Source organism: Erpetoichthys calabaricus, chromosome 1 (genome assembly GCF_900747795.2).
Source record: "Erpetoichthys calabaricus chromosome 1, fErpCal1.3, whole genome shotgun sequence".
In the NCBI taxonomy this organism is placed as follows: Eukaryota; Metazoa; Chordata; class Cladistia; order Polypteriformes; family Polypteridae; genus Erpetoichthys; species Erpetoichthys calabaricus.
This window is the reverse complement of record NC_041394.2, coordinates 10,957,597-11,245,954: the sequence shown is the minus strand read 5'-3', so window position 1 is coordinate 11,245,954 and position 288,358 is coordinate 10,957,597. Positions and strand designations below refer to the sequence as shown.

General features: G+C 43.4%; 3 protein-coding genes and 1 non-coding gene across 4 annotated transcripts; 1 reads left to right on the top strand and 3 right to left on the bottom strand.

Moving 5' to 3' along the window:
• Positions 1–103,413: 103,413 nt before the first annotated feature.
• On the bottom strand, positions 103,414–143,439 carry gng8 (guanine nucleotide binding protein (G protein), gamma 8). Its single transcript, XM_028792431.2, has 3 exons — positions 143,337–143,439; positions 110,271–110,393; positions 103,414–103,636 (listed from the first exon to the last, which is right to left on the bottom strand). Exons 2-3 carry the CDS (start codon positions 110,352–110,354, stop codon positions 103,508–103,510), a joined length of 213 nt encoding a protein of 70 aa, XP_028648264.1. The 5' UTR covers positions 110,355–110,393; positions 143,337–143,439; the 3' UTR covers positions 103,414–103,507.
• Positions 143,440–160,065: 16,626 nt separating this feature from the next.
• Positions 160,066–160,669, bottom strand: LOC127529751 (syncollin-like). The gene has a single exon (XM_051934452.1). The coding sequence runs from the start codon at positions 160,619–160,621 to the stop codon at positions 160,223–160,225; it is 399 nt and encodes a 132-aa protein (XP_051790412.1). The 5' UTR covers positions 160,622–160,669; the 3' UTR covers positions 160,066–160,222.
• Positions 160,670–180,474: 19,805 nt separating this feature from the next.
• On the bottom strand, positions 180,475–180,546 carry trnae-cuc (transfer RNA glutamic acid (anticodon CUC)). The gene has a single exon. It is a non-coding gene; the product is annotated as a tRNA-Glu (tRNA).
• A 105-nt stretch (positions 180,547–180,651) lies between these two features.
• Positions 180,652–281,346, top strand: dhx34 (DEAH (Asp-Glu-Ala-His) box polypeptide 34). Its single transcript, XM_028795613.2, has 17 exons — positions 180,652–180,838; positions 186,506–187,243; positions 190,520–190,831; positions 207,721–207,975; positions 213,153–213,255; positions 218,509–218,726; positions 231,931–232,105; positions 234,878–235,071; positions 242,263–242,364; positions 249,057–249,320; positions 249,421–249,594; positions 253,774–253,879; positions 267,579–267,685; positions 269,333–269,599; positions 273,909–274,085; positions 280,388–280,541; positions 281,180–281,346. Exons 2-17 carry the CDS (start codon positions 186,545–186,547, stop codon positions 281,302–281,304), a joined length of 3,432 nt encoding a protein of 1,143 aa, XP_028651446.2. The 5' UTR covers positions 180,652–180,838; positions 186,506–186,544; the 3' UTR covers positions 281,305–281,346.
• The last annotated feature ends 7,012 nt before the right edge of the window (positions 281,347–288,358 follow it).

Genomic DNA, 288,358 nt, shown 5'->3' with positions numbered 1-288,358 from the left:
AGACTGCATCTCTGTTGTTAGTCATTAGCACTAAAACATAAATAACATGATAGTTATAACTGGATAATAACCCTCACCTATTCAGTTTCTCTTCTCAGTACTCAAATGTGGTACTTGGTGCCACGGCCCACCTGCCAAGTTGTTTTGCCTGCCTAAGGTAAAGTCATCCCTGATGGAGGATCGCAGGAATCGTGGGAAAGAGGGGTCCTTTCATCGGATTGGCTGGCCCAACAGTGTTTCAGCCATGGAATGGCCAAATGGGGGAGGAAGCTTGATGGATGAGGTCTCCAGGAGTCTAAAATTATCCAAATCTTATTATGTGATATCATCTACTGTTAAATTCTGCTCCGTAATTCTAAAAAAAAATTATTTTTTATTTTTTATTGAGGATTTGTTTTGTTCTGTGTATTGTATTGTATTGATCCCCTTCTTTTTGACACCCACTGCACGCCCAACCTACCTGGATAAGGGTCTTGCCTTTCCCAAGGTTTCTTCCATTTTTTCCCTACTAGGTTTTTTTGGGAGTTTTTTCTTGTCTTCTTAGAGAGTCAAGGCTGGGGGGCTGTCAAGAGGCAGGGGCTGTTAAAGCCCATTGCGGCACTTCCTGTGTGATTTTGGGCTATACAAAAATAAACTGTATTGTATTGAATTGTGTATTGTATTCGCTGAAATTCTTCTATTTTTCCCTCTTGCTTTTGCCATTGCCTTTTCACAGAACGCTGAGCTTGAGGGCTATTTATACTGATTTGCATATTCAAAGAGGCATAATTCTGGGCGGAGTTGGGGAGGGGCATCAGGCACATGCATGTGCGTTACTCTTCATGCTGACCGGGATTTATAGAGCGGAAGAACGTGGAAGTTGGTGTTCGCACAGATTTATGCATATGGATTTTTTTGTGCATACGCACATTTCCGCTTTTGCCCGCACGGCATGTTTTAGTGTGAATTCTACGCACGGCGTTATGCATGAGGCTCCTGGTCTGTAGACTCGCTTCCTGTTTCCTTTTCTTTCATTTTGTAAAGCACTTTGAGCTATGTTGTTATATGAAAATGTGCTGCAGTATGCCTACTGGCCCAACAGGTCCATCTCAGATGCCATCGCGGCTGTACAACATCATTCCCTCTCCCATCTGGAGAACAAAGGGTGCTCTTTGTTGACTACAGCTCTGACTTTAACACGGTTATCCCCCATAAACTCACCCATAAACTGTCTGCACTTGGCCTGCATCCTACCCTCTGTGACTGGCTCCAAGACTTTCTGACTGGCAGACCCCAGTCTGTCAGGATTGGTAATAGGATATCAGCCACCATTATCACAAACACAGGCACAGGCACCCCACAAGGATGCGTCCTCAGCCCCATCCTCTACACCCTGTTCACCCATGACTGTGTCGATTCCACAAAGATAACATCATCCTAAAGTTCGCAGACAACACCGCAGTGATAGGACGCATCACTGGTGGGGACGAGGATGCCTACAGGAGGGAAGTGGACAGTCTGGCATCATGGTGTGAGGACAACAACCTCACCCTCAACACACTCAAGACAAAGGAGATGATAGTTGACATGAGGAAGAAGAGGACACCTAACCGGCCACTGTTCATCCGAGGGTTTGAAGTGGAGAGGGTGAGCAGCATTAAATACCTGGGCGTCTACATCAGTGTGGACCTCACTTGGACACTTAACACCACACAGCTGGTCAAGAGGGCTCAACCTCTGAGGAGGCTGAGGAAGTTTGGTATGTCAACTGAGATCCTCGCCAACTTTTACAGTTGCATTGTTGAGAGCATCTTGACCAGCTGCATCACCATGTGGTATGGCAACACTACTTCTATGGACCTCAAACGAATGGAGAGAGTGGTGAAGACTGCTGAGAAGATCACCAGGACCCCACTGCCCTCTCTGCAGAACATCTACAACTGCAGCGTCTGCAGGAGAACTGCCTCGATCCTCAGGGACCCCCCAACATGAACTGTTCACACATCTACCCTCAGGCAGGAGGTATTGGAGTATGAAATGCAGGACCTCCAGGCTAAAGAACTCTTTCTTCCCCAAGGCCATTAGACTCCTAAATAACTGAGTGGAGTTTATAACCGTGGGCCACCTCATTCTATCTACCTGACACTTGACTTGTCCATCACACACCCACCTGCACATTACACTTTATATTTCTATTCTGTTTTTATAATTTATGCTGCCTCTGTTACTTATTATCTATCTGCTACTTATTATTTATGTTTATCTTTATACGTTGGTTTTGTCATTTGGTGTGGACAGCAAAGAAAGAATTTCATTGTACAGGGAAACGTGTTTGCAAATTGAACTTGTTGTTCAATTTTGGAAATTCTTTGTTTGTTAAATTTAATCTATTTCTTCCAGTGTGGTGCTGAGGTGTCACCCGCTGCACATCCTGGGTCCCAATCCAGGCGCTATCAGCGCAATGCTCCCAAGCACACTCTTATGCACAGGTGACGTCATGGAAGTGCCACTGCATCATAATCAGGAGATCATAGGTCCGTGTCCCAGGTCCTCTCTGCATGGACGTTGAAAAGTGATTTGAGTAAAACACTATATAAATGTAAAAAATGATTACTGCACATTTCAAATTTTAAACGTTATTGTTTTTCACCAAATAAACAAAACAGGTAGTGCTCGGACTCTCTGCCCCTCCATACCTTCACAGCACCTCAGATTTGATTCAAACTCAACGAGTGTGTAGCGCCACCATTTTGCTTACAGAAAAAGGTGCTGCTAATCACACACATGGTGATTTCAAATGAACCTGTGTTCCCTCAGTGTGCCGTTGACATGTTCATGTGCGTTAGTTATGGGGTTGTGCACGGATAGCTTTGATGGCATTGAGAGTTCTTTTTAACTCTGTGAAATGCACTCTGTGGTGTTGTAACAGTTGTCATGTCTATGTGTGGCTGTCACTGGCGGTTTGTACCTTCCCCTGGCCATGATAATGGTGGAATGGATAGATGTGTAATGCCAGCCAATGGTTCCTGAGGAAGGGAGCACCTGACTCAGAGAGCCAAACTGACTGTGAGGGGAGGAGCCAACTATATGTAAATCAGTGGCGGGAAAAAGGGGAGGAGGAGAAGAGAGAAGAGAGAGGCAGAGCCAAAGGAGAAGCAGACACTGCAGAAAAGGGGCAAGAGGGGAAGCTACTCAACTCGATGGAAGTAATCAGGTGAACCTGGAGTCATTTCTCTAAGACTGATGCAATATGCATCATGCATCATAACAAAATTAGACAGGTGCATAAATGTGGGCACCCCAACAGAGATATGACATCAATACTTAGTTGAGCCTCCTTTTGCTAATCTAACAGCCTCTAGACGCTGTCCTCCTATAGCCTGTGATGAGTGTCTGGATTCTGGATGGAGGTATTTCTGACCATTCTTCATACAAAATCTCTCCAGTTCAGTTCAATTTGATGGACAGCCCGCTTCAAATCATCCCATTGATTTTCAATGATATTCAAGTCAGGGGACTGTGACGGCCATTCCAGAACATTGTACTTCTCCCTCTGCATGAATGCCTTTGTAGATTTCCAACTGTGTTTTGGGTCATTGTCTTGTTGGAATATCCAACCCCTGCGTAACTTCAACTTTGTGACTGATGCTTGAACATTATCCTGAAGAATTTGTTGATATTTGGTTGAATTCATGTGACCCTCGACTTTACCAAGGGCCCCAGTCCCTGAACTAGCCACACAGCCCCACAGCATAATGGAACCTCCACCAAATGTGACAGTAGGTAGCAGGTGTTTTTCTTGGAATGCGGTGTTCTTCTTCTACAATGCAAAGCGCTTTTTGTTCTGACCAAATAACTCAATTTTTGTGTCATCAGTCCAAAGCACTTTGTTCCAAAATGAATCTGGCTTGTCTAAATGAGCATTGGCGTACAACAAGCGACTCTGTTTGTGGTGTGAGTGCAGAAAGGGCTTCTTTCTCATCGCACTGCCATACAGATGTTCTTTGTGCAAATTGCATTAAATCTGCAGCAAAATGTTCTTGCAGGTCTTTGGAGGTGATCTGTGGGTTGTCTGTCACCATTCTCACAATCCTGCTCATATGCCGCTCCTGTATTTTTCTTGGCTTGCCAGACCTGCTGGGTTTAACAGCAACTGTGCCTGTGGCTTTCCATTTCCTGATTCCATTCCTTACAGTTGAAACTGACAGTTTAAACCTTTGAGATGGCTTTTTGTAGCCTTCCCCTAAACCAGGAGACTCAACAATCTTTGTTTTCAGGTCTTTGGAGAGTTGCTTTGAGGATCTCATGCTGTCACTCTTCAGAGGAGAGTCAAAGGGAAGGAAGCACAACTTGTAATTGACCACCTTAAATACCTTTATATCTCATGATGGGATACACCTGTCTATGAAGTTCAAGGCTTAATGAGCTCATCAACCAAGTAATCAGCATTGAGCAGTGACAGGCATTCAAATCAGCACAATGACAAGGGGAGCCACATTTGTGCACAGCCAGTTTTTCACATTTGATTTAATTTCATACGACTAAATACTGCGTCACTAAAAATCTTTGTTTGGAAAACACCGCAGTGCTCAGATGTTCCTAGGAAATGAAAGATGTACCACTGTTATCTTTATTATTGAAAGGAGAGTCAATTATTATGCAGGCTGAGAGGGGTTCCCAAACTTTTTCATATGAATGTATATATGTGTGTGTGATATGGTACCTTCCAAATAATACAAAGAGGTTCGTCCTAATTGAGGCTCATCAGGTGTAAGCCCCTTTGCCTCTTCTTACGACTGAACCTCAGATGTCAGCGCCTGAGGACAAAGCCTCTGATGTTGCACCACAGCAGCTGATTTGTTTCCTTGACAGGGTGATGATCGGAGTATCACATTAATAGGTGTGAATCACAATCGGATTGTTTGGGTAGTCACTTACCAGGTAACGCTTATGGCTTGTCGGTCAGTCGGCAAACATCTGCCATGTCCTCTCAATTGCGAGAAGCAGATCATAGATATGTGATAAAGTACCTGTTGTGGCAGCTGGCCAGGGATCTTGCCCCACCAGGACGTCTGGAATCTGGAATGAATGGGAGAGGGGCAATACCTCAACCCTTGACGTTACAGGGCAGCCCCTCTGGATTCCATCAGGACCACGGAGCTGGGAAGCTCAGTCCTGTGGGTGTTCGTGGTCTCCACTTCTGCCACACTAGGATTTGCTGCCGGAAGACCCTCACAGAGAACCTGGAGCACATCCGGGGTGAGATTAAAGGGGCCGCCTCACTCCATTCGAGGAGCTGGAGTCGGGAGGGAGCTTGCGAGAGAGGAGTGGAGGTGGCTGAAGAGAAATAATAAGGACTGTGCCTTGTGGTTTGTGCACGGTATTGTGTCTACTTGATAAATCAAAATAAATAGTGCGTGTTTTTGGGACATCTGGAGCCCATGTCTGTCTGTTGCCAGGCTGATCTTTCACACTGTCAAATACTACAAAAAGGATACGGCTCACGTTTCACCCTAAATGGGGCTCATCAGGCGTACGGGGATTGAACCTCAGACGTCAAAGGTGTGTATGTTTGCCGAGTGGCCGATCAACCACAAGCGTTACCTTGTAGGTAACCATCCACAGAATCAGATTGCAATTAAGACCTATGAATATTTATACTGTATATACAGGTACTTAGAGTGGTCCGTATTTCTTTTCAATTGCTTAAGACTGCGCAGGGTCTTTTTAATGTCGGCTGAGCCGCCCTCATTTTATTGTAAGCAATTTGTGACCCTCTGAACTCTCTGAGTGAAATCGTTTCTTTGCTGTCACTAATATGTCAGCAGAATGAATAAAATGTGACATTCAGAAACACCCACAGCTTACAGATTTGGCTCCGGGGGAGTCATTTAGCTGGACTCAGCCCCTACCCCCCCCCCCCCCCCCCACCAAATATTTTGTGAACACCAACATTGTCAAGTCTATTGTTAGTTGTTATATTTTTGGGACTTTATTACACCATGTACACCCCCCCCCCAACCCCAGTGTTTCAGGTGACACGCCACCTTACCATTTTTGTCAGGTAAAGCATACAGCGGCGTGGCTCTCATTCAAAGACATTGATGACTTGATGGCAGGGGTGTCACAATACTAAAATAAAGGAGAGAAATGAAAGGGTGGATGGGGGGGGGGGGTCTTTTCAAAATGTGCGAATTCAACATGTCTTTTTGTGAGATCTTATATCAACACCTTTTAGTCTAATTTCCTCTCAAAAGCTGCAGCGCCTGAAGGCTGAGCCGGCAGGGTTTGACTTGACAGTCGGTTGAATTGCGATGAGCAGCTTAGATGAGGCAGTGAGGAGTGTTATAATGGATATGCTGGTGGGGTTAAGGGGGGCTTTTAATGAGATGTTTTACATCTGAATTTTGCAAGATAGGGTCTGATGATTGAGCCAAAGGAGGAACAATGTGGATCCCATCCTGGTCAGCTCCCTGGTGCGGTTGTTGGAGGGTTCATGGCAGTATGAAAAGCACCCGACGTGTGCTTTGTCGTATTGTTTGTCTCAGCTGGAATTCCTCCCCTGACTGGGGTTCAAATTCTGGTTTGATGTCCTCTTGTTCTCTCTTGAGCCATTTTGTACTGTTAATGTTACGTTTGTCAATTACAGTGCATCCAGAAACTATTCACAGCACATCACTTTTTCCACATTTTGTTATGTTACAGCCTTATTCCAAAATGGATTAAATTCATTTTTTTTCCTCAGAATTCTACACACAACACCCCATAATGACAACGTGAAAAAAGTTTACTTGAGATTTTTGCAAATTTATTAAAAATAAAAAAATTGAGAAAGCACATGTACATAAGGTCCTCACAGGTGATGCAGTGGTAGTGCTGCTGCTGCTTTGCAGTAAGGAGACTGTGGAAGGTTGCGGGTTCGCTTCCCGGTTCCTCCCTGTGTGGATAGTGCTTTGAGTACTGAGAAAAGCGCTATATAAATGTAATGAATTATTATTATTATTATTATAAGTATTCACAGCCTTTGACGTGAAGCTCGAAATTGAGCTCAGGTGCATCCTGTTTCCCCTGATCATCCTTGAGATGTTTCTGCAGCTTCATTGGAGTCCACCTGTGGGAAATTCAGTTGACTGGACATGATTTGGAAAGGCACACACCTGTCTATAGAAGGTCCCACAGTTGACAGTTCATGTCAGAGCACAAACCAAGCATGAAGTCAAAGGAATTGTCTGTAGACCTCCAAGACAGGATTGTCTCGAGGCACAAATCTGGGGAAGGTTACAGAAAAATGTCTGCTGCTTTGAAGGTCCCAATGAGCACAGTGGCCTTCATCATCTGTAAGCGGAAGAAGTTCAAAACCACCAGGACTCTTCCTAGAGCTGGCCGGCCATCTAAATGGAGCGATCGGGGGAGAAGGGCCTTAGTCAGGGAGGTGACCAAGAACCTGATGGTCACTCTGTCAGAGCTCCAGAGGTCCTCTGTGGAGAGAGGAGAACCTTCCAGAACAGGGGTGGGCAATGTCGGTCCTGGAGAGCTGCAGTATGTGCCGGTTTTTGTTCCAACCCAGTTCCTTAATGAGTACTCAATTATTGCTGATGAAGCACATATTGCTTAAGTGACATTTTAATGGTCTCGCTTGTTAAGGTTCTCCAACCTTAATTGCTTATTTCAATCTTAAACTGCTGCATTCAGTGTTTTAATTGCTCCTTATTAGCAATAAGATGTAAAAGACAAAGCAGCCAGCAGTTCTCCAGCTAGCTTTTTTCCAATTACATCTGTGTGTGTTCATCATGCACTGTTTGATTTAATAAAACTCTTAATAGAATAATGTGACAGACTGAAAATGATCTGTTTTAGGCTTCAAATAATTTGAATGATATCCCTGGAAAGGAAAAAAATCTACGATATAAGAGCCTTACATTGCAGACTAACAAGCCATAAAATTAAATAAGGTCTGAGATTGGCAATGATTGGTTTCTAATTAAGCAATTTGGTTGGAATGAAAACCTGTAGCCACTGCGGCTCACCAGGACCGACATTGCCTACCCCTGTTCCAGAAGGACAACCATCTCTGCAGTAATCCACCAATCAGGCCTGTATGGTAGAGTGGCCAGACGGAAGCCACTCCTTAGTAAAAGGCACATGGCAGCCCGCCTGGAGTTTGCCAAAAGGTACCTGAAGGACTTTCAGACCATGAGAAAGAAAATTCTCTGGTCTGATGAGATAAAGATTGAACTCTTCAGTGTGAATGCCAGGCGTCACATTTGGGGGAAACCTGGCACCATCCCTACAGTGAAGCATGGTGGTGGCAGCATCATGCTGTGGGGATGTTCTTCAGCGGCAGGGACTGGGAGATTCGTCAGGATAAAGGGAAAGATGACTGCAGCAATGTACAGAGACATCCTGGATGAAAACCTGCTCCAGAGCGCTCTTGACCTCAGACTGGGGCGATGGTTCATCTTTCAGCAATACAACGACCCTAAGCACACAGCCAAGATATCAAAGGAGTGGCTTCAGGACAACTCTGTGATTGTCCTTGAGTGGCCCAGCCAGAGCCCAGACTTCAATCCGATTGAACATCTCTGGAGAGATCTTAAAATGGCTGTGCACCGACGCTTCCCATCCAACCTGATGGAGCTTGAGAGGTGCTGCAAAGAGGAATGGGCGAAACTGGCAAGGATAGGTGTGCCAAGCTTGTGGCATCATATTCAACAAGACTTGAGGCTGGAATTGCTGCCAAAGGTGCATCGACAAAGTATTGAGCAAAGGCTGTGAATACTTATGGACATGCGATTTCTCAGTTTTTTTATTTTTAATAAATTTGCAAAAACCTCAAGTAAACTTTTTTCACGTTGTCATTATGGGGTGTTGTGTGTAGAATTCTGAGGAAAAAAATGAATTTAATCCATTTTGGAATAAGGCTGTAACATAACAAAATGTGGAAAAAGTGATGCGCTGGGAATACTTTCTGGATGCACTGTATATCCTGGATTTTCTTTGCCTATGGTATGTTCCATGTGTTTTGTGGGTGGACCATAAGAGGTGGGGCCACCTGCCAATCACCGCCCTCCGGCCTATAAATCTGGAGGGGTCACCCACAGCTCCTGGCATTTCATTTCAAATGAGTGAGGGAGCTGTTTGGGGAGTTTATCTCTTTTTGCTATGCTTTACGCTTTTTCTGAATTCTTACATTTTGCTCTTTTTTTGACGATTCTTCGGTTCTGTTTGATCTCCCACAGTTCCTGGTGATAAATCTTTTATTTTATAAAGATCCTATATTTTCCCTATTACTACCCTGGCTTTGACGGTTTTATCCCTCTAGAGCAGGGGTTGTCAACTCTGGTCTTGGAGGACCACCGTGGTGGCACAGTGGTAGTGCTGCTGCTTTGCCGTAACAAGATTGTCGGTTCGCTTCCCAGGTCCTCCCTGTGTGAAGAGTGCTTTGAGTAGTGAGATAAGCGTTATATAAATGTAAAGAATTGTTATTATTATTCTAACCCTTTTGTTAATGAGTGACCTGTTTTTGCTGCTAATTCACTTCTTTTGAATTCATTTTAATTGACTTTCTCTTGATGACTCAGACCCCTTGTTTCTTTTTCGTTAATTAGCAGCCAAACATTAATGAGGTACAAAATGAGCCTAAAGAACTGGTGTCCATCGTACAATATCTGAAAATAAAGAAAGGTGACAGTCTCAGGAATGTCGATCTGCTCAGGTCCACAACACATTTTAACAGAAAAGAGATAATCAACAATTTCACAAATGTCTGCTAATGCACCACAAGAGCAGCAACAAGCCATGGAATTAAAGAACAAGTTTTATTAATGACAGGAATTGGCACCTTATTAACCAGTTGGTTGGAGTGAAATTGATTGGAGTTTGAGGCCCTGAATTAGTTGGTCTTCTGTTGGCTCCCTCACTTCACATGTCATTTCTGTTTGGGTGCCATTTAAGGAAAGAAATGAAGCAATTCAGTGGAACGATGAAGAAATTCAGGGTAACAAATCTTTAAAAGACAAGTCAATTAAAATGAATTCACAAGAAGTTAATTAGCAGCACAAACAGGGCACTCATTAAAGAAAGGGTTAGAATGAAAACCTGCAGTCATGGTGGTCATCCAGGACCGGACTTGGCGAACCCTGCTCCAGTTGGCATTATTGAAAGTATCTTGTGGGACTTACGTGTCTTGGAACTCCAAGTTGATAAAAAATTGTCATTGAAGAGCATTTTCTGTGATATTAAACTTCTATAAAAATTCTACAAAGTCTTTTTTGAGTCTAGCCAGGGTTTTTGATAGGATTTCCCCCTCTAGTGGTATTTTTTTGGGGACGTTACATGCTTTGGGATTCTCGGTCCCCACACCTGTGCCCGTGTCCATCAGCTTGTGCTGTGAGAGGTGATGCAGGAGTGTGGGGTAACAGGGTTGCTTCTGTGTGCTGTCCGTTCCCTATATGAATGCATTCAGAACTTTGTCCAAATACTTGGTGTTAAGTCAAATTTATCACCATGGGTATCAGACTCCATTAAGGTCACATCTGTTGTTTGTAGTTTTCATGTCACACCCGAGGATGTGAGGGTGACCTTAAGCACACACGTCGACTATACTGAGCTATGAAATGGCCGGAATGAGGATCAAGACATTCAACTCTGAGGTAGTGGTTCTCTCTAGAAAAAAAGGGATTTCTCTCTGTAGGTGAGGGCTGAATGATTGCTGTTAGTAGAGAAGTTCAGGTATCTCAGATTCTTGTTCACAAGTAACGGAAAGGAGGGAACGTGAAATCAACAGGCAGATCAGCATGGTGGCAGCTGCTGTATGAGCCCTGCCATAGTCCATGATGTTTAGTCTAAAGACTAAACTCTCAATTTACTGGTCGACCTACAACCCTGTCTTCAGCGATGGTCTTTAGCTGTAGGTAAAGACTGAAAAAATGAAATTGTGAGTACAAGTGTCAGAAAGGAGGTTTCTTCATGGGATTACTGGGATAACACTCCATGATAGTTGTGAGAAGCCCCGTGAATTAGGAGAGCCTCAGAGTAGAGTCGCTGCTCCTCCAGATCAAGAGGAGCCAGTTGAGATGGTCTGAATGTGCCAAAAGGATGCTAACCCCCCCACACCCCCCACCCCCATTATCAGAGCTGCTCTGGGCACATATCCCACTTGGTGGAGCCCCTTGGAAGACCTAGGGTGACCCAGAGGGATTACTGTATATCTCTTGGCCACCTTGGAATTCCACAGGAAGAGCTGGAATGTGTAGCTGGGGACAGGGAAGTCCGGACTAACCTGCTTGGCCTGCTGCCACTGAGACCTCCTAACAAGAAAAGCAGTTTCAGAAAATGAGGTGAAGTGAGATGGATTTTGGCCGAATTGGAAAGCAGTTTCATTACAGAGATGGCGAGATATAGGCTGGTGTAATTACTCCTTCAGATTCACAATCACCGTAATCACACAATCCATAATTTTGAAGCGCGTCTGTTTTAGTGCTTGGAATTTTACGTGCCAAATTAAACAAAAAAAAATCAATCTTGACTCCAACGTGAGTGAAAATCTCGTCAAGTTCTCAGGCAGGTTCCATCTTGTTGTTGTTGTTGCTGTTGCGTGCCTTTGCCCTCATCATGAAGCTTCTTCTTTGCCTGAGAGGTTGACATCTTTCAGAAAGAAGCTCCTCAGGTGGGCTTCCCATCCTCCAGTTTGCGATTTCAAATCACCATTTGCAGGACACAGAGAGTCAGCCAGAGTTTCCATTATTAGGTGTTAAGTGCAGCTGGAAATGCGCTAAATTGGAGAAGTCAGTGGAGCTGTAATAAAACTTAATGTGCGGCCGCTCTTCTGTAATCAGATCAGCCGCTGATAATTCATCTCAGTGGACACCCAGCGGTGTGGGAGGGTCGATCTGTTAACATTTCAAATAAGCAAGCAAGCAAGGTACTTTGGACACAAATAGCCTTTAGGAGGCGTTTGACAGCGTGTGGCAGGCGGGGCTATGGTGTATACTCAGAACATACAGTATGCTATACCGGAACATCTGATCCAACTACTAGAAGATCTATACAGTGTGGAGATTCCAGGCCCTTACACAGACAGACACCTGATGTCCAAAACACACACGTTTAATATTTCTTTTGCCTTGTACAGCACCTCACAATGTCCAAATTAGGCAAACACTCAGACTCTTCTTTCTCTCTTCTTCTACTCTTCTGTCGCCCTCACTCCTTCTCTCACAAGCTCTGTCTTTCCCCCTCTGACTACGGCTCAGCTGGTGGAGTGAGGCAGCCCCGGATGTGCTCCAGGTGCTTTGTAATGATCTTCTGATGACACTTCCTGGTGTGGCGGAAGTGCTGCAGTCCAGGGTTCCATAGTCCTCTGGGCGCCCCTTGGTGGTAGCCATGGGACCAAACAGGGTCTGATCCCGTGGCCCTCCATACAGACCAGGACGGCTGCCCTCTCATGGCCCAGGGGAGGCACTGTCCCTTTCCTGGTCCCTCCAGACGTCCCAGCCGGACAGGATCCCCAGCCGTCCACCACACTGCTCCTCCTTCAGCTGATGCCCGTAGGTAGGGTTGCCAGATTAGAAAATTAGAAATACGCGACACTCTTAAAATCTCTCTCTATATCTTTATATATAATCTTCATTTGGATCTTGATCTTTGTTTGTCCGCGAATTGCTGCCTCACGAAAAGCTATGTATAAATGACAGTCTCATTTGGGGTGGGGATCGATCTTGGGTCGCTGGTGTTCAGATTCGTTTGCCTTGCCGCTCTCCCACAGCGGATCCTCTTAAGGGACTGGAACGTGTTGATATTTGTGATGCTGCCTCTCGAAAAGCTCAAAAAAGCGAAGCACGGAGGCTACGTCTTCTCTGCGATGGCGGGAGTCGCCGACCTTGCCGCTCACCCATGATTTGGATCTTGATCTTTGTTTGTCAGCGAATTCATGTTCCCCTGACACTGCCTTGGTTGTTACTTTTGTTTAGAAACACTGTCGACACCACTGTTTGTGTTTAGATCTGGCGTCGACTATGATTTTTGAAGGTCTCGAAGACAATGCGGAAGACGCCGCTTATGATGAACCATCCATAAGTCGTGGGAAGAGAAATAGAAATGCTCCTCCACCACCACATAATTACTGTTCGGACAGTGATTCCGAGTAGGCCGTTCCTATTGAATCAATGTCCAAGGGTTTTGTTTTGTAATTTTATGTCCCTTATAAAAAAATCATAATGCTGTGCGACGAAGGGCCCAGTTCACGACTGGTAGCCGCGTTTAAACAGGGAGCCCTTCACAGACAACTTTAACACGCGTAATGTAGTTGGGTGCACATGGCTAGTTACTATATATTTAAATGTATACATTTCCCCCTACACCCCCAGACCAATATATTATATAAAAGTAGAGACATACGTTAAAAACATAAAGCAAGGATTTTAAGACCAGAATTACCAGAGTCTACGAAAAAACTTGTAGATCCGGCCCACCTTAAAACCGTTCTCACCTCTCTTTTGTCTTCTAAATGTGCTGATTAAGTCGAGCAGCCAGCAGCCGGCTATTCCATCCGCCACCGTCGCAGAACGTTCACTAAGTTCTCCCAGCTCATGCCTTGTTTGATTATCTGGGAGTGACTGAACGGGTGGAGTTTTAGAGTGGAAATAATAGATCGTTATTTGGAACACACGCAGTTCATGTGTGTTCCATTTCTACAGTAATCTGTGTAAACACATTGCTAAAACAGAAACGTGATAAATGTTACAAAATGTAGGCATAAACTATAGAATGTGTGAAGCCTGACGGCCAAACATCAAATAAACACTTTCACAAAAGGTTCAAGAATGTCACAACACCTTCTGTGGCATAACACTGAGATTTGCTGATTCAGAGCATGGCAACCCTGCCGCGCCTTAGACACCCGAGTTCGATTCCCCGCTGGGGAGCAAGTGTTTTTTTTTCTTTGTAGCCTCAAACGGACATAAAATTTATAAATTGGTATGCACTGTAAATCGTTAAGATTAAAATGTCGATCGCGGTTATTTCTGTTGATTAATTCACGTTTTTTTACTTAAGCTCTGCGCTCCAATAAATGCAAGATATCGCAAATATACTAATAACCCAATTGTGCTTTACTCACTCAGAATATGGAACCAACTTAGAAAGCATTTTAAGATGGAAAATCTTTTATCTGTGGCACCTCTGCAAGAGAACCACCTCTTTCAACCTTCACAAGTATATCCAGTTTTTAATATCTGGAAAAGATTTGGGATTAAAATGCTCAGAGATCTTTATATAGACGACATATTTGCATCTTTTGAACAATTACGTTCCAAATTCAACCTCCCAGCTACACATTTCTTTCACTATCTTCAAATTAGAAATTTTGTTAAACAGAAACTGCCCAATTTTCCTCATCTCGTACCGTCCACCATGCTGGAAAAAATACTGCTCAATTTCGAGGAATTAAACATCATTTCCGCATTATATAAAATCTTATTAGAGTCCCTACCTTTCAAAGACCCAAGAGGACATTGGGAAGAAGATCTCTTATTCAATATATCAGAAAAGGAGTGGAAGGTAGCAAAGCAGAGAATTCACTCGAGTTCTATATGCGCAAAGCATAGAATTATTCAACTAAAAATTATATATCGAGCTCATCTGTCTCGCTTAAAACTGTCCAAAATGTTTCCAGGGCAGGATCCGACCTGCGAACGCTGCAACCAAGCTCCTGCCTCACTGGGTCACATGTTCTGGGCCTGCACCAAACTAACATCATTTTGGACCAAAATTTTTAAGTGCCTCTCAGACAGCCTTGGGGTCACAATCCCTCCTAACCCACTAACAGCTGTGTTTGGTGTTCTTCCAGACGGACTTGAAGTGGAGAAGGACAAGCAAACGGTGATTGCATTCACTACACTTTTGGCACGAAGACTTATTTTGTTAAATTGGAAGAATCCTAACTCTCCTCTGATAAGTCAGTGGGTAACCGATGTTTTATATTATTTGAAATTGGAAAAAATTAAATTCTCAGTTAGAGGATCTGTACAAAATTTTTTTTTAAAACCTGGCAGGATCTAATCAATATTTTTTTAGAATAAGAGAAATAACTCTTACCGCATTTAATTCCCTTCTCCTTTTTTTATCTACCTATATATATTTCTTCCTTTCTTCTGTTTATTGTTGCCTTATTAAAAAGCCCTAAGCAATTCTCCTTTGGCTAAGCTCTCCTTCTCAGGGGTGAGGTTTGATTTGTCTTCAGTTTTTTTTTTTTGTGATAAGTTGATCTATTTGTATGGAATGATTACAATAAAAATTAATTAAAAAAATTAAAAAAAAAAAAAGAACAGGAGCTTATTCAGCTTATTCAGCTTCTGATCTGACTCTAAGTAACAGCACCAGTATAAATCACACCCAATATGACACTGTTCGTTTTCAAATAATATTGCATTACTTCGACGATGTTTTCTGATTGGTACTATTCACACCATAAAATGATTTCTTCAAAACGTCACATATATTTGTTTTGAGATAATGAATAGAGCTGCAAATTACAGGTGCTTGTTCAGTGTAATAGGAACCATAGCACAGAGAGGTGTGTACACTGCAACAAGTACACCTGTCATAAATGTAGGAAGGGCGCTCCTTGGGTGAGCTATAGCGCATCTTTATGTGAAAACAGCAGTGTCAGATGGGGTAGGGAAGGATCCTGAATGCGACTGAGAGAATGAAAAGTGAATTAAAAAAAAAACAAAAACAAAGCTAACCTTTACAAATATCATAAATTACACCGGCTGGTACAGACTGAAATCAAATGTATCTTTTTATTGTAAAATAGTAAAAATAAGAGCAGTTCACTTCTCAAAAGGGAGTTGTGCAGGATTGAACTCATGACCTTTTGTGTCCCAGTCAGCATTGATACTGTTGCGCCACTCGTAATAAATGAGTGTCGTACACTAAGGCGGCTTTTTTTTTTCTGCAGTTATATTTTTGAATAAAAGCGCACTTGTTCTGTTATATTTGTACCATTCGTGAAAGTGTTTCTTTGATATTTGGACTTCAGGCTTCATACATTATATAGTTTATGCCTACATTTTGTCATTTACTACTCGAATAGGAAAAACGTTTCTGTTTTAAAAATGTGTTTACACAGATTACTGTAGAAATGGAACACACATGAAATGCGTGTGTTCCAAATAACAATCTATTATTTCCACTCAAAACTCCACTTCGCTCCCAGATAATCAATCAAAGCATGTGCTGGGAGATGTTCGTGCACGTTCTAAGTTGGTGGGGGGATGGAATAGCCGGCTGTTTGCAGCTTGTCTTTATCTGCACATTTAGAAGACAAAAGACGCTGGCGGAGAGGTGCGAACGGATTTAAGAAGCGATTTAAGGTGGGACTGATCTACGAGTTTTTTTGTAGGCTCTGGTAATTCTAGTGTTAATGGGTTATGAGGAAAACAAAAGTAAAACCATTTGAAAATTATTTAATCTTCTTCTTCTTTCGGCTGCTCCTGTTAGGGGTTGCCACAGCGGATCATCTTCTTCCATATCTTTTGAAAATTATTTAATACAAGCTGTGATGGGCTGGCGCCCTGCCCAGGATTGGTTCCTGCCTTGCGCCCTGTGTTGGCTGGGATTGGCTCCAGCAGACCCAGGTGACCCTGTTTTAGGATATAGCGGGTTGGAAAATGGATAGCTTAAGTAGACAGGACTGGAGAGCTTTTTTAGGTGGAATGGCCTTTTCTAATTCAAATTGTTCTGATGTATGACGGAAGACAAGCTCTGCTGAAGGCAAATAGTGATGTGCTTCAGTTTTATGACAGGAGACTTGTCACTTAATTTTCATTTAACTGTATGCAGATACGAATTTACTCTCCAGTAGCCACAATATGAAAGTAATATCAAAGTCCACCTTATGTGAAGGATTTAGGAGTCGTAGTGGATGTTATATTCACGCTAATCTGAGACAGAGGCTGTGGGCCGAGGGAAATGGAAGTGTGACGTCAGGATTGGGGAGCCGGCCGGGGCCCTCATCACTGTCCTGTTTCACTAATACGTGGGCGGTGCCACAAGGGACAGCTAGTGTACTATATACTGCCTTTTAAAAATGAAAGGGTCTAAAAATTGAAAGTCCACCTTATGAGAAGGATTTAGGAGTCGTAGTGGACTCTAAGCTATCAACTGTTCAGAAGTCATTAAGAAGGCTAACAGAATGTCATGTTATATAGCGCCTTGATGTGTGGAGTACAAGTCACAGGAGGTTCTGCTCAAGCTTTATAACACACTGGTGAGGCCTCATCTGGAGTACTGGGTGCAGTTTGGGTCTGCAGGCTACGAAAAGGACATATCAGCACAAGAGAAGGGCCAGAGAAGAGCGACTAGGCTGATTCAGGGCTACAGGGGATGAGTTATGAGGACAGATTAAAAGAGCTGAGCCTTTACAGTTTAAGGAAAAGAAGATTAAGAGGAGACCTGACTGAAGTGTTTAAAATTATGAAGGGAATTATTCCAGTGGATCGAGACGGTGACTTTGTAATGAGTTCATCAAGAACACGGGGACACAGTTGGAAACTTGTGAAGGGGAAATTTCACACAAACATTAGGAAGTTTTAATTCACACAAAGAACAATAGACATTTGGAATAAGCTACCTAGCAGTGTGGTAGACAGGAGGACTTGAGGGACTTTCAAAAGTCAACTTGATGTCATTTTAGATGAATTCAGTGGATAGGACTGGCGTGCTTTGTTGTGCTGAATGGCCTGTTCTCATCCATATTGTTCTAATGTTCAAATTGTTACGTCCAAGTTGAAAATACAAGTTGCGGAAGCTCAGCCCGATTACAGACAGGCACAGAACACACACGTTTATTTTCTCTTACTGTGTACACGCACAGGGCACAAATTATGAATTTCCCCTTGGGATTAATAAAGTATCTATCTATCTATCTATCTATCTATCTATCTATCTATCTATCTATCTATCTATCTATCTATCTATCTATCTATCTATCTATCTATCTATCTATCTATCTATCTATCTATCTATCTATCTATCTGTTATATAGTGTCATTCACATCTATCTATCTATCTATCTATCTATCTATCTATCTATCTATCTATCTATCTATCTATCTATCTATCTATCTATCTATCTATCTATCTATCTATCTATCTATCTATCTATCTATCTATCTATCTATCTATCTATCTATCTATCAAATCACCAACAATGCTCACAGTCATTTCTTTCTTTTACTCTCTTTTCTTTCTCTTCTCCTGCCACCTTCACTCCTCTCCTGCAAGTTCTGTCCTCTGCCTCCCGACTCCGGCTCCCCGAATGGACTGAGGCGGCCCCTTTTGTGTGGTACCCGGATGTGCTCCAGGTGCTCATTGATGACCTTCCTGCAGCACTTCCAAGTGTGGCAAAAGTGCTGCAGTCCATGGCTCCGGAACCATCCCACATCCCACAGGGATGAGCTTCCAAGCTCCAATCCTGTGACCCCAATGCAATCCAGGGGGGCTGCCCTCTTGCGTCCCAGGGAAGACATTGCATATCTTCCCTTTACTGGGGTCCCAGTGAGGCAAGGTCCCTGGTCGTCTGCCACATGGTATTCATTTTTTGTGATAATTTATTTTTTCATTCTGTCTATATATGTGCACTTTCAGTTTTTGGCACCTTTAATACCTGAGAGTTGGTGCTGAATAGTGATGTGGCTCTTCCCAGTGCTCCTAGCTGTCACCTCATCCCAGTAAAGCTGCCATGTGTGTTTTCCTTTCCACAGACCACTGTGTGCACTTTCCAAACATTCACGTGTCTCAAATGGATCGGACAGAATTTGCGAATCTGTTTACACATTCTAAATAACAAGAATAAATCCCGGCCAATTTTATGGATTTTATAAATACCAGCTGCAGACGGCTGCTTCAGGTCTCAAACAGAGGGCATCGCCAAGAAAAGAAGGGTGACTCATCACCCTGTGTCTCTCTAGTTATAATTTCATGAAAAGGATATCAACAGATCAACTCGGATTGTAAGAAATAAACAAAAACAGCCATAAACAGATTTTCTCTCATCTGTGTGATGTTTTTCCACTTGTTTTAGATTCAGCTATTCACCACACTTTTGCATCTGAAGATCACCTTGCCATCTCTGATCAGGTATGTCGTACCATCTGTCATAGAAGACAAAGGTTGGCTGGCAAGCCCGACTGGGATGGATAGTTCCTTAGCCGGCCTTTATAATAGAAGGATGGAATTAGACCCCCTCCCAGAGCCATTTGCTCCCCCAGTCCCACAGGTGGCTGTAGCTCACAGGTGGATCTCCCACAGGGCTTCATGGGAATTAGAGTTCCAATAGGCAGGCCCGATCTCATGGCAGCCACTAGAGGTAGCTGTAGAGAGGAGGTTCCCTCCTTTTAGGGAGGTTCCTCCTGACCTGGAAGCGCTTCCTGGATGCAATGGTGGTGACCCCAGAAATACACTCAAGTCTGCTATAAAGGAAAACACTCTACCTCACTTCAGCTGGATGAGGATGAGGCTCATGGAGGAGGAGTGGAAGAGAAGGAAGAAAACTTCCTGTAATTGTACTTTTGCAACATTCAGAGAAGCCTATGAGAGGAATTTCCATCCACCCATCCATTTCCCAACCCAACCCGCTGAATCCAAACACAGGGTCATGGGGGTCTGCTGGAGCCAATCCCAGCCAACACAGGGCACAAGGTAGGAACCAATCCCAGGCAGGGTGCCAACCCACCACAGGACACACACAAACACACCCACACACCAAGCACACACTAGGGCCAACTTAGAATCACCAATCCACCTAACCTGCATGTCTTTGGACTGTGGGAGGAAACCGGAGCGCCCGGAGGAAACCCACGCAGACACGGGGAGAACATGCAAACTCCACGCAGGGAGGACCCGGGAAGTGAACCCAGGTCCCCAGGTCTCCCAACTGCAAGGCAGCAGCGCTACCCACTGCGCCACCGTGCCGCCCTGAGAGGAATTTGAACACAATAAATCATTTGTTTGTGTTGTTGTGGTTGTGTTTGGGATTTGGGGTGCTACTGGTCACACACCCCTGAGTGAGAAGAGGGCAGTCCAGGAAACGAACTGACCACGCCCCCATCTCTTCCTCAAGTCCCGCCCCTTTCGGTCTGAAACATATAAAAAGAGCCCAGGGTACTCACTTCGACCCGAACTTGCAGCAGGACGGAGCTTCCTATGAAGTCAGTAGATGGACTGGTAGAGCACGGGGGGTCATGAGGTCACTGAAAGGGGTGTGTGGCGCTCCTGATATCTGTGCAAAAGGTCAAAGGTCCAAGTATTTAGAGTCCTGTTTGTGAGACGTGGACGCTATCCAGTGACCTAAGATGAAGACTGGACTCCTTCACTACTGTGTCTCTTTAGAGCAGGGGTGTCGAACTCCGGTCCTGGGGGGCCGCAATGGCTGCAGGTTTTCATTCTAACTACCTTCATAATTAGTGACCTGTTTTTGCTGCTAATTAGCTTCTTTTGCCTTGGCATCTCATTAGGAAACTGGTTGGAGTGAAATTGTTTGGAGTTTGAAACCCCAGTTTAGCTGGTCATCTGTTGACTCGTTTCACGTCACATTTCTGTTTGGCTGCCATTTAATGAAGAAAAGAATCAATTGAGAGGACTGAATCTTTAAAACAGGGCTATTAAAATGAAGGGAAAAGGAGTTAATTAGCAATGAAAACTGGTCACTGATTAGGAAAAGGGTAAGAATGAAAACCTGCAGCCACTGCGGCCCTCCAGGCCTGGAGTTCGACACCCGTGCTTTAGAGAATCCTTAGGTACCGCTGGTTTGACTTTGTGTTGCTCACGGAGTCCCGAATGACCCGAGCGGCCCAACCAGCCCAAGGGGATGCCCACATAACACCCGGTCATTTTCAGGGGGTGGGACTGGATCACGTCTCTGCCAACCAGGACCCCGAGATGTTTCGTTGTGTGGTGGGTGTGGCAATCCACTGTACCAATGCATGCTCCCCAACCTGACCAGACCTGTAGCCCAGTTGGCACCCCAGCTATTTTTTTAGAACTCTGCAATTTCACGCGTTTTAATTACATTTAACCTATAAGCCCGGCTCAAGTGCCAGCGCCAGAGAAAACAGGTAGGAAATGGGGAAAAAAAAGCTATGGTGGGAGCAGTTCAGCAGTGGGACTGAAAAAAAAACAGTAATGTGCAGATCTCTCAATCAATGAGCTCTAGAAGGCTATCGACATTTATTAGTCCTTTAACTTCTCGTCGCTTACCATGGAGAGCTGCCATCCACTGCATAAAGCCGGCCCTGGCCATAAAGCAGCCCATGCCATCAGTCACATGTTAATGAGACAGTTACCATGGACAGATGCCATCGACTGCATAAAGCAGGCCCTGGACGTACGCCAGCACATTAGATGACTGTCTTGTTATGGAGACACTATGAACAGCTGCCATATCCTGAATGAGGCAGGTCATGAACATACAGAGGCTCTTCTTTTAGCTTCCTGTCGGGTACCACATGGAGGTGAGAGATGCCATTGACTGCCAGCGCATCATCTGCCAGCGCATCACTTTCTCCACATTTTGTTATGTTACAGCCTTATTCCAAAATGGATTAAATTCATTTTTTTCCTCAGAATTCTACACACAACACCCCATAATGACAACGTGAAAAAAGTTTACTTGAGGTTTTTGCTAATTTATTAAAAATAAAAAAAATGAGAAAGCACATGTACATAAGTATTCACAGCCTTTGCCGTGAAGCTCCAAATTGAGCTCAGGTGCATCCTGTTTCCCCTGATCATCCTTGAGATGTTTCTGCAGCTTCACTGGAGTCCACCTGTGGTAAATTCAGTTGACTGGACATGATTTGGAAAGGCACACACCTGTCTATAGAAGGTCCCACAGTTGACAGTTCATATCAGAGCACAAACCAAGCATGAAGTCAAAGGAACTGTCTGTAGACCTCCGAGACAGGATTGTCTCGAGGCACAAATCTGGGGAAGGTTACAGAAAAATTTCTGCTGCTTTGAAGGTCCCAATGAGCACAGTGGCCTCCATCATCCGTAAGTGGAAGAAGTTCTAAACCACCAGGACTCTTCCTAGAGCTGGCCGGCCATCTAAACTGAGCGATCGGGGGAGAAGGGCCTTACTCAGGGAGGTGACCAAGAACCCAATGGTCACTCTGTCAGACCTCCAGAGGTCCTCTGTGGAGAGAGGAGAACCTTCCAGAAGGACAACCATCTCTGCAGCAATCCACCAATCAGGCCTGTATGGTAGAGTGGCCAAACGGAAGCCACTCCTTAGTAAAAGGCACATGGCAGCCTGCCTGGAGTTTGCCAAAAGGCACCTGAAGGACTCTCAGACCATGAGAAAGAAAATTCTCTGGTCTGATGAGACAAAGATTGAACTCTTTGGTGTGAATGCCAGATGTCACATTTGGGAGAAACCAGGCACCGCTCATCACCAGGCCAATACCATCCCTACAGTGAAGCATGGTGGTGGCAGCATCATGCTGTGGGGATGTTCTTCAGCGGCAGGGACTGGGAGACTAGTCAGGATAAAGGGAAAGATGACTGCAGCAATGTACAGAGACATCCTGGATGAAAACCTGCTCCAGAGCGCTCTTGACCTCAGACTGGGGCGACGGTTCATCTTTCAGCAGGACAACGACCCTAAGCACACAGCCAAGATATCAAAGGAGTGGCTTCAGGACAACTCTGTGAATGTCCTTGAGTGGCCCAGCCAGAGCCCAGACTTGAATCCGATTGAACATCTCTGGAGAGATCTTAAGATGGCTGTGCACCGACGCTTCCCATCCAACCTGATGGAGCTTGAGAGGTGCTGCAAAGAGGAATGGGCGAAACTGGCCAAGGATAGGTGTGCCAAGCTTGTGGCATCATATTCAAAAAGACTTGAGGCTGGAATTGCTGCCAAAGGTGCATCGACAAAGTATTGAGCAAAGGCTGTGAATACTTATGGACATGGATTTCTCAGTTTTTTAATTTTTAATAAATTTGCAAAAACCTCAAGTAAACTTTTTTCACGTTGTCATTATGGGGTGTTGTGTGCAGAATTCTGAGGAAAAAAATTAATTTAATCCATTTTGGAATAAGGCTGTAACATAACAAAATGTGGAAAAAGTGATGCGCTGGGAATACTTTCCGGATGCACTGTAAAGCAGGCCCTAGACACTGTTCAATTAGCTTCATGTTATGGTGACAGGGACAATGGACAATATGGTGGTATGATGTATTAACTCTTTGAGGGCTGATTATTTGTTTTTCTGTTTTGGCCCAAGGCTGAATATTTTTTTTACAAAATCTCAGTTTTCTGAAAAGCACACAAAGCAATGGTTTCACACATAAATCAACATATTTACGTTTTATGTTCCATAAGCCTGTACACTTTGTGAATTCACACACCTGTTACACAGCCTAGTCCTGCAAAGTATGGTCATGTTAGAAGCAGCCAATGGCCTGCATTGCCACATTACATTGCTTGCAGTTTGTATGACACTGGCACTTCTGGTGCTACATACTGTGACCGCTGTGGCAGCTGGCAGTGGGTGTAGGCCACCAGTGGTGGTCTTTTTTGTGCAGCTGGTGGTGATGAGCGGTCACAGTATGGAGCAACAGACACCTGATACAATGTCACACATACTGCGCGTATCATACTATAACCAAGCAGGGGGCTTTTTTGATGTTTACAGCCAATTACCGCCCTCTACTCCTGGATGTCGATTAATGTCTAAACCCTATGTGTCAACGTGAGTCGACAAATACCCTGAAAGAGCCCCGGGCAGGGAGCCAACCCACCGCAGGACACACACACAAACACACCAACACACCAAGCACACACTAGGGCCAATTTAGAATCACCAATCCACCTAACCTGCATATCTTTGGACTGTGGGAGGAAACCGGAGCGCCCGGAGGAAACCCACGCAGACACGGGGAGAACATGCAAACTCCACGCAGAGGGGACCCGGGAAGTGAACCCGGGTCTCCTAACTGCGAGGCAGCAGTGCCACCACTGCGCCACCGTGCTGCCCCGAGCTGGTATTTCATAATGCAAATGACCATATTCTGAGCCCAATGAATGCGGACCCCTTAAAAGTTAAAGAAAGAATTTCAACTTGTGTGACAACAGCGAGCGGGTCATCACATGGATAGTGAGCTACCCACCAGAGTGATGTAAATTGTGAATTTCCCATTGGGATTAATAAAGTATCTATCTATCTATCTATCTATCTATCTATCTATCTATCTATCTATCTATCTATCTATCTATCTATCTATCTATCTATCTATCTATCTATCTATTATATAGTGCCTTTCATATCTATCTATCTATCTATCTATCTATCTATCTATCTATCTATCTATCTATCTATCTATCTATCTATCTCACCTTCAGCATGGAAAAGGCACTATATAAATAAAACGTATTATTATTATTATTATTACTATTATTATTATCTATGATTATATAGTGCCATTCATATCTATCTATCTATCTATCTATCTATCTATCTATCTATCTATCTATCTATCTATCTATCTATCTATCATATAGTGCCTTTCATCTATCTATCTATCTATCTATCTATCTATCTATCTATCTATCTATCTATCTATCTATCTATCTATCTATCTATCTATCTATCATATAGTGCCTTTCATCCATATATCTATCTATCTATCTATCTATCTATCTATCTATCTATCTATCTATCTATCTATCTTATAGTGCCTTTCATCTATCTATCTATCTATCTATCTATCTATCTATCTATCTATCTATCTATCTATCTATCTATCTATCTATTATATAGTGCCTTTCATATCTATCTATCTATCTATCTATCTATCTATCTATCTATCTATCTATCTATCTATCTATCTATCTATCTATCTATCTATCTATCTATCACATAGTGTCTTTCATCTATCTATCTATCTATCTATCTATCTATCTATCTATCTATCTATCTATCTATCTATCTATCTATCTATCTATTATATAGTGCCTTTCATATCTATCTATCTATCTATCTATCTATCTATCTATCTATCTATCTATCTATCTATCTATCTATCTCACCTTGAGCATGGAAAAGGCACTATATAAATAAAACGTATTATTATTATTATTATTACTATTATTATTATCTATGATTATATAGTGCCATTCATATCTATCTATCTATCTATCTATCTATCTATCTATCTATCTATCTATCTATCTATCTAAACCCGCACTCTTCTCTTTCATGCGTGACTCGGCCTCTTCTCAGCCACAGGGCAATCCTGATGCTAAATGAGAAGTGCAGTTCCGTCATTGGTAAATTTTCTATAACTATTAACCTCATTGCCGTTAACTTCCATCCATCCATCCATTTTCCAACCCGTTATATCCTAACACAGGGTCAATGAGGTCTGCTGGAGCCAATCCCAACCAATACAGGGCAAAGGCAGGAACCAATCCCAGGCAGGGTGCCAACCCACTGCTGCCATCTAGAGGATGAAATAACAGCATGCTGTTTAAAAAAAAAACACAATCATGACTGTATTGATGTGGCTTGCCATTTTAAGTTCTTCTTCTTCTTGCTGCTCCTGTTAGGGGTCACCACTGGGGATGCACAAACCCGTGTGTTTTTTCATGCTGTTCCCAAGGCAAGGGCATCGGGTGAAAAATTTTACCTAATCAATATGCAGAAAAAAAATTGCCACTTTAAGGTAACGCACCAATATTCATGAGTGCGGCGGAGTCTCCAGCTGAAAACACAATGGCAAGCAAAACGCCATGAACGCAGTTTTAGAAGTGAAACGGAATCGTTGCTCGAATCGAGTGATCATGATGACGAGGTGAATTGACACAGAATGTGTAACCAGTGCATGATACAGCACTGTGTGACCAAACTGGCATGATACGGCCAGTGAATTCGGTTGCATGAGATTTCAAGGTGGTGCAACAGAAGTTGCGGGACACCATACCATTCTCCAACCTGCTGAATCCTAACACGGGGGTCTGCTGGAGCCGATCCCAGCCAACACAGGGCGCAAGGCAGGAACCAATCCCGGACAGGGCGCCAACCCACCTCAGGACACACACCAAGCACACTCACTAGGGTCAATTTAGAATTTCCAATGCATCTAACCTGCATGTGTTTGGACCGTGGGAGGAAACCCACGCAGACACTGGGACAACATGCAAACACCACGCAGGGAGGGCCCGGGAAGCGAACCCGGTACCCCTTACTGCGAGTCAGCAGCGCTACCACTGCGCCAATGTGCCTCACAAGTTGCGGGACAACAAGGCAAAATAACTGCAACCTGAGTGCAAGGACAAGCAAAGTATTAGCCCCCCTAAGCACTGCTCTTTGAAGGTGCAGGTCGACTCCTTTCTCCCATTTCACTTTTGGGAGCCTCTTGAACCCGACACCATTGTTAACGTAACCAGCTAAACTGGGCACACAAAGTAAGGGGATGTTGTCAAGGTGCTCAGTGCTTTTATTAAAACCAGTTAAAACAAAAATCAAAGTGTTCAAAAGGTGCAGTACTCCAAATTTCAATAAATAACCCAATAAAATAAATGTGATATGAAGATGAAAAATCCAATAAATCCATTAAAAATAGATAAAAAAAACACACACACACACACACAGTGCTGGAAACTTATTTAAAATCCACAAGCCTTGTTGCCTTTTTTTAAAAGCTTCTCCTGTTTATCCTATTTGGCTCTAGCAGAAACATCAACCAGCAGGTGCAGACACCCATCTCATTTGACCCGTGTCCCCGTCGCCAACCACAGAGCCCTGCTCCCCCCCGAACCGCTGCCGATCCTGACTCAACCCGTCGCGGGCGATCTGTACTCCCACCGCTGCCATTAGAAAGGCTCTTCGCAGTGAGAGTACACTTGCAAGCTTGAAGGTCTCTCCTTCTACATCATCACTCAGCAGGAGTGACCCTTCAGTCCTCTCCACTCCCTCCTTCTCCTCCTTGGGGCTTCTTTTCTCTACACCCGCTTTCTCTCTTCCTCTTCCTCTTCCCTGCTACTTCTCCCGTCCTTAAACCTCCACTTCCTTTCTTTTGATCTTCCACTGCTCTTTTTATATGCTGGGGAGCGGTTGCAGGTGCGATCGCCTGATTGCTACACCAGGCTGATAATAAGACGATCAGACGATCAAGACAACTCACGGTCGACTGACTGCCTCGCACCTACCAAGGCTTCTTCACGGCACATCACTCACACTTGCTCCACTCCCCAGCACGAGTGTAACCAATTATTTATTTATTAAAAACGGCCACTTTTTCTGAGCCGTGGACCCACTATGCCACATGCGCACAATACTGCAACTGTCAATGTCAATGTCTGAGGAATTGTGGAAGTCACTAAGTCTTCAGCTCTGGTGGTCTACAAGAACACAAGGGGCATGTCGATCGTGCAGATCAGGCACTGCCATGCTACCCTCTTGTGTGCAAACAACAGAACAAATAAGGAAAGTGCGCAAAGAGACACGTGTCTGCTGTGCGTCATGTCACATGTCACATGCCAGCCGTGTGCTAAATCTGCATCAGTTCAGCAATGGACAAGTGGACAAATTCAATTTTGTTCAAATTGCCTGCTTATTCCTAATATTAGGTGAAAAGTAGCTCAGGGCCGAGTGGTCTACGCCGACAAGCAAAATTTAATGAGTCGTCAAGAAAGAGAAAAGTGAGCTTCACTCGACGATTGACATGGACCTCTCAGACCAGGCATCTGTGTAAGCGATAACTTGTCCAGTCTATTGTCTCTATATTAGTCTTTAACTATTCTGCCCCTCCATCTACTCCATAAGGGAGAAAAAAAACAGACCAGGAATCTCACATGCCTTCTTCTGCAAATAAGACCATTTGAAAGCTATCTTCTTCTTCTTCTTCTTCAGCTTTTTCCAACTTGGGGCTGATGTGCTTGACCAGCCTTCTCCAAACAGCTACATCCTGCATCTCCTCACCAAGTCAGACCCTTTTCCTTCAGATCCCCTCTTACTTTATCCATCCATCTCTGCTTTGTTCTCTTCCCCTGGACTTCCACTCCCATCACTCTTTTGTCCACATCTTCATTGTCTCTCCACATCGCAGCGTGTGATCTCAATGATTTCATCTGTGGCATGATAAATGGTGCCAGGTGGGCTGGTTTGAGCATTTCTCTAACTGCTGATCTCCTGGGATTTTCACCCACAACAGTCTCCAGAGTTTATTAAGAATGTTTCAGAGGGGTCAGTTTACAGAGTCGTTGGAGACATGGGCCTACGACAGGCAGCAGGAGATGTCTTCTGTCCATCTATAGGAAAGACTCCAATGAGTGACTGAGCTGTGTGCTGCTTAGACACATAGAAGATTCTTGATGTTCAAAACTGTCAGGACACCTACTGACTTCTTATTGTTCTTGTTCTTCTTCTTCCTCTTTGTCTTCTTGCACTTCAATGTGGGGATGATGTGCTTCATTAACAGCTCTCCAAACAGCTCCATCCTGCACAAGTCCTTTTCCTTCAGATCTTCCTTTACTTTATCCATCCTCCACTTTGTCCTCCTTCATTTCCTGTTCCCCTGGACTTCCATTCCCATCATTCTTTTGCCCACATCTTCATTGTCTCTCCTCATTACATGTCCATACCACTTCAGCCTTCTTTCCTGTACTTTCTCAGCTATCTCTTCCACTTTTGTTATACCTCTGATTGTTTCATTATTTGTAACTCCACACATCCATCTCAGCGTTCTCATTTCTGCCGCATCTAATTTCTTCTCCTGCACTCCCTTTACTAGCCATGTCTCAGCTCCATAGATCATTGCTGGTCTTATTACCACTGAACTGTAAGTGCCGGACTGGATGGATGGATGGATGGTCATTCCAACTAGGTCTAAGGATGACTTTCTACTTAGCTGGGAGGCCGTAATGGATGGAGCACAAGAATGGAGGTGTAACCCGGCCAGAATGGTCCTCAGTTGCTGTCCCAGTCTGGATGCCCAGAAAATGGATGAACAAGGGATGAATTGATAATCTGAACAATTTATTCCTTAGCATGAGAGGTGGCAATGCTCTCCCACCTGGAGCCAAGTCTGGTTTGCCTGGGAATTGTAGTATGGAAGGGTGGCCCTGTTGAGATACTTGGGTACTGCAGGGTGTTGCAGTGAAGAATGGACCTTCCTATTTCTGGGAGCTTCCGTATGACCCAGAAGAGCTTCCAGTATGCAATATCATGACACTGGAGGCATCTCGCTGTATGCCAGAACTGAGAGGAAGATGGATGACACAAAGGGAGACACAAAGGGAGAAGAAGATGCTTTATTGGCTATTGCTGTGCAACTGAGTTGTCTCCGGTGTTTGGAGTCTGGGTGTCCCATAGTGGCCAAAAAAAAGCTGACCTTTAACCTTCACCTTAATTCTTTGATCATGCAAAACTCCTGATACCTTCTTCTAACTGTTCCATCCACACTGGACTCTGTGGGTTATCTCTGCATCTAATTCTTCATCTCAGGCTACCAGTGATCCTAGATATTAAAGTGTATCCACCATTTTCAAAGGCTCCCCCTGCAGGCTAACTTCTGAATCACAATCATTATTAACCCTCATATATTCTGTCTAATTCTTCTTCCTATTTATCTTCAGTCTTCTATCTTCCAAAGCCCTTCTCCATTCTTCCAACTTCCTCTCCACTCCCTGTTTTCTGGTGCTACACAATACAATGTCATCACCACAAAGCCGGCACCGGGGTTTGGTCGTTTATCCCAGGACTCAACACACCCTTTACCTGATCAAAGAGGTAAGGATTTCTAGAAGATCCCTGGTGCAGACCTCCTCTAACTGGGGTCTTCTCTGTTATCCCCAACACTGCTTTTAACCCTAGTTTTTGTCCATCCTGGACAATCCTCACATAGAAAAAGAAGAATACCTGCTGACTTTACATTTTATTCCATTAGGGAATTGTTTTTTAGTTCTTATGAACCATTTACAGATAATTTCTGCAGACCAATTAGTATTTGAGTAGCTTTTTCCATTTACCATATCGTCAACTACATTTTATTAACTATTTTCAGAAAATGCCCCCATTAGTTCTCTCTATTTTTAAGTCTTCTGGTCAACCATCCATTAAGCCCCACTGAATTAATGTTTGAGTAAATTTCCTGATGGCCATTTGTCCTTTTAGCCTCTAATTACAAAGGTCAGTCTACAGTTTAGAGCCTCATTATGTTTTTAGGTAAAATGTAAACTAAACAATTAAAACAATTGGACTCGCAGAAAACATCAAATGGCCTCTGGTTATTTTAACCTTTGGGTACACTTTACACGTGTCCTGGGTATGACAATAAGCTGCATCAGGCCCTGGAAGCGGTCCTCCAACTTGCTGGGAAATCATGGGGGTTGGTGGCAGCATTGGCACTCCAGCCACCGTAAAAAAAACACTTCACACAGCTCTGAGATGACAGACAGGACGTCCTTTCTTCTCACATTATGAAGGGAATGAGAGAAAGCCCTCGGGACCTCCATCCCCGGAAGAGTCGAAAATCGTTGGAGAGCCAATGGGGAATCAGAACTGGTGTGGTGCTGAGGCATCGCCTGCTGCACAGCAGCACTTGGGTCCCAATTTGAGGCGGCCCACCCGGGTTGGCACATGGAATGTCTTGTCTATCCAGCATGATGATCATCTTCCTCTGGTGTCGGAGGAGCTTCATAAACTCCGCATTTCAGTAGCGGAACTCTCTGAGGTGCACAGACCTGGGACTGGCAAGATCTCTGTAGGTGGATACACCTTTGATTGGTCTGGTCGCTCTGATGGCTGTTTCTGTAGCCTATCGGCTTCTTCCAATGGTGTCCAATGTCACTCTTTTCAATGAGTGTATTATAAGACTCAGATTACAGCACTCCCTGGGTGCCTTGTCTGTTGTCTTGGTGTAAGCTCCCATCACATGGCTGAAGACTTATTTGTTTTTCTACATAATTGCCATTTCAGTCGATGCATTTTTGTAGACGCTGTGGTAGCTTAAGAATGCCCATGTCATACCAGCTCGCCGCCATGTCCTTCAGGAAGTGTTGAACCTCATCTTTCACCTCTTCGTCGGAGCAGAATTGCCTTCCAGACAAATGTTTCTTTCAACTTAGGGAACAGGTGGTAGTCACTGGGTGCCAAGTCTGGACTATAGGGTGGGTGGATGATGAAGTTCCAACTGGCGATCTTTACGCATGTTTTCCTCAACCTTCGCGACTGTCTCGTTGGAAATTGACGGTCTCCTGCACGAACTTCGCACTTGGCGGTAGCGTTCAATGGAGCTCCATTATCAAGGGCTGCCAAGCCAAGATTGAGCATCCCAGCGAAGCCGCACATGCTTGTTTGGGAGTGGAGGAAGCACCAATCACAACAGTGTGACCAACAGCCATACAAACAGTTTCTCTACGTCCCCACCGCGTTGGAGACCTTACTTTTGGGATTGCCCTCATAGATAGATAGATAGATAGATAGATAGATAGATAGATAGATAGATAGATAGATAGATAGATAGATAGATAGATAGATAGATAGATAGATAGATAGATAGATAGATAGATAGATAGATAGATAGATAGATAGATAGATAGATAGATAGATAGATAGATAGATAGATAGATAGATAGATAGATAGATAGATAGATAGATAGATAGATAGATAGATAGATACTTTATTAATCCCAAGGGGAAATTCCCATACTCCAGCAGCAGCATACTGATAAAGAAAATATTAAATTAAAGAGTGATAACAATGCAGGTATACAGACAGACAGTAACTTTATATAATGTTAACGTTAAACACCCCCCCCCCCCCCCGGTGGAATTGAAGAGTTGCATAGTGTGGTGGAGGAACGATCTCCTCAGTCTGTCAGTGGAGCAGGACGGTGACAGCAGTCTGTGGCTGAAGCTGCTCCTCTGTCTGGAGATGATCCTGTTCAGTGGATGTAGTGGATTCTTCATGATTGACAGGAGTCTGCTCAGCACCCGTCGCCCTGCCACAGATGTCAAACTGTTCAGCTCCGTGCCTACAATAGAGCCTGCCTTCCTCACCAGTTTGTCCAGGAGTGAGGCATCCTTCTTCTTTATGCTGCCTCCACAGCACACCACCGTGTAGAAGAGGGCGCTCACCATAACCGTCTGATAGAACATCTGCAGCATCTTATTGCAGATGTTTAAGGACGTGAGTCTTCTAAGGAAGTATAGTCGGCTCTGTCCTTTCTTGCACAGAGTGTCAGTATTGGCAGTCCAGTCTAATTTATCATCCAGCTGCACTCCCAGGTATTTATAGGTCTGCACCATCTGCACACAGTCACCTCTGATGATCACGGGGTCCATGAGGGGCCTGGTCCTCCTAAAATCCATCACCAGCTCCTTGGTTTTGCTGGTGTTCAGGTGTTGGTAGTTTGAGTCGCACCATTTAACAAAGTCCTTGATGAGGTTCCTATACTCCTTCTCCTGCCCACTCCTGATGCAGCCCACGAGAGCAGTGTCATCAGCAAAGTTTTGTTTTGAGTTGTATTGGAAGTCTGATGTATATAGGCTGAACAGGACCGGAGAAAGTACAGTCCCTTGCGGCGCTCCTGTGCTGCTGACCTCAATGTCAGACCTGCAGTTCCTGAGATGCACATACTGAGGTCTGTCTGTAAGATAGTCCATGATCCATGCTACCAGGTATGAATCTACTCCCATCTCTGTCAGCTTAACCCTAAGGAGCAGAGGTTGGATTGTGTTGAAGGTGCTAGAGAAGTCCAGAAACATAATTCTTACAGCACCACTGCCTCTGTCCAAGTGGGAGAGGGATCAGTGTAGCATGTAGATGATGGCATCCTCCACTCCCACCTTCTCCTGGTATGCGAACTGCAAAGGGTCGAGGGCATGGTGGACCTGTGGACTCATGTGGTGAAGCAGCAGCTGCTCCATGGTCTTCATCACATGTGACGTCAGAGCGACAGGCCAGAAGTCATTCAGCTCACTAGGACGTGATATCTTTGGGACTAAGGGGGGATGCAAGATGTTATCCAAAGCCTGGGGACTCTCCCCTGTTCCAAGCTCAGGTTGAAGATGCACTGTAGAGGACTCCCCAGCTCCAACGCACAGGCCTTCAGCAGTTGTGGTGATACTCTATCTGGACCCACTGCTTTGCTGGCACAAAGTCTCCTCAGCTCTCTGCTTACCCGGGCTGCTGTAATTGTAGGTGGGGGGAAACTCTCTCCTACAGTATGCTGGTATCAGTAGAAGGATGGGTGGAGGGTGCAGTACTCCAAGGTGAGAGTGGGTTAGGATGGTCAAACCTGTTAAAGAAGTTGTTCATCGGGTTTGCTGTTATTCTGCAACTTCTGCTCCAGCTTTCTCCTGTACTGCTCCTTCGCCGCCCTGAGCTGGACTCGGAGTTCCTTCTGCATGCGCTTGAGCTCATGCTGATCACCGTCTTTAAAAGCCCTTTTCTTCTGGTTCAAAAGGCCCTTGATGTCACTTGTAATCCATGGCTTGTTGTTAGCATAGCAGCGTACAGTTCTTACTGGAACTACAATGTCCATACAGAAGTTGATGTAGTCAGTAGTGCAGTCAACAACCTCCTCAATGTTCTCACTATGTGACCCCTGCAGGATATCTCAGTCTGTAGTTCCAGTCTCTCAGAGCCTACTCTGCCTCAGGGGACCACTTCCTGAATGATCGTGTGGTTGTAGGTACGACCCTCACTCTTGGTGTGTAGTGAGGCTGAAGCAGAACCAGGTTATGATCTGCTTTCCCAAGCTCAGGCAGAGGGGTGGCGCTGTATGTGTCCTTAACGTTTGCATACAGTAAGTCAATAGTCTTATTTCCCCAGGTGTTACAATCCACATACTGGGAGAAGGCAGGTTCATGTTCAGGAAAATGTCCCCTAACTTTCAATAATCAACTCTTAAGCCCCTATAGTGTTCAAACTAACTAATTTCATAATACATTGTGTTTTAATTTTATTTCCTAAGGTACTGATGAGCTTTAATGCTTCTAAATGCCATTCAATTGCTTATATGTTTTATACGCTAGCTTGAGAGCTTGCCATTTACTCACACAAAGGCAAAGGCCTGGCACGCAGTTTGTTTCGTCTTCTGTCAGTAAGAAGCTCCACTCCTGCAGTTCTCAAAACAAAGTTTGCCTGCTTGCTTCTTCAGAGAGCACATGATGACCGTGTCGCACAGCTCGACTCGCAGAAACTCTAAACAAGGCAAGTAATATAATAATAATAATAATTCATTACATTTATATAGCGCTTTTCTCAGTACTCAGAGCGCTATCCACACAGGGAGGAACCGGGAAGCGAACCCACAATCTTCCACAGTCTCCTTACTGCAAAGCAAGAAGGGGACAGGCAGGGAAGAGGTCTCTCTAACAAAATAAATGGTGTCCTTTTAAAGTTGTTTCAGGCCTTGACTTTTCATAGCTAAGCGCATTGATCCTCAATCAAAATTCTCAACAGCATCCCCTTTCATTCAGTGTTTTGTTAAAAGACAATGGTGAAAGCATCTCGACGTGAGCTTGGAAACGGGCATATGCAACTTTTTTTTTTTTTTGCACAATCTGGGACTGTGGTTGTGTCTTGGTGTTTGGGGCTCGCTGGCACCCCTGCTCCATCGCACACTTCAAGGGGTCTCCGTTCTGCCTTTGCCCTGTTTGTTAACCATTCTCTTCTTGTCAGACGTGCATCACAAATATATACACTGCTTTTATGAATCCCATACTAAATGGCATATAACTGAGACATATGCATTGCATTTGTCATTCCAACAGATGGCGCATCACAAATATTAACACTGCTTTTTATCAATCTCATACTAAATGGCATAGAACAGAGGCATATGTATTGCCTTTGTTGTGCCAACAGATGGCACACCAGAAACATTTGTAGTAATACATTTTATTACTACAAATAAGTGTCTGTGTAGCTGTGTGTTGATCCAGCTGCCATGTCTCTGTTGTTCCAACAGATGGTGCATCACAAACATATCCCCTTTAATTCAGTGTTTTGTTAAAAGACAATGGTAAAAGCATCTCGACGTGAGCGTGAAAACAGGTGTATGCAATATTTTTTTTTTTGTTCCCAACCTGGGACTGTGGTTGTGTCTTCATGTTTGGGGTTTGGGGCTCTCTGGCACCCCGGCTCCATCGCAACCCTCAAGGGGTCTCCGTTCTGCCTTTGCCCTGTTTGTTAAGCGTCTCTCTTCTTGTCAGACATGCATCACAAACATTAACACTGCTTTTATGAATCCTATACTAAATGGCATATAACTGAGACATATGCATTGCATTTGTCATTCCAACAAATGGTGCATCACAAATATTGACACTGCTTTTTATCAATCTCATACTTAATGGCATATAACTGAGACATATGCATTGCACTTGTCATTCCAACAGATGGCGTATCACAAATATTAAGACTGCTTTTTATCAATCTCATACTAAATGGCATATAACTGAGACATATGCATTGCATTTGTCATTCCAACAGATGGCGCATCACAAATATTGACACTGCTTTTTATCAATCTCATACTAAATGGCATATAACTGAGACATATGCATTGCATTTGTCATTCCAACAGATGGCGCATCACAAATATTAACACTGCCTTTTATCAATCTCATACTAAATGGCATAGAACAGAGGCATATATATTGCCTTTGTTGTGCCAACAGATGGCACATCAGAAACATTTGTAGTAATACATTTAATTACTACAAATAAGTGTCTGTGTATCTGTGTGTTGATCCAGCTGCCATGTCTTTGTTGTTCCAACAGATGGTGCATCACAAACATATCCCCTTTAATTCAGTGTTTTGTTAAAAGACAATGGTAAAAGCATCTCGACGTGAGCGTGAAAACAGGTGTATGCAATATTTTTTTTTTTTGTTCCCAACCTGGGACTGTGGTTGTGTCTTCATGTTTGGGGTTTGGGGCTCTCTGGCACCCCGGCTCCATCGCAACCCTCAAGGGATCTCCATTCTGCCTTTGCCCTGTTTGTTAACTGTCTCTCTTCTTGTCAGACGTGCATCACAAACATTAACACTGCTTTTATGATCCCATACTAAATGGCATATAACTGAGACATATGCATTGCATTTGTCATTCCAACAGATGGCGCATCACAAATATTAACACTGCTTTTTATCAATCTCATACTAAATGGCATAGAACAGAGGCATATGCATTGCCTCTGTCGTGCCAACAAATGGCACATCAGAAACATTTGTAGTAATACATTTTATTAGAACAAATAAGTGTCTGTGTATCTGTGTGTTGATCCAGCTGCCATGTCTCTGTTATTCCAACAGATGGTGCATCACAAACATATCCCCTTTAATTCAGTGTTTTGTTAAAAGACAATGGTAAAAGCATCTCGACGTGAGCGTGGAAACGGGCGTATGCAACATTTTTTTTTTGTTTCCAACCTGGGACTGTGGTCGTGTCTTCGTGTTTGGGGTTTGGGGCTTCAAGGGGTCTTCGTTGTGTCTCTGCCCTGTGTGTTAACCATCTCTCTTCTTTCCAGACGTGCCAAGACTGGACACTGCTTTTCAGTTCTTGCTCCAAAACTGTGGAATGATTTCCCTTGGCTCTATTTGAGTTCCTCTTTAGGTGTCTTTTGAAAATTCATCTTTTCATTAAACACTTTGGAACCGCTTAGCAATCTCATCTACAGGTGGGCCACAGTTGGACTGACCCAGGAGTTATGGAGGCTGATGTGTGTCTTAGTCTAGTAGTGGGTGTAATTAGTGCTATGACTCCATCTTGCTCATCTTTTTTATCTTGTTCTCCATTGCTTTTGATGCTCGCACCTTCTAATCATTCTTGTATATGTTATAACATGCTTTGTAAGTCACTTTGGATGGAGGCATCTGTTAAATAAATAATTATAATTTGATGGTTTGTCGGATGCAGAGATCTGCAGTCAGTCAAAGCTTGTTTTATATAGTGCCTTTTTGGTGAACAGCATCCTGAATTGTTGTATAAGCAGATCAAAAGCGTTAATGGAGCGAGCGATGGAAAGTGAGGGGAATCGTCCCGTGCTGACAATACAGGGGAGTGCAGATTGTGTAAAACCTGGATGCGGCCATTCCTCCATTCAAACGCTTCCTTTCATTTCCGGCTCCTGTCTCCTCGTCGTTGCTTTACTTCATTGTTGAGGGACGATAGAAACGCTGTGAATTGTTGTCATGGTCTGATGGTGATGCTGATCCGTTTACTGATATAAAATGGTAAAAAAGAAAAAAACATTTGTGGAGACATTGGTAAATAAATAAATAAATAAATAAAAACTGTCAAAACCCCAGGTTGTGCTTGAAGCCTTTCTGCTCTTTGATGAATGACACTTATGGACGCACTCGCCTTCCAGCCACCCTGCCCGATGGTCATGAGTGGCTCAATAAGGAAAGGAATGGCTTTCAGAATCCTTAAAGGCACTTCAAGGGTCTCGGCGCTTTGAGCTGAGCCACGGCAGCTTTTGTAGGACTCTCTCTAGAAGCCTGGCACTCTTCTCACACCCCTTGGTATTTCAGTGGGCTTTTACATTTCTTTAGTGCTGGCAATATATGATGCTATAGAAACCAAGTTTAAATGCTTTATGAATTTTTTGTCTGGCTATGTCAAAAGCGTCCATCATCAAGCTACATATGAAAAGTGGGAAATGGTGGATGGAGGGGGATATTCCAGGGTCTCCCTTAATTAATCCCTTAATTAACCCCATGACCCACTGAAAGCCTAAAAGTCAATATTGTGTGGGTCCCTAAAAATCAATTTTAGAAAACTTAGTAAACACTCAGTGCCCAATAACTTAAGTGTAAAAATGTATCCAAAATGGCGTTAAACAAGAGCAGACGCACAGTCACCAGCAGCCATTTGTGATCTTTGAAAAGTCCTGCCCTATCAGAGCCTGGTAGAAGCTCCATAAGTGCACGCATGTGACACACTGCACTCCATCACCAGCATCAAATTAAATCAAAGAACACTTCTAGCATTTCAAAAAAATGTCATATTTTTTGAAAATAATACCTTTGGTATAGAGTTGTATAATAATTAGTTATTTGTTTGAGGCCACTAAATTTTATGTTTTGTTTAAATAAAACGAGTAATCGACATTAACAAAAGGACAAGTGTTTGTGTATCTGTTTCCATTTGGTAGCTATGTCTATGTCATTCCAGCAGATGGTGCATCACAAACATTAACACTGATTTTATGAATAACATATTAAATGGCACATAACAGAGATATATGCATTGTATTTGTCATTCCAACAGATGGCACATCACAAACATTTGAAGTAATAAAATGCTTTGCGGTTGTCATTCCAACAGATGGTGCATCACAAACATTAACACTGTTTTTCTGAATAACATATTAAATGGCACATAACAGAGATATATGCATTGTATTTGTCATTCCAACAGATGGCACAACACAAACATTTGAAGGTATAAAATTCTTTGCGGTTGTCATTCCAACAGATGATGCATCACAAACATTAACACTGTTTTTCTGAATAACATATTAAATTGCACATAACAGAGATATATTCATTATATTTGTCATTCCAACAGATGGCACATCGAAAACATTTGAAGTAATAAAATTCTTTGCGGGTTGTCATTCCAACAGATGGTGCATCACAAACATTAACACTGATTTTATCAATAACATATTAAATGGCACATAACAGAGATATATGCATTGTATTTGTCATTCCAACAGATGGCACATCACAAACTTTTGAAGTAATAAAATGCTTTGCGGGTTGTCATTCCAACAGATGGTGCATCACAAACATTAACACTGTTTTTCTGAATAACATATTAAATGGCACATAACAGAGATATATGCATTGTACTTGTCATTCCAACAGATGGCACATCACAAACATTTGAAGTAATAAAATTCTTTGCGGTTGTCATTCCAACAGATGGTGCATCACAAACATTAACACTGTTTTTATGAATAACATATTAAATTGCACATAACAGAGATATATTCATTACATTTGTCATTCCAACAGATGGCACATCGAAAACATTTGAAGTAATAAAATTCTTTGCGGGTTGTCATTCCAACAGATGGTGCATCACAAACATTAACACTGATTTTATCAATAACATATTAAATGACACATAACAGAGATACTGTATATGCATTGTATTTGTCATTCCAACAGATGGCACATCACAAACATTTGAAGTAATAAAATGCTTTGCGGTTGTCATTCAAACAGATGGTGCATCACAAACATTAACACTGTTTTTATGAATAACATATTAAATGGCACATAACAGAGATATATGCATTGTATTTGTCATTCCAACAGATGGCACATCACAAACATTTGAAGTAATAAAATGCTTTGCGGTTGTCATTCAAACAGATGGTGCATCACAAACATTGACACTGTTTTTATGAATAACATGTTAAATGGCACATAACAGAGATATATGCATTGTATTTGTCATTCCAACAGATGGCACATCACAAACTTTTGAAGTAATAAAATGCTTTGCGGGTTGTCATTCCAACAGATGGTGCATCACAAACATTAACACTGTTTTTCTGAATAACATATTAAATGGCACATAACAGAGATATATGCATTGTACTTGTCATTCCAACAGATGGCACATCACAAACATTTGAAGTAATAAAATGCTTTGCGGTTGTCATTCAAACAGATGGTGCATCACAAACATTAAAACTGTTTTTATGAATAACATATTAAATGGTACATAACAGAGATATATGCATTGTATTTGTCATTCCTACAGATGGTACATCACAAAACATTATAACTGTTTTCATGAATAACATATGTGACAACTCTAGGGGGCATAGCAGCCACCCAACCCAACACAGACAGATGCAGGAGGCACACTGATAAAAGCACAAGTAATTTTATTTCTTTTCATCACTTGTGGGCAGCGCCACTACCCATTCCCACAAGTATAAGACACAGTCCCAAGCACAAACACAATAAATCAATACCTTTTCCTTCTTCTTTCTTTCCTTTCTCCACCACTCCTCCTCGGTAAGCTTTGTCTCTGTCCTCCCAACTCTTGCTCTCCAAGTACTGTCTGCAGGCTCCTTTTATATGTTACTCAGGAAGTGCTCCAGGAGCTTGATGACCTACTTCCGGCAGCACTTCTGGGTGTGGTGAAACTTCCATACTGATTCTGGAGCAGCTGCAGCACCCCCTGGCAGCGTCCCCAGATCCCAACAGGGCTGTAGACAACTCTGTCTCCCATGAAGCCCTACAGGAATCCAAGGCACCGCTGGGGGCTGCCATCTAGCATCCTGGGGGAGCTACGGTTCTGCTCAGGCTTGCTCCTGTGGTCCTCTCAAGGCCAGGCAAGGACCCTGGTGGTCCTACAGACATGGCATATAATAGAGATATAGGCATTGTATTTACCATTCCAACAGATGGCGCATCAGAAATATTAACACTGCTTGTTATCAATCTCATACTAAATGGCATAGAACAGAGGCATATGTATTGCCTTTGTCATTCTAACAAATGGCACATCAGAAACATTTGTAGTAATACATTTTATTACTACAAATAAGTGTCTGTATATCTGTGTGTTGATCCAGCTACAATGTCTCTGTTGTTCCAACAGATGGTACATCACAAACATTAACACTTTTATGAAACCCATACCAAAAGACAGAGACATTTGCATTTGTCATTCCAACAGATGGTACATCATAAATATTTGAAGTAATACAATGCATTAAATTTGTCATTTCAACTGATGGTGCATCACAAATATTATCACTGCTTTTAATGAATCCCATAACAAATGGCATATAACAAAGACATATGCATTGTATTTGTCATTCCAATAGAATTTGTAGTAATGCATTTAAAAAACGTTAATAATATGCTTTAGCACTACAAATGTTGGTGATGCACCATCTGTTGGAATGAAAATGCAATGCATTTTATTGCTACATGCATTACTGAATACATTCCAATACATGGTGCAGTGCAAAAGTTAACGATGAGATCTGCGTCTATTACTTAGACTTCAACAAAGCTAGTTGTAAATAAAAACACAGAGCATTTTTTTTACATACTCTTGCTTATGTTTATTCCAGAAAGTTCATTTCCCCCTGATGTGCAGTAAAGATGGTCATCTCTGTATGCTGTCCAGAATTACAGAAATGTATTGTGATGTAGTCTGACACTTTATGTGGTGTTGTGTCATTTAATAAAAGGTAACAAATGCAGAAAGTGACAGTGATAGATGCTCTAATGTGAGCCAGGCTGTGTAACTAAGGGTCACACCTTCAGCTCAGATGTTTGACCAGCTGCTGGCCATGAACTGAATGTCCATTTTGAGTCACTTTAAATCACCACTGCAGAGGCGCTTGTAGATTGGTGGTCTCTTCTGAAGTGCGCCCGGCAGATGTTGCTGTCCCTGACTGGCCTCTCAAATGTATTGATTTAGCTTCATTTTCAGGTGATAAAACGTGGCGAGTCTGAACAGGGCCATCGAGGTGCCTGCTGACAGAACGAGAATTTCACGCCCTTCAGTGTCTCACTTGTCTGAGCTCAGAGCTCTCAGGATGGAACAGCAACATTTAATTAGAAAAGTGCAAGGGACTGACCCCCACTGGGAGCCACTGGCAGGCACGGCTTCTGTGAATCTATCGATTTATATAGCACCTTTCATGCTGAACAACATATTAAAATGAATTACAGTGATGCAGAATACCTGACTTCCATACTTCTACAGATATGAGACTCAGTCAGAGTAGCCAACTTATATACAGTGGTGGTCCTGTTAATGTATATAGTGATTATCTCAAACTGCATTACACAAATTATAGGAATAATTATAGGAATAATTGTTCCCACAGTGTAAGCGCAAATGCTGGAGGTGAAGAGACAGTCACTTAAGGCCACAATAAACATTTGAAATGTGTCTATTTATATAGTGACTTTCATACTGAACACCACCTCATGCTTTATTACATAATTAATAGACATAAAACACAGATTCCCATAAGTGTGAGCAGTAATAGGTGAAGCTCCTCATAATCGAAATATGTGAATATGTACTGTAAAAAAAATAAATTATACTGTACACTCTACAGCCAAAAGTGTGTGGACACATAAGAACAAAAGAAAATGTGACAAACGAGAGGACACCATTCAGTCCATCAAGATCATTTGTTTAGCTGATAGTTGAGCAGGCCCAGATAGATAGACAGACAGATAGTGTGGCACCCAGCCGGGATGCCCGGAAGGACCGGAGGAGGGGTTACGTCTCCTCCAGACCACAAGGGGGCGACCGCCCTGGTGGCTTTGGGGACCACGGGAACTGAGCTTGGAAGTTCAACCCTATAGGGGACCGTGGTGACCACCAGGGGGCACCCCGATGCCTGGAGAGCCCTGGTCTTCAGCACTTCCACCACACCCAGAGGTGCTGGGAGGAAGACAACCAGGGACACCTTCTGGATGCGCGGCTGGTACTTCCACCACACTGGAGAGTGTCACCGGAGGTTAATCGGGAGGCACCTGGAGCACATCTGGGTGATTATAAAAGGGGCCGCCACCCTCCTTTAGATGGCTGGAGTCAGGAGAGGAGAAGGACGGAGCTCAGGAGGAGAGGAAAAAAGGCGGCCTGAAAAGAGGAAGAGACATCATTGTGTATAGAGGCCTGGACTTTGGGGAAGTATTGGGGTTATGTACTGTTCACTGTAAATAATAAGAGACTGTAAATAAACGTGTGTTGGTGTTTAAACCATCGGTGTCCGTCTGTCTGTGTCCGGGCCAGCCTATCATTTAGATAGATAGATAGATAGATAGATAGATAGATAGATAGATAGATAGATAGATAGATAGATAGATAGATAGATAGATAGATAGATAGATAGATATGAAAGGCACTATATAATAGATAGATAGATAGATAGATAGATAGATAGATAGATAGATAGATAGATAGATAGATAGATATGAAAGGCACTATATAATAGATAGATAGATAGATAGATAGATAGATAGATAGATAGATAGATAGATAGATAGATAGATAGATAGATAGATAGATAGATAGATAGATAGATAGATAGATAGATAGATAGATGTGAAGGCACTATATAATAGATAGATAGATAGATAGATAGATAGATAGATAGATAGATAGATAGATAGATAGATAGATAGATAGATAGATAGATAGATAGATAGATAGATAGATAGATAGATATGAAAGGCACTATATAATAGATAGATAGATAGATAGATAGATAGATAGATAGATAGATAGATAGATAGATAGATAGATAGATAGATAGATATGAAAGGCACTATATAATAGATAGATAGATAGATAGATAGATAGATAGATAGATAGATAGATAGATAGATAGATAGATAGATAGATAGATAGATAGATAGATAGATAGATAGATGTGAAAGGCACTATATAATAGATAGATAGATAGATAGATAGATAGATAGATAGATAGATAGATAGATAGATAGATAGATAGATAGATAGATAGATAGATGTGAAAGGCACTATATAATAGATAGATAGATAGATAGATAGATAGATAGATAGATAGATAGATAGATAGATAGATAGATAGATAGATAGATAGATAGATCTTTTGAATAAAATAATTGCATATACATGCAAGAGGCGTCCAATAATTTATCTACCTCAGTAGAGAGAAGTCAAGCCAAATGCCCCCTTTTATTTGCTAACTAAATCGATTACAATATTCAAGCTTTCGAGGCAACTCAGGGCCCTTCTTCAGATGAGATGTAATCATCTCTACATTCATAATGGCTAACACGGTACAACACCCTAGTACTATCTACCTCAGTAAGAAAGAAAAGAGTTTTCAAAAAAATTTGGTTTCTTTTTTCAATACAGTCCCCTGATAGCTCCGTACACTTCATCCACTTTTCCTGCAATCTTCTTTTTGACCTTCAAACCACACAGCTGCCTTGAGATCTTCATCACTTGAACACCGCTGTCCACAGAGAGATTTCTTCAGAACTTGGAACATGAAATCATCTAAGGACGCCAGGTCAGGACTGTAGGGTATATGGTTCAGCTGCTGGAATCCACATTCTCCGATGGCAGCCTGTGATTGACGTGACATTTGAACCGGCGCCTTGTCGTGAAGAAGCTTACTTGATTGGCATGAGGACTCTCCTGACCTCCTGTATCTTGGAATGTTAGACTCGCACTGAGCCACAACTGTGCAGGAGTCACCTTGAGACCTGTCACAACATCCCCAGACTTTCAACATGCTTGCTACTTTCTTTCATACTCAGGTAGATAAATTATTAAACACCCCTCATATATATATATATATATATATATATATATATAAATTGCTCAAAAAAATTAAAGGAACACTTTGAAAACACATCAGATCTCAAACGGAAAAAACATCCTGCTGGCTGTCTCTACTTATATGGACTGATATGGTGATGTGTTAGGAACGAAAGGATGGAAATGAAAATGATCAACCTACAGAGGGCTGAATTCAAAGACACCCCAAAAATCAAAGGGAACAAAATGATGCAGCAGGAAGCCAGGCGAGTCCATTTTACACAAATTTCATTGCAGCAACTCCAGAGTTTGTATGGCCGCTCTACCAAATGCCTGACAACATTCTAATGAGACAACAGATGGTGTCCTGGAGGATCTCCTCCCAGGTCTTTACAAGGGCATCACTGAGCTCCTGGACAGTCTAAAGTGTTGGATGGACCCAAACATAATGTCCCACCCAGAGGTGTTCTATTGGATTGAGGTCAGGTGAGTGAGCATGGGGGCCAGTCAATGGTATCAATTCCTTCATCCTCTCGCCACATGAGGCTGGGCATTGTCGTGCACCAGGAGGAACCTAGGAGCCACTGCACCAGCATAGGTTCTGACAATGGGTCCAAGGATTTCATCCTGATACCTAATGGCAGTCAAGGTGGTGTTGTCCAGCCTGTAGAGATCTGTGCATCCCTCCATGGATATGCCTCCCCAGACCATCACTGACCCACCACCAAACCGGTCATGCTGAACGATGTCACAGGCAGCATAACGTTCTCCACGGCTTCTCCAGACCCTTTCACGTCTGTCACATGTGTTCAGGGTGAACCTGCTCTCATCTGTGAAAAGCACAGGTCAACAGTGGTAGACCTGCCAATTCTGGTATTCTATGGCAAATACCAATCAAGCTCCATGGTGCCCACTAGAGGACATTGGGCCCTCAGGCCACCCTCATGAAGTCTGTTTCTGATTGTTTGCTCAGAGACATTCACACCAGTGGCCTGTCTGCTGGAGGTCATTTTGTAGGCTCTGACGTGCTCATCCTGTTCCTCCATTGATACCAGTGGGTCCTGCTGACCTTCTACAAGGGGCCCTGTCCAGCTCTCCTAGAGTAACTGCCTGTCACCTGGAATCTCCTCCATGCCCTTGAGACTGTGCTGGGAGACACAGCAAACCTTCTGGCAATGACAGGCACGTATTGATGTGCCATCCTGGAGACTTTGGACTACCTGTGCCACCTCTTTTGGGTCCAGGTATGGCCTCATGCTACCAGTAGTGACACTGACAGTAGAGAAATACAAAATGAGATGAGGAGGGAGAAATGTCAGTGGCCTCCCTCCACCTGTTAAACCATTCATTCCTGTTTTGGGGGGCCGTTTCATTGTTGCTCCTCTAGTGCACCAAAGCAGCTGAAACTGATGAACAAGCCCCTCTGCTACTTCACTGACCTGATCAATAGCCCACAAGTGTCATTGACTTGATGCTGTACTCTCATTACAAAGGGGTCCTTTCATTTTTTTGACTAGTTTATATTGTCACACACGTGCGATTAGGAGGCAGCTAAAGGGCTTGAGTAACTGTAATACTACGTCAGACCAGGGGGTGGCAGAGTGTGCTGACTGTCTCTCTCAGTCTCTTGCAGACCATTCCCGGGAAATCATGTCAGGTTCCGGCACCTTTGAAGACGTCCCTTCCAGCATGGATGGCATCATTTCCTCTTCTAGCCCTTAAAACCGCCATCTTACCTCCACTTAAGCAGTTCTGTTTTGGACTCTGCCTGGTACATAAATCACTTTTTCAAACCTTTTGCAGCCAGGATTATATTATACAGGTGGCTGCCCCAAACCTTTGTGACACCCTGGAGTCAATTTGTTACAATATAAATTGTATGTACAGTGCATCCGGAAAGTATTCCCAGCGCATCACTTTCTCCACATTTTGTTATGTTACAGCCTTATTCCAAAATGGATTAAATTCATTATTTTCAACAGAATTCTACACACAACACCCCATAATGACAACGTGAAAAAAATTTACTTGAGGTTGTTGCAAATTTATTAAAAATAAAAAAATTGAGAAATCCCACGTCCATAAGTATTCACAGCCTTTGCCATGAAGCTCTAAATTGAGCTCAGGTGCATCCCGTTTCCCCTGATCATCCTTGAGATGTTTCTGCAGCTTCATTGGAGTCCACCTGTGGTAAATTCAGTTGACTGGACATGATTTGGAAAGGCACACACCTGTCTATATAAGGTCCCACAGTTGACAGTTCATGTCAGAGCACAAACCAAAGCATGAAGTCAAAGGAATTGTCTGTAGACCTCCGAGACAGGATTGTCTCGAGGCACAAATCTGGGGAAGGTTACAGAAACATTTCTGCAGCTTTGAAGGTCCAAATGAGCACAGTGGCCTCCATCATCCATAAGTGGAAGAAGTTGGAAACCACCAGGACTCTTCCTAGAGCTGGCCGGCCATCTAAACTGAGCGATCGGGGGAGAAGGGCCTTAGTCAGGGAGGTGACCAAGAACCTGATGGTCACTCTGTCAGAGCTCCAGAGGTCCTCTGTGGAGAGAGGAGAACCTTCCAGAAGGACAACCATCTCTGCAGCAATCCACCAATCAGGCCTGTATGGTACAGTGGCCAGACGGAAGCCACTCCTTAGTAAAAGGCACATGGCAGCTCACCTGGAGTTTGCCAAAAGGCACCTGAAGGACTCTCAGACCACGAGAAAGAAAATTCTGTGGTCTGATGAGACAAAGATTGAACTCTTTGGTGTGAATGCCAGGCGTCACTTTTGGAGGAAACCAGGCACCGCTCATCACCAGGCCAATACCATCCCTACAGTGAAGCATGGTGGTGGCAGCATCATGCTGTGGGGATGTTTTTCACCAGCAGGGACTGGGAGACTAGTCAGGATAAAGGGAAAGATGACTGCAGCAATGTACAGAGACATCCTGGATGAAAACCTGCTCCAGAGCGCTCTTGACCTCAGACTGGGGCGACGGTTCATCTTTCAGCAGGACAACGACCCTAAGCACACAGCCAAGATATCAAAGGAGTGGCTTCAGGACAACTTTGTGAATGTCCTTGAGTGGCCCAGCCAGAGCCCAGACTTGAATCCGATTGAACATCTCTGGAGAGATCTTAAAATGGCTGTGCACCGACGCTTCCCATCCAACCTGATGGAGCTTGAGAGGTGCTGCAAAGAGGAATGGGCGAAACTGGCCAAGGATAGGTGTGCCAAGCTTGTGGCATCATATTCAACAAGACTTGAGGCTGGAATTGCTGCCAAAGGTGCATTGACAAAGTATTGAGCAAAGGCTGTGAATACTTATGGACATGGGATTTCTCAGGTTTTTTATTTTTAATAAATTTGCAAAAACCTCAAGTAAACTTTTTTCACGTTGTCATTATGGGGTGTTGTGTGCAGAATTCTGAGGAAAAAAATTAATTTAATCCATTTTAGAATAAGGCTGTAACATAACAAAAGGTGGAGAAAGTGATGCGCTGGGAATACTGTCCGGATGCACTGTATGTATTGTGATAAGTCTGCTTATGAAATAAGAGGCTTCCACAAGTAAAAAAGGTTTGAGGACCGTCCCCGTATAATGTATGAAGGACAAAGAAAAAGTGGCAGACTTCTTTTATGATCAAAAACAAATCGTGTTTGACATTGGTTACATGAAAACGTTTATATACAGAAAAACAAAATGGAGACAGGAAGTGAGTTGGCAGGAAATGTCATCAAAGTTGTGGGACAGATGCGATGTCATCGAAGGCGGACTGGAAGTGATGTGGTAATGGTAATGATGTCATCAGGACGAGCCGGAAGTAACGTAATATGAAATGGCTGGAAGTGACGTCATCTGGGTTTGATGAACATGACGCTTTTGACAGCCATCTTTGGAATCCGTCAGCGCGTAGTTATTTTTCTTCCTTTTTTCTGATGGAAAGAAAGAGAGAGAGGCACTGTTACCGCATATCAACCCCTCATCCTGCAATATTTCACTCACCTTTGAGCTTGTTGACCACCTCCTAAGCTCATGTGTGTGACAGTATGTATTGTGATGGATGGTCGGGGATCATGCCCTACTGGGGTGACCTGGAGGAGCAGAGAACCAGGAAAAGGGCAATTTATACCCCAGGACATGAGAGGGCAGCCCCCCTGGGTTGCATCGAGGCCACGGGTTTGGGGCTTAGAAGCTCAAACCTGTTGGGGTCTGTGGCCACCACCAGGGGGTGCCTGGACAGCTCTGGAAACAAGATCTGCAGCACTTCCACCACACCCGGTACTGCTGCAGGAGGTTAATAGGGAAGCACCTGGAGCACTTCCTGGTGAACTATAAAAGAGAGCCGCCTCACTCCATTTGGGGAGCCGGAGTCAGGTAGAGGCGGCAGAAGAAAAGAAAGAGGAAAGTAAAGGACTGAGCATAATTTTTCCTTAGAAGGCTGGCGTCCTTCAACATCTGCAATAAGATGCTGCAGATGTTCTATCAGACGGTGGTGTGCTGGGGAGGCAGCATAAAGAAGAGGGACACCTAAAGCCTGGACAAACTGGTGAGGAAGGCAGGCTCTATTGTAGGCACGGAGCTAGACAGTTTGACATCTGTGGCAGAGCGAAGGGCGCTGAGCAGACTCCTGTCAATCATGGAGAATCCACTGCATCCACTGAACAGGATCATCTCCAGACAGAGGAGCAGCTTCAGCGACAGACTGCTGTCACCGTCCTGCTCCACTGACAGACTGAGGAGATTGTTCCTCCACCACACTATGTGACTCTTCAATTCGGGGGGGTAAACGTTAACATTATATAAAGTTATTGTCTGTCTGTATACCTGCATTGTTATCACTCTTTAATTTAATATTGTTTTTTGTATCAGTATGCTGCTGCTGGACTATAGGAATTTCCCCTTGGGAATTAATAAAATATCTATCTATCTATCTATCTATCTATCTATCTATCTATCTATCTATCTATCTATCTATCTATCTATCTATCTATCTATCTATCTATCTATCTATCTATCTATCTATCTATCTATCTATCTATCTATCTAATTGAAGGTTGGTGCACTGTGAGGGTGCTTTTGGGACATTGCGTGTCTCAGTGTCTGTCTGTGTCCGGGCTGATCATTCACAGTTTATATACACACTCCAGAATAACTAAAAAGGAAAAAAATTACCAGGGAAGAAAACTTCTGACTTGGCAATCCCAGTCGCAGTAAGGCGCTATACAGACGTATTACCGTTGGTATAAATGAGCCCACCGACATTTCTTGACACTCTTCTGCCGAGTAATTTGTTATCTGAATGTCTTCAGTGTGTTGGTGTGTCACAGAGAGGATGTGCAGCATTGTTCATAATGGCACCTCATGTCTGGAATCTCGGGTTTTTTTCTAGTAACCTCTATTTTGACAAACAATTTAATTCTGTGGTCAAGAGTTGCTTTATTCCAACTTTGTCTGTTAGCCAAGCTTAAGCCCTTTTTTAACTCCTAGGAACCATGAGAGAGTCCCTCCTGCTTTTATCCATCCATTATCCAACCCGCTATATCCTAACTACAGGGTCACTGGGGTCTGCTGGAGCCAATCCCAGCCAACACAGGGGGCAAGGCAGGGAACAAACCCCGGGCAGGGTGCCAGCCCACCACACTTCTGCTTTTATCTTTTCCCAATTTGATTACTGCAACTCGTTGTATTTCGAGATCAATAAATCCCTGATATGCTGGCTGCAGTTGGTCCAGAATGCTGCTGCCCATTTTTTGGCTGGGGCAAGAAAGTTTGATTCTGTATCTCCAACTTTAGCCTCTCTATACTGGCTGTCTGTTACTTTTAGAATTGATTTCAAAATGTCGCTGCTGGTTTTTTAAATCACTACATGGGTTTTCTCCCATTAATTTATCTGAATTGTGCGTTATACACTAGCCACCTAGAGAGCTTCGATCTACGAGTCAGTTGTGTCTTGGGGTCCCTCATACTAAGTGTGAAACTGAGGGGCACTCGGCCTTTGCATGTGCCGCCCCTCATCTGTGGAATCGTCTTATTACATTAAGGAGTCTCCTTCCATTGAAGTGTTTAAATCGAGACGGAGGATGCATTTCTATTCTCTCGTTTTCCGTCACCTTCAGTGATACTGATGCTTCCTTCCTCTTAGTCATTTGTTTTGTGTTTTATAGTTTATAAATTTGTGTTTATTGTACATTTCATTGGACAGCACTGTGGCTACAGCATTACTGGCGTTGTTTTAAATGCGCTCTATAAATAAATTAACATTGACGTTGACATTCATTCTTTCCTCCTCTATGACCTCCAGGGGGTCCACAGTGTGTCTCCTAACTCAGCCTGTCCTTTTAAGTAGCTTGTTAATTTGGTGGGCCTCTCTTGAAGTGACGTTACCAGCCGCGCACATCACACCACAATGACCATCACAAAGCTGTGGAAGATGTGAAGGACGTCACTCTACACATTAAAGGAACACAGTTACCTAAGGTGAAGACTCTGCTCGGCCCCTTCTTCTATAGTTCCTCTGTGTCAGGAGACCAGTCCAACTTGTCATTAATGTGGACCACCAATTACTTGTAGGAATGGACCACCCAACAATAGCTGAGGAGCATAGTGCTAATGAAAATGTTTTGCCGAGTCCTCCTAAGCTGTTACATGTTCTGATGAGATTAGTTGATTTTTGGTGCTTTGAGGACCCAGGGGAGCTCCTGCCACCCCAACCATACACAAACAGGCAAAGACGTCAGTTCTGTCCAACAATTCAGGGAAGGACCCCAGACCCGGAGCAATCTCCAAGGACTGAATTATACAGGGTACATAAAACATTGTCTCTTCTTCCCAGACTCTTGCAGACTCCTTCTCCTCACCCCGTTAGTGATCTTCATCCAACTTCCTCCTGATTTCGGCTACCAAATGAAATTAGGCTGCCCCTTATATTCTGCATCTTGGGAGGTTCTGCCAGCGTCGCATTCTCCTAATCCAGGAATGTCCATCCATCCATTGTCCATTGCTTATCCGAAGTCGGGTCGCGGGGGCAGCAGCCTATAATCAGATATAATCCCTCCAGCGAGTCCTGGGTCTGCCCCATGGCCTTCTCCCAGTGGGACATGCCCGGAACACCCCCTTAGGGAGGTGTCCAAGGGGTATCCTGACCAGATGCCCGAACCACCTCAACTGACTCCTTTCAATCTACTCCAAGTCTCTCCCGGATAACTGAACTCCTCACCCTATCTCTAAGGGAAAGTCCAGTCACCCTGCGGAGAAAACTCATTTCGGCCGCTTGTACCCGTGATCTTGCTCTTTCGGTCACTACCCATTGCTCGTGGCCATAGGTGAGGGCAGGAACATAGAGCCTTTTGGCTCAGCTCTCTCTTCACCACGACAGACCGTTGCAGAGCCGAAATCCAGAAATACTTCCGGATAAAGTGGGCTCAACAATGCCTCCCCACAGAACTCAACAGGGCTGTAGCAAACTCCAACTCCCAGCATGCCCTGCGGGAATCTGTGGAGCCATGGCAACTAACAGTTCAAGGAAGGCAGCATCTGTCATAAGCTACCTCCCCCTGTCCTTCCATTCGAGAGGCGTCCCGGCCGGGCAAGAATACCAGCTGCCTTGTACACTGCATAAAATGATGTGTTTAGGTAGCAGGTAGCAAAAGCATACTGTACAGTCAATAGGGTCCACTGGAACCTACTTTCATTTCTACCACAGGATCAGTGCTTCAGGGTCTGTGGTGTTTGCTGGGTTCTTCTGGAATGTAACATCCAAAGATATCAACAAAAAAAAAATACAAAAATGATCAAATAAACAATCAAATCAATCATCACCTCTTCATCACTTCCAGTACTCAGAGAGCTCTTCCTCACCACAAGTTCCATCAGAAGGCAAGAGACCAAAAGATGACACCTACTTTGGCGTTTTATATCTCCATGGGGATTACTCCGCCAATTCCCTCAGACGCTCCCTGGAACTCTCCTATCTGATTTCCCATCGTGACGCTCCCTACGTGACATGCGTCTCTCTGTAACTAAACATTCGATCGAGTTTCCTCCTTCCACTTGTGACATCACCGGGGGGAGTACAGCCACCCTAACCCAGACACACACAGGCAGGACACACAGTTTATTTACAGCTTAACGTGCAGAAAAACACCGACACCAACACACCAATACACAGTCCATCTGCCTCCACTCCTCCTCAGGCTTTGTCTTCTTCCTCCCGACTCCGGCTCCCTGAATGGAATGAGGAGGCCCCTTTTATAATGCACCTGGATGTGCTCCTTCCTGCAGCACTTCCTAGTGTGGTGGAAGTGCTGCATGGACACCTGGAAGCACTCTGGGTGTGCCTGCTTCCTGGTCCGGCAGAACTTCCTGTGCTGTTTACCATGACTTCTGAATCATCCAGGAGCCACCCTGGCGGTGGCCATGGGTCCCCACAAGGCTCCGTGGTTCCCATGCAATCCCAGAGGGCTGCCCTCTTGCATCCTGGGGTAGGAATTGTCCCTCTCCCAGTTCCCTGCTTCTCCAGGTCTCCCGGTGGGTCAAGGTCCCCGGCCGTCTATCACACACCCCATGATGGCTTTCTTAACTCTCTCAGATTCTTTCTCTCTACCACCAGCTAATTCAGCTCCCTTCTTACATAGTGGCACACTATGGCTGGGATGTCAGATCCTCTGTCCCAGAAAACATGCAGACACTTGTAGGCTTCCAAGTCCTGAGCACACTCGTGGTGAACCTCAGCCAAACGGTGTTCTCATGCCAATGGAGTGCCCCACCTCACCATCAAATTTTATTTCCATGTAGTTGCCCACTTTACTATTCACAATGTTTCACTGTCCATAAATAGTTATAAAAACCAATAATTGGTTCAGTGACCTGGCCCATCACAGCAGTGCCAGACAAAATCTGCTAGTTGATGCCAAGCGGGAGGTGACAGTGCCAATGTCAAGAAAAGTCGAGGACACTTCCAGTTGAGTGAACGCTAGCATGACTGGATTGGTAACTTTTTACCTTTTTTTTTTTCTTTTGTAACTTTTTTACGATTAACTTACAATCTAATGGACTAAGCAGTTGTTTTCATTTTCATTTTGGGCAGATTCATTCGCTGGGTTTTATTTTCCAGTCATTTCAAGTTAGACTGATTTCTAGCTTGACTGCTGATTTGGCTGTGTATGGACTATTTTTCGGCCTATCCCTGCCTTGAGACTTACCTGGCTTTGTTCTCCGGACATCCAAGTTGTCTGCATCTTCCCTTAACCTGTGGACCGGTAGGATATTTATTTAGTTCGTGTTTGTTTGGTCCCTCCTGTCTCTCGCTATCCAACCTGAGATGGGCCTGCTTCAGTACTCAGCTGCCGAGCTACTCCCAACTACGCTTTCACCTGTCCGAGCCTCCACTGACTGGCCTGTATTTCCACCCAGACATCGTATTCCTCCAGCCTCAGGGAGATACATCCACCGTGAGTCCCACCGGAGTATTCAAACTAACAGTTCGAAAATAATAAACTCCATCTGGTCCAGTTCTCAACGTCCTCCATGTAATTTAGGCAGAGTCGCTGACCACAGTGTGTTAGCTAGCCTAGCCCAGTTGGCTAACCATCCATCCATCCATTGTCTCCCGCTTATCCGAGGTCGGGTCGCGGGGGCAGCAGCTTGAGCAGAGATGCCCAGACTTCCCTCTCCCCGGCCACTTCTTCTAGCTCTTCCGGGAGAATCCCAAGGCGTTCCCAGGCCAGTCGAGAGACATAGTCCCTCCAACGTGTCCTGGGTCTTCCCTGGGGCCTCCTCCCGGTTGGACGTGCCCGGAACACCTCACCAGGGAGGCGTCCAGGAGGCATCCTGATCAGATGCCCGAGCCACCTCATCTGACTCCTCTCGATGTGGAGGAGCAGCAGCTCTACTCTGAGCTCCTCCCGGATGACTGAGCTTCTCACCCTATCTTTAAGGGAAAGCCCAGACACCCTGCGGAGGAAACTCATTTCAGCCGCTTGTATTCGCGATCTTGTTCTTTCAGTCACTACCCATAGTTCATGACCATAGGTGAGGGTAGGAACATAGATCGACTGGTAAATTGAGAGCTTCGCCTTGCGGCTCAGCTCCTTTTTCACCACGACAGACCGATGCAGCGCCCGCATTACTGTGGACACCGCACCGATCCGCCTGTCGATCTCACGCTCCATTCTTCCCTTACTCGTGAACAAGATCCCGAGATACTTGAACTCCTCCACTTGGGGCAGGATCTCGCTACCAACCCTGAGAGGGCACTCCACCCTTTTCCGGCTGAGGACCATGGTCTCGGATTTGGAGGTGCTGATTCTCATCCCAGCCGCTTCACACTCGGCTGCGAACCGATCCAGAGAGAGCTGAAGATCAAGGCCTGATGAAGCAAACAGGACAACATCATCTGCAAAAAGCAGTGACCCAATCCTGAGCCCACCAAACCGGACCCCCTCAACGCCCTGGCTGCGCCTAGAAATTCTGTCCATAAAAGTTATGAACAGAATTGGTGACAAAGGGCAGCCCTGGCGGAGTCCAACTCTCACTGGAAACGGTTGGCTAACACTATTGCTAAATGTGATAACGCCGTTCTCAACTTTGGTCTGCTGAACATCCGCTCACTCACGAGCAAGGGTCCTCTCATCCACGATCTCCTCACTGATCGTAAGTTTGACTTTTTCTGTCTAATTGAGACATGGCAACAACCCCATGACTTTTCCCAACTTAACGAATCCACTCCCCTGGGGTTTGTTTACATCTCTCAACTCCGTGGCTGTGGCCGTGCTGGAGGTCTCACGTTAATGTATCATGAGAAATGGAAAGTCCTGCCTTCAGTTCTTTTGAATCTCTTGGATGTCAATTAACTGGACCTATTCCTACTATTATTGTTTACCGGCTCCCTAAACCAAACAATGACTTTCTGAACGACTTTGCTGTTTTCCTTACACACTTATCTACTGTTTCATCAAACGTAATACTTCTGGGGGATTTCAATATACATATGGATAATATCAATGTCCCTCTTACTAGAGACTTTACATCCTGCCTTGAGAGTTTTGGATTCCAGCAGCACACTGATGTTCCCACTCATTCCAAAGGACATATCTTGGACTTGATTTGCTGTTCTGGAGTTACCCGCTTGATTGTACTGCAGATGAACTCCCCAGAACTCATCACTTTCTTATTTCATTCAATGTTAAACTTGCACTTTCCAACACTAAGCTTTCCCATCTCATGTCTTTCCGTAATATTAAGAATATTAAATTAGACTCTTTTTCCTCTAGTATTGATTCCCTTATGGACATTCATAATTTATCCACTCCTGAAGAACTGGTCTCACACTATAACACTGGACTCAATGGTACTGTATTCTTAACTCTGTCGCTCCATAAAAGCTCGATCTGTTTCTTTCTCCTTTTCTGCTCCCTGCTACACACCTGAACTTCGGCTTTTGAAAGCCAAAGGCCGGCAACTTGAACGGTTGTATAAAAACACTGGACTCTGTGTTCACAAAGAGATGTACAAAAACCGTATACTTTATTACAAGGACTGTATGGCCCAAACTAAATCTAACTCTTATACTCTCATTATTTCTTCCAATGAAGGAAACACCAAGTCATTGTTTTCACTACTTAACAATATCACACAACCCCCGGATTCTTTACCTTCTCACTTTTACTCAACTGAATTTTTGCAATTCCCTTATGTCCTTTTTTTAATGAAAAAATTCCAGAAGATTCACCAGTCTCTCTGTACGGATTCCTCCAGTACTTCATTTGAATTTCACCCACCAACTCACTCAATTTTCCTCTTTTCAGCTTCCTACTTTCTCAGAAATCTCAGATTTCATCTGTAGGTCTAAGCCATCCACCTGTCAACTGGACCCCCTCCCTACAGTTCTGGTCAAAGCCTGCCCCCCCTCTCTGGTCCCCCTTATCTCTGCTATAATCCACTCTTCTCTCACTACTGGTACTGTTCCTTCATCTTTTAAAACTGCTGCAATAACCCCAACACTGAAAAAACCTGCTGCCGATCCGACTAATTTCAGTAATTTCTGTTCTATTTCTAATCTACCCTTCATTTCCAAAATTCTTGAAAAAATAGTGAGCTATTCAACTTCACTCTCAATTATCTCATAATAATCTGTATGAACAGTTCCAGTCTGGTTTTCGTTCCCTCCACAGTACAGAAACGGCACTTATCAAGATCACTAACGACCTCCTTATGGCAGCTGATTCTGGTTTAATTCCTATTCTCATCCTTCTTGATCTGAGTGCGGCCAATGACACTTGTCACGCACGCGCGCTTAGGAAGCCGCAGAAAGACTCAAAGTGTTATGTAAAACCGCAAGCCAGAAGGGAATGGCGGAGCACTAACCTCTCTCTCTTTGTTTTTCGGCAGAAAAAAGGAAACAACATCTCCATGAAGACACCACCAGTATCCAACCATGCAATACCACTTCTGTGTTCCTTCTGTCGATCCATGATGACGTCAGCATCCCACCATCCACTTCGGTCCCTTCCCAGCAGCCCTCACTTTCATTTCCGATCCCCCTGCATAAAGATTCCCCCAGTGCGCCATCTTGTTGTCTACTGTTAATGTGATGTACAATATTTTGGACCTGAAATTAGTATTTACAGTATACGGGGCCGGAAAACCCCAACCCTTTATGAGAGTCTTGTGTTCTTTTTACACACTATTTGTCACACTACTCTTCTTAATAGATTATCTTTGATTGGCATTACCCACAATCCACTAGACTGGTTCAGATCCTACCTCTCAGGCCGCACTCAGTTCGTTCAGCTTAACACTTTCACATCCCAACCCACCGCTGTTACTTCAGGTGGGCTCTGTCCTGGGGTCCCTCCTTGTCATTATTTACCTCCTTCCCCTCTGTAATATCTTCCGTTAATATAACATTACCTTCCACTGTTACGCTGATGACACCCAGCTCTACCTCACCACCAAACCTACTGCTTCCTTTCCACCCTCCTCACTTACTGACTGCATAGCAGAAATCAAATCCTGGTTTTCTTCAAATTTTCTTAAATTAAACTATTGGGCTTCGCCCCCTGCTCACTTTGCTCGCCAACCCCCGTGTTTGGTTGTCTGGATACACACTTTTAAGATTTTTTTTTCTTTGAATTGTTGCTATTTCATTAGTTTCACTTTTATTTCAGAACTTCTGTAAAAACAATATTTGTAATTTTGCGAGTCCTAATATGCTGAATCTTTTTAATGAGGTCAGGATAGGTTTCTCTGTTTGGAATTTCAGCACAGACAAAACGATCGACATCATCAGCAGTTAATATTTTTTTTTACAAAGTAAAACAGTAAGTAGAGTTCTGCATTGGACTCCTGTCTGTAAAGTCCTGCTATTTTCCTCTCACAGTTCCAAAAGTGCATGGGGATACCAAGGTGATACCCCAGCTTTTCTCTAGGTTTTTGTACAAGGGCTAGACAGAACATTTTTGACTCCTGGGGTAAATGTAGCTTTTTAAATAAGCAGACAGATAAATATATATACACTGTGGTGCCCGGCGAGCGTCCATGCCCGGCCGGGACGCCCAGGAGGAGTGGAGGAGGGCTTGTGCCTCCTCCAGGACACGAGGGGGCGTCCTCCCTGGTGGCTTTGGGGACCACGGGTACGGAGCTTGGAAGCTCAACCCTGTAGGGGCCCATGGTCACCGCCAGGGGGCGCCCCGATGCCTTAGGAGTGTTGGCCACACCGGGAAAGTACTGGGGGGAAGAGACTTGTGGACACCCGGTGGACCATGGGAGCTTCCGCCACACAGGGGTGTGGCTACGGAAGCCCTGAGGATGCACCTGGAGCCCATCTGGGGCATATAAAAGGGGCCGCCTCCTTCCAGTGAGGAGCCAGAGTCGGGAGGAAGGAGACGAAGCGTGTCGGAGAGGAGTGGAGGCGGACCAGAGACTGTGAAAGGCATTGTATTGTGGCCAGGACTTAAAGGGGTGATTGGTGCTTCGGCACTGGGTATGTGCACTTCTATTTGTAAATAAACACGTGTGTGGATAAAATCATCATGTCTGCCTGTCTGTGTCCGGGCTGTTCCCCACAACACTAACAAAGTAACTAATAAATGCATGTGTGGTAAACTCCGTTTTTGAAATTCTCAAGATTCTTTATTTGTCACATGCGTAGTTATACAGGACAACACGCAGTGAAATGCATCCTGATCCGCTTATCAAAAACTGTGCAAAGTTAGAAGAATATCAGTTAGATTAACAAAAAGTCATAGATTGAAAGGTAACAGTATAGTAGAACATAATAAATAAGTAAAATTATGTGAATAAAGTAGAATTAAGTGTTAAGGTGCAATAGTGTAGTAATTATTGTGCAAAACCAAAGTTAGACTGGTGCATAGTTAAATGAGGCAGTTTGTTTGTTTGCGCTACTGCGATCTTTACTTTCTTTTTTCATATTTTCTAATTTTCCTACTTTCATATCCTTTAACTTTCTCCACGTGTGTATAGCACTGTTTTTTATTTGTTTTTTTTTGAGCCTTTCTAATTTCACTGGTTTCATCGTCTCTAACCTGCTCTGCATGTGTTTAGCGCCAACGTTTGTAAATGTCTTTATGAAGTTCTACTTTGTCATTTTACTCATTGTCTTTTAATTCCTCAATAAAAATTCCAGAAGTACGGAGTAGAATTTCACATTAGATGATATCACATAATATGATTTGGATTTGTTTTAAGTCCTGGAGACCTCATTCATCAAGCTGCCTCCCCCATTTTGCCATTCCACATCTGAAATAGCGCTAATCCGATGAAAGGACCCCTCATTCCCACGTCCCCATTCATTAGGGATGACTTTACCTTAGGCAGGCAATCTACAATTTAAAGAGATTGTTATTTTCTTGGGAATTGTTACATATGCATTATTTTCACTTTTACTTTAAAAACTTTTGTAAAAACAATACTTGTTTCTTTATTTCCTGCCTCGCGTGTGGTTACATCTCTTTCTTCCCAGACGTATAATACTGCTCGTGTTGTGAAGGGCGTTGCGGCTGAACGTATGCTAAGGATATGCCTTTGGATCATTTGCTGTCTTTTTGCTGCTTGCTAGCTGCCTCTTCTGCCTGTCGCATGTCATTGTTTTAAGAGCTCCGAGCACATGATGCTTGCCTGCCAAAAGCAACCCAACAACTGCTAGCTTAGACATCTGTTGACTTGTTTTAAATGATGGCTCACTGCCTGGGGGGTATTTTTTGTACGTCGCTTAAATCATTCGAGATCAGGTGCCTCATCTTGGATGAGTTAATGCCGGTGACACTCATCTGTGATAGGTCGGTTTTCAAACGCAGCCGTGTATTAGATTAGTCGAGCTGGATCTAATCATACGAGATGAATGTGCTGAGTGAAAAGCCCATATATATTGAGTCTAGAAAACATGATCAGCAAGTCTTTGATAGGCTGTAACAAAATAACAAAAGAACGGGAGCATTTTTTTTCACACACGCGGCGCAAGACCTTTTATTCGAAGGACATGAAGAATTTCAAGATTTAATATGCACAACACTGCAAAAGCAGCCCAGACCAGAAAAGACAACTGGCAAAAAGTGGCCGACAAATTAAACATTAAGTAGTGTGCATTGTACTTACTGAAAGCAGCGTTTCATTTGCTATGCGTCAGATTACTTATTATTTAATATGTCATAATTCCAGATCAAACGTGAGCACAAGGAGAACATGGGAACAGGTTAAAGTGAAGTACAAGAATATACTTCAAACTGGTAAATATTGGTATATAACTATTTAAAGAATTGTTGACATTAATAATCATATATAATATAAAAAACATTAATTTTAAAGCTAATAAGAAGGCAGACAAGCAAAAAACAGGTGGAGGTCCACGCGGTCCAGACCTAACCCCTGCAGAAGAGTTGGCTATCCAGCAAAATGCCCATCGCCCTGTTTCTGAGGGCATTCCAGGGGGAAGCTCCTCCTCAGAACCAGTGGCAGGATGCAGTGGTCACTTCATTTCGGGTAAAGGATGGTCATTGCATATATTTGTCCTCCATGTGTGCCATAGGTATGTTCCATATAGCCCTGTTTTTTGTTGGGTCAGTTACAGGGAATGTCATATCCCTTGAACCTGTGTCTGACCAACGAGATATTGACGAAGGTCAAATATTTGATGAAGACACAGTGTCTGATTATTCATCAGGAGGAGAGGTACATTTTCCAAATAATGTTTGATCAAACTCCACTCTGATCAGTCCCATGTGCCCCAATCACATTTGGAAATCCTGGTAATGAGAATGTTTGGCTGATTGAGATTCTTTATGGAACTGTGGGTGTTTTTGCCTGTGTATTACCTACCTGCAATGGCATGAAAAACCTCTTTTATTGTCTGCACACGCAGGTGTCCAGGAAACACAATGAAAACCCAAAAGAAATCTTTCAGAGCCAAACAGACTTTACGAATTGCCTGGCAAACTGCACTTTTAGTTAGATTTTCCACATCGCCTACAGTATATAAAAAAGTGCCGCTTGTAAAAAAAACCTCAAAGCAATGCCTACTGTCTGTGTGGTTGTGAGAGCCCGACTTCGCCGAGTTTGACTTCGAATATAAGGTGCTAATAAATCTTTGAGGTACAATTTTCCCCCTTGGCTAAAGCGGTATCTTTCAAAATGAATTTCCTCCGGGAGCAATAAAGGATCTTGCCGATTGCGCAAAACCCTCTCTATATGAAATTCTCTACGTATAATTTGAGCACCAATATCAATTGGTTGCTCATTCATGAACGGCAAAGCCATGACTGGATGACTTCCACGCACCGTCACCGATTACGTGTGTAAACTAATCCTTGTTTACGTAGAACAAACCTGCTCCGAGCAGGTCTGAGGATTAGGATGTGTTGCTATGAAAACACTTCCAGCAAGAGTTTCGAAAAACCGACAGATCCAGGATCAGGCCAAATCGTCAACAATTACATCCAGCTAAACGACTAATCCACGTACGAAAAATACCCCCCTGCTCTCGCGTGACGTTGTAAAAGCATACCTGTCTTTTATTTCTGGCCACGAGCATGGTTGAATTCTTTCTTGCAGGATGTATAACGCTGCTCAAGTTCGGTTGGGGTAGCTGCTGTCGCAGTTTTCTCCACATGTGTATAGCACCGTTTTTTTTTTTTGAGCCTTTGTAATTTCACTGGTTAACCTGCTCTGCATGTGTTTAGCGTCTACGTTTGTAAACGTCTTTATGAAGTTGTACTTTCTTTTATTCATTGTCTTTTAATTCTGAGCCGGATTGGACGTGCTTTTTTTTTTCAATTCCACTTGTTCCGGGCTGATAATTACTTTCCTTATTTTCTGAATTTGCACCTCGATTGTTCTTTTTTGCTCTTTTTTCTGTCCAACGCATTTGAGTCTCTTTTCTCCGCGCCCGATTGGACGTGCTTTTTTTCCATTCCACTTGTTTCGGGCTGATCATCACGTTCCTTATTTTCTAAATTTGCACTTAGATTATTGTTTTTCTTTTTAGCATTTTTTCGCTCCATTGCTTTTGGGTCTCTTTTCTTTGGGCTTTTCTTTCGTCTTCGTTTAATCGTCGACGTTTCATTTCTACCCTATTCATTTAATTTCTATCCTATTCATTTAATTTCTACCCTATTCTTTTCTACCGTATTGACCTTATACACTTTATATGCACTGAGAGCCCTGGAGCTGTGTGTGCTGCATGACTGCCTTTACACTACTGACTTGTTTTTCTTTTTTTTGATATTGCTTGTAAGTAGGGTGTGTCTTGCAAGACTCTCGTTCTATGTTCCCATGAGACGCACCGTGGCAGGTCTCTTTCGTCTCGTGGGTATTTAAGTTATCTTCCGAGAAAGATCACGTATCGTAGCCTATCAGGACAGGGGACAGGATTTCTTTTTATAATAGAGAGATAACAAGTGACAAAACTGAGGTTCTCCTCATTGGTTATCCAAAACTGATCATTTTTCACTTGTTATTGATCATTCCTCCATCTCCTCTTCCCCACAGGTGTCATCCCCAACAGTACTTTATCTTTTCAGTCCCACATCAGTAACATCTCCTGGACTTCATATTTCCACTTGCGTAACATTAATCGTATTCGCACCTCCCTTACTCCCCACACCACTGCTCTCCTCGTTCATAGCCTGGTCACCTCTCGTCTCGATTATTGTAATTCCCTTTTCTTTGTTCTTTCTCGCAAATCTCTTTATAAGCTTCATCTGGTCCAGAATTCAGCTGCCCACACACATCATTACTAGAAACCCCCTCTACTCACCATATCACTCCCGTCTTGCAGCAGCTTTAGTCTTCCAGTTAAGTTCTACATTCAATTTAAAATTCTCCTGTTAACTTTTAAGGCTCTCCACAACCTCGCCCCTCCATATCTGTCTGACCTCCTCCATGTTGCCATTCCCTCCCTCACCCTTAGATCTTCTTCCTCCATCCACTTGACCGTCCCCTTCGTCCGTCTTACCGCCATGGTATTCAGTTGCTCTGCTCCCCAGCTCTGGAACTCACTACCACCTGAGCTTAGAAATATTGAATCATTCTCACTTTTCAAATCTAAACTTAAAACTCATTTGTTAAAGACTGCTTTGACTACAATTGCTCTGTCTGATTTAAAATTTTGTATTTTAGTTTTGTTTATAATGTTTGTATCAACTATTGTTTGGTGTCCTTGAGTGTTTAGAAAGGCGCCTACGAATAAATAAAATGTATTATGATTATTATTATTTAAAGAGGCCTGGACTGCCATTTTGAATGACCTTTAGAGGGTGCTAGAGAGCCGTTTAGCTTGAAAGTTTTAAATGAGGCAATCAGGTACCGCTGGGGGGATTTGAGGGTCTCAACCAAAGTGGAGTTATTTGTGGCGGGGGGGTTAGGGGGGTTATGGATGTGCTCCTGCCATTTGGCACACCTCCAGCTTCGGGCAGAGGCATTTTGAAATGAGCTGGTGTCTGCTCTTGTGAGAAGACTTTTGAGGACAAAGCGTAGGGGAAATGTACAGAGCACTAAGTGAATTTTTGTAAATGCACAAATGTCACTTGATTCAAATGCCATCCCTGCATCTGTGCCCATTCCATTATCTGAGAGAGAGTAAGAGTGGCCAGATGAGGGGGTGCGCCACGGCCCATCCTTTATATCTGCTTTATGGATTTGATTGCTGCAATCTGACAAAACGTTCAAGTGCATTAGTCTGAGCCGTGCCGGCTGCTCTTAACTCTTGCTTTCTGTCTTTCTCTTTCATCTCGATGGAGAAGCAGAGCTCTTGACTTGTCAGGTGCCATAGTGTGAGTGCAAGCTCTGCTGATGGTCATGCCCAGCCAGTGTGTGAAAGGCCCAGTTGGTCAGATTGTGTGTAACGGTTAAGAGAGGGCAGCACCTACAGTATGGGACCTCAGTGTCCTGATGATTTGTCCAGCATGCCATCATGTCACACCTACTTACTGTACTGAGGTATCTCCATAAGACTGATAGATAGATAGATAGATAGATAGATAGATAGATAGATAGATAGATAGATAGATAGATAGATAGATAGATAGATAGATAGATAGATAGATAGATAGATAGATAGATAGATAGATAGATAGATAGATATGAAAGGCACTATATAATAGATAGATAGATAGATAGATAGATAGATAGATAGATAGATAGATAGATAGATAGATAGATAGATAGATAGATAGATAGATAGATAGATAGATAGATAGATAGATATGAAAGGCACTATATAATAGATAGATAGATAGATAGATAGATAGATAGATAGATAGATAGATAGATAGATAGATAGATAGATAGATAGATAGATAGATAGATAGATAGATAGATAGATAGATAGATCCCACTGTATGTGCCATCACTGTATGACTTCATCAATAGCACCTGAAACTGACGCGATGTCATCATAGGCGCCGGAAGTTAGCGGGATTTTCCGTGAATGGTCTGCAGATGATTGAGAGAAAAAGTCAGTGCAGCATGCCACCCCCTGGTCTGGTGTGGTACTATTATTATTCAGTCCCTTTAGCTGCCTCACAATTGCAGGTGTATGACTCTCCCACTTGGACAGAGGCAGTGGTGCTGTAAGAATTATGTTTCTGGACTTCTCTAGCACCTTCAACACAATCCAAACTCTGCTCCTTAGGGAAAAGCTGACAGAGATGGGAGTAGATTCATACCTGGTGTCATGGATCGTGGACTATCTTAAAGACAGTCCTCAGTATGTGCGTCTCGGGAACTGCAGGTCTGACATTGTGGTCAGTAACACAGCAGCGCTGCAGGGGACTGTACTTTCTCTGGTCCTGTTCAGCCTATATACATCAGACTTCCAATACAACTCGGAGTCCTGCCACGTGCAAATGTTTGCTGACGACACTGCTATCATGGGCTGCATCAGGAGTGGGCAGGAGGAGGAGTATAGGAACCTAATCAAGGACTTTGTTAAATGGTGCGAATCAAACCACCTACAACTGAACACCAGCAAAACCAAGGAGCTGGTGGTGGATGTTAGGAGGACCAGGCCCCTCATGGACCCCGTGATCATCAGAGGTGACTGTGTGCAGATGGTGCAGACCTATAAATACCTGGGAGTGCAGCTGGATGATAAACTGGACTGGACTGCCAATACTGATGCTCTGTGCAAGAGAGGACAGAGCCGGTTATACTTCCTTAGGAGGCTGGCGTCCTTCAAGATCTGCAATAAGATGCTGCAGATGTTCTATCAGACGGTTGTGGTGAGCGCCCTCTTCTATGCAGTGGTGTGCTGGGGAGGCAGCATAAAGAAGAGGGACGCCTCACACCTGGACAAACTGGTGAGGAAGGCAGGCTCTATGGTAGGCATGGAGCTGGACAGTTTGACATCTGTGGCAGAGCGACGGGCGCTGAGCAGACTCCTGTCAATTATGGAGAATCCACTGCATCCACTGAACAGGATCATCTCCAGACAGAGGAGCAGTTTCAGCGACAGACTGCTGTCACCGTCCTGCTCCACTGACAGACTGAGGAGATCGTTCCTCCCTCACACTATGTGACTCTTCAATTCCACCCGGGGGGTAAACGTTAACATTATACAAAGTTATCGTCTGTCTGTATACCTGCATTGTTATCACTCTTTCATTTAATATTGTTATTATCAGTATGCTACTGCTAGAGTATGTGAATTTCCCCTTGGGATTAATAAAGTATCTATCTATCTATCTATCTATCTATCTATCTATCTATCTATCTATCTATCTATCTATCTATCTATCTATCTATCTATCTATCTATCTATCTATCTATCTATCTATCTATCTATCTATCTATCTATCTATTATATAGTGCCTTTCATATCTATCTATCTATCTATCTATCTATCTATCTATCTATCTATCTATCTATCTATCTATCTATCTATCTATCTATCTATCTATCTAGTAAGTCAGTCATTCTTAGAGTCGATGCTGCGTTCACACACTCTGGTTTATTTGTGGGCTACTTAAGTGTCTTCTCTGATTTTCTTTAACATCATGCCTGGAGAACAATCAGAAATGAGCTGTAAAACACCAAGAAAGTTCAAAACGCCATTCCTTTGAATGTGAGAATTAAAGTTATAACACACAGTTAAGTCACCTTATTAGACAGTATTTAAAGAAGGAAAATGTTTAATTGTGGTTTGTTCCGGTGACTAATGTTATTATTCTATACTTCTATTATTATATTTCTTCTTCTTCTGCACAGGTGGCGCAGTGGTAGTGCTTCTGCTTTGCAGTAAGGAGACTGTGGAAGATTGTGGGTTTGCTTCCCGGTTCCTCCCTGTGTGGATAGCGCTTTGAGTACTGAGAAAAGCGCTATATAAATGTAATGAATTATTATTATTATTATTCTTTTAGCTGCTCCCATTAGGGGTTGCCACTGCGGATCATCTTTTTCCATATCTTCCTGTTCTCGTCATCTTCCTGAGTCACACCCATCACCTGCATGTCTTCTCTTACGTCAGTTTTGTGCATGAACTAATTCAAAAGAGCGACTTCATTAAACAAGCTAATTTTTCTAAGAATGGTGAACTTAACGTAACGTATTTGCAAGTGAAGAATTTGAATGTGAGCGAGTTCAGTTTTAGATGACATTCTGGATCTCGTTTAGGTCCAGATTAAATGTTTTGCCTAGCCCTGAAAATGTAGGGGTGGAGCCGAACCTGAATACGGTATTCGGATAAGCACAAATAGTTGATTTTTACGAATATTTATTTCGTACGAATGTTTTGCCATTTATTTGTATTTGGAAAAAATAACATAAAATCAAATTGGCCCTGTCTCTGTCTGCCTGCTTGTGCTTAAGCTGCACCTCTGCTGACACGAGCACGCGGTGAAGCTCCGCTTTCGCTTTTAGGACAACATTCTACTTCGTGAGGCCACTTTATATTTTTCCCCGTTGAACATGCAATATGTGATGCAAAATTTGACCGGCAGCGTTAATCAGTTAGTTCACCTACAGGCTGGTTCCACAGTCACCATTTGTGTCACATGGTTGGAAATAGACCGGTAATTTATATGTATACCTTATTTAATTACTTTTTTGACCAGGAGAATATTAGCATATATGGTGATACATGTTTGTTGCTGGGTATAACTCGACCATCCATCTATTATCCAAACCGCTATATCCTAACTACAGGGTCACGGGGGTCTTCTGGAGCCAATCCCAACCAACACAGGGCACAAGGCAGGAAACAAACCCCGGGCAGGGCGCCAGTCCACCGCAAGGTATAACCCTATAAAGTGTATTTAAATAAAAAAGTCTTCGCAATTATTGTATTTTATTCAAGAACAATGTAAAAGCATAATACGAAATTGAAAAAATTTAACTCATGGGTCATTTATTCTCACTCCTTAAAAAATACAAAATGAACTGAACATGAACGAGTTCAAAATTGAAATGCTGAACTATGAAGGTGAATTCATTCACTTTAATCTGTGTGAACTGAACGTTGAGCTAATTCTTCTGAGGTGTGAACTTGCACACTGTCTTACAACATCCATGACCATAAACCTTCTCTTAGGCCTTCCTCTTCTCCTCTTCCCTGGCAGCTCTATCCTTAGCATCCTTCTCCCAATATACCCAGCATCTCTTCTCTGCACATGTCCAAACCAACGCAATCTCGCCTCTCTGACTCCAAACCGTCCCACCTGAGCGGACCCTCTGATGTCCTCATTTCTAATCCTGTCCATCTTCGTCACACCCAATGCAAATCTTGCATCTTTAACTCTGCCACCTCCAGCTCTGTCTCCTGCTTTCTGGTCAGTGCCACCGTCTCCAACCCATATAACATAGCTGGTCTCACTACCGTCCTGTAGACCTTCCCTTTCACTCTTGCTAATACCCGTCTGTCACAAATTACTCCTGACACTCTTCTCCACCAACTCCACCCTGCCTGCACTCTCTTCTTCACTTCTCTTCCACAATCCCCGTTACTCTGTACTGTTGATCCCAAGTATTTAAACTCGTCCACCTTTACCAACTCTACTCCCTTCATCCTCACCATTCCATTGACCTCCCTCTCATTCACACACATGTATTCTGTCTTGGTGGTCCTACTGACCTTCATTCCTCTCCTCTCATATCTCCATCTCTCCACAGTCTTCTCAACCTGCTCCCCACTCTCACTACAGATCACAATGTCATCAGCAAACATCACAGTCCACGGGGACTCCTGTCTAATCTCGCCTGTCAACCTGTCCATCATCACTGCAAATAAGAAAGGGCTCCGAGCCGATCACTGATGTAATCCCACCTCCGTCACTCCTACCACAGACCTCACCACTGTCACACTTCCCTCGTACATATCCTGTACAACTCTCACATGCGTCTCTGCCACTCCTGACTTCCTCATACAATACTACAATTCCTCTCTCTTCACCCTCTCATATGCTTTCTCCAGGTCCACAACGACGCAATGCAACTCCTTCTGGCCTTCTCTAAACTTCTCCATCAACATCCTCAGAGAAAATGTTATTATTATACCAATTGTGTCAATTTTCATATACTTTGGTTTTTGTTTTAGCAAATATGGGGGGCATTTTTTTGAAAACAAACAATGCTCAAAGGTTTTCGAGATTAGCTTTGTAAAGTGAGTGAACCTATAAACGTCTCATCACCACCTCACATGTTCTTAACTGCTTTTCTTGGTGAGGACCATGTTGATTACAGGCCAAATAGGTCAGCCTAGACTTCTCCATCTCCAGCTACTGATTACAGATTTTTCTAGGAAATTCCCAAGCAATTCCAAAACCAGCCAAGAAATATAATCACTCCAGCATGCCCTGGGTCTCTTCCTAGTGAGACATGTCTGGAGCTGGTCTAAGGAGAGCCAGAGGCATTCTCATGACTTGGCTGAACTTTCTCAACAGGATCCATCCATCCATTTTCCAACCCGCTGAATCCAAACACAGGGTCACGGGCGTCTGCTGGAGCCAATCCCAGCCAACTCAGGGCACAAGGCAGGGAACCAATCCCGGGCAGGGTGCCAACCCACCGCAGGACACACACAAACACACCCACACACCAAGCACACTAAGGCCAATTTAGAATCACCAATCCACCTAACCTGGATCCTCTCAACTGAACTCTGAGGCTCTCCTGAATGGTGTCAGCCCAGCCATGTACTCATAGTCTCATTCTTTCAGTTATCAACTACAGCTGTTGACCATAGTTATGGATAAGGATCCAGATGGACCAGTAAACCAAGAGCTTTGCCTTTAAACCCAGTTCCCGCTTTGCCACAACAGTCCAGTACAGCACCCTCAGATCAGCTGTCTCCACTCCAGTCTTTTTGTCGATCTCACAAACCCTTTTCTCATCACTCGTGAACAAGATCCCAAGATGCTTGAACTTCTCCACTAAGGGTATAATTCCCTTGGATAGATTATTCCTCTCTTTTCTGAAAGAGAACCACGACCTCCTACCTGGAGGTTCTGATTTTCATCCCAGTCATTTTCACACTTAACAGCAAATCACTCAACTGTGTGCCAAAGTCACACTGAGATGAGACAAAGAGGATTACATCATCATGATGTACACCAAGCCCCCCAAAATGGACACCCTCACCTCCCCAGCTGCTCTTTTGATATCCCATCCATGAAAACTGCAAACAGAGGAGGTGACAAGACACTGCCTTGATGAAGTCCAAAGGAGCACTTTGAGGAATTCCTGAACCTGGTGGGTAGGCTCTCACACTATGACGTGACCCATGGAGATAATCCCATCCCTGTTGCCGAATCCACTATGGTGATCCAACGGCTCTGTGGTTGAAAGTCTGTAAGGTGTGAAGGAAATCTGAATTGGAGAGGTATGTGATAACATGCCAGGGTGAGTGTTGGCGCTGTCATTAACATTCTCCTCCCTTTCTCTACTTGTAGCCCCCAGAAACTGCCCAGTGAAGGCAGTTAGCCCCACCCCATCCAGTTTAAGCACTATTAAGTTCTTAGGACGTTGGGTGCCCTGGGCATAATTAGACTGTGGGGGTCCCTAATGCGTGTAGTATTAGCTACAGTTCAGCCAAATTTGACCTGTTTCCACTGGGCACCGCGTGGAGGTATGTAGCTAAGCCCATCCATCCATCCATTTTCCAACCCGCTGAATCCGAACACAGGGTCACGGGGGTCTGCTGGAGCCAATCCCAGCCAACACAGGGCATAAGGCAGGGAACCAATCCCGGGCGGGGTGCCAACCCACCGCAGGACACACACACACATACCAAGCACACACTAGGGCCAATTTAGCCCAGTGTGTGCAAAATGTACAGTGCAGTGGTGCATAATTTTATAAATTTTAGAGCATTTTATTTATTTTTTTGTCACAATTAAAAAGTGTGTTTTTTATACCGTTTTCCATATTTTTCTACCAATGACGACTTTCTTTGTTTGCTGCATGTTTTGCAAGAACATCTCTAGAAGGACCCTTTTTGACCAAGAAGGTTCGCTCTGAATCAGTGAGGGATGAGGGCCACATGCTTGGATTGTTCCAGTCAACACAGCGGGCATCATTTTCAATGATTGTCTCGTCATTTTCACTTTCAGCAACTGCTGGCTGAACTTCATCATCTGGCTGCTCATTTTCTTGTGGAATGTGACGTGAATGTTGCTCGTTGCTTACTGCTGGACGGTTTTGAAAGGAATCAGTAGGAGAATGCACCTTTTCGGCCACAACAACAAATTTCAGCAAAGCTCCTTTTTGTGCCTCAATAAAGGATACATCGTCTGCCTTTTTCTTTCGTTTAGCAGCACCGGATGGATAACTAACTGCGTTTCATATTAATATGGTACGTGCGAAACTGCTAACGTGAATAAGACGCAGTTACGAGTGGAGTACGATAAGGCCAATGCCAAGGCGAAAAAGGGAAGAAAGCATTATACGCGACAGAAAAACACGGGAAGAAGTCCACGCCCACGCTCACGATGCAACCGTGGTCTGGAACGGAATGTTCTCCTCCAACGAGAGCACTCTATTTATTGACTTTTGTGGGGGCGTGTCGTAACAGGGCTCCGCCTCCGCTTGCACAGGGCCCTGGCCATAGCGAACGCCCCAAGCCCCAGTTCCCCTGTTGCAGCGTCCCTACCCCGGGAAAGGGCAGTAAGCTTAGCATTAAACTTCGTAGTACAAATAAAAAGCTTGCATTGATCTTAAAAAAAAAAACCCTCGAATGATGGGTCCCCTTTTTGTCTCGGGGCACCCTGCTCGCCCATGCCTAAGAACAGCCCTGAATCCATCTTGCCCAGGATGTGCATGCCAGTCTCTGACTGAATACCTACGCCAAGATGCTGGAAAGGGAGACTATGTCCGATGGCTGAGCCAAAGATACAGGAGGAACAATGTGGATTCCATCCTGGCAATGGGAACTGCTAAATGTTTTAATCTTAAACTCATCCTCTTTGTTGGGGGTCATCTGGTTACCCTCCTGATATCACGGTCACACTTGACAGCTCAGGTTGTCAGTTTTAACCCAATTTACTGTAATAGATTTTGCCAGCTTTGGACGTGTGTGTGTGCGCGTGTGTGTGTGTGTGTGTGTGTGAGTGTGTGCATTGTGTCATCTCCATCCTCTACTTAAATATTAAGGTGATTTTCCATGTCTATCATTGATTAAATAGAAAAGTAATAAAGAATCGATGGCCTCCTTGAGCTCCCAAGTGGCACAGTCTGCCGTGGCATTGACACCTCAAATGCCAAGCCAGCAGCTATTGAAGGATTCTGCTACTGCCCATCGAACGGTCATCGGCGATAACCTTTTGGAGCAGCTCAGGAAAAGTGAGATCCACGAACGTCCATTTTAAAAGCTTTATTATGTTGAGGACATCTGAACAGCTCATGAAGTTGAGGACTTTGGCCCACGACATCAAAGCTCTTTACTACTCTGAACTTTCTTTCTTAAGAAAATTATTTTTTTCATAGTTTTACATACAAAAGGTGTGACTTCTGCTGCATAGGAGACATTCTTTTGTTTGCTTTTACAGTAATAAGACAAGAGAAGACATTGAACCAGGATTGTTAAAGGCGTATCAATAGACTTTGCTAAGACAGTTGGTGGTGATGGTGCGGAAGATGAAAACATCAATTTAAAACATCACAAAGAATATCTACAACCATTAACACCATCTGGTCTTCCACCACACGAATTACTGTTGAAAGAAGGACGTATCCAAGAAAGGTAATGTAGTCCATCTTCAGGGGATAACATTACAACAACAACATCAACAACATTTATCTCTATAGCACATTTTCATACAAATGATGGAGCTCAAAGTGCTTTACAGGATGAAGAAAAGAAAAAAAGACAAAATAAATAAGAATTAAAATAAGAGAACACTAATTAGCATAGAATAAAAGTAAAGTCCGATGGCCAGGGAGGACAGAAAAAGCAAAAAAAAAAAACTCCAGGCAGCTGGAGAAAAAAATAAAATCTGCAGGGGGTTCTGAGGCCACGAGACCACCCGGCCCCCTCTAGACATTCTACCTGACATAAATGACCTCAATCAGTCCTCATTGTATTAAGGGATCACATGGAAGAACTTGATGACGATGACAGTCATGTGGACTTCTGGCCTTTAATCCATCAATGTGGGGACATCACGGTGCTTTGATCAGGTGGTGGTGCAGATCACCACCACAGAAAACTTGAAAAACAAACAGCAGAGAAAGTAGGGGTTAGTACAGATTGTGGAGCCACCATGAATGATATTGATAATTTATTGAATATACAGAGGATTAAACTAAAATAAAGTTATGAGAAAGCCATGTTACAGTAATGTGTTTTCAGCAGTGTTTTAAAGTGCTCCACTGTATTAGCCTGGTGAATTTCTATCGGTCAGCTATTCCAGATTTTAGGTGCATAACAGCAGAAGGCCGCCTCACCACTTCTTTTAAGTTGAGCTCTTGGAATTCTAAGCAGACCCTCATTTGAAGATCTAAGGTTACAATTTGGAGTGTAAGGTGTCAGACATTCCGATATACTGTAAAAGATGGAGCAGATTAATGAAGGCTTTGTAAACCATCAGCAGTATTTTGAAGTCAATTCTAAATGGCACAGGTAACCAGTGTAGTGACATCAGAACTGGGGTGATGTGCTCAGATTTTCTTTCCTAGTTAAGATTCTAGTAGCTCCATTCTGCACTCATAGCAATCGATTGATGTCTTTTTAGGTGGTCCTGAGAGGAGTGCGTTACAGTCATCTAGTCGACTAATTTTTGAACATCTTGCAGTGTTATAAGAGGTCTAACATTTGCTATATTTCTTAAGTGAAAAATGCTGTCCTATTAATCTGATTCATACGTGATTTAAAATTCAGGTCAGAGTCAATAGTTACCCTTAAATTCTTTACCTCCGTCTTGACTTTTAATCCTAATGTATCAAGTTTATTTCTAATAACCTCATTATATCCATTTTTGCCAATCACTAAAATTTCTGTTTTCTCCTTATTTAGTTTGAGAAAATTACTACTCATCCATTCAGAAACACAAGTAAGACATTGGGGGTCAGTGAATCAAGAGAGTCGGGGTCATTAGGCGCTATTGAGAAATACAGTTGTGACACCAAAGGAGATCTCGATATGCCATTCGTATTAAAACATTTACAGTTTCCTGTTAGAATAGCTTTTGCTATGACAATTAACAAATCACTGGGACAAACATTCAAAAAAGTTGTTTTATTTATTAGACAGAAAGAAACGAAATTCACTCACAGGCAGTTATACGTTGCATTCTCACGCTGGAAGTCCAAACACAGAATAAAAATTCAATGCAATATTGATTCAAAAAATTGTGTGTACTGAAGTTTTACAGTAAACGTGTAAGTTTAAACAGTATTTGGGTGTTAATTTCAAAGCCAAACAGAATAAAATCGTATAATGCAGCGAATACCTCTAACACAACATGAAACATAACTTACTTTCAATTTATTATGTTCCACTATTTTTTAATATGAATAATTATTTGCTGTAATGTAAAACAATTAGTTCTATTATGCGTATGTAACAATTCCCATGAAAATAAATTATGTTTAAATTGTACATACGCATCCCCACACAAGATCGGCAGAAGCACAGAGTGGCAAGCGTATAGCGCCGGCCCGGGGGTTAGCGAGTGAAGCAAGTTTATTTTATTTAAATGATTTATCTTAAATGATTAAGTAATAGTTTAAGAACTAAAACAGTTATTTTGCTCCTTCTGGCCCCTGTAATGCCCCCATCCCCTTAACAGCCTGCTGTGTTATTATACTTTATTAATCCCAAAGGAAATTACTTGGTTTTTCGCATACCCCTTGGGGTCAGAGTGCAGGGTCAGCCATTGTACAGCACCCCTGGAGCAATTGAAGGTTAAGGGCCTTGCTCAAGGGCCCAGCAGAGTAGCATCTCTTTTGGCAGTGACAGGAATTCGAACTGGCAACCTTCAGGATACCACCGCAGATCCTTAGCCTCAGAGCCACCACTCTGCTTTTGTCTCTCTTTGAGGTTGGCTTAACTTTTCCTTCTCTGTTTCCCCTGACTTGTGTTCCTCTCATCATTTCCTTACTTTGGAGGTCTCCGCTTACACCGTTTCCACTCCATCTTATTAATGAACCCTCACACTGTTGCTGTCACCCTCTCATTAGTTCTACGTTCTTGACTGCTAAGAACTGTTCTATCAATAAAATGTTTTAACACGCTGTACTCCTTATGACTAAGAAAACTGACTTAGTGAATATCGGCCGCTAGTCATTCACTTGTTCACTTGTCTGTCACTTTTAGTGGATTGGCGCTTCCCCACTAGACGCCGGTCTTCATACTGAGAAGCCACTCTCTGTAGCCGATTACAGGTCATGCGTATACTGTACTTCAAATAAATGCTTTCTTATTTACAAACATGTGTGCCCTCACTTTCTGCTGCTGTTAACTGTCCGAGTGTTATATGGCGCACTATCCAATTATTCTTTATATGCCTTAACTTCGCCCCACTGAGGAATCACTGCGACTTTAAACTCTCCATCACTACAATGCCGGTTATTTACTTTCAGACTTATTGGTTGCAGCTAGCGGGTTCTTCCTTGCCTCACTTCCCCTCACCTTGCCAATGCTAGTTTCGAATACAAGGAACAGAACATGTGCAGGTAACAGGTAACTTTTTCAAATGGTAGTAAGAGGAGAACAGGCGTCCTGGCTGAGAAGGGAGAATGGTTTCTTATCTAGAGTCGAATGACGAATGGAGTGGCCGGCGGGACGAAATATAACTTTGAGTCCATCTGGCATGATATCATGGACAGACTGAGAAAAGCCGAGGATTTGGAGTGGTTCTGTTCCCCATATGCCACTGTTTAACATCATTCTATGGGTTTACTCTCTCAAGACTGTTTAAGATTAGATATTATGTTTATAGTCTTTGGATGGTACTGGCAATAGAAATCTCTATTTTAATCCTCATACTGCTCATGCTGCTGCTAGGGGGCTTGTTTTGTTATGGACACACTCTGTCTCTAGGTATGTCAGAGGACGGGTACTTTGTGAAGGGTGGAGAGGTAAAATGGGGGACAAAGGGGGGGAGAAAGAGAGCAAGCTAAGTCTAATCTGTCCTTCTAATCCTTTCAATTGTAAGAGCCAACGTAACAATAAGCTTCATGGCAATAACTCCTGGAAAAATTGTAAATTAAAGTCATTATATACTACAGGGTGGCGCACAAAAAACTGAACCGTCTCCGACCAGCTGGCTCGAGCTATTATACAGGTGGGTGCCATCATGATCGCGGAGCCTCGTTGTCACCATGGGGTCGCAACTGTGCATTAGTATGTGTGAATGTGAATAATGTGAATTTCCCCTTGGGATTAATAAATTATCTATCTATCTATCTATCTATCTATCTATCTATCTATCTATCTATCTATCTACAGTGGTGTGAAAAACTATTTGCCCCCTTCCTGATTTCTTATTCTTTTGCATGTTTGTCACACAAAATGTTTCTGATCATCAAACACATTTAACCATTAGTCAAATATAACACAAGTAAACACAAAATGCAGTTTGTAAATGGTGGTTTTTATTATTTAGGGAGAAAAAAAATCCAAACCTACATGGCCCTGTGTGAAAAACTATTTGCCCCCTTCCTGATTTCTTATTCTTTTGCATGTTTGTCACACAAAATGTTTCTGATCATCAAACACATTTAACCATTAGTCAAATATAACACAAGTAAACACAAAATGCAGTTTGTAAATGGTGGTTTTTATTATTTAGGGAGAAAAAAAAATCCAAACCTACATGGCCCTGTGTGAAAAAGTAATTGCCCCCTGAACCTAATAACTGGTTGGGCCACCCTTAGCAGCAATAACTGCAATCAAGCGTTTGCGATAACTTGCAATGAGTCTGTTACAGTGCTCTGGAGGAATTTTGGCCCACTCATCTTTGCAAAATTGTTGTAATTCAGCTTTATTTGAGGGTTTTCTAGCATGAACCGCCTTTTTAAGGTCATGCCATAGCATCTCAATTGGATTCAGGTCAGGACTTTGACTAGGCCACTCCAAAGTCTTCATTTTGTTTTTCTTCAGCCATTCAGAGGTGGATTTGCTGGTGTGTTTTGGGTCATTGTCCTGTTGCAGCACCCAAGATCGCTTCAGCTTGAGTTGACGAACAGATGGCCGGACATTCTCCTTCAGGATTTTTTGGTAGACAGTAGAATTCATGGTTCCATCTATCACAGCAAGCCTTCCAGGTCCTGAAGCAGCAAAACAACCCCAGACCATCACACTACAACCACCATATTTTACTGTTGGTATGATTTTCTTTTTCTGAAATGCTGTGTTCCTTTTACGCCAGATGTAACGGGACATTTGCCTTCCAAAAAGTTCAACTTTTGACTCATCAGTCCACAAGGTATTTTCCCAAAAGTCTTGGCAATCATTGAGATGTTTCTTAGCAAAATTGAGACGAGCCCTAATGTTCTTTTTGCTTAACAGTGGTTTGCGTCTTGGAAATCTGCCATGCAGGCCGTTTTTGCCCAGTCTCTTTCTTATGGTGGAGTCGTGAACACTGACCTTAATTGAGGCAAGTGAGGCCTGAAGTTCTTTAGACGTTGTCCTGGGGTCTTTTGTGACCTCTTGGATGAGTCGTCTCTGCGCTCTTGGGGTAATTTTGGTCAGCCGGCCACTCCTGGGAAGGTTCACCACTGTTCCATGTTTTTGCCATTTGTGGATAATGGCTCTCACTGTGGTTCGCTGGAGTCCCAAAGCTTTAGAAATGGCTTTATAACCTTTACCCGACTGATAGATCTCAATTACTTCTGTTCTCATTTGTTCCTGAATTTCTTTGGATCTTGGCATGATGTCTAGCTTTTGAGGTGCTTTTGGTCTACTTCTCTGTGTCAGGCAGCTCCTATTTAAGTGATTTCTTGATTGAAACAGGTGTGGCAGTAATCAGGCCTGGGGGTGGCTACGGAAATTGAACTCAGGTGTGATACACCACAGTTAGGTTATTTTTTAACAAGGGGCCAATTACTTTTTCACACAGGGCCATGTAGGTTTGGATTTTTTTTCTCCCTAAATAATAAAAACCATCATTTAAAAACTGCATTTTGTGTTTACTTGTGTTATATTTGACTAATGGTTAAATGTGTTTGATGATCAGAAACATTTTGTGTGACAAACATGCAAAAGAATAAGAAATCAGGAAGGGGGCAAATAGTTTTTCACACCACTCTATCTATCTATCTATCTATCTATCTATCTATCTATCTATCTATCTATCTATCTATCTATCTATCTATCTATCTATCTATCTACCTATCTATCTATCTAGTAAGGAAGCTCTGAGCCAGTGGGTACAGGCATGTGTGAAAGAGATCCGGAAGATGTATTGTCTGCAGCATAGGATTGGAATACTTCATGGGTGACGAAGCGTGTTTCCATCTGTCAGGACATGTAAATTCACAGAACACCATTGGTCAGTAGACAATCCCCATGGAACTCATGAACAGCCCCTTCACAATTAAAAAATTGGTGTGTGGTCTCTGCTACAAAGATCGTGGGTCCCATATTTTTTGAGACAACAGTCAACACTGCCATGTATATGGGAATCTTCGAGGAATTTTACACATAATTTACCCCTGAAGAACGCGAGTACACCGTCTTTCAACAGGATGGAGCGACATGTCCGACTTCTCAGGAGTCACTTTCTCGAATTCACAACGTCTTCAAAGAGGAACGAACTGTCAGCAAGATCACCAGACCTATCCACTTGTGACTTATACCTGTGGGGCAATCTGAAGTGAAAAGTGTATGTCAATAATCCAAAGACACTAGAGGAATATTCGGAGTGAAATTGGAAAAATTGAAGTGGCTGAGCTGCGTCGTGTCTCTGACAATATGGTGCGGCGTGCAGAAAAGTGTTTTAACGCACAAGGAAATCATTTCCAGCACCTCCTCTAAGCAGTAAGTACAAATTTTTGTATTACATATCTTTCTCTTCGTGTACGGGCTAAGAAACTTACATCGATGTTGGAGTCAGAGATGGTTTGGTATTTGAAATTGGAAAAAATCAAACCCTTTTTTTAACACCCTGGCAGTTTCTAATTAATAACAGTTTGGAATAACCATTTAAATTGAGGAAGTGAATTTTCTTCCCCTTGTTTTAATTCTATTTATTTTATTATTTACTGATTTTTCCTATTATTAAAGTTTTACTCTGTTGGCCCAGCTCTCTGTTACATGGTTGGGGGTTGATTTGATTTGAACCTAAAATTTGACTTGCTTGTATGGAATGTTATTTGATTATAATAAATTCAATAAAATGTTAAAAAAAAAAAAAAAGAAAACGCAATCAGGATACCCACAGGGGTGCTTCGGAGATTGAGTCCCGAAATGTAGCCCTTTCAGGGTCTCTGGGGATTGTCAGGTCAGAGGACCTCCCTACTTTCTCCATGACCCAGAAGTGCTTCCAGGAAGCTACAACATCCATCCATCCATTTTCCAACCCACTGAAACTGAACACAGGGTCACGGGGGTCTGCTGGAGCCAATCCCAGCCAACACAGGGCACAAAGCAGGAACCAGTCCTGGGCAGGGTGCCAACCCACCGCAGGACACACACAAACACACCCACACACCAAGCACAATTTAGAATCACCAATCCACCTAACCTGCATGTCTTTGGACTGTGGGAGGAAACCCACGCAGACACGGGGAGAACATGCAAACTCCATGCAGGGAGGACCCGGGAAGCGAACCCAGGTCCCCAGGTCTCCCAACTGTGAGGCAGCAGCGCTACCCACTGTGCCACCGTGCCGCCCGGAAGCTACAACATGACACCAAAAATATATATAAAGGAGCTCAATGGTTCACGACTCTTACTCATCCATGTGAGGCAGCAGGCACCTTTTTAAATACTCAGTGGAGGAGAGAATGAAGAAGAATTATTGTTTTGTTGTTAATTTATTCTATACTTGTGGCACATTGCTAGAAAGATTTCTGTAAAAGGTGTTTGGTGGACTAAATATTACTTTATTTTATTCATGTAATACGTGGTGTTATACTGTGTCTTTGGTTTGGGGTTCTCTGGCACCCCCTGGTGGCCATGTCATTTTTCAAACACTCAGCTACTTTTGCTCCTGTGCAGCCGAAAAAAAAAAAAAAAAGCAAAAAAAACCCTTCTAAAGGGAAAAAAAGCTTTAAAAATTCCAGCATAGCTCCTTAACCCTTAAACTGCCACATACCTGGGGGGTTAATGCAACCCTGGATGCCAAATACTTTTTTGCTGCACTTTTAAAGTAAATTTTTTCATGTCAAAGAGCATCACAATTACTGCAACACTGATCATTTTACACACTGACAATGAACTGTAAAAAGTATAAAAAAAAACTACTGCAACAATATGTAGCGGGTGCAACTGACACCATTAATGAAATACAGTAAATCACCGAGCCAACTGCGCTTGAACTGGCTGCACACAGAGGCCAATGCTGATGACTGCAGGCCAGTGTAGTGCAGTGGCTGAATCCCAGGGACAGTGATGCTGATTCTCTCCAGCATGCTGGCAAATTGCACTAGAAACTGACTATAGCTGGTTGCGGAGTTCAATGAATGTACGTCGCTGAATATACTTGCCTCCGGCGTCCTGGCAAATTGCATTGGGAACCGACTATAGCTGGTTCCAGCGGTTTAAGGGTTAAAGTCATTCTCTAAGATAGGGGGAGGGGGTCAGCTGGTTGCCGCTGCTATCCTGATGTCATAGTCACCTCTACCAGGTCAGCTGAGTGCTCATCCACCTGACACCCATTTACTGTAACAGATTAGTAAATTCAATCAGCTTTGGATATGTGTGTGTGTGTGGGTGTGTGTGTGTTTTGTGTCATTACTTAAATATTTAGGTGATTTTCTGTGTCTGTCATTGATTGAACAGAAAAGTAATAAGGCATCAATGGCCTCCTGGAGTTCTCATTTGGCACAGTCTACCTTGTGATTGTCACATCAAATGTCATGCAGACGGCTATTGAAGGATTCTACTATTCAGCTGCTTTTGCTCCTGTGCAGCCGGAAAAAAAAATTTTAAAGACAAAATGAATTACAAATTCTCAAACAGCTCCTTACCAGCAGCCAAAAAATTGTTTTCAGCAGCAATATTTGTATTTTAATTAACTCTCACACTGCAGTAACGCAGACATCCAGCGCTTCCTCGTCTACCAATCAATGGCGAGGATGGCATCAGCACATCAGTAGGTCCCAGTCTCCCATCAGAATGCTTTCCCTTGAAGTCTCCCTTAAAAGACTATGGCAGAGCCTCCAGAATTTCTCTGGAGGTGACTGCAGGCGGGACCACCTCCACTGTCCTATAAATCTGGATGGTCTCCCATAGTTCCTGGTGGTTCATTTCAGTCATGCTGGGGTGTTTTCTGGTGTTTTCCTCTGTGCTGTGTGAGTTATTCGATTTTTGTTTTACCTTTTTGCTCTGTCTTTGGACCACTCTTTGGTATTCACCTGGGATTGCCTTTGCTGGCAACTCCTCTATGCCTTTGTGCTATTTGCTGCTTCATTATTGTAGCAGAGCATTTTGTGAAAATAAGCTTTGTATTTTATGAAGACTTTGTTTTTGCCCTTATACAGTATCTAGCTAGTGGGCAATTTTGGAAGTGCTTTTTTGGGGTCTTACGTGCTTTGGGACTCCAAGTTTACGACAGGTGGAAAAATAGCACGCCTGGTGGCTGACGTTGTTTCGAGTCCATTCTATGATGAGGCTTTGATGTTAGCTCATCATCGTGATTAGCAGCATTTTAAATCACCTTGAAATCATCTTTATAACATTAATGAATGCTGCTATTGGCGCTGTACTTAGGAGTCCTGTAGCAATCTCTGTGACCTACCCAGCCGTCCTTCAATGCCTTGAGTTGAGCAGGCCTTTAAACAGAGGACTCCGTCAACCTGATTTGTTAGCTTTGCTTTCCAGCTGTCAGCAGAGGTCTGCAGTGACATCGGGAACATCTTGTTTTTAACGCTGGAGCTGGCGGGATGTGTGTTATCAGTTGACATCTTATCAGCTAATGCAGAAGGGTTAACTCTTTACTCATTTTTGCTAAAGCCAGACTTATAATACCTGTTGTGAGGGACGGCCGGCATTTCAGTCCAGCCAGGATGTCACTCAACTGAAAGAAACAGCCTTTTCAGGACACTACATCCCCCGCAATGCTAGATGGCAGCTCCCCTGGATAAAAATGGCTCCTCAGATTCCTGCAGGGCAGCATGGGACATGGAGTCCATATCCTCAGCCCTGTTGGGTGCCGTGGGTGCTGCCAGGGGGAGCTCACCAAGAACCAGGGGGATATTACGAGAAGTGCTTTGGGGTCACGAGGACGGAAGCCCACAGTACTTCTGGGACGCTTGATAAAGGAAGATGTGATGGTGACCCAGAGAAGAAATACTTCCGGGTCACAAAGTGTAAAAGGACTATGGGAAACCCCAGCAGACCGAGCCGGAGTTGGGTGGGAGTGTGACGGAGCTGCTGGGAGTTGGAGGATTGTGTGGTTATTGATTATTGTATTGATTTATTTATTGGAGAATTGTGGAAGGTGCGGTGCTTTGGGCACTATATTGAAGAAGTATTAAAGATTATTCTTGTGTGCTTTTACACGTGTGTCTGGGACGTCTGTCTAACGGGTTCAATGGGGCAACAGCGACCCCTAGCGTCCACACTGTATACACACATCTGGACACTATCTTCTTCTTCTTCTTCCCCTTTGTCTTTCGGCTGCTCCCACTACAGCAGATCATCTGTTTCCATATTATCCTGTCCTTGTCATCTTGCTCTGTCATCACCATCACTTCCATGTCTTCTCTCACCACATCCATAAAACTTCTCTTAGGCCTTCCTCTTTTCCTCTTCCCTGGCAGCTCCATCTCTAGCACCTTTCTCCCAATATACCCAGCATCTCTCCTCTGCACATGTCCAAACCAATGCAATCTCGCCTTTCTGACTTTGTCTCCCAACCGGCCAACTTGAGCTGACCCTCTAATGTCCTCATTTCTAATTCTGTCCATCCTCGTCACACCCAATGCAAATCTTAACAACTTTAACTCTGCCACCTCCAGCTCTGTCTTCTGCTTTCTGGTCAGTGTCACCGTCTCCAACCCATATAACATAGCTGGTCTCACTACCATCCTGTAGACCTTCCCTTTCATTCTTGTTGATACCCATCTGTCTCAAATCACTCCTGACACTCTTCTCCACCCATTCCACCCTGCCTGCACTCTCTTCTTCACCTCTCTTCCACAATCCCCATTACTCTGTACTGTTGATCCCAAGTATTTAAACTCATCCACCTTCACCAACTCTACTGTCTGCATCCTCGCCACTCCTCTGACCTCCCTCTCATTTACACACATGTATTCTGTCTTGGTGGTCCTACTGACCTTCATTCCTCTCCTCTCTAGAGCATATCTCCACCTTTCCAGGGTCTCCTCAACCTGCTGCCTACTATCACTACAGATCACAATGTCATCAGCAAACATCAAAGTCCACAGGGACTCCTGTCTAATCTCGTCTGTCAACCTGTCCATCACCATTGTAAATAAGAAAGGGCTCAGAGCCGATCCCTGATGTAATCCCACCACTGCGTGTGGGCGAGAGTATATCAACCCAATTCACGCTCCATACTTCATGATGAAACACCACCTACAGCCAACAGGCACTTATTACCATAAATTCCCCTTTACAATTATCCTATCCTTTTCTGAATGTGTACTCACGTGTAAAACACCATAAAGACCCCAAGTGCAAAGATGAACAGCTGACTTGTAGTCTCACGTAGCAAATTAGTAAGCCAGAACAGGGCTTGTGATTGGAAACCTGTACTATTCCTGCTATTAGGAATAACTCAGTGCTCAAAACCTGAAGGAGGACCCACTCTTCCTGTTATACAGACTATCGACTTTAACCACTCCGAGAGGACCCCCGCGCCCGGCTCTTCAAACCAATGTAAATATAATTTGGTACTCAAAACTCCACAGGGGGCCCACCTCTTCACTCTTCAATCTAATGTAAGGATAACTCAGTGCTCGAAACTCCAAGGGGGACCCCTACCTTCGGTTCTTCAATGTAATGTAAGTATAGTGTGGTACTCAAAACTGCAAGGGAGTCCTTCCCACTCTTTAACCAAATGCAAGTTTAACCAGGAACTCTTTTAAGAAATCAGACTTAAACGGAGTGTGCCAGCACTTATTTTGACCCCTTTTGGATAATGGATGACTATCCAGTATGGAGAGACCCTTGCGGACTTGTGGTCTGTGGTTCACGTGTCACTATAAACTGGCTCCTTCTTTCATGCAGTGCCAACTTCAGTGTGCTGGCACTCCATTCTTGTGCAGACCTGTGGCATGACTCAATTCTGTATCCACAGAGACCACCGTTAATGTCAGCACCATTGATTATTTGATAGACACCCAAATATCATGGCCTTGACTTGTTATGCTGATAATATCAGTATGACACCAGCTAAAAGCCATTGTTGACTATCTAAGGCCTTTTAAATCAGTGAGGAGGAGAAAGTGTGACAGAAGCAGGGCACCAGCAAGCCCCAAACACAAAGACACAAGCAGAGTCCCGGGTTCAAATAATGGATGGTTTATTGAATAAATACCTCCAAAAATAAGAAGCACAAGTTATCTCTCGTCCTCAATTCACCTCTCCTCTCTCCACCACACTGCCCTCCTCCAGTCGATTGTTACCTTCCATCCTCCCGGCTCCGACTCTCCTGGACAAGGGAGTGCAGTCCCTTTGATTGTTGACCCTAGAGTATTTCATGTGCCAGGGCTGCTGCCCATTGGAAGTTCTTCCAGGTCATATGGAAGTTCAATATATTGAGGATTGCATCTCCCTGCAGCGCCTCCTTGTAGCACCCATGGACCCCAGCAGGGCTGTGGTGCCGGACTACAACTCCCAGCATTCCCTGCCCTTTTCCGAATGGGCAGCAATATGGAAGGCTGCTGCCATTTAGTGTCTTCTTTTATCTCAGACATGGAAGGTGTTACATGTGTGCCCGGTCAGGACGCCTGCCCATTTCTCTGGGGCTTCCCGCTTGTGCAAAAAACCATCTTCTCACACTGGGATTTATGTCCATCCATTAGGGAAGCCTTGTTCAGGTGCAACCTCCATCCCTCTCTCAGCCGGGATGCATTTATGTCCATTTGTTGCCTCCCATCCAGGTAAGGAACCTTCCTACTTCCCCCCGCCAATGTGCCCGTCCATTCCGTGTGCCACCTACAAAAGTAAGACATCAAAAAGTAACCTGCTAAAAACGGGATCAGGCTGAGCACCAAAAAAAAACCTGGCCGCTAAAACTCAGCCTTGAAAATGAATCGGAGGAGACGCATCCACAGAAATCAATGGGACCAGACGGATCAGTTAGAGTCGATGAGAAATGACAAAGAGGCTTAGATTTATGTGACATGAAGTTAAAGCGAGTGTGACGGGAGCAGCGTGCTGTACTGTAGTCAATCAGGCTGGAGCAGCCGGGAAAGATCAATTGGACCATGGCTGGCAATGGGCCAACCCCCCCTCCTCCCACCTTTACTGTGACTGCTGGTAGGTTGACTCCTCCCACCATGATGGCCTGGATACTCACCCAGCCCCACTATGGCTGATGGTGGACTGACCACCCCCCACCATAACAACCTGTGGATTGACACCTACACTGTTCACAGTGACTGTCTGCAGACTGAACCCCCACTGCCCTCTGTGAATTGACCCTCTCCCACCGTGATGAACTGAAATGAACCCCCCCCCATGCATCATTACTATTAGTGGGCTGACCACTCATTCCACCCTGATAGCCTGAAAACTGATACCCACCACTATGACTATCTATGGACTGATCCCCACACCTTCACAATGACTGTTTGCAGACTGAATCCCAACTTCTCCGTGATGACGCTGAAGACCCCCCCCCCTACATATCATGACTGTTTATGGACTGACCCCAACACCTTCTCAGTGGCTGTCTACAGACTGAACCCCCACCTATCCATGATGACCTGAAGACCCCCCCTACATGCCACGACCCACGCCTTCACAGTGACTGTTTGCAGACTGAACCCCACCTCTCCATGATGACCTGAAGACTCCCCTACATACCATGACCCACACCTTCACATTGACTGTTTGCAGACTGAACCCCAATTTCTCCATGATGACCTGAAGACCCCCCTACATTTCATGACCCACACCTTCACAGTGACTGTTTGCAGACTGAACCCCACCTCTCCACGATGACCTGAAGACCCCCCCTACATGCCATGACCCACACCTTCACGGTGACTGTTTGCAGACTGAACCCCAACTTCTCCATGATAACCTGAAGACCCCCCTACATACCATGACCCACACATTAACAGTTTGCAGACTGAACTCCCATTACTCTCACTATGACTATCTGTGAACTGACCCTCTTTCACCGTGAAGAACTGAAGATTGACCCCCCCATGCATGATTACTATTAGTGAGCTGACCACCTCATTCCCCACCCACCATGACCATCTGCCAACTGCTTCTCCACACACCTTCTCAGTGACTGCTCTTGGATTGTATCCCCACCCTGATAGCCTGAAAACTGATACCCACCACTATGACTATCTATGGACTGATCCCCACACCTTCACAATGACTGTTTGCAGACTGAACCCCAACCTCTCCATGATGACCTGAAGACCCCCCTACATACCATGACTGTTTATGGACTGACCCCAACACCTTCTCAGTGGCTGTCGACAGACTGAACCCTCACCTCTCCATGATGACCTGAAGACCCCCCCTACATACCATGACCCACACATTCACAGCTTGCAGACTGATCTCCCATTACCCTCACTATGACTATCTGTGAACTGACCCTCTCCCACCCTGAAGAACTGAAGATTAACCCCCCATGCATGATTACTATTAGTGGGCTGACCACCTCATTCCCCACCCACCATGACCATCTGCCAACTGCTTCTCTACACACCTTCTCAGTGACTGCCCTTGGATTGTTCTCCCACCACAATATCCTGAAAACTGATACCCACCACTATGACTATCTATGGACTGATCCCCCCAGCTGCCCCACAGTGGCTGTCTGCAGACTGAAACCCAACCTCTCCATGATGACCTGAAGACCCCCCCCCCTACATACCATGAATGTTTATGGACTGATCCCCCCAGCTTCACAGTGACTATCTGCAGACTGACTTCCCACTCCATTACAGCCTGAAGACTGACCTTCCTCACTATGACTATTGTATCTGTAAACTGACCTCCCCCCCCCCCCCATTTTCACAGTGACTGTCCCTCCACTGGACCTCCATGAAAACTTTAAAGCAAATCTATGAGCTGAGCTCAGCACCTTCACCACCACTGACCCCCATCAACATCACATAACTACCCAAGGACTGAGCACCAATGTTCCCTCTAAGTTGAGCGCGTGAGCAATCGCTCACACGAATTCAGAGCGTCGCTCATACTTCCCGCACGATCGCTCATTCCGACGGCATCGCTCGTACTTATCGTACTGATTGCTCACTCCGACCGTCGGAGTTGGTGCTCATAAATTTTTGGCTTAAACAAAATGTCGCTAATAAACAATGTTTTTTGCTCACTATATGCTACTCCTTAGAGGGAACATTGCTGAGTACCCCACCATTCACAGCAGCTGTCTGCAAACTGACCCACCCCAATTCACACTCCACCACCATGGTTATGTAAGGACTAACCATCTCCACCATGACTGTCTACAGACTGAGCCCTCCCACCCTCACCTCCACAGTGAACCTCATAAGGCTCACCTGAGGGAAGGGGAGTATGGCAGACAGCTGGGGGCCATTACCCGACCAGGACTCCTCTATATTGGGAGGACTGGGGGAGAGAGCATATTCAAAGCCTTACCTCCCCCGGAGCAATAGATGGCAACCTCCCTGGGTTACAGCAGTGCCTTGGACTCCTACAGGGCTCCACAGGAGTTTAAGTTTGGTGCAGCCCTAGTAAGTTCTATGGGCACCACCAGAGGGTGATGCAAGTACTGCCGAGCCCTTTCTTACAGCACTTCCGCCAGATGAAGGTCGTCAAGCACCTGGAGCACTCCCGGGTGTCCTAGAAAAGGAGCCAGCAGCCACTATTCCGGGAGCCAGAGTCAGGAGGTGGAGGACAAAGCTTGCTGCAGGAGAAGTGGAGGTGACGACAGAGATGTGAGAAAGAAGAAAAGTGTTCTTGTGTTTATTGTACCATGCAGGTGGGAAATGAGGAAAATCATTTCCCACAAAGAAAAAAATAAAAAGACATGTATTGAAATCCTGCATCTGTCTGTGTCGGGTTTGGGCAGCAGGAACGCCCTCTGAACGCCACTATACATATATATATATATACGAGGGGAAGTCAAAAAGTAAAGGGACATTTGAGAAAAGGGGCATTTATTTTAATGATAGAAATGTGAAACATACCTTATTTTTCTACATAACCTCCCTGGACTTCAATGGACTTTTCCCAACGTTTCACAAGTTTTTTGATTCCGTCGGAAAAAAAGTTTTTTGGTTGCATCTGCAACCAATTTTGCACCGTATCAATGACTTCTTCATCACTTGCAAATCTTCTTCCCCTTAGCGCTTCCTTTAATGGTGCAAACATATGAAAATCGCTTGGAGCCAGGTCTGGACTGTATCCATTCTCCATTCATAGATCTTGCTTCGCGATAAACAGTTGTCACCATACTGTGCTTGAATTCGACGAATAATGTCCGCAGGTTTAACACCTTCCGCAAACAAAAAACGAATCACTGCCCTCATTTCCTCCTTGGTGCAGATCGACAATGGAGTTGTCATGTTTAACGGTCTGCTACACTCCAACGAATAACGCGGGAATAAGAGTTACACGTTGTATAGAAGTGTTGGCGACTACACTCATTCAGCGCTGGATACGAGCAGTGTTACCAAACTCTGAAAAGAGAAATTAAAAAAATCCCTTTACTTTTTGACTTCACCTCGTATATATATATATATATATATATATATATATATATATATATATATATATATATATATATATATATATATATATATATATATATACATATATATATATATTGTGGAAGAGGACCCAGACACAGACAGGCAGACACGTTGCAATCACCCCACACACGTTTATTTACAGAGTGCATTATTTACAGAAAGTGCTCCTCAGTCCCCAAGTCCCCAAAGTCCTGGCCACACAGTCCAATGCCTTATATTCTTCAGGCCGCCTCCTTGCCTCCTCCAGAGACCTCATCCTCTTCCACCTGACTCTAGCCCTGAATGAAGGGAGGCGGCCCCTTTTATAATCACCTGGATGTGCTCCAGGTGCTTCCCGGCAATCTTCCACCGGCACTCCCCAGTGTGGCGGAAGTACCGGCTGCATCCCCGGAAGCACACCGGGTATTCCTGCTCCTCTTCCTCCCAGCACTTCCGGGTGTGGCAGAAGTGCTGAGTCCAGGGCTCCCAAGGCACTGGGGCGCCACCTGGAGGTGACCACGGGCCCCTACATGGTTGAGCTTCAAAGCTCTGTACCCGTGGCCCCTATAGCAACCAGGGCGGTCACCCCCACGTGGTCTGGGGAAGGTGTAAGCCCTTTTCCGGTCCTCTGGGCCCCACCCCCAGCCACCTGCAACAATATATATATATATATATATATATATATATATATATATATACATGTATATGTATATGTATATGGTTACATGCATGCAGAATAACCTAAATGAGTGAGTAATTTACCCCCAAGATATGAGGGGACACTGTGTAACAACATTCTCTCTTCTCCTCCCCTCCTGCAGAAAGGAAGGTTGACACCTCGCAAACTGTGACGTCACTTCTGGGGTCACACTACCTGGACCTCCATCTTCCTCCCAGAATTCATCATAAGAGGAAACAATGACATCTCAACATTGTGCTTTACCACACGTTTTCTTTTTATGCCTTTATCTTGTGCTCTTGTCTCTTTTACTATATACAGTATATACATGTGTGTGTGTGTGTGTGTGTGTGTGTGTGTGTGTGTGTGTGTGGGTGGGTGGGTGGGTGGGTGTGTGTGTATATATTGTATATGAACCCCAGACACAATAACTAACACAATTACACAGAATCAAGTCCCGGATTGAAATAGCAATGTATTTATAATGAAGTACCTCTAAAATGGCTCCTTCATACAGTTCACCTTAACAAAGTACAATGCCTCTCTTCTTTGTCTCTCTTCTCCCTTCTCCTCAACACATCCCAGCAAACCTTGTCCAGATCCTTGAGGGTCTGGGTCATCACGGTTGGGTTGCACCTGAACTCCTGTGATCCATCCATTATATTCGTCCAGTATGAATTCACAGTTGGGGTGCAATCCCAGTTGCCATGCCTGTCCATCCTTTTTGGCATTTAATCTATCTATCTATCTATCTATCTATCTATCTATCTATCTATCTATCTATCTATCTATCTATCTATCTATCTATCTATCTATCTATCTATCTATCTATCTATCTATCTATCTATCTATCTATCTGTTATATAGTGCCTTTCATTTCTATCTATCTATCTATCTATCTATCTATCTATCTATCTATCTATCTATCTATCTATCTATCTATCTATCTATCTATCTATCTATCTATCTATCTATCTATCTATCTATCTATCTATCTGTATCTAAATTTCCCCTTGGGATTAATAAAATATATTTAATCCAATCTACAAATGTCAAATAGTTACTGGTATTAATAACAGGCGGCTACTGTAAAGATGAAGCCTCTTTTTGGCTACCTAAAGACATCATTGGCCACTAGAGGGAGGTGAGCCATGCTGCAGTCAGAGGCAGAGCTCCCACTGTCCCAGAATGGGATGTAAAGGCCCAGAAAGTACGAGGACTCTTTGACAGTTTTTTACACTTTTTTATGGTGCCTTTCCCACATTCTGATTGCCTGCCAGCTCGTCCCAAACAGGATATTTGGAGTAAACAGGGTCCCATCGGGGTCACCAGCTTCCCGCATGCTCACTCGATTTTAGGCCCCTGCCTACAATGATAAACCACAGCAGCGAGATTGCAACTCCTCTGATAAGAGTTTATTAACTTTCAAATAAAAGGCGTCAGACGTAAGCAGCGGGCGTCTCCGACGTCTGTCTAATCGTGTCATCTGATCCCTCTGCAGGTTCATTACCAATTTCCTGGCAGCTTATGAGTTTGCGAGGGTGACTTCCTTCTTTTGTGCTCTCTTTACTTGAAAGGGAATGGTGACAGCGGTAGGTTGCCTGCCCCCGGACCCCTGCCCTAGTCTTGAAGATAAGAACTCATCTCATTTCAAAGATAATTTTATTTCCTTGATGCTCTTGGTGTGCTTTTTGATCACATCCTGGCACCAAGGTGACTACAGGCTTTTGGGGTCATATCCAGAGCATCCAGAAAGTATTCCCAGCGCATCACTTTCTCCACATTTTGTTATGTTACAGCCTTATTCCAAAATGGATTAAATTCATTTTTTTCCTCAGAATTCTACACACAACACCCCATAATGACAACGTGAAAAAAGTTTACTTGAGATTTTGGCAAATTTATTAAAAATAAAAAAACTGATAAAGCACATGTCCATAAGTATTCACAGCCTTTGCCATGAAGCTCCAAATTGAGCTCAGGTCCATCCTGTTTCCCCTGATCATCCTTGAGATGTTTCTGCAGCTTCATTGGAGTCCACCTGTGGTACATTCAGTTGACTGGACATGATTTGGAAAGACGCACACCTGTCTATATAAGGTCCCACAGTTGACAGTTCATGTCAGAGCACAAACCAAGTATGAAGTCAAAGGAATTGTCTGTAGACCTCAGAGACAGGATTGTCTCGAGGCACAAATCTGGGGAAGGTTACAGAAAAATTTCTGCTGCTTTGAAGGTCCCAATAAGCACAGTGGCCACCATCATCCATAAGTGGAAGAAGTTCGAAACCACCAGGACTCTTCCTAGAGGTGGCCGGCCATCTAAACTGAGCGATCGAGGGAGAAGGGCCTTAGTCAGGGAGGTGACCAAAAACCCGATGATCACTCTGTCAGAGGTCCTCTGTGGAGAGAGGAGAACTTTCCAGAAGGACAACCATCTCTGCAGCAATCCACCAATCAGGCCTGTATGGTAGAGTGGCCAGACGGAAGCCACTCCTTAGTAAAAGGCACATGGCAGCCCACCTGGAGTTTGCCAAAAGGCATCTGAAGGACTCTCAGACCATGAGAAAGAAACTTCTCTTGTCTGATGTGACAAAGATTGAACTCTTTGGTGTGAATGCCAAGCGTCACGTTTGGAGGAAACCAGGCACCGCTCATCACCAGGCCAATACCATCCCTACAGTGAAGCATGGTGGTGGCAGCATCATGCTGTGGGGATGTTCTTCAGCGGCAGGGACTGGGAGACTAGTCAGGATAAAGGGAAAGATGACTGCAGCAATGTACAGAGACATCCTGGATGAAAACCTGCTCCAGAGCGCTCTTGACCTCAGACTGGGGCGACCGTTCATCTTTCAGCAGGACAACGACCCTAAGCACACAGCCAAGATATCAAAGGAGTGGCTTCAGGACAACTCTATGAATGTCCTTGAGTGGCTCAGCCAGAGCCCAGACTTGAATCCGATTGAACATCTCTGGAGAGATCTTAAAATGGCTGTGCACCGACGCTTCCCATCCAACCTGATGGAGCTTGAGAGGTGCTGCAAAGAGGAATGGGCGAAACTGGCCGAAGACAGGTGTGCCAAGCTTGTGGCGTCATATTCAACAAGACTTGAGGCTGGAATTGCTGCCAAAGGTGCATCGACAAAGTATTGAGCAAAGGCTGTGAATACTTATGGACATGGGATTTCTCAGTTTTTATATTGTTAATAAATTTGCAAAAACCTCAAGTAAACTTTTTTCACGTTGTCATTATGGGGTGTTGTGTGTAGAATTCTGAGGAAAAAAATGAATTGAATCCATTTTGGAATAAGGCTGTAACATAACAAAAGGTGGAGAAAGTGATGTGCTGGGAATACTTTCCGGATGCACTGTATCCGCTGTGACAACCACTAATGGGAGTAGCCAAAAGAAGAAGAAGAATGTAATATACGTACTTTAATGCATTTCATCTTAAAAATGATATCAAGAACTCCAAGAAGATAACACTTGGAAATCTAAATCGACTTAGAAGCCAGTCGTCATCATCTGTAAATATGCGCTCTCTTCTATTGAATTGAATTCCTTTATTGTTATTGTATGGTATAATGAGATTCAATATGCAAATCCTCTATAAACTTATTTTCCTATAAAATGGTAAAACAACAACCACAAAAATAATAATAATAATAATACAATAAAAACACGACACATTCTGTCACAAATGTTTGTAGAAGCCAGCAGTCTCGATGTTACACACTTGTGGCCATGGAAGTGATTGGAACACCTGAATGAATTCAATGATTTGGTGGGGGGTCTCGATACTTTTGGCAATACAGTGAACGTATGTAATTCTTTTTTTGTGTTCTTCCCTAACTGTTTCCTTTTGTTTTCTGTCTTTGCTTAATAACAAGCTTTGGAGGGAGGAGAAGTAGCAGAACAATCAGGTCTAATGTGCTGACAAGAGCGTAACAAGCGTATTGTCGATGTAGCATGGCCTTCTTTGAGTTCAGGGGAATCGTTACAACCATAAGAAGTGCTCGACTCTTTTGCAACAATTGCATTGTTCCATATGCTCATCACTCCTTTAGAAGTTCCCTATCTGGCTTGAATTTGTGAATCCAGGCTGTAGAAGGCGCTCTTGTCTCATTGTTAACCATTTCATTCCACCGGTTATCTCCTTCATTTTCTGACCATCATTTCTTTATTATTATCATCCTTCCTCGCTCCATGTCCATTTGTTTTGCTTCTCCATTTCTAATCATAGATAGTATTTCACACTATTAATTTTGGCTATCCGGCGTGAAATTTTGCCAAATCAATATGCAGACAACATAGACGATCTGCTGTGGCAAACACTGACAGGAGCAGCCGAAAGAAGAAGAAGAGATAGATAGATAGATAGATAGATAGATAGATAGATAGATAGATAGATAGATAGATAGATAGATAGATAGATAGATAGATAGATAGATAGATAGATAGATAGATAGATAGATAGATAGATAGATAGATAGATAGATATGAAAGGCACTATATGATAGATAGATAGATAGATAGATAGATAGATAGATAGATAGATAGATAGATAGATAGATAGATAGATAGATAGATAGATATGAAAGGCACTATATGATAGATAGATAGATAGATAGATAGATAGATAGATAGATAGATAGATAGATAGATAGATAGATAGATAGATAGATAGATAGATAGATAGATAGATAGATAGATAGATAGATAGATATTGATTTCAGGAGCACAGGGTACATGTTGAAAGGCACTATATAATAGAGGAATTTATTATTTGTCTAAAGAAAGAAAGTGGTCTTGTCCCCAGGAGGAAAAGGTGTAGGCTTTAAGCATATGGCCTTGCATTCAAGATGGAGAGTGTGTACATTTGCAGAATATTTATGCCTTAATTTAATTTCCTGATTTTTGTTATATAATTCTAACCCACCAGCACTTAGCTGAACATTTTTTACATTACTTGCCCAAGCAAAGAATATTTATTCAGTGGGCTACAAGTGGGCACAAGGCAAAACAAAATTAAAGCCAAAGTGAAAGAAATTTTTAAAAGCACGAGACGTAAAGTGGGCCATTAGAAGCCCCGTCACCTCAGTCAAATAAAAGAACCGCAAGGCAATTGACTCTAAAGTGTGTATTTTTCCCAGGGGGCTGTAAAGCTCAAAGACCCTTACATAAAACTCAGGCCTCAGAAAACCTCAAGAGAGAAGCACAGTCTCATGTATGGGGAGAGCGCCCTCTGCTGTTGAATTGGGGCACTGCGTTCTCAATCCTTTTAATTGGGAGTGAGTGCTTCACCATGAAGGAGAAGAAGGATATTGCAAGGGGACATTAAATGCTTGTCTTGGGTTCAAACGTCATCCCCAGTTTATGTTTGTGGAGACTGCATATCCTCCTTCTGTCTCTGTGCTTTCCTCTCATATCTCAAAAACATGTGCAGGAGCTTAACTGGGCATTCTAAATTGGGGTTGATTTGAACTCGCACTCCACATACCTCAGTGCAAGACATATGACAGCTCGCATGGAGTTTGCTAAAAGACACCTGAAGGACTCTGAGATGGTGAGAAATAAGATTCTCTGGTCTGATGAGACCAAGATAGAACTTTTTGGCCTTAATTCTAAGCGGTATGTGTGGAGACAACCAGGCACTGCTCATCACTTGTCCAATACAGTCCCCACAGTGAAGCATGGCGGTGGCAGCATCATGCTGTGGGGGTGTTTTTCAGCTGCAGGGACAGGACGACTGGTTGCAATCGAGGGAAAGATGAATGCGGCCAAGTACAGGGATATCCTGGACAAAAATCTTCTCCAGAGTGCTAAGGACCTCAGACTGGGCCGAAGGTTTACCTTCCAACAAGACAATGACCCTAAGCACACAGCTAAAATAACGAAGAAGTGGCTTCACAACAACTCTGTGACTGTTCTTGAATGGCCCAGCCAGAGCCCTGACTTAAACCCAATTGAGCATCTCTGGAGAGACCTAAAAATGGCTGTCCACCAACGTTTACCATCCAACCTGACAGAACTGGAGAGGATCTGCAAGGAGGAATAGCAGAGGATCCCCAAATCCAGGTGTGAAAAACTTGTTGCATCTTTCCCAAGAAGACTCATGGCTGTATTAGCTCAAAAGGGTGCTTCTACTAAATACTGAGCAAAGGGTCTGAATACTTAGGACCATGTGATATTTCAGTTTTTCTTTTTTAATAAATCTGCAACAATTTCAAAAATTCTTTTTTTTGTCTGTCAATATGGGGTGCTGTGTGTACATTAATGAGGGGAAAAAAATAATTTAAATGATTTTAGCAAATGGCTACAATATGACAAAGAGTGAAAAATTGAAGGGGGTCTGAATACTTTCCGTACCCACTGTAGATATGAAAGGCACTATATAATAGATAGCGTGATGGTCAGCCACAGCCACTATCTGGCTGGGATGTCAACAAAGGGGAAGGACCAGGGGAGAGGGCATTGGTGAGGCAATACATCCCCTCGCCAATCCCCTGCCTGGGATTGTTTCCTGCCTTGTGCCCTGTGTTGGCTGGCATTGGCTCCAGCAGACCCCGTGACCCTGTGTTCAGATTCAGCGGGTTGGAAAATAGATAGATAGATAGATAGATAGATAGATAGATAGATAGATAGATAGATAGATAGATAGATAGATAGATAGATAGATGAAAGGCACTATATAATAGATAGATAGATAGATAGATAGATAGATAGATAGATAGATAGATAGATAGATAGATAGATAGATAGATAGATAGATAGATAGATAGATAGATAGATGAAAGGCACTATATAATAGATAGATAGATAGATAGATAGATAGATAGATAGATAGATAGATAGATAGATAGATAGATAGATAGATAGATAGATAGATAGATAGATAGATGAAAGGCAATATATAATAGATAGATAGATAGATAGATAGATAGATAGATAGATAGATAGATAGATAGATAGATAGATAGATAGATAGATAGATAGATAGATAGATAGATAGATGAAAGGCACTATATAATAGATAGATAGATAGATAGATAGATAGATAGATAGATAGATAGATAGATAGATAGATAGATAGATAGATAGATAGATAGATAGATGAAAGGCACTATATAATAGATAGATAGATAGATAGATAGATAGATAGATAGATAGATAGATAGATAGATAGATAGATAGATAGATAGATAGATAGATAGATAGATAGATAGATAGATAGATGAAAGGCAATATATAATAGATAGATAGATAGATAGATAGATAGATAGATAGATAGATAGATAGATAGATAGATAGATAGATAGATAGATAGATAGATAGATAGATAGATAGATAGATAGATAGATAGATAGATAGATAGATAGATACTTTATTAATCCCAAGGGGAAATTCACACCAAGGGTCCAAAATTCCTCCTGAACATTGTGCAGGTTTCATCCACAGGCTACCAGAAGTGCTGGTTAGAGGTTATTGCTGCCAAAGGAGGGTCCACCACTTATTAACTGCAAGGGTTCACTTACTTTTTCCACAGAACACTATGAATGTTTGATGATTGTGTTCAATGAAGAAATGAAAGATTAGAATCATTTGTGTGTCATTAGCATAAGCATATCGTGTGAAGGTCAGATCACATTTTATGATTAGCTAGCCATCCCACCCATGTAGAAGTGAAACAGGACAGCATGGAGGGTCCCGCCCGGCTCCCACTCCTGACATCACGCTTCCCCCGTGTCCTTGGCCCGTAGCCTCTCTCTCGGATTAGCGTGAATATATCACTCCTTGCAAGTGAACTATGGTTTTTAGTGCGATGAGAGAAATCACAAAATCAACCGGAATGTTCAAGCAAATTCTAGACAAGAACCCGATCTAAATCCGTTAAATAGTTCGCTCATTCGCTAGCTAAGTGGAGTTAAAATTACACCCCGAGGCTAGTGCGTGAGTGAGGAGGGTCCCGCTCCCCTCCACTCGGTCTGCTGCTTGTCTCTCAGATTCATGTAAATAAATCGATACCGCAAGCAAACTATGATACTTAGCACGATGAGAGAAGTCGCAAAATCAATCAGCATGTTCAAGTAAAATCTAGAAAAAAAAAAAACAGATCTAAATGCGTTAAGTAGTTCTCGCACGAAAAGCGGACAGACAGACAGACAGACGTTGGATTTTAGTTATATAGAGACTGTCACGCACGAGGGATTAGGGAGCAGCTAAAGGACCCGATGAGCAGCGCGAAACTGCAAGACAGGGGACAATGGCAGTGTACTAACCACCCTCTTTGTTTTAACAGGAAAGACGAAAAAACACCGCCGTGAATACGGCCGAAATCTCTAGCCAGCAGGCTGAGCCACTTCCGGGTTCCTTCATCCCCTCTGGTACCCCCAATAATGACGTCCCTCCATCCCATGAACCTCAGCACCTCCTTTCCCAGCATTCCTTTTCCATTTCCGGCCCCACTCCATAAAATGTCCATGCTTCGGTGTGTCCATGTCTGTACTTGATATTTCATATCTGACCATTCAGACTTTTGGAAAGAGTGTTACAGTATACGGGGATGGATTCCCCAACCCTTGGCTATTGTGTTTGTGCTTTCTTTACAAGATTAATCCAGAAAAGCAGGTCATTTTAAAGGGTTGACATCCCTTTTCTTGCCACTGTATTTGTGTAACAGTGTCACACATGTGCGCATGGCAGGCAGCTAAAGAATTCAAAAGAAGGTAATTCCCAGTCCGACCAGGGGGTAGCAGAGTACGCTAATCCTTTCTCTTATCTCCCCGCTGACCAAATGTGGGAAATTCCTCCTGACTCCCCTGACGTCACTTACGGTTCCGCCCCAGAAGACGTCACTTCCAGGCCAGCAGAAGAGCCCACCTCCTAATAACGAAATAAGTGGTGTCCCCATGAACTCATTTCCAGTTCCGGTCCCAAGCTCCCTCCTCTTCCTGCTTTTCAATTTTATACCCGCTGTGTTTCTTAACCTGTTCAATTATGGTTTGGATTCTGGTCTGTAAGGACCATTTTCTTCAATGTCTGCATCTGCAGCCACTTCCAATTATACAGGAGACTGTCCCAAACCTTTTTTGTTGTGTCATGGGTTGTTTAATTACCTTAACAGCTACAAACCCCACAAACGAAGAACTGTGATAAAAACTCTTACCAAATTATCTAAGTAATAACTGCCTTTGCTACGGGATAATTAAAATAGCCATTGATTAACAACAATCATCTGATTCTTCTTGTCGTGTCTACTTCCCACATTGGTCACATCGGGACCATCCCTGCATGGTGCAGCAGTTCATCACAGCCCCATTCATGACACGTTCACATGGGGATGATTCACATAGGGGTGTACTCAGGCACACTAAATTTTGGAAAATGAGAGAAGAAACCTGAGAAAAGGAAACAGAGACACAGGGAAACCAAGCAACGTCCACCACATCGGCTACGCCGGTCTGTATTTTATATAATGTTACAAAAAAAAAGTAAACACAACAAAACGAAATGTATCAATTATTTTATTTTGAAATCCACTATTGTATCATATAGAATAAACATTACAGAAATAAAACCGGAGCAAGATGGTTAAGTTTCAGATCAAACCAACCTCGGTGGATTGGCTGATAATCTGGAATCTGTTGAATCACCACAGAGGGTCTTGGACAGCAGACAGGCTTGGGCAGATGAACTTTAATGTCAGTAAATGTAAAGAATTACAAATAGGAAGTAAAAATGTGAGGTGTGAGTACACAATGAAATCGAGAGTACGCCTTATGAGAAGGATTCAGGAGTTGTGGTGGACTCTAAGCTATGGACTGCCAGTCAGTGTTCAGAAGCCATTAAGAAGGCTAACAGAGTGTCAGGTTATATAGTGCCTTGATGTGTGGAATACAAGTCACAGGAGGTTCTGCTCAAGCTTTATAACACACTGGTGAGGCCTCATCTGGAGTACTGGGTGCAGTTTGGGTCTCCAGGCTACAAAAAGGACATAACAGCACAAGAGAAGGTTCAGAGAAGAGCAACTAGGCTGATTCAGGGCTACAGGGGATGAGTTCTGAGGAAAAATTAAAAGAGCTGAGCCTTTACAGTTTAAGACAAAGAAGATTAAGAAGACTCATGATTGAAGTGTTTAAAATGATGAAGGGAATTAGTCCAGTGGATCGAGACGGCGACTTTAAAAGGAGTTCATCAAGAACACGGGGACACAGTTGGAAACTTGTGAAGGGGAAATTTCACACAAACATTAGAAAGTTTTTCTTTACACAGAGAGCCACAGACACTTGGAATAAGAGACCAAGTAGTGTGGTAGACAGTAAGACTTTAGGGACTTTGAAAACTCGACTTGATGTTATTTTAGAAGAATTCAGTGGATAGAACTGGCGAGCTTTGTTGTCTTTCAGATTGTTCTGATGTTCAAATAGCTGAATGTATGACAGAAGACAAGCTCTGCTGAAGGCATACACTGATGTGCTTCAGTTTTATGACAGGAGACTTATCACGTAATTTTCATTTCACTGTATGCAGATGCGTATTTACTCTCCAGTAGCCACAATATGAAAGTAATATCAAAAGTCCACCTTATGTGAAGGATTTAGGAGTCGTAGTGGACTCCAAGCTATCAACTGCCAGACAGTGTTCAGAAGCCATTAAGAAGGCTAACAGAATGTCAGGTTATATAGCGCCTTGATGTGTGGAGTACAAATCACAGGAGGTTCTGCTCAAGCTTTATAACACACTGGTGAGGCCTCATCTGAAGTACTGGGTGTAGTTTGGGTCTCCAGGCTACAAAAAGGACATAACAGCACAAGAGAAGGTCCAGAGAAGAGCGACTGGGCTGATTCAGGGCTACAGGGGATGAGTTATGAGGAAAGATTAAAAGAGCTGAGCCTTCACAGTTTAAGACAAAGAAGATTAAGAGGAGACCTGACTGAAGTGTTTAAAATGATGAAGGGAATTAGTCCAGTGGATCGAGACGGTGACTTTAAAAGGAGTTCATCAAGAACACGAGGACACAGTTGGAAACTTATGAAGGGGAAATTTCACACAAACATTAGGAAGTTTTTCTTCACACAGAGAGCCACAAATACTTGGAATAAGAGACCAAGTAGTGAGGTGAGCAGTTGGACTTTAGGGACCTTCAAAACTCAACTTGATGTTATTTTTGGAAGAGCTTTGTTGGGCTTTTCTCGTCGAGACTGTTCTAATGTTCTCATTGAATGATGGGAGTGAGCAACCTTCCAAATGAATGCCCTCTTTTATTCTTGGCTCCTCGTAGGCAGTGACCGATTGGTCCTGGTTGAAACTTTTCATTTCAGTGCTAACAAAAGATTTCAAGGAAAAGCAGAACAGAGCTGATGATTCCTCTGTTTGTGGATGACGACAAGAAATGTTTGGTTATATTGTTAAAACTGTTGAACGTTTAATTATTTGGCCTGACCCCTTTATCTGAGGAGACTTATAAGATTTGTGATACAATTGGTTCCATTTCTTTTTGATTTGGAGCACAGGCAGGTCAAGTGACTCGGTCACACATTGGTGTCAGTAGTGGGATTTGAGCCCTCAGCCTTAACCACTCTGACTGTATGAACTCAAATCCATTATCCAACCCGCTATATCCTAACTCCAGGGTCACGGGGGTGTGCTGGAGCCAATCCCAGCCAACACAGGGTGCTAGGCAGGAACTAGTCCCAGGCAGGGTGCCAACCCACCGCAGGGCACACACCCACACACCAAGCACACACTAGGGCCAATTTAAGATTGCCAATGCACCTAACCTGCATGTCTGTGGACTGCGGGAGGAAACCCACACAGACACGGGGAGAACACGCAAACTCCACGCAGGGAGGACCCGGGAAGCAAACCCGGGTATCCTAACTGCGAGGCAGCAGCACTAGCAGAACTTAAATGCAATTCTATAAACAAAACAAGGCTCACTAGCCAGAACTTCACAAAAACAGGATGAAACTGCTATGAATTGGGTTGTTCAGAATTTTTCATGGGTGTTTGTGTATCAAGTGGCACGTCCTTGCACTTCTTCCGGGGTCTTCAAGGTGAGGAATCTAATTTTGATGTCAGTTTACTGAATCATCGCTTACCTTTTGTGTGCGTTCATCACTGGCATTTTAAATTTTTATGGATATTGCAGATACCATGTGGGCTGGACTGGCATTGCACCCAGAAGGAATGGTTCCTTACCCAGATGGCATCCCTGCCAGGGAAGAGAAAGGTGCCAGAGCCGGAAAAGATGGCCTAGAACAGATGGATGGACAGCCTACCTGAAGTGGAAGAGGTCGCTGGGGACTTTCTATTCCCCCCAGATGCTAGATGGCAGCAGCCCTCCATGATGGCTCCCATTCAGGAGCCAGCAGGGAATGCTGGGAGATGTAGTCCAGTAATACAGCCCTGCTGGAGATCATTGGTGCAGCAAGGGGGCGCTGTAGGGAGAATAATAAAAGCGACCGCACTCCATTATCCAGGGAGTCGGAGCTGGGAGGACGTGGAGGGAGCAACACTCAACTGGATGAGGGCAGTGCGGTGGTGAGAAGAAGAGAGGGATTGTGGAGAGAGAGACAGAGAGAGAGAGAGCCAGTGTTTGTGTGTTTTTGTTACTTTGTAGAAGTGTGATAAGTAAACCTTCCATTATTTCAGCCCGGGACTCTTTGTGTGTTGGTGTTTGGGGTTTGCTGATGCCCCTGGTTCCATCACAATGATGACATTTGTTTCTCTCCGGGTTTAACTCTTTCAGGGCTGATGTTGACATTTGTCAAAAGGAAGAGTCGACGACGGTAATCAACTATAAACTGTGACAAAACCAATCGTTACGTTGGAATCTCATTGGTAGAAGGAAAGTTAGATTCATTGGTTTGACCGAGATTCCTTGTGCTCACATGAGTAGCAAGGTGCACACAATGGAAAAAATGGCACTGACATCTGGCGAGAGATCAATGCGAAAAGCAAAATACTCCGTGGACGATGTCTTGCCTATTATCTCTGAACTGAACCATGACTTGTTGGACTCAGATTTTGATACAAGTGATCAAAAACTATTGTGAGGTTCCATCTTCAGCTGATCGGCCCCCAGCTAGTCATGGTACTGACAATGTTCGCCAGGGAGGACCGCCAGTTAACAATGACAAGTGGTAGAATCCAGATTGTATTGCACTATGACCATGACCGCCGCCGCTGCCGTCCCAGCCTGGCAGCATGCCTTCCGCTCACTCTTGGCAAACTGGCAGCTACAGCATGAAGCAACAGACGTTTCATGTTGATCTCTGTGTGAAAGCATCATTTTATGGAAAAATATTCAGCCCTCAAAGAGTTAAAGGTTGTCTTTTCGTGCACCCCCTCGTCTGAGTTTGTTGAATGCACTTATTCTTTAAACTAATTACTCCGTTGTCTTGTTTTGCTGTTGACCCCTCACTCGCTCTTTTTTGACTTTGATTTTTGCCTCTCATTTTAACATTGACATTTCATTCCTCGATTTCTCGGATTCAATCCTTTTTTGCCTTCTCCTGTTGCTACTTCAAAATATATTTTCTAGTCCTGCTGGCATCACAAAATCGAATACTAAAAGGTTTGAGTGAATCTACAATCTTGGACAAGTAGAAAGTGCAGAGTCCTTCATAATGTCTTGATGCTGATATCAAGTGTCACACACGTCACCTCGTCTCTGGATAGCAACAATTTGGGCACCGTCAATAGTTTTGTGATTAATTGTGGTTGATCTAAAATTTCATCTTTACCTCTGTACTCGCATTTTCTTATCTAAAGAATCCATTTTTGTTGCTAATTATGTTTGTAGACTTTATTTTATGGTTGTTAATTTAGTAACATTACTGTTTTTTGTTTTGGAGATGGATGCCACCATTTTAAGAGCCTTGTGTCGATGGTAATGCTCCCAGCATGCATTGTATGAGCTGATGACATCATCAAAAGCAACAGTATAAAAGTCTGTCCCCTTTAAACAAAGAATGATAAACACTTGGAATAAGCGACCAAGTAGTGTGGTGGACAGGAGGACTTTAGGGCCCTTCAGAACTCGACTTGATATTGTTTTGGAAGAAATAAGTGAATAGGACTGGCGAGCTTTGTTGGGCTGAATGGCTTGTTCTCGTCTGGATTGTTCTAATGTTCTAAATCATTTATTGGTTAATGAATAAAAATCTGCCTGTATGACAAACTACTTTGTTGTAGCCTTCTCTTTCCAGTCTGTTGGCTGAGCTGCCCTCTCTTCATGGAAAATGGCATTGCATTGTAGAAACACTTCCTGAGAGGAGCCACGGAAGGAAGGAAAGAAAGAAAAAAGTGAACATCACAACGTGGCTCACCCCCACCCAGGCTCACTTTCTAGTCTAGTTAGAGAGTGGCGCCACCAAGTGTTCTCTTGGCTCTATTACAAACATTTTATCTTCGATACGAAATTATGTTTTTCACTGATTACTTCACATTGAAAAAGTCCATCCTCAAATACATGTAAAAATACACCACCACTCTGGTCATGGGGGCCCACTTCCAGCTCCTTACAGAAGAGTACAAAATAACTTCTTCTCCCGAAATGGATTTTCAGAAGATGGCACAGGTGTCACCAGTGGGTCTTCTTTGGCATGGGCCTCACAGAAAGCCAGCAGATCGGCCGCAGCCTTGGATACCTGAAAGAGATTGCATGGCGTTCAGCGTAAGTCTAAGTGCCTGCCTGTTGCCGCTTATTTAGATTCATGGAAGTTCTCATCCTATTCCTATTGGAGAAGCTGCTGAGGTTTCAACCTTGAAATTTCAATTCTTCACCACAATTAAAATGGACATTTCCAGCTTCCATACATGTGGACACTGTGAGTGTCTTAGGGGGGCTGATTTACAAGGACTCAGGTGCGATTGGAGAGAGGGCTACACTCTACACATGCAATAACTGTTCCTGTTCCTGTTCTCAGGACCAAGGAAATTCAATGCCGAGTTTGCATCACATCATCAGCTGACTAACAGTGAGCTTACTCCTACTTGTTTTTAAAAGGTACAGGATATCTCAAATTAATCTGGGAGTCCCCAGCAAGTTCCCCATCCATCATTTAATGGTGTTTGTACTTATTTTGCATGACCTCTATGGTCAAACCTCCAATCTTCATTGAACACATTTCAATAAACACATCCAGTGAGCACATTTCAACTCCTTCATTTTGCTGTGATAAAAAATTCTGGTGGGGGAATATGGAGAGAGGGAGACACTCTCAGAAGGGGTGGGGCCTGAGAGAGGGACTTACTATAGTTGGAAAGGGCGGAGCAAGGCAGAAAGACACTGACAGTAGGAGTGGAACAAGGAACAGAGAGAGAGAGAGAGATGCTGTCATAAGGGGTGGGGCCTGAGATAGAGAGAGAGAGATGCTGTCATTAGGGGTGGGGCCTGAGAGAGAGAGAGATGCTGTCATAAGGGGTGGGGCCTGAGAGAGGGATTACTGTGTTTTGTAAGGGTGGAGCAAAGCAGAAAGACACTGACAGTAGGAGTGGAACAAGGAACAGAGAGAGAGAGAGAGAGAGAGAGAGATGCTGTCATAAGGGGTGGGGCCTGAGATAGAGAGAGATGCTGTTATAAGGGGTGGGGCCTGAGATAGAGAGAGATGCTGTTATAAGGGGTGGGGCCTGAGAGAGGGATTACTATGTTTAGTAAGGGCGGAGCAAGGCAGAAAGACACTGACAGTAGGAGTGGAACAAGGAACAGAGAGAGAGAGAGATGCTGTCATAAGGGGTGGGGCCTGAGATAGAGAGAGAGAGATGCTGTCATTAGGGGTGGGGCCTGAGATAGAGAGAGAGAGATGCTGTCATTAAGGGTGGGGCCTGAGAGAGAGAGAGATGCTGTCATAAGGGGTGGGGCCTGAGAGAGAGAGAGAGAGATGCTGTCATAAGGGGTGGGGCCTGAGAGAGAGAGAGAGAGAGATGCTGTCATAAATGGTGGGGCCTGAGAGAGAGAGAGATGCTGTCATAAGGGGTGGGGCCTGAAAGAGGGATTACTATGTTTAGTAAGGGCGGAGCAAGGCAGAAAGACACTGACAGTAGGAGTGGAACAAGGAACAGAGAGAGAGAGAGAGATGCTGTCATAAGGGGTGGGGCCTGAGATAGAGAGAGAGAGATGCTGTCATTAGGGGTGGGGCCTGAGAGAGAGAGAGATGCTGTCATAAGGGGTGGGGCCTGAGAGAGGGATTACTGTGTTTTGTAAGGGTGGAGCAAAGCAGAAAGACACTGACAGTAGGAGTGGAACAAGGAACAGAGAGAGAGAGAGAGAGAGAGAGAGATGCTGTCATAAGGGGTGGGGCCTGAGATAGAGAGAGATGCTGTTATAAGGGGTGGGGCCTGAGATAGAGAGAGATGCTGTTATAAGGGGTGGGGCCTGAGAGAGGGATTACTATGTTTAGTAAGGGCGGAGCAAGGCAGAAAGACACTGACAGTAGGAGTGGAACAAGGAACAGAGAGAGAGAGAGATGCTGTCATAAGGGGTGGGGCCTGAGATAGAGAGAGAGAGATGCTGTCATTAGGGGTGGGGCCTGAGATAGAGAGAGAGAGATGCTGTCATTAAGGGTGGGGCCTGAGAGAGAGAGAGATGCTGTCATAAGGGGTGGGGCCTGAGAGAGAGAGAGAGAGATGCTGTCATAAGGGGTGGGGCCTGAGAGAGAGAGAGAGAGAGATGCTGTCATAAATGGTGGGGCCTGAGAGAGAGAGAGATGCTGTCATAAGGGGTGGGGCCTGAAAGAGGGATTACTATGTTTAGTAAGGGCGGAGCAAGGCAGAAAGACACTGACAGTAGGAGTGGAACAAGGAACAGAGAGAGAGAGAGAGATGCTGTCATAAGGGGTGGGGCCTGAGATAGAGAGAGAGAGATGCTGTCATTAGGGGTGGGGCCTGAGAGAGAGAGAGATGCTGTCATAAGGGGTGGGGCCTGAGAGAGAGAGAGAGAGATGCTGTCATAAGGGGTGGGGCCTGAGAGAGAGAGAGAGAGAGATGCTGTCATAAACGGTGGGGCCTGAGAGAGAGAGAGATGCTGTCATAAGGGGTGGGGCCTGAAAGAGGGATTACTATGTTTAGTAAGGGCGGAGCAAGGCAGAAGGACACTGACAGTAGGAGTGGAACAAGGAACAGAGAGAGAGAGAGAGATGCTGTCATAAGGGGTGGGGCCTGAGATAGAGAGAGAGAGATGCTGTCATAAGGGGTGGGGCCTGAGATAGAGAGAGATGCTGTTATAAGGGGTGGGGCCTGAGATAGAGAGAGACGCTGTTATAAGGGGTGGGGCCTGAGATAGAGAGAGAGAGATGCTGTTATAAGGGGTGGGGCCTGAGATAGAGAGAGACGCTGTTATAAGGGGTGGGGCCTGAGATAGAGAGAGAGAGATGCTGTTATAAGGGGTGGGGCCTGAGAGAGGGATTACTATGTTTAGTAAGGGCGGAGCAAGGCAGAAGGACACTGACAGTAGGAGTGGAACAAGGAACAGAGAGAGAGAGAGAGATGCTGTCATAAGGGGTGGGGCCTGAGATAGAGAGAGAGAGATGCTGTCATAAGGGGTGGGGCCTGAGATAGAGAGAGATGCTGTTATAAGGGGTGGGGCCTGAGAGAGGGATTACTATGTTTAGTAAGGGCGGAGCAAGGCAGAAAGACACTGACAGTAGGAGTGGAACAAGGAACAGAGAGAGAGAGAGATGCTGTCATAAGGGGTGGAGCCTGGGAGAGGTAGAGAGAAAAAGAGAGAGAATGAAAGAGTGCATAAGATCCTGGGAGAGGGAGAAAGTGAGAAATAATGAGTCAGAGAAAGACTCCCAGTAGAGGCAAAGCCTAGAAAAAGGACAGTGTCATGAGGGACAGAGCCTGGGAGCAAGACACTGTTGGAAGCTGTTGACAGACAGAGAAGGTGGAATCTGGGAGAGAAGAGAGAGTGAGATGGAAAGACACTGTCAGAAAGGGTGGAGCCTGGAAGAGAGAGTGAGGGACACTCACACACACTGCCAGTAGAGTCAAAGCCTGGGAGAGGGACTGCATCAGAAGGGGTGGAGCCACACACTGCTAATAGTGATAGGGCAAAGGAGAAAGAGAGAGAGAATGAGAGAGATGCTGCACGAAGGGTGGAGCCTGGGAGAGGTAGAGAGAAAGAGAGAGAGAGATGCTGTCTCTGGGGGTGGAGCCTGAGAAATACATTGGAGATAGAAGATGAAGCACTTAAAGAGCAGCAGATGTGAGACCTGCTCCTATGTTTAAATCTAATAGTCTCAGCATATGCCCACCAAAAAACCTCCAGAAGGACTCTGGCTTGGATTGGCTCAGCTATTACAGTTGGGTAAAGTTAGGACAGACAGTGTTGCCTCTGATTCCCAAAAGACTGGTGTGAGGTGGGGTGGGTGGCCTGCAGTGGCATTAACTACCACCAAAGGACATTATTAAAAGTTATCAGAACATCACATACTGAAAACCAAAAAAAGAAATGCCAAGTAATGTTAACAAAATTCCAATATTTTTCAATGGCTAAATTCTATTGGGGCGACACAGTGGCGCAGTGGTAGCTTTATGGTAACGCTGCTGCCTCGCAGTAAAGAGACCCGGGTTCGCTTCTCGGGTCCTCCCTGTGTGGAGTTTGCATGTTCTCCCCTTGTCTGCGTGGGTTTCCTCCCACACTCCAAAGACATGCATTGGTGATTCTAAATTGGCCCTAGTGTGTGCTTGATGTGTGTGTGTGTGTGTCCTGCAGAGGATTGGTGCCCTGGGGTTTGTTTCCTGCCTTGTGCCCTGTGATGACTGGGATTGGCTCCGGCAGACCCCCCGTGACCCTGTGTTAGGATTAAGCAGGTTGAAGAATGGCTGGGTGGCTTGGCTGGCTAAATTCTATTGTGCACAATTAAGCGACGTGATTTATGGTAATGAAGATAACTACTTTAAAATAACAAGTTGTGCAAGTTTACACACCCTTTAAATAGGGTCACAAAAAAGTGGCTCACGTTAAAGGTCACAGCCTTCAAGCACACCTGTTCAAAGGTATGACAGAACACTGCAGGGTCTGGAAGCAACCTGGAAACAGGCCAGTGGCACAAGGGACAAAGAAACTGTCACTTCATTCAAAGAGAAACTGCAATGCACATATAATGGAAAACTGCAAAAAAATGACCATGATGATAACATTTGAGTTTATTAGCATTTTTAAAATATGTTCAGGGTGGCTCAGAAGTATGCCCTGCAGTAAGGAGACCAGGGTTCATTTCCTGCCTGTGTGGAGTTTGCATGTTCTCCCACCGGATGATCCAATTTTCCCCCTTAGTCCATAGACATACAGGTTAGGTGGATTGCCAACTCTATATTAATAGTGTGTTGTTTGTGTGTGTGTGTGTTCCCCATGCGATGGTCTGACACCCTGCTCAGAGGCTGTTCCTGCCTTGTGCCCTGTGCTCCAGCCCCTTACAACCCTACTCAGGATGAAGTGAGCTTAGAATCTTGTATGACACAACGATTGAGGCAAGCGTACTGCGTAAAAGTGCCATCTGCTGGGGGATGAGGGAAATGCCCCACTTGTCTTTAATACACAGAGGCCACTGATTATAAATTGTGAAAGACACTTAGAGCAGGGGTGTCGAACTCCAGTCCTGGAGGGCCGCAGTGGCTGTAGGTTTTCATTCTAACCATCTTCTTAATTAGTGACCAATTTTTGCTGCTAATTACTTCTTTTAATTAACTTGACTCAGGCCCTTTAGTTGTTTCTTTTTCCTTAATTAGCATCCAACCCGCTGAATCCGAACACAGGGGTCTGCTGGAGCCAATCCCAGCCAACACAGGGCACAAGGCAGGGAACCAATCCCGGGCAGGGTGCCAACCCACCGCAGGACACACACAAACACACCCACCCACACACCAAGCACACACTAGGGCCAATTTAGAATTGCCAATCTACCCAACCTGCATGTCCTGTGGGAGGAAACCGGAGCGCCCGGGGGAAACCCACTCAGACACAGGGAGAACATGCAAACTCCACGCAGGGCGGACCCGGGTGGCGAACCCAGGTCCCCAGGTCTCCCAACTGCGAGGCAGCAGCGCTACCCACTGCACCACCATGCCGCCCTCCTTAATTAGCAGCCAAACAATAATGAGACACAAAACAAGCTGCCACATCACACAATATCTGAAAATAAAGAAAGGCGATGTTCTCAGTGAGGTTGATCTCTCAACTCACCAAAACACTTTGACAATGTTCTTATAAAAAACAGAAAATCAACAGTTTTGGAAATGTCTGCTATTGCAGAACGAGAGCAGCAACAAGCCGTGGAATTAAATAACGGGTTTAATTAACAGCAAGCATTGGCTTGTCATTAAGAAACTGGTTGGAGTTTGAAGCCCCAGTTTAACATTTCATTTCTGTTTGGCTGTCATTTAATGAGGAAACAAATCAATTCAGAAGACTGAATCCTTCTAACAGGGCAATTAAAATGAAGGGAAAAAAGTGAATTAGCAGTGAAAACTGGCCACTGATTAGGAAAAGGGTTAGAATGAAAACCTGCAGCCACTGCGGCCCTCAAGGCCTGGAGTTTGACACCTGTGCTTTAGAGTGTGGGCGGCATGGTGGCACAGTGGTAACGCTGCTGCCTCGCAGTAAGGAGACCTGGGTTCGCTCCCCATGTCTGTGTGAGTTTCCTCCCACAGTCCAAAGACATGCAGGTCAGGTGCATTGACGATTCTTAATTGTGAGCTTGGTGTGTGTTAGTGGGTTGGCGCCCTGCCCGGAACTGGTTCCTGCCTTGCACCCTGTGTTGGCTGGGATTGGCTCCAGCAGACCCCCGTGACCCTGTAGTTAGGATGTAGCAGGTTGGATAATGACTGACTGACTGACTGACTTTAGAGTACAGTACGGGCAAACAGATAAGAGTTACAAAGTGAAGGGAGCTGAGGCATAACGAAAGGACTTGTGAAGCCTTTGGCTGTATGAATGTGTGAATAAGTGACAAAAGTTGTAAAAAAAAACCTTTTCTGGTAGGTTATGTATCAAATATAATGAAAAGGAGCAGAAAGAAAAATCCCTGTATTGACACAACAAAGAAGAAATTCATAATAATGAGAAAAATAGTTGGACAGTGAAGTGCCCCCTTTATGCCTGCTTACTCTAAGACAGAATTTGGAATTTGGCCCAACAGAAGATTGAAAGCTCACCAAAAAAGGGACCACTAGTGGCACAGCTCCTCCACCTCTAAAATCAGATCATGTTTTCAGAAGACCCCACTGAGCCCACCCTATTAAGGGGTTCAGCTAAACGTGTGTATCAAAAGCCAAGCTGACCTTCATCCGGTCGATGTTCACCTCGAGTTTGAGCTGCTCCACCGTCTTACGGGCCTCTGCAATCTTGGCCATGTTGTTGGACATCTCTTAATGTGCTGCTTTTGGCACCCGTTTGGCAGGACCCTGGAATGAAAGGAAGGAGATGAGAAGGTTCAAACTGATCTCAGTACAATCATAAGCACAGAATCTCGGTGTTTAACTCTTTTAGGGATCATTTTTTTTGTATCTTTTCTCCCAGGGCTGAATATTTTTCCAAAAACTAATTTTTTTCAAAAAAAGAACACAAAGCAATGGTTTAACATATCAAATCAGCAAAAAATATTTACCTTTGACAAATGTTACTGTCTTGCATGTTGTATGAGTCTGCATACTCTATGATTTCACATCCATGTTACACAGCAAAGTCTGATCTCGCTCAAAGCAGCCACCTGCATGCCTCGCCAGGTTGCACTCCTTACCATACGTGTTGCTTTGGTGCCTCCTTTTCATTTGTCTGTTGCTGCACTTTGTCACATGTATTGTTATTGTGTACTGTAGAGAGACAAGTCACCCGTCTGACATCGTGCCATGCCACTGCCACCAAGTTTTCCACCCGCATGAAAACCGTATTGTCACCTCTTTTCCTCTTCAGCCTGTGAAGGTCTGTGTCTCCTGTTCACCCTCACTGTGCCACAAGCTCCAATGCCCCAGCTTTGTAGCTCCATGAACAATTCTGGTCATGTATAAAAATTGTCCAAATGTACACAACATGACCCAAATGTTCATAGCCCTGAAGCAGCTCCAGCACAACCTGACTTGTCAAGGGACAGTTCTCTCTTTGAAAGGAATATTTTCCTGGATATGTGATTACTTTCAGGCAGAAACCAGTGTTTGCTTCTGCCAGTACAAAATTCTTTATGGGCTTGCCTGGCATATATTGGCAGAATAAAAGGCATCCCTTGTATTTTATCATAGATTCATGCACAGACAAATCACGGCCAGGCTGATAAAATTATTTCTATGTTGGTTCCACGATGTCAAGCAGGGGCTGAACTTTCTACAGTACATAGGGTTATAGCCTGGCTCACCCCTTGGGATTTGCTTCTGGTTATCACAGAAGTGAATAAAACTTTGCAGCAGCACGTACCTATCATCACACGGCATAACCTGTCCAAAGCCACCAGGGGACAAAGCACGTTTGGACCAGTGCTCCCTGAAGTTATATCATTAGTCTAGTCCCATCTCTATCTGTTGTAGCACATAGAGGCTTTGTCCACCTCTTGAACCCTCAGGTACCACTCTGATGACCAGGTGAAAGTATAAATATTCTTTATTTTATAAGAATACCGTGCACAAAGCACTCTCCACACCCCACTCATAAACACTACAATTCTCTTCAATAACCAATACCTCCTCACCCAGACACTTCGCCCTCCTACCTCCCAGCTCAGCTCAGTGTCTGGGCTTTCCTTAGTCCTTTTATAGCTCCTGACCCGGAAGTGGTTCCAAGCACAACCCACAAGTCCATTTCCTTCCGGGTCAGGTGCAAACAGTCCACTTCTTCATCCCGGGAGCACGTCGCTTCCTCCAGTCACGTGACTGTGACGCACTCCCAGGTTATAGGGCATGCAAGAGCCCACTAGCCCCCCTACAGCGACTCCTGGCGGCCCCCAAGGTATCCAGCAGGGCTGTGTCACAACACTACAAAGTCCATGAGGCCCTGCTGGAACTCGGGGCACGAATATGCTGTCCGGAGGGCTCCTCCTAGTGGCCCGGGGGTGAGGGCCGGACTGGAAAGCCGGTAATCCTCCACACTATCTATCTATCTAATCTCGCCTACTATACTAAAATTAAATTCTATCTATCTATCTATCTATCTATCTATCTATCTATCTATCTATCTATCTATCTATCTATCTATCTATCTATCTATCTATCTATCTATCTATCTATCTAATCCCGCCTACTATACTAAAATTAAATTCTATCTATCTATCTATCTATCTATCTATCTATCTATCTATCTATCTATCTATCTATCTATCTATCTATCTATCTATCTATCTATCTATCTGTCTATCTATCTATCTATCTATCTATCTATCTATCTATCTATCTATCTATCTATCTATCTATCTATCTATCTATCTATCTATCTATCTATCACACACATCATAGCTGCCATGCGTTCCCAGCATTCATTTGCCGCGTCCTCCGAGCACATCCTCAGAAATTAACATGACGCATGCACAAATTGCAGTACCAGCAAAAAGTCTGGGGGGGGGGGGGGCATAGTGTGATCAAGTCGGGAAGTGACGTCAGAGTTTCTGTTTACTGTCTACATGTGGCAGAAAGGTGCTTTGAGGATCCTACAGGAATGATGATAAATGGTTCAAAGTGGTGAAGCAAAACGACAAAATGCATTTGTGGTGCTTTTACTGTATATTCAAGTGTCGCATATTCCCCATTGTAATGACACGATACGTTTTAAAGGTCTCACATACCATCTTCTGTGCCGTCTTTTTGTGGTTTTTTTTGCACCTTCACAATAGCATCACAACGTACAGCGGCATATTTGAGCCACAGAGGAAAAAAAAAGTTAGGGACATTTTGTGATGAAAGTGGAAATTTCGGCTTTAATCTCGAAATGTCCACTTTAATCTCGTTGTTTATTTTATCATTAAAGTAGACCGTCATAAACATCATCTTAAAAGCGACCCAGTTGTTAATGGCTACCTGCTTCTGGGGCTTCCTTCTGAGCTGACAGCAGCAACAGGCAGTGATCGCCACACAGAACACGTCACATTTCTGATATTCCAGCTCTCTGCACATTTAGAATCCTTAGATTTATACTTGATATCACTTTCATGGTGAAAGGCATTACATTGTGTATGTTTTTAAATGGTTACCTTCATTTAAATAATGAATACTAACTACACATATGCGGGCAGCATGGTGGAGGAGCGGAAGTGTTGCTGCCTCGCAGTATGGAGTCACGTCCCTGGTGTTCCCTGCCTGGAGTTTGCATGTTTTCCTGGTGGGTTTCCACAGTGTGCTCACGTTGCCTTCCATGCAGGTTTGGGGATTTGGTGATGCTAAACGATGCCAGTGTATCTGTGTGCTTGTATCCACCTTACAATGAGCTGATGCCCCATCCAGGGATTGTTTCCTCCTCGTGCCCAATGCTAGCTGGAATGGGTGCATCCCTGGATTGATGGATGCAATCATTAAACATCCATCCTTTTCAGAGATATTGCAGCAGTGTGTCCTCGGAATTTAATGGATATCTCAGACAATTCACAACACAGCGAAGCCAAACCTGTCCTCACCGTGATGATCTCTCACATTGCCACCTGGTGGAATCTTCCAGATTTATGTAAAGTATGCACGCAAGTAGAAACAGTACAACGCTTAGCAGTAGCATCCACAGGCGCACACGTTGCATCGGGTGAAGTATAAACCCGGCCTAAGAGACTAACTCCATTTTCTATTTGGTGTGTCCACTCGTTGCTTTTCAAAGTCCCCCAGTTCTCAGGTTCCCTCTCTGTCTTTCTGTTGCAAGTCTATGTGGGCATTGCCTATTCTGCTTGGCATTTAGTGGCACCCGAGGCCTGTGAAGACAACAGATTTCACAGAGATGGAGAAATTCAACTGCAGACTCCTCCAGACAGAGGAACCACAAACTGAACCTTTAATCAATGGGACAACATTAACAAAATTTTAGAGCAATCTGAACCAGAACAGACCATTCAGCCCAACAAAGCTTGCCAGTCGTATATCCACTTAATTCTTCAAAAATAACATCCAGTGGAGACAACAAAATAATGTGATGGACAAAAAAGTGATGGAGAAAATACAAAGTGTCACCACACAGGGAGACAACCTCAGTGCTCATCTACTGATAATTACACTCCAGACCAGAGTGTGGCACTGTTGCCTAATGCTATTCCTCTTCCTCTCCTCTTGCAGAATGAATGATTGGTGGTCGCTCCATCTCTGACATCACTTCCACATTCCACCCTCCTGGACCCACCCCTTCCAGGTCTCCACCTTGAAAACTGGCTCCAGACGCCCTTTTGGGACATTCTGAAGAAGTCTACCTTCTGAACAAGACAACTTTGCTTTTGCTGATTCTCTCGATTTTTTCATTCATTTATTCATAATAATTCACCTAAGGTGCCCCAACCCTTTATGAGGGGTCCTTTTCTCAATTTGCAGAGGGTAACTAAAAAAAATAAAGGCAATTTGAAAATTATGCAGTAACCCCATTGATAGAAGCTGACACGGTACAACATGTTTGCAATGGCTTATGGGTAGTTTGAACATGCATAGCACTGTGCTCTGCCATTGGTCTAGTTGAAGCCAAGATCAAGTGGACATGTATGCTCCACTGCTGAACAATGTGCCATAGTGAGATTTCTTTGGCTAGAAGGAGGGATATCTGCTGAAATTCACTAACAGATGCTATATAGTAAAGGAGTATTTACCCTTTTAATACTCATTATAAGCAGTGTGACCACAAGGGGGCATAACAACACTCCAAACCTCAAACACAACTATGAACGACACAATAGTTGATTTGAGGTGTGGTGCTTGCATGTGGAAGATTTTGCTGTGAACAGACAACATGCGGTCAAAGGAGCTCTCCTTGCAGGTGAAAGAAGCTATCCTTGAGCTGCGAAAACAGAAAAAACCCATCTGATAAATTGCTACAATATTACAAGTGTCAAAATCTACAGTTTGGTACATCCTGAGAAAGAAAGCAAGCACTGGTGAACTCAGTAATGCAAAAAGACCTGGACGTCCACGGAAGACAACAGTGGTGGATGATCGCAGAATCATTTCCATGGTGAAGAGAAATCCCTTCACAACAGCCAACCAAGTGAACAACACTCTCCAGGGGGTCGCCGTCTCAATATCCAAGTCTACCATAAAGAGAAGACTGCGTGAAAGTAAATACAGAGGGTGCACTGCAAGGTGCAAGACACTCATAAGCCTCAAGAATAGAAAGGCTAGATTGGACTTTGCTAAAGAACATCTAAAAAAGCCAGCACAGTTCTGGAAAAACATTCTTTGGACAGATGAAACCAAGATCAACCTCTACCAGAATGATGGCAAGAAAAAAGTATGGAGAAGGTGTGGAACAGCTCATTATCCAAAGCATAGCACATCATCTGTAAAACACGGTGGAGGGAGGCAGTGTGATGGCTTGGGCGTGCATGGCTGCCAGTGGCACTGGGACACTAGTGTTTATTGATGATGTGACACAGGACAGAAGCAGCCGAATGAATTCTGAGGTGTTCAGAGACATACTGTCTGCTCAAATCCAGCTAAATACAGCAGTCAAATTGATTCATGATACAGATGGACAATGACCCAAAACATACAGCCAAAGCAACCCAGGAGTTTATTAAAGCAAAGAAGTGGAAAATTCTTGAATGGCCAAGTCAGTCACCTGATCTTAACCCAATTGAGCAGACATTTCACTTGTTGAAGACTAAACTTCAGACAGAAAGGCCCACAAACAAACAGCAACTGAAAGCCGCTGCAGTAAAGGCCTGGCAGAGCATTAAAAAGGAGGAAACCCAACATCTGGTGATGTCCAGGAGTTCAAGACTTCAGGCTGTCATTGCCAGCAAAGGGTTTTCAACCAAGTATTAGAAATGAACATTTGATTTCCAGTTATTTCATTTGTCCAATTACTTTTGAGCCCCTGAAATGAAGGGATTGTGTTCACAAAATGCTTTAGTTGCCTCACAGTTTTATGCAATCATTTTGTTCACCCCACTGAATTAAAGCTGAAAGTCTGCACTTCAACTGCATCTGAGTTGTTTCATTTAAAATTCATTGTGGTAATGTACAGAACCAAAATTAGAAAAAAGTTGTCTCTGTCCAAATATTTATGGACCTAACTGTAGGTCACCTCTGATGCCTGCAGCTTTTCGTTTCAGAATTCACCTTTGGTGTGGGACGATTGAGTCAAAGGCTTTTTGAAAGTCAAAGAACATTCTGTCATATGCTTTGTTTTTGTCATCTACTACAGTCGCCCGCTAATCTCTCTATTATAAAAAAAAAACTTGCGACGAGATGTGATCTTTTGAAGAGAGACAGATTAGAAGACAGACACTTCAGAGAGAGACACTTCATGTCCCGCAACACCGTCAAGTCACATCATACTGACATCCTTTGGAAGCAAGTCCCGTGAGACAGTGATCTTGGCAGTTCACGCCGTACTTACAACCATTTTCAAACAAGAACACGGTCATCTAACCACTCAGTTACATTATTAATGCGTATCTAAAACTTGAAGCTAATCGTTTCTTCTTTATTAAATTGAATCAAGCAAAACTTAGAACGGAACATATGCAAGGTCTCATTTATCACGTTCAAAATTCAAATATCAATAGTTCAGACAAATTCAAAGTAGGTAAAGCAGTAATATTTCCATCATCATATCAAGGTAGTCCAAGAGCATTGAGACAGTTATATCATGATGCAACGGCAATATCCAGAACTATCGGTCGGCAAGATTTATTCATTACAATGAAGTTGTACCCTTTACCCAGCCGGAGCCACACCACTAGGACCTGTGGCCTGGATGAATTACTGAGAAAACGTACCTATACCAAGCCGTACCCCTGACAAATAATATTTTCCCTCCTCCCCAATCGACGGTTCAAAGACTAGCAAACAAAAGCTACTGTAGGAATATATTAAATACAACACAATGACAGATACAAGAATACAAATCCACGACGTAAAATATATCTCTATATATCCCTCCACCAAAGCAGCCAAGTGAAAGCAACACATATACAATAACAAGACCTCTCTTTCCCCTGCACACGTATAACAAACACAAAACACAAATAATATCAATGGATGAGTAGTGAATGACAATGAACATGAAATTGAGTCCAGGTAAATCACTGTCCAGAATACGGATAACTGATCAAAAATGGATGAGTTTGAATCTCCCGAGTAAAACAGAACAACCTCACCGTGCTTCCTTGGCGAATGGTGGATAATAATGTCCAACCCCGGGGTTTCTGGTGATGATGGTGCTGCCGTGATTTCAGCGGAATGAGAATCAAACTGGAACCAGGCGCGATGTAAATAATAGCAGAATAATGTTGATTGGTTGTCGATACTTGAAATCTCTGTCTCTCTCCTTCCTCCTTCTTCTTTCCCTCCTGATCGTTTAAATAATGAAGAGCAGGATGTAACTGAAAAAATTCCGGTACTGACGTGTCCAGGAGTCACCGCAACATCCTTCCCCGTTTCTCATTACGGGGACATTTAAACAGACACATATTCGTTTAAACAGGGTGCTCTGATGAGAACGTGACTGGGTGCAAACACTATAAACAACAATACCTATGTGGCCCTGCTACAACGTGCAATCCACAAAGTCCAGAACCAGGCTGATTCTTGAGGACAATGCCACCGGCTACATCAGCTCTGGATATTCCCACTTTCGTAAGTAGATTGTTTTATCAGAAAGTCTTATTTTTATTGAATGAACTTGAAACGGTGTTCGGTCACATCAGAGCATACATTTACACAATCGAATTTCAAAAACGGGGTTTGCCTCACATGCATTTATTGGTTACTTTGCAAAATTAATGATTAAATGCTGATGACGTAGCTCGGTTTGTCTGTGCTGAAATTCCAAACAGAGAAACCGATCCTGAATTACAGAGCAAAGTCATTAAGTACATGTCTCACGAACCTCATTTAAAAGATTCAGTATGTTGGGACTCGAAAGAAAAAAAGAGTTTAAAGAAATTTCCTAAAGCGTTCATTCAAACAACAGATAAGACTAAGGCTGGCTTTCCTGATTATCGCCGAAGAGATAATCGTCACGAACAACAAACTTATCACAGAAAGAAAGTTGTTAAAATTGTGATGCTCGATAATTCAATGAGTGTACCATATAACCCGTATTTGCTCAAGCGATTCGATTCATATTATTCATATCGATTGTCATATTAATGTTGAGTATTGTGCATCGGTTATGAGTATTAAGTACATCTACAATTACATTCATAAAGGGCACGATAGAGTATGCGTAACTTTATCGAAAGAACAGTCTCAGGACAAAGTTCAAGTGTATTTAGATCAGTGTAATGGAAAGTGGGTGGCATTTAATGGAATTACCAATGCACGGTCAAAGTCATTCTGTTGAATTATTACCAATTCATTTACCAGGTCAGAATATGATTCAATTTAAAGAGGGCGTAAAAACAGAAGCTTTAGAGGTAGCAAAAATAAAAATACAAAATTATTGGCTTATTTTGAACTTAATAAAGCAGTCGTAAATGCAAAAGCATATACGTATGCGCAAATTCCTCAACACTACATGTGGCAGAAACAAAAAAGAGTGTGGCATCCAAGAAAAATTAAATGCAAAAGTGTCGCGTGATTAAATATTGAATCACCAAAAGAAATCTAACAGTTTCATTTAAAATTGTTGATACATGAATCAAAAGGAGCAACTTCATATAAAGCTGTTCTAACTATAGATGGAACTACATATGGTACCTTTCAAGAAGCGGCACGAGCAGCTGGGTTATGTAAATCGGACGACTATATGTTTGAAATAATGTCTGATGCCACTTCTCTAATGATGCCTGACAAATTAAAAACACTTCTTTGTGTACTTAATTATGATGGCTGAAGTCGATGCTTTACAATTACACTGCACAGCAAAGTTTTTGCTTCTTGAACACTGTTAGGTGTTTCTTATAGATTTTTGGGTGCTGATCACAAATATCACATCGACATTTACCCATCACGTACCATTTCAGTTTTGTCATGATTTTGTCTTCTATGCTGCTGCTGAAGAATGTGAATTTCCCATTGGGATTAATAAAGTATCTATCTATCTATCTATCTATCTATCTATCTATCTATCTATCTATCTATCTATCTATCTATCTATCTATCTATCTATCTATCTATCTATCCATCCATCCATCCATTTTCCAACCCACTGAATCCGAACACAGGGTCACGGGGGTCTGCTGGAGCCAATCCCAGCCAACACAGGGCACAAGGCAGGAACCAATCCCGGGCAGAGTGCCAACCCACCGCACTATCTATCTATCTATCTATCTATCTATCTATCTATCTATCTATCTATCTATCTATCTATCTATCTATCTATCTATCTATCTATCTATCTATCTATCTATCTATCTATTTGTATCCAAACATTTTCGCTCCCGTAAGTGACTTATCAACAACGGTTTGTGCAGCCTGGGCATGTCCAGCCATGGAATCAGGTCAGGTTGGAAGCTGTTCTGTGGAAGTTGACATCCTGGGCAGGTCTGAACGAGCTTGACGCTGTCTCAGCATGCTATAAAGGTGGCTTGCATACACCGATCCTGCTCATTTGGTTAATATAGATAGTCAGTGTGTATGTGTAGTATCATAGTATCTGTAGCAATATAACAGTAAGTAGGATTGATGCTATAGACGTTTTTGTGTCTCGTCAATGTCGTAACAGCCGCGATACATTCTGCTATACCTGTGGCGAATATATAGTTGCACCTCAGAGACATTGGATGACTGCTCTTGTGAAGAAAGCTTATCATCTGTATTTCAGTTGGTGATCAAGACAAGGAAAGGGCGCCTCATATTTGCTGTGTGACATGTGCCGTCAGTCTGAGAGCCTGGCTCAGAGGCACTCGAAAGACGAAGCCATTTGCTGTTCCGATGATATGGCGAGAACAGAAAGACCACGTGATGGACTGTTACTTCTGTTTGACTAATGTGTCTGGTTTCTCTGCCAAAAACAAGAAGTCAACTGAATATCCTAATCTGCCTTCAGCAATGAGACCCGTGCCACATGACGACAGTCTTCGAATTCTGAAACCACCAGAGGATTGGACCTTAGACGAACCAGATGAAAAAACTGCAATGCAGGGTACTGACAGTGACAGTGACCCGGATTTTGAACTGTGCTCATCAGGCGATCCACATCTGATAACACAGTCCGAATTGAACGATTTGGTCAGAGATTTGGGTCTGTCAAAAGCAAAAGCCAAGCTACCGGGTTCGAGACTGCAGGAATGGTGTTTGCTGTCACCAGGTACGAACATTTCTGTGTTTCGAGGCCGACATCATGATATAACCACATTTTTTGCACAAGTCGACAGTCTCTGTTTCTGTTGTGACATTGAAGGATTGTTCTCAGCCTTGGGTTGTGATCACAACCTGGAAGAGTGGAGTCTCTTCATTGATTCATCAATGTTAAGCCTGAAAGCTGTTCTGCTACACAATGGCAATGTTTATCCTTCAGTACCTGTTGGCTATGCAGCACACATGAAAGAAACGTATGAGAATATGGGACTGTTGCTGAAGCACGTCCAGTATAGCAGGTACAACTGGAATATCTGTGGAGATCTTAAAGTCGTTGCTCTGTTACTGCAGCTCGGCTATTCAAAGTACTGTTGTTTCATCTGTGAATGGGACAGCCGTGCCAAAGAGTCGCAGTATTCTCGACAGAACTGGCCACTCCGTAAAAAGTTAGTTCCAGGACAGAAAAATGTGTCACATGAATCGCTTGTCGACCCGGCAAAGATATTTTTGCCTCCTCTTCACATAAAACTGGGACTCATGAAAAATTTCATGAAAGCACTGAACAAGGAAGGCAAAGGTTTTTGTTATTTAAGACAGATGTTCTCAAGAACAAGGGGGCTTCGCCCCCTGCTTGCTTCGCTCGCCTACCCCCGGCGTTTTGAACCCGTGCCCACTGGGCAGCCACGTGTGAGGATGACGCACGTTTAATACGGAGCGCTCGCCCGTGTCACTCTGGGGCTCTCCACTGTTACTACGGAGCCCCGTCCGTACCATTATGCGGTGCATAGTGGAGTACTGCGGACCCCGTAGTGTTTCCCGTTTTAGTTTGTATTTCGGCTAGTCGAGCTCTTGTCTTTGAAGCTTTTGAATTCCGGTCTTCATTATCTGTAACCTGCTGTCCATGTGTTTGGTCCACTCGTTTCACCTGTTTATGATGTTTTACTTTGCTTTCTACTCTGTCTTTCATTTGTGACCTCGCTTTATTCTGCTTTTGTTATAATGACACCTGGTCCGTGGTGATTATATTTTCCCCTTTTCGAGTAATAATTTTCATTTGTTTGCGATACTGTGATGTTTATCGTACTGTTAATAATGCATCACTGTAATGTGATTCACCTATGCCGTATAGTTTGGATGTGTGAGGATGACGTATGTTTAATACGGAGCGTTCGCTGGTGTCACTGTGGGTCTCTCCACTGTTAATACGAAGCTCTTTCCGAACTATTATGCGGTGCATTGTGGAGCACTGCGGACTCTGTAGTGTTTCCCGTTTCACTTCGTATATCGTTTAGTCGAGCTGTTTCTTTTTGGAGGAGTCTCTGCCTGTTTTGCGTCATTTCAGACGTACGTTGTAGGCACTTGCGTTCATTAATTATATCCAGGCAGGCGCGTGTTTGTATCTCGGTCACTCGAGCTGTGTCGTGTTGAACCCGTGCCTGCTTTGCTTATGCAGTTTGAGACGCGCGTTGTAGGAGTCCACGTTCATTAGATCTACGCATTAGTGCCACTCACAATATGGCGGCCACGCCTGCGCATTCCGTATTATGTCGGTTCTTACCATTCTGTGTTTTATTTCTGACCTCGCTCTATCCTGCTTGCGGCATGTCAGACGGTTCGTAGTCTCTGTCGTTGTACTCCGGGGAGGAGGGCTTTGTTCTGTAACCTACTCTTTATGTGTTTGTCCCCGTTCTTTATCATCTTTATGACGTTTTACTTTGTTTCCCACTCTGACGGTTCGTAGTTTCTCCCATTTTGCTCTGTTGCGGGGGGGGGGGTTTGCGTGGTGTCTGCGCACATGCGTAGTCTCTCCCGTTTCACTATGGGGGGGGGACTTTGTGTGGCGCCTGCGCACTACGTCTTTTGCGTCCACGGTCCATGTCCCTGCGTCCATATCCGGTTTACCATTCTCGCTTAGTAATATGGATAACTGACGCCAAGAACAAAGAGGGCATTTTTGTTGGCCCCCAGATCAGACATGTTATGAGTGACAAGCGGTTTGAAGATCTGTTAGTTAGGCCGGAAAAAATTGCCTGGAAAGCCTTCAAAGACGTTGTTGGCAATTTTCTGGGCAATTACAGAGCCCCAAACTCCATTCAGCTGGTAGACAAACTTCTCAAAGCATACAAGACAATGAAGTGCAACATGGCACTCAAGATTCATTTCCTCCACTCACACTTGGACTTCACTTGGTTTCACCAGGACATTGATACGATGGAGAGACGATACCAGGGCAACTGGAATCTCTCAATGCTTGCTGACTACTGTTAGACACTGCAATGTGATGCACCAGACATTGAATATAAAAGAAAATCAGGAGCAAAACACTTTTAATTCTGTTGAATTTAATAGCTTATGTGAAACATAAATGTGACTAAATACGGTATTGTCAGTAAACATATAAATCTCTATTTCTCAGAGTTCCTACGTGATGCAGTAAAACCTAAATTATATTTGCGCATACCCAGTAGGTACCTGTCACAATCAGCAAAAATTTTTCAGGAAGCAAAACATTTGTTCTGCAGTGTTATGGGAAGTGTTCAGAGGAACATTATCCGAAAAGTCGAATGAACAAATGGCTCTTTCGATCATCAAAGAAATGTTAGAAGCAGAAGATGCAGCAATTTGGACTTCCAGAAGAAAAGAAATAGATAACAGCAGATGAAAATTTAACAGTGGAAGACCATAAAAAATTATATCAGAAAAGTAAATTCCAAATATTGTTTTTACTGAAGTTTTAAGGTAAAAGTGAACATAATACATATGTAACAATTCCCATGAAGTAAACAATCTCTTTAAATTGTATTTCCGGAAAAACAAACCTGGGGGTTGGCAAGCGAAGCAAGCAGGGTTCGAAGCCCCCTAATTTAAAAAAATAAACAACAAATCTAAAAGATTGGTTAGCAGGATCTTCCTCTCGTAAACCTTTGCTGGCTGTTGCTGAGTGTATTATATTCATTCAGGTACACTTCTAATTTATTTCTTACGCTTGCTCATTTTTCTTTCTTCCAGGACATCACCTTCAAGAACTGACTGTTCACTTGCCGCCCACCCCGTGACAGGCGCCATTGTAACGAGATAGTCAATGTTGTCCACTTCTGCTGTGAGTGGTTCAAGTCCTGGGGTTGATGGGCGTATAGTCTAATGGAAGGATTAAGAGTCTCCTCCTCCTCCTCAGCAGTGTGCACTTCATCATTGATCTCCAACTCTTGTTATTTACCATTTGTTCTCCCTAAGGCTTTTATTTTATTTACAGGAGCTCAGCAGGTAAACAGCTGGTCCTCTATGGAGAGCAAGCCGAGACAAGGGTGCCTGGTGTCCCAGGAGAGTTGACTCCAAGGCAGGACCAGACATGGCCGTGGAATCAGTGGGCCTCAAACTCAGACCCCTTTGTGGCTGCGCTTTTTTTTTTTTGTTCACTTTGCTGCAAACTGAGCTTGTTCAATTAGTTGATTTTTCTCTTATCTTATTCTGCACTCTGAAAAACAAAGCAGTGTGCTTTTTACATTTATAAGTCATTTAGAAATATTTGTATTTTTGCTAAAGCATTAAATGCTTCACTCTCTCCTCTTCTTTTCCTATTAATCTGATATTTTTCTTTTTCCTTTGGCTTTATAGTCTGTTCACTGTCACATATACAGTCATATGAAAAAGTTTGAGAACCCCTCTCAGCCTGCATTATAATCGACTCTCCTTTCAACAATAAAGATAACAGTGGTATGTCTTTCATTTCCTAGGAACATCTGAGTACTGCGGTGTTTTCCGAACAAAGATTTTTAGTGACGCAGTATTTAGTTGTATGAAATTAAATCAAATGTGAAAACTGGCTGAGCACAAATGTGGGTCCCCTTGTCATTGTGCTGATTTGAATGCCTGTCACTGCTCAATGCTGATTACGTACAACACCAAATTGGTGTGATGAGCTCGTTAAGCCTTGAACTTCATAGACAGGTGTGTCCAATCATGAGATATAAAGGTATTTAAGGTGGTCAATTACAAGTTGTGCTTCCTTCCCTTTGACTCTCCTCTGAAGAGTTACAGCATGGAATCATCAAAGCAACTCTACAAAGATCTGAAAACAAAGATTGTTGAGTCTCCTGGTTTAGCTGAAGGCTACAAAAAGCCATCTCAGAGGTTTAAGCTGTCAGGTTCAATTGTAAGGAATGGAATCAGGAAATGGAAGGCCACAGGCACAGTTGCTGTTAAACCCAGCAGGTCTGGCAGGCCAAGAAAAATACAGGAGCGGCATATGAGCAGGATTGTGAGAATGGTTACAGACAACCACAGATCACCTCCAAAGACCTGCAAGAACATCTTGCTGCAGATGGTGTATCTGTACATCGTTCTACAATTCAATTTGCACAAAGAACATCTGTATGGCAGGGTGATGAGAAAGAAGCCCTTTCTGCACTCACACCACAAACAGAGTCGCTTGTTGTATGCCAATGCTCATTTAGACAAGCCAGATTCATTTTGGAACAAAGTGCTTTGGACTGATGAGACACAAATGGAGTTATTTGGTCAGAACAAAAAGCGCTTTGCATTGCGGAAGAAGAACACCGCATTCCAAGAAAAACACCTGCTGCCTCCTGTCAAATTTGGTGGAGGTTCCATCATGCTGTGGGGCTGTGTGGCTAGTTCAGGGACTGGGGCCCTTGTTAAAGTCGAGGGTCGCATGATTTCAACCCAGTATCAAAAAATTCTTCAGGATAATGTTCAAGCATCAGTCACAAAGTTGAAGTTACGCAGGGGTTGGATATTCCAACAAGACAATGACCCAAAACACAGTTGGAAATGTACAAAGGCATTCATACAGAGGGAGAAGTACAATGTTCTGGAATGGCCGTCACAGTCCCCTGACTTGAAAATCATTGAAAATCTATTGGATGATTTGAAGCAGGCTGTCCATCAAATTGAAATTAACTGGAGAGATTTTATATGAAGAATGGTCAGAAATACCTCCATCCAGAATCCAGACACTCATCACAGGCTATAGGAGGACAGCGTCTAGAGGCTGTTAGATTAGCAAAAGGAGGCTCAACTAAGTATTGATGTCATGTCTCTGTTGGGGGGCCCACATTTATGCACCTGTCTAATTTTGTTATGATGCATATTGCATATTTTCTGTTAATCCAATAAACCTAATGTCACTGCTGAAATACTACTGTGTCCATAAGGCATGTCAGATATTAAAAGGAAGTTGCTAATTTGAAGCTCAGCTAATGATAAACAAAATTCCAAAGCATATGACCGTATGCATTGGTGTTGCTTGGATGGCTCAAATAAGTTGACAAATACCATCTCAGTGAGAGAGGTGATGCTGTCGCTAACGGGATCTCCTGCTTTCTAAACAGATCTGGCCAATCACCATGAGAGTAGGCCTAGCCCCGCCCCCAGGGAGGCCGCATTGCTCCTGCCCTCCCATAAAGGCGGACAAATGAAGCCAGAAGGTCGTCTTTTGATCCAAGAGAAGAGCAAGGAGACAACCAACTTTTGTGTTAAAATAAGAGATGTGTCACAGGCAAACCTATGTTTGTTTTAAAAGTTCTGCTTTAAAAAACCATTGCACCCCAACCATTGCATCTGTGTATGGAAAATCTAGCACATCACTTAACTAAATACTTCTATAACTATCTGATGGCCAGTGTGATTTTCTACACTGCGGTGTGCTGGGCTGGTAACATCACTTGAAGGGAGGCCCAATGAATCAACAAGCTGATAAAAAGGGAAAACTCAGTTATGGGACGCCCAATGGACCTGCCGGAGGTCACAGTGGAGCTGAGAATGAAAACAAAACTGAGTGCCATTAAGAACAAACCTGGACATCCTCTCTGTGACACACTAACATTGACGGTTTTCAGCCAATGAATTATTCAACAGAAGTGTGTCAAGAAACGTTTTGTACCAAAAGCAATACATCTGTATAGTGACTTACTGGGACTGGGACTGTCAAGTCAGATGTTTTTCTTTCTTTTTAATTTTCTTCTTTTTTAGTCATAAACTAAAAAAGAATGTACTGTGTGAATAGATTTATGTACCTGTCGGTTATCTATTATTTATTTAAAGAGCTTCTGGCAAAAACCAAATTACATCCTAGGGACAAAAAAGTTCTACCTATCTATGATATAGTGCCTTTCGTATCTATCTATCTATCTATCTATCTATCTATCTATCTATCTATCTATCTATCTATCTATCTATCTATCTATCTATCTATCTATCTATCTATCTATCTATCTATTGTTGGAGATGGCCGGCTGTTCATCCCAGCCAATACCCCCAGGCCGCTAGATGGAGCCCTCCTTGTAGCATGGAAGTGCTCCAAAGACCAGCAGGGAATTATGGACAATAGAGTTTTTATTCCCAACCGTGGGGCCCACCAGAGGATGCTGCAGGGAGGCTCAAGGACTTATATGTGCCCTATAACCTGGAAGTACATCATGATCACATGACCAGAAGGAACGTCGTGCTTCCGGGTTGAAGAAAAGGACTTTTTATTTGACCAGAAGTGATAAGGAATCATGGACTGTAGGATTGGAAACATTTCCGGGTCAGGGAATATAAAAGGACTGTGGGAAAGCCCAGACGCGGAGCTGAGCTGGGAGTTAGGGTGGTGAAGTGTCTGGGAGAGGAGGATTGATTACTGTTATTGATTATAGCGTACTTGTATGTGTATTTTGGAGTGGAGGGTGCTTTATGCACAGTATTATTATAAAATAAATGATAATTATAGTTTTACCAGGTGTTTGGAGTGGTATCTGTGGGTTCATGGGAGCTCTAGCGCACCCTACTGCTACACTATTAAATAACACCTTCCATATCTATCTATCTATCTATTATATAGTGCCTTTCACATCTATCTATCTATCTATCTAGGTGGAGTGGTGGCTCTGAGGCTAGGGATCTGCACTGGCAATCGGAAGGTTGCCAGTTCGAATCCCGTAAATGCCAATGGGGACTCTGCTCTGTTGGGCCCTTCAGCAAGGTCCTTAACTTGCAATTGCTGAGCGCTTTGAGTAGTGAGAAAAGCGCTATATAAATGCAAAGAATTATTATTATCTATCTATCTATCTATCTATCTATCTATCTATCTATCTATCTATCTATCTATCTATCTATCTATCTATCTATCTATCTATCTATCTATCTATTAAATAGCACCTTCCATATCTATCTATCTATCTATCTATCTATCTATCTATCTATCTATCTATCTATCTATCTATCTATCTATCTATCTATCTATCTATCTATCTATCTATCTATCTATCTATCTATTAAATAGCACCTTCCATATCTATCTATCTATTATATAGTGCCTTTCACATCTATCTATCTATCTATCTATCTATCTATCTATCTATCTATCTATCTATCTATCTATCTATCTATCTATCTATCTATCTATCTATCTATCTATCTATCTATCTAATCTATTAAATAGCACCTTCCATATCTATCTATCTATTATATAGTGCCTTTCACATCTATCTATCTATCTATCTATCTATCTATCTATCTATCTATCTATCTATCTATCTATCTATCTATCTATCTATCTATCTATCTATCTATCTATCTATCTATCTATCATTGAAGGGACACTTCCAAGTTTCCGAGTAAAAAAATACAAATTCACCTCTTTGTTTGTATGTTTTAGCCCAGACGTCCCTGCCATGGGGTGCTCAGTTGCCTATCCTGCCAGGGCATCCAGGAGGTAATGCCCAACAGCCCATCTTGTTTGTCTGATGGTTGCAAAATTGGCTCAGGCACAGGAAGCAGAGGGTGATGGTGCACGGAACCTCATCAGAATTGGGTGATGTTACCAGCAGGGGTCAGTGCTGGGGCTGCTGCTGTTTATAATATTCATGAATGATTTAGATAGGAGTATAAATAACAAGCTGGTTAAGTCTGCAGATGAAACCAAGATGGGTGGATTAGCAGATAATTTGGAATATGTTATATCATCACAGAAGGACAGGCTTGGGCAGATTGGTGGCAAATGAAATTTAATGTCAGTAAATGTAAAGACTTGCACATAGGAAGTCAAAATGTGAGGTTTGAATATACAATGGGAGGTCAGAAAATCGAGAGTCCACCTTATGAGAAGTATTTAGGAGTCGTAGTGGACTCTAAGCTATCGACTTCCAGACAGTGTTCAGAAGCCATTAAGAAGGCTAACAAAATGTCAGGTTATATAGCGCCTTAATGTGTGGAGTACAAGTCACAGGAGGTTCTGCTCAAGCTTTATAACACACTGGTGAGGTCTCATCTGGTGTACTGGGTGCAGTTTGGATTTCCAGGCTGCAAAAAGGACATAGCAGCACAAGAGAAGGTCCAGAGAAGAGCAACTAGGTAGATTCAGGGGCTACAGGGGATGAGTTATGAGGAAAGATGAAAACAGCTGAGCCTTTACAGTTTAAGAGAAAGAAGATGAAGAGGAGACCTGACTGAAGTGTTTAAAATTATGAAGGGAATTAGTCCAGTGGATTGAGACGGTGACTTTAAAATGAGTTCATCAAGAACACGGGGACACAGTTGGAAACTTGTTACGGAGAAATGTCACATAAACATTAGAAAGTTTTTCCTTACACAAAGAACAATAGACACTTGGAATAAGCGACCAAGTAGTGTGGTAGACAGTAAGACTTTAGGGACTTTCAAAACTCGACTTGATGTAATTTTAGAGGAATTAGGTGGATAGGACTGGTCTGCTTTGTTGGGCTGAATGGCCTGTTTGTGTCTAGATTGTTCTAATGTTCTAATGTTCTAACATTGTACCAGCTATGAAGCATTGTGGTGGTAGCATCATACTCTGGTGCTGTTTTGCTGCCAGTGGTACTGGTACACTGCATGAAGAGGATGGAATAATGAAGAAGGAGGACTACCTCCAAATTCTTCAGCATCACCTCAAATCAACAGCTAGACGGTTACAACTTGGATGCAATTGGATGTTCCAACACATCAAAACTGATTGTAAAATGGAGAAAGCAGACTAACATTAAGCTTTTGGAATGGCCTTCCCAAAGCCCAGACCTCAACCCTATTGAAAATTTGTGGACCATGCTTAAAAGCCGAGTCCATGCCAGGAAAGCAACAGATTTAAATGAAGTCTATCAATTCTGCCATGAAGTGTGGTCAGATAACCAGCCAGAAGCTTGTTGATGGCTACTGAAAGTGTTGTCTGGTCGAGGTGCAACTTGTTAAAGGACATTCAACCAAATAGGAGTTGGGGTGTATATACTGTAAGAGACGGCCAGCAGGACGCCCAAGAAATTGAAGGATGGGGGAAAGCAGCTTCTTTAAGGCACTGCCTCCCCCAGAATGATAGATGACAGCTCCCCTGGATTTCAGTGGTGTCCAGGATTCCCACTGGCCACCATGGGACTTGGAATTCTGTTTCTCAGCCCTGCAGGGTGCCGTGGGTGGTGCCAGGGGGTGTTGTGAAAATGGAGGAGACATGAGGTTTCCGCCTAACCTGGAAGTGGTTGTAGACCACGTGGGCAGAAAAGCAGAAGCACCTCCGGGTTGGCCAATATAAGGACTTGACTGACCTCACAGGGATGAGCCAGAGTTGGATGGAAGGTGGACATAGCTTGCTGGCAGGAGTGGAGGAGAAAGAAACAGAGAAAGAAGAATAGTTGGGTGCGGCGCCTGTTGTTTACTTGTGGCTGTGGTGGTGGGAAACGCTTGCTGAAGAGTTTTCCTAAAAATAAATATGCTCTTTGTGCTTTTAATTTGTGCCCAGTGTCTGTTCTGTAAGGTTTGAGGAGCAACAGTACCCTCTAGTGGCCACAGTTTATATTTGAGTCTGTTTGTATAATTTTGACCCTGTATGGATTTTAGAAAATTCAAAATAAATTCAAATGTGTGCAACCAATTCTTGTTTTTAGAGTTATTAATGATGCATGTTATACAATCATTCCACCCCACAGAAGAAACAGTTCAAAGAAATCATTGAAAGCCCACAAGTACCATGACATTTATGTCCATGAAGAGTATATGTAAGCTTCTGACCACAGCTCTACTAGAGGACGTGTGCTGGGGTTACACCATTGTGTGAGAGACAAGGTCCTTTTACCCTACCAATGATGGTGTTGTCGCAATTGCAATCCTACTCAGTGTGAGAGGACCCTCAGGTTCAGACATTTGGTAAAGTGCTTGGCCCAGGAACCTTTGGTTTCGGTATTATAACATAATACCGCTAAATCAGAATCTCTCCAAAATGTGATGATACCCTGGCGCTGCAGAGTTTTGGTGGGCTAGGGATAGCCGGAGGCTGCCAATTCATGGGGTCGACTGGTGCAGAGGGCCATTTCAGCCACATGTTCATGGGGAACCTGGTACTAATTCATTTCTAGGTGACCTCCCTTGGAGATGGTGGCTAGAAGGTGATGGACAGGTGGCCCTGCCTCCTAGGGATTCACTCACAAAATACAAGGAAAATCAAAGAGCATAATTACACACATCGAAACTAAATTACACAAAATTGATAAAATTAGACTAGTAATATAAACAAACAACAATAAAAGATAAATGATAAGATCAAAAATAAACAAAAACAGACATAAAAAAAGAAATGTAAGCATAAAGCACAAAAGAACCCTGGCTGAAACATAACAAATGACATGTTCTACCACAGATGAAATTCACCACTCTCAAAGGCAAAAGAAAGATGGTTCGGGAAAATCATCAGTACATGAAAATGAGGCTCAGTCAAACAGAAACAAGCTTTGGGGAAACTTTATTTATCCATCCATCCATCCATTTACCAACCCACTGAAACCGAACACAGGGTCACAGGGGTCTGCTGGAGCCAATCCCAGCCAACACAGGGCACAAGGCAGGAAACAATCCTGGGCAGGGTGCCAACCCACCGCAGGACACACACAAACACACCAAGCACACACTAGGGCCAATTTAGAATTGCCAATCCACCTAACCTGCATGTCTTTAGAAGGAAACCGGAGCACCAGGAGGAAACCCACACAGACACGGGGAGAACATGCAAACTCCATGCAGGGAGGACCCGGGAATCGAACCCAGGTCCCCAGATCTCCCAACTGAGAGGCAGCAGCGCTACCCACTGCGCCACCGTGCCGCCCAACTTCATTTATTTATTTATTTATTTATAGATGTTTCTTAAGTGTTGGTTCTTCTTTGAAGCCCATTATGTCTCCATTAAAACATTAGATTAAACGTTTTTCTCAGCCATCACTACAAACAACATAGGCATGTAAGAGACAAGATGACCATTTCAGGTGGGTTATTCCATTCATGCCATAGGTAGAGGGCATTAATTGGAGGGCAAATGGAAGCAGAAAGTTTTAAAACATTTAACTGCTGGGAGTGCTTTTTTGGAATACATCTTGAAAACTGAATTCAAAAATTCAAGTTAACCAAGCAAAGGTATTGACAGAAAGAAATGCCCATTGACTTGTTTTCATCCGCTTAATATTGCCTTGGTCCTCGTTTTAGTAAGCTAATCTCTAAAGTGCTCCCAGCACACCTGAGGCAGGTGAGACTTATGGATGCACTCCCTGGTGGGCCATCTGGGGCTTATTTTTTTCACGCTGCTACGTCCCAGGAGATCTTAAGCTCCAAATTGAAAACTTGTACCATCATGTCATCTTGATTAAACTCATTGGTGCACAGCCACGTTCAGCTATGGAAAACAATCTGAAGCCGCACACATGCAAGAACAACCTGCAGGTTCCAGAATGAAATGTGGAGGAGATCCTGAGGGGGTAAAGGACTCGGAGCTGCTTATAGATGGCAATTAAAGAGTGTCACTGAGAAACTCTGTCACAGGAGCTCAAAATAGGAAAAGGGACAGTTGTCTTTAAATGGATGTCGTGAACTGGATGCCCCAAAGCACATCAATCCAAAAAAAATTTTAAAAGCACTTGCAAAAATGCCCACTAGAGGGGGATATCACCTTCAAACCCTGGCTAATAATAGGTGCAAGTGCCAAATCTTTATAAAATTAAAAAGTTAATTTTTATAAATTACTCTTCCACAACAATGAAGCTCCGTAGATCAGAAGAAACAAAGGATTTGCCCAAAAACAATGCAAATAAGACCCAGAACAATAATCTAGAACCATAGTCAAAATCAGAGCAATAAGGTTCAAACAACGAAACAGAAGTGAACTCCCAGGCACTTTAGAAATGAACCACCAGGAACTGTCAAAGACAAGGTGGTGATTGACAGGTGGCCACACCTCTTAGGGACAACCCACAAAACACACGAAACATACCAGCAGCCACAGCACACACACTTCAGAATAGGTTGTCCACTTGAAGCTAAACATGTTCCGGCCTGGCCAGTACTTGGATAGAAGACCATCTTGAAAATACTTGGGGTGCTTCTGGAAGAGGCCTTAGTGAGGCCAGCAGGGGGCATTTACCCTGTTGTATGAATTTGGTTCTCAAAGGCCCAGTGCAGTGACAGGGACACTGTGCTGGAAAAATAGCACCATCCTTCAGATACTGTAAGACAGAAGACCAAGGTCCTGACTTTCTATGTCCATTTAAAGATCCCTGGGCATCCTTCGTAAAAAGTAGGGTGTATCCCGATGTTCAGGCTAAATTGCCCACAATGGCCTAGTTATTCTGGCCCCCTATTCATCTCCTGCCTCTAATTGGCTATCTCTCCCACCACTTCACCACCTATCAGCTAACATTGGTTTAGTTGGATGTGTATGTGGAGTGTGTGACAAGCCCTTGGGGAGGTCCTGTCCTTGGCTGTTTCTGTTCTGTGTCTAGAGCTTCCAGCAAAAGGTTTGTCCCTATCCCTGTAACCCAGCAGTGGAAAATGCCCAGTGTGATCATCATGGAATTCCCTTATTTACTCCCAGAGGCAAGTGGAGCTTGAACTCAAGCGAATGTTGGAGCAAGGTGTAATAGAGGAGCGTTATAGTCCCTGGTCTAGCCCAATTGTCTTGGTTCCTAAGCCCGACGGGAGTTGGACAGATGTTCTGCAACGATTCGTTTGGCTTAGTCGAGTCTCCCAATTTGACGCTTATCATATACCACACGTGGATAACCTCCTTCAGCAGCTGGGTAAAGGAAAGCATTTGACCACCTTTGACATGACCAAAGGGTATTAGCAAGTTCTTTTAACAGACTCTGCGAAGGTCAAGACCACATTTAGCACCTCAGTGGACACTGGTAATATTGTGTACTTCCATTTGGAGTGCATGGGCCTTTAGCAACCTTCCGAAATCTGGTGGATAAAGTGCAATGTCACCACAACTCCTATAGTGCCGCCTATCTGGATGACGTTGTCATCTATTCCAACACAAGGAAGAAACACCTGGAGCAGGTCCGAGCTGTGCTTCATGCTCCGGTCATAGAATTAATCCCAAGAAGTGTTTCTTTGGATTAAATGAGGCCAAACATTTGGGCTACCGGGTGGGCAGGGACACAGTAAGGCCATAGTGTTCCAAAGTTGATGCCATCTTGAATTGTCCCTATCTGAAAACCAAGAGGCAGGTCCAAGCCTTTCTCAGATTTGCAGGATACCACTGCCGTTTTGTACCCCACTTTTCTGAAACAGCAGTACCTTCACTAACCTAATAAAGAAGCAGGCCAATAATCATGTGGTATGGGATGAAAACGTTGACACTCCATTTGGTACCTGAAGGCACACCCTGACGTCAACACCATTAATTGCTCCTGACTTTTCTTTACCTTTCATTCTCCAGACTGACGCTGCAGACACAGGACTGGGTGTCTTGCTGAGCCAAAGCGTCAACGGTGTCAAACACACCGGACAGGAAAACCAGGTAGGTAGCAGTGGAATGGGAGACCTTGACGATTAAGTGGGCAGTTACACAGCTGAGGTATGTGATGATGCGGGTTCTCTTCAGGCTCCCAACATCCTGATGGGGTCCTGAACCCAATACCGTCGATAATGTCACTGAGATGAGCTGACAAATGAGGACAATTCTCAAATGAAGCCAGGGGATATTTCCAAAAGTGCTAAAGTAATTTTATTAAAACAATAATCAAAACAAAAAGTGCAGTGCATCAGATTAAATAAATAGTCCAGAAAACAAGTGTCCAGTGGGGCTAAAAACCATCAATAAATAAATCCTTTAAAATCAGAGGTAACAGTTAAAACGCAGTCTCTCTCTCTCTCTTTACTCTCCAGCCCATCTCCGTCTCTCTTTCTCCCCGGGTCACTCATTGCTCCTTCAGCCGGCAGAGAACCCACAGCCACGAGCTCCTTCGGCCAACCTCCGTCTTGGCCTCCGTACAGACGTCACTGCCAGACCGTCCGAGGTTGGCTCTCCTCCCTTGATCTTTCGCGCACCCGTAGTCGCTCCTCAGATCTCTCGGGAGGACACCTCTCTGCTCACCCCACTCACTTGTTTTCAGTGGGGCGAACTAGGCCCCAGAGCGCCATCGGCTAACGTTCCTTAGCAGGGCCCCAGCTTGTGGTGTCTCCACATTCCAAGTGGCCAGATCGTAACATCATGACTGCTGTTTTCTGTCCTTTAACCGCATCCTTTCTCTTTTCCTCGATCCATCTATCTATCTCCTTCCATTTCTTCCTTCCACAATTTATCTATCCCCATTCTCTGGTGTCGACCCATATATATACACCCCCCTGCGCGCCTCTGTGGATGCAGCACCTTAATCACACACCACAGGAAGCCAATGAGGCAACTGAGAACGACCGCACCCACATGTGCAGGTGCGACTCACTCCAACCTCCCCATTAACTCCCCGCGGTCATGCAATCGCGCCCACGGAGAAGGGCACGGCTATACAGATTTAAAACCTGGCAATTTTTTATTGGAAGCTGCGGACCTGCTATACCACAAGGTATTACCTCCTAGGCTGTGAGTTTACCCTCATCAGTGATCGTGCCCCTTTACAATGGATGGCGGTGCACAATGAGTCACAAGGTAGGTTTTAGACCTCCAGCCTTATACAGTTAGGTCCATAAATATTTGGACAGAGACAACTTTTTTCTAATTTTGGTTCTGTACATTACCACAATGAATTTTAAATGAAACAACTCAGATGCAGTTGAAGTGCAGACTTTCAGCTTTAATTCAGTGGGGAGAACAAAACGATTACATAAAAATGTGAGGCGACTAAAGCATTTTTGGAACACAATCCCTTCATTTCAGGGGCTCAAAAGTAATTGGACAATTGACTCAAAGGCTATTTCACGGGCAGGTGTGGACAAGTCCGTCGTTATGTCCTTATCAATTAAGCAGATAAAAGGCCTGAAGTTGATTTGAGGTGTGGTGCTTGCATGTGGAAGATTTTGCTGTGAACAGACAACATGCGGTCAAAGGAGCTCTCCATGCAGGTGAAAGAAGCCATCCTTAAGCTGCGAAAACAGAAAAAACCCATCGGAGAGATTGCTCCAATATTACGAGTGGCAAAATCTCCAGTTTGGTACATCCTCAGAAAGAAAGCAAGCACTGGTGAGCTCAGCAACACAAAAAGACCTGGACGTCCACGAAAGACAACAGTGGTGGATGATTGCAGAATCATTTCCATGGTGTAGAGAAACCCCTTCACAACAGCCAACCAAATGAACAACACTCTCCAGGGGGTCGGCGTATCGATATCCAAGTCTACCATAAAGAGAAGACGGCATGAAAGTAAATACAGAGGGTGCACTGCAAGGTGCAAGCCACTCATAAGCCTCAAGAACAGAAAGGCGAGATTGGACTCTGCTAAAGAACATCTAAAAAAGCCAGCACAGTTCTGGAAAAACATTCTTTGGACAGATGAAACCAAGATCAACCTCTACCAGAATGATGGCAAGTAAAAAGTGTGGAGAAGGTGTGGAGCAGCTCATTATCCAAACCAAAGCACATCATCTGTAAAACACGTGGAGGGAGGCAGTGTGATGGCTTGGGCGTGCATGGCTGCCAGTGGCACTGGGACACTTGTGTTTATTGATGATGTGACACAGGACAGAAGCAGCCGAATGAATTCTGAGGTGTTCAGAGACATACTGTCTGCTCAAATCCAGCTAAATACAGCAGTCACATTGATTCATGATACAGATGGACAATGACCCAAAACATACAGCCAAAGCAACCCAGGAGTTTATTAAAGCAAAGAAGTGAAATTCTTGAATGGCCAAGTCAGTCACCTGATCTTAACCCAACTGAGCAGGCATTTCACTTGTTGAAGACTAAACTTCAGACAGAAAGGCCCACAAACAAACAGCAACTGAAAGCCGCTGCAGTAAAGGCCTAGCAGAGCATTAAAAAGGAGGAAACCCAATATCTGGTGATGTCCAGGAGTTCAAGACTTCAGGCTGTCATTGCCAGCAAAGGGTTTTCAACCAAGTATTAGAAATGAACATTTGATTTCCAGTTATTTCATTTGTCCAATTACTTTTTGAGACCCTGAAATGAAGGGATTGTGTTACAAAAATGCTTTAGTCGCCTCACATTTTTATATAATCGTTTTGTTCACCCCACTGAATTAAAGCTGAAAGTCTGCACTTCAACTGCATCTGAGTTGTTTCATTTAAAATTCATTGTGGTAATGTACAGAACCAAAATTAGAAAAAAGTTGTCTCTGTCCAAATATTTATGGACCTAACTGTAAATTCACTGTTGTTGTGTGATGAGCATACTGGCACAAAATGGCCTTGTATCATCATCCAAGTAGACATTAGTGGTGGTTGAAGTGGCTCCCCACTCAATAAAGTGCTCTGGGTAGTGAGAAAAGGCACTATATAAGTGTATAGAATTATTATATTTGTAATTGGTATGCATAGACAAAACCAAAAATAAGGACTGATGTACATAATTATCATATGGCTCATTTGATGTTCAACTCTAGCCAAGTTGAAGGACGTCATGAAGCACACTGAGGTTTCTGAGATATGGAAGAACGTCGAATGAGCCAAACGTGTAGCTTTAAGCAACAGAATATCTGGTTGACTGCTTGAGACTTGTTTTCCGTTCACTTTCTCCCTTGAAACAAAAAGCTTGTTTGAAGCGGCTCAAGGAACGTGTCAGAAAACAGAATGTGACTTGTGTGTTGGAAAGGCTCATCTCTCACGGGGAGATGTCACGGCGTCTGTTTCTGTGTTCTTAAAAACAAGGATGAACCCGCACGAATAAAAGGAGTCACCGTTAAATGCCTGTGAAACGCACTCTGCAGTACACAAAACAATTACCTGGAGTGTCTGAAAGTGAGAGCGGGTGGGGCGAGGCGAGGGGGCGGTGGGGGAGGGTGAACAGATAATTATTGACTCGGCACACCTGCTCCCCTCACTAGAGCTCCCAGCAGGCCCCCTATTAGACACCGGAGCTGCTCGATATCACGGCGGGTTGAAGACGACTGCTGAGAGGAAGAAGAGCGCAGGAGAGTCAGGTGAGGAGACCACATCTGCCGTCTGAGTTCATTGCCCCCCCCCCCATGTCTTTTAGGCTGCCTTCTAAAAAAGGAGTACTCACAGCAGCCAATCAGGGCGTCTAAAGGGGCATTAAGAAATAATGAGATATGCGGCTAACTGCACAGTAAATACAGCAGCGTCACGTAACAGTCATTATGACATTAGCAGTTAGTCACAGACTGGACACCTCAACTAATCTTTGTGACAATCTTTAATTTGGTGGCTGGTTAATGATAAACTCAATTTATACCCAAAGTAAAAATGCAGAACATGTGAAATAAACACTTTCAGGGGCACCCTAATGGTTAGTGCTGCAGCATCCTGGGTTCAAATCCCACACCTGGCTGTGTCTGTGTGACTTATTCATGTTTAACAATACATATTGTACATATTGTAGCCTGCAGGGGGAGTCACTGAGCCCCAAACACCAGGCACGACTACACCACACACAGTCCCGGGTTCAAATCAAGGGCTTTAATTTTACAGAGTACCTTAAATATCCTTCCATAACTAGGTATAGCGCAGCACAATTCTTCTCTTTCTCCTCCAGTCCTCCCAGGAGAGTGAAGTCCTTCTCCTCTCCCACTTCTGATTCTTCTGTCACACTGGAGGGTTTGCTTTAAAAACCAGACCTGGGAGGTCTTCCAGTGCCCAAATTATTCCCTCCAAGATATATGTCCACATCAGGAGGATCCCCCCTCTGGAACAGGGCCTTCATTTCCCATTAGTAACCCCTTGTGATCCCCATGAAACCCAATAGGAGAGCTCCATTGGACCACAACTTTCATGCTGCCCTGTAATATTTTCTCACTACTCAAAGCGCTCAGCAATTGCAGGTTAAGGGCCTTGCTTAAGGGCCCAACAGAGCAGAGTCTCTTCCGGCATTTACGAGATTCGAACCGGCAACCTTCCGATTGCCAGTGCAGATCCCTAGGCTCAGAGCCACCACTCCGCCATACAGTAGGTGTCCATACAGGGGATTGCCTCAAGGGGTGCTGCCATCCAGTGTACAACCAGTCCTACATTTCTGGTCTCCTGACCACAGGACACCATGGCCTGATGGGGTGCTAAAGCATTGATCTTCATGTGCCTGTATGAGTTTGCTGATCTCCAAGTGGGAGGGTCACTAGTCGATTTCATTTGTGATCATCAGGTCGCTGATCCCTAATGGGAGATGACCCCCCCCCCCATCCTGCTTGCCCATTTCATATGCGATCGCAAGAGTGTAATAATCTCCAATGGGGAACATTAATTTCATAAGTAATTGGTGTCCCCGTGATCACATACCAACATGCCATTTCCCATATATATATGAAATTGACGAGCAGTGGGAGGGGAAGGGGAGGTTCTTCTTGGAGATCAGTCTGAAGCCCCCTAACCCCACTTATTCATTTCAGAATTTGATAAACGATCATGATTGTGCCGATCTCCAAGGTGGGACGTTTATCTCATATGCAATTGTAAGGGAGCAACTCATCATTTTATAATTTCATTTGTCATCGCACGAATCCGCCGATCTCCAAGATGGAGGGTCTCTTGTCAATTTCATTGGTGGTATTGGGGAGCTGACCTTCAAGGGGGAATGCGTGATGCATCCATGTTATATGGGATTGCGCGAGTGCACCGGTCTGCAAGGAGGAATGTTAATTTCATATGCAATTTCAAGAGCACCAACCTCCAAGGAGGAGAGTCACTCGTCGGTTTTATTTGAAATCGTGACGGCGGTGATCTTCAAGGGGAAGTCCTCCCCCCCCCCCCCCCCCCCACTCATTGATTTCATAAGCGATTGTGCATATGTACTAATTTCCATGGGGGAACATTAATTTCATAAGCAACCACTGTCCTCACGATCACATATGAACTTGGTGTTCCCCATTTGGGAGATTGAAATCAACGAGCGGTGGGAAGGGAGGGGACAGTTCTCCTTGAAGATCAGTGCAATTCCCTCCCTACTCTGCCACTGCTCATTCATTTCAGAATTGCATATGCGATCGCAAGAGTGTCGATCTCCGAGGGGGAATGACAATCTCATATGCAACTGTAAGGATACCAATTTCCAAGGGAAATCATCTTTTAATAATTTCATATGCGATCACGCGAATGTGCCGATCTTCGAAGGGTGATCGTGGGGCACTGACCTTCAAGGGCAAATGTCCAACTTATTGATTTCATATGCAATCGCACGAGAGCACCGATGTGCAGGGAGAAAGGTTAATTTCACATGCAATGGCGAGTGTGTTGATCTCCAAGTGGGAGAGTCACACACCGGTTAGATCTGCAATTGTCAGGGCTCTGATCTTCAAGGGGAAATAACCTCTCCCCCAGCTCATTGACTTCATAATGCAATCGCACGACCACATCGATCTCCAAGGGGAAAGCCCGCTCATTCATTTTATAATTTCATATTCGATAACAAGTGTGCCAGTCTCCAAGGGGGATAGAGACCCTCGTCGGTTTCATTTGTAATTGTGAGGGTGCTGATCTTCAAGGGGATATCTCAACTCACACCCACCCTTCACATACGATCGTGTGAGTGTATCGACCTCCAAGGGGGGAATGTTAATTTCTTATGCGATCGCAAGAGCGCCGCTCTCCAAGGGCAATCTCCTCACCCCACTCACTCATTCTGTACTCAATATCAAGGGTAACCAATCTCCAAAAGGAGGAGAGTCGATCCTCGATTTCATTGGTGATCGCGGGGCTCTGATCTTCATTCAGAAATAACCTCTCCCCCAGCACACTGATTTCATAATGCGATCGCACGACCGCATCGATCTCCAAGAGGAAAGCCCGCTCATTCATTTTATAATTTCATATTCGATAACAAATGTGCCAATCTCCAAGGGGGGGATAGAGACCCTCGTCGGCTTCATTTGTAATTGTGAGGGTGCTGATCTTCAAGGGGGTATCCCGCCTCACACCCCACCCTTCACATACAATCGTGTGAGTGTATCGACCTCCAAGGGGGGAATGTTAATTTCCTATTCGATCACAAGAGTGCCGCTCACCAAGGGAAATCTCCTCACCCCACAAACTCATTCTGTACTCAGTATCAAGGGTAACCAATCTTTGGTGAGCATTGGTGATCGCGGGGCACTGACCTTCAAGGGGAACTCATTGATTTAATTTGTGATCGAGAGAGTGCAAAGAGGAATGTTAACTTCTTATGCAATTGCAAGGGTGCCAATCGACAAGGGGAACCCTCACCCCACTTGTTCATTTTATAATTCCATATTTGATAGCTCCAAGGGGGGTGGTCACTCTTCTGTTTCATTTATTATCATGGCAACGCTGATCTTCAAGGAGAAATCACACCTCACACTCCGTGCAACGATTTCATAGTGTGGGCATGTGAGTGTACTGATCTCTAAGAAGGAATGTTGATATCATTTGCGATTGCAAGGGTGTTGATCACTAAGGGGAACCTCCTACCCCGCTCATTCATTTTATAATTTCATATTATAGGGGAAGAATAGGAGAGGGTCGTTCATTGATTTTATTTGTGAGGGTGCTGATCTCCAATGGGAAACATCCCCTCCTCACCCACCGCTTGTCGATGTCATATGCGATCGCACGAGTGCACCGATCTCCAAGGGGGAATGCAAGTTTCATATGAAATCGTGAGGACATCGATCTCCAAGGGAGATCCAACCCTGCTCGTCAATTTCCTTCTTTATCCAATCATGAGGGCTCTGATTTTTGGTTTTCCCGAGTCCTTCTTCATCAGCTTCAGTTACAGATCCGGCCACGAGGATCTAAATAGGGGAAACTCTTCTGGGGGCTTACAACCAACTCCGGCCAGGTGGGCACTGCATACAGTGGACCGATCCAGAGGATTCTCACTTTTACATCACACTAAAACAATCTCAGGGCTCCATTAAGTGTGCATTCGATCAATTCTGGATTTCTCTGACACTGTCATTAATCAGCAGCACTCCATGATGCACTGATAATTTTAGCTGGAAATTTGACCAGATTATAACTCTCCATCAGGTATGCCTTTCAGAATTTACATTTAAGAAACCTGAACTATGGTTGGTCAGAAGTCCTTCACGATCAACAACTAACAACACCTGCACCTCTCCAACCACTTGAGTTGGACTCTGAAGTCTACAAAAGCCACACAAGCTTATTTGGGCTTTTAATGACGTGACAATGGATTTTATCGAGTCCGTTAATGCATGCAATTGCATTCTGTTATCGCTATCATTTGGTTTGTTGTTGAAAAAATGTAAATTTAAATGTGATAATTGCCTCAATGATGAAGTAACCCAAAAAAAAAAATGATAACTCACCCAATTTCAAATCAGGTAACCGAGTTCCCTTAAACACCATGTAGATACACCAAAATGGCAGTGCTCCTCTGGGATAGTCCCAGTATGGACACCCACAGAGCATGCTGGGAGTTGTAGTCCTGAAGAATAGCCCAGTCATACAGGGGGAGGAACTGCTCTTGCTGGACAGTCATAACCCAAAACATCCATTATTCTTTCACTCCAAGTGGCATAGTAATGAAGTCCCACCTCAGCCAGGTTACTGTCCTCTGTGCATACTGCCCATCCATTATGACCTCCCGACCGGGCCAGGGTTCACCCATCATCCCAAATGAGGTGCCAGTCCTTCCAACAGGACATCAACAACCTGAATGCTGCACCAGTTTTCTAACTTGTTGGGGACTTGGCAGACACATACAAGCACAGTTGTTCCCTACGGTGGGTTTAGTCAGTGGAACTCCCCCGGGGACTTTACTTAGTGATGGCACCTGAAGCACTGCGCTACACTTGCATAACAGAAATAAACAAATACAACTGAAAAACTAAACAAAATGTTACAAATATAACTGTAATCCGCAGAAGTATATGTGTTATCGTTGGTTTGAATGTTATTTTAAAATATCTAACTTTCACAAATAAATGTTTAAAGCGTATTTATATGTGTTTTTATGTGTCTGGCACAGTCATTGCAAAAATTCCTAAATGCAAAATTAAACAAAATATCACAAATAAAGGAGTTAGGCGTATTTAGATACGCTTTCCTTGTTTTGCATGTCATTTCAAACTTGCATAAATATTAACATAAAAATATCACAAGTAAGGTGTAAGAGTTACTTTTACGTGTTTTTCTTGTTTTACAGTCATTTTAAAAATGTATAAACATACAGGAAAAGTATCACAAATAAACATGAACTTATTTTAAGTTGTTCATTGTTTTGCATGTCATTTAAAAAAATTATAGAAAAAATCTAGAAACACCACAAATAACAGTGCAATGTAAATATTTACACACATTTCATTATTTCATATCTTTAAGTTTCTGCCATCGCACTCCCTTATCATTTATGCTTATTTGTGGTTTCCTTCTTCTGCTCATTTTTTTTGTTCAGCTATTTTTTGCCTTTAATTCTGTTTCCCTTTTTTGTACAAGTTTCATAATTTACATTGTCATATCTATACAATCTACTTTTTGTACATTTTTTTCTTTTATAATAATCTATATTTTTCATTTTCGTTTTATTTATTTGAGTTCCCACACTTGCCTGTGTAGCTGACCCCCTGCACATTTCAATATTTTTATTCATACAGTGACAGCTTATTCATATTTCAAAGAGTGGCTTACCTTAAACTTCTGTCTCTTTCTGAGGTTTCTCTTCCTTCCCTCCAGCAAGACAAGGAATCTCAGATGTGGAGTTGAATAAAAAAATAATAATAAAGGAGCAAAGCAAATGAGGAGACCTGGAAATAAGAAAGGGAGGGAGGACAGCAAAGTCTCCTCCTTGTTTGCTCCTCCAGCTGTGCCCACCACCCTGGGGGACAAACGGCAGAGCCGCGCCAACTCCTCAGATGGCACATACAGTGAGATCTATCTATCTATCTATCTATCTATCTATCTATCTATCTATCTATCTATCTATCTATCTATCTATCTATCTATCTATCTATCTACAGTTAGGTCCATAAATATTTGGACAGAGACAACTTGTTTCTCATTTTGCTTCTGTACATTACCACAATGAATTTTAAATGAAACAACTCAGATGCAGTTGAAGTGCAGACCTTCAGCTTTAATTCAGTGGGGTGAACAAAACGATTCCATAAAAATGTGAGGCAACTAAAGCATTTTTTGAACACAATCCCTTCATTTCAGGGGCTCAAAAGTAATTGGACAAATGAAATAACTGGAAATCAAATGTTCATTTCTAATACTTGGTTGAAAACCCATCCATCCATCCATCCATCCATCCATCCATCCATCCATCCATCCATCCATCCATCCATCCATTGTCTCCCGCTTATCCGAGGTCGGGTCGCGGGGGCAGCAGCTTGAGCAGAGATGCCCAGACTTCCCTCTCCCCGGCCACTTCTTCTAGCTCTTCCGGGAGAATCCCAAGGCGTTCCCAGGCCAGTCGAGAGACATAGTCCCTCCAGCGTGTCCTGGGTCTTCCCTGGGGCCTCCTCCCGGTTGGACGTGCCCGGAACACCTCACCAGGGAGGCGTCCAGGAGGCATCCTGATCAGATGCCCGAGCCACCTCATCTGACTCCTCTCGATGCGGAGGAGCAGTGGCTCTACTCTGAGCCCCTCCCGGATGACTGAGCTTCTCACCCTATCTTTAAGGGAAAGCCCAGACACCGTACGGAGGAAACTCATTTCAGCCGCTTGTATTCGCAATCTCGTTCTTTCGGTCACTACCCATAGTTCATGACCATAGGTGAGGGTAGGAACATAGATCGACTGGTAAATTGAGAGCTTCGCCTTGCGGCTCAGCTCCTTTTTCACCACGACAGACCGATGCAGCGCCCGCATTACTGCGGATGCCGCACCGATCCGCCTGTCGATCTCACGCTCCATCCTTCCCTCACTCGTGAACAAGATCCCGAGATACTTGAACTCCTCCACTTGAGGCAGGATCTCGCTACCAACCCTGAGAGGGCACTCCACCCTTTTCCAGCTGAAGACCATGGTCTCGGATTTGGAGGTGCTGATTCTCATCCCAGCCGCTTCACACTCGGCTGCGAACCAATCCAGAGAGAGCTGAAGATCACGGCCTGATGAAGCAAACAGGACAACATCATCTGCAAAAAGCAGTGACCCAATCCTGAGCCCACCAAACCGGACCCCCTCAATGCCCTGGCTGCGCCTAGAAATTCTGTCCATAAAAGTTATGAACAGAATCGGTGACAAAGGGCAGCCCTGGCGGAGTCCAACTCTCACTGGAAACGGGTTCGACTTACTGCCGGCAATGCGGACCAAGCTCTGGCACCGATCGTACAGGGACTGAACAGCCCTTATCAGGGGGGCCGGTACCCCATACTCTTGGAGTACCCCCCACAGGATTCCCCGAGGGACACGGTCGAATGCCTTTTCCAAGTCCACAAAACACATGTAGACTGGTTGGGCAAACTCCCGTGCACCCTCCAGGACCCTGCTAAGGGTATAGAGCTGGTCCACTGTTCCGCGACCAGGACGAAAACCACACTGTTCCTCCTGAATCCGAGGCTTGACTATCCGACGGACCCTCCTCTCCAGGACCCCTGAATAGACTTTTCCAGGGAGGCTGAGGAGTGTGATCCCTCTGTAGTTGGAACACACCCTCCGGTCCCCCTTCTTAAAGAGGGGGACCACCACCCCAGTCTGCCAATCCAGAGGCACTGTCCCTGATGTCCATGCGATGTTGCAGAGGCGTGTCAACCAAGACAGTCCTACAACATCCAGAGCCTTGAGGAACTCCGGGCGTATCTCATCCACCCCCGGGGCCCTGCCACCAAGGAGTTTTTTGACCACCTCGGTGACCTCAGTCCCAGAGATGGGGAGCCCACCTCTGAGTCCCCAGGCTCTGCTTCCTCATTGGAAGGCATGTTAATGGGATTGAGGAGGTCTTCGAAGTACTCCCCCCACCGACCCACAACGTCCCGAGTCGAGGTCAGCAGCGCACCATCCCCACCATATACAGTGTTGACACTGCACTGCTTCCCCTTCCTGAGACGCCGGATGGTGGACCAGAATCTCCTCGAAGCCGTCTGAAAGTCGTTCTCCATGGCCTCCCCAAACTCCTCCCACGCCCGAGTTTTTGCCTCAGCAACCACCAAAGCCGCATTCCACTTGGCCTGCCGGTACCTATCAGCTGCCTCCGGGGTCCCACAGGACAAAAGGGTCCTGTAGGACTCCTTCTTCAGCTTGACGGCATCCTTCACCGCCGGTGTCCACCAGCAGGTTCAGGGATTGCCGCCACGACAGGCACCGACCACCTTATGGCCACAGCTCCGGTCAGCTGCCTCAACAATAGAGGCACGGAACATGGCCCATTCGGACTCAATGTCCCCCACCTCCCTCGGGACATGGTTGAAGTTCTGCCGGAGGTGGGAGTTGAAGCTACTTCTGACAGGGGGCTCTGCCAGACGTTCCCAGCAGACCCTCACAACACGTTTGGGCCTACCACACCTGACCGGCATCCTCCCCCACCATCAGAGCCAACTCACCACCAGGTGGTGATCAGTTGACAGCTCCGCCCCTCTCTTCACCCGAGTGTCCAAGACATGTGGCCGCAAGTCCGACGACACGACCACAAAGTCGATCATCGAACTGAGGCCTAGGGTGTCCTGGTGCCAAGTGCACATATGAACACCCCTATGCTTGAACATGGTGTTCGTTATGGACAATCCGTGACGAGCACAGAAGTCCAATAACAAAACACCGCTCGGGTTCAGATCAGGGGGGCCATTCCTCCCAATCACGCCCTTCCAGGTCTCACTGTCATTGCCCACGTGAGCATTGAAGTCTCCCAGCAGAACGAGGGAGTCCACAGAAGGTATGCCCTCTAGCACCCCCTCCAGGGACTCCAAAAAGGGTGGGTACTCCGAACTGCTGTTCGGTGCATACGCACAAACAACAGTTAGGACCCATCCCCCCACCCGAAGGCGAAGGGAGGCTACCCTCTCGTCCACCGGGGTAAACCCCAATGTACAGGCTCCAAGTCGGGGGGCAATAAGTATACCCACACCCGCTCGGCGCCTCTCACCGGGGGCAACTCCAGAGTGGCACAGAGTCCAGCCCCTCTCAAGGAGATTGGTTCCAGAGTCCAAGCTGTGCATCGACGTGAGTCCGACTATATCTAGCCGGAACCTCTCTACTTCGCGCACAAGCTCAAGCTCCTTCCCCTTCAGAGAGGTGACATTCCACGTCCCAAGAGCCAGCTTCTGTAGCCGACGATCGGACCGCCAAGGTCCCCGCCTTCGGCCACCACCCAACTCACACTGCACCCGACCTCCTTGGCCCCTCCCATAGGTGGTGAGCCCATGGGAAGGGGGGACCCACGTTGCCTCTTCGGGCTGTGCCCGGCCGAGCCCCATGGGTGCAGGCCCGGCCACCAGGTGCTCGCCATCGAGCCCCACCTCCAGGCCTGGCTCCAGAGTGGGGCCCCGGTGACCCGCGTCCGGGCAAGGGAAAACGGCGTCCAAAGTTTTCATTCATCATAGAAGATTTGAACCGCTGTTTGTCTCTTTGGTTGAAAACCCTTTGCTGGCAATGACAGCCTGAAGTCTTGAACTCCTGGACATCACCAGATGTTGGGTTTCCTCCTTTTTAATGCTCTGCCAGGCCTTTACTGCAGCGGCTTTCAGTTGCTGTTTGTTTGTGGGCCTTTCTGTCTGAAGTTTAGTCTTCAACAAGTGAAATGCCTGCTCAGTTGGGTTAAGATCAGGTGACTGACTTGGCCATTCAAGAATTTTCCACTTCTTTGCTTTAATAAACTCCTGGGTTGCTTTGGCTGTATGTTTTGGGTCATTGTCCATCTGTATCATGAATCACTTTGACTGCTGTATTTAGCTGGATTTGAGCAGACAGTATGTCTCTGAACACCTCAGAATTCATTCGACTGCTTCTGTCCTGTGTCACATCATCAATAAACACTAGTGTCCCAGTGCCACTGGCAGCCATGCACGCCCAAGCCATCACACTGCCTCCCTCCACCGTGCTTTACAGATGATGTGCTATGCTTTGGATAATGAGCTGTTCCACGCCTTCTCCATACTTTTTTCTTGCCATCATTCTGGTAGAGGTTGATCTTGGTTTCATCTGTCCAAAGAATGTTTTTCCAGAACTGTGCTGGCTTTCTTAGATGTTCTTTAGCAAAGTCCAATCTAGCCTTTCTATTCTTGAGGCTTATGAGTGGCTTGCACCTTGCAGTGCACCCTCTGTATTTACTTTCATGCAGTCTTCTCTTTATGGTAGACTTGGATATCGATACGCCTACCCCCTGGAGAGTGGTGTTCACTTGGTTGGCTGTTGTGAAGGGGTTTCTCTTCACCATGGAAATGATTCTGCGATCATCCACCACTGTTGTCTTCCGTGGACGTCCAGGTCTTTTTGCGTTGCTGAGTTCACCAGTGCTTGCTTTCTTTCTCAGGATGTACCAAACTGTAGATTTTGCCACTCGTAATATTGTAGCAATTTCTCCGATGGGTTTTTTCTGTTTTCGCAGCTCAAGGATAGCTTCTTTCACCTGCATGGAGAGCTGCTTTGACCGCATGTTGTCTGTTCACAGCAAAATCTTCCACATGCAAGCACCACATCTCAAATCAACTCCAGGCCTTTTATCTACTTAATTGATAAGGACATAACGACGGACTTGCCCACATCTGCCCATGAAATAGCCTTTCAGTCATTTCTCCAATTACTTTTGAGCCCCTGAAATGAAGGGATTGTGTTCAAAAAATGCTTTAGTTGCATCACATTTTTATGTAATCGTTTTGTTCACCCCACTGAATTAAAGCTGAAAGTCTGCACTTCAACTGCATCTGAGTTGTTTCATTTAAAATTCATTGTGGTAACGTACAGAACCAAAATGAGAAAAAAGTTGTCTCTGTCCAAATATTTATGGACCTAACTCTATCTATCTATCTATCTATCTATCTATCTATCTATCTATCTATCTATCTATCTATCTATCTATCTATCTATCTATCTATCTATTATATATAGTGCCTTTCATATCTATCTATCTATCTATTATATAGTGCCTTTCATATCTATCTATCTATCTATCTATCTATCTATCTATCTATCTATCTATCTATCTATCTATCTATTATATAGTGCCTTTCATATCTATCTATCTATCTATCTATCTATCTATCTATCTATCTATCTATCTATCTATCTATCTATTATATAGTGCCTTTCATATCTATCTATCTATCTATCTATCTATCTATTATATAGTGCCTTTCTTATCTATCTATCTATCTATCATATAGTGCCTTTCTATCTATCTATCTATCTATCTATCTATCTATCTATCTATCTATCTATCTATCTATCTATCTATCTATCTATCATATAGTGCCTTTCACTCTATCTATCTATCTATCTATCTATCTATCTATCTATCTATCTATCTATCTATCTATCTCTATCTATCTATCTATCTATCTATCTATCTATCTATCTATCTATCTTTGACATCATGGTGGATTGTTCATTGTTGGTCACCAAGCTGTTCTTGGATGGTTGGGAGAAGTTGCTCTCGGAGGATGTTTTGGTCCCATTCTTTATTCAAGGCTGTGTTCTTGGGCCAAATTGTGAGTGAGCCCACTGCCTTGGCTGACATGAATGGTCTCAAGATGCTTTACTGTTGGCGTGACTCAGGATTGATGGTAGCGACACTCACCTTTCCTTCTCTGGACACCCCAAACAATCTCAAAGGGGATTCATCAGGGAAGATGACTTGACCCCAGCAGTCCTCAGCTGTCCAATCCCAGAATTTCAGTCTGTCCCTGATGTTTTTCTTGGCTTCTTTGCTTCCCTTCTTGACACCCACCAGGCCACCCTCCAAAAGTCTTCACCTCACTGACACCTGCCAGCTGCCATTCCTGAGCTTGCCCTGCACTGGTGGTGCCCGCAGCTGAATCAATTTAGGAGACGACCCTGGCACTTGCTGGACTTTCTTGGGCGCCCTGAAGCCTTCTTTACCTGTCTATTGTTCCTCAATCAGCGTGACAGAGTGATCTCCAGCCTTGTCCTCATCGACACTCTCACCTGTATTTACGAGAGGGTCACTGAGATGACTTCAGCGGGTCCTTTTGTGGCAGGGCTGACATGCAGTGATTTTTTGGGCTGAAGTTCATTTTCATGGCAAAGAGAGACTTTACAATTAATTGCAATTTATCTGCTCACTTGTCAGAACATTGTGGAGTCGATGCAAATTGCCTTATAAAAACTGAGGCTGCAAACTTTGTGAAAATTAATATTTGTGTCATTCTCAAAACTTCTGGCCACAACTGTATGTTAAGTTAGCCTAAGTATTTGTGAATGTATAATTTAAGAACTTGCTATCTAACTGGTAAACAAACACTATTGTATGTTAAATAAATGAAGCTAATGTTGCTCTCCCTGTATTAACTGGTCGTAATTCCTCGCCGATCCACAAGGTGGCACTGTTTACTAGTGCCTTTTCTCTTCCTCCCTCTACAGATCAGTTGATTGACAGCCCTACCGCCTCTGATGTCACTTCCGTTGTCCAACCCCCCTGGACCCGCCTCTTCCTGCCAGGCCTGTACTTAACTGGAAGTGGAGCAGTTACTTTGAGACTCGCGTCTATGAAGACATCTTTTTGTCCTTTTTTTTTAAAGCGTTCATACACAGCATTTCTTTTCGGTTATACCTGCGGGTGCCCCCCAATCTTTATGCTTGCACTGTGTTTTTCCATTACAGTGTATATTTTCTAACTTTTTCAACAAGTCTTTTTGCAATCTGCTGCATGTTAATTCAGAATAGTGGAGAATGAATGGAAACAAATTTCAGGAAATATGTAGTTACCACTGCGGTGGGTTGGCACCCTGCCCGTGATTGTTTCCTGCCCTGTGTTGGCTGGGATTGGCTCCAGCAGACCCCCGTGACCCTGTGTTTGGATTCAGTGGGTTGGAAAATGGATGGATGTACGTAGTTACCAACCTGGCCAATCAGAGTCGTAGGGGTCTGCAGAGGGTCCGCATCAACGCAGCTTGTAGTCACATTTTTGAGGAGGTGCACGTCAGGCTACACTGTAGGTTAGGTGGGCTACAGTGTAGCTGTGACACGGAAGTATCAATCAACCTTTACGGTGCCTTGTCTCGATGTCTCCTTCAAAGTGAATAGAAGTGATGAGTTCTTTGGAACATCGAACCCTGAAGAACTAAATAGAAATAAATTTAAAGGCCAAGGAACTAATCCCCGTCATGACCTGGCAAACTAAAATGGCCTCCTCTGACCAGAAAACTGATAAGAAAAGAAGTTCTGTGACATCCTTAGATGGTGGGTCCAGCAAACAGCTGCTCAGAGTTTGGTAACCAACAGGAGAGAAATACGTTTGTTGCGTAGTGAAGCAGTGCATTAATGGACGTGCGATTAGACCCCATCTGAGGTGCTGCAAGTAGAACCGTCTGTCAGCCTAATAAGCCAGACGCCCCCCCTCACCACCCCCTACAATGCCACTAAATGCCAGCTGGCTAATTAGTCTCGGATTTCTCCGCAGGGTCCTGCTGTGGCTCCTTTGCCTGCGCCACCTTTTTATCTATAATCTATTAGCTGCTTCAATTAGAAATGTCATTCTTATTCTGAAGACGGGCCGACAAAGAGACAACACCTTCTGATTGGGACTCCTCTGTTGTTGTTGCCGATACACAAAATGGCAAAAAAAAAAGAGAAAAGAAACAAAAATGATTTGAACAATCTACTGGGGGTCATTGGCCCGGGTGCATAACAATAAAATGAAAATAGTTGAAATTAAATTCAATTCAGTGACATAATGACCACCATCAATGAGATACGTCTGTTATATTTCAGCCAGGGTTCCTTCCCTTGCTTGGCCTTATGTCTTTATTCATTTTTGGATCTTTCATCTGTATTCGTTCATTTATGTTTATTTGTGTGTTTTCTTTGTCTATGTGTCAATGCCTTGTGTTTTGTGGGTGGTCTGCCACTGTGGTTGCGGCTTTTTGTTCCAGCCAGATTGACAATCTCATTTAATTAGCTGGTCTTTTAACTTCACCTGTTTGTTCCATCCATCCATCCATCCATCCATTATCCGACCCGCTATATCCTAACTACAGGGTCACGGGGGTCTTCTGGAGCCAATCCCAGCCAACACAGGGCGCAAGGCAGAAACAAACTCTGGGCAGGGTGCCAGCCCACCACAGGGCACACACACACACACATCAAGCACACACTAGAGACAATTTAGAATCGCCAATGCACCTCACCTACATGTCTTTGGACTGTGAGAGGAAACCCACACAGACACGGGGAGAACATGCAAACTCCACACAGGGAGGATCCGGGAAGCGAACTCAAGTCTCCTAACTGTGTGCCGCCCCTACTGTGTATTCATTTTGTTTCAAATTTTAATGAAGTTTAGTGTATGGTCACAATTTTAATGTTTTTAATTTTTTTCCTTTTTGACTGAATAGGCTACACAAAATATTTCATTTTTTTCTTTTTTTATTAACGAGATCTGTATGTGAGTGGAATGATTTGTGTTTTTAAATGACCCCCTGGCCTGTTCTACGCGCCAGCAACTTCACGTCTCTGCCCCTCACGTATGTGGATTTCACTTTCACCAAACAACAAACCTTTTAATTCACACTGATACGCCACTTCATTGGGAAGAAATACAACTTTTCACTGATGGCAACACGAATTATAAGTCTTTTTTTTTTATATTTTTATTTTATTAATTTTCATTGTGATCATTCCATACAAACAGATCAATTTATAACCCAACAAAATTGAAGACAAATCAAACCCCACCCCTGAGAAGGAGAGCTTAGCTAAAGGAAAATTGCTTTAAGCTTTTTAATAAGGCAACATTAGACAAAAGAAAGGGAGAAGTAAATATCTATGTAAATAAGAGATGGAGAGGGGAGTTAAATGCAATAATAGTTATTTCTCTTATTCTAAAATAATATTGATTAAATCCTGCCATGTTTTGAAAAAATGTTGTACAGATCCATCCATCCATCCATTTTCCAACCCGCTGAATCCGAACACAGGGTCACGGGGGTCTGCTGGAGCCAATCCCAGCCAACACAGGGCACAAGGCAGGGAACCAATCCTGGGCAGGGTGCCAACCCACCGCAGGACACACACAAACACACCAAGCACACACTAGGGCCAATTTAGAATCGCCAATCCACCTAACCTGCATGTCTTTGGACTGTGGGAGGAAACCGGAGCGCCCGGAGGAAACCCACGCAGACACGGGGAGAACATGCAAACTCCACGCAGGGAGGACCCGGGAAGCAAACCCAGGTCCCCAGATCTCCCAACTGCGAGGCAGCAGCGCTACCCACTGTGCCACCGTGCTGTACAGATCCTCTAACTGAAAATTTGATTTTTTCCAATTTCAAATAATATAAAACATCAGTTTCCCACTGACTTATAAGAGGAGAGTTAGGATTCTTCCAATTTAACAAAATAAGTCTGCGTGCCAAGAGTGTAGTGAATGCAATCACCGTTTGCTTGTCCTTCTCCAATTCAAGTCCATCTGGAAGGACACCGAACACAGCTGTTAGTGGGTTAGGAGGGATTGTGACCCCAAGGCTGTCTGAGAGGCACTTAAAAATTTTTGTCCAAAATGATGTTAGTTTAGTGCAGGCCCAGAACACGAATTACAAGTCTTCGACTTAAAGTTTAAATCCGAACAATATATTCAATCTCTTTTTGGTTTTCTGTTATTTCACGGTGTAATAATTTCCATTTGTTTGTGCTAATGTGATCTTTACTTTCATTTTTGGGGACTTTCCAATTTTCGTACTTCCATTATCTCTAACCCTGTAGTGGGTTGGCACCCTGCCCGGGATTGGTTCCTGCCTTGTGCCCTGTGTTGGCTGGGATTGGCTTCAGCAGACCCCCGTGACCCTGTGTTCGGATTCAGCAGGTTGGAAAATGGATGGATGGATGGATTATCTCTAACCTGCTCTTCTTGGGTATCATGCCAATGTTTTTGAATTCTTTATGACGTTCTACTTTGTCATCTACTCTTTCTCTTTTATATCCAATGGTTAAATCTCTTGGCTCAAAGTCTCGTCTCGCAGAACGTGAAAGTGTCTCTCTGAGAAAATCACATCTCGTCCCAGGCTAAAAAGTCTTGTCTCATCCCAGGATTTTTTTGTGATAATATACAGTACTGTGCAAAAGTTTTAGGCAGGTGTGAAAAAATGCTGTAAACAAAGAATGCTTTCAGAAATATAAATAATGATTGTTTATTGTTATCAATTTACAAAATGCAAAGTGAGCAAACAAAAGAAACATCTAAATCAAATCAATATTTGGTGTTCCTACCTTTTGCCTTCAAACCAGCATCAATTCTTATCGGTCCACTTGCACAAAGTCAGGATTTTGTAGGATTCTAGTCAGGTGACTGATCAACCAATTGTACCAAACAGGTGCTAATGATCATCAATGTCACACGTAGGTTGAAACACAGTCATTAACGGAAACAGAAACAGCTTCAAACTGGGTGAGGAACAGCCAAACTCTGCTACCAAGGTGAGGTTGTGGAAGACAGTTTCATGTCATGGCGAGATTGAGCACAGCAACAAGACACAAGGTAGTTCTACTGCATCAGCAAGGTCTCTCCCAGACAAAGATTTCAAAGCAGAGTGGGGTTTCAAGATGTGCTGTTCAAGCTCTTTTGAAGAAGCACAAAGAAACGGGCAACGTTGAGGATCATAGACGCAGTGGTCGGCCAAGGAAACTTAGTGCAGCAGATGAAAGACACATCAAGCTTCTTACCCTTCGAAATCAGAAGATGTCCAGCAGTGCCATCAGCTCAGAACTGGCAGACACCAGTGGGACCCAGGTACACCCATCTACTGTCCGGAGAAGTCTGGCCAGAAGTGGTCTTCATGGAAGAGTTGCAGCCAAAAAGCCATACCTCCGACGTGGAAACAAGGCCAAGCGACTCAAGTATGCACGAAAACATAGGAACTGGGGTGCAGAAAAATGGCAGCAGGTGCTCTGGACTGATGAGATTCAGTCAAATTTAAAATATTTGGCTGTAGCAGAAGGCAGTTTGTTCGTCGAAGGTCTGGAGAGCAGTACAATAATGAGTGTCTGCAGGCAACAGTGAAGCATGGTGGAGGTTCCTTGAACGTTTGGGGCTGCATTTCTGCAAATGGAGTTGGAGATTTGGTCAGGATTAATGGTGTTCTCAATGCTGAGAAATACAGGCAGATACTTATCCATCATGCAGTACCACCAGGGAGGCGTATGATTGGCCCCAAATTTATTCTGTAGCAGGACAACAACCCCAAACATACAGCCAAAGTCATTAAGAACTACCTTCAGTGTAAAGAAGAACAAGAAGTCCTGGTATGAAGTGATGGTATGGCCCCCACAGAGCCCTGATCTCAACATCATCAGGTGTGTCTGGGATTACATGAAGAGACAGAAGGATGTGAGGAAGCCTACATCCACAGAAGATCTGGGGTTAGTTCTCGAAGATGTTTGGAACAACCTACCAGCCGAGTTCCTTCAAAAACTGTGTGCAAGTGTATCTAGAAGAATTGATGCTGTTTGGAAGGCAAAGGGTGGTCACACCAAATATTGATTTGATTTAGATTTCTCTTTTCTTCATTCACTGCATTTTGTTGATTGATGAAAATAAATGATTAACACTTCCATTTGTGAAAGCATTCTCTGTTTACAGCATTTTTTCACACCTGCCTAAAACTTTTGCATAGTACTGTGTGTATGTATATATATATATATATATATATATATTTACACACACACACACTGCTTAAAAAATGAAAGGCACCTTTTGTAATGAGAGTATATCATCAAGTCAGTGACACTTGTGGGCTATTGATCAGGTCAGTGAAGTAGCAGAGGGGCTTGTTAATCAGTTTCAGCTGCTTTGGTGCACTAGAGGGGCAACAATGAAACGACCCCCAAAACAGGAGTGAATGCTTTAACAGGTGGAGGCCACTGACATTTTTCCCTCCTCATCTGTTTTGTCACTCGTTTTGCATTTGTCTACAGTCATTGTCACTACTGGTGGCATGAGGCCATACCTGGACCCTACAGAGGTGGCACAGGTAGTCCAACTTCTCCAGGATGGCACATCAATACGTGTCGATCATTGCCAGAAGGTTTGCTGTGTCTGCCAGCACAGTCACGAGGACATGGAGGAGATTCCAGGAGACAGACAGGCAGTTCCTCTAGGAGAGCTGGACAGGGCCCCACGTAGAAGGTTCTTAACCTATCAGCAGGGCCCACTGGTATCTGCTCCTTTGGGCAAAGAGGAACAGGATGAGCACTGGCAGAGCCTACAAAATGACCTCCAACAGGCAGGCCACTGGTGTGAATGTCTCTGACCAAACAATCAGAAACAGACTTCATGAGGGTGGCCTGAGGGCCCGACAATGTCCTCTAGTGGGCACCGTGGAGCTCGATTGGCCTTTGCCATAGAATCCCAGAATTGGCCATTCCACCACTGGCACCATGTGCATCTCAGAGATGAGAGCAGGTTCAACCTGAGCACATGTGATAGACATGAAAGGGTCTGGAGATGCCGTGGAGAACATTATGCTGCCTGTTATTGGTGATTATAAATTGTCCCTATTGTGTACTTTGTGTGTATCGGTGTGTGTGTGTGCGTGTGCCCTGCGGTGGGCTGGTGCCCTGCCTGGGGTTTGTTTCCTGCCTTGCACCCTGTGTTGGCTGGGACTGGCTCCAGCAGACCCCCTCAACCCAGTCAGGACTAAACAGGTTAGAAAATGAATGACTGACTAATCAAGTTTTATGTACATGTGACTATTCCATATTTGCATAAAGAAACGCTCATTTTTGTTCCTAAGGTTCCCCACAACTTTGTTTACCAAGAAAGAAAGTTATAGACTTACAGTAAATTTTTTATTTGTTTTTCCCAAATGCCATGGACTTTTTGGGCTTGTGCAATTCAATTTATGACTTTTTTTCCATTATCCAACCCGCTATATCCTAACTATAGGGTCATGGGGGTCTGCTGGAGCCCATCCCAGATAGCATGGGGCGCAAGGTAGGAACAAACACCGGACAGGGCACCAGTTAATTTAACTGTATAAGAAGAATTGGAATACCATGTGTATTCATTTTGAATAAGATTAACATAAAATAAGTGAGTAATGACAACAGTTTCTGAGATGGAGTATGCTTCTGCTGAAAGAAAACATTCTGATTGCTTTGTTACATAATAATTGTGTTATTGTGACATCAAGTAAATTTAAGTTAATGTAACTGTAGAAAAATTTAGTAAAACTTAACAGCAAGCATACTTATTTTAAATTAGCTTAAATTAAATTCATAAATTGAACATCTCCAACAGTTTGTTACAGATAGATAGATAGATAGATAGATAGATAGATAGATAGATAGATAGATAGATAGATAGATAGATAGATAGATAGATAGATAGATAGATAGATAGATAGATAGATAGAGTGAAAGGCACTATATAATAGATAGATAGATAGATAGATAGATAGATAGATAGATAGATAGATAGATAGATAGATAGATAGATAGATAGATAGATAGATAGAGTGAGTGAAAGGCACTATATAATAGATAGATAGATAGATAGATAGATAGATAGATAGATAGATAGATAGATAGATAGATAGATAGATAGATAGATAGATAGATATGAAAGGCACTATATAATAGATAGATAGATAGATAGATAGATAGATAGATAGATAGATAGATAGATAGATAGATAGATAGATAGATAGATAGATAGATAGAGTGAGTGAAAGGCACTATATAATAGATAGATAGATAGATAGATAGATAGATAGATAGATAGATAGATAGATAGATAGATAGATAGATAGATAGATAGAGTGAAAGGCACTATATAATAGATAGATAGATAGATAGATAGATAGATAGATAGATAGATAGATAGATAGATAGATAGATAGATAGATAGATAGAGAGTGAGTGAAAGGCACTATATAATAGATAGATAGATAGATAGATAGATAGATAGATAGATAGATAGATAGATAGATAGATAGATAGATAGATAGATAGATAGATAGATAGATATGAAAGGCACTATATAATAGATAGATAGATAGATAGATAGATAGATAGATAGATAGATAGATAGATAGATAGATAGATAGATAGATAGATAGAGTGAGTGAAAGGCACTATATAATAGATAGATAGATAGATAGATAGATAGATAGATAGATAGATAGATAGATAGATAGATAGATAGATAGATAGATAGATAGATAGAGTGAGTGAAAGGCACAATATAATAGATAGATAGATAGATAGATAGATAGATAGATAGATAGATAGATAGATAGATAGATAGATAGATAGATAGATAGATAGAGTGAGTGAGTGAGTGAAAGGCACTATATAATAGATAGATAGATAGATAGATAGATAGATAGATAGATAGATAGATAGATAGATAGATAGATAGATAGAGTGAGTGAAAGGCACTATATAATAGATAGATAGAGTGAGTGAAAGGCACTATATAATAGATAGATAGATAGAGTGAGTGAATGAATGAAAGGCACTATTAGATAGATAGATAGATAGATAGATAGATAGATAGATAGATAGATAGATAGATAGATAGATAGATAGATAGAGTGAAAGGCACTATATAATAGATAGATAGATAGATAGATAGATAGATAGATAGATAGATAGATAGATAGATAGATAGATAGATAGAGTGAAAGGCACTATATGATAGATAGATAGATAGATAGATAGATAGATAGATAGATAGATAGATAGATAGATAGATAGATAGATAGATATGAAAGGCACTATATAATAGATAGATAGATAGAGTGAGTGAAAGGCACTATATAATAGATAGATAGATAGATAGATAGATAGATAGATAGATAGATAGATAGATAGATAGATAGATAGATAGATAGATAGATAGAGTGAGTGAAAGGCACTATATAATAGATAGATAGAGTGAGTGAGTGAAAGGCACTATATAATAGATAGATAGATAGATAGATAGATAGATAGATAGAGTGAGTGAGTGAAAGGCACTATATAATAGATAGATAGATAGATAGATAGATAGATAGATAGATAGATAGATAGATAGATAGATAGATAGATAGATAGATAGATAGAGTGAGTGAAAGGCACTATATAATAGATAGATAGAGTGAGTGAGTGAAAGGCACTATATAATAGATAGATAGATAGAGTGAGTGAATGAATGAAAGGCACTATTAGATAGATAGATAGATAGATAGATAGATAGATAGATAGATAGATAGATAGATAGATAGATAGATAGATAGATAGATAGATAGAGTGAAAGGCACTATATAATAGATAGATAGATAGATAGATAGATAGATAGATAGATAGATAGATAGATAGATAGATAGATTGAAAGGCACTATATGATAGATAGATAGATAGATAGATAGATAGATAGATAGATAGATAGATAGATAGATAGATAGATATGAAAGGCACTATATAATAGATAGATAGATAGAGTGAGTGAAAGGCACTATATAATAGATAGATAGATAGATAGATAGATAGATAGATAGATAGATAGATAGATAGATAGATAGATAGATAGATAGAGTGAGTGAGTGAAAGGCACTATATAATAGATAGATAGATAGATAGATAGATAGATAGATAGATAGATAGATAGATAGATAGATAGATAGATAGATAGAGTGAGTGAAAGGCACTATATAATAGATAGATAGAGTGAGTGAGTGAAAGGCACTATATAATAGATAGATAGATAGAGTGAGTGAATGAGTGAAAGGCACTATTAGATAGATAGATAGATAGATAGATAGATAGATAGATAGATAGATAGATAGATAGATAGATAGAGTGAGTGAGTGAAAGGCACTATATAATAGATAGATAGATAGATAGATAGATAGATAGATAGATAGATAGATAGATAGAGTGAGTGAAAGGCACTATATAATAGATAGATAGAGTGAGTGAGTGAAAGGCACTATATAATAGATAGATAGATAGAGTGAGTGAATGAGTGAAAGGCACTATTAGATAGATAGATAGATAGATAGATAGATAGATAGATAGATAGATAGATAGATAGATAGATAGATAGATAGATAGATAGATAGACTGCACAACAGCAGTTATAATTCTGAGTAAGTTTGCCCTTTCCGTGTATAAAGTCTGCTGCACTGACTTTCCGACATGACTTCGCTAATCGGCTAACATTCGACGGAATATAACTTGAGGATTGGTAACTATAACATTTTGCTTACATTTCTCTTCAGGCGGACTTGGTTTAAAAATGAAATAAAAAGACAAAATCGGTTTGTATTCAACTTTGCTTTAATGATGTCATTTTTGAAATGCAGTCTGCGGTGGACGCGACTTGTCACCATGACGCCGGGCAGCTGCTGGTCGTGCGAAGCCCACAAAGCGTCGGCTCCTCCGTCCCCGGCCGTCCTTCCACACCCGTCTGTCCCGATCACGCACACTTGCAGTAGTAGGACGAGATGGAGTTGTCCCAGTTTCCGAAAAGCCCTTTGGCCACATCTTTGAGGCGGTACTGGATGCCAGCGGAGAACTTGCGCTTGGTGCCCTCTTTCTTGCTCCTCGACCACACGGTGAGGTCACATCGGGAGCCCACCACCAGCGAGGAGATCCGGTCGTTCCAGCCCTTTGGAATTAAAGGCATGTCGTCCCCGGAGAAAGTATCCAGGTAGTTACCCCCACAGCACTGGTCATAGTAGTAGTGATCGTTCTCGTACATGCGGGCGCAGATCTTGGTCCCGTCCTCGGTTTTGAGGTCACTGGGGTTCGGACACTGTGCCCGGACCCCGGCCATAGTCATGAGAAGAGCGATCGTGAGTACCAGAGCCTTCATGATGTGCCTTCAGCGGCTTTCAGTCCAATCCCCCGCTTCTCGTGCGGACTTCTTAAATGGAATCCGCGGAGCAGAAGGAGCCAATGGGCAGCGTGTCATTAAACGCCCCGTCAGTTTTCTACCTGCACCTCTGTGGTCACAGGACACGTCTGGAGAAAAAGGAGGGCAGCCACATCTGCTGCTCTTCTCACCTTACGTTAAAGCACCCGTTGCCTAATATTCGGAGAAGTTTCACAGCTGGGCACACACACGCGTGCCCACAGAAGAACGACAGTCCGGCCAAGCGTGACGTTATCAGTTGCAGCCACCTGGCAGTGCACATTGGGGCAGAAACACTTCACCTGAACCACTCATTTGTCGGGAGCAAGGAGCATTTTTCAGGATCGGAATATTTAAGAAGTATGAGCTACTTATGGCGAGTCGTCTTTTTAGCGCTTTACCAGGAAACAAACATATTGGTCTTATGTGGGCAGCCAACAGTGGAGTAATTTGGATTTACACATCGGGGTATCATTGGCTCCAATACACTGGCTAACTGCGAGCAAACAGACAGGGAGTCCAAATTTTCTCACGAAGCATGAAAAAAACAAAACCTTATGAGTCCATCCATCCATGTGCTATACCCGCTTATCCAGGGTAGGGTTGCCAGGCACCTGGAGCCTATATTGTAAACAGTGGGCACAGGCAGGGCCAACCCCTGGACTCGGTACACGTAGCATTGGGCCAACTATCACCACCACTCCACCTAACCTGCATGATTTTGAAACCCGAACACCCAGACGTGAGCAGGGGGGGAAAAAACATACGAACTCCACACAGATATATAGGAGCTGGGATGTGAACTCCAGTCTCCGTCTTAAGAGGCAGCAGCATTAGCACCGCGCAACCTCTTACTGGTCCTTTCCTTGAATTTTTTTCTTTTAGAAAAAAATATAAAATAATAAAAGATTACCAGCTAAATGCAAAACAGGTAATAAAAACAATTCAAATATTTCATTTAAAGCTCGTCCCGCACGCTTGTCTAAACACCTTTGTTCGTTTCAACGTAGCGTCCTGCAAGCTAAAAGGCGCGGCGCAAATGACTTTTAACCGATCGATTACGAAAACAGCGACATTTTACAAAATGGCATCATTAATATACATGTATATGTATATGTGAATATGTGTGAGTGTGTGCGTGCGATATGCACCGACCTGTTATAAGCAATGGAAAGGAGGTGGCTACAACATGCAGATCATAATAATAATAATAATAATTATTATTATTATTATTATTATTATTATTATTATTATTATTATTATTATTATTAATACTAGTCATTTAGCCCGTTACAATAACGGGCGCTAGAACAGTAGTGCATAAACATTAGTAGGAACAGTCTATATTAAATAGCAAGGGACTTTGACCTCATTCTTTTTGTTGGTCGTATTTTTCTTTCTTTCAGCCTTTCTTTTGTTGATGTTTACTTGCTGAGCTGACCGTTCTTCATGGGCTGCCGCCGTGTATTGTGTGTCTTTAATCTTCTGTGACAGTAATACTGTCCGCTGGCTTGTACATCCGTAATATACCTTTAATTTTCTCTGGCGGTAATACAGGCGCTGCGGTGGGTTGGCGCCCTGCCCGGGATTGGTTCCCTGCCTTGCGTCCTGTGTTGGCTGGGATTGGCTCCGGCAGACCCCCGTGACCCTGTGTTCGGATTCAGCGGGTTGGAAAATGGATGGATGGTAATACAGGCGTGCGCGTCGGTAATATGCCTTTAATCTCCTCTGACAGTAATACTGACCTGTATGTGGCTGTAATATGCATCACTGTATTGTGTACCTTTCATTTCCTCTCGCAGTAATACTGGTTTGTATTTCCGTAAAACGCCTCTAACATTCTCTGACAGTAATATCGCGCATGCGCACCTCACCAGAAGACACACATACGGACACCTGGACGCACACAGGGATTTTATTAAAGAGGATTATTATTATTATTATTATTATTATTAATAATAATAATCCAAAAACTGGTGTAGAATGGGATCGGAGGCACAGACATGGCAGAGTCAAACTAAACGGGACTGTCGCTGAGGACTTTAAATTCACTGCTGAAGGCTCATTTAACTCAGCTATATGAACATCTCACAAACAGTAAAACTTGCGTTCAAACTCTGCAAATATTTGCAACTTTAGGGTAAAGAGGAGTCATGTGGGCGAACGTTAGAGACGATTAAAATATTTTGAACTCATTGAATTTTTATGATATTGGACCAATTTGTTTATTTCAAGAGCCTAAAAATAATTTACAAAAAAAATTAAAAACACACAAAAATATATATATATATTTAAATAATAATTCTAGCACCATTATTGTAAGTCATCTTGCAAACTGGAGATTTAAATATTGCATAATCCATTCTCATTCTCTTTTTTTAATTTTAATTTTTTTTTTTTTAACATTTCTACATCATGTCATGGGCGGCATGGTGGCGCAGTGGGTAGCCTCGCAGTTAGGAGATGCGAAGTGGCTGGAGCGTAGAACAGGCCAGGGGGTCATTTAAAAACACAAATCATTCCACTCACATACGGGTCTCGTTAATAAAAAAAGAAAAAAATTAAACATTTTGTGTAGCCTATTCAGTCAAAAAGGAAAAAAAATAAAAACATTAAAATTGTGACCGTACATCCATCCATCCATTCATTTTCCAACCCGCTGAATCCGAACACAGGGTCACGGGGGTCTGCTGGAGCCAATCCCAGCCAACACAGGGCACAAGGCAGGAACCAATCCTGGGCAGGGTGCCAACCCACCGCAGTGTGACCATACACTAAACTTCATTAAAATTTGAAACAAAAATTAAACAAAATTAATACACAGTAGGGGCGGCACGCAGTCCCGGGTCCACCCTGCGTGGAGTTTGCATGTTCTCCCCATGTCTGTGTGGGTTTCCTCCGGGTACTCCAGTTTCCTCCCACAATCCAAAGACATGCAGGTTAGGTGCATTGGCGATTCTAAATTATCCCTGTGCCCACATGTACGAGAATGACCATCACTACTACGATCAAAGTTGAGGTGGTCAATATCTGGATGCCTACCTTGGAGATTTGAAAAGGCTGGAACAAGAGGATCTCCTCACTGGTGGTGGCCACCCACTGTGACCTCACCGTGTGGTCCAGAAACAAGAAAGAGGGCACCAAGCACATGTTCTCCTCTGGCATCAACTACCACCTCAGAGATGTCATGAAGGGGCTTTTTGGAAACTGGAACAACTCCATCACCTGAATAGGAAGGTGAAAAAGACAAAAGGAACGGGCTGAGAAGAGGAACCGCCACGACCTACGATCACCTGCCATGTGTTTGAATTTTCTGAACTTGTCAAAGGAAAAATTAAAATTAGAAATGGAAAAAAAAGTGATGAGACCGCTCTGAATTCTGCTTTCAGGGTCTTTTATAAAAGTTTGTAACTGCGTGCATGAAATACATTTGTATGTCCTGGAATCATAATGTAATGTAGTGGCCTCCAACTAATATGTTATTAACGCTGCATGTTATTACACAGGCGGCACGGTGGTGCAGTGGGTAGCGCTGCTGCCTCGCAGTTGGGAGACCTGGGGACCTGGGTTCGATTCCCGGGTCCTCCCTGCGTGGAGTTTGCATGTTCTCCCCGTGTCTGCGTGGGTTTCCTCCGGGCGCGCCGGTTTTCTCCCACAGTCCAAAGACATGCAGGTTAGGTGGATTGGCGATTCTAAATTGGCCCTAGTGTGTGCTTGGTGTGTTTGTGTGTGTCCTGCGGTGGGTTGGCACCCTGCCCAGGATTGTTTCCTGCCTTGTGCCCTGTGTTGACTGGGATTGGCTCCAGCAGACCCCCGTGACCCTGTGTTCGGATTCAGCGGGTTGGAAAATGGATGGATGTTATTACACACGTACAGAATAACACAAAAAGTGAGTGATAGGCAGGCAATTTTTATCTTTTAACACGCGTAACAGAGAACACCTTAATGTTGGAATTTACTGTATAAAGCAATAAGCCATTTTATACAGCGCAAGGCAAGCGGAGAACCTGATTTACGGTAAGGCCTAAAGGCACTATAAGGGAACTCTGCTGAATTATCACATCCAGTTTATTGTCGTGTGTCTCTTGTGATAATTCTTCTTAAATAAGAGTCTCTCGGGTGGTGCAGTGGGTAGCGCTGCTGCCTCGCAGTAAGGAGACTTGGGTTCACTTCCCGGGTCCTCCCTGTGTGGAGTTTGCATGTTCTCATCTATCTATCTATTATATAGTGCCTTTCACATCTATCTATCTATCTATCTATTATATAGTGCCTTTCACATCTATCTATTAATCTATCTATCTATTATATAGTGCCTTTCTTATCTATCTATCTATCTATCTATCTATCTATCTATTATATAGTGCCTTACACATCTATCTATCTATCTATCTATCTATCTATCTATCTATCTATCTATCTATCTATCTATCTATCTATCTATCTATCTATTATATAGTGCCTTTCTCATCTATCTATCTATCTATCTATCTATCTATCTATCTATCTATTTATCTATCTATCTATCTATCTAATCATTTCCTGTCCTTTACTGGCTAATTATTGCTCTCACACCTTCACCCTCTAATATCTAATGGTGCAAGGATGGCTGCCTTGGCATCACCAACGTGGTTACAACACATGGGTGGTGGTCAGAGTGGCTCCGTGTTATCAATGTACAGTGCTCTGAGTAGTGAGAAAAGCTCTATATAAATGTCATCTTCATGAATTCGTATTGTATGCTTTGCATGTAGTAATGTGCTTTTGTAAGTTGCTGACTGGTTAATAATAATAATCATAATAATAACAATAACAATAATATATTTTATTTGGTTCAAAGTATGTTCTCACATGTGGACAATAAAAGTAAACTAAACTAAATTAATATACAGTATAAATATGCATAATATACTTTACATTGTCCTATAACATTTATATGTGTGTTTGTGTGAGTGTATTTATACATATAGTAGCCAGTAGGGGGCACCACTGAGCCTTAAAGCCCAAAGACAATTTTACCCAACACAGTAACACAGTCCCGGGTTCAAATAAAGAATTTCTATTTGCCACCAACACCTCCCCAAGTGTGCACAGCTGATAATAACACATTGACAGATCAAGTGAATGCCCTTCTCTCCTTCTGTTCCTCCTGGAGAGTTTTGCCCACTGCCTCCTGACTCCGCCACCCTGAGGTGATGCATTGGACTGCTATTAACCTGGACCCAGCCTGTTGGTAGCACTTTATCTCTCTCTCTCTCTCTCTCTCTCTCTCTATATATATATATATATATATATATATATATATATGTGAGTGTGTGTGTGCATATTGTGACAGATGGCTGGGGCCCATGCCTGGCCAGGATGCCCCTTCACCACATCTGCCAGGGGGACAAGGGTGGAAAGCCCAGTATCTCCCCCTGGACGGTAGATGGCAGCCTCCCTGGATTGCAGCGGTGCCTCAGACTCCCTCAGGGCTTCATGGGGGTTGGAGTTCTGTGCAGCTCTGTGGGGTTCCGCAGGCGCCACCAGGGGGTGCTGCAACAGGAGCAGTTGGCACCTTTTGGGCACTGGTTTCGCCTTACCCAGAATGCAGCCGGATGTTGCTAATCAACCACCTGGAGCACTTCTGGGAGACAGCGACCACCACTCAGTGACCAGAGTCGGGTGGAGGTGGACAAAGCTGTGGAGGAGTGGTGGTGGAAGAGAGAGAGAGAGGAGTGTGGTGACTCAGTGCTTAGTGCTTGGAACTGTGTTGTGGCTGGAGGGATTATGGGGAAGACGTGCCCTCCAGCTGAAGAAAAATAAAAAGTCTTTTCATTTTATATGTGCCTCCCATGTCCAATCAGTGTCAGGTCAGGCGCTATATAGCGCCATTATTACAATATATTAAATATGTGTAAACTGAAAAAAAAGTTTAAAGGCTCTTTCCATAATGGAAAGAAAAGAAGGTTAAAGACACAACATTTCCGTTGTATAACCTTCATTAGGTGTACAACCAAAATGGACAAAAAAGGGTAACGTATATTGGTGGGGAACGTGGGATCAAAGTCAGGGCAGATGAAAGGAGAAAAGGTGAGAGTAGGTGTGAAAAAGCTGCCATTAGAGAAAATGAAGAGAGAGATTAAAAAATAAGTCAGTCATTAAGACCTGGGGAAATAGATCTTAAATAACCTCTGCGTAACTTCAACTTTGTGACTGATGCTTGAACATTATCCTGAAGAATGTGTTGATATTGTGTTGAATTCATCTGACCCTCGACTTTAACAAGGGCCCCAGTCCCTGAACTAGCCACACAGCCCCACAGCATGATGGAACCTCCACCAAATTTGACAGTAGGTAGCAGGTGTTTTTCTTGGAATGCGATGTTCTTCTTCAGCCATGCAAAGTGCTTTTTGTTCTGACCAAATAACTCAATTTTTATCTCATCAGTCCAAAGCACTTTGTTCCAAAATTAATCTGGCTTGTCTAAATGAGCATTGGCGTACAACAAGTGACTCTGTTTGTGGCGTGAGTGCAGAAAGGGCTTCTGTGTCATCACCCTGCCATACAGATGTTCTTTGTGCAAATTGAATTGTAGAACGATGTACAGATACACCATCTGCAGCAAGATGTTCTTGCAGGTCTTTGGAGGTGATCTGTGGGTTGTCTGTCACCATTCTCACAATCCTGCTCATATGTCACTCCTATATTTTTCTTGACCTGCCAGACCTGCTGGGTTTAACAGCAACTGTGCCTGTGGCCTTCCATTTCCTGATTCCATTCCTTACAGTTACTGAAACTGACAGTTTAAACCTCAGAGATGGCTTTTTGTAGCCTTCCCCTAAACCATGAGACTCAACAATCTTTGTTTTCAGATCTTTGGAGAGTTGCTTTGAGGATCCCATGCTGTCGCTCTTCAGAGGAGAGTCAAAGGGAAGGAAGCACAACTTGTAATTGACCACCTTAAATACCTTTATATCTCATGATGGGACACACCTGTCTATGAAGTTCAAGGCGTAACGAACTCATCACACCAAGTAATCAGCATTGAGCAGTGACAGGCATTCAAATCAGCACAATGACAAGGGGACCCACATTTGTGCACAGCCAGTTTTTCACATTTGATTTAATTTCATACAACTAAATACTGCGCCACTAAAAACCTTTGTTCGGAAAACACCGCAGTACTCAGATGTTCCTAGGAAATGAAAGACATACCACTGTTATCTTTATTGTTGAAAGGAGAGTCAATTATTATGCAGGCTGAGAGGGGGTCACAAACTTTTCCATATGACTTTAAATTCCAACATTAAGGTGTTCTCTGTTACGCGTGTTAAAAGATAAAAATTGCCTGCCTATCACTCACTTTTTGTGTTATTCTGTACGTGTGTAATAACATGCAGCGTTAATAACATATTAGTTGGAGGCCACTACATTACATTATGATTCCAGGACATACAAATGTACTTCATGCAGGCAGTTATAAACTTTTATAAAAGACCCTGAAAGCAGAATTCAGAGCGGTCTCATCACTTTTTTCCATTTCTAATTTTAATTTTTCCTTTGACAAGTTCAGAAAATTCAAACCCATGGCAGGTGATTGTAGGTCATGACGGTTCCTCTTCTCAGCCCATTCCTTTTGTCTTTTTTACCTTCCTGTTCAGGTGATGGAGTTGTTCCAGTTTCCGAAGAGCCCCTTCATGACATCTCTGAGGTGGTAGTTGATGCCAGAGGAGAACATGGGCTTGGTGCCCTCTTTCTTGTTTCTGGACCACACGGTGAGGTCAGAGCGAGTGGCCACCACCAGTGAGGAGATCCTCTTGTTCCTGCTTTTTCAAATAAAGGGCATGTGATCCCCAAAGTAGGAGTCCAGATATTGACCACCTCAGCTTTGATCATAGTAGTAGTGATGGTCATTCTCGTATAGATCCCGGTTCCGTTTATCTCGTTGATATTGCTGGGGCTTGGACATTGGCCATATGCACCTGTGAGGGCCAGCAGGAAGACCACGTCTTCATGACTTCTGAAGAAGATGAAGTGTCAGTTGTAAATGACAGGCTAACAAAAGCAACATGGCCGACTGTCTGAGGGAATGAAAGAAGTGAAATGGTGGGGAAAGATGATAAGATAAAACTCAGGTACACTTTGTGAAATGTTCAAGGAGATGGCCATGACTTTACCGAGCTTACCAGCCACAGTGCCAGCTGTGCAAACAGCTGAAGCAACTCCAGAGCCAGTTGGTTGTTTTCTCACCCAAAGCTATCAGCTGATTTGTGAAATGGGCAGAGTTGCATGATGCAGCCTTCTCCATGTAATAGCTGGCCATTGTTTGTCCTGATAAATGCCAAGTATCCAGGGCACAATGATTCTACTGTGGACGTTTAGCATTTGGTATATGAACATATGGCCAAGCGTTCCAGCTGAGGAGAGGCAAGGCTCCAGCCAATCAATGGTGCAAGAAAATAGACGATGCTCATCCTGCCAATGCCTGGAGACAGACAGGAAATGCCAATGCAGTAGTGGGTATGTTGGCATCTCAGCAGGGTTGGACAGAGAAACGATATGTGATGGAAGGACAGGAGGAGACAACCTATCAGGGCTACATGGTCCCCCGAAATCTAGGTGGCAGCATCCCTGGGTGAAGCTACGTGAACAGACACCTGCAAGGCATGCTGGGAACTGTAGTCCCATGGTGTAGCATTGCCAGGTTCCATGGGTGCCACCTGTGGGGTGCTGCCGGGTTCCGTGACCCCTACTTTGTAGGACTTCTATTTGACCTAGAAGTGCTAGCCCTGGAAGGACACTCGAGCCTAAGATAAAAGAAGCCACTCAAGCTCGTCCAGCCAAGTTGGAGTCGGGTGGAAGATGGACAAAGCTCACCTGGAGGTATGGAAGGAGAAGGAAAAGACTGAAGGAGAGTGTTATGCCTCTGTGTATTACTGCAAAGAATCCAATTTGTAAGGTATGTTATTGTAATAAACCTTGTATTTGCACCCAAGACTTGTGTCTGTGATATTGCATCTGGGGTTTGAGATGCTGCAACACCCCCTACTGGTCACAACACCAAGAAATAGTTATGTACCCCACAAATATACTCACAGGTGGCGCAGTGGTAGTGCTGCTGCTTTGCAGTAAGGAGAGTGTGGAAGATTGTGGGTTCGCTTCCCGGTTCCTCCCTGTGTGGATAGCGCTTTGAGTACTGAGAAAAGCGCTATATAAATGTAATGAATTATTATTATTATTATTAAATAAATCAAGGCGCTATAGGGAGCTGAAATTCAAGTAACTTCACTCAATGGGAGAACACTGGTTGTGTGCCAGTGTGTGCCACAGAGAGAGGCCGTCAGGTAAAATGAAGAAGAGACAGAAAATCCACTGACTGGAAAACGGGACTTGTTGTCCCTATGTGGAAAGGAAAGGGTGATCGCCTGGATTGCAGCAACTACAGGGGGATAACACTGCTCTCAGTGCCGAGTAAGGTCCATGCTAGGGTTGTCCTCAATAGGATCTGTGATCACTTGCTCACCTACCAGTGACCAGAACAGTCTGGTTTTACGCCTAAGAAGTCTACCATCGACTGCATCCTGGCACTGAGGGTTCTCATGGAGCGCAAACGCAAATATCGGCAGAGTTTCTTTGTAACCTTTGTCGATTTTCATAAGGCATTCAACTCAGTTGATCGAGTTGCCCTGTGGGACATCCTGAGGGCTCGCAGGACCCCCTCGAGGTTGCTGGATATCATGGCCGGCCTGTCCACTGGTACTCTGAGTGCTGTGCAGAGTGGAGGCAGACCCTCTGTGTTTTTCCCAGTTGATTCTGTGGTTCGTCAGGTGTGTGTTCTGCTCCTACTCTGTTCAATGCTTGTATGGACTGGGTGTTGGACAAGGTTGTGGGGTCCAGCGGCTGTGGGGCATCTGTTGGTGAAGAAAGGTTCACGTATCTTGACTTTGCTGACAATGCTCTGATCTTCGCGGAGTCAATGGAGGCTCTGATCGGTGCTCTTGAGAGACCGAGAGAGGAGTCTGAGTGTCTGGTCTTGCGAATGTCCTGGATAAGAACCAACATCCAGGCCTTTAATGACCTCTTGGGCACAGCCATCAGCAGTTTGTCTATCTGCACAGAGAGTGTCGACCTTGTCGAGAGGTTTACTTACCTTGGCAGTGACATTCATGTGTCTGGTGACTCTTCCTATGAAGTCAGTAGACAGACTGGGTGAGCATGGGGGGTCATGAGGTTGCTGGAAAGGGGTGTGTGGCACTCCTGACATCTCTACAAAAGGACAAAGGTCCAAGTCTTTAGAGTCCTGGTGCTTCCTGTCTTGCTATATGGTTGCGAGACATGGACGCTAACCAGTGACCTGAGATGAAGACTGGACTTCTTCACTACTGTGTCTCTTCAGAGAATCCTTGGATCTCGCTGGTTTGACTTTGTGTTGCTCATCGAGTCCCAAATGAGGCACATGACCTGAATTCTGAGGGAGCATCAGTTACGGCACTATGGCCATGTGGCGCATTTCCTCGAGGGTGATCCGGCTCATAAGATCCTCATTGTTGGGGACCCGAGTGGTTGGACCAGGCCAAGGGGTCACCCACGTAACACCTGGCTGTGGCAGATAGAGGGTCATTTCCGGAGGGTGGGACTGGACCATATGTTTGCCTGGGGGATTGCCAACCGGGATACCAAGTTGTTTCGTAGTGTAGTGGGTACGGCAACGCTCTGCACCAGTGCATGCTCCCCAACTTGACTTGATTTGACTTGTGGGGTCTGCAGAGGTCAAAGCCAAAGATCTGAAGGTGAGAAGCTCCTAAAGCCTCACCATTAACCGAAGGTATTGTTGTGGAGAAATCTTCAGAAAAAATGAGCAGAGTATTCAGAAAGACAGTCAGAATTTAGAATAGAAAACAACTGCAGAGCACATAAAGCTGTCTCAGTTCATGAAGTGAGCCCGGTGAATTGGGCGCGGTTCATTTTTATTTCAATTCTAATCACAAAAACATCCGAATTCTCGTCATTCACTTCACATGTTACCTTCGTAATAATGACCTCATACTGTATGTGTTTTCATAACAATTACCTCGCCTTGTAAACTTCTTTCTCCTAATAATCATAATTTTTTTCATAACAATCATTAGAACTCGAAGGTCGTACTTGCTGCCTGACCATCACCTTATCATGTTTTACATCCCTCACATTCCCAATCTTGAGCTAATAAAAAATGGAAGCTCTCATCATTAAGTTACAACCAGGATGATCCACATATGAAAAACTCAACTGTTAAATTAATACTTGCTTGTTGCACCAAAATCCAGTAAGACTAAAATCAGAGGCAGCTGTGCTGGTAAGCACAGCACACAACTTCACTGATAAGAGCTAAGCTGCTGGAGCTGGAAGCAGGCAAGAGGCCTTAAGTCAGCAAGCACAATGCTAAAGCCTTTATTAATAAACCTTTACATTTTTATATTGCTCAAAGCCAGATGATATAATTCAAAGTCAAAGTCAAAGTGAACTTTATTGTCATCTCAACCATATACAAGCATACAGATAGACGAAATTTCGAAGCTCAGGGTCCACAGCGTAACAACCTGACATGCAAATAATAAATTAAAAATAGAATTAAAATGTATATTTAAATTTAAAATTAAAACACAAACAAGACAAGACATTGTGCAAATACAAGACAAAGAAGTAGCAGCAATATTGATGTGTAAGATATGTAATATAATAAATATGAGATAATAAATATAGATAATACAGAAATGATCAGTGTATGATAATAGTTGTTGAAGACGTGTAAACAATGACAGGTCAGAATGTTTCACAGCAGAAGGATATCAAGAGTGTCAAAATCCTTAAAGGTCAGTATGAGATTTCCAGTTCTTCTCTACCTGCACACTCGTCTTCACAGGTCAGTGGCTCACATGTATTAAAGTTCTGTTTTTCGAGGTGGTTGAGGCCGTGTGGAAGATCTCAGGGGGCAGCCTGGTGTTAAGGAGTCTAACAGCTTGGGAGTAAAAACTCTCCTGCAGCCTGGCAGATCTGGCTGTGATGTTGCAGTATCTTCTCTTGGATGGCAGAAGTGTGAAAAGTCCATGTGAGGAGTGTAAGGGGTCCTGCTCAATGCTGACACTGCATTTGTGAAATATGTCCTGTAGTGAAGGGAGAGGCACCCCAATAATGTTCTCTGCTGTCTTCACTATCCTTTGCAGGCGATTGCGGTCAGATATGTTGCAGTTGCCATACCAGAGAGTGATGCAGCTGGTCAGAACACTCTCAATGGTGTCTCTGTAGAACATGGTGAGGATGGAAGGGGGAAGACTTGCTCGCTTCAGCCGCCTCAGGAAGTGTAGTCTCTGCTGGGCTTTCTTGATTAGTGATGAGGTGTTATGCATCCATGTAAGTTCTGTAGTTATGTGCACACCGAGGAACTTGGTACTCCTAACAGTCTCCACATCTAAACTGTTGATGCTGAATGGGATGTGGGCAAGATGTGATTTTCTGAAATTCACGATTATCTCTTTTGTCTTCTCGACATTGAGAGACAGATTGTTGCCTTCACACCATTCAGACAGCTGTTCCACCTCATCTCTGTATGCTGCTTCATCATTCCTGCTTATCAGTCCCAGCACCGTCGTATCATCCACAGACTTGATGATGTGGTTGGTGTTGTGTGTGGCTGTGCAGTCGTGAGTCAGCAGGGTGAACAGCAGAGGACTAAGAACACAGCCCTGTGGCGCTCCAGTGCTCAGTGTGATGATGCTGGAAGTGTTGTAGCCCATCCGAACTGACTATGTTAATATGTGTTGTTTTACCTTGATTAATTAATATATTGATTCATGAGGAAGCATATGTTACCGGCAATGTATGAAAAGCAGGCATTATATAGAATGCCTAGGCAATATATAGAATTCCGAAAATTGGACATCAAAGTATGAAACGATTAATATGTCACACATTTCCTAGGCATTCTATGCAATGCCAAAAGACAAACCGGCAAAGTATAAAATACTCCCGCTAATGACGTTTCTAATGTCACGTGACTTTTGACGCTCACCTCAGACGGAGAATTCCCCATTTGGTGATATGGTGATGAAAACATGTTTGCCGAAGAGGCTTCCATTTCTGCTACCTGTTGTGTGTGTTTAAAGGAAACCAGTGAAAAAAAATTCATAGATTTTGTGGCCATGCCAGTAAAGATGATGGAGATGACGAAATGGATATTTTGTGCACTCTTTGCATTAAAACTGAGAATGCCGTCGAAGGTAAAATTGATTCTAAATTGAATCTGGTGTGAAAGTAGACGCTGTATTGCGCCCGACCCGGCACAGACTCACTCTGAGGCACGTGTAAAAACACAAAGACTTTAATTTTCTTCACCTGTGGGGCATGTCTTCCCCGTGAACCCCACACTGGCACAACACAGTCCCAAAAGCACTTAAATCACAAGACAATCACAACACAATCCTCCACCTCCCGACTCTGGCTGGTGAGCGGTGGTTGCTGTCCCTTTTTATAGATAGATAGATATCTATCTATCTATCTATCTATCTATCTATCTATCTATCTATCTATCTATCTATCTATCTATCTATCTATCTATCTATCTATCTATCTATCTATCTATCTATCTATCTATCTATCTATCTATCTATCTATCTATCTATCTACAGTGGTGTGAAAAACTATTTGTCCCCTTCCTGATTTCTTATTCTTTTGCATGTTTGTCACACAAAATGTTTCTGATCATCAAACACATTTAACCATTAGTCAAATATAACACAAGAAAACACAAAATGCAGTTTGTAAATGGTGGTTTTTATTATTTAGGGAGAAAAAAAAAATCCAAACCTACGTGGCCCTGTGTGAAAAAGTAATTGCCCCCTTGTTAAAAAATAACCTAACTGTGGTGTATCACACCTGAGTTCAATTTCCGTAGCCACCCCCAGGCCTGATTACTGCCACACCTGTTTCAATCAAGAAATCACTTAAATAGGAGCTGCCTGACACAGAGAAGTAGACCAAAAGCACCTGAAAAGCTAGACATCATGCCAAGATCCAAAGAAATTCAGGAACAAATGAGAACAGAAGTAATTGAGATCTATCAGTCTGGTAAAGGTTATAAAGCCATTTCTAAAGCTTTGGGACTCCAGCGAACCACAGTGAGAGCCATTATCCACAAATGGCAAAAACATGGAACAGTGGTGAACCTTCCCAGGAGTGGCCGGCCGACCAAAATTACCCCAAGAGCGCAGAGACGACTCATCCGAGAGGTCACAAAAGACCCCAGGACAACGTCTAAAGAACTGCAGGCCTCACTTGCCTCAATTAAGGTCAGTGTTCACGACTCCACCATAAGAAAGAGACTGGGCAAAAACGGCCTGCATGGCAGATTTCCAAGACGCAAACCACTGTTAAGAAAAAAGAACATTAGGGCTCGTCTCAATTTTGCTAAGAAACATCTCAATGATTGCCAAGACTTTTGGGAAAATACCTTGTGGACTGATGAGACAAAAGTTGAACTTTTTGGAAGGCAAATGTCCCGTTACATCTGGCGTAAAAGGAACACAGCATTTCAGAAAAAGAACATCATACCAACAGTAAAATATGGTGGTGGTAGTGTGATGGTCTGGGGTTGTTTTGCTGCTTCAGGACCTGGAAGGCTTGCTGTGATAGATGGAACCATGAATTCTACTGTCTACCAAAAAATCCTGAAGGAGAATGTCCGGCCATCTGTTCGTCAACTCAAGCTGAAGCGATCTTGGGTGCTGCAACAGGACAATGACCCAAAACACACCAGCAAATCCACCTCTGAATGGCTGAAGAAAAACAAAATGAAGACTTTGGAGTGGCCTAGTCAAAGTCCTGACCTGAATCCAATTGAGATGCTATGGCATGACCTTAAAAAGGCGGTTCATGCTAGAAAACCCTCAAATAAAGCTGAATTACAACAATTTTGCAAAGATGAGTGGGCCAAAATTCCTCCAGAGCGCTGTAAAAGACTCATTGCAAGTTATCGCAAACGCTTGATTGCAGTTATTGCTGCTAAGGGTGGCCCAACCAGTTATTAGGTTCAGGGGGCAATTACTTTTTCACACAGGGCCATGTAGGTTTGGATTTTTTTTTCTCCCTAAATAATAAAAACCACCATTTACAAACTGCATTTTGTGTTTATTTGTGTTATATTTGACTAATGGTTAAATGTGTTTGATGATCAGAAACATTTTGTGTGACAAACATGCAAAAGAATAAGAAATCAGGAAGGGGGCAAATAGTTTTTCACACCACTGTATCTATCTATCTATCTATCTATCTATCTATCTATCTATCTATCTATCTATCTATCATATAGTGCCTTTCATCTCTCTATCTATCTATCTATCTATCTATCTATCTATCTATCTATCTATCTATCTATCTATCTATCTATCTATCATATAGTGCCTTTCATCTATCTATCTATCTATCTATCTATCTATCTATCTATCTATCTATCTATCTATCTATCTATCTATCTATCTATCTATCTATCTATCTATCTATCATATAGTGCCTTTCATCTATCTATCTATCTATCTATCTATCTATCTATCTATCTATCTATCTATCTATCTATCTATCTATCTATCATATAGTGCCTTTCATCTATCTATCTATCTATCTATCTATCTATCTATCTATCTATCTATCTATCTATCTATCTATCTATCTATCTATCTATCTATCTATCTATCTATCTATCTATCTATCTATCTATCTATCTATCTATATAATTCAACCTAACACAATACAGCTTGCTTTTAATCTGATCACATGAAATGTTCGTGAGCCTTAATATATAAATTTAAATGCTAAAATATTTATATGTTTAAAGTGTTTATGCACTAGTATGAATGTTTACTTAGTTTCCTTTAAGTTTGGGGGCACTGAAGGTTTTTCCAAAAACTTGTTTTAGACTCTGGTGAGTCAAAAGACCCAGCAGAGCCGTCATGTACCACAAAAACACAGCGTCCTTGGTTCTTAAAAAACAAGGCAATTGAAAAGCAAGCAGGCAGGCCACATTAAAAACTAAAGCAGCGGCCTGTTATTAATAATGCCTCACTAAGCCACATAAAAAGATGTCAAGCGACTCCTTTTAATAGTCAATAGTTCTAAAACCAATAACATGGCATATTGATCCTTGATCTAAACCTTAACCGTGTGGCCAGACTTTAGCTTCACGTATATTCAAAGATATTTATTATGATTTACAGTAAGCTTTTCCCAGGTATTTATATATAATAATGCAGACGTGTGCTCCTCTATGTGTAGAATTCAGTCAGAGTCCGCTGCTGGGCCTGCCAGGGGTTCAGATGGCACAGCCATGACATCCTGCAGCACCAGCTGCTACCCAGACATCTACTTCTTTTATCATGCATTGCGTGTGGCCCGACACCGGCAAGAAACGCACAAGTCAGAGGAGCCGCGGAGAGACCGAGAGAGAAAAATAATGAACACAATATGAATTATGCATTCTCCGGCGCCAGTCTGTGCTTATTTTATATGGCAGGATAATCAGAGAGTGAAGGCCATGAGAAGAGAAATGCAAGCCTGAGACGTAATTTGATTTTAGTTTTGTTTTTTGCATATCTAGAATGAATGTACTTGTTAGCTGAAAATGAGTGAAGCATCCATTCCATAAATCAAGCAGAATCAAAGAGCTGTTCACGGACTTTCACGAAGCAGGAGGAAGACCACCACCCCATCTACTTTGGAGGGATCCTGTGGCGAGGGCCAGGAGTGACCTGAAGTAGGCACAATGCCCATCAGCTATGGCCTAAGAAGATTCTCCAACACTGGGGGTCTCCATTTATGATCACAGAGTTGGAGACACAAGGGGGGCACACAGAAGTTTTGAGGAGGTATGCAAGATTTGATTTTGGGTCCCCATTCTGCATGTAATTTATATAGTAAAATGTTCATAGGAGTCAAAAACAGAGATGGATGCTGATTCATCATAAATTTGGGGTTTGGGGGGGGGAAGGTGGGGGCTTACAGGCTGCAAAATAAATGATAATCAAATAACAATAACAATATTAATAATAATGAAACTGGCATCACATTGGAGGCACAGGCATGGCAAAATAAATGCAAACAATAAATACGGCAAAGGGGCTGGAGGTCTGTGGCCTGTAGGGGGCGTACCCCCCGACACAACTGCCCACAGCATACAGTCTTGGGTTCAAATAAAGATAATTTTATTTTACAGAGGACCTCAACAGGCTTTTTTTTCATCAGCACAGTACAATCCAATCCTTCCTTCATTCCATTCATCCCAGCAATCCTTGTCTGCCTCCTAAAAACACGGACTCCTTGGCTGAGGTAGACTGGCTACACCCAGGTGTACTTTTGGTGCCACAGCAATGCATACAATAAGCACTTCTGGATTTGGTGGAGCTGCCATAAAGTAGGGGAGACCTACCCATTGTTACGCTCACTGGGCACCGAACAGGGCTGTCCTCCTGGACTACATCTCCCATAAACCTCTGTGGGAGCCCAAACTGGAGTCATGTGACCGGGATACCACCACCTACTCCACTGAGGGTACTCTTTGCCCCCCTCAGTCCAGTCTCCCATTGTTACTCCATGATCTGACCTTGAAGGCCCTCCATTTTGTTTCTCCCTCCAGTATGGTGTCCTTCTGGCTGGACAAGGTATGACCTTCCATCTCAGCAGGTGGGTCAGTCCACCCATATGCATTACCCTCTCTTTGATGGCTGTTGTAATTATCATTTTTTTATGTATTTTTCTTGAGCTTTCCTAAAGCCTAAAAGTTCATTTTTAGATCAATTTTGGTGCTTTCTTACGAAGACAATCCATTTTTATTATTTATTTTAGTTTGTAGATTTTTTTTTTTGTTGCTCCCTGTTCCCTGGCAGTCCTGAATGGGAGTGAAGAAGCAGAGGACCTCAGCAGCATCTCCATATAGTCAGGTGCTGACCCATTGACCGCTCTGTAGGTGCGCATCAGAGATTTGAATTTACTGTGTGCTGCTACAGGGAACCAAAGTAGTGACTTGAAGAGAAGAGTGACAATACAAGATGGGCTGCTGCAGTTTACACCATCTGCGGAGGCCTGATTGCACATGCAGGTCCTCCTGCTAGTAGTTAGTTGCAGAAATCAAATAAAACCCAGTAATATTTGAGAGGAATGTGTTTGATGTTTGTCATAATATAATATATCTACTTATTAATCTATCTATCTATCTATCTATCTATCTATCTATCTATCTATCTATCTATCTATCTATCTATCTATCTATCTATCTATCTATCTATCTATCTATCTATCTATCTATCTATCTATCTATCTATCTATCTATCTATCTATCTATCTATACAGACCTATAAACACCTGGGAGTGCAGCTGGATGATAAATTAGACTGGATTGCCTATACTGATGCTCTGTGTAAGAGAGGACAGAGCTGACTATACTTCCTTAGAAGGCTGGCGTCCTTCAACATCTACAATAAGATGCTGCAGATGTTCTATCAGACGGTTGTGGCGAGTGTCCTCTTCTACGCAGTGGTGTGCTGGGGAGGCAGCATAAAGAAGAGGGACGCCTCACGCCTGGACAAACTGGTGAGGAAGGCAGGCTGTATGATAGGCACAGAGCTGGACAGTTTGACATCCGTGGCAGAGCGACGGGCGCTGAGCAGACTCCTGTCAATCATGGAGAATCCACTGCATCCACAGAACAGGATCATCTCCAGACAGAGGAGCAGCTTCAGCCACAGACTGCTGTCACCGTCCTGCTCCACTGACAGACTGAGGAGATCGTTCCTCCACCACACTATGCGACTCTTCAATTGCACCGGGGGGGGGGGGGTAAACGTTAACATTATATAAAGTTATTGTCTGTTTTTACCTGCATTTTTATTACTCTTTAATTTAATACTGTGTTTTATCAGTATGCTGCTGCTGGAGTATATGAATTTCCCCTTGGGATTAATAAAGTATCTATCTATCTATTGTGAAAGGCGTTATATAGCGCTCGACCCGGCACAGACTGACGCAGAGGCACATACTTAAACAAACAGACTTTTATTTTCTCTTCAGCCGTGGGGCACACCTTCCCCGTGTCCCACAGGCCCAACACAGTCCCACAAAGCACTTAACACACCAAAACACTCTTCTCCGTGACCACCATTCCTCCTCTAGCTTAGTCCTCCTCCTCCTGACTCTGGCTGGTCCTTTTTATAACCCACCCAGAAGCGTTCCAGGTGCTTGACCACCTGATCCTAACTGCACTTCCGGGTGGGGCTGCAGAGTCGTCCAGCCAGGCTGTTGGAAGCAGACAGCCCCCCCCTAGTGGCCACCCCGGGCCCCAACCAAGCTGTGGAGGACTCCATCTCCCATGGAGCCCTGCGGGAGGATGGGGAATCAGCGTCGGCCAGGGAGGCTGCCACCAAGCATCCCGGGAGAGGTATTGAGCTGTCCATGGCTGCTCCCCTGGAACATACACAGCAGGGGCCTCCCAGCCGGGCATGGGACCCGGCCGTTCGTCACACTATCTATCTATCTATTATATAGTGCCTTCGTATCTATCTACAGTGGCGTGCAAAAGAATTGAATCCCCTTGAAAGTCATCAAAATTTTCTACATGACAAAAGATTTGCACATATATTTATTTATTTACTAGCTCCTCTATCTATGCTGCCAGGAAAGGCACCTTCCCTGCAGCTCTGCATGGAGCACTGTGAAGGAAATTCTTTTTATCTAGTCTAAAATATTGAAAAAACATGTTAATTGAATTTCAAATTATTAAATTATATCTTGAATATAATTATATAAAAATTACCTCATTCCCTGACCGGGAATCGAACCCGGGCCGCGGCGGTGAGAGCGCCGAATCCTAACCACTAGACCACCAGGGAGGATGTTTATTTACTGCTCAAGTTGACTTATTAGAAAGCGTATGTAGCAAATCTCGCGAGAGTTTTTTTTTTTTTATATAATTTGTATGGCGGAAGTGACCACATTTAATACATGTCGTCTGCTGTTTTCTAACCGGAATGCAACACTCTTCGTACCTTTTTTAAAAAATAAGAAAAATTACACGGACACGTGTGGCTGTCGGCGAGAATGAAGTGCAAGAGTTAGGAAAAAAATGGATATTTCCTAAGGCAATGACATCAAAACGCAACGTCGATAGCTAGATCTTGGAAGGTAAAGTGTTTTGTAATGTACTTTGAGATGTATTCAATGTATGACGTTATTATTTACAGTATATTAATACAGTTTCTTGTTTCTGTTATTTATCCCCACAAACGCGCGCGCCCGTAAATAATAAAATGAGGAAACGTTCATTCATTATTTAAAACCTTTTGGGTGAAGACACTATTTAAGCGATCCATACACTTTTCATTCAGTTTGAGGTCGCCTTTCACAACGTGTGAGTCTGCACGAAGCACACTTAGAAGAATACGCCTCGTTTTTCAAAAGACGCTTAATCGGCACCACGAAAGTTTTTCTCATTCACTCAAGACGGGCAGAGGTAACCCGTCATGTTTAAATTCCCTTGGGATTAATAAAGTATCTATCTATCTATCTATCTATCATATAGTGCCTTTCATATCTATCTATCTATCTATCCTTGACGTGCGACAGTGGAGAACATAAGTGATGGCTTCAAAAGGGACAGGAGGAGCGGGCAGCCTCTACAGATTGAGAGCCTGTGTGTTTAAGTGTAGCGGACGGGCGCGCGCATGGTGTATTATGGGATAGCCTGAAAAACTTTTCAGCTTTATTTTTGAAAAATAGAAGAATAAATAGCTGTTTATCTGTAATAACCAAAAAAGTATGAGTCTGCTATTAGGACTGGATGCGTGGAAATGTATAGGTGACTGATGCCTATGTAATTATGATTTTCAGTTGTACATTTTAATAATTTATTGTTTATGGCATTAATAATATAAAAAATGTTTGCAGTGAATGGTTCAGTATGATTGTAAATGTCGTTTCTGAACATCATACATACTTCAATAATCTTGGGGTGGCGATTGGTGAGCAGCTGTTTTTCAGGGAGCTCCACTTCATTGAAGAGGTTGTCACTTTAAATGATACATCAGTGACAATGCCTGGTTACTTTTTGGTTATGATTAGGGTTATCTGACACAGGTCAAGTAAATCACGTGACATAAACCTGCAATCCAATTGGCTGTCCACTGGTGCTATTGCTTCGGTGAGCTACTACGGTTAACTGCTGGACCCATCTCGTGTCTTCAGTCGTTCAGTCTTGCAGATGCACTCTGTTCCCGTGTCACGAGTTGCCATTGTTTATAATGGCAGTGTATACCATTATCATACACCTTTATTGTAAGAGCGTCCCTTATCTACGATGGAGCATTTGATCAGAAGACAATATGAAGCTGGATTTAAATTAAAAGTGGTGAAAGAAGTTGGTAACTGTGCTGCTGCAACAAAATTCGATGTGTCTGAGAAACTGGTGCGAGTTTGGAGGAAGCAAAAAGATGTTAAAATAATAAATAAATGAAGTGTCGTATTTTTGAATGGGCATATAAGTCGGGGGTCTGATTTTTATGATTGATTTTTCAGGTTTCAAGACCTGACTTATATGCGAGTATATACGGTACTTATTTATGACAAATGTAACGGGTCTACTGAGGACGCTGTTTCTGGTTGCTCTCCATGTTACCCTGTCCCATCTGGAGCACCAGGGGAGCTACACACGTCTCCTCTTTATTAATTTTAGCTCTGCTTTTAACGCCATCCTCCCTCACAGATTGGTGTGCAAGCTGCTAGCCCTGGGACTCCCGCATTCCACCTGTCTATGGATTAAAGACTTCCTGACAGACGGCACACAAAGGGTTAAGGTGGGCCCTCACATCTCCTCGGCCACCAGCATCAGCACCAGCTCTCCTCAGGGCTGTGTGCTGAACCCTCTGCTCTTCACGTTGTACACACATGACTGCGCCCCCTGCCTACCACAACATCACCATCGTCAAATCTGCAGACGACACCACTGTGGTGGGGCTCATCTCTGGGGAGGATGAGTCCGCCTACAGGGACGAAGTGGAGCAGCTGACAGCAACCTGCTCCTGAACACAAGTAAGACCAAGGAGCTCGTTGTGGACTTCAGGAAAAAGAAAACGGACATCAAACCACTTTACATCGGAGGGGACTGTATGGAGAGGGTGTCAGACTTCCGCTTCCTGGGAGTTCACATCATGGAGGACCAGTCCTGGGGTGTGAACACAGCTGAGCGGGTGAAGAAGGCTCAGCAGAGAGACCTCAGGAAAAATAACATCCCCCAAAAACTGCTGATGTCCTTCTATCACTGCTCTATTGAGAGTATCCTGTGCTACTGCCTCTGTGTGGGGTTTACCAGCGAAGAGGAAGACACTTCAGCGGATCGTAAAGAGTGCCCAGCAGATCATCGGCTGTTCTTTACCCTCTCTGGATGAACTGCACAGATCTCAATGCCTCAGGAAAGTGGAAAACATCTTAAAAGACTCCTCACACCCCGCTCATGATATCAGGCAAAAGATATAAGAGCATCAAAACAAAGACTAATAGACTGAATAACAGTTTCTACCATGTTGCTATCAGGGCACTGAATGCCACCTCATCACCTCCAATGCAGCAGTGCAATAGTTGACATCTTGTACAATAGTGTTCATGGTCATTAAGGTCTTATGTTGAATGTTTGTGTTCTACCTTACTTCTTCTTATCCTTTCCTATCCTTTTGTAATTACCAGGGGGCTTTGCCCCCTGCTCGCTTTGCTCACCAGTTTTTGTTTTTCCGGATACATATTTTTAAGATTTTTTTTTTCTTTGAATTGTTGCTATTTCATTAGTTTCACTTTTATTTCAGAACTATTCCAAATATTTGGAATCTTTTGAGTCCCAACGTGCTGAATCTTTTCAATGAGGTCAGTGAGACGTGTTTAATGACTTTGTACTAGTGCTGGGTGGGATAGCGGTTCATACCGAAACCCGTTTTTTATTTTTGTTACGATATTGATTTTTCTTATACCGCAACACCGGTTTAAATTGCCTAAACAACGTTCAGAACATGGCGCAGTGGGAAACTGTTTTTAGGGGGGACCTTTTCTACTGCTACACTGCTAAACACATGCCACAGAGGTGTTGCGCGGGGGCTCTTTTTCACTGCTACACCGCTAAACAAGCATACAACGGAGCACATGCGGTAGTGGAGGTATTGCATGGTGAAAATAGACAGAGAACATTCCGAAACGGAAACTGTAGCAGACGACAAAGTTGAACATGATGACACAGAAGAACTTTTTTGCTAGAAAAAGGAGTCACGTCTGTTGTCTGGAGATACTTTGGATTTAAAAGGTCGGATGTGGACCATTATGTTCAAATGTGTGAATACTGTTTCTATACTACTGGATAATACTGCAAGCCAAGTTGTATTTTTTCAATACTGTGTAATGTACCTGGGTACTGCATAATAGTGTGACGACATGTTGACTTTATTCTCGACATTTCCACTTTAATCTCGATGCTTATCACGACAACAACATCAACATTTATTTCTATAGCACATTTTCATACAAATAATGTAGCTCAAAGTGCTTTACGTGATGAAGAAAAGCAAAATAAAAGACAAATTAAGAATTAAAATAAGACATTAATTAACATCGAGTAAGAGTAAGGTCCGATGGCCAGGGGGGACAGAAAAAACAAAACAAAAAAAAAAAACTCCAGACGGCTGGAGAGAAAAAATAAATCTGCAGGGGTTACAGACCACGAGACCACCCAGTCCCCTCTGGGCATTCTACCTAACATAAATGAACCGTCCTCTTTGTATTTAGGGTTCTCATGGAAGGACTTGATGATGGTGGTCATGCAGACTTCTGGCTTTTAATCCATCAATGTAGGAACATCACAGTGCTTTGAGTAGATGGTGGTGGCGCAGGTCACCACCACAAAAAACTGGGATAAGAAATAGAAGAGAGAGTAGGGGTTAGTACGGATTTTAGAGCCACCATGAATAGATATTGTAATGAATTGGATATACAGAGTATCAGGATTAAATTACAGTGAAGTTATGAGAAGGCCATGTTACAGTAATGTGTTTTCAGCAGTTTTTTAAAGTGCTCCACCGTATTAGCCTGATGAATTCCTACTGGCAGGCTATTCCAGATTTTAGGTGCATAACAGCAGAAGGCCACCCGCCTCACCACTTCTTTTAAGTTTTGCTCTTGGAATTCTAAGCAGACCCTCATTTGAGGATCTGAGGTTATGATTTGGAATATAAGATGTCAGACATTCCGATATATAAGATGGGGAGAGATTATTTAAGGCTTTATAAACCATAAGCAGAATTTTAAAGTCAATCCTGAATGACACAGGTAACCAGTGTAGTGACATCAAAACTGGAGAGATGTGCTCGGATGTTCTTTTCCTAGTTAGGATTCTAGCAGCTGCATTCTGCACTAATTGCAAATGATTTATGTCTTTTTTGGGTGGTCCTGAGAGGATTGCGTTACAGTAATCTAGTCGACTGAAAACAAACGCGTGAACTCATTTCTCAGCATCTTTCAATGATATAAGAGGTCTAACTTTTGCTATGTTTCTTAAGTGAAAAAATGCTGTCCTAGTGATCTGATTAATATGTGATTTAAAATTTAGATTACAGTCAACAGTTACCCCTAAGCTTTTTACCTCCGTTTTGACTTTTAATCCTAATGTATCCAGTTTATTTCTAATAGCCTCATTGTATCCATTATTGTCAATCACTAAGATTTCAGTTTTCTCTTTATTTAATTTGAGAAAGTTACTATTCATCCATTCTGAGATACAAGTTAGACATTGTGTTAGTGAATCAAGAGAATCGGGGTCATCAGGTGCTATTGATAAATACAGCTGTGTGTCATCAGCATAGCTGTGGTAGCTCACGTTGTGCCCTGAGATAATCTGACCTAACAGAGTAGGTACCCTTCAGAGAGTAACGAGATTTTAAACAGCAACCTTTCAGATACCAGTTCAGATCCTTACCCTCAGCACCACCACTCCAACCTTATAGTGGGTTGATTGGAAAGTGGGGGAAGAAGGCAGCTTGTCGTCAAAGGTGTCCTCCTCCACTCTACTGCAGGCTGAGGAATAGAAGTTCGTATCGCCATCTCAGCTTCATTTGTCGCCCTGTTTACCTCATGAGCCAAGCCTTCCATACACTAACTTTGTGCGTCACTCATGCATGACAGCTCTAGAAGTTCTATAAATTGCAAATGACAGATTTGTTCAGAGGAACTTCAGGTAAGAAACATTCAAGTTTCAAGATCAGGTTCTTCAAATCTCTAATCATGGCGTCGGAGAATGGTGATGTGGTGCATGTTGATTAGCACATACATGTAGGAATTTCGCTGGACTCTCTACATGTCATTTAATGTTGTACGTGAGGAAGAAATTTATATTGGCCATTTGTTAATGTCACGTTCCACACTTAATGGGGGTAATGTGAGCTTTTAGCATTAATCATGATCATTAATCATCAACTCTTTTATGGAAGTTTTGTATTGATGGTACCTTTAAATTGGTTGTATTTTGCCGGTTTCAGTCTGATCTAAGTTCCATAATTTAAATATTAAAACCTTATACAGATTGCTTAAACTACCCATAAGTGACAACTGAATGCATATTTATCAGAAGGTACCAAAGGGCTTGCAGTAAAGCATAGTGGATGAAGTAGGCACAATGGATGATTAAAAATTCTGTGTACATTGTCCTGTCTAGACAACATACCATGAACATCACCTTTGTTGAAATTGGGCATTCTGATAGGTATGGGATCAAGAAATTATTTTTTCCTAACCTTGTGCCTTGTCATGCTTTCCTTTCGACAGCTCCAGATGTTAAGGAATAACAGCATGTGATCCAGAAGAATGCATTCATCAAGCGGGGAAAGCAAACAGTGGGACTGGGACTGCTCCAGTAGCCGGGCCCAGCTGGATGAGATATTTTTTAGAGAGCAGGATTACATACAGGCAGGCAGTGAGGAGCACAAGGAATTTTGGAAATTCTTGGAAAGGTTTAAGAAATTTCAAGAGAAGAAGGAAGTTGCTAGTGCAATCCAAGGACTTGGTGTGGAAAGAGACAATGACAAAAGACACCACAAAGACAAAAGCAAACCCCCTGCTTGTAATCTTGGGTTGCCAAAAGAGTATGATGCCAGATATCGCATTAACATCTCCGTATATTCTAAGGACTTGGAGGAAAGAAGTCGACATCAGAGGAGAGAGAGGACTGGTCCAAGTAAAGAGGCGATCTCAACTTGTAGGACAGCTCTCCTCCATTTCCTTGACTTCCGGCAGAAGCAGAGTTTCAGCAAACTTGCCAAGCTTCACAAAGACCAGAAGAACTTGCCTATTTTTCAATATCGAGACAAGATTGTAGAAATGGTGAGAGCTCATCCAGTAGTGGTGGTGGCTGGAGACACAGGCTGTGGAAAATCTACCCAAGTGCCCCAGTATCTGCTCGCCGCCGGCTTCAGCCATATTGGGTGCACTCAGCCTCGACGCATCGCATGTATCTCTTTGGCAAAAAGGGTCAGCTATGAAAGCCTGAATCAGTACGGGTCCAAGGTGGGTGTCGTTTATTAGAAAGATTGAACTTTATTGCAATACGCCTTTGTAGGGCCTCTTATTGTTAGCCATGTCAAACATTTGTTTCATCTTTTTTTTTTGTAATTCTTGTTTGTGTTTAAAGGGTCTGTTTTAGTTATAATATGTCTTGAGCTTCTATCTATCTATCTATCTATCTATCTATCTATCTATCTATCTATCTATCTATCTATCTATCTATCTATCTATCTATTATATAGTGCCTTGCATTTCGTCTATCATATATTGCCTTGCATTTTGTCTATTTATTATATAGTGCCTTTCATCTATCTATCTATCCATCCATCCATCCATTCCACAGTTAATTACAATCCATCCATCCATCCATTTTCCAACCCGCTGAATCCGAACACAGGGTCACGGGGGTCTGCTGGAGCCAATCCCAGCCAACACAGGGTACAAGGCAGGAACCAATCCCGGGCAGAGTGCCAACCCACCGCAAGTTAATTACAATCAGCAGCACAATTTGTAATATGACCCCATCATATTATATAATGCAGCAGTGAATAATACATTGAACAAAAACACAAATATATAAAACATACAAAACAACATATATACATATAAAACATTTTGACAATGTAGAATTGCTCAAATGCCCAGTAACAGAACTAAACCTAATTTATGGTTGGATGAAGGAGTGACTGCAATGGGAGAGAAACTCCTCATGTACCAAACGTTTCTTGTATATGACAGTAATAACTAAAAAAACAATATATAAATATTTATGATATCGCTATACTGATGGACTGAGCCATGATGGGCAATTTGGCCAGGACATCGGGGAATTGCCTTACTCTTTTTGAAAGATTCACAGTGATCTTTAATGACCACAGAGAGGTCAGGACCTCAGTTTCACGAAGCAGTGTCCCCATCAGCGCTCCCTGCTGGCCTCACCAACACCTCTTCCATCAGCAAGCCAAGATTTTTCTAGATGGTCTCCAATCCAAGTACAATACAATACAATACAGTTTATTTTTGTATAGCCCAAAATCACACAGGAAGTGCCGCAATGGGCTTTAACAGGCCCTGCCTCTTGACAGCCCCCCAGCCTTCACTCTCTAAGAAGACAGGGAAAAACTCCCAAAAAAACCTAGTAGGGAAAAATGGAAGAAACCTTAGGAAAGGCAGTTCAAAGAGAGACCCCTTTACAAGTAGGTTGGGCGTGCAGTGGGTGTCAAAAGAAGGGGGTCAATACAATTCAATACACAGAACAGAACAATTCCTCAATATAGTAAGAAATAAAAAATATAAATTTTAGAAGTACAGAGCAGAATTTCACAGTAGATGATATATCCCATAATAAGATTTGGATTTGTGTAGAGTCCTGGAGACCTCATCCTTCAAGCTGCCTCCCCCATTTGGCCATTCCACGGCTGAAACAGTGCTGGGCCAGCCAATCCGATGAAAGGACCCCTCTTTCCCATGATTCCTGCGAGATGTGCTATGGCTGCTGACAATACAAAATTATTAATAAATTTGAAATACTAGGAATAACAGCCTGTAAGAACATTTTTAGAAAACTATTATGCAACATACTTTAAATATACAGTAAAAGTTAGTTATAACATACTGTTCGTCATCCAACCCTCTATCTCCTAACTACAGGGTCACGGGGGTCTGCTGGAGCCAATCCCAGCCAACGCAGGGCGCAAGGCAAGAACAAACCCCGGGCAGGGTGCCAGCCCACTGCCGGGCACACACACACACACACACACACACCAAACACACACTAGGGACAATTTAGGATCACCAATCCACCTAAGCTGCATGTCTTTGAACTGTGGGAGGAATCCGGAGCACCCGGAGGAAACCCACATAGACACGGGGAGAACATGCAAACTCCATGCAGCGCTACCACGGCACCACCAATACCGCCCCATACTGTTCACTAAAGTTTTTAATGTTTATATTTCAAGAAACCCTGTCATTTGTGTATATTGCAGCATATTTTAGCTTGGCATTGAGCAGATCCCCTTACTGATATCTCGGGGGTGTTTCTTGCTCATTTTGAGGTATGTTCAAGACCAAATTCCTCTCTGACACAGCACAGATTATAAGGCCATTATTTACCAATTAACACGAGAAGGTCCAGAGAAGAGCAACTAGGCTGAGTCCAAGGCTGCAGGGGATGAGTTATGAGGAAAGATTAAAAGAGCTGAGCCTTTACAGTTTAAGAGAAAGAAGATGAAGAGGAGACCTGACTGAAGTGTTTAAAATTATGAAGGGAATTAGTCCAGTGGGCCGAGACTGTGACTTTAAAATGAGTTCATCAAGATCACGGGGACACAGTTGGAAACTTATTAAGGGGAAATTTCACCCAAACATTAGGAAACTTTTCTTTACACAAAGAATGATAGACACTTGGAATAAGTGACCAAGTAGTGTGATAGACAGTAATAATAATAATAATAATTTTTTGCATTTATATAGCGCTTTTCTCACTACTCAAAGCGCTCAGCAATTGCAGGTTAAGGGCCTTGCTTAAGGGCCCAACAGAGCAGAGTCCCTAATGGCATTGACGGGATTCGAACCGGCAACCTTCCGATTGCCAGTGCAGATCTCTAGCCTCAGAGCCACCACTCCGCCCCCAAGACAGTAGGGACTTTCAAAACTCAACTTGATGTTTTTTTGGAAGAAATAAGTGGATAGGACTGGCGAGCTTTGTTGGGCTGAATGGCCTGTTCTCATCTAGATTGTTCTAATATGTATAACATATCTAGTCCACAGTGTCAAGAGATGCCTTATATTAATGAACAGTAACCTGGTGTTGTCCAGACTGGTTTGCAGGGTTAGTTACAACGTACGTGTGCACACACAGCAAAACAGAACACTGCCCAAGATATGCACCATCAATCCATCCATTATCCAACCCGTTATATCCTAACTTCAGGGTCACGGGGGGTCTGCTGGAGCCAATCCCAGTCAACACAGGGCACAAGGCAGGAACAAACCCTGGGCAGGGCGCCAGCCCAGTGCAGGGTGTGCACACACTAGGGACAATTTAGGATCACCAATGCAGCTAACCTGCATGTCTTTGGACTGTGAGAGGAAACCGGAGCAGCCAGAAGAAACCCACACTGACAGAGGGAGAACATGCAAACTCCACGCAGGGAGGACCCGGGAAGCAAACCCGGTTCTCCTAACTGCGAGGCAGCAGCGCTAAGATATGCACCACATTATAAAAATCTAAAATGATTTGCAGCTAAATATTCTGTGTGACTTTACTCTTTGTAGGTTGGATATCAGATCAGGTTCGAGTCCACCCGAACCACAGCCACCAAGATGGTTTTTCTCACAGAGGGCCTCCTCCTGAGGCAGATCCAGCAAGAGCCAAGTCTGCCACAATACCAGGTGATCATCGTGGATGAGGTGCATGAGAGGCATCTGCACTGTGACTTCCTGCTGGGAGTTCTGCGCAGTTTACTTTCCCTACGTGACGACCTCAAGGTCATCCTCATGTCTGCCACAATTAACATCAAACTCTTCTCGGAGTACTTCAGTGGTGCCCCCGTCATCCAGGTTCCGGGCAGGCTCTTCCCAATACAGGTATGTTTTCCTGGGCTCAAAAATCTGCTTCTTGGTGAAATATGTTCCACTTTAGTTTGTGTGTTCCTTGTTTCCTTTAATGTTAAAGAGGCATAGAAATCTCCATCCCATCTCATGATCGCAGTCAATGAAATTACAACAAATTAGGTACGACAGCAACTGGACGTCCAGAAAACCTTGTTAGATGCTAACCTGCATTCTGTAGGTGACAGGGCCTTCAGCTGTATATAGCGCCCTGAATTTGGTGTGACCTCCCAAAATGAATGAGATCAGCTGACTCCAATCATTCTTTTAAAAAAACAACTGATCTCTACATTCATAATGGCTAACACGGTACAACACCCTAGTACTAAAAAAACAACTGGAAACTCATCTGTTCGGGAAGGCGGATAACTTAACCTGACATTCTGCCTCCAATTTCCGTCTTTCTCTCTGTCCAGATTCTGAGTACAGTCATGGCTGAAATTATCGGCACCCCTGGATTTCTCCCAGAAAATTGTTGCAATTACAAATGTTTTTTGGTATCCACGTGTTTATTTCCTTTTTGTGCATTGGAACAACACAAAAAAAACAGAAAAAAAGCCAAATCTGACATCATGTCACACAGAACTCCAAAAATGGGTCGGACAAAATTATTGGCACCCTTTCAGAATTGTGGGTAAATCGTTTTATTTCAAGCATGTGATACTCGTTTGAACTCACCTGTGGCAAGAAACAGGTGCTGGCAACACAGCGATCACACCTGAAGCCAGTTAAAATGGAGACAAGTGGACTCAACCTTTCTGTTGTGTGTCTGAATGTGCCACACTAAGCATGGAGAACAGAAAGACGAGCAGAGAATTGTCTGAGGACTTGAGAACAAAAATTGTGGAAAAATATCAACAATCTCAAGGCTACAAGTCCATCTCCAGAGATCTTCATGTTCCTTTGTCCATTGTGCACAACATAATCAAGAAGTTCACAACACATGGCACTGTAGCTAATCTCTCTGGACGTGGACAGAAGAGAAAAATTGATAAAAGACTGCAATGAAGGATAGTCTGAATGGTGGATAAACAACCACAATCAACTTCAAAACATATTCAAGCTGTTCTGCAGACTCAGGGTGCAACAGTGTCGACATCTGAACGAAATGAAACGCTATGGCAGGAGAGCCAGGAGGACCCCACTGCTGACACAGAAACATAAAAAAGCCAGACTGGAGTTTGCCAAAATGTATTTGAGGAAGCCAAAATCCTTCTGGGCGAACATCTTGTGGATTGATGAGACCAAGGTAGAGCTTTTTGGTAAAGCTCATCATTCTACTGTTCACAGAAAACGGAATGAGGCCTACGAAGAAAAGAACACAGTACCTACAGTCAAACATGGTGGAGGTTCTAAGATGTTTTGGGGATGTTTTGCTGCCTCTGGCACTGGATGCCTTGACTGTGTGCAAGGCATCATGAAATCTGAAGACTACCAAAAGATATTGGGGTAGGGCCCAGTGTCAGAAAGCTAGGTCTGCGTCAGAGGTCATGGGTGTTCCAGCAGGACAATGATCCCAAACATACCTCTAAAAGCACTCAGAAATGGTTGAAGACAAAGCGCTGGAGAGTTCTGAAGTGGCCAGCAATGAGTCCGTATCTAAATCCGATTGAACACTTATGGAGAGATCTCAAAATTGCTGTTGGGAGAAATCTGAGGGACCTTGAGCAGTTTGTAAAATAAGAGTAGTTGGAAATTCCAGTTGAGAGGTGTAACAAGCTTGTTGATGGTTATAGGAAGCGCTTGATTTCAGTTATTTTTTCCAAAGGGTGTGCAACCAAATATTAAGTGGAGGGTGCCAATAATTATGTCCGGCCCAGTTTTTCAGTTCTGTGTGAAATGATGTCAGATTTGGCTTTTTTTCTCTGTTTTTTTGTGTTGTTCCAATGCACATAAAGGAAATACAATACAGTACAATACAATACAATACAGTTTATTTTTGTATAGCCCAAAATCACACAGGAAGTGTCGCAATGGGCTTTAACAGGCCCTGCCTCTTGACAGCCCCCCAGCCTTGACTCTCTAAGAAGACAAGGAAAAACTCCCAAAAAAACCTTGTAGGGAAAAATAGAAGAAACCTTGGGAAAGGCAGTTCAAAAAGAGACCCCTTTCCAGGTAGGCTGGGCGTGCAGTGGGTGTCAAAAGAAGGGGGTCAATACAATACAATGCAGTATACAGAACAGAACAATTTCTCAATATAGTAAGAAATAAAAAATATAAATTTTAGAAATACAGAGCAGAATTTCACAGTAGATGATATATCCCATAATAATATTTGGATTTGTGTAGAGTCCTGGAGGCCTCATCCTTCAAGCTGCCTCCCCCATTTGGCCATTCCACGGCTGAAACAGTGCTGGGCCAGCCAATCCGATGAAAGGACCCCTCTTTCCCACGATTCCTGCGATCCTCCATCAGGGATGACTTTTCCTTAGGCAGGCAAAACAACTTGGCAGGTGGGCCGTGACACCAAGTGCCACATTTGAGTACCGAGAAGAGAAGCAGAATAGGTGAGGGTTAGTATACAATTATAACTGTCATGTTACTTATGTTTAAGTGCTAATGACTAACAACAGAGATGCAGTCTGTACAGTTAATCAGCAGCTCTAGTCAGGGTGTGCTAAACTGAAGTTGTGAGTCTTCAGCCGGGATTTCAAAGCTGAGACTGAAGGGGCATCTCTTATAGTAGCAGGCAGACCATTCCACAGTTTAGGGGCCCTGTAACTAAAAGCTCGACCTCCCACTGTTATTTTATTAATCCTTGGAATCATAAGCAGACCGGCATCTTGAGATCTTAATGTGCGCTCAGGTTTGTAAGTCATGATGAGTTCAGACAAGTAAGCCGGACCTCAACCATTTAATGCTTTAAATATTAAAAGAAGGATTTTGAAATCTGCCCTAAACTTAACCAGTGTAAGGATTTAAGAACTGGAGTTATGTGTTCGTATTTTCTTGTTCTTGTAATAATTCTCGCAGCCGCATTTTGGATTAACTGAAGGCTGAATAAAGAACAGTTTGAACATCCAGTGAACACCGCATTGCAGTAGTCAATACTACTAGAGATAAATGCATGAATTAGTTTCTCAGAATCCTGTTTATTTAAAAAGCGCCTTAATTTCCTAACATTTTTAAGATGGAAGAAACATGTTTTGGACAACTTTGTAATATGCGCTTTAAATGACATGCTAGAGTCAAAGATAACTCCTAGATTGCGGGCTGATTCAGTAAAATTGACTGGGATTCCAACTGAGTTAAATGATAACAAAATATTGTTGTGATCAGCGTCATTCCCTCCAACAATTAACATCTCTGTTTTATCTGTATTTAAAGACAAGTAGTTCTTATTCATCCACTCCTTTAATTCACTAACACAACTAATTAAAGACAACATTGGAGAAACTTCATTTGATTTAAATGAAAGGTATAGCTGGGTGTCATCTGCATACGAGTGAAAATTAACATTATGTTTCCTAATGATAGATCCCAGTGGAAGCATGTACAGTGAAAACAGTAAAGGTCCCAGTACTGAGTCCTGCGGGACACCATATTGAACTTCTGTGTGTAATGATGGAGTCCTGTCAGCACATTTCTGTACATATTGGAATCGATTTGATAAGTAAGAACTAAACCAAGCGAGCACGGTGCCTGTAAGCCCAACATCATTTTCTAGCCTGTGCAGTAAAATAGAATGGTCGATGGTGTCAAATGCTGCACTTAAGTCCAACAACATAATTAGAGTGGAGTTTCCTTCATCAGAGGATATCAGAATGTCATTTACAACCCGCGTTAGTGCCGTTTCTGTACTATGACCAGTGCGAAAACCAGACTGGAATTTCTCAAATAAATTGTAATGCGTAAGGTGTGTCTGAAGGTGACTGGCAACTACTTTTTCTAGTATTTTAGAGAGAAACAGTAAATTTGAAATAGGCCTATAATTATTTAGTATATGTGGGTCAAGGTCTGACTTTTTAAGTAATGGTTTAATGACTGACACTTTTAGTGTATCAGGTACTGTGCCATGCAATAATGAACTACTGATAATGTTTAGGATAGGCGCTGCAAGAACATCCATTGCACTTTTTACTAGTTTTGCTGGCACTAGATCTAGGGAACAAGTAGTGGGCTTCATTTTAGAAATTAAACTTAAGACTTCCTGCTCAGTTACAGGATTAAAATTACTAAAGTGCTGAGTGCAATGTGAGACAGGGTCTGCTAAGCTAGTATTTGGTTTGTAGTGAGATGCAGAGATCTGGGATCTTATATTTTTAATTTTCTCATTGCAGAAGTTCATAAAGTCTGTACTGCTAATGTCTGTTGGTATTTTGCACTGTTGATCTGAATTTCCATTTGTTAATTTAGCTACTGTTCTAAACAGTGCCCGAGGATTTTTATTATTGCTATCTATTAATGTAGAATAATATTCTGAGCGAGCTTTAAAGAGGGCTTTTTTATATTTATTAACACTCTTTGTCCATGCAATTTGAAAGACATGTAGCTTTGTTGTTCTCCATTTGCGCTCCAGTTTTCGACACTCTAATTTAAGAGCTCGAGTGTTTTCATTAAACCAGGGAGAGTTTCTATGTGCTTTGACCACTTTTGTTTTAAGGGGAGCCACTGTGTCCAGAGCATCTCTCAAGGTCACATTATAATGTGATGTTAGCTCATCTAAATTGTTTTCCGTGTTCACATTTGATGTTAACTGATCTAAATGGTTTTCCACAATTAAACTCGACTTACTCAAAGTATCTATAAATTTTGAAGCAGAATTACAATCTAGATGTCGCACTGGCTTTGTTTTAATCTGGGAGTGTGTTGGCAAGGGCAAGACTAAATCAAATGTAATTAAGTAGCGATCGGAAATAACTTCATTTAATGGAGTAATAATTAAATTTTGAATTTCAACTTTGTAAGTTATAATTAAATCTAATGTGTGGTTATGATTATGAGTTGGACCTTTGACTTTCTGACAAAATCCTACTGAATTTAACAAATAAGTAAAACATTTGCTAAAAGTGTCAGTTTCCACATCAATGTGTACATTAAAATCCCCCATCAGTACTACGTGATCATAATTTATAGCCAAGTCAGATAAAAGGTTGCTAAATTCAGACATGAACAATGAATACGGCCCTGGTGTTCTATAGACTAGCACTATAATTGTGTTGGAATCTGTTTTAATATTTAAAATGAATGCTTCAAAGGATGTAAAGTTGCCTAAATTTTTAGAAGTGATTTGCATTTTGTTACAATGAATTATTCCAAGGCCCCCTCCTCGACCAGAATCTCTAGACTTATGAAGGAACGAGTATCCATCTGGTGACGCCTCAGCTAGGGGTACAGTGTCACATTTACTAAGTCAGGTTTCAGTGAGATGACACAGATCAGATTTTGTACTTAATATAATATCATTTACCAAAACAGCTTTAGTGCCAAGAGAGCGAATGTTCAATAAGCAGCATTTAAAACTGTATGCTCCTTTCTGAATTGGTGATATACTTTTTGTTTTAATTTGTAGTAAATTTCTATTACAGATGCCCCTGGTGGAGGGTCTGGTTTTATCCCTTGGTCTAATTATACACCTTATTTTTTGGTTATCAATTAATTTAAGGTTTGTATTAAGACTAAATTTACTGGATGCCCCAAGACAAGGATTATGGGTAACAGCTTCAGGAAAGTAACAGGTGGGATAAACAACAGCCTGTGATTTAAGATCACATGACTGTGGCCTGGATGGTGCTCTAATCAGTCAACCAGGCAGTTTTGCTGCCATATTTTGGGATAATACATAAGATCCCCTCCAGTTAGGATGAAGACCATCTCTTCTGAAAAATCCAGGCCTTTCCCAAAAATCATCCCAATTGTTCACAAACGCTATGCTTTTGTTTGCACACCAGGTTTCTAGCCAGCAGTGAAGGGAATGCAATCTGCTATAAATCACATCCCCTCTATATAATCTTGGTAAGGGGCCAGATACAACTAAATTCTGACATTTTCTTTAGCTTTGATGCAAAGAGAGATGAAGTTCCTCTTTAATTCCTCAGATTGCTGTGAATAAATATCATTAGTGCCGACATGCAGCAATAAGGTAGATACTTCATCGTCGGCGACACGGTCCAATGCGGCCTCTATGCCAGAAATCTTGGCCCCTGTGAGGCACTTAACATGAACTGCTGGTTTAACACAGTTTGAAATTCTAACATTCCGCACTATGGAATCGCCAATTATGAGCACTTTCTTATTCTCAGTTTCCACAGGCGCGCTGCGGAGTGCTGAGAATCTGTTCTGGGTCCGAATTGGTGACCTGGGTGCTGGGGGACTACATTTTGGATTCTTAGACCCCCGTCTTACTGTTACCCACTCGCCCTGTGGCTGAATTGGTGCTGCTGACTTCGGCCGTGCACTGACTACAGTGGGGCCAGGAGAGACTGAAGCCGAATCAGAAGTAGCCGAATTGTCTAAACAAACCGAGTCGATCCAATTTTCGGTTTGCCTAATCGCTATCAGATTCCTAACGCGGTCCTCCAATTCGCGTATTTTCCCGACCAACTCTAAATTAACTAAACACTTTAGGCAGGTGAAGCTGTCTACAATGTCGGCCGGAAAACCTGAACTGTACCTGCTGCAGGACACACAACATATAAACGTGCCCTCAACGGGCAGAGAGCAGATGGAACTTACATTTAGTATTGATGTCATCTTCTCCGTTTTCTGTAGTTTACTTAAGTGCTTTCTGCTTCAGAGACCGTCGGCTTCAAGTTTCTCACTGCCGGTTATTTCTTCTGGTCAGCTGCCGGCTTTACTTCCGATGAACTTGCTCGGGTGTTTGCGAAGGGTTACGTGCCTGTGGGAGACGCCGCTGCTCTGTGCTTCTGCTCTGTGCTTCTGCTCGGTGCTTCCGCTCATAAACATGTGTATACCAAAACATGTGTAATTGTAACAATTTTCTGGGAGAAATGGTGCATTTTCAAGGAAAATTCCAGGGGGTGCCAATAATTTCGGCGCTATGACTGTATAATGTGTTGTTATATGACAAATGACGTTATTTGCTAGGCTTTCTTTTAGTATTGAATGTAGTATTTTGCTCTGGTTTATTGTCTTTTATTCTGTTTAATGCCTTTGTGTATCCTGTATCTATCTGGTTCTTTAATGTCCTATTCAGGAAACATCTGTATCCAATGTTACATATACCTGCTGTTTCTTTATGAGACTCCGTGAAGCGTCTTGAGCATGGGAAAGGCACTATATAAATGAAAATTTGTTATTATTATCATTACTTGGCTTACAAGCTTTAACTCCCACGTATCAAAAGATTCAAGGTGTTTTGCCGTGGGAAGGTAAACCGATACTTCAATGTAGCTGCTTTATAGCACCCCCACATGTATGGCTTAATCCACATGTGGACAGCAAAGACACCCGGGCAGGCGGGGCGTTGGGCGCTCAAGACATATTATAACTAAAACAGACCCTTTAAACACAAACAAGAATTACAAAAAAAAAAAGATGAAACAAATGTTTGACGTGGCTAACAATAAGAGGCCCAAAGGCGTATTACAATAAGTTCAATCTGCCTAATAAACAACACCCACCTTGGACCCGTACTGATTCAGACTTTCATAGCTGACCCTTTTGCTAAAGAGATACATGCAATGCGTCGAGGCTGAGTGCACCCAATATGGCTGAAGCCGGCGGCGAGCAGATACTGGGGCACTTGGGTAGATTTTCCACAGCCTGTGTCTCTGGCCACCACCACCACTGGATGAGCTCTCACCATTTCTACAATCTTGTCTCATAGGCAAGTTCTTCAGGTCTTTGTGAAGCTTGGCAAGTTTGCTGAAACTCTGCTTCTGCCGGAAGTCAAGGAAATGGAGGAGAGAGCTATCCTACAAGTTGAGATCGCCTCTTTACTTGGGCCAGTCCTCTCTCTCCTCTGATGTCGACTCCTTTCCTCCAAGTCCTTAGAATATACGGAGAGGTTAATGCGATATCTGGCAACGTACGCTTTTGGCAACCCAAGATTACAAGCAGGGGGTTTGCTTTTGTCTTTGTGGTGTCTTTTATTGTTGTCTCTTTCCACACCAAGTCCTTGGCTTGCACTAGCAACTTCCTTCTTCTCTTGAAATTTCTTAAACCTTTCCAAGAATTTCCAAAATTCCTTGTGCTCCTCACTGCCTGCCTGTATGTAATCCTGCTCTCTAAAAAATATCTCATCCAGCTGGGCCCGGCTACTGGAGCAGTCCCAGTCCCACTGTTGGCTTTCCCCGCTTGATGAATGCATTCTTCTGGATCACATGCTGTTATTCCTTAGCATCTGGACCTGTCGAAAGGAAAGCATGACAAGGCACAAGGTTAGGAAAAAATAATTTCTTGATCCCTTGGGGGAAATGGCTTTTTACAGAAGCTTGATAAATGGGAAGAAAATGGTAAAAAAAAATGTCAGTCATTTCCCAACCCGCTATTGGGTCTGCTGGAGCCAATCCCAGCCAACACAGGGCACAAGGCAGGAAACAAACCCTGGGCATGGTGCCAGCCCACCGCAGGGCACAGACCACCCACCCACCCACCCACACACACACTAGGGACAATTCAGGATCGTCAATGCACCTGACCTGCATGTCTTTGGACTGTGGGAGGAAACCCATGCAGACACGGAGAGAACATGCAAACTCCACGCAGGGAGGACCGGGGAAGCAAACCCAGGTCTCCTAACTGCGAGGCAGCAGCACTACCACTACACCACTGTGCCAGTAAAAAATATGTAGTTATGTATATTTATAAACTTCAGCCACAAAGCACTTCAAATTTGGTCATTTATTAAAATAGTCTTCATATGGCTCCTCTCTATGCTATACACAAGGTAAAGCTGTCATACTCCCTAATAATGACGACGTGTTGCACGTTGATTAGCACATGTGAGTTAGAATTTCACCGCGCTCTATAATACGATTTTATAATATTACGAGGTCACGTGACTCAAGTCAAGTCATGTGGCTTTATTGTCATACTATCCATACAACATATTATAGGGTACAGTGATATAAAATAACATTCCCCTGGACAACCATGTAACTTACACCTAAACACAGGACAAGTAAAGGACTATACTATACTATAAATATAATGCTTTCATAACACCGTCACCATTCTGAGCTCTCGGCCTCAATAGCTGACCTTTCTAAATATCTTCTGACTGTACTCTATGTATATTTTCACTTGTTTATATCTTCTTACTAGGGGGCTCAGCCCCCTGCTTGCTTCGCTCGCCAACCCCTGGGTTTGCTTAACTAGAAATATAATTTAGAGAGATTGTTACTTTCATGGGAATTGTTACATATGCATTATTTTCACTTTTACTTTAAAACTTCAGTAAAAACAATATTTGGAATGAACTTTTCTTCAAGATCGCATTGAATTTTGATTCCGTGTTTGGACTTGCACTGTGACAACGCAACGCATAACTGGCCGTGAGTGAATATCGTTTCTTTCTCTCTAATAAATGTTTGTCCCTGTGATTTGATTGTCATAGCAAAAGCTATTCTAACGGGAAACTGTAAACGTTTTAATACGAATGGCATATCAAGATTCCTCCTATGGTGTCTAATGTTATTTGCGGAATATGTACTACATTACCTTTCTTGTCGCCTGTTAAAAATTATATGTTGTTATCTTTTATACCTGCGAGGTTTTCAATCCCACTTGGTCCGGGCTGTTTATTACTTTCCTTATTTTCAGAATTTGCACTTACTGTAGATTATTATTGCTCTTTTTTTGCCTTCTTTTCTCTCCAACGCTTTTGGATCACTTTTTATGACGTGCTGCTCTTTCTTCTTCGCTTAGTCGTTGACGTGTCATCTAGGACATATACAATTTTTAAGAGCTGAGAGCACAGGAAGTGTGTCTGCCAAAAGCATTCCAATAACTGAGAGGTTAGATGGCCGTGGTGTTGATTGAAAATGGTTGTAAGTAGGGCATGACTTGACCGTCTCACAGGACGTGAAAGTGTCTCACTGTCTCTCTTCAAAAGATCACATCTCATTGCAGGATAAAAAGTCTTGTCTCGTCCCAAATTTTTTTTTTTTATAATAGAGAGATGTGATACACTACCGTGGCTGTCCGTTTGTCTGTCCAGGATTTTAAATCACCTGTAGCTTGCAAACCGTTTGACCTGCTGACCTGAAATTTGGTACACACATACTACGTGATGACTCTACTGTCCGCTTTCGGGGTGATGATTTTTATTACTCTTTTTATTTATATTTTATTTTATTGTAGAATCAACTCTAGGCAGCACGCAACAGGGCGGCCGTGCAGCACATGAGTACAGGGGCCGTTCTCATCCCTACCACCTTCGACGTCACTTCATCTACCTCTCCATATCTCAAATCCGGAGGTGGCCTTAGGGGTGTGCAAGGCCGGTTACATCAAACGCTGTTACCGGTATGTGTGGACTGTATAAACCTGCGCACAAATTTAATACACCGGATGTTCTCATTACAGTATTCAGCTAAATTTTTGAAAGATAGCATGTTGACTTTATCAAAATATAAGAGTAGAATATAACTTGACAAATCTGCTCGAACAGGACACGCGGACCTCAAAAGCTGGGCCCCCTTAGGCAGTGGGCCTGGGGCAGTCACCCCACTTGCCACTTTGACGATGTGGGTTTACTCCAGGTTCCCATGCAGCTTCAGGGAGCTCTTGAACCCGTCACCGTCGGGAATGTCACCGATGAGCTTGGCAGTGAGGCATAACAGTGGAGCAAGAAGATGGTGTAAAAAAAGTGCCAAGTGCTTTTATTAAAAACAACAACAAAACAGTATTCAAAATAAATAAGTGCAGTGTATCTCAAAAGTCTTCAATAAATAAATAATCCCATAAAAACAAGTGCTGAGTAGAGGTTAAAACACAATAGAAAAACTCTTTAAAAACCAATGACTGGAAGCAGTCCCCCGCGATACGAGAGTCACCCTTCCTGCAGCTGACCTTCTTCCTCATATGACTGATCTGGAGGCTTCCCGATCCGTGGCTTTGGTTGTGCTCTCCAAACCGAGACTTAGGTTCCCCAAAGGCCAGGACGCTCACAATGGGGAATCCCTCACCCAAGCCTCCCAACTCCCGCTGCCTTCTTGGCCTTACGCGGCCAGCCGTCCTTCATCACTGGTCACTCCAGCTCCTTGTTCGCTCAGCTGGAGCGACCACTTCCTTCTGCCCCACCAAGTGTCGGCCAAACACCCCTGCTAGGGCTCACTGTCCAGCTGCCTACCTGCAAGCCTTCGCTCACACCGGCTGTCTCTGTCTCTCTGTCTCTGCTGCTTCCCGCTCTCCTGCAAACTCTGGCTCTTTACTTTCTTTCCTTTTTTCGTTTCCCCCCTCCAGCCTCCTCGCGCTTCTATTTATGAAGAGGACATGGCAGCTGTGGCAATCAGCAGCCCCCAGGAACAATTACGGATGTAGACGGTTTCTCACCTGTGCACTTAGGTGAGAAACGCTCACATCACGAATTCCCCTGGAACCGCCTCAGCCATGCAAACACGCTCCCTCGCTAAACCGCAAGTGCGGCGATTATTTATTTAAAACTGGCCTCTTGACATGAGCTGTGGACCCGCTACACCATAGCCACCCCCAAACGCCACTCCTGCTCAAATCATTTTTGAGGCAGATAGCTAGAGGGCATCATCTCTACCACCTTCGCCGTCACTTCCCTTACCTCTTCATATCTTAAATCATTCTTTAGACTTAAGTGCCAGCTTAAGAGAAAAATGTACTAAGTAATTGCAACACAAATACTGACTTAATCAGTTTTAACGTAAAAAGATGCCAACAGAAGAAGAGAAGAAGAGAAGAAGTGGGAGGGTGGAGAAAACGAGCTGCTCAAGAAGCAGCAAGCGCATCAACCTCTGAGCAAACGAATGCTAAACATACAGAGAAAGAGGAGGAAAACTATAAGTCAAGTGTATTCACTGCACGTTATTGTGCAGTACGCCATTACTGGTATATATACTGTACAGTATATATTGTAACAGAAGCTCTATATAGGCGCCTGACCCGACATAGATAGACACAGAGGCACGTATGAAACAATGAGACTTTATTTTTCTTCACCCGATGGGCGCAAATCTTCCCCGTGACCCACAGTCCCAAACTCCACACAAAGAATCACAACACAGTTTTCTCCCTTTAACCACCACTCCTCCTCCCGACTCTGGCTCTCGAGTGTTGGTGGCTGGCCTCCTTTATAGCCCACCCGGAAGTGTTCCAGGTGTTTGACCACCTGGTCCCAATTGCACCTCCGGGTGGGGCTGAAGACTCGTCCAGCCCAGCTGTTGAATCCAGACAGCCCCCCCTAGAGTCCACCCCGGGCCCCAACCAGGCTGTGGAGGACTCCATCTCCCATGGAGCCGTGAGGGAGGTTGGGGAAATCACTGTCGGCCATGGAGGCTGCCACCAAGTGTCCCCGGGGGAGGTATTGAGCTGCCCAAGGTTGCTCCCCCGGAATATAAGCAGCAGGGGCGTCCCGGCCAGGCATGGGACCTCGGACGCTTGTCTCAATATATATATATATATATTCTATCCATCGATCCATACATCCATTTTCCAACCCGCTAAATCCGAACACAGGGTCACGGGGGTCCATTGGAGCCAATCCCAACCAACACATGGTGCAAGGCAGGGAACCAATCCTGGGCAGGGTGCCAACCCACCGCAGGACACACACACACACACCCACACACCAAGGACACACAAGGGCCAATTTACGATCGCCAATCCATCTAACCTGCATGTCTTTGGACTGTGGAAGGAAACCGGACCCATGCATTCCTGCCAGCCGTCTGTGCCACCCGTGAAGATCTTGAGCCACAAGAGATTGTAGAAGTGGTGGCCACAGCACCAGCAGCAACTGATATTTTAGGTTGGATTTATGTTTCAGACCCTTGCTTTGGGTGCTTTTCAGAAAACTGCATGTTTTGGAAGACTGACTATACCAAAAAAAAAAAAAAAAAAGTTTAAGGTGTGGACACTAGAGGGCACTGTTGCTCCTCTAACCCAACACAATAGACACCAGGCACAAGTGAAAAGTACAAACAGCTTTTTATTTTTAAGGAAACTCTTCCCCAAAGCCAGAAGCAAACAATACAACACAGAATTATTCTTCTTTCTCTTCTCTTTCTCCTCTGCTCCTTCCAGAAAGCTTTGTCTACCTTTCACTCGACTCTGGCTCGTCCCTGTGAGGTTAGTCCAGTCCTTTTATATTGGCCAACCCGGAAGTGCTTCTGCTCTTTCTTTCACGTGGTCTGCCAGAGAAAAGCTTGTGCCATTTAAGTCCTCTACAGCACCTCCTGGTGGTACCCAATAGGGCTGAAATAAAGAACTCCAAGTCCCATGGTGCCCTGTGGGAATCCGGGGCACCACTGTAATCCAGGGAAGCTGCCATGTAGCATTTTGGGGGAGGCAGTGCCTTAAAGAAGCCCCCTTCCCCCTTCTTCCCATGTCTTGGGCGTCCCGGCCAGTTTGGGCTGCTGGCTGTCTTTTACAGAGGCTTTTTGTGTTATACTATCATTAACCTCGATTCATATCACTGTAATTTCTTTTGAGGTGAGGGGCTTGAATATTTCTGTTTGCCACTGTACACATTTCCATTAAGCAACATAATTGGTGAAGTAAAAAAAGAAAATGGAGGTGCGGTAGAGAGGAGAGTCTTATGACTGATGGCAAAGACAAGTGAGTTTATTATGAAGAAGCCAGAGAAGAAGAGAAAGAAGTCCAAACAGGCCATTATGGTTAGCTAATGTCTAAACTCAAAATCAGTCCACGGGCTCACTGCACTGAGTGGCAGCAGTTTAGAAAGAGTAATGGAATCAGGAGACAACTGGTCCTGGTAAGTTTGTCCCAAGGTGAAAATCAGGAGAGTGAAAATTGAGAAAACAGAGCCCAAAAAATGGGAAAAGAAAAAATCATAGTCAAGATTCAACAGTAGAAGAACAAAACCAAGAATTAACATGTAAATTGGGTCAAAATATGAGTCGAAGATTGAAGCCAAATACTAGAAGTCCAATTTAGACTTGGATTGAAAGTCATATTCATAAATTCGGACAAACCAGGAAGTGCACGACGCTGACCCTTTTATGGCTTTGACCTGGTGAGGTCATGTATCGGACACTTCTGGTTGACTTTGCCTGTTAACTGCTCTGTAGCCAGACCAATCAAAATGACAAAGAATGAAGCAAAGTGCATACCGGCCAATTAGGCTTTTCTGTACAATCTCCGATCTCCAGGGCATTGTTTTAATTTCTATATTGTAAGCATTCTGCATTGTTCCTGTTCCAGAGTAGACAGGCAGGTGCCTCATCACCTAATGACTACAGAGCAGTGGCACTTAACGTCTCACATCATGAAGACCTTGGAGAGGCTGATCCTGGACTGGATGAGTCTTCTAGTGGTAGACCACCTGGGCCCACTGTAGTTTGCCTATCGGGGAAAAAAATGTAGTGGAAGGTGCAATTATAATATCTGCTCCACAAGGCTGGACAAAGCTGGCCACTCTGTGAGGATGATGTTTTTTGATTTTTTCCAGTGCCTTAAGTACCATCCAGCCACCTTTGTTAAGATGGTCAACACAGACATATGTAGGTGGATGAGCCTGTGATGCCCTGATGATGGACTATCTGCCAGGCAGACCGCATTTTGTAAGACTCAATGACTGTGTGAGCAACACTGGAGCGCCACAAGGAACAGGCCTGTCTGCTTCTCTCTCCACTCTGCACACCTCTGAATAGGAATATAACAGCAGGTCATCTCACTTGCAGAAATCCTCAGGTGATTCTGCACTTATGGGGTGTCCTGTGTGAAAAGATAGGACAGACGCAGGAAGAGGTTTGGGGGGCAGCCGCCCATATACTTGAGTCAGTCAGTCAGTCATTTTCCAACCTGCTATATCCTAAAACAGGGTCACGGGGTCTGCTGGAACCAATCCCAGCCAACACAGGGCGCAAGGCAGGAACAAATCCTGGGCTGGGCGCCAGCCCACCGCTGGGCACACACACACACCAAGCACAGACTAGGGACAATTTAGGAACGCCAATGCACTCAACCTGCATGTCTTTGGACTGTGGGAGGAAACTGGAGCACCCGAAGGAAACCCACGCAGACACGGGGAGAACATGCAAACTCCACGCATTGAGGACCCAGGAAGCGAACCCAGGTCTCCTTACTGTAAGGCAGCAGCACTACCACTGTGCCACCGTGCTACCCCGCATACTTGAGTTAGGCTGCCAAAATTGAAAGGTTGGTTCCATAGAACAGGTCTCAACAAACTTCAGTCCAACAATAGAACAATCATAACAGGCAAAGATGGGGGTTTTAAAGCTGGGTAAGGGAAGTGATGTCATCAGGGCAGGAACCGGAAGTGATGTCATTGGGCCCGGAAACGGAATTGACGTCCTCGAGTCCAGCTGAAATTTCCCATGGTTGGTCTGCCGAATGAAAAAGAGGGAGGATTAGTGCACCCTGCCACTCCCTGGTCTGGCATGGAATTATCCCTTGTGAGCCCTTCGGCTGACTCCATGTGCACGTGTGTGACACTTGATGAGGGGGATGAGACAGAGGAGAGGACTCGGGGAGAATTTGTTTCTTGGTACACAACTAAATGTCTGCAATTTAACATTAGCCGCACCAAAGAATTGGTTACTGGCTTTTGCCACACCAAGAAGTCTCTTTGTCTGGTCAGTATTCATGGACTAAATGTAGATGCGGTGCACACCTACAAGTACTTGTGGATCCACATTAATAACAGGTTGGACTAGTCTTGGAAACACAGAGGAGCTAGAGAAGAAAGGGCACATCAGGCTGTTTTTTCTTAGGAGACTTCATTCCTTTACTTGGGTAGTGTCATCCTTCACATTTTCTGCAATTCTGTGATGCCAAGTGTGAGTTTCTACACTGTGGTATGCTGGGCTGGTAACATCACTTCAAGACTGGCCCACTGAATCAAAAAGCTAATTCAAAGGACATGCTCAGCTTTGGGACACACTCTGGACCCCCTGGAGGTCGTAGAGGAGGAGAGAATTCAATCAAAGATGAGTGCCATTATGAGCAATGCTGCACATCCTCTCTCTGACACACCAACACTGAGGAGGTTCAGACAATGAATTATTGAGCAGAAGTGTGTCAAGAAGCACATCTGTCTAAACAGGTTCCGTAAAAAGCCAAATTTCTCCCTGGGGATAAATAAAGTTCTGTTACCAAAAGATGAGTCAATAGTAGGAGAACAGCATAGGTGAAGTTAGTTCAGACATCTCTGGACTTTTCTGGATCTTGGCAATGCTTTCTGATGCAGCTGGTGCCAACATGCTTTAACCCTGCTTGGATATCATTTGGCCCTGGTAATGTTTTGATATAAAGTTTAAGAAATGCATAGGTTTCAACAATTAGACATTGTCACAAGAAATGGCTGGAGACATCAAAAAGGTTTTGGGGCAGCCACCCGATAATATTATTTCCCTGGCTGCCAATTGGGTTTAAGCAAGTACAATGTGCACAGATTTGAGTCCAAGACCAGAACCGATTCTCGGCACAAAGATGCCATCTTTAAAGGGGTATTGAGGAAATGACGTCATCATCGGGGGCCGGGACTGGAAAGTGTTGTCATCTTTGGGGCCGGAAATGGCATCATTGAGGCCTGAACTGGAAATGATGTCATCGGGGCCAGGCGGAATTTCCCGTAACTGGTCTGCAGAGAAGCGAGAGAAAGAGTTGGTGCACTCCGCTATCCCCTGGTCTGACGTGGAATTACTCTCATTCAGGCCCTTTAGCTGCCTCCCATGAACATGTGTGTGACAACGTGTATCCATTGTTCTCAATCTCTTTGTCATTAGGTTATTTATCAACCCATACCACAAGAGGAGCAGCCCTCTCGTTCTGAGAAAATGGATCCTAGACCCTATCTGCGGATCCTGCAGGGAATTGACCACAAGTACCCAGCAGATGAACGTGGAGACCTGCTCCTCTTCCTTAGTGGTGTCTCTGAGATCGCTACCATTATGGAGGCCGTGCAGACGTATGCCACGCACACAAAGCGCTGGATTGCCCTTCCGCTCCACAGTACCCTCTCTGTGGCTGACCAAGATCGGGTAAGCTACACATAAACAAAAGAAATCATGTTAGTAATGTTTAGTTGTCTTTTTTTTGTTGGGTTACAAAAGTTTCAGGAATATTAATTTGAACAATGATGAAGGAAATGCAAGAACAATGAAGTGAATATGAAGTGTGAGCACAGCCATTGGGACTACAATTATAAATTATCTGCCAGCCCTTCCCTTTCTCCTGGTGAGTTTGCCCTCTGACTCCCTGTGGTGAGGCGGTGGACTCCTCTTAAGCCAGACATGGGGGTGCTTCCTGGTGTTAATGCATTGCCTGCCGGGAGCACTTCCAGGTCATATGAAAACCTGGGATGTCCTTCCCCAGCAGCACCTACTGGTGGCACTCAAGGACCCCGACAGTGCTGCACTTTCATACTCCAAGTGCCATGCAACCCTGGGGTGTGCAAACTGGGATCTGGTCATGCTGGGGGATGAACTGCTCCTGGTATTTAACTTCGCCCATTATCCATTATTCTTTGATCCAACCAGGGTGAGCATTGCAAGGTGAACAAAGGGCAAGAAATCATCTTCGATCATTTCCCGTCCATCCTGTATGGCACTTACAACATGTATTATTGTAATGACATTATATCACCCACCTCTACTGCCTGTGTTCTTCTGTCTCCCAGTCACACCACCCCTGTTGATCTATGGAGATCAAAAAATGAATGTTTTGTTGACGACCATTTCAAGCACACACATTACTTTCCTCTTTTGGAGTTCTGTATTTCAGCTTTCAATGTTCTTCATGAATGCATCCCAGTCTGCCTATAATGACCTACGTATGGTCCTGGCTCTCATTCACACCCACCACCCTACTTCTACTCCTCTACACTTAATTTGGAGCCTCCTCTAAATGTGCTCCTTCTCCTTGAGGGCACGTCGTCTTAGCAAACTTGAGCTCAGGTAGACCTCAATGAAAACCTGGACTGCCACCAATTTTCATGCCAATTATTACTGCAGTTAGCCAGTCAGTAGAAAGATGTGTTTCAAGCTTTCAAATTTTTGCTGTTTGGCACTGTGTTGAATGTTTTGTTATTACAAAGTTTATCCACATCGAAAAGTAGGAAAAGACTAGTGAAACTGAAGCTCTAGCTCAGGGGTGTCGAACTCCGGGCCTGGTGGGCCGGAGTGGCTGCAGGTTTTCATTGTAACCCTTTTCCTAATCAGTTTTCACTGCTAATTAACTCCTTTTCCCTTCATTTTAATAGCCCTGTTTTTAAGGATTCAATCCTCTGATTTGATTCTTTTCTTCATTAAATGACAGCCAAACAGAAACAAGATGTGAAACGAGCCAACAGAAAGACCAGCTAAACTGGGATTTCAAACTGCAACCAACTCCATTCCAAACAATCTCCTAATGAGAAGCTGATTCTTGTTGTTAATTAAACTTGTCATTTAATTCCATGGCTTGTTGCTGCTCTCATTCTCCCACAGCAGACTTTTCTAAAATTGTTGATTTTTCTGTTTTTTCATAGAACACCGTCCAAATGTTTTGGTGATCTGAGAGATCAAACTTACCAAGACCATCACCTTTCTTTATTTTCAAATATTGCGTGATAGGCACAGGTGAGCTGGTCATGTGGCAGCTTGTTTTGTGTCTTATCACTGCACAACAATTGTTTTGAAACGTCTTGCTTCCTGAAAAGGTTTTGCCTGATTGTGACAGGTACCTACTGAGTATGCACAAATATAGTTTTGGTTTTACTGCATCACGTAGGAACTCTGAAAAATAGACATTTATATGTTTACTGACAATACCGTATTTAGTCCCGTTTATGTTTCGCATAAGCTATTAAATTCAACAGAATTAAAAGTGTTTTGCTCTTGATTTTCTTTTGTATTCAATGGCTGGTGCATCACGTTGCAGTGTCCAACAGTAGTCAGCAAGCACTGACGGATTCCAGTTGCCCTGGTATCGTCTCTCCATCGTAGCAATGTCCTGGTGAAACTTTTCAGCGTGTTCGTCACTGACTGCACCGACATTTGCGGGGAAGAAGTCCAAGTGTTTGTGGAGGAAATGAATCTTGAGTGACATGTTGCACTTCATTGTCTTGTATGCTTTGAGAAGTTTGTCTACCAGCTGAATGGAGTTTGGGGCTCTGTAATTGCCCAGAAAATTGTCAACAACATCTTTGAAGGCTTTCCAGGCAATTTTTTTCCGGCCCAAATAACAGATCTTCAAACCGCTTGTCACTCATAACATGTCTGATCTGGGGGCCAACAAAAATGCCCTCTTTGATCTTGGCGTCAGTTATTCTTGGGAACATCTGTCTTAAATAATGAAAACCTTCGCCTTCCTTGTTCAGTGCTTTCACAAAATTCTTCATGAGTCCCAGTTTTATGTGAAGAGGAGGCAAAAATATCTTTGCTAGGCTGACAAGCGATTCATGTGCCACATTTTTCTGTCCTGGAACTAACTTTTTACGGAGTGGCCAGTTCTGTCGAGTGTAGTGCGACTCTTTGGCACGGCTGTCCCATTCACAGATGACACAACAGTACTTTATATAGTCGAGCTGCAGTCCTAGTAACAGAGCAACGGCTTTAAGATCTCCACAGATATTCCAGTTGTACCTGCTATACTGGACGTGCTTCAGCAACAGTTCCATATTCTCATACGTTTCTTTCATGTGTGCTGCACAGCCAACAGGTACTGAAGGATAAACGTTGCCATTGTTTAGTAGAACAGCTTTCAGGCTTAACATTGACGAATCAATGAAGAGACGCCACTCTTCCAGGTTGTGATCACAACCCAAGGCTGAGAACAATCCTTCAATGTCACAACAGAAACAGAGACTGCAAAAAATGTGGCTATATCATGACGTCGGACTTGAAACACAGAAATGTTCATACCTGGTGACAGCAAACACCATTCCTGCAGTCTCGAACCCGGCAGCTCGGCTTTTGCTTTTGACAGACCCAAATCTCTGACCAAATCGTTCAATACGGACTGTGTTATCAGATGTGGATCGCCTGATGAGCACGGTTCAAAATCCAGGTCAATGTCACTGTCAGTACCCTGCATTGCAGTTTCTTCATCTGGTTCATCTAAGGTCCAATCGTCTGGTGGTTTCAGAATTGGAAGACTGTCGTCATGTGGCACGTGTCTCATTGCTGAAGGCAGATTAGGATATTCAGTTGACTTCTTGTTTTTGGCAGAGAAACCAGACACGTTAGTCAAACAGAAGTAACAGTCCATCACGTGGTCTTTCTGTTCTCACCATATCATTGGAACAGCAAACGGCATCGTTTTTCAAGTGTCTCTGAGCCAGGCTCTCAGACTGACAGCACATGTCGCACAGCAAATATGAGGTGCCCATTCCTTGTCTTGATCACCAGCCGAAATACAGATGATAAGCTTTCTTCACAAGAGCAGTCATCCAACGTCTCTGAGGCGCAAGTGTATATTCGCCACACACAGATATAGCAGAATGTATTGCAGCTGTTATGACATTGACGAGACATATCGCCTGACACCAAAACGTCTATAGCATCAAGCTTACTTACTGTTATATTGCTACAGATACTATACTTTACTATACTGTGTGAGAACCGGTCCAAACACCATCAGACAGAGACCACGTCTTCATAAAAAATGTCGCAATAACGACCATGAGACATTGCGAAGGGTTGGGGCAGCCACCCATTTAATAGTTCCCAGCTGCAAAATTGAGTCAAAAATAGCGACATGTTTATTCAACAGAGTCCACAACAGAACTGATTCTCTTCAGGCAGTATGGCAGCTTTAAAGGCCAGAAAAGGAAGTGATGTCATCAGTATCGGACCGGAAGGGACGTCATTGGCTGCCCCAGAGCCGGGCGGGATTTCCCTAGACTGGTCTGCAAAAGATCGAGAGGGAAAGTTAGTGCACTTCGCCACCCCCTGGTCTGGCATGGAATGACTTGTATTCAAGCCCTTTGGTTGTCTCCAAAACACACGTGTGTGACAAAAAGCACACGTTTATTTCTCTAAACACAGTCACACACAGCATTAAACACCCCTAATACGGGCCTTTCTCTCTCAGTCCGTGGGCCGCCTTTCCTCTCTTCACAGGAGCTTCGTCCTGCTCCCACTCCCGACTCTAGCTCCCTGATTGTAGGGAGGCGGCCCCTTTTACTCTCACCCGGATCTGCTCCAGGTGCCTGATGACACTCTTCCAGCAGCACTTCCTGGTGTGGTGGAAGTGCTGACCTTGCACTCGAAAGCACTCCGGACATCCCTGGAAGGATCTTCCTCCACCTTCCCAGGTGTGGCGGAAGTGCCTGTTTCCCGGGCTCCATGAGGCTCGGGGCGCCCCCAGGCGGTGACCACGGGCCTCAATGGGCTTGAGCCTCCTTGCTCCTTTCCCATGGTCTCCTCAAGATCCAGGGCGGTTGCCCCCTCATGGCATGGGGGACGTATAAACGACCTCCCGGTCCTTCCAGGCATCCCGACTGGGTCATCAGTCCCCCAGCCTCCTGTGACAACTTATACTATACATACCACTGACTATCTATATTAACCAAATGAGCAGGATCGGTGTATGCAAGCCACCTTTATAGCATGCTGAGGCAGCGTCAAGCTCGTTCAGACCTGCCCAGGATGTCAGCTTCAACAGAACAGCTTCCAACCTGACCTGATTCCATGGCTGGACACGCCCAGGCTGCACAAACCATTGTTGATAAGTCACTTATGGGATGAATACAAATAGAAGAAAAAAATCATGACAAAACTGAAATGGTATGTGATGGGTAAATGTCAATGTGATATTCGTGATCAGCACCCAAAAATCTATAAGAAACACCCAACAGTGTTCAAGAAGCAAAAGCTTTGTTATGTAATGTAATTGTTTAGCTGCTAATTAAGGAAAAAGAGACAACTAAAGGGCCTGAGTCAAGTTAATTAAAACTAAGGCAAAAGAAGTGAATTAGCAGCAAAAATGGCTCACTAATGAAGAAGATGGTTAGAATGAAAACCTGCAGCCACTGTGGCCCTCCAGGCTTTACACCCTGTGCTCTAGACAACAGAGCAATCTTCAGAGTTCAAGTGCACACTTATTTTCAAAATGCTAGATAAAAAGAAAGTTACCTAATAGCATGATGGGACATTACAGAGTTACTACTTGGAATAATGTGTAATTCCACATTGTGTACTTGGTCACGCTCTTTACTTTCTCTCGTCTCATTTAGGTGTTTGATATAGCTCCTGCTGGCATTCGAAAATGCATCATTTCAACCAACATCGCAGAAACATCAGTTACCATCGATGGAGTCAGATTTGTTGTTGATTCAGGTAAAGTAAAACATAGATGAAAATAAAAAGATTGCTACAGAACTGATTGCCCATTGAATCAACACACATACCACCTGGCCAGTTTTTAGGTGTGTTTGCTTATAATGCAAAGAGCACCTACTGCAGTTGCCATATTGGGCTCTCTGTGTGTCTGTCTATCTACATGAAGTGTGATTCTCATTTCTTTGGTAAAGATTCTTCACTTCAATCCCAAGGGGACTTGTGTTTGCTATTTGTGATATTCATTGATTTCTCTGGAAGTACAGGTATCTATCGACTTATATATACTGTGGTCATCTAAGGGATTTTTTTGGGTTGCCAACACAGCCATCCCCATTTACTTTAAATCTCAACACAAAACAAAAACACACGATGGCACAAAAATAGTCATCATGTAAAGTAAGTGGCTGCTGTTACTCAGTGTGACAAAGTGGTTTGGCTCCACTCTCCCAAAACCATCTTTAACCTGCATCGCCTGTAACGTAACCAAGGATGAGCCTGGCAAATGAGGACACATACTGTACATACAACAAGGGTTAGGTGCAAAAGTGTTATAAGTGCTTTTATTAAAATCCAGGAACAAAACAGGGTCCAAATGAACAGTTCAACGCATTTCAAAAAGTTCAATAAATAAATATTTCATAAAAACTTAAGGTGATGGTGGAGATTACAAGTAATCCAATAAATATACCATTAAAATAGAGATTAAAACTCCCAAGAGACACTCAAGAGCTTGCTTCCCTCTAAAATCCAGCATCTTTTCCACTCATCCTTGCCGGATCGTGCAGTAGGAGACACCCACTGACAGGTTCAGTCTACCTTCTATTTCTGGCTCGGGTCCCCATTGCCAGACCTTCAGCAACCCTAGAGCGTCGCGCCAAGCCATACACGTCTCCCAGTGCCAGTCCCTCGGCATCTGCGGGAGACCCTGCACATCAGGCTGCTCCTACTCCCAGGCAATCACTCAGTAGGAGCGCCCTTTCTTCTGCCTCAGGCTCCTGCAAGGCCTGACACACTCTCTCTTCCAACCACCCGCTTCCATTCTCTTCAGCCAGGTCTCCCTCGCTCTGTTTTTTGTCTTTTCTCCCTCTCTTCCGGGACTTTCTCTTTTTGTCTCCCCACTCTGCTGTACAGGCTCCTCTTATACTGTCTCTCCTAATTGGGCACAGGGTGTGAGATGCTGCTCCCTCCGAGGCACTAATGAGGCACTTGATTGAGGAACCATTAGCCAGTGTGGCGGGCAACCGGGTCCCGTGCCCGGTCAGAATGCCCCTTCTACTTATGCTCCGGGAGAGTAGCCATGAGCTCCTCAGTACCTCCCCCAGGACGCTTGGTGGCAGCCTCCCTGGGGGACGATGGTGCCTCAGTTTCCCTCAGAGTTCCATGGGAGATGGAGTTCTCCACAACCCTGTGGGGATCTGGGGTGGCTGCATGGATACCAGAGGCAGCTTGGACAACTCTACAGCCCTGGGTGGGCTATAAAAAGGACAGGCAACCACTAAGGGCCAGAATTGGGAAGAAGAGGACAAGGTTGCCTGGAGGAGTGGTGGTGCCAGAGGAAGGATTGTGTTGTGTGGAGTTAAGTGCTTTTGGGACTGTGTATTGCCTGTGGGGTTCACGGGGAAGACGTGCCCCACAGGTGAAGAAAAATAAAAGTCCTTTGTGTTTTACATGTGCCTCAGTGTGAGTCTGTGTCGGGTCAGGTGCAATACTGCGTCTTTATCACATCAGTCATCCCAACTCTCCCCTGGAGTGAAGCACACTCGCCTGAGCCCAATTAGAACGTGCACCTCACAGGGCGCAATTATTTATTTTAAAACTCGCCAGACACCATGGACCACCTATGACACTCAGGCTCTCTAGTCTGCTTAGCTCTGGTTGATTTGTGAAGAAGTGACCCCCTCATTCAGGGCAGTGGCCATTTTATACCCAGAGACTGGAAGGGTTGGAGTCAGTGGCCATCCCTGGGTGGTTTCTCGACACTGTGGAGGAAGAAAAAAGACAGTTAGCTACAGCGCCTCCTCTTGGCCCAGGGTGTCATCAGTTACCTGGGAAGAGCTTGGAGGGTGATCATCAGATGTGCATGTGCATGAACATTACCACAATGAATTTAAATGAAACAACTCCGATGCAGTTGAAGTGCAGACTTTCAGCTTTAATTCAGTGGGGTGAACAAAATGATTGCATAAAAAATGTGAGGCAACTAAAGCATTTTTTGAACACAATCCCTTCATTTCAGGGGCTCAAAAGTAATTGGACAAATTAAATAACTGGAAATAAAATGTTCATTTCTAATACTTGGTTGAAAACCCTTTTGCTGGCAATGACAGCCTGAAGTCTTGAACTCCTGGACATCACCAGATGCTGGGTTTCCTCCTTTTTAATGCTCTGCCAGGCCTTTACTGCAGCGGCTTTCAGTTGCTGTTTGTTTGTGGGCCTTTCTGTCTGAAGTTTAGTCTTCAACAAGTGAAATGCCTGCTCAGTTGAGTTAAGATCAGGTGACTGACTTGGTCATTCAAGAATTTTCCACTTCTTTGCTTTAATAAACTCCTGGGTTGCTTTGGCTGTATGTTTTGGGTCATTGTCCATCTGTATCATGAATCAATTGGACTGCTGTATTTAGCTGGATTTGAGCAGACAGTATGTCTCTGAACACCTCAGAATTCATTTGGCTGCTTCTGTCCTGTGTCACATCATCAATAAACACTAGTGTCCCGGTGTCACTGACAGCCATGCACGCCCAAGCCATCACACTGCCTCCCTCCACCGTGTTTTACAGATGATGTGCTATGCTTTGGATAATGAGCTGTTCCACGCCTTCTCCATACCTTTTTCTTGCCATCATTCTGGTAGAGGTTGATCTTGGTTTCATCTGTCCAAAGAATGTTTTTCCAGAACTGTGCTGGCTTTTTTAGATGTTCTTTAGCAAAGTCCACTCTAGCCTTTCTATTCTTGAGGCTTATGAATGGCTTGCACCTTGCAGTGCACCCTCTGGATTTACTTTCATGCAGTCTTCTCTTTATGGTAGACTTGGATATCGATACGCCGACCCCCTGGAGAGTGTTGTTCACTTGGTTGGCTGTTGTGAAGGGGTTTCTCTTCACCATGGAAATGATTCTGCGATCATCCACCACTGTTGTCTTCCGTGGACGTCCAGGTCTTTTTGCGTTGCTGAGTTCACCAGTGCTTGCTTTCTTTCTCAGGATGTACCAAACTGTAGATTTTGCCACTCGTAATATTGTAGCAATTTCTCTGATGGGTTTCTTCTGTTTTCGCAGCTTAAGGATGGCTTCTTTCACCTGCATGGAGAGCTCCTTTGATCGCATGTTGTCTGTTCACAGCAAAATCTTCCACATGCAAGCACCACACCTCAAATCAACACCAGGCCTTTTATCTGCTTAATTGATAAGGACATAACGACGGACTTGCCCACACCTGCCCATGAAATAGCCTTTGGGTCAATTGTCCAATTACTTTTGAGCCCCTGAAATGAAGGGATTGTGTTCAAAAAATGCTTTAGTTGCCTCACATTTTTATGCAATCGTTTTGTTCACCCCACTGAATTAAAGCTGAAAGTCTGCATCTGAGTTGTTTCATTTAAAATTCATTGTGGTAACGTACAGAACCAAAATTATAAAAACGTTGTCTCTGTCCATATATTTATGGACCTAACTGTATATGTCATAAGTTAGACATGTACTGTACCCTTGTACAGCTGGCAGTGCAGATGGTTTTGTCTAGAACACAAGTGGTGTGGGAAGATAGATTCCCCCCTTAACAGCCGTCAAATGTATGTTTGATGGGATGGTAGGACAGACATAAGATAGACAGCTGCAATGATCCTCGGATGTAAGTAGGATTGAACGTTACTAGAGAGGACATACATTAGTGGATACCTGTATTGATTTAACAATATTTTAGGAGAAAATGCATGCTATATGCATGTTTTGAACATACCACTGGATAACTGACATAATGGATTGTGTGATGTGAGTAAGGTAAGATTTTTTGGTTTTCATGGGCATTTTTCATATTTTTTGCCATTGTACAGCTCTGGTCACATTTGGCTTATATCATATCCAGAAGTGGGTAGAGTAGCCAAAAATTGTACTCAAGTAATAGTAGCATTACTTCAAAATAATATTAGAAGTAAAAAAGTATTTGGTGAAAAGACTACTCAAATTCTGAGTAACTGTTTGATTATAATAAATGATTTATTTTTTAGAAATGTTGTAATAAGACAATAATGTAATGTGCAAATTCTGCTATTTCCAAATAACAAAATAAAAATTGAGTAAAAATAAATAACATTACAAAATAAAGATGCACAAATAATACAAAGTTCCAAATCTCAGTTTTTCACAACAAAGCTTTTGAAGCCAATACCTACAGTAGGTAACATGCATGTTTGAACAGTGCAAACTACTTACAGTGACAAGATCTACTGTACACTGACCGTATAATTCTGCATATTCACTTGCCCTCCAAATAGCGCAGCTGATAGAAAATAACATTAGAACAAGGCAGCTTGTGCACGTACAACAAGTCTCACTTTACCTTGACTGTCTGTGTCTGTATATGTTTGGTTAAAACCTGCTTGTTCTTCATTCAGTGTAGTGATGGTTAAGCTTCAGCAGGAGTTGGCTCTCAAGGTTCTTGTAGTGAAGCTGTGACCGTTTAGCAGTGAACAGGAGCTCCGCATGACTAAAAAGTCTGTCACAGGCTACAGACGCAGGAAGTTTGTGTGTGGTCATGTGACTGCATGGCTACGTCTGATTGGTGAAACGGAGTCATGTGACTATTGTTAAATCTTATTGGTGAAACGGAGTCATGATTATTGTTGCTACGTTGGATTGGTGAAACAGTCATACAGTAGATCCACTGGTGGCTTCTCTCTGGCAAAAATATAGCGTATCTAATGGAAAAAAAGTAACGAGTCGAGTGTTGCCCAATGTAGCAGAGTAAGAGTAGCGTTTCTTCTTAACAAATGTACTCAAGTAAAAGTAAAAAGTATGGTGCAGTAAAACTACTCTTAGAAGTACAATGTTTTCAAAAAGTTACTCAAGTAAATGTAACTCGTTACTACCCACCTCTGATCATATCAAAAAATATCGTATCTCCATACTACATTGAAACCAAAGGTTAACATGTTTTCTTAGTTGTCACTACAAGTGATATAGTGTAAGTAATATATAAAAGATACGCATTTTCAGTGGAATATTCTGGTAAAACATCTTAGTAAATGTTTTGCAGGAAAGGTGAAGGAGATGAGCTTTGACCCCAAAGCAAAAATGCAGCGCTTGCAGGAGTTCTGGATCAGCCGAGCCAGTGCAGAACAGCGGAAGGGCCGTGCTGGACGAACTGGACCAGGAGTCTGCTACCGGCTGTATGCCGAGTCGGATTATGAGGCCTTTGCTCCTTACCCCGTACCGGAAATTCAAAGGGTTGCTTTAGACTCTCTAGTCCTGCAGGTAACTTTTCATATTTAAGAAATGTACATTTTTGAATTTATGAGTTCAAACTTAAAGTTTTACTTTAAAATTTAACTCTGTAATTTGAACTGAAGCAAACATTGCCATGTGGTACCTGCACTGAGATACACAGTGTCGTGAACTAGGAATCCTAAAGCACATAAGTCTCAAAAAAGTTCCAAATGGCTTTTCAAATAATGGGGGAAAGGACACCATCAAAATCCCTGACTAACCATAAAAAGGGCTTTGAAAAGTCTTTACAGAATAAAAAAATCAGATGTGGTCTCCCCTCGACTTTCTCGTATACTGGGGAGGGATATTTGATGAGTAAACCACAAGACAATGATTATATTTTTATATTATGTACATTAAAGAACCATCAACAACAAATCAAATCAAATGAATAATATATTGAACAATTATTATAAAAGTAAAGTTGAATAAATTGGACTATTCAGCTGCATGAATAAAAAAGTATCACTTCCGGTTAGTGGAAATAGCCCAAAAGTTGATAGAAATCTACGTTTTGTTCCTAATATGTGTATGCAAAAATTGGTTGACCTAACTGAACGCGTACTCAAGTTATCGTGTTTACAAACACACACAGACATAATTCCATAAATGGTATTTTCAGACTCATGTTGGTCTAAAACGCTGAGATTCATCAAAATCTCAAAATCAAAAAAATTGGATGATTACAATACTTTCCCTATACTTCGTACACGAAAAAGTAAAAATGATCTTCACAAATTGCTCTTAAACAAACAAAAATTCAATGGAGCACAAAAAACACAATGGAATTGCCTGAAAACACAAGACAATCCAGGTGAACAGACTCCCAATGCACAATCCAGCAACAACCTCCAAAAACGGAGCAAGAAGGATGGAAAAATAAAATCGTAAAAATTCATAAAGCACAGTAAAGGTGCAAGAACTCAACAAAACTCCCAGAGCACATTCACCATGAAATGAACCACTAGGAACTGTGGAAGTCCCTCCAAACATACAGGGCCGAGGGCAGTTCCTAGTGGTGATTGGTAGGAAGCACCCACCAAACACATGGAACATAATTGAGGCAGCATATGTACAAGATCAAATACAAAGATTAACCCTTAAACCGCCGGAACCAGCTAGAGTCAGTTCCCAGTACAATTTGCCAGCACGCCAGAGCCGAGTATATTCAGCAAAGTACATTCGTTGAATGACGCAACCGGCTAAAGTTGGTTTCCAGTGCAATTTGGATGGACATTGGAACCGAGTATATTCGGCGACATACATTCATTGAATGCTGCAGCCGGCTATAATCGTGTCTCAGTGCAATTTGCCAGCACGCAGGGGCCGAGTATATTCGGCGACGTAAATTCATTGAACGCCGCAACTGGCTATAGTCGCTTCACAGAGCAATTTGCCTGCACGCTGGAGCTGATCAGTCCAGATCAGTATATTCGTTGAGCAGCCAGCTCATGACCACTGGCACTCCCTAGTGAATCGCCATCACTGTCCCTGGGATTCAGCCGCTGCACTAGACTAGCCTGCCAGCATCAGCGTTGGCCTGTGTGCTCGCGTGCAGCCAATTCAAGCGCAGTTGGCTCAGTGATTTACTGAACTTCATCAATGGTGTCAGTTGCACCTTGTACATAGAATAATTGATTGTTTCAGCAGTTTTTTTTAATAGTTTTTACAGTTCATTGGCAGTGTGTAAAATGGTCAGTGTTGCAGTAATTGTGATGCTCTTTGCATGAAAAAATATATGTGTTCCATGAAAATTTCACATTTTCTTGGTGAATTGTGACATTTACTTAAAAAGTGCAGCAAAAAAGTATTTGGTGTCCAGGGGCCTCATGTATAACTGCGTGCGTAGAACTCACACTATAACATGGCGTAAGCACAAAAGTGGGATTGTGCGTACACACAGAAAAATCCAGATACAGGAATCTGTACGTACGCAAAATTTCACGTTCTCCCACTACATAAATCCCGATCAGCGTGAAAAGTAACGCACGTGCACGCGCCTTCTGTCCCGCCCCAACTCCTCCCAGAATTACGCCTCTTTGAATATGCAAATCAATATAAATAGCCTCCTGTGAAAAGACAATGGGAAAAGAATGGGGGGAAAATGTAAGAATTTCAGCGAATACGAAGTGGAGGCAAAGGAAAAACGTACTATTTGTTGGTTTAAACAGTGGTATAATCAACAAAAGGAAGTTGATCGAGTGACAGAGTGTCGGAGAAACTCGAAAGATCAAATTCACAAAGTCGCACAGTGCCAGAAATAAAAAAGAAATCACATATCAAAGTCGCCGTGAAAAGACAAGTCGTAGCCCGCCGTCTGGGTGTCATATGAAAGCGTATTAGGGTACAGACAAAACAAATAGGCACACAGTGGGAAAAAAGCACGAAATGTCAACTTTAGTCTCGAAATTTCCACTTTAATCACGTAGTTTATTTTGCCATTAAAGTAGAACATCATAAACTTCATCTTAAAATCATTTATTTTACTAGTTTCTCAAGTAGCACGTTAAATGCTTTGTTCTGTATTTGATCTTCTATGTGCTCTATGTGTGTGAATCACTACGTGCTTCCGTTCTTTCTCTTTCTCCAACAGGACACAGAATCCATTACATTCGTGATATTACAGCTCTCTGACTAATTAAAATACTGAGATGTATACGTGGTATCATTTTCATGATGATAGTAATGTAAGCATGTTATTAAACATGTGAACACGGTGGCGCAGTGATTGTTCATATCTCACGCAAGAGGCTTGCTGCACCATGTGAGACCTTCGATGAAATAATTTATTACAGAAGTACTGTCTCTTTCAAACGTACTTTTCTTTCTCCAAATACCCAATCGCCACACAATCAGCTCTGTAATAGACGTTAAGCCATCTGTAAGCTTAGAATGCCGATTCTTCAAAACTTTTAAGGAACATTGAAATATCTTCGTAGTACATGTTTAATTATTCTATCCGTCTATCCTTCCAGTGTCGCGTCAGCACCAGCAATAATACAGCGCAAGGCAGGAGCTATCCGTGAACTAGCTATACGCTGCGGCACCGTGTCCTCACATGTTTAATTATTAACAATGCAGATTATTTAAATGAAGTTAAAGTTTTATCTGTATACTGTAAGCAACATATTTTGCTGCATTTCATCTTAAAAATGATATTGTCATCATACGCGCTTTATAAAGTGGCGCAGGTTGTGCAATATTATAACTGTAGTGTAAGTTTACAGTGAGGTGATTGTACTTATAAGTACAAACAGTTCTACAAGGAGCACTTGATGGACTGATTGAGTGCGTTTAGAGTTCTTGGGATGAAACTGTTTCTGAAACGCGAGGTCCGTACAGGAAAGGCTTTGACGCGTTTTACCATGGTTGAGGTAGTGTGTACTTGAAACTGTATACTGATAATTCTCTTTCCGATCAGCTGCTGCTGTGATTCCCCACTCAGATACAGTTATATAAATACTGCGAGTGGTGCAGTGAGAGTAATATGGAAAAAGATGATCCGCAGTGGGAACCCTTAACAGGAGCAGCTGAAAGAAGAAGAAGATGCAGTGAGCGTAACAACGCTAAAGCAGTTATGGTATCTGGAATACTATGGCTATTCCCTGGACCATTATATTGCTGCAGGTTAATTACAATCAGATGCATTACACTAATAAACAATATGCAGCTAGTTTCAGTGTATTTATAAAGCCGCGTCAGGAATGTGGATCTAAGAAATACCACACAGGAACAGTAGCACTGCTTTGTTGCTGGGTGCTGCCAGTCTGCAAAACCGAGCGGAGAAATTGCGTACGCCAAGGTATGAGTTACCGTGGAAATGTGCGTGGCTTTACGCCAAGTTTAGGTTTTATACATCGCGATTTGTGCGTGGAAACATTCGTATGCAACATTTCTGTGTGTACGCACCGTTTATACATGAGGCCTCAGGGGTGCAATAACCCCCCCAAGTATGTGGCAGTTTAAGGGTTAATGCACATACTCAACAAACAAAATAAATAAACAAAAAGGACATGAAGCAAGACTCTGATTCCCAGCCAGGGGAGGAACTGCTTTTCTTGTACAACCAGTAAACCCCCGATTCTCGAAAGAATCGCAAATCCAAGAATGACAATCACTTTCTGTTCCCTCCAATCTTTGGAAGGATGAAAAATCATGGAGGGTGGGTGCGTCCTGGGAAAGTTTTCATTTAATTAAATAAATATATTTGTACTAAAGCTGTTTCTTTTTGGAGCCGTGACTCCTTTGGTTCTGGTGTTTCAGAAGCGCGTTGTAGGGGCCTTCATTCATTGTTTTTATCCATGCGCTTTCGTTTTTGTTTTTCTATGGCTGTGTCGTTAGCTAGCAGTCGTTTGCTGACGGTGGCAGATTTGCGTGCTAAAGTGACCATGGCGGCGGATCCGGGCTTGGAGATCATCATTACTAAATGAAGGTTGTATATGCGGTGGTGTGCACATTCGCGTTCGGGCGGCGGTTGTATTGTGCACGGCTTGCTTCTGACCTCTGGCATCCATGCATATATACAACCTGCCGTGTACGCTTTACCTCAAGTTTAATTTACAGGTTGTGTTGTGTTGTGTTGTTTGGGCGCCAGCTACTAACTCTGGGAAGTCGCTGGGTTTGACTCTGGGAAGCCGCTGAGTTTGACTCTGGGAAGCCGCTGAGTTTGACTCTGGGAAGCCGCTGAGTTTGACTCTGGGGCGCTGAGGTGTTGTGCGCGTACGCTTTCGGCACAGCTTGCTTCTGGCATCTGGCATCCATGAATATATACAACCTTCGTTTAGTAATATACAGTGGTGTGAAAAACTATTTGCCCCCTTCCTGATTTCTTATTCTTTTGCATGTTTGTCACACAAAATGTTTCTGATCATCAAACACATTTAACCATTAGTCAAATATAACACAAGTAAACACAAAATGCAGTTTTTAAATGATGGTGTTTATTATTTAGGGAGAAAAAAAAATCCAAACCTACATGGCCCTGTGTGAAAAAGTAATTGCCCCCTTGTTAAAAAATAACCTAACTGTGGTGTATCACACCTGAGTTCAATTTCCGTAGCCACCCCCAGGCCTGATTACTGCCACACCTGTTTCAATCAAGAAATCACTTAAATAGGAGCTGCCTGACACAGAGAAGTAGACCAAAAGCACCTCAAAAGCTAGACATCATGCCAAGATCCAAAGAAATTCAGGAACAAATGAGAACAGAAGTAATTGAGATCTATCAGTCTGGTAAAGGTTATAAAGCCATTTCTAAAGCTTTGGGACTCCAGCGAACCACAGTGAGAGCCATTATCCACAAATGGCAAAAACATGGAACAGTGGTGAACCTTCCCAGGAGTGGCCGGCCGACCAAAATTACCCCAAGAGCGCAGAGACGACTCATCCGAGAGGTCACAAAAGACCCCAGGACAACGTCTAAAGAACTGCAGGCCTCACTTGCCTCAATTAAGGTCAGTGTTCACGACTCCACCATAAGAAAGAGACTGGGCAAAAACGGCCTGCATGGCAGATTTCCAAGACGCATACCACTGTTAAGCAAAAAGAACATTAGGGCTCGTCTCAATTTTGCTAAGAAACATCTCAATGATTGCTAAGACTTTTGGGAAAATACCTTGTGGACTGATGAGTCAAAAGTTGAACTTTTTGGAAGGCAAATGTCCCGTTACATCTGGCGTAAAAGGAACACAGCATTTCAGAAAAAGAACATCATACCAACAGTAAAATATGGTGGTGGTAGTGTGATGGTCTGGGGTTGTTTTGCTGCTTCAGGACCTGGAAAGCTTGCTGTGATAGATGGAACCATGAATTCTACTGTCTACCAAAAAATCCTGAAGGAGAATGTCCGGCCATCTGTTCGTCAACTCAAGCTGAAGCGATCTTGGGTGCTGCAACAGGACAATGACCCAAAACACACCAGCAAATCCACCTCTGAATGGCTGAAGAAAAACAAAATGAAGACTTTGGAGTGGCCTAGTCAAAGTCCTGACCTGAATCCAATTGAGATGCTATGGCATGACCTTAAAAAGGCGGTTCATGCTAGAAAACCCTCAAATAAAGCTGAATTACAACAATTTTGCAAAGATGAGTGGGCCAAAATTCCTCCAGAGCACTGTAAAAGACTCACTGCAAGTTATCGCAAACGCTTGATTGCAGTTATTGCTGCTAAGGGTGGCCCAACCAGTTATTAGGTTCAGGGGGCAATTACTTTTTCACACAGGGCCATGTAGGTTTGGATTTTTTTTCTCCCTAAATAATAAAAACCACCATTTACAAACTGCATTTTGTGTTTACTTGTGTTATATTTGACTAATGGTTAAATGTGTTTGATGATCAGAAACATTTTGTGTGACAAACATGCAAAAGAATAAGAAATCAGGAAGGGGGCAAATAGTTTTTCACACCACTGTAGATGTGGTCTGCTTAGCAATGTGCAATAGGTTGTCATTTTTTGCAGGGTTATGTTATAAACATTTAAAATGCAACCTAAAACAGCCTCACTTTTTATTTGAATTTGCATTATTCTAATGAACATCCACCCATTTTCTAGGTGGCTGTTTTGCTTTGTTTTAATTTCTATGCTTCATTATGCTACAAGATATACTAACATGCCAGATGACACACTGGTGAGGCCTCATCAGGACTACTGGTTGCAGTTTTGGTCTCCAGGCTGCAAAACGGACATAGCAGCACAGGAAAAAGGTCAACTGGGCTAATTCCAGGGCTACAGGGGATGAGTTATGAAGAAAGATTAAAAGAGCTGAGCCTTCATAGTTTAAGACAAAGAAGATGAAGAGGAGCACCTGACTGAAGTGTTTCAAATTATGAAGGGTATTAGTGCAGTGGATTGAGACGGTGACTTTAAAATGAGTTCATCAAGAACACGGGGACACAGTTGGAAATTTGTTAAGGGGAAATTTCACATAAACATTAGGAAGTTTTTCTTTACACAAAGAACGATAGACACTTGGAATAAGTGACCAAATAGTGTGGTGGACAGTAAGACTTTAGGGACTTTCAAAACTCGACTTGATATTTTTTTGGAAGAATTTAGTGGATAGGACTGGTGAGCTTTGTTGGGCTAAATGGCCTGTTCTCGTCTCGATTATTCTAATGAGGTGCAAAAATGTCTCTGAAATGGTGCCTGAAGCTTTCTTGCCTAAAGGTCTCCTAAGTTAACAAGTTAGAAGATGTACACATGGCATAAAATTTGGAGGCGTTACCAGAAACAAGTAAATACCAAAACGTCAGCATAAATACAGATGTAAAGGTCTGTCTGGTGTCCATTGCCATACTGACGCAGATTTAATACACGTTCTTCATGGGATATGTTTTGGGACAGTAACCAACGCATTGAAATTGGGACAGCAGAAGTGTGTTTCTTGGCTCACCTTTCTCATATTTTTCTTCTGTCGCACCCCTGGTGTTATTGCAGGTTACCACACTGCCAGGCTTGGTGACCTCCACATTTCCCCCTGACACAAACGTTGACAGTTGCCACATTGTGAACAGTGTTTAGGGGGCTTAGGAGGCTGCTTGTCCTCTAGCCACCATAAAAACCTCACCACTGTGTGGTGCTGAGGTGTCACCCGCTGCACTAGGGTCCTAATCCAGGTGGTTCATTGTGTGCATTGTTGTACATTGTTAAGTGTATGCTCTCAACCTTGCATTCGATCAAAAGTATTTTGTCTTGATTTGTCACACAGCTACTGATAGATAGATAGATAGATAGATAGATAGATAGATAGATAGATAGATAGATAGATAGATAGATAGATAGATAGATAGATAGATAGATAGATAGATAGATAGATAGATAGATAGATAGATAGATAGATAGATAGATACTTTATTAATCCCAATGGGAAATTCACATTCTCCAGCAGCAGCATACTGATACAATAAATAATATTAAATTAAAGAATGATAATAATGCAGGTGAAAAACAGACAATAACTTGTATAATGTTAAATGCTAACGTTTACCCCCCCGGGTGGAATTGAAGAGTCGCATAGTTTGGGGGAGGAACGATCTCCTCAGTCTATCAGTGGAGCAGGACGGTGACAGCAGTCTGTCGCTGAAGCTGCTGTTCTGTCTGGAGATGATCCTGTTCAGTGGATGCAGTGGATTCTCCATAATTGATAGGAGCCTGCTCAGCGCCCGTCGCTCTGCCACAGATGTTAAACTGTCCAGCTCCATGCCTACAATAGAGCCTGCCTTCCTCACCAGTTTGTCCAGGCGTGAGGCGTCTTTCTTCTTAATGCTGCCTCCCCAGCACACCACCGCATAGAAGAGGGCGCTCGCCACAACTGTCTGATAGAACATCTGTAGCATCTTATTGCAGATGTTGAAGGACGCCAGCCTTCTAAGGTAGTATAACCGGCTCTCTCCTTTCTTACACAGAGCATCAGTATTGGCAGTCCAGTCTAATTTATCATCCAGCTGCACTCCCAGGTATTTATAGGTCTGCATCCTCTGCACACAGTCACCTCTGATGATCACAGGGTCTATGAGGGGTCTGGGCCTCCTAAAATCCACCACCAGCTCTTTGGTTTTGCTGGTGTTCAGGTGTAGGTGGTTTGAGTCGCACCATTTAACAAAGTCATTGATTAGGTCCCTATACTCCTCCTCCTACCCATTCCTGATGCAATGACACACCACACTGAAGGTTCAAGAGACCAAATTTTGCAACCCTATCACAGCGATTCAGTCATACAGTGTCGTATCATGCATCAGTTTGTTTCTAGGTTAGCATCTGTTGACAGATTCACATCGTTATCACTAACTTTCGATTTAAGCACTTGTTCAATTTCAGTTCATTATAAAACTGCCTTGATTGCTTTTGCTTTGACTTTGTGTTTTCAGTTGGAGACTCCACCCCACTCATAAATATTAATGAGCTGTAAACATTTTTTCAGCATGCTGTTATTCCATCCACTTAGATTATAGTAAAATACGGTTTTGAGTATTATCTGTGCATAAAAAATGCAAAGCGGATCATTACACGTCACCCCGAGTCTGACTCTTGCTTACCTGTAATTGCATAGAATTCTGATCCAACCATAAAGTTTGAATTTTTTTTTTTGGTATTGATTTTGAGCAATATTTTTCAGTTATTGGAACAAGAATGTCAAAGAATAAATTTAAAATGTGCACATGCTAACATAAATTGTGCAGTCCATGACATTTCATTCTTTATTTATTAACCCAATTCTGAAATCTCCCCAAAATTATAAACTCCCCTTTTGTTGTTACATTAAAACATAACGTGCCACATGTTAAAATTCAAGCTTTGCATTATATTTTGATGTTTATGAAATCCAATACAAGTTTATTTAACTCTTTCAGGGCAGATGTCGACTTCTGTCAAAATTCAGAGTAGAGGACGGTAATCAGCTGTAAACTGTGACAGAACTCGCTGTTATGCTTCATTTTGAGTCTCCTTGCTGGAAGGAAAGTTAGCTTCGTTGATTTGACCTCGATTCCCTGTGCATGCATAAGTAGCAAAGAGCAAACAACCTCTAAAATGGTGTCAACATCTGGCGAGAGAGCAAAGAGAATGCGCAAAGTAAAATACTCCGTGGATGACTTTTTGCGTATTATCGCTGAATCGAACTCTGAATTGTCAGACTCTTGATTTTTGATGCAGGAGATCTGGAGATGGAAATCGAAAATGAAAGTGAAGTTACAGCATCAGCTGATTGGTCCCCAGCTGATCATGGTGCTGAACATGTTCATGAAGCAACGCTCGCCTGGGAGGACCGCCACTTACAATGACAAGAGGTACAAACCATATAGTGTCACACTGCATCTGCCACTGCCTCCCACCTGCTGTGCAAAGATCGCCAGACAGCCGACCCGCCACGCATTCCTGCTGGCCACCAGGCATCCGATGCAGCCAGCGACACTGAACAGGCACCGACAGCCACCACAGCACACAGTAACAGACATCCATCCATCCATTATCCAACCTGCTATATCCTAACTACAGGGTCACAGGGGTCTGCTGGAGCCAATCCCAGCCAACACAGGGCAGGAACAAACCCTGGGCAGGGCGCCAGCCCACCGCAGGGCACACACACACACACACACACACACAAACACCAGGCACACACTAGGGACAATTTAGAATCACCAATTCACCTAACCTGCATGTCTTTGGACTGTGAGAGGAAACCCATGCAGACACGGGGAGAACATGTAAACTACACGCAGGGAGGACCCGGGAAGCAAAGTCAAGACAGAAGCGCTACCACTGTGCCGCCCGCAACAGACATTTTATGTGTGAAACCATTGCTTAGTGTGCTTTTCTGAAAACATCCATCCATCCATCCATTTTTCAACCCGCTGAATCCGAACACAGGGTCACGGGGGTCTGCTGGAGCCAATCCCAGCCAACACAGGGCACAAGGCAGGGAACCAATCCTGGGCAGGGTGCCAACCCACCGCAGGACACACACAAACACACCCACACACCAAGCACACACTAGGGCCAATTTAGAAACGCCAATCCACCTAACCTGCATGTCTTTGGACTGTGGGAGGAAACCCACGCAGACACGGGGAGAACATGCAAACTCCACGCAGGGAGGACCCGGGAAGCAAAGTCAAGACAGAAGCGCTACCACTGTGCCGCCCGCAACAGACATTTTATGTCAATTTATGTGTGAAACCATTGCTTAGTGTGCTTTTCTGAAAACATAGATTTTTTTTTAATATTTTAAGCCCTTAAAGAGTTAATTGATAATTTAGTAACTGCTTGATGTATGTCAGTATTTTATACTGTATTTATATATTTTACTGCAGAAAAAGTACAGTATTGTCACATCAGTAATGGAGTTACTTTAATGAAAAACCATCAAACGGGATTTCTGTTTTTGTCATGGCATCAAGTATTCCAGCGTTTCTCAACCTTCAAGTATTTGCGACCCGAGTTTTCATAACAGTTTTAATCGCACCCCCCCCCCCCCCTAACGTTTTTTTGAAAGGAGCCCACTAATACCAATTTGTTCTTTTTTAATTAATGATATATCATAGATGCATATTTTATTATACCTACTTAACTTTTATCGACATTTATCTAACTCTATATTTATTTTTCTAGTATCAGAATGTAGTTTAAGTTAATTTGTTTTGGTTTCAATAGATGTATTTTTCATATTTTTGATTCTTGTTTTCTTTTTTTTCACATCTTCGCGCCCCCCTTTTTGTTACTTCGCGCCCCCTAGGGGGGCCCGCCCCACAGATTGAGAACCACTGAAGTATTCTAAAGTTAAGCTGGTATTGGTATCATTTTCAAAAATTCAACTATCATGTCATCCCTAGTCTTAACTTTTTATGTGACTGAGTTTTCAGTGGATCTGCCCATCAGGATGAAAGGCTGGGGACATAAGTCAATAACGACTCACTTACTCCAAGTTGGCACCTTCATCCACATCACACAGTGCTAGGAGTACAGGTGCTGGTCATAAAATTAGAACATCATGACAAAATTGATTTATTTCAGTAATTCCATTCAAAAACTGAAATTGTATATTAGATTCATTCATTACACACAGACTGATGTATTTCAAATGTTTATTTCTTTTAATGTTGATGATTATAACTGACAACTAATGAAAGTCCCAAATTCAGTATCTCGGAAAATTAGAATATTGTGAAAAGCTTCAATATTGAAGACACCTGGTGCCACACTCTAATCAGCTAATTAACTCCAAACACCTGCAAAAGCCTTTAAATGGTCTCTCAGTCGAGTTCTGTAGGCTACACAATCATGAGGAAGACTGCTGACTTGACAGTTGTCCAAAAGACGACCATTGACACCTTCAACAAGGAGGGCAAGACACAAAAGGTCATCGCTAAAGAGGCTGGCTGTTCACAGAGCTCTGTGTCCAAGCACATTAACAGAGAGGCGAAGGGAAGGACAAGATGTGGTAGAAAAAAGTGGAAAAGCAATAGGGATAACCGCACCATGGAGAGGATTGTGAAACAAAACCCATTCAGAAATGTGGGGGAGATTCACAAAGAGTGGACTGCAGCTGGAGTCAGTGCTTCAAGAACCACCAGGCACAGACGTATGCAAGACATGGGTTTCAGCTGTCGCATTCCTTGTGTCAAGCCACTCTTGAACAAGAGACAGCGTCAGAAGCGTCTCGCCTTTGGACTGCTGCTGAGTGGTCCCAAGTGATGTTCTCTGATGAAAGTAAATTTTGCATTTCCTTTGGAAATCAAGGTCCCAGAGTCTGGAGGAAGAGAGGAGAGGCACAGAATCCACGTTGCGTGAGGTCCAGTGTAAAGTTTCCACAGTCAGTGATGGTTTGGGGTGCCATGTCATCTGCTGGTGTTGGTCCATTGTGTTTTCTGAGGTCCAAGGTCAACGCAGACGTCTACCAGGAAGTTTTAGAGCACTTCATGCTTCCTGCTGCTGACGAACTTTATGGAGATGCAGATTTCATTTTCCAACAGGACCTGGCACCTGCACACAGTGCCAAAGCTACCAGTACCCGGTTTAAGGACCATGGTATCCCTGTTCTTGATTGGCCAGCAAACTTGCCTGACCTTAACCCCATAGAAAAATCTATGGGGTATTGTGAAGAGGAAGATGCAATACGCCAGACCCAACAATTCAGAAGAGCTGAAGGCCACTATCAGAGCCACATGGGCTCTCATAACACCTGAGCAGTGCCACAGACTGATCGACTCCATGCCACGCCGCATTGCTGCAGTAATCCAGGCCAAAGGAGCCCCAACTAAATATTGAGTGCTGTACATGCTCATACTTTTCATGTTCATACCTTTCAGTTGGCCAACATTTCTAAAAATCCTTTTTTTGCGTTGGTCTTAATTGATATTCTAATTTTCCGAGATACTGAATTTGGGACTTTCATTAGTTGTCAGTTATAATCATCAACATTAAAAGAAATAAACATTTGAAATACATCAGTCTGTGTGTAATGAATGAATCTAATATACAAGTTTCACTTTTTGAATGGAATTACTGAAATAAATCAACTTTGTCATGATATCCTAATTTTATGACCAGCACCTGCAGAATTGCTCAAGTAGGTTTTGCTACACAGAGTCAAAGAGTTTGCATTTCATTTGCATGTTGGCGTGTAATGTTTTACTCCAGAAAATCGGTGAAAGTCATGTATTGCACACATCATATTTTTTATAACCTGTTTGTCTGCAGATGAAAAGCATGCACCTCGGAGACCCTCGGACATTTCCCTTTATAAACCCTCCTCCGGCTGCCAGCATTGAGAATGCTCTGCATTATTTACGAGATCAGGGAGCTCTGGACAGTCAGGGGGAACTTACACCCATCGGAAGCCTGCTTGCACAGCTGCCTGTTGATGTTGTGATAGGTAAGAGTTCATTCTTGCCGAGGTGTTAATGACTCTCTTCTTTTTCTTCTGTTTCTGCATAATCTGAGAGTTCTTTATTGTGGCTTTCCTTGGTTATTCCTCAAAGCCACCACACCTGGAAGATGATATTACTTTCTAGATTTGTCTTTTCTTTTATCTCTCACAGGCAAAAAAAAAATCAAAATCAACTGGAATTTTCAAGCAAATTATAGAAAAAAACCCGAACTAAATCCGATAAGTAGTTCTCTCGTGAAAAACAGACAGACAGATGTTGGATTTTATATACAGTCATATGAAAAAGTTTGTGAACCCCTCTTAATTCTTCAGATTTTTGTTTCTCATTGGCTGAGCTTTCAAAGTAGCAACTTCCTTTTAATATATGACATGCCTTATGGACACAGTAGGATTTCAGCAGTGACATTACGTTTATTGGATTAACAGAAAATATACAATATGCATCATAACAAAATTAGACAGGTGCATACATGTGGGCACCCCAACAGAGATATGACATCAATGCTTAGTTGAGCCTCCTTTTGCTAATCTAACAGCCGCTAGACGCTGTCCTCCTATAGCCTGTGATGAGTGTCTGGATTCTGGATGGAGGTATTGTTGACCAGAGGTGGCCTTAATAGTAGAGTAGTGGCCCAAACATTTTGCCATTGACACAAATGTTGTGTTCTGCAAACTTTGCTGCTTCCACATTTTCAGATTATTTTATTTACATGTTTCTATGGTATACTGAAGAATTATAAACATCTCATAAATTTCAAAGGCTTTTATTGGCAAATACATCACATTTATATAAAGAGTCAATATTTACAGTGTTGACCCTTTTTCTTCATACCCTCTGCGATTCGCTCTGGCATGTTGGATATCAGCTTCTGGGCCAAACCCTGACTGATGGTGGTCCATTCTTGCCTTTTTAGTGCTTGGAGTTGATGACAATTTTGGGCTTCTGCTTTTCCACCCACCCCAGTTTGAGAGCTGACCACAGGTTCTCATTGGGATTAAGATCTAGGGAGTTTCTGGGCCATGGGTCCAAACCTTGAAAGTTCTGATCTCCGAGGCACTCTGCTGTCACTTTTTCCTTGTGACATGGCAGCTCCATCATGCTGAGAGAGATAGATAGATAGATAGATAGATAGATAGATAGATAGATAGATAGATAGATAGATAGATAGATAGATAGATAGATAGATAGATAGATGATAGATAGATAGATAGATAGATAGATAGATAGATAGATAGATAGATAGATAGATAGATAGATAGATAGATGAAATGCAAGGCACTATATAATAGATGAAATGCAAGGCAATATTAGATAGAGTCAAAGGCACTATATGATAGATAGATAGATAGATAGATAGATGAAATGCAAGGCACTATATACTGTAATAGATAGACGAAATGCAAGGAGATAGATAGATAGATAGATAGATAGATAGATAGATAGATAGATAGATAGATAGATAGATAGATAGATAGATAGATAGATAGATAGATAGATAGATAGATACTTTATTAATCCCAAGGGGAAAGTCACATACTCCAGCAGCAGCATTCTGATAAAAAAAAAACAATATTAAAGAGTGATAACAATGCAGGTATACAGACAGACAATAACTTGTATAATGTTAACGTTTACCCCCCCGGGTGGAATTGCTTGATTTTAGTCTCATCTGACCATAAGACCTTTTTTCCACTTGGCATCAGAATCTTCAAGGTGCATTCTGGCAAAGCTCAGACGAGCCTTCATGTGGTCTTTCTTGAGAAGTGTGATCCTCCTGAACAAACCATAATTGTGGAGCACTTGTGAAATTGTTGTCACATGCACACAATGACCAGTCTTTGCCATAAAATCCTGTAACTCCTTCCAAGTGGCCATTGGCCTCTTGGTATCCTCTCTTACCAGTTTCCTCCTTGTCTCTTCCATCCAGTTTGGAGGGACGGCCACATCCAGGGAGGGTCCTAGTAGCACCAAACACTTACCACTTCTTTATGATGGACTTTACTGCGCTCATTGGTATTGATAAAGCCTTTGAGATTTTTTCGTCTTCATCTCCTGCCCTAATATCTGTCCACAACTCTATCCCTGAGATCTTTTGAAAGTGGCATGTAATCCATAGTCAGTTGTTTGCTGTCAGTTGCACTATCAAGCAAGGGAATGAATGCTCCAGAAACAACTTCACTAATTGCACTCATTACATCTGATCACAGGTGGAAGGAAGCCAGTAACCGCAATGGAAATGGTGGGCACTGACACCTGAGAGAGTTTAGGGGGGGGGGGGGGGGGATCCTTTATTAATCTCAAGATTTCTTTTTTTTTTTTTTTTTTTAAATTCTTCTGCCCTGTAACTGTGATATTTTTCACTTGGATGTTTTAGTTTGCATTGAGTAAGTAAATTAGTTTGTGTGTTTTCATTTAAGGCTCTAAAGCAAAAAAATTGGAATATTTCAAAGAGGGGGATTCTTTTCTATAGCCACTGTATGTTAAAGTAGTCAACAGTTCTCATGGGGTGTACTTACTTGACTGTTGATATAGATACAGAAATGTAAGAAGCAATGCTATCTGTGTCTTTGGATGCTGCTTCTTTCTCCCCACACCCTAAGAACTTGGAATCCTACACTGATCTTGGCAGTAATATTTTAATATCTCATTGAGTGTTCATTTTCTAATTTCAAATATGCTAACCTATGGAGTTCTAAAAATGTGGCTCCTTTGACACGTAAAGCATTTGTTGTTTTTTGTTTTATTTTTCTCAACAGGTAAAATGCTCGTCCTAGGCTGCCTCTTCAGGCTGGTGGAGCCGGTGCTTACCATAGCTGCGGCTCTGAGTGTCCAGTCGCCTTTCCTGAGAAGTGCTCAGAATAATCCCGACTGCTCCACGGCCCGAAAGCCTCTGGAGAGCACCCAGGGAGACCCCTTCACCCTTCTGAATGCCTTCAATGCTTGGGTTCAGGTGAGGTTTTGTTTTTTTTTTTTCAAATATATTTATACTGTATATCAGGGGTGTCAAACTCCAGACCTGGTGATCCGCAGTGACTGCAGGTTTTCATTCTGACCCTTTTCCTAATCAGTGACCAGTTTTCACTGCTAATTAACTGCTTTTCTCTTCATTTTAATAGCCCTGTTTTTAAGGATTCAGTGCTCTGAATTGATTCATTTCTTCATGAAATGGCAGCCAAACAGAAATGAGACGTGAAACGAGTCAACAGCTAAACTGGGATTTCAAATTCCAACCAATTTCACTCCAACCAATCTATTAATGAGAAGTTGATTCTTTCTGTTAATTAAGCCTGTTATTTAATTCCATGGCCTGTTGTTGCTCTCATTCTGCCACAGTGGACATTTCCAAAACTGTTGATTTTCTGTTTGTCAAAATGTTTTGGTGACCTGAGAGATCAACCTTACCGAGACCTTCACTTTTCTTTATTTTCAGATATTGTGTGATGGGCACAGGTGAGCTGGTCATGTAGCGGCTCATTTTGTGTCTCATTATTGTTTGGCTCCTAAATTTAAAAAAAGAGACAACTAAGGGACCTGAGTCAAGATGATTAAAACTAAAGCAAAAGAAGTTAATTAGCAGCAAAAACTGGTCACTAATGAAGAAGAAGGTTAGAATGAAAACCTGCAGCCACTGCGGCCCTCCAGGACTGGAGTTCGACACCCGTGCTGTATATCATTATAAATGTTTCTATTGCACTATATATTGTATTGAGGATTACTTGTGTTCTGTTCTATGTATTGTATTGTATTGACCCCCTGTTTTTTGACACCCTACCTGGAAAGGGGTCTCTCTTTGAACTGCCTTTCCTAAGGTTTCTTCCCATTTTTTCCCTACAGGGTTTTTTTTTTGGGAGTTCTTCCTTATCATCTTAGAGAGTCAAGGCTGAGGGGGCCGTCAAAAGGCAGGGCCTGTTAAAGCCCATTGCGGCACTTCTTGTGTGATTTTTGGGCTATACGAAAATAAATTGTATTGTATTGTAAATAGAAAACTGCTTGCTTGAACTTTGCACCTTCCACTCCCATTACAGTATATACTTGTGGATAAGTTCTCCCACGGATAAGTCAGGACGTGATTTTACAGTATAATTATTTTATAAGGGCGGCACTGCGGCGCAGTGGGTAGCGCTGCCACCTCGCAGTAAGGAGACCTGGTTTCACTTCTAGGGATCTCCCTGCATGGAGTTCGCATGTTTGATAGATAGATAGATAGATAGATAGATAGATAGATAGATAGATAGATAGATAGATAGATAGATAGGCACTATATAATAGATAGATAGATAGATAGATAGATAGATAGATAGATAGATAGATAGATAGATAGATAGATAGATAGATAGATAGATAGATAGATAGATAGATAGATAGATAGATAGATAGATAGGCACTATATAATAGATAGATAGATAGATAGATAGATAGATAGATAGATAGATAGATAGATAGATAGATAGATAGATAGATAGATAGATAGATAGATAGGCACTATATAATAGATAGATAGATAGATAGATAGATAGATAGATAGATAGATAGATAGATAGATAGATAGATAGATAGATAGATAGATAGATAGATAGATAGGCACTATATAATAGATAGATAGATAGATAGATAGATAGATAGATAGATAGATAGATAGATAGATAGATAGATAGATAGATAGATAGATAGATAGATAGATAGATAGGCACTATATAATAGATAGATAGATAGATAGATAGATAGATAGATAGATAGATAGATAGATAGATAGATAGATAGATAGATAGATAGATAGATAGATAGATAGATAGATAGATAGATAGATACTTTATTAATCCCAAGGGGAAATTCACATACTCCGGCAGCACCTTACTGATATAAAAAACAATATTAAATTAAAGATTGATAATAATGCAGGTAAGAAACAGACAATATCTTTATATAATGTTAATGTATAGTCGGCTCTGTCCTTTCTTACACAGATCATCAGTATTGGCAGTCCAGTCTAATTTATCATCCAGCTGCACTCCCAGGTATTTATAGGTCTGCACCCTCTGCACACAGTCACCTCTGATGATCACGGGGTCCATGAGGGGTCTGGGCCTCCTAAAATCCACCACCAGCTCCTTGGTTTTGCTGGTGTTCAGGTGTAGGTGGTTTAAGTCGCACCATTTAACAAAGTCCTTGATTAGGTCCCTATACTCCTCCTCCAGCCCACTCCTGATGCAGCCCACGATAGCAGTGTCGTCAGCAAACTTTTGCATGTGGCAGGACTCCGAGTTGTATTGGAAGTCTGATGTATATAGGCTGAACAGGACCGGAGAAAGTACAGTCACCTGTGGCACTCCTGTGTTACTGACCACAATGTCAGACCTGCAGTTCCCAAGACGCACATACTGAGGTCTGTCTGTAAGATAGTCCACGACCCATGCCTGTCATCCATCTCTGTCAACTAACTCTGTCAACTCAATTAACTTTATTAATCCCAAGGGGAAATTCCCATACTCCAGCAGCAGCATACTGATACAAAAAACAATATTAAATTAAAGAGTGATAACAATGCAGGTATACAGACAGACAATAACTTTGTATAATTTTAATGTTTACGTTAAACTTTTATGTTCTCCCCGTGTCTGCGTGGGCTTCCTCCAGGCGCTCCAGTTTACTCCCACAGTCCAAAGACATGCAGGTTAGGTGCATTGGCGATTCTAAATTGTCTCTAGTGTGTGCATGTGTGCGTGTGTGTGTGTGTGTGTGTGTATGCGTGCCCTGTGGTGGGCTGGCACCCTGCCCGGGGGTTTGTTTCCTGCTTTGCACCCTGTGTTGGCTGGGATTGGCTCCAGCAGACCCCCGTGACCCTGTAGTTAGGATATAGCGGGCTGGATAATGGATGGATGGATTATTTTATAATATCGGTCGTATAAGTCGAATGTGGAAAACTCACGCTATTGGTACAAGGGATTACGATATGCTAACGCCCACCTGAGAGAGGAAACACGGAGCACACAGCCTTTATTTTCTATGTGGCTATGGCATATCAGCGTGTGCTCCTAACCTCTCTCTCTCTCTCTATTGTGCCTATGTGACCTATGGTAATACCCGAATTATTCCGAAGCGACGTTTGCACTGATTTGTGTTTTTCGTATCTCACACCCTCATACACTTTTATCGTAAGAGTATCCCTTATCTATGAGCAGAAGAAAATATGAAGCTGGTTTTAAATTAAACGTCGTTGAAGTAGTGAATGAAATTGGTAACTGCGGTGCTGCAACAAAATTCGATGCGTCTGAGAAACTGATGTGAGATTGGAGGAGGCAAGAAGATGTAAAAAAATAAAAACAATTAAGTATCACATTTTTGGACGGGCGTCTAAGTCGGGTCTTGAAACCCGATAAATCTATCATAAAATCAGACCCCGACTTATACATGAGTATATACGGTAGGTCTGTTCTCGGCCCCCGTTAGTCAGACTCTGCCTGCCTTGTGCCCGTGTGATGATTGGTGTGCTTCATTAATTTCCTGTACCTTTATTTCTAAAGAGTTATTTTAAGACTTAAGTGCATCTAAACTGACATTTGTGAAAAGTCAAGGAATCTATTTTTCTGAAAGGCGATTTTTATTGTCTTCTCGTGACACCATTTTGGATTCTTACAGGTGCCAAATTTTTTCTGACTTTCACGTCGGCTCTTGCCTGGGTAATTTTCCCTGGGAATGTGCAATACGTGATGTCATCAGAGGGGGTCATCATGTGTGTTTCTTTCTTGTTTGAGTTTGGATTGAGTTGAACGTTCGGAGTGTGACTCTCTATGTGAATTCACATATCGGTTTTCTGAATTCTTTGCTGGCTAGTGATGTTTTTCATTCTTGTTTATTGTGAGGAGCGCTGCGTAAAAACACAGTCGTTTATACTGTTGTATTGTATTTCTGAGGTGGCCATGATAGACTGGCTCTCCGGCACTGTGAAGAGGATTACTGGTGTTCTGGTTTGTGTGTATTGTAATAGCCCCACTTTTTGATACCCATTCCATACCCAACCGATCTGTCAGGGGGTCTTTCTCTGGGTTGCCTTTCCCAAGAATTCTTTCATTTTTTTCCCCCCCTACAATTTCTTGTCTTCTTTGAGAGTCAAGACTTGAGGGTGGCTGTCAAAAACACGGCCTATTAAAGCCCCCCAAGGTGATTTTTGGCCTGTACAATGCTGTTTCTAGCTTTTGATTGTTTTGAGTTTCTGGTACAGACCCCACATGTATTTTTGACCATGTTTCATCTCCTGACCCCCTTAATTAAAGTTTTTCATTGCCTTCTGCTGAGCCAGAACAGCCCTGTGGTGCCAGTATAGGTGTTGGAGCCCCACGATCCTGAACTGGATTATGCAGTGTGACCAACAGGGCCCCAAACACAACAACACAACACAGTCCTAGGTTCAAAAAGAAGATACTTTTGTATTTTACAGTTCCTCTAAATCCTTACCAACATCATGGAATACAAAATCTTACTTTGTCTCCTTCCACATATCCCACATTGTCTTTTCCTCTCTCCTCCTGACTCTGACTACCCATACAGGAAACTTGGCTTCTTTTATGCCAAACCCAGGAGTATTTCTGGTGCCACCACATCACATCCAGGGAGCACTTCAGCATCTTTAAAGTGAGGAAGGACTGTTCCTGTAGCTCCCCCTGGTGGGTCCAATGGACCACAACAGGCACATCTTACAAGACTGCGATTCCGAGTCTGCCCTGTGGATATCCACGCAGGACAGAAAGACTGCCACCTATTGTATCGGGGGAGCAAATACACCATGCAGTTAGTCTCCCCCTGTCCTTCTGTTAAACTGGCCTCCCGGCCAGGTAATGCGCTGGAACACTAGCCCACTTCTGGTGTCTTTGATAGCAGTTTTGAGAATGTAATTTTATGTTCCTTTGATGTTTTGTGTTGTTAAACGGTAGGAAAGTGTTTAATTAGGAATATGAGGTGTGACAGTTTAATTCCCAGAATGAACCTGCAGAAAGAATGTATGCACATCTGTGCACTAGCGGCTACTGTCACCTTCTGCAGCTAAGCGTTTAGTTAGGTGATGTTACCATTGCTGTAAACAAACCTGAAACATACAGTTCTGCTTGAAAGTTTGTGAGCCCTTCAAATTTTTCTATATTTCTGCATAAATATGACCGAAAACATCATCAGATTTTCACTCAAGTCCTACAACTAGATAAAGAGAAACCAGTTAAATAAATGAGACAAAAATATTATACTTGTTCATTTATTTATTAAGGAAAATAATCGAATATTACATATTTGTGAGTGTATGTGAACCTTTGCTTTCAGTATCTGTTGTGACCCCCTTTGCAGCAATAACTGCAACTAAACGTTTCTGGTGACTGTTGATCAGTCCTGCACACCGGCTTGGAGGAATTTGAGCTCATTCCTCCGTACAGAACAGCTTCAACTCTGGGATGTTGGTGTGTTTCCTCACATTAACTGCTCACTTCAGGTCCTTCCACAACATTTCGATTGGATTAAGGTCAGGACTTTGACTTGGCCATTCCAAAACATGAACTTTATTCTTCTTTAAACCATTCTTTGGTAGAACGACTTGTGTGCTTAGGGTCGTTGTCTTGCTGCATGACCCACCTTCTCTTGAGATTCAGTTCATGGACAGATGTCCTGACATTTTCCTTTAGAATTCTCTGATGTAATTCAGAATTCATTGTTCCATCAATGAAGGCAAGCCATCCTGGCCCAGATGCAGCAAAACAGGCCCAAACCATGATACTACCACCACCATGTTTCACAGATGGGATAAGGTTCTTATGCTGGAATGCAGTGTTTTCCTTTCTCCAAACATAACGCTTTTCATTTAAACCAAAAAGTTCTGTTTTGGTCTCATCCATCCACAAAACATTCTTCCAATAGCCTTCTGGTTTGTCCACGTGATCTTTAACAAACTGCAGATGAGCAGCAATGTTTTTTTTGGAGAGCAGTGGGTTTCTCCTTGCAACCCTGCCATGCACACCATTGCTGTTGAGTCTTCTCCTAATGGTGGACTCATGAACATGAACATTAGCCAATGTGAGCGAGGCCTTCAGTTGCTTAGAAGTTCCCCTGGGGTCCTTTGTGACCCCGCCGACTATTACACACCTTGCTCTTGGAGTGATCTTTGTTGGTTGACCACTCCTGGGGAGGGTAACAATGGTCTTGAATTTCCTCCATTTGTTCACAATCTGTCTGACTGTGGATTGGTGGAGTCCAAACTCTTCAGAGATGATTTTCTAACCTTTTCCAGCCTGATGAGCATCAAAAACTCTATTTCTGAGGTCCTCAGAAATCTCCTTTGTTCGTGCCGTGATACATTTCCACAAACACGTGTTGTGAAGAGCAGACTTTGATAGATCCTGTTCTTTAAATAACACAGGGTGCCCACTCACAGCTGATTGTCATCCCATTGATTGAAAACACCGGACTTGAATTTCACCTTCAGACTAACTGCTAATCCTAGAGCTTCACATACTTTTGCCACTCACAAATATGTAATATTCGATCATTTTCCTCAATAAATAAATAACCAAGTATAATATTTTTGTCTCATTTGTTTAACTGGTTTCTCTTTATCTCTTTAATCTGATGATGTTTTAGGTCATATTTACACAGAAATATAGAAAATTCTAAAGGGTTCACAAACTTTCAAGCACAACTGTATTCTGCGTTTCCTGGAATACCCCTGAGTTTCTTTCTCACGTTATGCTGGTGTAGAAATGTCTGCAAATCTTTGTCCTTTCATGGTAGTTTTTATTTTGGGAAATCACAAGGGCTCATTCAGGTGAATAAGGATGGATAATCCAATTTCGGTTACTGATTTCTTAGACAGGAAATCACGACCTCAGACCCCATCGTTGTCTGAGATGGATGGTCCACTTGTCAGGCCACAGTCCGGGTCTCCTCCTTTAAACAGAATCCCATAACCTATTCAGCTCTTCTAAATAGAAAGTTTGGTTGCTGGTTGCCAGTCAATGAATTTGTGATGGACTGTCCCCTTGTGACCAACCACATGATTTTTAATCACACTGGTGACACTACATGGCCAATCCAGGGATTGAATTGTCACACCTCGTATATACGGTGTATACTGGTGAATAACTTCTTCCTCTTCCTCTGTCTTCAGATCAAATCTGAGAGGGGTGGTGCATCTCGTAAGTGGTGTCGGCGGCGTGGTCTGGAGGAGCAGCGTTTATACGAAATGGTCAACCTACGACGACAGTTCAAGGTATGGATGGAGGAAACTGGTTTACAGCTGGAGTGTTCATTGGGGAAATTGTGGGCCTTAAATGGTAAAGGGCAACTACACTCACTGGCCACTTTATTAGGTACACCTGTTCAACTGCTTGGTAATCCACTAATAACATGGCAGCAACTCAATGCATTCAACATGTAGATGTTGTCAAGATGACCTACTGAAGTTCAAACCAAGCATCAGAATGGGGAAGAAAAGGGATTGGAGTCTCTTTGAATGTGGCCTGGTTGGTGGTGCCAGACGGGCTGCTCTGAATATTTCAGAAACTGCTGATCTACTGGGATTTTCACACACAACCATCTCTAGGGTTTACAGAGAGTGGGCCGAAAAAGAGAAAATATCCAGCGAGTGGCAGTTGTCTGGGTGAAAATGCCTTGTTGATGCCAGAGGTCAGAGGAGAATGGCCAGACTGGTGTGAGCTGATAGAAAGGCAACAGGAACTCAAATAAGAACTCGTTACAACTGAGGTATGCAGAAGAGCAACTCTGACTGCACAACATGTCGAACCTTGAAGCAGGTGGTCTACAGCAGCAGGAGACCACACCAGGTGACACTCCTGTTGGCTAAGAACAGGCAACTGAGGCTGCAATACACACGGGCTCAACAAAATGGGACATTAGAAGATTGGAAAAACATTGCCTGGTCTGATGAGTCTTGATTTCTGCTGTGACATTTGAATGGTGGGGTCAGAATTTGGCATCAAAAACATGAAAGCAGGGATCCATCCTGCCTTGTATCAACGGTTCACGCTGGTGCTGATGGTGTGGGGGATCTTTTCTTGGCACACTTTAGGCCCCTTAGTGCCAATTGAGCAACATTTAAATAGCACAGCCTACCAAAGTATCGTTACTGACCATGTCCATCCCTTTATGACCGCCATCTTCTGATGGCTCCTTCCAGCAGAATAACACGCCATGTCGCAAAGCTCAGATCATCTCCAACTGCTTTCTTGAACATGACAATGAGCTCACTGGACTCAAATGGCCTCCACACTCACCAGATTGCTCTCAATCCAACAGAGCACTTTTGGGATTTGCTGGAACGGGACATTCACATCATGGATGTGCAGCTGACAAACCTGCAGAAACTGTGTGATGCTATCATGTCAATATGGAGCAAAATCCCTGAGCACCTTGTTGAATCTATGTCATGAAGAATTACAGCAGTTCTGAAGGCAAAAGGGGGTCCAACCAGGTGAATATATTTGTAATCCATGCATCCATCCATTATCCAACCTGCCATATCCTAACTACAGGGTCACTGAGTCTGCTGGAGCCAACCAGCCAACACAGGGCGCAAGGCAGGAAACAAACCCTTGGGCAGGGCGCCAGCCCACCACAGGACACACATAAATCTATCTATCTATCTATCTATCTATCTATCTATCTATCTATCTATCTATCTATCTATCTATCTATCTATCTATCTATCTATCTATCTATCTATCTATCTATCTATCTATCTATCTATCTATCTATCTATCTATCTATTATATAGTGCCTTTCATATCTATCTATCTATCTATCTATCTATTTATCTATCTATTATTACTTGAGCAATAAGTGCTCCTTATTAGGCCATTGGGTTGGAGCAAGAACCTGCAGCCACTGCGGCCCACTAGGAATGACTTTTCCCACCCGTTTTAGAGCATACCTTGCCTCCACTTAGCTAGCGTTACCTGTTTGTTTATTGGTTTTTAAAGTTTGTCCTGTTTCATTGCCAAGCAGGCAGAGCCGTGGGGTACGGCTAGCCTCTCTATATATAAAATCCACCGTCTGTCTGTACGCTTTTCACGAGAGAACTACTTAAAGGATTTAAATCAGATTTTTTTCTATAATTTGCTTGAACATTCCGGTTGAATTTGCAGCTTCTCATAGTTCGCTTGCGGTAGCAATTTATTTACGTGAATCTGAGAGAAACGCTGTGGGCTCTGGGGAGGTTGGCGGGTTGCCCTGCTCACTCACGCGCCAGCCTCGGGGCGTATCTTACATCCACTTAGCTAGCGAACGAGAGAACTACTTAACGGATTTAGATTGGGGTTTTTTTCTGTAATTTTCTTGAACATTCCGGTTGATTTTGTGACTTCTCTCATTGCGCTAAGAATCAGAGTTCGCTTGCAGGAGCGATATATTCACGCTAATCCGAGGCCAAGGGGAGGGGGAAGTGTGACGTCAGGAGTGGGGAGTTGGGCGGGGCCCTCCTCACTGTCCTGTATCCTGTTACTATGTGGGCGGAGCCACAGGGGACCGCTAGAGAAATCTAGAAAGTAATATTCCAGGTATGGTGACTTTGAGGAATAACCAAGGAATACCACAATAAAGAACTCTCAGATTACGTACAAAGAGAAGAAAAAGAAAAGTCATTAACACCTGAGCTACAATGAATTCTGTTCAGGCCAGTATCTTATCTATCACAACATCAACAGGCAGCTGTGCAAACAGGATTCCTATGGGCGCAAGTTACCCCTCCCTGATCTCATAAATAGTGCAAAGCACTATAAGAGTTTATGAAGGGAAATGTCGGCGGGTCCCCAAGGTGCATGCTTTTCATCTGCAGACAAACAGGTTATTAAAAGCATGATGTGTGCAATACAGGGGGTCCTCGGGTTACGACACAGTTCCTTTCCTACAACAGTGATGTAAACCGAATTTTGGTGTAAGTCGAAACACACCCAAGTCACCAACCTTCTGAAGAGTCAGTAGCTACAGACCTCCAAACTTCGTGTGGCCTCATAGAGAGCTTCATGGAATGAGTTTTGTGGACGAAATAAAATTTTAGATATATTAATAGAATCTTATCTTAAATTTAGAACCCCTTACTATTAGAAACCAGGCAGGAGAAGAACCATTCTATACATATAAAATAAAAGTCAAGCTTATTATTTTTCCGGTTCTTCTTATACCTTTGAGTTGCGTTGCCACCCTTGAAATTTCTGTTCACATGACAACTGTCCATTCTGGTTGTGGAGGACATCTGATGACTTCTTAGGCCAGATTTATACTACACGTGATGTGACGCGTACTGCAGCGGACGCTCCAGCTACACAAGTGTTGTACTGTGTATACTTGCATGCGTACGATAGATAGATAGATAGATAGATAGATAGATAGATAGATAGATAGATAGATAGATAGATAGATAGATAGATAGATAGATAGATAGATAGATAGATAGATAGATAGATAGATAGATAGATAGATAGATAGATAGGAAAGACACTATATAATAGATAGATAGATAGATAGATACTTTATTAATCCCAAGGGGAAATTCACAAAATGATTTACGTAAATCTGGAGGAATCCACCAGGTGGCAGTGTGAGATATCATCACGGTGAGAACATGTTCAGCTTTGCTGTGTTGTGAATTGCCTGGAGCACCCATTAAATTCCGATGACACCTTACCGCAATATCTCTGAAAAGCATGTTTAATGATTAAATCCATCAGTCCAGGGACTTGTCCATTTCAGCTAGCATTGGGCACGAGGATGAAACAATCCCTGGACGAGGCATCAGCTCATCGCAAGGTGAATACAAGCACACACACACACACACACACGCTGGCGTCATTTTAGTGTCACCAAATCTGCATATTTTTGGAAGGAAACCGGAGCACACTGTGGAAAAACAGCAGGAAAACATGAGAATTCCAGGCAGAGAATACCAGCGACGTGACTCCCTGCAAGACAGCAGCGCTAACGCTCCGCCACCGTGTCACCCCATGTGTGTTATTAACAGTATTCATTATTTAAACGAAATTACCGATTTATCTGTAAAATGTAGCATACACACTTCAATGCATTTCATCATGAAAGTGATATCAAGTATAAATCTGAGGATTCTAAATGTGCAGAAAGTTGGAATAGCATATATTTAATGTGTTCAGTGTGGCGATCTATTGCTGTTTGTCACTGCTGTCAGTACTGGAGAAATCCCTAGAAAAAAAGACGGCACAGAAGACGGTATGTGAGACTTTTAAAATGTATCGTGTCATTACGATCGGGAATATGCAACGCTTGAATATAAAAGCACCACGAATGCATCTGCATGTTGGCATTTTACTTCACCACTTTGAACCATTCATCAAACATCGAAGCGCACGCACCGATCTCGTAGGATCTGCAAAGCGACTTTCTGTCACATGTAGATAGTCAACAGAGACTCTGATGTCACATTCCAACTTTTAGCACACTGCGCCCACCGACTTTTTGCTAGTACTGCAATTTGCGCACGTGTCGCGTTAACTTCTGAGGACCTGCTCAGAGGACGCATCAAATGAACGCTGGAAACTCGTGGCAGCCATGATGCGGGTGCGTACGCGTTCTGAGCGTGAAGTATAAACGAGCCCTTAGTCCTCCTTCAGTACATTTTGCATATTACATCATCCTTTCTTCTGGTACATTCTTTACTTGACCATCTCAGTATTTTTCCTAAGCCAATTAATAAATTACAATGTACACACCACAAACAAAAATACTGTTATATTTGAATTATATTACGTTACATCTTAAATTACCTCTAAATTATTCTCTCACAGTTTCCATGGGCCGAACAGCCTGACATCACCAAGCGCAATGCAAAGCATGTAAAGCCCACCACTGGACTCGAGAGCAGTGCAGACATGTCCTCTGGAGTGACGAATCACGCAATCCGATGGACGAGTCTGGCCAGGAGAACGGGACTCGCCTGACTGACTGCATTGTGCCAAGTGGAGGGGGGATTATGGTGTGGGATGATTTATCAGGTGTTCACTTTGGCCCCTTAGTGCCAGTGAAAGGAACTCTTAATGCTTCAGCATGCAAAGCCATATTGGACTATTTCAATGCTCTCAACTTTGTGGAAACAGTTTGGAGATGGCAATCTGACTGGGCACACACACCAGTGCACAGAGCAAGGTCTGTAAAGAAATAGAGGAGCGAGTTTGTTGTGGAGGAACGTGACTGGCCTGCACAGAGCCCTGACCTCAACCCAACAGAACACCTTTGGGATGAATTTGAGCGGAGACAGCGAGAGAGTTAGGCCTTCTCGTCCAACATCAGTGCCTGACCTCACAGATGCTCTCCTGGTCACAAATCCCCATCAACACACTCCTACACCTTGTGCAAAGCCTTCCCAGAAGAGTTGGGGCTGTTAGAGCTGCAAAGGGTGGGCCGACTCCATAGATAGATAGATAGATACTTTATTAATCCCAATGGGAAATTCACAAATTAAATTAAAGCCTATGTGTTAAGAATGGGACGTCATTAAAGTTCACGTGTGTGTGAATATTTTTGGCAATATAGAGTATGTTATCCAGTTGTATGCTTATAAATTTAAAAAACAAATGATTTTTTTTTTTTTTTGCTAAAATATTGTTAAATAGTTACTCGTGGAATTATCAGCACACACTTTAACAGGATCCAGGCCTTTAATGACCTCTTGGGCACGGCCATCAGCAGTGTGTCTGTCTGTGAAGAGAGTGTCGTCCTCGTCGAGAATTTTACTTACCTTGGCAGTGACATTCATGTCTCTGGTGACTCTTTCTATGAAGTCAGTAGACGGATTGGGAGAGCATGGGGGGTCATGAGGTCAATGGAAAGGAGTGTGTGGCACTCCTGATATCTGCAAAAGGATGAAGGTCCAAGTCTTTAGAGTCCTGGTGCTTCCTCTCTTGCTATATGGTTGCGTGACATGGACGCTATCCAGTGACCTGAGATGAAGACTGGACTCCTTCAGTTCTGTGTCCCTCCGGAAAATCCTTGGGTACCACTGGTTTGACTTTGTGTTGCTCATGGAGTTCCGAATGAAGCACATGACCTGTATTGTGAGGGAGCGTCAGTTACGGCACTACGGCCATGTGACGCGTTTCCCCGAGGGTGATCCGGCTCTTAAGATCCTCGTTATTGGGGACCCAAGTGGCTGGACCAGGGCAAGGGGTTGCTCACATAAACTAGATAGAGGGTCATTTTCGGAGGGTGGGACTGGACTGCATGTCTGTCTGGGGGGGGGGGGGTTGCCAACCGGGATCGCAAGTTGTTTCATCGTGTAGTGGGTGCGGCAACACATTGTACCAGTGCATGCTCTCCAACTTGACTTGACTTGACTTACACAGGAAACTTAAAAGAGAGAAATGTATGCCAGTCTTGTAGTTTTGTGTCACACCTTCTTGGACCAATGGGGTGTTGTGGTGCAAGGTGACCCCCAAGACCCCCCCCCCCCCCCCTTTGTTGTGATTACTCACATTAAATGGCCAAAGTGGTGTGAGGCCTTTCCAAGATAAGTTAAGAAGCAGGCTAGAATCTCCAGCAGTCTGTCCAGAATGGATACACACAGAGGCTACGCTACTTGGAGCGTCACATAAACAAAATAAATAAATAAGCTGTTCACAAAAACAAGACATTGTTAAAGCAAGTTTAAATTAAAGATGACTACAAAAATGTAATACTGGAATTAAATTCATTAATTGGGTAAAAATATGCATATAAACAACACATAATATCACAGAGGTTAAAGCCCATGCCAGCAGCCTTGGGGAATTTGTGAGGACCAACAGAACGTCCGGAGACACAGTGCAACACCCATCCGCGTGGAAACTGGGCCAACATTTGAACCAGGGTCTATGGACCTTCCCGACAGCCCCCGTCATAAGACATTACTGATTACGTCTTATTATTCCACATTTTCAGGAGCTGCTGCAGAGTCATGGCCTGATTGAAACCGACGAGAGGTCAGCCACAACTTCGCGTGATGCCCACCAACGTCGTGAGAAGCGCAGCGAGCGCAAGAGGCTCCATCAATTAAAGTATGAACACGATACGCATGAGCGCAGCAAGCGTAAAGTGCTGAAACTGGAGTCTGAGGAGATGATCTCCTCTAGCGATGAGGAGGGGGACCGACACCGTGACAGGCGCTCAGGGGTCCAGCAAGGCAGCAAAAGTGTTGACATCCAGGTAATCTGACATTCAAAATGGCTTGGCTTCTCTTGTCTTTCTCCATCTTTGTTTACAGCGGTGCAGGCACAAAACCATCCACGTCTGCTTTGTTTTGTAGGATGTGAAGTTTAAGCTGCGTCACAGTGTGGAGGAATTACGAGAAGCAGTGAGTGCAAGTGACGACTTGTCCCGCCGGCAGCAGGCCCTTCTGAAGCTGGTTTTATGTCGAGGGCTGTACCCACAGCTGGCACTACCCGACGAACACAACGCCAACCGCAAGGATTCAGATCAGGTTGTGGTCTTATTGAATTTCATGTGCTTTCTTTGACAAAAAGAAACTGTGCTGCCTTGGGGTTGTGAAGTACGCTGGACAACACATTTGGGCAAATATTTTGCTTCCCGAAAAATTCTTAGTGATTATAATACAAAAAAATCAAGCTCTGAACACAATTACAGTTTCAGATTGACTTATCATTTGGGAATTTGGAGAAACATGATATTAACTTGTATTGAATTTAGTGTGTTTAATCACTTAGTGATGCAGGCACAGTGCATTGGTTCAGCTGAGCTAAAAAGATATTGCTGCTAATTTTCATTTGTACTCAGAATCTGATGGTTCTTGTTTCAGTGTACAATAGTCGGCCTCTTGCTCTAATACTACATTTCTTTTGTTACAATGTCCTGGTGAAACCTGTCGCCATATTCACCACTGACTGCACCAAGATTAGCGGAGAAGAACTCCAAGAGCAACTTCAGAAAATGAATAGATAGATAGATAGATAGATAGATAGATAGATAGATAGATAGATAGATAGATAGATAGATAGATAGATAGATAGATAGATAGATAGATAGATAGATAGATAGATAGATAGATAGATAGATAGATAGATAGATAGAAAAGGCACTGTATACTATATATACAGTGCATCCAGAAAGTATTCACAGCACATCACTTTCTCCACATTTTCTTATGTTACAGCCTTATTCCAAAATGGATTAAATTCATTTTTTTCCTCAGAATTCTACACACAACACCCCATAATGACAACGTGAAAAAAGTTTACTTGAGGTTTTTGCAAATTTATTAAAAATAAAAAAAACTGAGAAATCCCATGTCCATAAGTATTCACAGCCTTTGCTCAATACTTTGTTGATGCACCTTTGGCAGCAATTCCAGCCTCAAGTCTTGTTGAATATGATGCCACAAGCTTGGCACACCTATCCTTAGCCAGTTTTGCCCATTCCTCTTGGCAGCACCTCTCAAGCTCCATCAGGTTGGATGGGAAGCGTCGGCGCACAGCCATTTTAAGATCTCTCCAGAGATGTTCAATCAGATTCAAGTCTGGGCTCTGGCTGGGCCACTCAAGGACATTCACAGAGTTGTCCTGAAGCCACTCCTTTGATATCTTGGCTGTGTGCTTAGGGTCGTTGTCCTGCTGAAAGATGAACCGTCGCCCCAGTCTGAGGTCAAGAGCGCTCTGGACCAGGTTTTCATCCAGGATGTCTCTGTCCATTGCTGCAGTCATCTTTCCCTTTATCCTGACTAGTCTCCCAGTCCCTGCTGCTGAAAAACATCCTCACAGCATGATGCTGCCACCACCATGCTTCACTGTAGGGATGGCATTGGCCTGGTGATGAGTGGTGCCAGGTTTCCTCCAAACGTGACGCCTGGCATTCACACCAAAGAGTTCAATCTTTGTCTCATCAGACCAGAGAATTTTCTTTCTCATGGTCTGAGAGTCCTTCAGGTGCCTTTTGGCAAACTCCAGGTGGGCTGCCATGTGCCTTTTACTAAGGAGTGGCTTCCGTCTGGCCACTCTACCATACAGGCCTGATTGGTGGATTGCTGTAGAGATGGTTGTCCTTATGGAAGGTTCTCCTCTCTCCACAGAGGACCTCTGGAGCTCTGACAGAGTGACCATCGGGTTCTTGGTCACCTCCCAGACTAAGGCCCTTCTCCCCTGATCGCTCAGTTTAGATGGTCAGCCATCTCTAGGAAGAGTCCTGGTGGTTTCGAACTTCTTCCACTTACGGATGATGGAAGCCACTGTGCTCATTGGGACCTTCAAAGCAGCAGAAATTTTTCTGTAACCTTCCCCAGATTTGTGCCTCGAGACAATCCTGTCTCGGAGGTCTACAGACAATTCCTTTGACTTCATGCTTGGTTTGTGCTCTGACATGAACTGTCAACTGTGGACCTTATATAGACAGGTGTGTGCCTTTCCAAATCATGTCCTGTCAACTGAATTTACCACAGGTGGACTCCAATGAAGCTGCAGAAACATCTCAAGGATGATCAGGGGAAACAGGATGGACCTGAGCTCAATTTTGAGCTTCATGGCAAAGGCTGTGAATACTTATGTACATGTGCTTTCTCCATTTTTTTATTTTTAATAAATTTGCAAAAACCTGAAGTAAACTTTTTTCACGTTGTCATTATGGGGTGTTGTGTGTAGAATTCTGAGGAAAAAATGAATTTAATCCATTTTGGAATAAGGCTGTAACATAAGAAAATGTGGAAAAAGTGATGAAGCGCTGGGAATACTTTCCGGATGCACTGTATAGGCATTTGCTTTTTAACTCCTAACTCTTATATCTTAATTCTTACTGTATGTACTCACGTATAAGTTGGGTCTTGAAACCCGAAAAATCGATCATAAAATTAGACCCTGACTTATATGCCCGTTCAAAAATACGACACTTCATTTTTTTTTTTTTACATCTTCTTGCCTCCTCCAATCTCACACCAGTTTCTCAGACACATCAAATTTTGTTGCAGCAGAGCAGTTACCAATTTCTTTTGCCACTTCAATGACATTTAATTTAAAACCAGTTTCATATTTTCTTCTGATCGAACGCTCCATCGTAGATAAGGGATGCTCTTACGATAAAGGTGTATGAGGGTGTGAGATATGAAAAACACAAAACAGTGCAAACGTCGCTTCGGAATAGTTTGGGTATCACCGTGTGGTCACGTAGGCACAATACATAGAAAAGAAAGGCCGTGTGCTCCGTGGTTCCTCTCTCAGGTGGGCGTTCGCATATCGTAATCTCTTGGACCAATAGTGTGAGTTTTCTGCATTCGACTTATACGACTGACATTATAAAATACCAGAAATTATACGGTAAAATCAAGTCCCAACTTATCCACAGGAGAACTTAAACACGAGCATATACGGAAATAAAATATAGCGTCTACTTTTCTTATGTGCTTATAATTCTTTTTTAACACATAGAGATTTACCAATTTTAAGAATACTAAGGGACTCCACCCCCTGCTCGCTTGGCTTGCCAACCCCTGGGTTTGGTTAACCGGATATACAATTTAAAGAGATTATTATTTTCATGGGAATTTCAATAAAACAAAATTTGGAATTAACTTTTTGTCAATATCGCATTGAATTTTGATTCCGTGTTTGGACTTGCATCGTGACAACACGACGTATAACTGGCCGTGAGTGAATTTTGTTTCTTCCTCTCTAATAAATAAGCCGACTTTTTCAAATGTTTGTCCCTGTGATTTGTTAATTGTCAGAGCAAAAGCTACTCTCACGGGAAACTGTAAATGTTTTAATATGAATGGCATATCAAGATCTCCTTTTGTTTCTAATGTTATTCGCAGAATTTGTACTACATTACCTTTCTTTTCACCTGTTAAAATGAAGTTCTACTTTGTCTTTTTACTCTTTGTCTTTTATTTGGACCTGCGAGGTTTTCAGTCCCACTCGGTCCGGGCTGTTTATTACTTTCCTTATTTTCAGAATTTGCACTTACATTATTATTGCTCGTTTTTGCCTTCTTTTTTCTCAAACGCTTTTGGATCTCTTTACGACTCGCTGCTCTTTCTTCTTCGCTTAGTCGTTGACGTGTCGTTTAGAACGTATAAAATTTTTAAGAGCTTAGAGCACAGGAAGTGTGTCAGCCAAAAGCATTCCAACAACTGTTAGGTTAGATGGCCGTGGTGTTGATTGAAAATGGTTGTAAGTATGACGTGACTTGACCGTCTCGTGGGACGTGAAAGTGTCTCACTGTCTCTCTTCTTTTTTGCCTTCTTTTCTCTCCCAACACTTTTGGATCTCTTTACGACGCGTTGCTCTTTCTTCTTCGCTTCGTCGTTGACGTGTCAACTAGAACGTATAAAATTGTTGTCCTGATAAAATGCATAAGAGCTGAGAGCGCAGGAAGTGTGTCTGCCAAAAGCATTCACACAACTTGTGAGGTTAGATGACCGTGGTCTTGTTTGAAAATAGTCGCAAATATGACGTGACTTGAAAGAATCTCATGTTAAAAGTCTCCGTCTCACGGGACTTCATTCCAACAAGTCTCTTCAAAAAGTCACGTCTCGTCCAAAGATTTTTTTTATTATAATAAGAGTGTCAATTTTCTGTGTTGTCCATTTAACTAACAGTGGAATTAAACACATTTTCAGCTCGTCCTCCTATTTACTTCTCTTCTCCGTCTATTTCAGATTTTTCACACACGGACTAAGCAGGGCGTGGTGCTCCATCCAACCAGCGTGTTCTCCAACAGCCCAGAGGTGCTGCATAATGAGGAGCTGGAGACCCAGGAGCAAGGTGGGAACAAGCGAGAATGGAGAATTGTGGATTTAGACTTCATCTTTTTTTTTATTTGACTATACTTTTTACGTGACCTTTGGAGGTCAGAGTGCAGGGTCAGCCATTGTATAGCACCCAACAGAGCAATTTTCAGGTTAAGGGCCTTGCTAAAAGGCTCAATGAAGTGGGAACCCTTCTGTCAATAACAGGATTTGAACCAGCAACCTTCCATGTAGCGGCACAGGTCCTTAGCCACAGAGCTAGCACACCACCCTAATGTTGTATAATTCTATCTGGATCTCTGGCTGTGATAAAGTTTGTCTATGTGATACCCCAGGTGCCCGCAGTCATGGGCATCTTCTGTGTCCCAGGATATCGGTAGTCCTAACAGACGATAGACTACAGCAGTGGTTCTCAAACTGTGCGGCGCGCCCCCAAATGTTGCCATATGTGGCGTAATTTCGCTATTCGTAGGGAAATTTTAAACTTGTAGCGGTGTATCGGCAGCAAAAAATATAGGAATAAATTTTATTAGCGTGTCAAAAAAACGTTAGGGGGACGCGATTAAAACTGAAAACTCGGATCGCAAATACTTAAAGGTTGAGAAACGCTGGACTAGAGCAACTGAGGACACAGCAACAAGTTAATGGTGCAAACTGCACGGTGTGTTTCATTCAGACCTAGCAGTGTTCAAAATAAAGTGTGGTGCATTCAAATCATAAATAATTCATAGTTTGTGAAATAATAGTGCCAATAGTGCAAATGAGGAAGTTAGAATCTAATAGGTAAACACCATAAATAATTAACATCAAAGTCTGAGTCGGCTCTGCCCTCTCGTCACCAGTGCCCCCCTCATTCATAATGGTGTGTGGTGTGTCCCCTGCTCACCCTTAATTCTGCTCAGCAGGACTGAGATGCCAGCAAATGCTGTCCTCCATCTGGCTCCTGTTCTAACCACCTTCGTCGTTGTCCACTGGGACGCACACGTAGCCCGGCTTCCCAATCCTGCCATCTTTGTTGGTACCCACAGGACCCCTGGAGCCCAAGATCTCCTTTGCTCTGACTACTCATCAAGGTTGATCCTCTCCTGGAGTGCTGTTACCCCTTTGCCCCACTACTGGGCACTCACTATCACTCCCCTTCTTCCACCCGCGCCAGCTTGAGTGCCCGGTTTCATCGTCTCCTTTCTTTAATTTTTTTCCCTCCCCATTCCTTTCCTACTCTGACCTTTTATAGATGTTGTGAGTGTAAGTGCTCTAAACCAGGGGTCACCAACTCCGGTCCTGGAGGGACCACCATGGCTGCAGGTTTTCATTCTAACCTTTTTCTTAATTAGTGACCTGTTTTTGCTGCTAATTCACTTCTTTTGAATTCATTTTATTTGATTTGCTCTTGAAGACTCAGAGCCCTCAATTGTTTCTTTTTCCTTAATTAGCAGCCAAACAATAATGAGATACCAAATGAGCCAAAACAACTGGTGTCCATCACACAATATCTGAAAATAAAGAAAGACGAAGGTCTCAGGAATGTCGATCTGCTCAGGTCCACAAAACATTTTAACAGAAAAGAGAAAATCAACAATTTCTGAAATGTCTGCTAATGCACCACGAGAGCAGCAGCAAGCCATGGAATTAAAGAACGAGTTTAATTAACGACAAGAATCGGCACCTAATTAAGCAACTGGTTGGAGTGAAATTGGTTGGAGTTTGAGGCCCTGACTTAGTTGGTCTTCTGACGGCTCAGTCACATCACATTTCATTTCTGTTTGGGTGCCATTTAAGGAAAGAAATGAAGCAAATCAGAGGAACGATGAAGAAATTCAGGGAAACAAATCTTTAAAAAGCAAGTCAATTAAAATGAATTCACAAGAAGTTAATTAGCTGCACAAACAGGGCACTCATTTAAAAAAAGGGGTTAGAATGAAAACTTGCAGCCACGGTGGTCCTCCAGGACCCGAGTTGGCGACCCCCTGCTCTAAACAGTCCACAAAGCTCTGATTATGTCGATTGTGCTTCTCCACGTGAACGAGCAATAAGCCAACTCCCCCATTAAACACTCCAAGGCTGCACGGCTTTACTCCCACACACACCTACTGTACACTTACAAAATCTGAGACACTCCATACTGAAATCCTGCACCCTACCGGATACACCACAGACCCTGACTCGATTCACAGCAGTCTACATCTTGCTGGCAGCTAAAGATCTTATTCTTGATGCTGTAACAGAACAGCACACAGAATGGAGCAATGCTTTGGCCCTGTCCAGGCCCCATAAATGGGGAACAGCTAAACATTTAAAATACTTTTAAATGTCAATTTTTAATGTCAATGTTCATTTATTTATAGAACAAATCTAAAACAACATAAGTAATGCTGTAGCCAAAGTGCTTTAGAATAAAATGTTATATATAAACGTCTACACGTGGAGGTGTGTGTGTCTGTCTGTCCGGGCTGGAAGTGCAAGGCTACAGCATGAAGCTCAAAGAAAGTGACTCTGTCGCCAAAGTGAAACCACTGAGAAAAGAGAGAAACTCGCTTATCTGCTAATACACAAGCGAGGCGAGCGCATCGGCAAAACAAACTACTGAGGAAAGAGAAACTCGCTTAGTTGCTAATACACAAGTGAGGGAGAGAGAAACTCGCTTAGTCGCTAATACATAAGCGAGGCAAGCGCATCGGCAAAATGAAACTATTGAGGAGAGAGAAACTCGCTTAGCTGCTAATACAAAAGTGAGGCGAGTGCATCGGCAAAACGAAACAGCCAAGGAGAGAGAAACTCACTTAGTCACTAATACACAAGTGAGGTGTGCACATCGGCAAAATGAAACTACTGTGGAGAGAGAAACTCACTTAGCTGCTAATACACAAGCAAGGCGAGCGCATCGGCAAAACGAAACCTCCAAGGAGAGAGAAACTCACTTAGTCACTAATACATAAGCGAGACAAGCGCATCGGCAAAACGAAACTACTGAGGAGAGAGAAACTCGCTTAGTCACTAATACACAAGTGAGGCAAGCGCATCGGCAAAATGAAACTACTGAGGAGAGAGAAACTCACTTAGTCACTAATACATAAGCAAGGCGAGCGCATCGGCAAAACGAAACTACTGAGGAGAGAGACACTCGCTTAGCTGCTAATACACAAGTGAGGTGCGCACATCGGCAAAATGAAACTACTGAGGAGTGAGAAACTCGCTTAGCCGCTAATAAACAAGTGAGGTGCGCACATCAGCAAAACAAAGCTACTGAGGAGTGAGAAACTCGCTTAGCCGCTAATACACAAGCGAGGCGAGCACATCAGCAAAATGAAAACGCCAAGGAGAGAGAAACTCATTTAGTCGCTAATACACAAGTGAGGCGAGCACATCGGCAAAATGAAACAGCTGTGGAGAGAGAAACTCACTTAGTTGCTAATACACAAGTGAGGGAGAGAGAAACTCGCTTAGTCACTAATACATAAGCGAGGCAAGCGCATCGGCAAAATGAAACTACTGAGGAGTGAGAAACTCGCTTAGCCGCTAATAAACAAGTGAGGTGCGCACATCGGCAAAATGAAACTACTGAGGAGTGAGAAACTCGCTTAGCCGATAATAAACAAGTGAGGTGCGCACATCGGCAAAATGAAACTACTGAGGAGTGAGAAACTCGCTTAGCCGCTAATACACAAGCAAGGCGAGCGCATCGGCAAAACGAAACTACTGAGGAGAGAGAAACTCGCTTAGTCGCTAATGCACAAGTGAGGCAAGCGCATCGGCAAAACGAAACTACTGAGGAGAGAGAAACTCACTTAGTCGCTAATGCACAAGTGAGGCAAGCGCATCGGCAAAATGAAACTACTGAGGAGAGAGAAACTCACTTAGCCACTAATACATAAGCAAGGCAAGCGCATCGGCAAAACGAAACTACTGAGGAGAGAGAAACTCGCTTAGTCACTAATACATAAGCGAGACAAGCGCATCGGCAAAACGAAACTACTGAGGAGAGAGAAACTCGCTTAGTCGCTAATGCACAAGCGAGACAAGCGCATCGGCAAAACGAAACTACTGAGGAGAGAGAAACTCGCTTAGTCGCTAATGCACAAGTGAGGCAAGCGCATCGGCAAAACGAAACTACTGAGGAGAGAGAAACTCACTTAGTCACTAATACATAAGCGAGGCAAGCGCATCGGCAAAACGAAACTACTGAGGAGAGAGACACTCACTTAGCTGCTAATACACAAGTGAGGTGAGTGCATCGGCAAAACGAAACAGCCAAGGAGTGAGAAACTCACTTAGTCACTAATACACAAGTGAGGTGCGCACATCGGCAAAACAAAGCTACTGAGGAGTGAGAAACTCGCTTAGCCGCTAATACACAAGCGAGGCGAGCACATCAGCAAAATGAAACCGCCAAGGAGAGAGAAACTCACTTAGTCGCTAATACACAAGTGAGGGAGAGAGTAACTCACTTAGTCGCTAATACACAAGTGAGGCGAGCACATCGGCAAAATGAAACAGCTGTGGAGAGAGAAACTCACTTAGCTGCTAATACACAAGCAAGGCAAGCGCATCGGCAAAACGAAACAGCCAAGGAGAGAGAAACTCGCTTAGTCGCTAATACATAAGCAAAGCGAGCGCATCGGCAAAACGAAACTACTGAGGAGAGAGAAACTCGCTTAGTTGCTAATACACAAGTGAGGCAAACGCATCGGCGAAACGAAACTACTGTGGAGAGAGAAACTCACTTAGTCGCTAATACATAAGCAAGGCGAGCGCATCGGCAAAACGAAACTACTGTGGAGAGAGAAACTCGCTTAGCCGCTAATACATAAGCAAGGCGAGCGCATCGGCAAAACGAAACTACTGTGGAGAGAGAAACTCGCTTAGCCGCTAATACACAAGCGAGGCGAGCGCATTAGCAAAATGAAACTACTGAGGAGAGAGAAACTCACTTAGTCGCTAATACATAAGCAAGGCGAGCGCATCGGCAAAACGAAACTACTTAGGAAAGAGAAACTCGCTTAGCTGCTAATACACAAGTGAGGGAGAGAGTAACTCACTTAGTCGCTAATACACAAGTGAGGCGAGCACATCGGCAAAATGAAACAGCTGTGGAGAGAGAAACTCACTTAGCTGCTAATACACAAGCAAGGCAAGCGCATCGGCAAAACGAAACAGCCAAGGAGAGAGTAACTCACTTAGTCGCTAATACACAAGTGAGGGAGAGAGAAACTCACTTAGTCGCTAATACATAAGCAAAGCGAGCGCATCGGCAAAACGAAACTACTGAGGAGAGAGAAACTCGCTTAGTCGCTAATACACAAGTGAGGCAAACGCATCGGCGAAACGAAACTACTGTGGAGAGAGAAACTCACTTAGTCGCTAATACATAAGCAAGGCGAGCGCATCGGCAAAACGAAACTACTGTGGAGAGAGAAACTCGCTTAGTCGCTAATACATAAGCAAGGCGAGCGCATCGGCAAAACGAAACTACTGTGGAGAGAGAAACTCACTTAGTCGCTAATACATAAGCAAGGCGAGCGCATCGGCAAAACGAAACTACTGTGGAGAGAGAAACTCACTTAGTCGCTAATACACAAGCGAGGCGAGCGCATTAGCAAAATGAAACTACTGAGGAGAGAGAAACTCACTTAGCTGCTAATACACAAGTGAGGGAGAGAGTAACTCACTTAGTCGCTAATACACAAGTGAGGCGAGCACATCGGCAAAATGAAACAGCTGTGGAGAGAGAAACTCACTTAGCTGCTAATACACAAGCAAGGCAAGCGCATCGGCAAAACGAAACTACTGAGGAGAGAGAAACTCGCTTAGTCGCTAATACACAAGTGAGGCAAACGCATCGGCGAAACGAAACAGCTGTGGAGAGAGAAACTCGCTTAGCCGCTAATACACAAGCAAGGCGCACACATTGGCAAAACAAAATCTCCTAGGAGAGAGACACTTGCTTAGTCGCTGATTCACAAGCGAGGTGAGCACATTGGCAATATAAAAGTACTGAGGAGAGAGAAACTCACTTAGTCGCTGATACACAAGCGAGGCGAGCGCATCGGCAAAACGAAACCTCCTAGGAGAGAGAGGCCCAGAGTAGTTCCTTTCGATTGCCTGACATCTCTACATGTCAATTTTTTTTCTGACTATTTCGATAGTTTCTAGGACCCCGGGCTTTTTACAGCACAGCCTTAAACAGCTAGTATACAATAAATATAAATAAAATAAACAGAACAAAATACAATAAAACAGAATAGAAAACCAGCAGTAGATTGGAAACAAACAAATGACTTTGAGGAAGGCCTCATCAGTATCACTGAAGGTCACGGAACGCTAGAGAACAGAAATGCGTCCTCCGTCTTGTTTTTAACAGTTCAGTGGAGGTGACTCCTTAATGTAATGAGGTAAAGAATTCCACTGTCGAGGTGCAGCACATGCAAAGGCCGTGTCCCCCTTAGTTTTGCGCTTGGTACGAGGGACCCCAAGAGACAACTGACCGGTAGATCCAAGCTCTCAACTCGAGCTGTAAAAACAGTGCTAAAAGCGTTAGTCCCAAGTATCACTCAGGCAAATATATAGACATGTCTCGTGTAAGCGTTAGACCTGAGGATTACTCGGGCTGTAAAAGTGCCAACAGCATTTGTGCCGAGTGTTACTTGGGGCAGAGGAGTGGTGAGGATGCAGGGTATAGAGTTGGTGAAGGTGGATGAGTTGAAATACTTGGGGTCAACAGAATTTGGGAATCGATGTAGGCGTGTCTTGTGTAAGCGACAGGCCCAAGTGTTACAAAGGCAACGGTGCAGACACGTCTTCTCCTAGCCTCATATTGGCGACCTGTAGAAATCTTTTTCAGCACCCTGTGTGTTGCACGCTCTTGACAGTTATACAAGCAGTGAAGACGAAGTGAATCTGTCTGTACGAGGGGAGTGTGACTGTGGTGAAGTCTGCGGTAGAAGTGACGGAGGTGGGATTACATCAGGGGTCGGCTCTGAGCCCTTTCTTATTTGCAGTGGTGATGGACAGGTTGACAGACAAGATTAGACAGGAGTCCCCGTGGACTATGATGTTTGCTGATGACATTGTGATCTGTAGTGAGAGTAGGGAGGAGGTTGAGGAGACCCTGGAGAGGTGGAGATATGAGAGGAGAGGAGAGGAATGAAGGTCAGTAGGAACAAGACTAGTGTGTGAATGAGAGGGAGGACAGAGGAATCATGAGGATGCAGGGAGTAGAGTTGGTGAAGGTGGATGAGTTTAAATACTTGGGATCGACAGTACAAAGTAATGAGGATTGTGGAAGAGAAGTGAAGAAAAGAGAGTGCAGGGTGGAGTGGGTGGAGAAGAGTGTCAGGAGTGATTTGTGACAGACAGGTATCAGCAAGAGTGAAGGGAAGGTCTACAGGACGGTAGTGAGACCAGCTATGTTATATGGGTTGGAGACGGTGGCACTGACCAGAAAGCAGAAGACAGAGCTGGAGGTGGCAGAGTTAAAGTTGTTAAGATTTGCATTGGGTGTGATGAGGATGGACAGGATTAGAAATGAGAACATTAGAGGGTCAGCTCAGGATGGACGGTTGGGAGACAAAGTCAGAGAGGCGAGATTGCGTTGGATTGGACCTGTGCAGAGGAGAGATGAGGGGTATATTGGGAGAAGGATGTTAAGGGTAGAGCTGCCAGGGAAGAGGAGAAGAGGAAGGCCTAAGAGAAGGTTTATAGATGTGGTGAGAGAGGACATGACGGTAATGGGGGTAACAGAATAAGATGACGAGGACAGGAAGATACAGGAGAAGATGATCCGCTGTGGCAACCCCTAACGGGAACAGCCGAAAGAAGAAGACAAAAGAAAGATGAGATTTAATAAAAATGTTAATTTTCAAGCCAAAAATACACGGCTTTTTATGTTTTGTTTTTTTGAGATAAAATGTAATGCTAAGGAGCTTAAAAAAAGAAAAGTCCCCAAAGAATCTTTATAAAAGAAGATTTGTGTTTACACCAATCAGCAACAATATTAGAACCACTGCCAGGTGAAGTGAATGCAATTGATGATCTCACTACACTGTCAAGAGGTGGGACATAATTGTGCAGTGAGAGGACAGTCAGGTCTTGATGGTGATGTGTTGGAAGGAGGAAAAAAACAGGCTCTCATGGAGCCTTGTGGGGAGTTCGAGGCACTACTGCAACCCAGGGGGGGGTGCTGCCACCTAGTGGTCTGGGGGAGGTAATGCTCTGGATACACCCCAGTCCTTCCAGCGTGGAGGCATCCTGGCCATACGTCACAGTGATATAAACAAAGGAAGAACCAAAAATGGCAAGATGGTCCAGAAAACAAGTGTAATTTTCATGAGCACCAGGACATTTACTCAGTTTTGCCAGACAACCACCTCTTGGTTGTTCTTGGTGGTTCCAAACTTCCTCCAGTCTTGAGTCCACTGTGCTCCTGGGAACACTCAAAACTTTAGAAATGGTTTCCTCCCCTTGCCCTGATCTAGGCCTCCCCATATTTTGATTGTGGAGGTCTACAGAGAGTTCCTTGGATTTCATACCTTGGTTTTTGTCCCGACGTGCAGTGTGAAATATGGGACCTTCTATCCACAGGTACATGTGTGCCTTTCGAAATGATGTCCAGTCAATTCAGTCCAGTCAAGTTCTAGAAACATCTCAAGGAGAATTAGAGCTAACAGGAGGCACCTGAGCACCAATTTGGAGGGTCGCAGCTAGGAAGGAGAGATTTCAGGTTTTGATTTTTAATAGATTTACCGACTCCATTGACGTTCTAGAAACATCTCAAAATGAACCAAAGCAAACAAGAACCACACCAAAGGGTCTAAATACTTCTGGGAATGCGGGATATCAGATTTGATTTTGAATACATTTATAAACCTTTCTGGAGTTTACTTTGTCGTTATTGGTTACTGATGGGCAAAAATGGCAAATTTGTCCATTTTCAAATTGAATCTATAAAGTGTTCAGAAAGTGAGGGGGTTTTGAAGCTTTCTGAATCCACTGTATGTACAGTGCATCCAGAAAGTATTCACAGCGCATCACTTTCTCCACATTTTGTTATGTTACAGCCTTATTCAAAAATGGATGAAATTCATTTTTTTCCTCAGAATTCTACACACAACACCCCATAATGACAACGTGAAAAAAGTTTACTTGAGATTTTTGCAAATTTATTAAAAATAAAAAAAATGAGAAATCCCATGTCCATAAGTATTCACAGCCTTTGCTCAATACCTTGTCGATGCACCTTTGGCAGCAATTCCAGCCTCAAGTCTTGTTGACTATGATGCCACAAGCTTGGCACACCTATCCTTGGCCAGTTTCGCCCATTCCTCTTTGCAGCACCTCTCAAGCTCCATCAGGTTGGATGGGAAGCGTCGGTGCACAGCCATTTTAAGATCTCTCCAGAGATGTTCAATCAGATTCAAGTCTGGGCTCTGGCTGGGCCACTCAAGGACATTCACAGAGTTGTCCTGAAGCCACTCCTTTGATATCTTGGCTGTGTGCTTATGGTCGTTGTCCTGCTGAAAGATGAACCGTCTCCCCAGTCTGAGGTCAAGAGCGCTCTGGAGCAGGTTTCCATCCAGGATGTCTCTGTACATTGCTGCAGTCATCTTTCCCTTTATCCTGACTAGTCTCCCAGTTCCTGCCACTGAAAAACATCCTCACAGCAGCATGATGCTGCCACCACCATGCTTCACTGTAGAGATGGTATTGGCCTGGTGATGAGCGGTGCCTGGTTTCCTCCAAACGTGACGCCTGGCATTCACACCAAAGAGTTCAATTTTTGTCTCATCAGACCAGAGAATTTTCTTTCTCATGGTCTGAGAGTCCTTCAGGTGCCTTTTGGCAAACTCCAGGTGGGCTGCCATGTGCCTTTTACTAAGGAGTGGCTTCCGTTTGGCCACTCTACCATACAGGCCTGATTGGTGGATTGCTGTAGAGATGGTTGTCCTTCTGGAAGGTTCTCCTCTCTCCACAGAGGACCTCTGGAGCTCTGACAGAGTGACCATCGGGTTCTTGGTCACCTCCCTGACTAAGGCCCTTCTCCCGCGATCGCTCAGTTTAGATGGCCGGCCAGCTCTAGGAAGAGTCCAGGTGGTTTCGAACTTCTTCCACTTACGGATGATGGAGGCCACTGTGCTCATTGGGACCTTCAAAGCAGTAGAAATTTTTCTGTAACCTTCCCCAGATTTGTGCCTTGAGACAATCCTGTCTCTGAGGTCTACAGACAATTCCTTTGACTTCACGCTTGGTTTGTGCTCTGACATGAACTGTCAACTGTGGGACCTTCTATAGACAGGTGTGTGCCTTTCCAAATCATGTCCAGTCAGCTGAATTTACCACAGGTGGACTCCAATGAAGCTGCAGAAACATCTCAAGGATGATCAGTGGAAACAGGATGAACCTGAGCTCAATTTTGAGCTTCATGGCAAAGGCTGTGAATACTTATGTACATGTGCTTTCTCAATTTTTTTATTTTTAATAAATTTGCAAAAATCTCAAGTAAACTTTTTTCACGTTGTCATTATGGGGTGTTGTGTGTAGAATTCTGAGGAAAAAAATGAATTTAATCCATTTTGGAATAAGGCTGTAACATCACAAAATGTGGAAAAAGTGATGCGCTGTGAATACTTTCTGAATCCACTGTATGTACGTCCCCTTGGCCGTGTTGTTCATGGCTTTAGACCATTTTTTTTATCATTTTTATGTGAATGAGACTCCGGTCAATTTCAGTGTTTAAAAGTAGACATTGCTTATCAAGGTTGGCTCCTGCCTTGATGCCCCGTTGCTGCTGGTGTGGGCTCCGGCTGCCAGACCCCCTGAGACAGCAGCAAGTGCCTTTCAAAAATGTTGAGTCTATCTGTCCGTGTCTGTTCCTTGAGACTCTGCCATTTGTGTTGCCACAATTTCTCTTTATCGGCAGTAAAAACTTTGCTATTTTAATAACCTCTAGTATCTCAAGACATGTTTATTTATTTATTTATGTATCTACGTATGTACAGCGGGGAAAATAACTATTAAACACGTCAACATTTTTCTCAGTAAATATACCGTATATACTCGCGTATAAGTCCGAGGTCTTGAAACACGAAAAATCGATCATAAAATGAGATCCTGACTTACACACCCGTTCAAAAATACACTTAATTTTATTTTTTACATCTTCTTGCCTCCTCCAATCTGACATCAGTTTCTCAGCCACATCGAGTTTTGTTGCAGCAGCGCAGTTACCAATTTCTTTTGCCACTTCAACAACGTTTAATTTAAAACAAGCTTCATATTTTCTTCTGATCGAACGCTCCATCATAGATAAGGGATGCTCCTGCGATAAAGGTGTATGAGGGTGGGAAATACAAAAAGCACAAAACAGTGCAAATGTCGCTTCGGAATAGTTTGGGTATTACCGTGTGGTCACGTAGGCACAATACACAGAAAATAAAGGCCCGTGTGCTCGGCGGTTCATCTCTCAGGTGGGCGTTAGCATATCGTAATCTCTTGGACCAACAGCGTGAGTTTTCCGCATTTGAATTATACGACCGACATTATAAAATAGCAGAAATTATACGTTAAAATCAAGTCCCGACTTATCCTCGGGAGAACTTAAACACGAGTATATGCTATTGACGTGAAATGTTCACCAGACGTCAGTATCAACTCAAGTAATCCACACATACAAAGAAATCAAAACAAATAAGTCCATCAATTAAGTTATGCGTAATAAAGTGGAACGACACAGGGGATCAGTATTGAACACATGAAGAAAAGGAGGTTCAAGAAGGCCTGGAAAACCAAGAAAGCAGCTTACATCTGTGAGTATTGAGAAAGCCATCCTGCTAGCCCCCCATCAGTGCACATGAAGCTCATCCGCTTGTTGAGTCCTCATGGATGGCTTGTGTCACACAAGAAGCATCTCATGAAGGGTTAAAGCACAGAGCTCTCTCAAGACCTTCACGACCTTATTGTTGGCATTGGTGACAGACGTCTTTCTAAACTTCTGAATGTTCCAGTGAGCGCCACTGGGGCCGTAATCAGAAAAGTGGAAAGAACATCATGTCACCATAAACCGGCTACGACCAGGTGCTCCTCACAAGAATAATCAGAAGAGCCAAGGACCACTCGCCGAGAACTTCAGAAAGACCCGCAGGTCCAGTTGTTTCAAAGAGATGAATAAGTAACGCACTCAACCACCATGGCCTCCTCTATGCACGCTCACACCCCGCTGAAGACCAAGCACATTGAAGCTCCTTTAAAGTTTGCCGCACAACATTTGGACAAGCCAATTAAATAACTGGGAGAGTAAAGTCTGGTCAGATGAGAGCAAAATTGGACTCTTTTGGATGTCACAGCATGTTTGGAGGTTAAGTGGCACTGCAGGTCACCCCAAAAACACCACAGCAACAGGGAAGTTTGGAAGTGGGAACATCATGGTGTGGGGCTGGCAGACTTCATAGAATCGAAGGAAGGGGATGAATGGAGAAATGTAACCAGGACATTCTTGATAAGAATCTGCTGCCATCTACCAGGATGCTGAAGATGAAATGAGGGGGGACATTTCAGCAAGACAAGGACCCCAAACACACAGCCAAGGAAACTCTCAGCTTGTTTCAGAGAAATAAAGACAATAAAGCTGCTAGAATGGCCCAGTCAGTCTACCGACTTGAAAATCAATGGAAAGAGCTGAAGATCAGAAGTCATAGACAAGACCCCCAGAACCATCAAGATTTGAAGACAGATGTTGTGGAAGAACGGGCCAAAATCCCACCTGAGCAATGCATGCGACTCATTTCTCCATACAGGAGGAATCTTGAAGCTGTCGTTACCAACAACTAAGTATGAAATACGTTTCAGTAGGCGTGTTCAAGACTTAGTCCCTGTGTCATTCCACTTTATTACTCATCACGTCATTGATGGACTTATTTGTTTTCATTTCTTTGTATGTGTGGATTACTTGGCGTGTTGCCGACATCTGGTGAAAATTTCACGTCAATAGCCGCATTAGAAATAGATTTACTGAGAACAATGTTGACACATTCAATACTTATTTTCCCCGCTGTATGTATGTATGTATGTATTGTGGGGAACAGCCCAGACACAGACAGGTAGACACGATGGTTTCACCCAACACACGTCTATTCATCACGATATTTACAAGGGAAGTGCACAAACCCAGTGCCTCAGCACCAATCACCCCTCAAGTCCTTGGCCACAACACAATGCCTTCTCCAAGTCTCTGGTCCGCCTCCACTCCTCTCCTCCAAGCTTCGTCCTTCTTCCACCCGACTCTCGCCCCCGACTGGAGGGAGGCGGCCCCCTTTTATTCACCCCGGAAGGACTCCAGCTGCATCCTGAGGGCCCGTAGACACACCCCTGTGTGGCGGAAGCTCCAGCGGTGAAACTGGAAGTCCACCGGGTGTCTCCAATTCTCTTCCCCCCAGCACTTCCTGGTGTGGCAGAAGTACTGAGGTCCAACACTCCCAAGGCATTGAGGCGCCCCCTGGCGCTGACCACGGGCCCCTACAGGGATGAGCTTCCAGGCTCTGTACCCGTGGTCCCCACAGCAACCAGGGAGGACGCCCCCTCTTGTTCCGGAGCCCTCCTCAAGCCCTCCTCCGGTCCTCCTGGGCGTCCTGGCCGGGCATGAACGCCCGCCGGGCACCACAGTATGTATGTATGTATTTATTTATTTGACTTTCCCTAATGTTGTGTACTTAAATTCTGCTTTTCAGGCTCCAACAAAGAGGAGAGCAGTAAGCATCAGATGCTGGCCTTCGTGACGCTGCTTGAAACCAACAAGCCCTACATTGGGAACTGCGTCCGCTTTCCAGCTCTGCAGGTCAGCAAGTCTTTGAGTCAGGAGTTTTTCCCTATTAACGTGACTTAAACCAAGTAATAAATGTGTGGGCTTCAGATTGTCTCTCTCTACAGGTGCATCTCAATAAATTAGAATGGCATTGAAAAGTTCATTTGTTTCAGTAATTCAATTCAAAAAGTGAAGCTCATATATTCCATAGATTCATTACACACACGGTGATACATTTCAAGTGTTTATTTCTTTTCATTTTGCTGATTTATGGCCTACAGGTAATGAAAACTCCAAATTCAGTATCTCAGAAAGTTAGAATGTTACATCAGACCAATAAAAACCAGAAATGTTGTCCTACTGAAATGTCTGTCCATGTAGGCACTCAATACTCGGTCAGAGCTCCTTCTGCATGAATGACTGCATCAATGTGGCGTGGCATGGAGGTGATCAGCCTGTGGCACTGCTCAGGTGTTATGGACGCCCAGGATGCTTTGATGGCGGCCTTTAGCTCGTCTGCATTGTTGGCTCTGCTGTCCCTCATCTTCATCCTCTTGATAGATTCTCTATGGGGTTTAGGTCAGGCGAGTTTGCTGGCCAGTCAAGCCCAGTGATACCCACCATGGCCACTAAACCAGGTATTGGGACTTTTGGCAGTGTGGGCAGGTGCCAAGTCCGGCTGGAAAATGAAATCAGCATCTCCATAAAGTTTGGCAGCAGAGGGAAACATGAAGTGCCCTAAAACTTACTGGTAGTCGTTCTGAACTTGATAAAACTCAGTGGACCAACACCAGCAGATGACATGGCTCCCCAAATCACCACAGTCTGTGGAAACGTCACACTGGGCCCTCAAGCAACTTGGGATTCTCTGCCTCTCCACTCTTCTTCCAGACTCTTGATGTCCAAATGAAATGCAGAACCGACTTTCATCTGAAAAGAAGACTTTGGACCACTGAGCGCCAGTCCAGTCCATGTTCTCCTTAGCCCAGGTAAGACGCTTCTGACGTGGTCTCTGGTTCAGGAGTGACCTGACACAAGGAGTGCTGTGACAGTTGTAGCCCACGACCTGGATACACACATCTGTGTGGTGGCTCTTGAAGCACTGACTCCGGCCGCAGTCCACTCCGTGTGAATCTCCCACAAATTCTTCACAATCCTCTCAAGGCTGCCATTATCCCTGTTGCTTGTTCCTCTTTTCTCCTTCCACTCAACTTTCTATTAATGTGCTTGGACACAGTGCTCTGTGAACAGCCAGCATCTTTACCGATGACCTCCTTGTGGAGTGAGGGTCTCAATGACTGTCTTCTGGACAACCGTCAAGTCAGCGGTCTGATTGTGTGGCCTACTGAACCAGATGGAGAGACCACTTCAAGGCTCAGGAACCCTGAGCAGGTGTTTTGGGTTAATTACTGGTGTGGAGTTGGACACCAGGAGTCTACAAGATTGAACTTTGTCACAATATTCTGATTTTCTGAGATAGTGAATGTTGGGTTTTCATTATCTATAAGCCATAAATCAGCAAAATGAAAAGAAATAAACGCTTGAAATACACCACTGTGTGTGTGTAATGAATCTATAGAATTTATGAGCTTCACTTTTTGAAATGAATTACTGAAATAAATGAACTTTTCGATGATTTTCTAATTTATTGAGATGCACCTTCTATGTCTCTCTTTGCAGACCCTGCTCCTCGTAGGCAGCTCGCTAGACACCAATGCTGACTGTTCTCGGGTGGTCGTCGACAGTTGGCTGCAGTTGCACGTCAGTGACAGTGAGGAGGCGCTCCGGACCCTGTCTTTGGCCCTGCAGTTGCGGAAGGACTGGGAGCAGCTACTTAACAGGCAGCTGGGGGCTCGACAGCAGCATGGCGGGGAGATGGCAGCGGTCAACAAGAAGGACGTGTCCAAGTTGACGGACTCGCTTGTGCGTTTCCTACTCTACACTGAGGTACGAGGCAGCAGCCGATCCTATTGGCAGGCTCCATTTGTGTTGGTATGAATCGACTTTACGCAGTTTAAAGTGTAACACTTTAAAAAGGTTACTATAGTGTTTTTTTGTTCTTTATTTCACCTTATACAATTTCTTGTATTAGGAATTTGTTAGTTTTCGCAAACCCCTTGGGGTCAGAGTGCAGGGTCAGCCATTGTACAGCCAGCACTTTTTACATATATATAATGTATTATGGCAGACAGCCAGGGTCCATGCCAGGCCAGGATGCCCCTTCGCTATATGTTCAAGGGGGAGCAGCCATGGACTGTGCAATACCTCACCCTGGACGCTAGATGGCGGCCCCCTCTGGTTTGGAGCGGTTTCTCAGTTTCTCATAGGGCTCCATGGGAATTGGAGTTGGTCCTGCAGGCGCCGCCAGGGAGTGCTGCAGCTGGCACTCCTGAGCCCGTATGGGCAGCGTATTTGCCACACCCAGAAGTGCAGCCGGAACTCAGCAGTCAACCACCTGGAGCACTTCTGGGTGGACTTTAAAAGGGGCCAGCAGCCACCACTCAATAGCCAGAGTCGGGAGGAGTGATGGTGAAATAGAGGAATCGTGTGTGGTGTGCTTTTGTGTACTTGGGACTGTGTTGTGCCTGTGGGGGTCACGGAGAAGATGTGCCCCACAGGTAAAGAGAGATAAAACTTTCTTTGGTTTTATATGTGCCTCCGGTGTGAGTCTGTATCTGGTCAGGCACCTATATAGCGCATTTTTAATATATATATATATATATATATATATATATATATATATATATATATATACACACACAGTACTGTACAAAAGTTTTAGGCAGGTGTGAAAAAATGCTGTAAACAAAGAATGCTTTCACAAATGGAAGTGTTAATCATTTATTTTCATCAATCAACAAAATGCAGTGAATGAACAAAAGAGAAATCGAAATCAAATCAATATTTGGTGTGACCACCCTTTGCCTTCAAAACAGCATCAATTCTTCTAGGTACACTTGCACACAGTTTTTGAAGGAACTCGGCTGGTAGGTTGTTCCAAACATCTTGGAGAACTAACCCCAGATCTTCTGTGGATGTCGGCTTCCTCACATCCTTCTGTCTCTTCATGTAATCCCAGACACACTCGATGATGTTGAGATCAGGGCTCTGTGGGGGCCATACCATCACTTCATACCAGGACTTCTTGCTCTTCTTTACACTGAAGATAGTTCTTAATGACTTTGGCTGTATGTTTAGGGTCGTTGTCCTGCTGCAGAATAAATTTGGGGCCAATCATACGCCTCCCTGGTGGTATTGCATGATGGATAAGTATCTGCCTGTATTTCTCAGCATTGAGAACACCATTAATCCTGACCAAATCTCCAACTCCATTTGCAGAAATGCAGCCCCAAACGTTCAAGGAACCTCCACCATGCTTCACTGTTGCCTGCAGACACTCATTATTGTACCGCTCTCCAGCCCTTCGAAGAACAAACTGCCTTCTGCTACAGACAAATATTTCAAATTTGACTGAATCTCATCAGTCCAGAGCACCTGCTGCCATTTTTCTGCACCCCAGTTCCTATGTTTTCATGCATACTTGAGTCGCTTGGCCTTGTTTCCACGTCGGAGGTATGGCTTTTTGGCTGCAACTCTTCCATGAAGACCACTTCTGGCCAGACTTCTCCAGACAGTAGATGGGTGTACCTGGGTCCCACTGGTTTCTGCCAGTTCTGAGCTGATGGCACTGCTGGACATCTTCTGATTTTGAAGGCTAATAAGCTTGATGTGTCTTTCATCTGCTGCACTAAGTTTCCTTGGCTGACCACTGCGTCTACGATCCTCAACGTTGCCCGTTTCTTTGTGCTTCTTCAAAAGAGCTTGAACAGCACATCTTGAAACCCCAGTCTGCTTTGAAATCTTTGTCTGGGAGAGACCTTGCTGATGCAGTAGAACTACCTTGTGTCTTGTTGCTGTGCTCAATCTTGCCATGACATGAAACTGTCTTCCACAACCTCACCTTGGTAGCAGAGTTTGGCTGTTCCTCACCCAGTTTGAAGCCTCCTACACAGCTGTTTCTGTTTCAGTTAATGACTGTGTTTCAACCTACGTGTGACATTGATGATCATTAGCACCTGTTTGGTACAATTGGTTGATCAGACACCTGACTAGAATCCTACAAAATCCCTGACTTTGTGCAAGTGGACCGATAAGAATTGATGCTGGTTTGAAGGCAAAAGGTAGGAACACCAGATATTGATTTGATTTAGATGTTTCTTTTGTTCGCTCACTTTGCATTTTGTAAATTGATAACAATAAACAATCATCTATATACTCTATATAATTCACTAAGTCCATGGCAAGCAAGACGCACACAATACAGAGCCCCGCCCACCAACAATTCACTAAGCAGCCAACCATGGCACGCAACTCTAACCCTCCTCCCTCACTTCCTGCTCATGTGCCCGCCCCCAACTTCTCACCTGAGTTGCTTTCATCTGTGTAGGCGCACGAGAGAGAGAGAGAGTGAGTGGGAGTGACACACAGGTGCGCGAGAGAGACACACACACACACACACACACATTGCTTTTATCTGCCAAAACCAGTTTTCAGTCACAGACAATTGTATGTTGCTCTCTCCAGAGGTCCATCTTTTCATTAACTCACAGTCGTATCCTCAAACCCACGCCATTTGGACAACTGTGTCGTTCAGGAAGTGTTCACCCATCAATACATAATTATGTGGCGTATGCTATGCAGCGGGTTGGCTAGTTATTTATATTTCTGAAAGCATTCTGTGTTTACAGCATTTTTTCACACCTGCCTAAAACTTTTGCACAGTACTGTATACATATGTATATATATATATATACACACACAATCCAACGTCTGTCTGTCTGTCCACTTTCACGAGAGAACTTCTTAACAGATCTCGATCGGGTTCTTTTCTAGAATTTGCTTGAACATTCCGGTTGATTTTGCGACTTCTCTCATTGCGCTAAGTATCAGAGTTTGCTTGCAGTAACCGATTTATTTGCACGAATCCGAGAGACACGCAGCTGGGCGGGGCCCTCCTCACTCACATGCCAGCCTCGTGGGCGGACCTTACCTCCACTAAGCTAGCGAATGAGAGGACTACTTAACGGATTTCGATCGGGTTCTTTTCTAGAATTTGCTTAAACATTCCGGTTGATTTTGCGACTTCTCTCATTGCGCTAAGAATCAGAGTTTGTTTGCAGGAGCGATATATTCACGCTAATCCGACACAGAGGTAAGGGGGAAGCGTGACATAAGGAGTTAGGAGCCGGGTGGGGCCCTCATCAATGTCCTGTTTCACTTCTACACGGGCGAAGCCGCGGGGCACGGCTAGTCATTTATATGTTGAAATTTTGGTGTTTTTCTTGTTCAAATAAAAAGTGCAGTGTCTCAAACAGTCCTTAAGTAAATACTCCATTACAACAAGTGAACTGTGGAGGTTAAAATCCAATAAATACATCCTTTAATAACGAGGTTAAAATAATAATGGCTGGAGGCAGTCTTTTCTTAAAAATCTGGTGCTTTCTTCGTTCTACCAGATGGCTCCCCTGCTTCTCCCTTACAGGCCCCACAACAGGGGAGTCGCTCTACCTTCTCTTCTGGTGTGGTAGTCTACGGAGAGCTCCAGACTTGGGTTCCCTCCCCAGCAGCTCAACACTCCCAAGCCTCCCTTCAGCGGCCAGTCTTCTCCTCTGCCGGTCACTCGAGCTCGTCCAGACTGCTCAGCTGGAGTGGTGACTGCTTGAATTAGCCCCCCGCCTAACACTCCTGCTAGCTGCATGCAGCCTTCAAGGAGCCTGCTCTCGCTCACACTCTCCAGCACCGGCTTCATCACCTCCTGCCTTCACCTCCCTTAACCTCCGTCCTCTGTTTCTTCTCCTCTCCTCCCCTTCCGCACTCGCGCTCCTACCATATAACGGGGAGGTGGTTCAGGTGTGGCGACTAGCAGCTCAATTACGAATGCGGACGACTCCTCACCCGTGCACTTAAGGGAGGGCCGCCTGCATCACGAAGCACTCAGGAACAGCGAGTGCGGTGATCATCTATTTAAAAACTGGCCTTTCATCTGAGCCGTGGACCCCCCGACAACACAGGAAGCGCAGGTTTTCATTATCATTCGCTCCACTATTTCCAGCTTTTTTGGTCACCTCCTGGACAGAGCATTGCTTGATCTCAGAATCACAATTCTCTTAAATGCTTCATCTTGCCTCCTGCTGTTTCTGAAATGAATTATTCCTCATTAAAACCCCTTAAACTTTTCTTTGATGCTCCTGTTTAGGTGAAGTACGGCCTGAAGCGCCTCACCAGCCTGGAGATGCAGAACCTGTACGTCGGACCCCAGTCTGGGAGTGACCTGCTCTCCCTGGGCAGCCTGTTCCCTGGCTGTGAAACCTGGCCAGACCCTGTCAAGGGGGGCTTGATTGTCACCAGCTTCTTCACTTACAACTGCCTTTGTGTGAGTACAGAAATCATTCCTTTAACTTAAAGAATTATTTCTTGTAAACTCTGGAATTTTGTGGGGGAGGAGCCATGAAGTCCAAAAAGCGCTCCCCAAGTACAGTGGGGCAAAAAAGTATTCAGTCAGCCACCAATTGTGCAAGTTCTCCCACTTAAAAAGATGAGAGAGACCTGTAATTTTCATCATAGGTATACGTCAACTGTGAGAGACAAAATGAGAAAAAAAAATCCAGAAAATCACATTGTCTGATTTTTGAAGAATTTATTTGCAAATTATGGTGGAAAATAAGTATTTGGTCACCTACAAACAAGCAAGATTTCTGGCTCTCACAGACCTGTAACTTCTTCTGTAAGAGGCTCCTCTGTCCTCCACTCGTTACCTGTATTAATGGCACCTGTTTGAACTCGTTCTCAATATAAAAGACACCTGTCCACAACCTCAAACAGTCACACTCCAAACTCCACTATGGCCAAGACCAAAGAGCTGTCAAAGGACACCAGAAACAAAATTGTAGACCTGCACCAGGCTGGGAAGACTGAATCTGCAATAGGTAAGAGCAGCTTGGTGTGAAGAAATCAACTGTGGGAGCAATTATTAGAAAATGGAAGACATACAAGACCACTGATAATCTCCCTCGATCTGGGGCTCCACGCAAGATCTTACCCCGTGGGGTCAAAATGATCTCAAGAACGGTGAGCAAAAATCCCAGAACCACACGGGGGGACCTAGTGAATGACCTGCAGAGAGCTGGGACCAAAGTAACTAAGGCTACCATCAGTAACACACTACGCCGCCAGGGACTCAAATCCTGCAGTGCCAGACGTGTCCCCCTGCTTAAGCCAGTACATGTGCAGGCCCGTCTGAAATTTGCTAGAGAGCATACAGAAGAGGACTGGGAGAATGTCATATGGTCGGATGAAACCAAAATAGAACTTTATGGTAAAAACTCTACTCGTCGTGTTTGGAGGAGAAAGAACACCATACCTACTGTAAAGCATGGGGGTGGAAACATCATGCTTTGGGGCTGTTTTTCTGCAAAGGGACCAGGACGACTGATCCGTGTAAAGGAAAGAATGAATGGGGCCATGTATCGTCAGATTTTGAGTGAAAACCTCCTTCCATCAGCAAGGACATTGAAGATGAAACGTGGCTGGGTCTTTCAGCATGACAATGATCCCAAACACACCGCCCGGGTAACGAAGGAGTGGCTTCGTAAGAAGCATTTCAAGGTCCTGGAGTGGCCTAGCCAGTCTCCACATCTCAACCCCATAGAAAATCTTTGGAGGGAGTTGAAAGTCCGTGTTGTCCAGCGACAGCCCCAAAACATCACTGCTCTAGAGGAGATCTGCATGGAGGAATGGGCCAAAATACCAGCAACAGTGTGTGAAAACCTTGTGAAGACTTACAGAAAACGTCTGACCTCTGTCATTGCCAAAAAAGGGTATATAACAAAGTATTGAGATGAACTTTTGTTATTGACCAAATACTTTTTTTCCACCATAATTTGCAAATAAATTCTTCAAAAATCAGACAATGTGATTTTCTGGATTTTTTTTTTCTCATTTTGTCTCTCATAGTTGATGATGAAAATTACAGGCCTCTCTCATCTTTTTAAGTGGGAGAACTTGCACAATTGGTGGCTGACTGAATACTTTTTTGCCCCACTGTATATAGTTTTTAATTTTGCAATTGTTGTTCCGCTCATCCTGCACATTTCTCTTAATAAAGTGTCCTGCAAGCTAACAGCCTCCTGCACTTTTTAAAGAAACACGTGGCTTGCAAACTTTAACTTTTACATGTTAAGTCCCCCACACTCCTCGACAGACACAGGCTCCATTCTCAATCTCAGCCAACATGTACACTTAACTTTTTTTATTTGCTCATTTTAATGACATCGCACATTTGGCCGAAGGAGACCTCCGTAAGCGGACTCACACGTGGAAACGGAGATTTCAAAAAGCCAGTGTTTTGTCTTCACCGAGTTACTCACCTTGTTGTGTGTGCACATCAAACCATTCGCTGTCTGTCCAGTAACATTATTGTTGGTCTTTGGCCAGTGATACTCCATGGAGGTAAGGAAAAGAGTCGGAGCAAACAGAAGGAGTGTGACGTTCAGGACAAGGGGCTCTGTAACATACAGTCATATGAAAAAGTTTGTGACCCCCTCTCAGCCTGCATTATAATTGACTCTCCTTTCAACAATAAAGATATCAGTGGTATGTCTTTCATTTCCTAGGAACATCTGAGTACTGCGGTGTTTTCTGAACAAAGATTTTTAGTGACGCAGTATTTAGTTGTATGAAATTAAATCAAATGAGAAAAACTGGCTGTGCACAAATGTGGGTCCCCTTGTCATTGTGCTGATTTGAATGCCTGTCACTGCTCAATGCTGATTACAGTGATCCCTCGCTATATCGCGCTTCGTCTTTCGCGGCTTCACTCCATCGCGGATTTTAAATGTAAGCATATGTGAATATATATCGCGGATTTTTTCACTGCTTCGCGGATGTCTGCGGTCTACAGTACGTGTGCTTCCTCAGTTGATTTGCCCATTTGAATTCAAACAAGGGACGCTATTGGCGGATGGCTGAGAAGCTACCCAATCAGAGCCTTCGGTTAAGTTCCTGTGTGCTGCTGATTGGCTCAGCGACGGAGTGCTGCATTAACCAGGAAGTCTAATCTCACTCATTCATCATTAACGCATGTTACTGCTACTGCTGCAGGAGCCGTGTCCAAGCGCCAACAGAAGATGCAAATGATTGCAGAAAAGGTAAAAGTTTTGGATATGCTGAAGGAAGGAAACAGCTACACCGCTGCAGGACACCATTACAGCATCAATGAGTCCACGATTCTTTTTATTTAACTCTTTTAGGGCTAATTTTTTTTTTGTTTCTTTTCTCCCAGGGCTGAATATTTTTCCAAAAACTAACATTTTTTAAAAAAGAACACAAAGCAATTGTTTAACATATCAAATCAACAAAAAATATTTACTTTTGACAAATGTTACTGTCTTGCATGTTGTATGAGCCTGCATACTCTATGATTTCACATACATATCACATACATTTTACACAGCAAAGTCTGATCTCGCTCAAAGCAGCCAATTTCAGTCATTGCCACACTGCACTCCTTACAATGCGTGTTGCTTTGGTGCCTATTTTTCAATTGTCTCTTGCTGCACTTTCTCACATATATTGTTAGTGTGTACTGTAGAGAGACAAGTCACCCATTTGCCATCGTGCCATGCCACTGCCACCAAGTTTTCTGCCTGCATGAAAACCGTATTGTCACCTCTTTTCATCTTCTGAAACTTTATGAACTTTATGTATGGCATTATAGCCTGGCTCACCCCATGGGATTTGCTTCTGTTTATTACAGAAGTGAATAAAACTTTGCAGCAGCACGTACCTAAGCCACCAGGGGACAAAGCACGTTTGGACCAATGCTCCCTGAAGTTATATCACCAGTTCTGTCCCATCTCTATTTGTAATGCCACAGCGCGCTTCATCTTGTCTTTCGTTGTGGGTTTCCACTTTGAAAAACGAGAATGCGATGCAAACGCAGCCCGCAATTCAAAAAAAATCTCTGCCTACCTGTTTGTCTCGTCTGACAGTAGCTGAAAAGCAGCATCAGGAGAGAGCAGCCTGAAGTACAGCAGCTGGTGATCTGTCGTGTCCAACAGCAAGCCATGCCGTCTTGTAAACTCCGGTAGCCAGATCGGCTCTCAACGGATCAATGTCTGTGTATTTATCCCATGCGAACCTTGCCGTAGATGCATCGGCTGCGCGAAGGCACTCAACTGGCAGCAGATCCACTGGCGCGGCATCGGCTGGTGTCTGATCAGCTGATGCCGGCTTCTCACTCTCTTGCTCGATCTCCTGATCACTGCCAATAAAATCCGATTCTGAAAAATCAAGAGTCCGACTCCGCGATAATGCGCAAAACATCGTCTGCCAAGTGTTTTCTTTTCTGCACTTGCTTCGCTGCCTTTTCACATGTCGGTGCCATCTTGCCTGTTTACATTTCGCAACTCACGCACACGCAAGGTTTATTTGCCGAGTCAACGAGTCTAGCATTCCTCCAAGCACAGAGGGAATGCCTGTGACGTGACAGTGAGATTTGTCGCCATTAACAGCTGATTGTCGCCCCCTATCCCTGGATGTCGACTTTTGTCGACATTCGCCTTCAACCCCTCCTGTCGACAAAAGTCGACATCCGCCCTAAAAGAGTTAAAAAGGAGGAAAAGCAAATAAGATCTACGGCCGCAGTGTCCTTTAACCAGGGTGCAAAACGAGTTGCAAGTGGACGTGATAAGGCAGTAGTCTGGATGGAATCTGCTTTAGGGATTTGGATTGAAGAGTGATGGAAGAAGAACAACGGCAGTGCTAAACAGTCGCCTGAAGAGGCTCCTTTAGAAGAGCTGTAACGCTATCCTTTGTAGTGCAGTAAAATTAAACTCATCGTTATCGGACAAGTCGTCGTGTCATTGTTGGTGAGTAACCATAATTAATTATTTACGTACAGTACTTATTACATGTACATAGTTTAGTGTCACTGTACACACATTTTATTGTATACAATTTTTCTTGCATTGTACATATTTATTGATGGTGGCCTGTCTGTCGTAATGGCTGTAACATATGTGATATCAGAGACGCTCGATATCTTTAAAATAATATTTAGGTTTTACTGTGTTTACATACATAATTTCAACGAATCTTACCTAATATCTAAGAGAATACAAAGGGTTTATGCTGCATAATTGTGTGTGAAATGTTTATAATAGTGTGGGAGAGTTTATAAGGGCTTAAAATATATAAAAAGAACCATATAAACATATGGTTTCTACTTCGCGGATTTTCTTATTTCGCGGGTGGCTCTGGAACGCAACCCCCGCGATGGAGGAGGGATTACTGTACTTACAACACCAAATTGGTTGGATGAGCTCATTAAGCCTTGAACTTCATAGACCGGTGTGTCCCATCATGAGATATAAAGGTATTTAAGGTGGTCAATTGCAAGTTGTGCTTCCTTCCCTTTGACTCTCCTCTGAAGAGTGACAGCATGGGATCCTCAAAGCAACTCTCCAAAGATCTGAAAACAAAGATTGTTGAGTCTCCTGGTTTAGGAGAAGGCTACAAAAAGCCATCTCAGAGGTTTAAACTGTCAGTTTCAACTGTAAAGAATGGAATTAGGAAATGGAAGGCCACAGGCACAGTTGCTGTTAAACCCAGCAGGTCTGGCAGGCCAAGAAAAATACAGGAGTGGCATATGAGCAGGATTGTGAGAATGGTGACAGACAACCACAGATCACCTCCAAAGACCTGCAAGAACATCTTGCTGCAGATGGTGTATCTGTACATCGTTCTACAATTCAATTTGCACAAAGAACATCTGTATGGCAGGGTGATGAGAGAGAAGCCCTTTCTGCACTCACACCACAAACAGAGTCGCTTGTTGTACGCCAATGCTCATTTAGACAAGCCAGATTCATTTTAGAACAAAGTGCTTTGGACTGATGAGACAGAAATTGAGTTATTTGGTCAGAACAAAAAGCGCTTTGCATGGTGGAAGAAGAACACCGCATTCCAAGAAAAACACCTGCTACCTACTGTCACATTTGGTGGAGGTTCCATCATACTGTGGGGCTGTGTGGCTAGTTCAGGGACTGGGGCCCTTGTTAAAGTCGAGGGTCGGATGAATTCAACCCAATATCAACAAATTCTTTAGGATAATGTTCAAGCATCAGTCACAAAGTTGAAGTTATGCAGGGGTTGGATATTCCAACAAGACAATGACCTAAAACACAGTTGGAAATCTACAAAGACATTCATGCAGAGGGAGAAGTACAATGTTCTGGAATGGCCATCACAGTCCCCTGACTTGTAAATCATCGAAAATCTATGGGATGATTTGAAGCAGGCTGTCCATCAAATTGAGCTGAACTGGAGAGATTTGGTATGAAGAATGGTCAGAAATACCTCCATCCAGAATCCAGACACTCATCACAGGCTATAGGAGGACAGCGTCTAGAGGCTCAACTAAGTATTGATGTCATATCTCTGTTGGGGGGCCCACATTTATGCACCTGTCTAATTTTGTTATGATGCATATTGCATATTTTCTGTTAATCCAATAAACTTAATGTCACTGCTGAAATCCTACTGTGTCCATAAGGCATGTCAGATATTAACAGGAAGTTGATACTTTGAAAGTTCAGCCAATGAGAATCAAGAATCCAAAGAATTAAGAGGGGTTCCCAAACTGACTGTATTGTCAAAATGTGTGTACATTTGCAGGACTCGAGGGACCTCTACAGTAACTGCCTGCGCAGCTTCTGGACGTGTCCACACTGCGATCTCTACATGCCGTTGACACCACTGGAGCGCATGCAGCACGAGACCACCTGTCGACCCCCAGGAGAAGCACAAACCAAAGAGGAGGAGGAGGAAGGTAAATGGTGGTCTGCAAATCAAACTGAGTTGTCTGCCACTTAGTACCTTGTTTTTTTTTTTGTATTTGTGTCATTGTATATTCACACAGCACTTGGTCCCATTTCTGCTTTTTAAAATGTACAAAGCTATCATAATTTTGGTGCTTTGTTTTAATCTTTAGTGTTGTAGGCATTGCTGAGCGCACTGGCCAGAGTTCTTTTTCAGATCTGGGTGCAGTCTGTCTAGTGGTTTTCCTCCTGAAGTCATCTGAGAATTGTAAATTGTCCCTGTGTGTGTGTGTGTGTGTGTGTGTGTGTGGGTGTGTGTGTGTACATGTTATGCGGATATGTGCCCCCCCATTTGTTGTATCCATTCCTACTGGGTTTTGCTTTTACTTGCAGTCCAAGAAAGATGTTAATAAAAAGCCTGAGCCTTCATTATACCCCAGCAGCATTGTGTGTAAGGCAGGAGCCAAATGCCGGGCTAAAATAGAGAGATGACATTAGGGGCTTTAGCAAAAAACAATGAGTCTCATCTTCGGCTAACAAACTTTGACCACAGAGCGGTTATTAAAAAAACAGAACACTGCGTCATGTTTCTGAGTGAGGGTAACAAACGCACTGCTGAAAATCCACTTCTCCCTCTCCCCTCTCGCAGGAGTCCCACCTGGAAAAAGCAGCGCAGCCTCCGCCCTCCAGCGAGACTACCATTGTGATGTCTGCAATCGGGACTTGAAGCTGACCTCCATAGAGATACTGAAGCACAAGAGGCAGCATCGGTGAGCAGAAGAGGTGGGCACAGCAAGGTGCCCAAGCAACCCAACATGTTTGGTAGTTACTCTTTTTTATATATATATATATATATATATATATATATATATATATATATATATATATATATATATATATATAGTGTGCATTTTGAAAATGAGTGTAATTTGTAAAAAAAAGAGAAAATAAATGAGATTAATGAAAGAAATGATGAGTGATTGATTGATTTGATTAGATAGATGTGAAAGGCACTATATAATAGATATGAAAAGCACTATAAAATAGATGGATAAATAGATATGAAAGGCACTATAAAATAAATGGATAGATGTGAAAAGCACTATATTATAGATATGAAAGGCACTATATAATAAATGGATAAATAGACATGAAAAGCACTATATTATAGATGGATAGATAGATCGATATGAAAGGCACTATGTAATAGATATGAAAGGCACTATATTATAGATGGATAGATAAATGTGAAAGGCACTATATAATAGATATGAAAAGCACTATAAAATAGATAGGTGTGAAAGGCACTATATTATAGATGGATAGATAAATATGAAAGGCACTATATAATATGGATAGATTGATATGAAAGGCACTATATAATAGATAGATATGAAAGGCACTATATTATAGATGGATAGATAAATGTGAAAGGCACTATATAATAGATATGAAAAGCACTATAAAATAGATGGATAGATAGATATGAAAGGAACTATAAAATATATGGATGGATGTGAAAGGCACTATATTATAGATGGATAGATAAATGTGAAAGGCACTATATAATAGATAGATGGATATGAAAGGCACTATATGATAGATGTGAAAGGCACTATATGATAGACAGATATATAGATAGTGTGATGGGTGGCCATGGCCATTACCTGGCCGGGACGCCAACTGTATGGAAGGGCCGGGGGAGAGATCATCGGCAGAGCAATACCTTCCCTGGGCTGCTAGAGGGCAACTCTCCTGAGTGGTTTGCTGGGACTTGGAGTTTAGCCCACCCCTGTTGGGTTCCATGGGGGCCACGAGTAGCAGCTTCAGAGCCCTTCACTGTGTTCTCACCACACCTGTGAGTGATTCCAGAGCCATCATAAAAGCAGCCACCTCACTCCATTCAGGGAGCCAGAGTCGGGAGGAGGTGGATGAAGTTTGCCTGGTGGAATGGAGTGGAGTGGAAGTGGAGTGACACACAAAGAAAGAAAGAAAGAAAGAAAGAAAGAAAGAAAGAAAGAAAGAAAGAAAGAAAGAAAGAAAGAAAGAAAGAAAGAAAGAAAGAAAGAAAGAAAGAAAGAGAAAGAAAGAAAGAGAAAGAAAAAGAAATTGAGAGAGAGGAAGAGGAGGAGGTGGAAGAAGAGAAGTGTTGGGTGTGCTTTCTGTACTGTGCTGTGGGGAGCAGAGAAGAGCACTCCCCAGCACTTAAATAAATGTGTGTGCTGTACTGGAAATTGTGTCTGCTTGTCTGTGTCAGGGTGAGGGTAGTGGATATCAGCTTTACTGATATGCTCGGGTTCACCACGTCAAGTATTAAATACAGTTATTCTTAAGTTTTTAGTTACCCAGTAGGATAAACCAACCACACCACCAAAGTAAGAATTAACAATAATTTGGCTCCAATTTTAATCTCTATTAACTGCCTACCTGATTTAGGCCATTAGGGTAGACTGTTCCTAATGTCTGGACCCAATATAATTCTTTCCGGAGACGACTCTTTTTGTTCCACATTATATATCATGCTCTAAAGGAAAGAAAATGGGGATATGGTTAAAATCTTTGAAATGGGTATAGAGGACAGTGGCCCTTTGTTGACTTTCTATGAGTGTTGCGTGTTGTTAACATCTCGCCTTTAATGCATTTTTTGTTTCCCCGATGTACATTAACGCACAATTTGCACACTGTGTTGAATAAATGCAATTTGCAGTTGTCAGGGAGAGCGATTGAAAAATCGGACACTCAACTAACGTGACAGGATTTTTAATCATTTTCCTATTTTTATAGGGGATCTGCCAGGCGCATTTTGTTTCTGCATCCGACCATCAGATCCTTCAAATTTTTATTCTTATGATATGCCGCCAAGATTCTAAATTGTTGCAGATCCGTATCCGTCCTTGTACCTTTTGAAAGTTTAAGTTTCTGCTTGTCTGTGTCAGGGTTAGGGCAGCTGTACGCGCCCCGGTAGTCCACGATAGATAGATAGATAGATAGATAGATAGATAGATAGATAGATAGATAGATAGATAGATAGATAGATAGATAGATAGATAGATAGATAGATAGATAGATAGATGGTGCTTGTGATGTTAGAATGTGTAAGTTTAAGCCAAAGTCCTTTCAAACATTGTATTCCAAATTCAGAGTTTAGCTTGGACCAACAGCCATCAGCTATACTCACTAAGAATAATCGGACAAAGTGAGATCAGGATTGGGGATGCAAACCCCCTCAGCCTGGCATTTGTTTGGCATAAACTGAAGTCATTGGCTAATAAACGAGACGAGATGCCGTCAAGACTGGTGCTGTGGAGAGACAGCAGGCCCTGTGATGCAGATGGACGACGGCTCAGTGGTGTGGGCTTTGGACTGACCTGTCCGGTGTGTTTGTGTCCGTTTGACAGAGAACAGCCCGTGGTGTGTAAATATTAAAACACACTCCATAGGGGCTGTATGCTGAGGCCCCTGCTAGAACTGTGTGTCCAGACCCCACCATCCAGGCCGATGATCCCCTTATCACCAACAATAACAAGGCGGTGCACAGAGAAGACCTCTACCAGCTGACTCAGTGGTGCCAGGACAACAATCTCACCATCTTGGACAGGGACACTGACATCAACATTGGAAGGGGATGATACAAAGAGAGAGAAGAGCTTTAAATGTCCTGTCTCTTGTCAGAAGGCCCACCAGCCCCTCCACTTCCTTGGATGTCTGAAGGTGGCTTTCATTTCTCATTCTGTTCTCATGAACTTCTACAGGCGCACAGTGGACTCCATCCTCACTAATGGCCCATCAACGAGAGAGCACTGCATAGGATGGTGAAGGTGGCACAGAAAGTGGCACAGACGCCCAGCAGCCTTCTTTTAAGGGCAAACACGACCCTCACTGTCTTAGGAAAGAAAACGGGATCTTTAAAGAGCTCAGCCATCCTGCGCAGTCTGGCACTCCTCAGAACTACACGGGACAGCCATTGGCACTCATGCCAGTGGACTCGGGCAGTTTCTGCCCAGACGTAGTGAGGGCCAGTCATTAGAACACATATTGTAACCAGTGTGTAAATACTGTGCCTTGCAGAAGTGTTCAGTCCCCTTGTAAATCCAGAGGATGACTTTCAAGGGGGCCGAATACTTTTTTTACAGTATATACAGTCCCCTCCTAGCTCATTTAAAAAGTTCTGTATGCCCCCTGAAACGTGATAAAATGAACAGCCATTGTCCCCCGCCCAACACCCTCCACCCCCGCCCGAGTCCCCTGCATGACTTTATTCTTTGATTTGTCATCAAACAAAGCAAAGCAAGTGTGACGAGAGATCAAGTGTCACTTATTCTACAAAGATCTTCTAAAATGGCCCGGGCACATTTGTTGGGATTGTGGTGGGCAGAGCCCTTGTCATGGAATGACTGGTGGGGGTTGGGCAGGCATATTCAGGGCAATACCTCCCCTGGAACACTAGAGGGCCACGGATTGGGAGCATAGAAGCTCAACACTGCTGGGGCCCGTGGCCACCACCAGGGGGTGCCTGGACAGCTGCTGAGCCCTGGGTTGCAACACTTCCATCCCACCTGGAAGTGCTGCCAGAAGAGGGTGTTGGTGCCCTATAAAAGAGGCCACTACATGCCATTCGAGGAGCCCAAGTCAGGAGGAAGGAAGATGAAGCTTGCTGGGAGAGGAGTGGAGGCAGTAGAGGAAGAGAAGAAGAAGAGTGTGATTTGGTTTTGGTGCTTTGTTGTAGTGGGGAGTGAAGAAAAAGTGCTGGCCCACTTGAAATAAAACGTGTATGCTGGACAGAAATTGTGGTGGGTAGAGTGGCTGGTGCGCCCCCTGGTGGTCCACAGGATACACTGAAAAAATTCTAAATAATTGGATTCCAGTGATTTTTCAACCATGCTGTTTCCTTGAATTCGTATCTCACACACACACACACACACACATCTCCAATCATGCAGTCACACATTTAAATGGAGACAAGCCGTCACTCTGCTGGTTGCTGCACTGAACACGGACAAGAGAAAGAAAAACCAGAGAGACGACTGAGGAGAACAGAAATAAAATGATAGACCTGCATGTTAAAGGCATGTTGATGTGACAGCAGGGTCAAATATTATGGAAAAAGTTGAAGGTCTCCAGCCAACCTCCCTGGATGCAGCCACACAAAGAAAATCGACCCCAGAAGAATAGTGATAAAAAGCCAAGGAGAACTTCCAAACAGATACGGGCTGAACTCCAAGGTCAGGGGCCATCAGTGCCTCATCGCATCGTCCGTCTCTTTTTGACTGACTGTGGGCTCAATGGAAGAAGACTACGGTGGACTCCACATGAAAAAGCCAGACTGGATTTTGCTAAAAATGCCTATCGACAACCCTCAATGACTTCCGGGAGAAGGTCCTTTGGACAGATGGGACACACCTGCAGCTTCTTCTCAAGTCATGTCAGCTTTGTGTCCACAGACAACAAAAGGAAACTTTCAAAGAAAAGACCACCAAGACTTACTATGAAACATGGAGGGGGCTCAGTGATGTTTGGGGCTGCTTTGTTGTGTCTAACATGGGGTGCCTCAACTCTGTGCAGGGAACAATGAAATCTCAAGACTATCAAGACATTCTGGAACGAAACGTGCTGCCCAAGGTCAGAAAGCTCTGTCTCAATCATAGGTCATGGACCCTCCAACAGGATAAGAAGCCAAAACACACAGCAAAAAGCACCCAAGAATGAGACAAAACAAAACAGTGGACTATTCTGAAGAGGCCTACTGATTCAATTCCTGTGGAAAAATCAATGGAAAGAACTGAAACATGCAGCCTGGAGAAGACCCCCTTCACACCTGACCCAGCTGGAGCAGTTTGCTCAGGACGAGTGGGCAGAACGACCTGTGGCCAGGTGCAGAAGTCTCACCGAGAGCTCCAGGAATTGCTTGTGTGCAGGGAAGGCTTCCAAAGATTGTGCAACAAAACATAGGAGCCCCATCATTTTTGTCCCGGCTATTTTTATTTGTCTTCTTATGTGTAATATTCTGTTGACTCAAAACTCTGAAGCAAAGTCAGATTTTTGTTAAATATGGAATAAGCAATGACGGGGGAAAGAGAACAGGATAGGATGGGAGGCAGTGCAGAACAAAGGCGGCAAAGCATTGTGGGAAGCCCCACAATGGAATGATGTGAGAGGCACAGCAGCGACAGACCACCTCGCTCCTGCCGAGAGCAGGAATGATCAGACGGACATTAACATTCTACAGAGGTCAGCGAAGGCGTCATGAAGACGTAATCAGGCATAGTCGGACTTGGCGTGTTTCAGCCAACGCTAAAAGGTGACCAGGATGGGGTCAGCGAGGGACCGCATTTGCCGGCACGTTGATTATACCCGGGAGATGGGTGAGCAGGACAAGACGGCAGAGGGGGTGACTGAGCAGCATCGCTATGGAGATGGGGGGCCCATCTTACTCGATTTTATCCTTGATTGTAGTGGATTTTTCATAATCAGTATTGATTAGATTTTAACTTTCTCACTGAACAGTTTTATATTGGATTATTTATTTATTGGGACTTTTGCAGTGCACTTTCATGCGTTGTTTTATTTAGATTTGAAATAAAAGCACTGAGCAGTTTGACGCACCAGCTCCTGTTTGTGCCGTCATTGCACGGTCCACCTTCTGTACCCTTTATTGAGGAGGTGGGCTACCCAATTAACTCGTGCACTTTTTAAACTTCCTTAACATACAGTATCTATGCCCAAGACTCCCAGCCCCCCCCACTACTGTCCCAGCCAGGGGCCACATGCATAACACAGTGCGTAGAATTCGCACTATAACATGACATAAGCACAAAAGCAGAAATGTGCTTACACACAGAAAAATCCAGATGTATAAATCTGTGCGTTCGCCAACTTCCACCTTCTTCCGCTACATAAATCCCGGTCAGCGTGAAAAGTAACGCTCGTGCACGTGCCTGCTGTCCCGCCCAACTCCTCCCAGAATTATGCCTCTTTGAATATGCAAATAAATATAAATAGCCCTTAAGTTCAGCGTTCTGTGAAAAGGCAATGGCAAAAGTACAAGGAAAAATAGAAGAATTTCAGCGAATACCAAGTGGAGGCAAAGAAAAACGTACTATTTGTTAGTTTAAACAGTGATATAAACAACAAAAGGAAGTTGATCAAGTGACATAGCATGTCGGAGAAACTTGAAAGCTCAAGTTCACAAAGCCACACAGTGCCCGAAATAAAAAAGAAGTTGGCAGATATCAAACTCATCATGAAAAGGTGAATCATAGCCCACCGTCCGAGTGTCATATGAAAGCTTATTAGGGTACAGTGAAAAAAAAAAGGCACACAGTGTGAAAAAAGCATGAAATGTCAACTTTAATCACGCAGTTTATTTTGTCATTAAAGTAGAACATCATAAACTTCATCTTAAAATTGTTTACATTTACTAATTTCTCAAATCCCATCGTAACTAAAGTAGCACGTTAAATGCTTTGTTGTGTATTTGATCTTCTATGTGCTCTATGTGCCCAAATCACTATGTGCTCTTCCTCCGACAGGACACAGAATCCATTACATTTGTAATATTACAGCTTTCTGAATAATTAAAATACCGAGAAGTATACGTGATATCATTTTCACGATGATATGAGTTAATGCATGTTATTAAACCTTGGAACACGGTGGCGCAGTGATTGTTCATGACTTACGCAAGATGCTTGCTGTGCCATATATGACCTTCGATGAAATGCTTTATTACATAAGTCTGTCTTTTTCAAACGTACTAACCCCCAATTTCTGTTCTTACTTTTCTTTCTCCAAATACCCAATTGCCACACAATCAGCTCTGTAATAGACG

Bases quoted from the DNA above. Each gene is read 5' to 3' on its own strand.
- gng8 (XM_028792431.2), bottom strand. From the start codon at position 110,354: ATGTCCAACAACATGGCCAAGATTGCAGAGGCCCGTAAGACGGTGGAG. The intron at 103,637-110,270 runs GTCAGCTTGGCT...AATCTCTTTCAG, and splicing joins TGAACATCGACCGGATGAAG to GTATCCAAGGCTGCGGCCGA.
- LOC127529751 (XM_051934452.1), bottom strand. From the start codon at position 160,621: ATGAAGGCTCTGGTACTCACGATCGCTCTTCTCATGACTATGGCCGGG.
- dhx34 (XM_028795613.2), top strand. From the start codon at position 186,545: ATGCATTCATCAAGCGGGGAAAGCAAACAGTGGGACTGGGACTGCTCC. The intron at 269,600-273,908 runs GTACGAGGCAGC...GCTCCTGTTTAG, and splicing joins GTTTCCTACTCTACACTGAG to GTGAAGTACGGCCTGAAGCG. The intron at 274,086-280,387 runs GTGAGTACAGAA...GTACATTTGCAG, and splicing joins TCACTTACAACTGCCTTTGT to GACTCGAGGGACCTCTACAG.